The sequence below is a fragment of the Phoenix dactylifera genome, chromosome 2, assembly GCF_051530095.1.
Source record: "Phoenix dactylifera cultivar Ajwa chromosome 2, Ajwa_hap1_PhDact_Kaust_v1.1, whole genome shotgun sequence".
NCBI classification, from domain to species: domain Eukaryota; kingdom Viridiplantae; phylum Streptophyta; class Magnoliopsida; order Arecales; family Arecaceae; genus Phoenix; species Phoenix dactylifera.
This window is the reverse complement of record NC_143191.1, coordinates 2,274,413-2,528,849: the sequence shown is the minus strand read 5'-3', so window position 1 is coordinate 2,528,849 and position 254,437 is coordinate 2,274,413. Positions and strand designations below refer to the sequence as shown.

Genomic DNA, 254,437 nt, shown 5'->3' with positions numbered 1-254,437 from the left:
GAATCTACTGCACTCTAGACTTCTTACGCCAGTAGGTCTCCTGTTAGCATAGGAGAGAGTGATGCATAGACAGCTTTGATCTCAGCTTTGACATATCCTCCGCAGACAGACTCCCATCTCGCTCCTACTTAGATTGGAGAGAGGTAATCGAGTCTTTAGCCTCTTCCAATCTCTTGAAAATATCACCCACCTCCACTCTATTCCACCTCCGGAGCCGACGCCTAAGTAACTATAGCTTGCAGGTCATCCAATACATCACGTCGCCCTGCACCGCCATACTCCACACTTCCCTAACTATGTTCCAGGACCTCGGGGTACGAAAGCTAGATCTTCTCGAAGCGGAAGGGGCAATGATATTGAATGGAGAATTGCGTGCATAAGAGGATTGGGCAGTGGTCTGACCCAATACGAGGCAAGTGACACACATGGTAGTCTGAGAAGTCATGGATCCACCCTACTGTGGCAAAAGCCTGGTCGATCCTCTCTCAAACCGTCACTCAACTCTGACAATTGTTGTACCAAGTAAACCTCGGTCTGGTGCACTCAAGGTCCACCGGACAATTAGTAGCGATGAAGTATTGAAATTCCTTGACCTCAGCTTTGCCCGAGAATGCCCTCCCCCCCCTCCCCTCTTCTGTTTGTCCTGTGACCTGTCAATACAGTTGTAGTCACCTACTATCACGGTAGGGGTACCCAGCTACATCATACAAGCTACTCTTGGAGGACGGATACCCTGATATACCCCAAGCAGGGTGTATCGTATACCCTGATCATCCTTATCCTACTCCACTTCTTGGAGGACGGCTCGTCTGATTCACCACCTCTGTTGTCACCTTGTTCCCCATTACTCGTTGTCCTGCTGTCGCCCTCCTATTGAATTGTTGGATAACCGTTCTCCAGCCTTTAATAACATCTGCCTGGGTCGTAACCAGCTTAATGCTTGAGCGGGTCCCTTCCTTTTTCCTCCTTTCTGCTTGCCTGCCAATTATGTGATTGCATTCGTCTTCAAGATGCCCTATCCTTCCACAGATAATAAAGTAAGGAAATATTTTTATAGTGAAAGGCATGCTATATTTTTCTTCCCTTTGCCACTATGTTAATGTCATATCGAAGAGGATGACTTGGATCATTTTGAACGCACACCTTGGTGGAACCTCCTTTGACCACTTCATGGAGAACTAGCCGATGGTGCTATTCTGAGGGTTATCTTATGCTCCCATAACTTTGGCATATCCAGAATAATTCGAAACCCCAAGGAAATATCAAAAGCTTTTTCAGTTTATCGAGAAGGAAATCACAAGGCAAACCTTTGCTCGGAAACCTACTGACGTAGGAGTAGTTCACCGTTCGTCTACTAGCCCCATTAATTTCAGCATCAGTGAAGACAATGGAGCGAACTCCTGAAGTCTAGATTTCTTCCTTAGTAACCTTCTAGATTTGCCGGTGGTAACGTTGTCTCCCTTGGATAACTTGAGTCTACGACCTATCTGGGATACTTCCCTGGATCTCGTTCTTTTGTCTTGTTTATTATTTTTTAACATTGAATTTGAACTTATACTATACCGTTCATTTACATGCAAAACATGTTTTTGTCTTTTAACAGATTTAGAGAGGGAAAACTTTCTCAGAGTTTAATGACAATAAAATGCATTTATTGTTCTGTGATTGAAACTCCCAGGGCAAGCTTTGTACCTTTTCCCTGTCATATATATTTTATTTGTCAGAAACTCTTAAATATGCACCTATATTTCAACTTGTACGAATCTTTCGAGTATTTGATGTATGCAATTTTCATTGTCACAATTCTCGAAGATTTCGTATAATAGAGTGTAATTATGTAATTTATTTTCATTTTGTTGGATTCATTAGAAACCCTTTATTATCAAGAGGAAGTGATAATAAACTCTAATGCTGTTTTTTCATATCAAGTGCCTCTGGAATGAGCATAAAGGGCCTAAACATTGTAGAATTTTACAAATAAAGTAAGTTTTCCATGGTTGTGCGTGCGAATGCCACAGAATGTGTCCATGGCGGACACAATGTACTTTGATAAAGTAGATCATCTGAAGGAAAAATATTCCCTGTTGGATGAGGTTTCCGTTCTCACTCATTGTTTTTGAGTAATCATTAAAGAGAACTCTCTCCTAGAGCTGTTTCCAGCATTGTTGGCAACTTATGGACCTGAGTTCAAGATATATATTTTAATCTTCCTCAACAAAATGTAATGTCAGTGGCTTGCTTAAAATGTGATATTTCAATTCGATTCGGGCCGGAACTGCAATGAGACCAGCTGAAACCGGTTCTTTTCGAATCGAAAACGGCTGGAACCGGTCCGTTAGTACCAAGTCAATCCGATTTTTGACCAGATTGACTGTGGGCACTATGACATTATTGCCAGAGTGCCGCACGAGCCGTACTGATTTTGGTTCAGTACTGAATCGATATTGATCTGTACCGACTGCCGACCGATATGGATCTCGATATTAGTTCGGCAGTATTTAGAATACCACCTTTTCGACTCAACAATACGTCTTATCCATTCTATATGAAATCTAAATTTGATTCTGATTTCCCTTTTTTTTGTTGTTGTTGTTGATGCTGCTGTACATTGGGTTCTCAGGGATAAAGCGAGAGAGTATCTTCAAGTCTCCAGATGATCCCAGGGGCAAGGTCGGTGTCACTGACAGTGGAAAGGGATTGACCGAGTTCCAAAAGAGGGAGAAGAAGCACTTGCACCTCAAGAAGCTACTGTGGATGCATAGTAGAAGTAGATATTGTACTGATAAGAGTGTGCTATTAGTGTTCTCATCATCACCAGAAAGAGTGGTGACATAGGCTGAATGGGGCTTTATTTTTGTGACCCACTTGGTGCACTTCATGTTCTTATATGCAATTTACCATGCTTGATTTATGAAATTTTCTCTCTCTCGTTTTTTTTTTTTTTGTTGAAACGGATGATTCATCTCCAAAGTTAAAACGTTTCAGTTACCTTCGGGTTATAGGAACACAGGTTTCAGATTGATGTAACGTGTGGCTGCTCCAGGGTTCTCTGGGTTGATAAAAAAAAAAAAAACAGAAAAGGAGCTTGTAATTTCTAGTGCACAGCAGACAAAATTTCAACTCCAGTGTTCAACCCTGCACCTTACTCTATTGCAATAAATAGCTAGTTTCATGCCCATCTTGAATGGTGCACAGTGTCAGTATTCCACTTCCAGCATGTATTCCTCTGTTTTAAATATATGCTACCTTATAATCCGTGCCATGCATGAAATATATTTTTTTTCTTCTTTTTTAACTATTCTTTATATATAATATAAAATATATATAATAGAGATCTTGTTCGGTGATCAACAGATTCAGTGAAGGAACTCTGGGGACTGCACCAAAACCCGGTGATAAATGTTTCAAAACCATCCGTTGTGTGTTGGTAAATCATGGGTCATGGTTGTTTAGCTTTGAGTCTATAATCAGTCAACAGAAAGAAAAAAAACTAGATCCATTAGTAGTCATCTCTCGTTGGTCATCATTTCTATCCACTACCCTCTCGATGATCTATTTCAAATGTTCGACAACTCAAATTAATGTGTCCCCACTATAGGTATCTTGCTTCTAAGCTTTTAGTAGTTTAATTATTTTTTAAAATATTTTTTTATATTAATATTATAATATACTATTAATATACATATAATTATTGATATAGTAAGATAATATATCATTGTAAAATAATAAGAACATGATCATAAAAATATACTAAAAATTAATAAAATATTAGTGCAATATTACAAATTGTGCAGAATATGGACAAGGCATAGTACTAATGAAAAATATTTTTCACTAATATCAACATATATTAAGCAAATAGGTTTATTAATCATATCATTAATTTTTATATTAATTTAGAGATACTAATGAAAGGGTTTTTTTTAATATGATTTGATAATCTAATAAGTTTCTTACTAACAAACTAATAAACTTTTTATTTAGTATAATGCCAAATAACAATTTTATTAATATTATTATTAATATAGGTACCATATGGCATATAGAAAATTCTAGTATCTGTGCTTATTGGACGACGCTACTTATAAGTCTCTCTCTCTTTTTATATATATATATATATATATATATATATATATATATATATATATATATATATATATATATATATATATGATAATAGAATAGATAATGGTTTTTAATCCTAATTTTCAAGAAATTTTGGATATATATATATTAGATAATAGAATAGATAATGGTTTTTAATCCTAATTTCCAAGAAATTTTGGAGCTCCATCACCTATAGCTCTGGTTGCATGGTTATCTTTGGTTGCGTCTAATTATTACAGCTTTTGTATCATACTTGAGAACCATGGAAAATTACACGCAACAAATCCCAGCGTCTAGGGGATGTTGACTATTCCTACGTGTCCATATTTTTCAACGGCTGCGTATGACACTTTAATTACATTATTCAAGATCTGATCGTACGGCTTACATCATAAGTCGTTGCATTTAAATTGCCTTCGACCGTCCGATCGGGTCCACCGGAGCCTCCCCAAACATCCACCGAACCCGCGTACCAAAACCGTATTCGAGGGTCCACTAAATCCCCTGCTACTTTGTCGGCGCCCCCACAAATGTTCCTTCATGTGCGAGACTCACACGCAATTAAGCAAGAAAATAAGCAGTTAAGAAAAAAATCCGTCACTTGGAGTTACCATGAGCGCCCACGGGACGCTCCTCGCGGTCTCTCGCTCGTATATATTTTCACCGCCGGATAAAAGGGCGAAGGATGGCGATTTCGATCGCAGTCGATCCAAGAAGAATAGGTTTCTTGGATTCCCATGGATTCCGCCTCCGCTCTCCCAGCCCAGTTTCTCAATCGGATGCGCCACCTCGCCTCCGCCGCCGATCTCGTCCATGCCATCAAGAGGTCCTCCCTAGAGCCTTTGCTCAGATTTTTTATTCACCCATTTCTTGATTGTTTTTGGAGTTCGAATTGCGTAATTTAGTGCTAGATTGGTTCTCTCTTTCCTGAATTTTAGGGTTCTAATTGTATCTTTTGTGATAGACTTGCATTCCTTTGGATTGGAGCTTGGGCTATTGGTGTCGTTGTGGTTAGGGTTTTATCTCTGCTTTTGTTTGAATGGAGGGCTTGTTCGTTGCTCGTTTGGTGTATTTGTTTGGATGAGTTTGTTGCCTGTTTCTTGTAGGCGAATGGGGAACGGTAGCTAAGTTGTTTTTCTTCTTTTTTTTTTGTTTGTGTGATTGGCAGAGTAGTTGATGGATCGTGATATCTAGTTTCGATTTTGAAATTCTTTTTTTAGGTTTTGTTTGGATCTCATATTTTCCTTTGATGAGTTTCTTATGGGGACATTGATTTTGAAGATACTGTCTATTTCTTTCTCTCAACCTTGCTGTTGTTTCGGAAAACGGTGATCTTGCTTGGTTCTGTTCTGTATCATATAAAGAAACTAGAATTGCTCTAGTTTAGGCAATTGACTTTTAAATCTATGCCATTTTTTAAGTGCTTTGCTCGATTTTAGGGTTCTATTCTGCATCTTGAATGGCAGAGCTGTGCGAGGTTAGAGATTTGTTTGGAAACATCTATTACCTATTGCCTGTCATCAAATAAGGAGTGCTAGCCCTCGTGTTTGTCCTTTTCTTCTGTTTGCAGAGTAGAATGATATCTGGGTTTTGTTTTGCATCTTGTTATTTAGGTTTTATCTGATTTTCATGTGATCCATGATAATTTTCTGTTGTATATACTTGTTCTGGAACGGTGTCTATACATCTCTTTGAACCATTTCATTTTTGAAAAATACCATCCTCCTCGGTTCTGTTCTCTACTATAAGCAAGGGAAGTGCCGTACCTAAAATTAAGACATTTAGCTTATGATTGTTTTAATTTCTAGAATTTAATGTTAGTCTTTATTTAAATCAAAATTTGGATGTTTGTTCAGTTCATGATTTGTTTGGATTTATTTATGCTTACTGGTTTTTGCTAGAAATGCCAGATTTTGATTCTCTACGTCCCTTCCATTCTTTCTTTGTGGACAAGATGGGTTGGTGAATCATGATATTGAAGTTTGGATTTTTTTTCCTCCTTATAGTATTTTATTTATTTTAGTATGATTATGTATGGTATATAGTTTGCATCCTGTGTAGGTTTTTTTTGAATAAGTTTTATCTTTACCGTTTTGTATTTCACATCTTCTTTTAGAATTTTAAACCCAAAAGTTGTTATGTAGAAGTAGATGACGAATTTTAATGTAATTTCTAAATTCAATTTCAATAGCTTCATTAGTTGGGGTTTCACACAGCTTTCATGTATTAGTCACTTCCGTGGGCTTTGTGTGGTTGCTTTACAAATAAGAGAAAGGAGGCAAATTTAACGGCCGATCAACTTCCATTTTCTCATCTTGTCATCTACTTTGCAAACATCATTTTCTTTTAATGACAATTAAATGCATGGTGGTACTTTGTTCTTACTTCTCAATGGGTTATACATTTCCAAATAAAATAGAAATAGTGAAAATCGCTGGAATTATTAGAGAGTCATAATGGCCTGCAACTCCTTATAGTAAGAGTTTCACGTTATAGTTGGTAGCGCTTGCTCATTATTACTAGAGTTTAGTCTGCTTAAGGGGTCCCAGTGTAAGCATAATTTATCTTGAAACAGAACCCAAATATTAGTTAAGCTTCCCATATTTTCTCCTATTTGATCGCCTTTCTTTTCACATAATTCAGAAATCAAATTCTTAATAAATAGACATCAAAAAAGGGGCACGTAGTTTCAATCTTAAGTCTCAAATTGGTTGAAAAGAAGGGTTTGTCAGCTGACTTCTCTTCGTTATAAATTGGGCCAACGAATAATGATTGTTCCTAAGAAACCTCATTATCTGTATTTTCCACTAATATTATTTACTTGGATTTGTTTGAATGTGGTTAGGTTTTGTTTCTTTAGGGTTTTCATGTAATAGTTAGGTAGTAATAAGAGTTTGTTCAGGTTTTTCTTGTGTGAAAAGCTGGCAAGAGTAAGTGATTGAAGCACTTTGCATTTATGTAATATTCGGGTCTTTCCTTCCCTTCTAAACTTCCTATTTCTTGATTCTTGCCTCCTGTACCTTGGAGCCAATGATCTACCTGAACCACTGAATTTGTTTTCCTTACCAATCTTACTCTTGGAATGGCTCCTTTTTTACAAGGTCATACTTTATAATATGGTTTATTTTTTCCAAGAAAATCTTCATAATGAGTTCGGCATTCACTGTTTGTACTTGTGACTGATAGTTAGGATCAATACTGTTATTAAGAGGATGTGCAAGCATCATCAAGTAATGTTGAACATTCCCTTTTTTTCCATTGTGTTTATTTTAGGTTGTTTCCGTCCAAATCCAGGAATCTCACGGTTTAAGTGAACTATCTTATTTGTGCACCAGTATTGGTTGTTCTCCATGCATACATCAACATTAATATTCTTGTCTAACAATTGTATTTACCTGTATGTATGGCTGGTATTTGAAATTCTCTACCTGTTTTTGAATTATAAGTGCATGTAACAGATTATTAAGTGCATGTAACAGATTATTTTCTTTTTTTTCCCTGTTTTTTGGGAGAGTTGTTAATTTAATATTAACTTGCAAGAAATATCATTTATTTGCAGCTTCATTTTGTTGTTCTCGTTTCATACATCTGATGCTGAAAATGATAGTAGAAAGCTGTAAGATTTTCTTGTGACCATGGAGTCTACTATTAAAGAACATCATTATGGGCTCATGCTCCAGATGAAGAAATAGATAGTGCAATTAAGGTAGTATTTTTGCTAAAGAAACATCTATATATTTAGATGCTCCAATATCCTAGTTGTTGTTACAATGCCTTAATGTGCTTCTGACACGAATTGTTTGAATTTAATTATTTTTGTTTAATTTAAACTGATTGTTTTCACATTTATGCTTTGCTATGACAAGTTGGCTTGTGCATGAATTATGGAGCAACTGTAAGCTTCTAATCTTGTTAGCATATGTTAATGGATAGCACTTGACATTCTGATTATCTACAGCCAAATGTAAGCCATGTCAACTGATCCTGCAGTCAATCCCTTGACTTTATATGCAACAGAAGTTTGAAAAGTTTTCACTGCATTTTTCACACATATCATGTGCACATCTTTATTCCTTTTACATCTCCAACTTCAAGGCTTGTTGTTAATAAAAAATAAATAAATATTGTGATACCCCATTTGGTGGTTCTTGCAACTCTTACTCTATTAGCGTAGTTTTGTCATCATTCTTGATATCAAAGATGCCTTTTCTCAGCGGAGATGTGACTGATATATTTTGGATTCACTCTATGGTAGTGTTTTTAACAGTATTTTATTACGGTTGTACCATAAGCTATAGGAAAAGGATTGTCTAAATTTCAACCTTTTCTTGTCTTGAATCTAAATTTTATAAAGCTTTATTGGGGCATCATGCGCATCTCTGCTACACAATGATAAATCAGAACTTGTTATTCAATCTTGTGGTGCTTGTCTGGCACAGCTTGAAATTACACCATTTGCATGCATGTAACAAGTTGTTCTGTTCACATTCAATTCATGTTATTTGAAATGTAGTGTACGACAAAACTTGTCGGAACGATGTAGTAATGCAATGGATCCATTATGGGAAATAACTGCGTATGCATATGTATAGACACAATGCACAAATACATACGTTGACTTATGTAGTGTCCTTTTTTAAATGTCCAAAATGATCGGAAGCCTTACCATCGGCAGTTTTATTGTTGAGTATAGAGAACTTACATGCTTAATGTTCTGTCATTCTAGATGATATAGCTCTGAGTCAATGTTCTGTGTTCAAAATTTTGGCTAATTTGGTGATCCGACATCAAAACCTAATTAAGGAGAACCAGGTCGACTTGAACTGCTGGCTGGTGGACCCTTGAAGCAGGGTCTGAACTAGGGGAAATAGAGGAAGTCGGAAGAGAATCAGGAATAGGAGAACCCATTAATTGAAGGAGTCATTAGAGTAATTTTTGTCTCAGTCGGAGTCACGAACACAACCAAGGGGTCTATAGGGCTATCATTAGAACCAGGAGAATGATCAAAATTATTGAGCGAGCTCATCACATTGACATTTTGTTGGAGAAATTGGATACAGGAAGGGTCTACAAGAGGAAGAGGTTCGCCATTGTCATCCCAATTCCTCAATACTGGAGAGCCACCAAGGGTGGGGGTTCATTCTTGAAGTTCCTGACTGAAATGTAGACAATATATTTGAATTTCCTTACAAAGACATCCATCGACCGAGGAATAGCTTTAATGGACTTGCAGAAAATAGTGAGATCAAATTCAGAGAGATCAATAGTGTCCCTTGGTAACTCACTAGGTTGCGGATGGAATCCTCGTCCCAACATGCAAGAGTAACATGAGTTTTAGTATCCACTTTATAATACAAATCATGTTAATTGGCCAAGTATAGACAGTGAAAGAGGAAGAATGGGAATGAATGGTATCTCTTTGGCATAAATCAAAGATAGTTTATCTGTGAGGAGAAGTAACTAAGAACTTGTTGTGTCTGAAGTTCCTTGCTCTCCAAGCATGGCGAGGGTGATACGAGACAGGAGTGTACATCCACTTCCATCAAAGAATCCACTTCATCCCTACCTTGAAGAGGGTCAACCCTAGTGATGCCACCCCTTTTGTGCTTTCTATGTGCCTCCTTTACGGATCTGGTAATAGGCATGAAAAATAGAGGTTCTAGAAGGACGATTAGGTATTTCAGCATCCATCTTCTTTTAGACCAAGCTTTACAGATCCTTGAACTATGACCAACCCCCTTACAAATATTACATATTTAGCCATTCCTACAATCCTTCCTATAATACCCTGTTTCACCACAACAAAAACAAGATCCAACTTTAAGGTAGGCTCCTTGCGAGCCATGGAAGCCTGGCAACTTAGGCTATATGCTTTATCTTCCTGAAAAGCTGCTCCATCCCGTTCATCACCTTTCAAAAGCTCTTTGTTAGATCCAGTTGACTAGTCTCAAAAGGAGCAGACCTGGATGAGTAGTCATTCGAGGTCATGGAAGGGATACCTCTAGAGTTGTTCCATTCAGCTGTGCTGATTTGATTCTCACTTACATCCTCCAGTCGTGCCTTTCTCCACCACCAAGAAGGAAGGAGCATGAGGGAAGGAAGAGCGATGTTGCCAAAGAAGTGAGGTTTTGGTGGGGGGATGCTAACTAGGGCAATGTGGGTAGTGGGAAGGAGGAGGGGATACTCGAAAGCTTTCTTTAGACAAATCAAGCAATGCTATTTCACAACTTTAACTACTTGAGATAAGGATTGCGGGTTATGATTACTGGATTTCTTCCTCACCTGTAAGAACTTGATAGAGATTTTTTCTTTCATAAATGTCTTTACTAGACATTATAGCAGGGGTGGGAGGGGAGGAGAAGAAGGGAGCCATCCTCGAAAGCTTTCCTTAGACAAATCAAGCAGTGCTATTTCGCAACTTTAACTACTTGAGATAAGGATTGCAGGTTATGATTACTGAATTTCTTCCTCACCTGTAAGAACTTGATAGAGAATTTTTCTTCCATAAATGTCTTTACTTGACATTATAGTTTCAACTGTGACTTTGACTTTTCATGATATGGGGCATGAAGGGCAATGTCTTAATCAATAAAAGCTCTTTTGAACTGCTGCTATGAATTCCAGTCTATACCATACAACCTTTAAACCATGCTAGTTTCTATAACAACTCTTTATGTTTTATTTGTTTTTCTATTTGCTTTTTCATTCATAGGTCTAAAGCATTTTAATTCCCTTCTGAATTCAAGATGATGTAGGCCAATCCCGACCAGCTGTGTTCCAACCTAAAAAAATTATCCAGCTATTTATGAGGCAATTGAAGCTTGTGCCAGAAGTGGAATACTACCTTACAATCTTATCTCAGTGGAAACATTTGTAACAAATATCCATGCCATTCACTGTTTGGAAGAAAATGAGTTTCAAAAGAATATGCAATCAGCAAATTTAGCCATTGAAGAAACTGTCACTGTGCATAGCAGTATACTACAGTTATCTGAAATGATGCTCCCACCATGAGAAGGCATGCTAAGGAGATACATGTCAATCTTGAGGTAACTTTTACAGTAATGATAATTTTATTTACATATATCATACCTTACATTTTACTTAAAGAAATCTTATTATTAACAGTTGTTTACATACTGGTGCATTTGTGACCAAATTGACAGTTATTCTGCAAACTGAATGTACAATTAGTTGATGCTGCAGAACTGATTTTAACCAATCAAGCTATTTTCTGCTGCTTAGGTTATCCATGCTTATTTACCATCTGAAGTAGCTCGAGCTCGGCTTGGAAAAAGCTCGGTGCAGCCTCAGTTCGAAGCTAAATGAACGAAGCTTGGACCAGCGATCTTGGCTCAAAATTAATTTCAAACCAAGTCAAAAATAGATCCATTGGTCTACGAAATTAGGATCTTTTCAAGCTTGAATATTATTTAACTTTTGAATTCATTAAATGTTAATTCAGATTTGAACCAAACTTGAAATCAAACTAAGCCAAGCTTGAATCAAGCTCTAATTCAAGCTTGGACCAAGTTTAGTTCAAGTTCAAACTCGAATTGATATGTAGCTTGTTTTAGGATTTTCAAGCTGATTGATTAGGCTCATGTTCAGCTCAATTTGAAATTAAGCTGAAACTAAGCTCGACATGGTGTTAAACAAATCAAGCTTGATCTCAACTTTCAAGCGTGGGATTTCAAACCAAGCTTGATTAGACCCAAGCTCAATCAAGCTCGGCTCGGTACACCCTTAGACATGCTCCATTCTCTCTACATGTGATTTTTTCATAAATTTAATAATCATCTGTAACTGCTTCAGTAAAGCAATTGTTCATATAGGCCATTATCGATATAGTTTATTGCCAATCTTTTTTCGTAATCAGGCTGTAGTTTGAACTAATTTTCTCAAAATAGTCCATAAAGGCATCTTGGTACCTGGTATCTGGGCTGTATCAATTGCTTAGACTAGGACTATCTAGTCTGTTTAGTGTACTGATAATATTAATAAGTAGATACTAAAATTAGCTTGATATTTGCTTCTTAAGTTTATATGCTTGATTTTTACTTTATATTTTTTGCATCTTGGATATGTAATTCTGAATATGTATAGACATTTGTGTGTGCATTCTAGGATTCCCATCCCAAGAGTACCGATGCATCTCACTAGTGCTATACCATTCCGATCTGAGAATGATAGTTGGGATGGCCCCAGGACGTTGGTTTGCTCATGAACTGGATGCCCCCACATTCCTGGTTGGTACAGGTTGGGACTAGCCAGTTTGCTAACATGGTAGCCTGGTACTAGTTGGGATAGCCAGGTCTCTCTCACAAAAGGGTGCTTATAGGTACAATTTATTAAAAAAACAAAATTACACAAATTTAAAAACGAAAAAATAGAAACCATAAACCATGCGACAAGGGGCATCTTAGTACCATACCTATTTAAGAGGTTCAAAAGCCTATTTATGAAGCTAAAAACATCTTAAAATCATTAAATTCTAAACAACAAAATGAAACCAAAAAAATGAGTTCAGAGGTATCCCAGTAAAAGTATTGGGATGCCAACTTGTCTAGGCTGTCAAGGCGGGTTTGTCCCAGTACTATACTGATTCAGGATCATACGAGGACATGTGCTGGTATCGGGTCTTGAATCCCAATATAACTTATAAATTTTTATTTTTCTTGATTGCAACCAATAGGGAACATGTAGCCATCTTCCAAGTGATTGATTGATGAGACAATTCTAATATGTTTGGGTTGGAAATATGTTCTTTCTTTTCTGCTTTCTCTTATCCTCTCCTTTTTTATGTTTTTGCCACAGACACCATCTTGAGCCCACTTTGTTGCTTTGACAACATTGATTTGGATATAACAGCCTGTATGGTTTCCACAGTCCATAGCTACTTGCTAGTTTAGCTTTCCATCTTGCATTAAGAGAGCCCATCCTTTGAAATTTTATAAATATCCTCAGAAATCTTTAAAATATTTATGAATATCTTTGGGTTGACATTTACCTCACAGAAGATACCTCCAATTACCTTGTACAACACAAGAGACAGTTAACCATTAAACCGATTCTTATTCTCTCAAGCTATGCATTTTCCAAGGTATCCATCTGACTTCCTCAACAAGTTTTTCTATATCTAATTATCTGATCAGTTACATCAAACATTTTCATGACCTGTTGTGCGTACGGATCATTTCTCATTAAACTGATTCTTATTCTCCCAGGCTATACATTTTCCTAGGTATCCATGGACTTCCTCGACAAGTTTTTCTATATCTTATCTGATCAGTTACATCAAAGATTTTCATGACCTGCTGTGCATATGGATCATTTCTCATAAAACCGATTGTTATTCTCCCAGGCTATGGATCATTGTGTAAAGTTCTAAGTAATCAAGCAGTAGTTTGAATTAGTCTTGTCAAAGCTGTTAACCTACACATTTTGGTAGTCTGCCTAGGCAAGGACTGACCTGGCTAACTGAATCAGGTATATCAATATACTTAAAAGCATGGAAGAGAGAATATGTTCTCAAGTTGACTTGCGTGCCAACTGGTGCAGTTGGTAAATTCATGGGCCATGATACCCAATGACCTAGGTTTGAATCCTGCCTTTGCTATATTCTCAAGTTAACTGCAAATATGTTTAAGTTTACATAATCTATATTTATGTTCTCCTAAGATGCAAACTATGTTTGGATGTAGATACATGTAGTGTTTATTGTAGTTTTGATTGCAAGAAATGGTGAATGCTTATTCATATGCCAAACCACAAATAGACAATGCCTATTGACTTTGAAAATGAAGATATTGACGTTGATTATTTGACTTCTGTTACATGATTTTTGATGACATAGAGGTTATATTTTACATTTACTTGGAAGATAAATACAGATTTCCTTTGTTACTCGTCATTGCCCAACAGACTAAGAGGAAGTAGAAAGTTCTGTTTTCCATTACCATAATTTTTGTTACTGGCATTTTTTCCCCCTTGAAGCTCTTTATGCATGCTGATGAACACATTCAGATTCTGTTAATTTTTTTTTTCTGCTTCCTCACCTTCTCTTGGTATTTCCTTATGTGTTCATTCTCTTCTTTCATTCTTCTCTTTCTTGTTGTGAATTTTCCTTCTTTTGTTTCCTTTTTCTTGTGGTTTCAACAAACACAATATTGCAATTGAGTCCTCACAGGTTGTCGAGGGTTTTGTCACCTAGGTACCACGTGCCTGGACAAATTCATTTTTGATGCAATCACCCATCACGGAAGATACCAGGGTGTACAGCATTCTGTCGTGCGCCATAATCATTGATTGATGTCATCTCCATGTTATGCCATTCCTTCGGTGCCAGCATTGTCGATAAATTCAATATAATAATGTTCAACTATTTAAAAATCTTTCTTGATTGGGAAAGCTAGAACCTAGGTATATCTTGGTCAAGACGTAGCTCTGCCAGTGGCAATGCTGATTTTGGGTTTCCTTTTCCCATTCTTTTTTGATAGTGGTTCAAGATCCCTGATGTTTTGTATTGAATTGCAGTCATGGTAGCAGAGGCAAAAGACCTGACGGTAGAGAATAGATTGAGGAAAGGATTGGAAAGGGTTGGTGATTGAAACAATTGTACATTTAATAAGTAAATTAGCTATTCTTGAACACTGCATTTACCATACTAATTTAGTATGCCTGATTTATATGGGCCGTTCATGCTATGCAGGTGCAAAATAAAAATTTTACAGGAAAGATTAGCTTCTTCATTAAGGAGAAACAAAATGTTTCGACAATGGCCTTGAAACTTACTACAAGGCGGCCAAAGCAGAGACTTTAGTCATCAACTCTCATCCTAGGCTACTCTATGTACATACGCTAACATTTACAATGACAGACATATCTTCACCTCACAGTTGTCAGGCTACCAAATCTACCAGATTTAGAAGGATCTGTTTCATCCTTGCACATCCCACCAGAGGAGTTTCTTTTCATTGGCCCACCACTGCGGCCTTTGGACTTGCGGAAGCGAATGCACTTCCTACAAACATATTTTGCTGGTACTTCATCATGGTCCCTGATCCCAGCACACCTTGTATGCTGCCAGACCCCACAGGCATCACAGGCCATCATCCTCTCACCATCATCATCCTTCGCACCACAATCACAGTCCACAATCCAGTTCTCCAATCCCCTCTCCATTCGGAACTGCCCGAATCTTTGGTCAACTCCTGAACATGTTCCTCTAATCCTAGCAATCTCATTTAAGCCAAGTATATGCCTGACAAGAGCAAAGTCACTAACATCTCCACGGTCTAATATTAACTGTTCAGCCTGGAATCTTTGAAAGATGAGGTAAGTCTCCTGAAAAGCTCTTGTTGCTTGTTGCTTAAGATCAGCTATAGTGGCAGTCATTGGCAAAATCAGCAGCTCTGGCGGGGGAGTAGTGTAGCCCTTTGGGTGATCAATCAACTCAACATGACACCAGATCGGCAGCATAGATTGACCAGACGGTAACTGATTAGATGCAGGTTCATCATAATGCTTTATGAACTGCTTGCAGTCTAGGAGCTTTGACGCTGAGCTGGAGGCAGCCTCCTCTGTGGCTTGTGGCCTGTAGGATTGCATGGTCGCAGGATTAAGAAGAGCATCATACAGGAATTTGAGGTCCTGGAGAAGCTGATCAGCAGATGGCCTGGACAAGTATCTGGTGGTCATTGTCTGGTTTGAAGCTGCCTCAAGCCTGCATTTCCAGAAGAAAGACGTACACAAACAAATCAGATTTGATGAAAAAGATTTTATTTTGTTCTGTTCGCAAGAAGAAATAATATACTTATCATAAGCAATCTCCTAGTCGTTGTGCGGTAGTATTAGTTTCTATTGCTGAATAACGGATTTAAAACTACTAAATAGGCAAGATAAGAGATGTATGTTTCGACTGACCTGTACTCAATTGCACTTGTTTCAGCATTGCGTCGGGCTGCAACAACCATGCCATCGCCGATTGCCTTACCGCCCAGTTCCTTGAGGCAATGGTCAAGCAGCCCTGGGGATTTTATTGCCTGAAATGTGGCTCCTCTGAGGGCACGCCATGTCACCCACTTGGAACCCCCAACGGCACGTAGAACCTTGACCATAGCCTTCTCTGCTCGTTCAACATCTTCATTCGTCCATGTACCCGACACGCCTGAGGTGGCTTCAGCCCATTTCCTCAAAGGATTTTCAGGCTTTCCTTGTTCGCGAGATTCATGAAGCAGACGCGTCACATAGCAGAAGAGATTTCCTACTGTGACTAATTGATGGTCAGACATGGACCGATATAGTGCAATCACATTCTGCAATGGGGTGCGAGGAGATCGGGCATGACAGAAGAAGACGGACAGCGGGATATTAGAGAGGGTTTCCACAGCTTTCTGATAGGCCACTGCAGTGAGGGCAAAGCTACCAGCACCAAATCTGTATCCCCAATCCCCATACCAGGGACGGCCAGCGGTTACAGCATGGAGGAGCCGATACTCCATTCCATATTTTTTAGATATATCCAAAACGCTGACCTTTCTGTCATCACAAAACAAATGATCTTTTGGTCACAAACAGAAACAAAATGCTCGAAAATTTTTGTTGACCAGTCATATGCTCGTAACAATAAATGTTCCATCCATCTGCTAACCCGAAAAACAAAAGGCTTCATTCCTACGGTTGATACTTAAAGAAACGTTTCCAACTTTTAGCCTTTGATGCAAATTTAACTAAGAAATTAATGCCTGAACTCATAATAAATGTAAATAAAGAAACAAATCCATAATTCATAATAAAATGCGTTCCTAATTACAGCTATCACGGACAATTGTACAATGTTATACATTGTCGTTCAACTTATACTATATATAACCAAGGATGATGGTCGCATCACAGGCATGAAGCAGAGTCCAAGAAGAAAACTGCACAAACTGGGGGAATCCCAATAGCGCTGAAAACAGGTCGGCCTATCTATTTGCAGATTCAAACTAGCGACCGCTCGCTGGATGACAAACACTGAAATCACCATATTACAACATTCAATTTTATTTCATATAGGTAGTTATTCAAAATTTATTCATGCCAATAGTCACTTGATCTATATCAACTTCTCTGTATTTCTATTTCACATATAGCTACAAGCTCTCAAAAAAAAAAGAAGAAGAAATTTCATGATTAATTTTTATTTATTGTCCCCCTAAAGAGTAGTTAGGATATTTGATGCAAAAATAAATTATTAATTCTTACATTATATATATATATATATATTTAAATAATTTTAATTTTGAATATTTTTAATACAACTTGATCGGACTAGTGACCTCTAGATTGATCTCCATACGAGTTTAATAACTACACCTTGTACTCTCAATTACCAAGCTGTCGCATGCAATCTGACTAGTAGATTCTGTTTCTATGCTTTATGATTATATAATTATTATTATTTTTTATTATTAAATTTTGCAAATCCAATAATGTTCGACTTATATCCATATCTATATAGAAAAAATTAGGATATAACTATATTATTTGACTTGTATCCATATTCTTTTCAAAAAGAATATAGATATACCAATATTCAATCCATATCTGATTTACTTTTGGCGCTAAATCTTAGTAGCCACCATGTAATCAGAATTTGATCCTTTAGAACCTAGTGGGTGGAATTGAAAAAGGAAAATCTAATTTCACAAGGCCCAACAATAAATAGGTACTAGGTTGAAGCCGGAAAACTCCACAAGCCCCCACACAAAAACATCAGCTTCATACCTGACAATTTGAAAAATCTCGAGTTGGAAATTAAATCCATGATCTCCCCTTGATGAAAGGCTGTGGAGAACATGGGCTAAACCATGTAAGTAACATTAGGAGCACAGGCTATTTTGACTCATTGTCTTATGTTTTCAATACAGAGCTCTACACTTTGTTAGCAAGCAATATTCCAATACCTCTGAGCTCCTTGCTCAAAGTTCTCTTTTATTTTCAACTTCTAACCAACTATTTTGAGCTTCAAACACTCATTCACAACCTTACATCCACATTATCACAACTCAGCATTCATAATTTGCGGAGTCAATTAGTGACCATGTAGCAAATTTGTTATTTCCAATCCGATCAAACAATAAAATTGTCAATTTTGCATACAATAAAATTGTCAGTTTTGTGGCCTCGTTTTAAGAAGCTGGAGTTTAGCTTGCAATGTGTTAAAAATGGCCATCTAAGGTTTAACCTAAGGTGTACTGCCTACGCACTGCTTTAATATATTGCATCATGTTACAGTATGGGGAATAAAATGATTTATAGATGCTGTCTAGTAAAAACTTTCCCTTGATTTTGGGGGTGAAAGTGAATCAGATATCCGTCCGAATCTATTTTCGTATTCAAATTTATCCGAATATAAATAGAAATTTGAGTATCCGACTAATATCGTATTCATATCCATATCCGTCAAAGAAAAATGGATATGGATATGGATAGATGACTATCCAATCTGCATCCAGATATTTGATTCCATTTGTAATTCTATTTAATTTTATATAACACTCATAAACTTTACAAAAAATAAATGACTACATTAACATGCTATTAACTTGATTTATTATCTACTCGATAATATCTTTAATTCTGTTGTCATAAAGCTTAATTTTTTTATTTATATCCATATTTATATCAATATTTTTGGTATCCGATTTGTATCTGTATCCATTTAAAATAAATATAGATATGAATTTTTGCATCCAACTAACATCCGTATCCGTATCTATATTTGTCAAACAAAACAAATATGGATATGAATATGTTAGTATCAAATCCGATTTCAGCCCTATTTGATTCACTATATATCTCATTTAACATATGATATCTGTTGTATTCAAGGTTTCAAATAAAGTAGGTCTAGGCCATCTTAGTTTTTCCATGGAATAGAACAATGAACATCTTGTCCCATCCTAATATATTTCACAACTCATCTCATCCTTACATTGGACATTAGGACACTAAACATCTCTCCAGTATTTAGCACCTTGATTGCATTAAAATTTTGTTTTCTTCTTTTATTGTTTTTTTAGCTTATTACTCTTTTGGGTGATCTTGACCTTTGAAAGCTTGTAGGCATCTGACTATTGTCTTGGTATCGAGCAAGCTCCAAGTTGCTTTTAAAACACAGGTACAATAGGCTTTGATTCTATTTTGATGTCCCCATTATCTATTCAATTATTACATTTATAATTAATCCAACATTCCATCCATAGTCTACAGGATTTTACAAATCAATCATGATAATTAAATAAATAGAATACATTTTTTCATCATTATGCTCCTTCAATAAAACACCATATATTGATTTAAAGTTTACACAATCCTGTGTGGTCCCTGTGATTGCAAACCTCCCCTTAAAAACTACACTGCACACTATGCCATAAATTGATTTTTCCCAAGTAACAGAACAATAAAACAATTACAAATTAATATTTGACTGTTATTACCAAAAAAAAACCGACTGTAAAAAGCACAAAGATCTCTAGTATACAAATTTATAGTACAGTTTGAGCACTGAGCATTTTGATAACATATCAAGTAATTATCAAGTGTTAGAATATCACAGAAAAATGTTGCAATCAATAGGAAACCTCTACAATGATCCATAAAGATGACAAGTTCACAATGATCATATGATATCCCATACCTGACATGGAGCATTTTGCATATGCGATCCCAAAAACCCATTATATCACATCCAGTCAAATATTTTGAACCACCTTCTCGGCCATTAACTCTGAGAAGGTGGCCATAACCATTTGCATGCACTACACCATGCAGCAAATGAGTAGAATCTTCCAACCGTACATATGGCCAGTCTTCTAGATCTTCACCTCTCATCTCATATTTGCATTTAATACACCTGATAAAGGAGCATTTGTGTGAGATAAACAAAACATTGGATGATAAACAAATATCATATGATCACTAAACATGGTTCAGATCTACAGGCTTTGAAAAACCAACTCCAATACATAGCTAGCAGAATGCCCTGTTCAGATCTTCATGGTTTACATATATACTGCAGAATTCTAATGATTGTAGGAGACAAGCTGTTATTAGGAAGTAGGAACAAATTCCACTGAAGCATTTCAAAACAATAGTGAAAGTTTACTTCAAAAGATAAACACCAATATGATAATCACTCAAATATTGAATTGGTTATTACACATATGAACACCAAAACAAGACCAAGTTCCACAAAATACAATACTGAAACACTTGCCTACAGATATAAAAATTTATCACAGTTCTCAACCGATGGCTAACATGCCTAGCCACTAACATTGTACCTCAAGAGAATTTACTAGATTACTTTATATTCTAATAATAAAACCACTCCACAGCATCAAACAAACACCGCCTACATCAACATGCATGTAGATCACTGGCAATGATAAAGCTCCGAATAGCTAGTGGAAATAAAGTTAGGAAAGTGTCCCTGCTGTCCTCATACCAACTTTCATAGGCCAGAATGATAACAAATCACTTAATCAGAGGAAATTGCTAATTTGATCCATTAGAAATATGTAAATGCTGCAGTTGATCATCCAGATACAGTCTCTTATATAGCTTCATTTGCAACATGAAATACAATGGTACAAAACTGGCCCATGAAACTGCAAATCAGAACCAATGCAGCGAAGAGCAATCAAAATCTTCATTACATGACATATAGAATCAAATAAAATATAAACAAGACCTAAATGTTATAGATGACTAAGCCATCTGTTCATGGCATATGATCATAAGAAATTATAGTTACACACCTTTCTATCAAATGCAAATAATCCTTGCTCAAGAGGAAGTCTTCTAAAAGCTGTACAATCAAGGACTATCCATGGAAAAAGATCTTACAGAGCTCAAACATAGACCAAAATGAGAAGAACACTCTTCTGATGAAAGGATACAAGTTTTGAGCATACTAAAAATGCAACCTTGAAATAATGATCTGTCATAGAGGAGCGTTTTACAGAAGAAAAGCATATCACCATCAAGATAACAGAATCTTATATAGATACACGATGATAACAAGCTTCTATTATAGGGAACAAATGTGTATGCCCAATGAACCTTTTCAAGCCTGTCAGGCTAATCTAAGGAAAACCACCAACAGAAACATTGCATCAGAATACTTCATGGAAGATAAATAGACTTGACTATCGAGTCCATTAGTACTTGAAGAGGCTTCCATTTGGATTGCAGACCTACTGCTAGGCACATCCTTTTCCTTTAACCGAGATATTTCAATTCATACACACTGGCACAAGAATAATTTATGGTCTAGAGTATAAAACCTTCACTCACACCTCTGGAGAGTAAGAGAGAAAATCAACAAAATCAAGAACCTCAAGTAAGGAAAATGCAACAGATGAAGCAGTTTCTCGAGAAGCAATTGAAATGAAAAATTTCCCCGACCTATGATTTCTTCAAGTCTCCTGAAAGGTACTGAGAATATCCCATTTCTCAACAAACTTGACAAAGACTTCTATAAATCCATGAAAAGATTAAAAATGAAAAAAATATTAATATAAGTAACGAGATGATATCTAGCACCAACCACGGACACCAGATTTGCAGCTCAAGTTGCCTAATTAATATGGAGAACCTTCAATTCTGTTGTTTTTGATGAGAGTGTGCATCATACAACAATATTCTGCTAAGTTTCCTTCTTAACAAATTGCAGATCAGTCTGTTTGAACAAATTTTAGACATATCATGCATCAAAGTCAAAAGGGTACATAGCCTCCATTACAATCCTTGAAATATTCAAAAACTATTCTGCTTGCAGAAAGTCGGGAATGATTGAAGTTCCACTTCATAAGACCAACCTGACTCAGTACCAGGAATTTCGACTGGATCCAAACAGTTTGTTGGAAGCCCAAGCTGTCTCAATAGCCTAATTGGAATCCTAACTTCAGAAAAGGGGCACAACAAGAAGGAATTATATGTTATGATTCATTCAAGGCTACCACATTAAAGCATAATTTGGTCAATTATTGCTGGCCCCCAAGTTACATCACTTCATATCTATTCTCACCTAATCATCATTCGAGAGATCCCAAATCAAAATATCATATACAATAAACCAATTTTAATCACTCATAAGAACTATACTTAAGATACATGAATAATCAAAATCATGAACCCAACAGAAACAAAACTCTCTCAAGAAAAACTACTTCTCACCTTGTGTCGGGCAAGGGCAACAAGGTTTCGCAATGCATACAAGTCTGGCGACAACCACATGATGACTTGCTATCATTTCGGATTATAAAATGGTAACGCTTTCCACAGACGGGGTGGCCACTCCACCCTGTAGTGAGATCACATTAATAACTAATTGAGCATCAAAAACATAAAATAGCATTTTAATAAGTGCATAAATTAATGGGAAACGAAAGAACAACCACCACCCAACGTTTATTGAAACAGTAACGGCAAGAACAATTGCATCACTCAATTATGAAATTGCTTGTCTGGTTTAACTCTCTAGTAATCATGCAATAAGAATCAATTTAATGAATGCGAACTTAACCAATAAATTATAATTCGATGTAAAAATTAAGACAAAACATTTGAAATAAAAACCAATTTATGTTTAAAATAATATAATAAAACTAATATGATTATAGTAAAGATTTTAAAATCCACAATGCAAAATAAATTAACCGTAAAAAAAAATTAAAATGATGGTCACGTCGTGGATGACAGCTGTCAGATAAAACCGGTTTACCAAATTAGATCCGGTCCGGCCAACGACACATAAAAAAAGAAAAATAAAAAAGGAAAAATTATTGCAAACAAAAATGTGAAGTGTGGAACTGTTAAAAAAAAAAAAAAGTAAAATTATCTCACGATTCTCACCTACAATTCTACAGTGATCGCAGTAGATCGATTTTGATCGCAACACGTCCTCTTCTACAACGTTAAGCTCAACGACAGCGCCTTCTAAATCACCCACCCGCAACGTGATCCGCCAGGGTATCAGATGCGGCGAGGCGACCGCGGAGGGCAACAAGATCGACGATGGCGGCGGCAGCCGGGCGTGCCGCACTAGAAACTCCCGGACGCTCACGCGGAACGGCCCGTCGAGGCCATCGGAGATCCCGTCGCCGGGGGCCGGAAAATTCAGAAAATCGCACAGATCTGCCGTCACCCTTCTCTTCGCCCGCTTCACCGGCCGCCTGTTCACCACCATGGCGTCGGATCCCGTCGAGGCCACGGCCGGATCTCGCGATTCCAGCAAGAACGGCGCCGTTGATCGGCTCCAAATAGAACTAGGATTAGGTGAAGGAGATTGAAGTGGGAATAACAAAATAAATTAACAAAAGATAAGATCAAGCGTTAGGGTTATGGATATCGGCTCCGGCTAGGGTTAGGGTTTCAGAAACACGGGGGAAGAGACGGAGAGAGATCGGATGGGCCGCCTTGGAAATCGATAACCAGGGTTAGGGTCGGGTTAGGGTTTGGTTCGGTTAGGGTCAAGAAGAGAGCGGGAGAGGGGGAGAAAAATTTGGGATCGCGCCCTCGTTTTGGGCTATCTTGACTTGGATACGATATATTTTAAGGCGGTGCAAGACGGGAGGGGTCCGATGATTTATAGAACAAAACCAAAGGGGATCAGAGTCGGTGGACGAGTTCCCGGAATGGCCCTACACTAAGTCTCAAATTACCAAAATACACCGAAGAGGAGTATTCACGGAAGGAGGAACAGTAAGGGAAATTTGATGAAATTACAGAAGTGCCCTTGCTTTTTTTTTGGCGCGTGTGTGTGCGCGTGTGTGTTTGACTGGTGGTTTCCGAGGTGGGGTCCATTATTAGAAAATCGAAAATATTTTTGATTTAGAACGGGTTGGAGGGAGGCTTTCCCGGAATAGATCAGAATTTGAGGATCTGAATCGGATTAAGTCGCCTTATTTTTTACTGGTCAATACTCAAAAGAGATCCTATAGCCATGTTATATTACTGCTTCTCTACTTTTATAACTTTATTTAGATATTTTTAAGAAAATTAGACTGAAAATTATATAAAAATCAAATTTATTACCCTATCCAACTTGTATTTTCTAAAAATTTATTCAAATCTAATTTAGATTTTAATCTTAAGATTGTTTTTTTTCTTCTTATATAATTTGGATTAGGTATAATTTAGTTGGTAGATATTTATGTTTAAGTGGACAGTTTAGTCTATAAATGCTACAAAATTTTTAACTTAATTATGTAAAAATAATTAAATCAACTTTTGATGCATCTCAATACACCGAGCAGTACTCATAACTATTGCATGATTTCAATATTTGCAAGATTAAAACAGTCTTAAGAAAAGTTCTCTCAAACGGAGATTGAGATATATACTTGAGTCGTGATTGAATAATGTGTCAACGGCTATCTTCCGAAGTTAAGAGAATCCTGATCCCGGCAACTGAGCACCCAACCATCTCTCGTACGTGAGGGTTGCTACCTTTTTATGCCTCTCCCTTGGTTTAAATTTACTATGGGATGTTGCCTAATTGGAGGTTTTTTTTTTGGCCCTCCTGTTTGCTAATCTAATTGAACTTGTCACCTATGAGTGGAACAGGATCTAGTTAAATAAAATGGAATGAAATAAGAGTGAAACAACAATAAATTAATTAATCTCCAGCAAGTGGTGTCCTGGGTTATGGATGAGCACAAAATATAGCTTTTAGATGGAAGAGAGAAAAAACTCAATGCTTGTTTGCACTTCTAGCTGAAAATAAATAATGAAAAAAAAAGAACAATCTATCTAGACTTTGATATTGTCTTATAAAAGATCAATAACCTTTGTTTTTTATATTCTTTTATCTCTGAATATCAATATTTGTACAAATAAGTTGAAAAATTCAATCAAAAACAAAATTGGAAACTTATATAAAGATAAACATTGTTTATGAAATATTTGAGATATTGAAAAGATATGTTTCAATCCTTGAAATAATTCGCTAATACAATGACTCTTAGATACTTGTATAAATGAAATTAATCACCTCATTTTTTCATAGAGATGATACTATTATACCATTTTAGATAAGTATTAGTTCCTAAGATATAATAAAATGTCATTTCCAGCTTTCAGATAAGATATTGTTATATCTTCTCTTAATTGCTGATCAAAAAGTAAAAACCTTTTCAAGGTTAGCATACCTCGAGTTTAACTCAAAAAAAGGTGGCCTAGTACATGAGGCTCTCACTATTATGGGTTTAGAGAAGATTAGATGTACACAACTTTACCTCTACGTTTATAAAAGCTATTTTCATATTTTGGATCCATAACACTTACGCCAAAATGGAGCCATCACATTGTTGTGCTAAGGCTCGCCCTCTATCTTGAGCCTAGCTTACCTTTCACACAATCAGACTAATTTAAAGGTTAATAGATACAAATATAAAACATGATTAAAATTTTTTTAATAACATTACATTGGAAATTTCTAGAAGAAGTGTTTCATAAGTTAAGCTATTGTATTATCGATTGATAATTTTATGCATCGAATAGTCTAACTCAAGTTATTGATGCTAATTGGTGAGATTTGGCAAAATACTTTAAGCATATAGAGATCTCCAAAATAAGTGGCCCTCTTTCTTCTAATCTACTACTTACAATCCCTCTTATTAATCGACATCACGCATTATTTAAAAGCTAAGTGTTAAGTTTGACCCTCACACTCAAGCATGTCGTTGACATCATTCTTCTTCCAAGCAATGGTGTTTCTTTCTAACCATGCATATAAAAAAAGAGAAAATATTCATGTGTTGAGTCTATTTAAATTATTTTATTCAATAGATAGATGCATTAACTCAACTAAATAACAACATTCCAAATTGCTCTATCTCCTTCTCCGCATGTGTTGTGAACATCTTTCATCCTCGCCACTGACTTACACACCCCACTGCATGACCAATCAAATGATGCCACACAAACATTTCCAGTTTGCATTTTCCACTCGCAATCTGACATGTATAATATATGTCATACAAATTATGAGAATCAAATGATTGTCCAATGAAAGGAAATGTAATGAAATTTTAATGCATGTTTGTCAAACTAAATAAATATTTTTCAATAATAAAATTTGTTACTGGGGGAATTCAAATTTTTTGATGAGTAATTTGATGCCATATCTTTACATGGCCAGACTATATAGGCATATCATCATCTCAAATAAGCTACTTTTTTTTCTTATTTTTTGATAATAAAGTGACAGATTTATCTTTTCCTATCATGATGGAAAAAATAAAACCAATTAAAAATGAATTTGTCTATGTCGAATAAAAAAGATGAATAGAAGGTTAAAATAGAAATATAAATGTCTTAATAGCTCATAATTAACATGGTTAAGTTCGATAACTAATTAATATAATTATGTTATATAAAAATGGTGTTTAAATTATAAAGGGAAAATATTTTTTATGTGAGCTACTAATAAGGTTAATACATGTAATATAACCTTCCAAATTGTAGTACATTATTGTTGCCATATTTTCACAATTTTGTCATGATTACATTTCTTTTCATTTCTTTTAGTACTTAACACTTATATTTTGGAAAAAAAATCAAATCCAAACCCAAAACTCAAAAATACTTGTTTGATATACCTGGTGGTGTTCCACAACACATCATTCGATCATCAATATGCTCGACTTCTAACCCAATCAACCACGAGCCTAGAGAAACATCTTCATTGGCATATCTATGCAGTATTGGCCTATAAATTTAAAATAATTAGTAACACATGCTAAAAAACATAATCTTGTATATAAATCTAAGCTTTACATAACCGATCTAGTTGTTCTTTTCTACTATAAATTTTTACGGAAGTGCATGATCAATTATACCTTCCTTATGAATGATTAAAATATTTGATATATATTTTTTTTAAAAAAAACATGCTGCATTATTTCTCAATATGAAAAACATGAGCATCAAAAAATATGTAAGTACTTCAAATGCACAAGGTTAAGATGAATGTAGCTTTAAATTGATAAATATTAAAAGTTTTATGTATTGGATGAATGGGTGGATGGTAGTAGTTTCACACAAAGAGCTAGGGGGATAGACTTTGACCTCTGCTAGAATGACTCGAAGAATAGCTTTGCAGTCTCATAATAAAGAGTCGTTGTTAGGTTAGATTTTTGTAGTCTTGAGAGAAATAAGCTTTTCAAGCTTAGGCTTTAGCCCATCAGCTACATATAATGTGAAAGACTTCATGCAAGGTTGACAAGGTGGAGAAGGGGTTAAGGTTATTGAAATTTTCATGATGCTCTTTGTATTCACTACTATGTAATCCAAGTCTTTAGATGGTGGTCAATTTTATATCTCATCTTATATTTTCCTCATCTAATTATTCATTTTTGTCAAATGGATTATATTACTAGAAAAACAAGTCTACTCTTTGATAATAAGAGCACCAGTATATCAACCAATTAATTTGTTTATTCTTGCTTGCTTTTACAGTGTTTTAATAGTAACTTGGGGTTGAAATCCTTTCTGGGAGAAGCACTGATTTGATTTAATTAACCTTTATGCTTGAGAAAGTGCAATCTTGTTAGCACGCAGTAGCTCAAGGTTATAAATTTGACTGAATCTAATCAAAGCTGACAAAGAATTACTGGAAGTTATTGTCAACTCTGATACAGAAACTAGAAACTATATGAACCAATGAAGGAGTTCCCTGTTGTGGAGCTGTTAGTATGGACTTCAGAATAAAAGAGGGTGTTGACCGTCATTGCAAGTCCAACACCAATGGCAAGTTATTCTTTCTGCCATCGCCAGACTACTCAGATTATGATTGTTTTGAGTCCTTAATAGTACAGGATTTGTACATGTTACTCGAGTTAAAGTTTTGAGCCTTTGACCCTTCACTTTTCTCATGAAAAAAAGGGCTACAACAAGAACTTTAGGCATTGAGAAGGAGTCTATGTTGCCATATTTCCTATTCTAAATAGGATATAGTTATTCAAGTGGGATGGATTACTTAATATTTAGTCATGAAGTGACCCAGTGTCTTGGAGAGAAACTCCTGAGCTCAGTGCTGAAGCCTGAGTTGTGTTGTTCTTCAATTACATCCTGAACTATTTGAAGGAGTGGAATGCTCGTAGCACTTTAATTCAGTAAGAAGGATATTTGAGGTTTCCTGGATCCAAAACTCTAATTAAAGGATCAATTCTTCCACTGATATTTTGCTTTGCCCAATATGATAAATGAGACGATTATAGGAATTCTCTTATTTGAATCTAATATTTGAACCTAACAAGGGTATGTCGAGTTGCTTGTTTGATCTTACACATCTAATTAATGAAAACAGCAAAACTGAAAGGTAGAATCATTAATATCATTTTGTTAAAAGTACTAATGAAGTATGCGTGCTTACGCGTTTGTGGAGATATATGCAGCAAGATCTTTAGAGATGGCATAAATTTGCCCAGTGGCATGTCTAAAGTACTTATTTCTCTCTTCTCCAAATTTCCAGAATTCCGGTTCATGGTATTTCACTCCTCTGCAAATAAAAGATTAAGATAATCTGCCAAGAGAATATGATCACTTTTTATGTCTGTGTTGATGGATCCTATTTACTTACTTCTGCGAAAGAACTGGTCCAGACTTCATGCAGCCAATGTAAATTCTTGGTTTAGATCTATAACGAGTAAGCGTGGTCACCAGCATCCCTGCAATATTAGATGACAATTTATTGAGAGATATTGATACAAAGGAAGATGAGTCATAGTATCTCTTATATTGACAGGCCCAATGATAGATGGAGGCCATGGGTTTCAGACTGCAAAGGCAGAGTGCTGTTAAGGAGTTCTGCTTCAAATTTATTTTTTTCTCCTTTTGCAGATTAGTCTTAGTCTTAATTGCCACATTGCATTTATGGAAGCAGGATTATAATTCTTAGCTTGGAAACATTTCTTTCAAATGAATAAATAAATAAATTTCAATAGTGCAGCACATATTGGCTCCATAGTTTGTCCTTTATTTTCCCTGTGCCAAGCTAAGCTTGATCTGTTTCGGCCTTCTGATATCTTAGTAGGTTAGGATGGGCCCTAGACTTCAGGTCTAACTATGGCTGAAAATTCAGGGGTTTAGAGTAGAGCTGAGGAAGGATGGCCTGTATTCATCTAGTCAATATGAATACTTTGCCTTCTATACACTATCACTAGTAAAGTAGGAAAATTCAGGAGATTTGATCTATATCCTTACTAGGTTATTACATCTTTCTCTTGTATTACTTTTTTTACTACTGTATTCTTTCAGGTCTTTAATTCTTCCATGGAGAACTCAACTATCTTCCATGCTCGCAAATTTTACACCGAAATAGTGCATAAAAATAGCAAGAAGGATGATAGAAAAGGCTCACCAAGATTAACATGCACATCGTCATCAACCTTGACATAGAAATCAGCATCCCATTTGGATACCACTGTGGAAAAGTACACCCTGGTCTTGGATGAGAGCTCATGGTACCCTTCCACATGCTCAAGCCTAAGGAAGTCTTTTGTCTCAGCTTCTTCTGCATCAATTGCACGGTCGAGAACTCCACCTTGTGCCGCACTGCGACCGATCACAAATCGTATAACAATCCCCTTTTCTTCTAGTCTCTTAAGCTTAGACCCTATAAAAAGAGTTGCAGAGATGGCCTCATCATCTTTATATGCATGTTAGATGAAGGGATTGCACCATAACAACAAATCATGTTGGTGCAAGTTTAAAAAAAAGGATCACTTAATTTACTTTCCTTCTTAAAAAATTATAGGAGGTTAGGAGCAATGAGGACCTCTTGGCATCCAGGTTTCTCGAATCGAATCACGCCTCCTCTTGGAGCTGAATGCAGTGTTGATTCCTATCACAACAAATGCCTTCTGAAGTCCCTTGTTAGACCTCATGGTGACTCCTCCAGATGAAGCCTGGCCTCCATTTTGGTTCGTTCGAGCTACTGCTAGTTCCATCTCCAATGAAGAGATCGATTTGTCCAGGGACCTAAAAGAAGAAGAAAAAAAAAGAGAGGTGCATAAGCTTAGATGAACATGTAGCTAGCTATAAAGAAGAGCTTAAACTTACTGAATTGCTTGATGAGTCTTTGAGACTTCTCCTATGACATCCTTTGTACTGCCCTCACCAAGCCTCTATAAGTATATATATGTTGGAGTAATTTAATTATCATAACTCATGATTTTTTACAACAAAAACTATTGCTAACACTTTCAATACATTGGAATGCTAGAAAACATACATGCTTATGCTCGCAATCGTGTGCTATGAGAGAGATTTTTGACTCTCGAGTGGTGGAAGTTCTTTGCTCTGTAGTCTCCAATGGCATGACCCCTATTCGATTGCTGAAGAGCAAGCCCATGAAGAAGCTTGCCATGCAGAGCACAACTATTGCCTTTCCAGGCAATGGTCTTCTCCTTGGCTTCTTCTCAGACTGCGGCGACCTTTCGCTGGCTGCCTTCATGAATCCACTCATCAAAAACATTTAAATCCAAATGTTTTGATCAAGAAATGAAGGCAAGGTAGAAGAGCACGGTCTTGGTTGAGCCTTGGAGCAACAACATGGCTTTAAAAAGGGATTCATAGCATCATATCTAGGTCTGTGGCTATAATGTTGTGAGAAGCATGAAAGAGATTGTTGGAAGACTGCAGACTACAATAGAAAATGTGACAACATTAGAAATTACTGAAAATTCTGAAGATTTTGGAGGAGAAATATATGGAAAATGACAGTGTTAGGGTTGATCATCCATCCTCAGTGCAACATTGAGACAACAAGAGCCTAGCTCAACCATTCCAATGCTGCAATGATTCAGTTTGCAAGGCGCTTCATGTGAACTTGTCTCATGCTTTATGTGTGAGATGAGGCGAGGGAGAGTGTGAGTTGCAAGGGACTTGATGCCAGATATCAATCACCATGCATGAATAATAAGCTGCGTAAATTCGGCAGTTTTGCAGGAATGCTTATAAAAAAAAAAAAAAAAATCCCGAAATCATTTTCCTCGAAAGACAATTCTCCAATTCATGACTGCTTCGTTGGCAAAGTTCCATCGATGGTTCACAAACCATAAAATAATGTATTAATTTCAGTATTTATGAATTGTCAAGATTGATTTAATTCATATGAAATATTTATTTAATTGTTTCTCTTCTTCTCTCCATTTTTTTATATTTGTGGGCATTTATCTATATATACATATTATTTATTTTAATACTTTCCATACTTGGATCTTTTTATTTTCTAACATTCATTAATCCATATGGATGTTGGCTGAACCTTCAGCATACCTTATGAGCTTAAATGTTTGTTCTCCATGTCAAACCACCCTCAGATTCCAAGGGAAATGGGTTGCAGTCATGAAGTGCTAGCTTTCCTCAACAAAAAAGTTTGGTACATTAATTGGGTATTGCTAGTGTAGGAAAGTGAAGGCTAAGATGTCATTTTCTAGGGTTTTGAATGTAAATGGTTGCTGTTAAACATTACTATTTGTCTCATTCAGAGCTTAGACTTTATAGAAGCACAAGTTAAAGGATGTCTCCGAGTAGTAAATAGGAGATATGTATGGAAGCACAAGTTAAAGGATGTCTCCGAGTAGTAAATAGGAGATATGTCATTAAAGCCAAAGCTTGAAATTGATCCAGGCTAAAAAATTGCAGTAACTTGTCCTTCGTAATTAGAAATAGGAGGCTGAAGTATCAATGTGGGCTTTGATTTGAAATATGAAGGTTGGAGAGGAACTTAGTGATTTTATTTCTCTGTTTCATAATATTCGGTATATCTCAAGAGTTATATATACTCGTGTACAGACTTACTCCAAAAAAAAATAATATAGGCTGATCTAGAATCATGCTAACAAATGAAAATAATACTCGCTGATATAAGTGATCTCTAAAATTACTCTAATAAAATCATACTAACAAAGAAAAATAATACCGACCGATACAAGATCACGCTAATAAAGAAAAATAATACTGACGATACAGGATTATGCTAACAAAGAAAAATAATATGGGTTGATACAGGTTGCTACATGATCCTTAAAGTTATGCTAACATCTAACATGTATGAATATATCATCATCTCTATTTTTTGGACTCTTCTTGGTAACTGCACCTCATTATGCATTCTCTTTGATCATTAAATCGGGGTTTCACACCAAGAAGGTCGGAGGGGAACTTGAATCAAACAACGAATTGTTACCAAAGGTACCGTTAAGTTATAGATTGCTAAATTTTCTATGAAATGCTTTGAAATACTATGACAAGTGATCGGTTTTAGTTAATGCTCAAAAACTATCAAATATCATCTAAGAAACATTTCATGTGCTTGGACAACACTGCATCTTCCCTATAGGATGACTATACTTGCATAAAATTGGTGTATACTTGAATCCATGGATATCTAGGAGCTCAAGTGTTCAATAACGTCCAATCAAACACTGGGCTTTCTTAGCATTGCCTTAATGACTGAGATTGATAGGGCTAGAATCAGTTATCAGATATTGCACAAAAATCTCACCATTAAACTTACGGATGTGGAATTTATTGAGGGTGACAATGGGTTGTACGTCTAGAGGATTTTGTGGCCTTTCAGGCCTGCAGGGCTGGAATTAAGCTTCATTTCGAGGCCTTGGTTTTGGTCCAACAACGCTTGGTGCTAGGTCTATGCGGTTGTGCTTTATGAGCTCTTTCCTAGAGCTTATGCAATAGGTAATCACCTTTTGGAAAGATATTGGATTGAAGGTACGGGAATTTGTGCAGATGTATATTTAGTCCTATATTGATTATGCAGTGGGTAAATTTTGGATACTTATATAGGGCCAAGGAATCTAAAATAATATGTATGAACTAGCCTTTTTTGATGAGATCTTGAGTTGTGAGAAAACCGATCTGGCCCATAGCCTATATGGACTAGAGGACACAGGCCTATGGAGCTCATCGTGGGCCAGTCGTGGTGTTTATAATTAGATTTCAATGGATTTGAACCCTTAGCCTGCGAAGATGCCAAGACTTGAACAGAAAGACGGGACGAGTATATAAAGATTTGTCTAGTTCCACATCGGCTATGTATTGGAAAGATCTTGGATATTTATCTAGGATGACGGAGTCATGAATTGTGACAGAGGGATTGGTCTTGGGTCGCTCTGCTAAATTAAAAATAAATTTGAAGCAAACTAAAGAGAATTTCACGCGGTTTCACTTTGGATATAAGAAAAATCAGGATATTTCATATTTTAAACTACTATTTATGATTTTGTTTTTGCAATGTTGAATGTTCGATTGCCTGGTGAAATTTCAAAAAAATCCTAAGATTACGGAATTAAATTTTGTTTATCTTTATTGTTTTAAAAAATTTCAATTCTCTTGTTAGCAACCAAAGGTCTCTTAAAATTCAACTTTTAATTAAAGATCAAATTTATTAAAAATTATGATTTTAATTCTATAGTTTCTATATGCAACTTATTAACTATTTGTTGCGTGTACATGAGGAGAAATAGCACAAATTTGGACAAATAATTTTTCTGTTGTCTACCCATGTTGCAGAAAATTCTTGCAGCCTGGACCTTAAAGATAAAATAAGTTAGAGTTCGTGGCCCATGTAGACTAGAAGAGGCTGCAGCATGAAGCCCATTTAAACTAATTATGAGCTGATCATAGTATTTGTAATTGAATTTATAGTACTTGCAATTTAGATCCTAAGGCTGGCGAGGATGCCATAACTTAGATGCAGAAAATATATGAGGACTCATGCAGGCATATATTTAGCCTCACATCGGATATATATGCACCGGCCGGTAAGACTTTGATACTAATACAAGGTGAAGGAAGCTAAAGAAGCTTTTCTAGGCGAGGTGAGGTCTTTGGTTGCGACAACTCAAAAGTCAAACTTATTTCTTCATTTAGCAAGCGAATAAGCTGATATTCTTAGAATCCCAATGAAAGCAGGATTTGTGCTTCCCTCAAGCCCAGTATTAAATAATGACATGGAACTCCAACAAAAAATCTCTCATTATTATGAAGCTCCCTGGGCCTGATATTAGAAATATTAGCCATCAAACTTTAGTTTGGGCATTACGATCCTTGCCACTAAAGGCAAGGGGTGGGGGTTGCAAACGGAAAACACGCACTTTGGGTGCCAAATGAAACTTTCGTGAGCAAGTCCAGCCCTGCCAACGGTCATTACCATGCAAGTAGGTATCATGGTTGGCAAGTCCATATCAATGATGTTGCTGTAGGAGATACGAAGGGTCAAAAAATCTTGTGAGCACCAAAAAAAACTTTTGAAGCTAATAAATTCCCAATTATTTGCAGCACCGATGGAAAGAATAGAAATATCCCTGATATTACACACGCTATGGATAAGGGCTCTCCATGCCCAAGAAGTACCTTTAGGATTGCGACCATTCCAAGGTTGAATACCTCCCTATTATACCACTGGACTTTAGCCCGGATAGCACCAGGTCCACCTTCAAAGGGTGGTAATAGGATGGGGCGGGAATAAGGATAGAATGAAAGATTGGGATTGGGATTATTAACCCCTGAAAAAGTTTAAAAACAAAAAGTTTAAAAAGAGAGGCGAAAAGGATGACACTGGGCACTTTTGAGAATGTTCATCTGCACCGGATCCCATCAGAACTCTGCAGTTAAGCATGCTTGGGCGAGAGTAGTACTTCATCCAAAAAAAAAAAAATTGTCACAGCCTATTATAGCCACTTTGGCCCACCTGGGTACAATAGCAAGTTAGCCCAAGGCCTTAGGCCAATGATACAGTTTTAGTCCATTTAATGATAAAAAAATCATTATGACCGTCGCCTTTTTCCTAAATAAAATGCCTAATAGACTTGGAAAAATCATTTTAAATACGATTATGAATCCAACTAGCAGCCAGCCCAATCATTAGGAGTCGAATTCATGATGAAATTCACCAAGGTAATCTGATCAGGTTGAGATAAGAAATTACATTTCCTAGTAGCCTGATTTGTCCATAGTTCCAATTTTCCAAGAGAATTTATGGATATGGTAGCTTTTCTTTGAGATTAAGTTCATCAGAAATCAGTCTCTTAAGTCTAGAAAAAGATCGTTGTGTGCATGATTGAAACCAGGTTCATTGAGTTCTAGACTCTAATGAACTAGGCAACTTGACAAGTTGGCGAGATGAGCTTCATGTTCTTGTGCTTGGATTTATGATATTTTGGCGCTCGATCAATGACTGGAATTTACTAAAGTTCTTGTTACGGTTGCAAGAATGAACCAATAGTTGTTACTTGGATGGAGAGCATCCTCCATCTTATTATCATAAAAGATGATGTTTTAAGCAAAAGAAGATCTACAGAGGCCAAAGGGATCTCGAAATCCAAATATTATAACTACCTAGACAATCATTCTATAGATAGGAGTTTAGAGGAAAAGGACCTCCTAAATCTCTTTCTGTGTGTGTGTGTGTGTGAATGAGGATTTTATGGCCTGATATAAGTTGTCAACTCTTCTCATAATAATTTAAGTTTTTGGGCTTTAATGGTAACTGAAAATGCTATCAGGATGAGAGATAATGGGTTCAAAACTCAATTCAGGCCATTTTTATCTATTAATCTTTTTTCTCTCCTTTTTTTTTTTATAAAAAAAATGACTCGTTCTTGGTTGTAACATTCTTGACTTGTTTTTATCTCGGGTCATTCTTGACCCGTTCATGCTTTCACGTGCATGGTTAAGGCTGTATGTGAGAGAGGGGTATCGAGACCTGATTCGATATTGTTAACTCCTTTCCTAATAGCTTAAGCTTTTGCAGTCTAATGCTAAGTTAACAAGGAAAACCCTGGATCTCGTCTCACATTAAATCTCAAAATATGTGAGACTTAGAGAAGGTATCAATGTTTTCGTCCCTTGAAGTATTCCTGCAACTACTGCAATAAGAAATTCGTTCACTTACAACCATTGGATGAGCACCAGAACGGCCATAAGCATAATCCAGGAAGGCAAAGTCAACATGCAGTGAGAGTGTCACAGATGCTCAAGAGTAAAGGACATGGCTCTAGCTGCTTCAATTGGTGAGAGTAATCTAAGTATGGTTTGGTTGTCCTCTTGCTTTTATACGAATAAAAAAAAAAGGTGATAGATCTTTGATGACAGTAACAGTGAAAGAGAAAAGAGGGGGAAAAGTAGTGCACTGAATCTTGCTACGACAATTAGACCAAACCTCCTTTTCTACTTTTTACAATGCAGTATCAGTCCAGAGATCCTTGGAATCAAAACAAATCCAAGACCTTCAGGCCTTAAAAGGTCTTCTCCGTGACAGTCAATTATTAAAGAAACAAAAGAAAACAAGAGTCAGCAGTCCACCATCGCACTAATTAAGTTGGGTCCAAACCTAACAGAGGCACCTCCATGCCTACTACTACTTCTTCTTCTTCTTTTCCTATTCCTTTTTAACCCTCTTTGCTACATGGACGAGGTCAATAAATATTGGGTTATGCCATTTCACAAGAGTATATCTTTAGGTTCCACAAGCTTTGAGGAGCTGAAGCTGTGGAACTCTTCTTCACCATATGTCTCATTTTGAGGACCAGGGGCTAAAGATGGCTTATAAGAATACCATCTAGACCAGTAGAGATAGTTAAAAAAATTAAGGATGCTAAGCGCCGCGAGGAGCCAATAGAAAAGGTCCAGCCTATCCATGTTTAGGTTATTGTCACTGAGCCAGCCATTCCCATGAGGTCCTGAGGTGACCTTGTTCACCAGTGAGACTAGGAGAGAGCTCAAGAAGAACCCAAATGAGTAGGAGCAGTAAGTCATGGCTGTTAGAAAGGATTGCATCCCTGCCAAGGTCGACTGCTTGTAGAAAAACTCAATCAGGCCCACAGCTGTGAACATCTCTGAGAGACCAAATATGAGGAACTGTGGAGCAATCCAGAAGATGGAAAGCTGCTTGCTCGAACCGACAGCCAGCTCCCTCCTCTTGTTTTCCACCAATGCAGCTGACACCATCGAAAAGGTCACCGTGAAGAGGCCTATGCCGATGCGCTGGAGGGGAGAGATGCCGGAGTCCCTGGAGGTTATCTTGCGAGCGAGAGGGACGAAGACCATCTCATAGATCGGCACTAGGATGATGAGAATGAGGTATGGGATGGATTGGAGCGAAGCCGGGGGAATATGGAATGATTTGGTAAGCCGGGTATCCATTGAGCTTCCTTGCTGGACTGAGAAGGTCTGCAGTTGAGCAAGGACTGTGTTGAAGATAATGGTGCATGCAAATATAGGGATCACTGAGAGTATTATCTTCACTTGCTCTACTTGGGCCATGGTGCATAGCTTCCACGGGCTCTCCGTTCTATTAGAACCATCTTGGATTCGGATGCATGCCTTGTCCAAGAACCTGAAATTATGTTATGACATCCACAAAAAAAAAAGACTTCAGTCTTCGATCAGATGAAGTTTAGAACTCAAATGAGCTATGGAACCCTTACAACTATGTGATGAAGCTTTTACCTACATAGACTTTTAAAATTACTGCCCTTTTGTTTCGAAGGGGCAATAATTAGGGAAGTTCATGATTTCATGTAGCTGGAAACAAACTCGGAAATAAGAGCATGACCGCATGTATACTAACCTGAATTTCTCGGTGTGGATAAGGTTGGTGGCATTGGAGGAGATCTCGAGGCCTGGAATGAGTATGCGGTCCCTAGCATTGTTTATGCTTCGACGAGGCAATTCGGTATAATTAGATGGGCAAACTTGCTTTCTCTTGGTAATAGCAGCTACTAAAACCTGCCAAAGTGATAAGAATTTGAGCAAATCTGAATCTGCGACACCAACATAAGCTAGGAATACTAAGAACACCCGCAAGTCCATCTCCTGATCAGTTCCTAAGAACATAGCATAACGGTGTATACTAATGCATACTCATGAGAGCACATGAATGTAGCTCAAAGCTCAATTTAGTCAATGGATTTTGGTCTGTTTAGTGTCAGAGCACCAAGATGGCATGAAATAAGAAAGGCAGCTTTAACCATCAGAGAGGATGACCGCTAATCAAAAGTTACTCCTCCCCGATGTTCAAAAAAAAAACAGAGAAATCCAAGAAACCATTCATGAACTTTTAAAATTACAACAGGCCTGTGCCACTAGCAATAGCTTAAAAGATATCCACAACCAGTATGTCAACAATCATAAACAAAGATGCAAATGGGAAACTTCATTGAAGTACAAACTTCGAAACAATTTATCAACAGCACTAGATTTGCGCGAGATTACCTGAATAGACCATATCAATAAGTAGAAAGAGCATCAGAATAATATCATTGTAATCCTAGAACCAGAAGCAAAATGTTTCGGGTAAATTAATCCTAGTGATAACATAAATAACCACCGACTTAATCCCTCGATCGGTCCATCGTGTATGCCCTCATCAACATGGAACAAAAAATAATAAATAAACAAAATAAAACAACATTAAACAAAATAGAAAGTAGGCAGCACAACTTCGTAAAAAGGAAATATTCTGTGTGCTAATCTATTGAAGACTGAACATACGGTCTTCTCCATTACCTTCAAGGAATTAAACAAGGAAGAACTTCTTTCTATTAGGAAAATAGAATATGCTGAGAAAAAATAAATGCTTGAGAATCATGACAAACAAGGATGTAAGTGCCTGCAATTCATCCCATCTCAAATTTAACCACAAACATCTGCTGAATTTGGCAAACCGAAATAAGGGAGCAGAATGGAGTGTATGGGGTCTTACTCTTGCAATTGGGGTGAAGATGCTGCCCTTAGGGGGCTTGTTCCTATAGTAGAAAATACCACAAATCAAGCTAGTTAGCCCCATCACCATAGTAGCTGCTGATACACCAAAACCAACAGCCATCCCTGACTGTGTCTGGACCCAGATGATAACCGTGAGAGCGATGAGTTCACCGACGCAGAAGCTGAAGTAGGCAGCATTGAAGTATGTGGAAAGCTTCTTGGACTGATCAGGATCATCCTTCCTGAATTGGTCAGCACCATGGGAGATCATGTTGGGCTTGAGGCACCCACTCCCTAAGGCCACCAAGTAGAGAGCAATAAAGAATATAGTGGCCTTAAAACCTTTGGCTTCTGAGCAGCGTTCTCCTTCAGATGTCATGCTGCATGGTGGAGGCCTTAGCTGAGGAAGGTTTGCTTGGACTGACAATAGTATGAAACCCTGATATAAAGTAGCACAACGACCTACCATGTAAGAAGAACAATCTCATCCTTTATTATTACCATTCTTCTTTTTTTCTTCTTTTTTTCATTCACAATCATTCGTATCGACAAATCCTTTATCTTTTGCAGTCATTTTAATGGATGGGTGGGAGGATTTCACTATCCCTGAACAATTATGAACATATACAATTCCAAACAAGAGAAAGTGGTCGAGCCTACTTTGTTCAACTCTCTAGGTGAAGATATCGTTGTTAATTGTTGTACTAACTTACGCTCTATGAAAAGTAGACATAACCTTTCTAGATTAAATTCCATAACGGTATTCTTGTTTTTTCTTTGATTTATCTAAATAATTACTGAATAGTTCCTCTTGAGCAATACATGACTAGCTGAATATATAATTTTATAGTTGAAATCTGAGGGATAAGCACTGTAGGAGTAGGAGAACACTTAACTGAGAGCTCCACAAACCCAAATATCAAGATAGTCCAGAAGCTCCCAAGGTAAGAATCCGAGAGGAATCCACCAAGCAGAGACAGGAGGAAAACAGTCCCAATGAAGTTGGTCACTATATTTGCTGATTTCGAGAGAGGAAAGTGCATCTCATTGAAGACATATGTTATGAGGTTGTTCCCAACTGCAGCAATTGCCATGATTTCAAGTGCTTGAAGGCCTAAACAAGAAAGATAGAAGGACCACTTTCACCATCAATCACTCGATATGCTTAGGAGAACCCAAAATAAACTTCATACACAAACGCAACAACTGAACCTTTTAAACCCCTTTGGGTCAGAGAGACATCCAGTCAGCTCGACTTATGATTTGTTTAAGAAAAAAAATAGCAGGATATATAAAAAGAAAATAAGCAACAGCAAGGGAGGTCTAAAGCATTCACTATGGTTAGATAAAAGATGTAGTATAGAAGCCAAAATCAAAGCATGATATCAAGGAAGCTTCACTTTCTCGGCATCATTTTCACCATGAAACACATGAACAAAACAAAGATCAAAAGAAATCCAAGTACCCAATTACAGGCTGGGGTCATCACAAAATTTCATCCTCCAGCTAGAAGGACATCCTGTAGAGGCATCTTTGTCTAAAATTTAACTATTGTACCACCAATCGTTACAAAAAAAAAAAAAAATCAGAAATCAAGAAGAAGAGAAGGTAAGAAAAACATGAACAAGTAATAGGGTCATTTGGTAATCTCTTATATCAACCATAACAATATGTGAAACTATCTGATCCTACTACAAACTAAACCAGCTCAATTGCAAAACCACTAGGCACTAGCTACTAGACTAGGAGCTAGATCGAAACCATTTCTCATAAGGTAAAGGAAATATTCATCAGTGGGTCTTTCAGGAGTTCAATTATGAAGCAATCATAGTTCTCAAAAAAAAAAAAAAAGAAGCTACCATGGGTGATATTATTAAATTTAAACCGCAGACAGGAAAGCATGAAGATAGAGAGACCTAAAACAAATGCAGCAGCTTTCATGCCCCCATGCTTGTCGGGCTTGCAGGTTCTGCCCCTCCAATCGAGGGATACCTCCGCAAGCAGGAATTCCCCTTTCATATTCTGCCTTGCCTGGACATCCATAAAGCTACTCTAAAACAGTATCTCCTACCACTCTCTCAATATTCCTATTTAGGTGAGTATCTCCTGGGGAGCTAAATTCACTGCACAATGGTAGCTCGCACCCCAATACTTATAATGGCAGAGAGAGAGAGAATGGTGGTCCGGAGTCACTTTTTGGCCAGAAGAATGATGCGCTTGAAGGAGATCACAGGATAGTGCAGGTCACTAGAGCTCCGTTCAGGGTGGAGACGGAGAGCAACAGAAAGCTACCATAGAAATTCTTGGAAGTGGACAGCTTATTAAAATCTTTTGTTATTTCACATTGAGATGAGCATTCATGAATAAGTAATCATACTAAATGGTGTAAGTGGCATCGGAAACAGAAAGTTGGCATTCCACACAAAGCCAGTATACATCTTCTCATACATGCAGTCAACCCAAAGTCATGTAAACGACACCGTACGTATTTATGCATAAATCTACAACATGACAAACGACTACAGGGTGAACGTCTCCGTCTCTTATGCTGACCTTTGTGGTTTATATATTGTTGTGTACTTGCATGTACGTTAGTGCGTACGTTGACATGCACATCGTCCAATAAATTTTCAAAGAAAAATTTAAGGTACTTAATGTATTGTTATACTGGGAATGCCTTTCGCAACTGGATTCTCTCTCCCTTCCCTTCTCTTCCCTCCCTCTACTGTTTTGTTTATTTATACATTAAAATTTTTGGCGATGATCACGGTATATTGTGAGCTGGTGGGTGAATCAAGTGGCTGTCCATCTCCTCAAGAAACTGCATCACCATAAGAGTAACAAGTGGAAGATGATGTCGAGAAGCTATGCACATAGACCTGCCTGTATTAGAAAGCAAGTTGTTAGGCCTAACTTGAAAATTTCAAACGTACACCCTTTTTTTTTTTTTGATGATAAAGGAAGCCGGTAAAGCAGCCGCCTAACTTTTATAATAAAGAGTTACAGAAAAAAAAAGAAGCTACAGTAGCTAACGAAGATTTAGATTAGGGCAAGACAATGTAATAGAAACGAAACAGTTGTAAAGCAAAAAAAAAAATTCTAAAAAAATAAATAATGCAACTTCAGTTCGACAAAAAACTAGCTTGCTGTCCTACATTAAGTTATCTTTTTGCTCAAGTACCAGCAATGTCCAGCTTTATTTATCAAGATAGATAATTTCTTTATTTTGTGTCAGATTGTTGCGTACTCGTTAAGCAACTTTGTGTTCTAGAAGTTGGACCAAAAAGAGAATAGCTGTAAATTTTTTGCAGCAATGAACCTTATAGAAGATTGTTTATTCATAATAATTCTGATATTTCTTCCTTTCCAACACGACCATAAAATAGCACCAATGAGCATTATAACTACTGACTGTGCAACTTTGGAAAAATTCTTCTTTCCTCAATCCAAACATAGCCTTTCAAAAGTTCCGTAGCACACCAACTAAAAAACAAAACCCTCTCCAAAAAATTGCACTCCAAGAATAAATGGTCCACAAATTGCACTTTATTTAAAACGTACACCTATTTTAAATTAAGAATAATCATCTTTTGTGGTCTCCTTCTTTTTGAGACCTGAAGCAGTGAACCAGTTAGAAGGGACTTCACGCTTCCCCTTGCATGCGACACTACTCAAAACTATTACATGTATAACGTTAGAAATATCATCCTGTGCACCCTCGCCAATCAAGTAGCTTCACAAATCCTAGACTTCTTGCTCTGAGTAGGCTCGGTCCAATTTCCAACATGCTGCGCATGCTTTAAAGGATGGGAACGGCATTACTTGCTTGTGAACAACTACAGCTTGAGGTAGTTTATGTTGAACTTTGTCATCCGAACAAAAAATAAATTCGAACATATTGTGCAGTAGTGTCAAGGAAAAGGAGACTGTGTATTAACTAGCATGTTTTTCCGTTGGTTTCTTTGGGGTCACAAACTCAGATGACTTCTTTTGATTTGATTACACATATCTGACAAGTACAAACAGACATTGAGACAAATGATGGCATTCATTTCACTTCTTTCCATCACACTGCCTTGGGTTTGAAGTAGGTGCCATGTTCTTTGCCATTTGTTCACCCTCGCCTATGTCTGCTACCCCTGTTTATTTATATGATCCATGGACGAAGCCTGTGCATTGCCTGATAGATACAGCATGGAATTGCAGCTCGTGTTCTCTGTACGTGCCCCTCCAGACTTGTATCAACGTTGATCTCTCATCAGTGTTTTAACTTTTTTTTGAGAAAAGCTATCTGTATTGCTTGGTCCCATCTTAAATCCTTTCTTGATGTGGCTGGCCTTCAAGCCCTTAACTATTTGGATGGAAAGGAGATAAGAGTAGAAACAAGAACTAATTTATGGAGGAGTGGGACAAATTGGCCATTGTCATTTTCGGGATGATCTGTAAAGTGAGAAACCGGATAATCTTAGAGCTTCTCAGATATCCTTTATGATCAAGGAAACGAAGTTCTTCTCCATATATATCTTCAGACATTCGCCTGGATTTCTTTTGGCCTATCAACTTTTTTCCTTGTAACCATGCATGGAATTTTGGTTGAACAGGATGTGCTCCCTTGTTGCTTTATTGCAACAACCATCCTTTAATTAGACGAATGCCTTTGGAGCTGGCTACCTTTTAACATACAGACATGTTCCATATGACTTCAGCCCATCTCGTAGGAAATATTTAGGCATTGGAAGTCTGGATGCCACTAAGTATTGACCAAAATCAAAACACATGGTACTCCTTTACCGACGTGCATGATGGCCCCTCTATGACTAATTCTATGGTTTAGAAGGCCTTTTCCATGCGACCACTTTCACTGTATTTCAAGTTCCAACCATGTAGCCTATTCCACAGTCGTTTTATGACCACATTTTCTGCCAACTACCTCATTCACAGGCTGCTATCTTTGCAACTCTGAACTTGCTATGAAATACACCGAAATGCCTATGCACTGGGGTGCTAACATTTGCACACAAGATGACTTGGATTCACAGTTCGGCTACTCAGTGCACCAAATGGTTGGCACTCCTGCGCCCTCTAGACTTTGTCCAGGTTGCATCCAATTGAAGCTGCATCTGATATAAGACTACTAGCTAGGTCGAACCTAATTTATGCATATGATCAGTGTGTGGGTGTGCACGCTTGGCTGCATCTTTTCGCATTTTTCTGAATTGTTGGTGCTAATGCTATGTGTATTTGAATGAACTTGAAGACATTCCATCCTCTTAAGCCATTTTTCACGACTCTCGATCCTAAGAGAAGTTTTGTCGACATTCTCCAATCCTAAGGGCAGATCTCCTTTAGGGTTGGAAAGTCTAAGGAGACACCGATCATCCCTCCTCCACTCGCAATGGAAAGCAATCTTGGAAGAACAATAACAAACAACCGACCAACAGCACTTTACAAAACCCCTCTTGCCTTTCCATCGTCACCCAAGGGTTAAAAACCAATAAAAGTCATTCAGTCATCGGGCACCTCAAAATGGTTGCAGCACAGACTCGTGCTAATTTATTCCTTCTCCCACAGCCACTGGGTACTAATGGCTTTTGTGCTATAAAATAACTCCCCCCTTGGAGAGCCTGCCCTCAGGAAGATTTAATTCTTGTCAGTGATGCTTCACAAAGCAAGCTTGGTGACCAGATATACTTCCACTTTGAGTAGGCATAGGCATGCAATAAGCAATTGCCATGGTTGTAAGAAGACAATTCTAGTCAATAAGTTTGTATATATGCTTTGATTCGCCTTTTCTGAGTACTTAGCTCGCACGCTTTGGTCAATGATCTTAATCAATTTGGATGCTCGGCTCCACAACCAGTACTAAGACCCCATCGAAGTCATTAGATTTCTTTCTTAATTCGACATTTGAAAATTTTGTACTGGTTACATCTAAGAATGAAAAGAAAACCGGTGTGATTGTAAATCCTCTAGCTCCAAAGCCCAAAACACTTGCAGGCACCATTAATCGTCAAAGAGCTGATGATTCGACATGATTCTATATGTCTCGTTTTCTCTGTCAACTTTTGTTGGTTTCATATGGCATTCCATAAAGGAGGGGGATCATGTGTCGTTTGCGAATGTTTAGGAGTGTACTGAGGAAGAGAGGGCCAATAGAGGGAAGAGTGCAGCCATACCACACCTTTTGGTGGTCCTGAGATCATGTGTCGTTCCTTGGAAGCGAACGCATGGCCAGTGTCTCCACATAAATGGTGGCAGACAGCAAGGTAAGAAACTAATGTGTCGACTGATTCATGTGGATTTTGGCCCCTACTTCTTTTCCTGCCAATGTGGTGCAACTAGGGATGTAAGACATCATAGGATATGAGAGAGAGAAAGAGAGGCTTCGCAGTTCTTGGGAAATTACTACACTAATTAATGTACCTATACTAGAATAGGAACACAAAACACATGGGGTATGTGTGAAGAAAAAAAATTCCAAAAATCAAATAAGAATAAAATTCTTGTTAATAGCTAAGTCAGTCGATCTCATAACTTTATAAGAAATAAATTCTAGATAATTAATTACTGGGTGTATATTATCTGGATATGTAGTGTGTACTAATAAAAAATATGTTCTAAAAACTGTATATCGATTTATTTGAAAATACGTATTAGATCAATGCCCGATGTGTATCAGGTAAGTTTGTAACATATATCAAAAAATCGACAAGTGTCTATCACCAGCCATGTAATGTGTATTCATGAATACGATATCATAGACACTATGTATTAATTTGCTTGAAAGTATGCATTGAGTTACTAGATGACTAATTTGTTAAGTGTGTATCATTTGACTTTGTACCGTATATTGGTGAATATCATTGTTCTAGAAATTATGTATCGATTTACCTAAATATATGTATTGACTTACTAAATAACTAATTTGCTTTTATGTATTACTTGATCATATAGTATGTACTGCAATTTTCTTTCTTTTTTCTTTTGTTAATCACGAAATTGGCGACTCCGTTAGTAAAAAGAATCTATGACTTTTGAGGGTTTTTTTTAAGATGTGCACTAAAAAAATTATTGCAAAATAGAAAGTCCACCTTATATTTTTTTTTCTTTGGTGTCTGTCCCATATAATTTTTATTCCTGGAATAGTAGATGGTGGGCGTTCCAACGTTGGAACGATAATTCACATAGCTCATCATAACTAGTACAGTTTTTCAAAATCCTAAAAACTAGAAGGCATACCTTTAAGGCAGGTGCTCCTGGAGTGAAACTTAGGACGGCATAGGAGAGAATCTCCTATGCAAGGTGGGTGCTCGAGACTAGGAGTATCATCCTAGAGGAAGACTCAATAGAGATTTGAGCGGATTCTATAGGAGGGGGTGTGGGAGACGACTCATTCGTTTCTAGTCAACATCTGGAGGCTATTGGAAGAGTGTGCTGCATTTCAAGTTGTACATGTCTACCAGAAGGCGAACAGAGTTGCAGATTAGGTCACCTCCTTTGCTGCTCACCATTCTGGTGAGATTCTTTGGACCCGCCATGTATCTGTTCTTCCACCACTAGGGTGTATCCTTTCTCTAGACTCTTATGGCAGTGCTCATGCGAAGCTAGCGTGAGCAACCAATGTACCGAAAAAAAAAAAAAAAAAAAACTAAAAGGATCATGATTTTGTGATTTTTCTGGATAAGGTTGGATAGCTCTTAATCCTTGGCCACACTAGATCATTTCGTGGAGTGATAATTTGGTCTCTATGTTTGGACCAAGATCTTTACCATATAACTTGGGTAAATTATATTATATAAAATGCTAACTCCTCTAAGAGACAACAATCATCTTTTTTCGGGCATACATTATCTCAAGTGGCATACTGTTTGGGGCAAGGGAAAAAAAAGTACACAAGAATCCTCACATACTGTTTGGGGCAAGGGAAAAAGGAATCTTCTGGAGATTGTTCTTTCTCTGAGACCGGGAGAGGCGCCAACCCTACTCCACTTGGGAAGTTTTAGGCTCCTAGGCAGGCGGACTTAAAAGCTCGCAAAACCGGAAGTTTGCTAATTGCGCGTTAACGCAAGGAGGACCGACACCACTGAGAATGGACTCAACTTCTCTATCCAGCGGTAATGGTAAATAGCACCCAAGCAAGTTCTCAGTATGCGTTTGCAATATTATGGGCAAGAGTGAGGACTCAATGAGTTATCCAGATTGTGCTTTACTGCAGGAATAATGCCCTTGGACACAGGTTAGATGTTTTGGACATTTAAAAATCATGAAAGAGAATGAGAAAGAAAAAAATAAGAAAGATGATCAGGACGCAACGCAAGTCAAGTGATGTACAATCTTTGTCCCGTATTTTTCAGGAGAAAGGATAAAGCGGCTAAGCATATGGATCAACACAGAGTCGTGGATGTTTTCTCCTCACAACTTGATATCGACGAGAGGCACAGAGAAAAGGACATTTTCTAAGCGACATAGTGTCAGCTCATGGTGGTGTTCAAGTATCTAAAATTGGTTGATGATATCCATCAGACCTTGTCAAATGCATACAGTATTAGCCGCCATCATCCCCTTCTACCATCAATGAGCCAACTCCAAACAATATTGCGTTATTTGGCTTCTTTATCTGTTACATCTTAAAGTAGCCGGCATGGATCATAGGATATCCATAGACATCGACAATTAGACACTAAAGATGTCAATGAAGCAATATCCACGTAGGACTACAACTACGGCACACAGATATGCATTGAATGAAGCCACAAAGAAGCACTCAAGCAACTTTATCTATAGCTTAAGAACACCTTTTTTATCCACCCTTCACTGTCTCAGTAAAGCCAGAGACTAGCAACGGCCACGGAGGCGACGAAAAAGTGGCCCTTTGTACGGCAAGCTCTTTCGGAGCAGGAATTAGAAGTGTCTCACTATTTCATCAGCAACAACAATAATTAGAGTACTGCAGTACTCATGCCCTTATGACCATCGCTATTACCTGCGCCACTAAACAACATACCAACAAGAAGAACAACAATTATTATTATTATTATTATTACTATAATGATTATTGCTAAAGAAGAACAACAACAATAACAACAACAACACGAGTAATAATAGTAATAAATTTCTGAAATAATCTGGTGGTAGTTTTAGATCTGGAGTCATCACTACTGTAATACAAAATCTTAGCTCCAGAAAAAGAAGAAAAATCTACCATTATACACTCCCAAGGATGGAGGTCGCAGTCTATCACCATGCACCTTTTTTTAGTCTCCACTCACCATGTACCTTTTTTGCGTGGAGTTTTGAACATGTTTCCTTCTCTTTATGCTCCTCCAAAACAACAAAGAGAATTATAGCTGACCAATGTGTGATAAGCATTCAATCTATTTCAACAACCATCCATCAAATACTTTTTTTCATAAAAACTCACAATGGGAGGACCCATAATCTGTTTCCACCCTTGTTTTCTTCAATCTTCATAGGTTTCTGTTTTGTAATCAGCTTCCTCTAGCAGACTCGGTTGACATATAAACACCTTCCTAATAAACACAATGAGTATGTTCAGTTTCAAATACTTAAGAGAGAGTACCTAAAAATACAATGACATTTATTGAATCAACTCCAACAATCTTGATTAAGTATAACCATCATCCACCAAATACTTCTCTTGAATAAACAGCATCATCGCACATAACAATAATCTCTACAAATTTTTCATTTAAAATCAGCTTTATGGCTCTTCAGCAATACCAGAAACTACTATGACAGCATATTCAGAGCTACAAAAAATATTTTAACATTGAGTTTTCCTCTCCTGTGGTTATAACAGCGAACTTAGTTACTTACTGATACCCTGTTAATTTTTTTCACTAATTCACTATACTATTTAATATCACGAAGGTCTATTGTTTCACCCATAATTCTTGTTTATTTTGAAAATTGTGCACCTAAATAAATTAGAAATTATCAAATTAAGCAAAAGATGCATCTTTTTTCTCCTGGTGTGGTTCATGCAATCTTAAACCATTTTTATGCACTGATACTGCCTTTCTCTCCCAGGAAAAGTGGCTTTCCTCAGAGCTGCAACATAAACATGCAGGAAAGTGAAGTTCACGGTCAGATAATACCATCAAGATCAAATTTTAGCTTTTAGTTCCATTCAAGATAAAAAAGGCTGGAATTACCTTTCCAAATCCAGAAAGTCAATTAGTATTTATGTTAGTGGTTCCTTTGTCCAATAATGGCAACTCAGTGAACATATTTAAGTATCTAATTCTTCGCCCAACTCACCAAACGTCAACCTACTCAACTCCAAGAATAGGAGTGTAATTATTTGTTCCCAGAATCAGGAATATGCACAAGTGTGGGGAAGTGGATATTTTAGAAACACTTTTAATATGGAAGAGTGTGGCTTTGAAGATATGGGATTATTGCAAAACAGGTGCCATAACTTACAAGCAAAGTCTGCCGTATCAAAAATCGGCACTCATGTCAGTGGGCCAGCAAGGTAGTACGATACAGTACTGTACCGTCTCATCCTGGCGCATACCAAAAAAAGGAAAACCAAAGAAGGAGAGGGATGGAGAGAGAGAAGGGGCTCTGATGACCCAAAGATCGATTTAAAGATTAATTTTGATGATCACAAAACCTTGAAGTATAATTACTAATGCTTGTGTTGCAAGAAAAAAGATAATTTGTTTTGCAAGGAACATAGCAAGTTGGAAAAATACAAGAAGGCCTCAAAAGCTCTCAAGAAAAGTTGGAAGAAAGCTACACTTCATTGGCCCAAGTTTCAAATTCAAAGGATTCAAGTTGGAGGAGCAAATTCAAAGAAAGATTCAAAAGAATAGTCCTCGAGTCGACTCCTGGAAGTTCAGAGTCGACTCTGGCACTCTGGAGTCTCAAGGAACAGTGCTCGAGTCGACTCTGAGACTCTGCGAGTCGACTCTGACTGAGAACAGACAAAAAGACAGAGAGTTGATTTTCAGCGTTACAGTGCTCGAGTCGACTCCAACTTCAGCGCTACAGTGCTCGAGTCGACTCCCAGCTACAGTACCGGCAGACTCCTGCTTCAGCCGAGTCGACTCCTGCTTCAGCCGAGTCGACTCGAGCACGCTGGGAGGCATAAGGGCTAGTTTTTTCTTGACTCCAACGACTCTATTTTTGTCTCTAACGGCTAGATTTTTATTCCCACGCCATCCAAAGCTATAAAATCAAAAGGAGAGCTAGGAAAGAAGTTAAGGAAGTGGGAGAGAACACATAGGGAAGAGTTTTCAAAGAGATTTCAAGAGAAACCTCCCAAAAGCACAAAAGGGTCATTCAAAGCAAAAGTGAGAGAAGAAGAGCATCCAAGTGAATCCCAAAGCTTCCTCTCCAACTGTGTGCTGCCTCAGTGATCCTCTACCTCGTGCGAAATCAGAAGAGGGTCAAGTAAAGAAGAAGCCGAGTTTCCTCATCTACAAAACTTGTTTGAGGGCTTCTCTTTACTCTATTTGTTTATATTGTTATATTTGCTTGTTTAAGAAGCTTTGATTTGTTTTAAACTCTTGTTCTAATATCTTGTAACTTGATTCAATCAGGAAATTGAATCAAGGGGTTAAGGTTTGTTGGTGAGCCAAGTATAAAACCAACATTGTAAGGTTGTGGTTGGTGAGCCTTTGGGAAAACCAACTGGGTTGATTGTGAACCCGGAAAACAATCGTTGTAAGGTTGTGGTTGGTGAGCCTTTGGGAAAACCAACTGGGTTGGATTGTAAGCCCATGAAAACAATCGGATTGGTTCTAGTCGGTGAGCCTGTGAAAACCGATCGAGTTCGTTGTGATCTCGTGAAAACAACAAGTTAGGTTGTGAGCTTGTAAAACAACCGGCTGTAATCTGAGGGATTATAGTGAAATTCCCAAGAGGTCTTGGGGAGTGGATGTAGGTGCTGGGGTGCACCGAACTACTATACATCTTTATGTTTGTGATGCCTTATCTCTTGTGTTTCATGCCTTACATTCATACTTGATTGTGTAATATCTCTAGCTTTGTTTTCTATTGATTTATAAGTGATTGTTTAGAACTTGCTTAGCTTCCACTCCATCCTTACCATTCTCATAGATTATAATTGCTCTAGCTTAATCTTCCACTACTTTACGTGTAATTGCCTAGAACTTAAGTAAATAACATCTTATTATTCCGCTGCATTCAATTCAAAGTAAAAATTAGGGAACATAATTTTTAGAAAACCCAATTCACCCCCCCTCTTGGGTTGTCACCTTGGGGAACAAGTGGTATCAGAGCTGGTGCTCAAGATTAATTGTTGATCTCACGATCAAGAGCCAAAGATCATGACAACTCAAATAGATAGTTTTCTAGGAGAGGAACAATTAATTGATAGACCTCCACTATTTAATGGCATAAACTATACACATTGGAAAGCACGCATGCGCATTTTCATACAATCACTTGATTATAATTTATGGAGCATTATAGTCAATGGAACACACACAAACACTAATCATAATGAGAAAATGGCTCAACAAAATTCAAAAGCCATGAACCTATTATATTGTGCATTAGATAGGAATGAGTTTAATTGCATATCTTCTTGCATAACTGCTAAAGACATATGGAATATGCTTGAAGTCAAATATGAATGCACTAACAAATCTGAAACATCATGTGTAGAAGAAGAGCAGTATCATATTGCAAATCCATGCTTCATGGCACATGAGGTACATGCTGAAACTGAAAGCAATTTTACATTTGATGAACTTCACGATGCCTTTTCTGTTTTGTATTTAGAATATAAGAAACTTATTTGTAAGAACAAGAACTTGAAGAATGAAAATCAAATCCTAATAGATGAGCAACTGAAACTAACTAATAAAACTGAAATCTTAATTAAAGAAAATAAAGAACTAAATCAAAGAAATCAACTTCTCACCGAAAGCCATGATAAACTTAAGAAAAACAATAAATTACTTTCAGAAGATAACAGAAGATTAACTAAAGAAGTTGACAAATTAAAACCTGTTGTTGAAAGATTTACCTTCAGCTCTAAAAAATTGAACCTAATGATAAATAATCAAAGAGCTGAATTTGACAAAGTTGGATTGGGATATCAACCATGGTACATCCAAAAATCTTTCAAGAATATAGTTGTTAAATCCTCCGTTGCCTATCCTAAAATAGATTCTTATAAATATGATGAGCAAAAGTTAATTAAAATCCCTTTTGTTCATCCTAAAATAGTTTTTCATAAATTCGATGAACCTAATGAACAAAATCAGAAAATTAAAAATTCATCATCTACTTATGTTAAATCTATGACTGTTAAATTTAACAAGAATATGCAAAAATACACATCTTGTAATCCTAAAATCTACAAGCCTATGGACAAAATAGCTATTAAGAAAATATGGGTTCCAAAAGGAACAATAATAGCTAACCTGCAAGGACCCAAAAGAGTTTGGGTTCCTAAGTTGAAAATCTGATTATTTTTCAGCAGGTGTGTCTAGCTCTCCAAGGTTCTAATAAAAGATATTATCTGAACAATGGATGCTCTAGACACATGTTAAAGAATTTAAAATATACTTAAGAAAAGTAATTGAAATGAAAAGAATAATGAAATTAGTAACCCTTGCATTCTCTTTGCCTTACTATCTGATTAAAACATGAATTGCAGGTATTAATCAATTTTGTGATATAGGTAATACTTTTAAAAATATATATATAATGAAATCACTTCATTTTATTGTATGCTTTACTTACTGTTGGATAAGTTGCTAAATGATTAATCAACTTATTAAGAATAACGATATGAATTCTCTATATGCTTGATGGAGAGTTTTATCCATGGCATTATCTTCTATTGATCATAGACATAAGAATATGTACTTATTATGCTCTTAGAAAAAATATGCAGTATAAATACTAATATCAAAGAATTTTTTTTGGGCATGTAAAATTAACTTATGCTAGTATGGACCTAATTTCAAAAGACCTTGTCATTGGTTTACTTAGATTATCTTTTGCAAGGTCAAAGTTTGCTATGCATGTTAACTAAGGAAACAAACCAAAAATCAATTTCTAAATCTAAAGATGTTTCCGTCACTAAGTTTTCAAAAACTTACATTGGGTTTGTTCTTGGTACTTAAACTGAAATATTTTCTGCATTGGAACAAACTCACAAAAAGGGATGAAAAAGGTTTGAAAACTGTGAAAATAAAGAAGTATCATGGCATAGTTTAGAAAACCAATTTTCTGTTAAGTTGTGCACAGAAAATAATATTGAATACAATTGTTTCTGCACCAAGAACACCATAAGTACAATAGGGTTAGTAGAATCCTCGAAGAAATGAAAAAGACAATTTTGTATGATAGTCATCTACTTAAATGATTATTGTTAAAAGCTAGCATCACTGCTTGTCATACATATGGTCTCTATTAGATCTATTTTTGATGAAAACTCTTTTTGATCTTCTGAAAAATAGAAAATGAGCTATTGCATATCTTTCATATTTTTCAATTATACATGATATGCTTGATATGTTCTTATGAAAATAATGCCAAATCTGATGAGGATATTCCTATCCTTGGATATCATTCATCAAGCAATGCATATAGAATATTCAATGAAAAGATTCTAGTTGTAGAAATATCAATTCATTTTATTCTTTATGAGACTAATGATCTTTCATCAAGATACTAAAATCAGATTATTTAATATGTATATGATTAATCTTTTTGCTTACATATAACAATCTGAAACTAAAACACCTTAAGAATGAACAAGATTATAATTGGTCGAGTTAAACTAAATTATTTTTTTTGAAAGAGATAGAATTTGAAATCCTGTTGATAAAATCTGAAAACTTGTTAATAATTAGAACCAAATTGAGTTTTTCAGAAATGCACTTAATGAAGAAAAATTGGTGACTACTAAGGCCCTGTTTGGGGGAGCTGTTGGCAGTAGAGCTGTTAGAAGTAGAGCTGTTGGAAGTAGAGCTGTCTGAAGTAGAGCTGTTATAAAAAGCTGTTTGCTGTTTGATAACTACATTCGTAAAGTACTGTGGTAGTTTGTTTTGTGTTTGGTAAACAAACTAAAAAAGTACTTTTGTATGACAAAATTACCATAAAGGACATTGCATAGTATTATACAACAGAACATAATAAAATATAACATAAATTAATACATAAATATACGATATAGTATAATATTATTGTAATATAAAATAATATTATGTTAATATAGCATAATAGTAATATAATTATTAGAGTAAATTAATATTTGGTAATATAACATAATATTAAATTATTTAACATAACATATTAATGTATTATGATATAATGTAATATATATTATATTTATAGTATAATACAATAATAAAAGTATAAAATATTATAATTATTAGTATAAATTAATTTCTCATAATATAACATAATATTAAATTATTTAAAATAACATATTAATGTATTATAATGTAATGTAATATAATATAATATTTATAGTATAATGCAATAATAAAGGTACAAAATATTATAATTATTATTATAAATTAAGTTTTCATAATATAACATAATATTAAATTATTTAAAATAACATATTAATGTATTATAATGTAATGTAATATAATATAATATTTATAGTATAATACAATAATAAAGATATAAAATATTATAATTATTAGTATAAATTAATTTTTCATAATATAACATAATATTAAATTATTTAACATAACATATTAATGTATTATGATATAATATAATATGATATTATATTTATAGTATAATACAAAAATAAAGGTACAAAATATTATAATTATTAGTATAATAGATTGATGATAAAGGACCTCAGCGTGGGTCGCGAGGTTGATGATAAAAAAAAAATAATAGATTGATTTTAGAAGGTATGGAAAAGGATTAAAAATTTTTTCTTCTAAAATGTGGTTCAAGAGATGCATACAAATAATGAAAAGAAAAATACCTTTTCTTACGGAAGGGAGTCTGACGGCTAGGGTTCTTGGCTCCAGCAGATTTTTAGGTTTATAAAGGGACAAACTATGTAATTATGTTATTTTAATATGGGCATTTTTGTCAAAAATACAGCTTTCCGAAAAAGTTGAAACAGCTTTCTCCCAAAGCTCCAAATTGGAGCTTCCTCTCAAAAGCTGTTTTCAGCTTCCCGCAAAAGCTGAAACAGCTTTTTAAAAAATTTACCAAACACAGTTTTTCATCTAAAAGTACTTTTGGAGGGCCAGAAAGTGCTTTCTGGCCCTCCAAAAGCTCCCCCAAACAGGGCCTAAAAGATTCAATCAAGAAAAGATAGATCTTGATGAAATTCTTGCATGATTAGTTGTAAAGATCACCAAAGATTGATTTAAAGATTAATTTTGATGATCACAAAACCTTGAAGTATAATTACTAATGCTTGTGTTGCAAGAAGAAAGATAATTTGTTTTGCAAGGAACATAGCAAGTTGGAAAAAATACAAGAAGGCCTCAAAAGCTCTCAAGAAAAGTTGGAAGAAAGCTACACTTCATTGGCCCAAGTTTCAAGTTCAAAGGATTCAAGTTGGAGGAGCAAATTCAAAGAAAGATTCAAAAGAATAGTCCTCGAGTCGATTCCTGGAAGTTCAGAGTCGACTCTGGCACTCTGGAGTCTCAAGGAACAGTGCTCGAGTCGACTCCGAGACTCTGCGAGTCGACTCCGACTGAGAACAGACAAAAAGACAGAGAGTTGATTTTCAGCGTTACAGTGCTCGAGTCGACTCCAACTTCAGCGCTACAGTGCTCGAGTCGACTCCCAGCTACAGTACCGGCAGACTCCTATTCACGAGTCGACTCCTGCTTCAGCCGAGTCGACTCCTGCTTCAGCCGAGTCGACTCCTGCTTCAGCCGAGTCGACTCGAGCACGCTGGGAGGCATAACGGCTAGTTTTTTCTTGACTCCAACGACTCTATTTTTGTCTCTAACGGCTAGATTTTTATTCCCACGCCATCCAAAGCTATAAAATCAAGGGGAAAGCTAGGAAAGAAGTTAAGGAAGTGGAGGGAAGAGTTTTCAAAGAGATTTCAAGAGAAACCTCCCAAAAGCACAAAAGGGTCATTCAAAGCAAAAGTGAGAGAAGAAGAGCATCCGAGTGAATCCCAAAGCTTTCTCTCCAACTGTGTGCTGCCTCAGTGATCCTCTACCTCGTGCGAAATCAGAAGAGGGTCAAGTAAAGAAGAAGCCGAGTTTCCTCATCTACAAAACTTGTTTGAGGGCTTCTCTTTACTCTATTTGTTTATATTGTTATATTTGCTTGTTTAAGAAGCTTTGATTTCTTTTAAACTCTTGTTCTAATATCTTGTAACTTGATTCAATCAGGAAATTGAATCAAGGGGTTAAAGTTTGTTGGTGAGCCAAGTATAAAACCAACATTGTAAGGTTGTGGTTGGTGAGCCTTTGGAAAAATCAACTGGGTTGATTGTGAACCCGGAAAACAATCGTTGTAAGGTTGTGGTTGGAGAGCCTTTGGGAAAACCAACTGGGTTGGATTGTAAGCCCATGAAAACAATCGGATTGGTTCTAGTCGGTGAGCCTGTGAAAACCGACCGAGTTCGTTGTGATCTCGTGAAAACAAGTTAGGTTGTGAGCTTGTAAAACAACCGGCTGTAATCTGAGGAATTATAGTGAAATTCCCAAAAGGACTTGGGGAGTGGATGTAGGTGCTGGGGTACACCGAACCACTATACATCTTTGTGTTTGCAATGCCTTATCTCTTGTGTTTCATGTTTTACATTCATACTTGATTGTGTAATATCTCTAGCTTTGTTTTCTATTGATTTATAAGTGATTGTTTAGAACTTGCTTAGCTTCCACTCCATCCTTACCATTCTCATAGATTATAATTGCTCTAGCTTAATCTTCCACTACTTTACATGTAATTGCCTAGAACTTAAGTAAATAACATCTTATTATTCCGCTGCATTCAATTCAAAGTAAAAATTAGGGAACATAATTTTTAGAAAACCCAATTCACCCCCCCTCTTGGGTTGTCACCTTGGGCAACAGGCTCGAAAGCACTCCTCTCCTCCGGTCGTCTGAAGCCCCAAGCCATGTTTTGAATGAAACAGAGGCTTGGAGGGGGGAGAGAGAGGGAGAGAGTGGTGGAGAGAGAGAGATGCCAGGGGAGGGATAGAGGAGGCTCAGAAGTCCTCATCTTCTCCTCCGATCATTCGCCTTGTGCCGACTTCACTTAAAGAAACAAAAAAATATATAAAAAGAACGGGATCGAGCCCCTGTTTGTTTGAAATAGAGGCTCCACCCAAGGGCCCCTGCGGACGACCAGAGGAGAGGAGGGATTCTGAGCCCCCTTTCTCTCCCTCTCTCGGCATCTCTTTCCCCCTCCCTCTCTCTCTTCCTCTCTTTTCTTCTCCCTCTTTCCCTCCATCGTCGATTTCTTATTTTGCTTGCTTGAACCGTCCCAGTCCGCTACCAGTACGACTTGGTATGACCCGAACCGGACGGTTCCGGATGGTTCCGTCGTCCTTGCTTACAAGTCTTCTAGCCTTAAACATCAAAAATCACAACAACACGACATTGAGGGAAGAGAAATTGACTACATTGAAGCTTGCTGATCATAGCATGCCAAAATTCAACTCACAAACTACATTCTAAGAAAGCTCTGCTTGATTTCCATTTGTCAGATTCTTCCTTTACATATGAATGTTTTTGTGACTGAAGTTGGCTGTTTACTCATCCCTAGAATTGCGACACATGCAATTTGCCTGATGAGTCATTCCAAAGAGAACATTCCCCTGTTGAGAAATTGAACTCATAAGGTCAAGAAAACAAAAAAAAAAAAAGAGATATGCCACAAAGAGAATGTCACCCTGAATTATCACTTTAATGAAATGTGTAATGGCCATTATTACAGATACATCCCTTTTTTAACTCCCTAAACAGGGATGTTTGTTTAGAAATATAATAGGGACACTATTATGTGTCACCCAACCTTCTGCATTGATTTCCAAACATGCTTCCTATACTGATAACTAGGGAAAAAAGGAAAAATAGTCAGAATTACAAAATAATACAACACTAGTGATTATGTATCTTAGGACAAACAGAACTAAAATTATTGTCCATAAAAGCTATTCAACTGAATTATTACCAATTGAAAACAAAAGGTGAATATTCAAGCAAAAATCTAATAACCCTAAAAGAACTGGGGATAATGGGAAATATTCAATAATACTTAGTCCATCAATCTAGAGATGCCTAAAAAGAGTGCCATATGATTCTGATATTCTTTTTTCAACTGTCTATTTTTTCATATTAACAAACACAACAACCCAAAGTAACAAGATGATATGAAATGTAAGAATATCTAAGATGAACAGGTGGAACAAGTAGAGGATGGTCTAAAAACTACACTAAATACTCAAAATACTATTGTAGATATGAATGAGAGCACTTGTGATAGAAAAGGCTCATAGCTCAGCAGAAAATATATGAGAGAGAGAGGAGAAACTTTCGTTTCACTCTATTCTTCCTTGTTCTAAGATATCAAGAATTCAGGCTCACATTCATTAATTTTGAACAAGTGTCTAAAAAAGAAAGATTAATTTTGAAACAATACTAACATTAGAAAATGAACCGATTACTTTATCCTCAGTCTGTGGAAATAAATGACATACAATTTGCCATCATAAAAATTTACATCTCTCACCGAGCAACTTGCCTGAGCCTGGAAATCATATATTAATGAAACGTCATATTCAGATGACAACATCAATGCAGAAGACCATAAAATGCATCACCAAAATGTTTATCCTTTTCTACATGAAACATAATGAAAAGCAGAATAGTAAACTTTGCATACCATTGCTTTCTGGTGAATGGGTCTTTAACTTAAGGTGCGCTTGTTGAACGACTCCATAGTTAAATTAGCAGTAAAGGCAGGTATGGAATTCATCTTCTTTATAAATATCTCAATCTGTAACAGTAACACTTAAGCTTAGTAGGTAGACTTACATTTCAGCATTATGACTCCATGCTCAAATGCATCTTAAATCACAGTATATCACTTGTGACCATTTTCAAGGCAGAATATTGCCACAAACAAAAAGCCTTAGTAAACCATAAACATAACCAACAACCTTAAGAACTTGCATGAGTTTAGTATATCATTTGTCACCACACATCAATTCCAGAGCATATACTCTGACAAATGGATTCACATTGCACAAAGATTCAGGTTAAGGGCATATCCCTTCATATACGAGAACTTTTGACTAAGTTATGGGCACCAGTGGAGGCTATGTCAAGTCCAGTGTAACTTGTATGCCATATTTGATCCAAATATGTTTCTTTATTAGCTACTCATTCAACAATTAGGCCCAATTTTCAGTCAACATCTGGTTAAATCAGAATTTCACAACCAAACTTGATGCTCTGAACTATGTCTGGTAATTAAACTATTTATGTTTGTTGCAGTCGCGAGTTTATGAGAACAATACAGAGTGTAGGTGAAGTTATTTGGCATAGGTTTGGACAGACACAATGAATAAGTACAAGTTCAGTTCAAGTGAAAAATTAGTTCTGGCATGATCCAAATTACTTGACCTACTTGAACCCGTAACAATAGGATACAATTCATATTCCTTATCGAGATTTTAGCCCTTGTTAACCAAGATCAAACTGAAATTGCAAAAGCAACAAATAGGTGATAACTTAAAAATGGCCTAGCATGAGTATATAGTACATCTTAAAGAGTTTGGTGATAATTTGTGATCTTTTGGAAGAGAACTGCAACATGAATGCAATACACGGCAAAATCAAAGCAACATCAGATCAGATCTCATATTTCAGTCTAAGAACAATTCGTTTGCTTGGAAAATAGGTGTTTTAGGTGTTTTCATCTTAGTAATGTAGGCTCACAAACTTTGATACCTTAAAATTTCTTATTATTTTGAACTGATCAGTACAATGCTTCCATCATCCATCAATATTCCAAGACCTGTTCCAAGTACACTTTAGGAAAACTTCATTATTATGTTCCAACATATTTAGACATCTAAAATGACATGATCCAGCAGTATATATAGGCTGAATGCACAACCTTCTAGAAGCATCCCACAATTGTTATAGACTGAGAATGAAAGAGGTCAGGTTGCTTGATGTACAAAGTAATATATGCTGGTTTGGGCAGTGTTCTAGTGGCGGCAACGATCATCAGGGCAGCTCTTAGTGTTGTGAAAATGGTGCTAATGGTACATGAAGAAAATACCAGGAATTGCTTGTGATTGGCCAGGATTAGACCAAGAAGATCAACATATGATTAGACCAAACAGGTTCAGAACAGGGAAAAAAGGTAAAACTGCATGGATTTTCGAGTTTCTTCTTAGATTACATTCATTATTGATATAGACCTTTAGAGTTAGGGCAGCAAATAAAACAGACATATGCTCAAACAATTCCAAATCTGGACAAATCAAAACATTCTAATTTTACAGTGATCAACATAGCCTGAAAGAAGGTAAAGGAAGGCAAAGAAAGAGAAGACAAAGAAGAAGTGTTAAAATGGAAAAGCATGGAGACAAAAGAAATTGTAACTTATAAATAATATAAAATTCATCACTGCCCATAGACCCATACTGGAGACACTCAAACATCATAAAATAAAATTTCTAATAAGAAAAATAATTCCAATTTGCTTAAAATGACCCTAGGACTCTAATTTACACAAGATCACTCAGAATAGGACTTTTAATCAACATATAACTCAACAACCTTAAGATAATTTACTTTACTAAAACAACCAAAGATTTTCCAATAGTATTGGAATTTCTATTTGTATAAAATCCAACATCATATAAAGCCATCAAAGCTAATTCAAATCATGATACCAGAAAATAGAAACAATCCCAACCCAACCTAGGTTTAAAATAGGACTTGTAAGGATTAATCCTACTCAAAATAAATTAAAAACCCACTACAAAATTAGCCCTAATGATTAGTACAAGTATTGAAAGAGAATATTATTTGCACCCAACAACCAGAAGACTTAGTATGAACAGACATAGCATATTAGTTAAAAAACTCAAAAATAAAAAATAACTAATCTTAACCTAGTTTAGACTAACTTATATCAATAGGTGGCCCAAAATTTGAAAAGTCAGGTATCATTTTCATAAATGTCAGAGACCGGACAGATTATTAGAAGGTTGTAGGTTAGCAGACGGCCTTTTCTTTGTAATGAAAATTATGAAATAGATCCCACTAAAAGGCAGAGATGAGGTAACCAAAGTTCTATTGTTCGATTGTTCTCAAAGGTGATAATGCACAAAAACGAACACTGTGAGGTTTAGAGTTAGAGGTGGGTGCACATTAAATTATAATGAAAGAAATAAGTACAAATCAATGACAGGAAGAATTTGTGAAGGATTGTTATTGTAGTAAAGAAACCAAGAGAATAATCAACTCATACGAAGGATTCACAAAGCTAGCTCCCAGTAAATGGGACAAATCATGATTTCCGGGATCAATGATTGGACATGCAAAATAGAAATACTTTTTCTTGGGTAAAGGAACAGATGACTCAATCGATTTCTATATCGATCATGATATATGTAATAACTCGGGCATTTTTGTGGCATAAAAATAAATAATATTATTTTTATAAGCAGACAAAACATGTATTGCATGCATATGCACAGGTACAAGTTTGTCAAACTATAATGAACAAGAGTTTTACTTTATACAAGAATTGGGTAATAATGATAATAATAAGCATCCATCAAACTGACTCCAGACGTACTACTTGACAGGAATGGTAGGTTATACCACATAAAAAAAACAACAAGTTCATTACTTCATTTCCTTCATTGGAATTTATACAAAATAAGAAAAGTGGCAATAGTCTTCAAGAATTAATTTGGTTTTCTCCCAAAATCATCAAGCATGAAGAACTTATTCTGACTCATATAGATGGGAGAGGTTTAGAATAAAGATAAAGAAGACATGTACTGCTGTTGTCATAGAGAAAATACATCAAAATTTGGCATATACAAACAGCGTTAAGCAGCAACGATTAATTAAGAGAGTATACCAGACCAGATAACGAGGAACAACTATGTCTTAGGAGCAGCTATGATGAAACAGGTAAATTAATAACCGCAGTAGGCCAGCACCAAGAGTTGTCCTCAAACCATATTCACACCTTCATATATGTATGAAGTACTAAAACCAGATTTTCAGTTACATGCGTTCTGAAAAAAGATAACTTGCAAGACACATATGGAATACATTTTTCATGAGAAAGGACGCAAGTGGCCAAACTGACGCCAAGAAAAGTTAGCTCATGAAGAATGAGTCAACACTTGAGGTGGTGTGGGATTATTCAATGAATTTAAATGATATAAGAAAATTTATTAAAAGATAGCATATAATCCACAATTTTGTATGTATCAGTCAGCAATATAAAGAGTCTAGGTACAAAAATTAAAATGTTGAGGTGGATTTGTAGAAAAACCAAGGATGCAAGATACAAAATCAGTAGATTGGCAGAGCATAGGAGTTGCACTGATACAACTGAAGAGACAGTTCAGCTGCTAATGGCAGGTGCAACTGATCTCAAGCCTTGGTAAGGAAAGAGGGTGGACGATCTAGGGTAACATGAGTCAAAATTGTGAGAGGAGATTTAAGGGTCGCTTTTACTAAAAAGTAGCCCTTAATAGGAAAGAAGGCAAAGAAATAGCACATAAGCACAATGGATACAAAAAGGCTTTTATGTTATCTATGTCAAAACATTTAAAGTTTTAAACAGCTTCGCAAATGATTTTCTGCCAATTCTTTATGAGCATTGGAAAATTGTCCTTGCAAAGATGAATAAAGGTAAATATCACCTACTGCTTGATAATCTTTCAGAGGCATATTGCATAACCATAACTATCGAATCTATACTATATTACGACTTAACAAAAAAAAGAGCACCTGATGGGATATTTCTGACTGGGAAGAGTACTCGTTAACCTATAGCAAGAGAAGACAATGTTAAGATCAAAAAGGAGATATGCAACATAATTGCAACAAGAATGATCACTCAAACGAGAGGAAATCCTACCAAAATGTTTGTATTTCCTGATTCATACTCAAATTCAAGCTTTTCATCGTCACTTTGTGCATATATAGATTGCAGTGTAAATCGTGTCACCGGAATTCCATTAGGTCGCTGCTGATCATCCATTACAATCTAGCAGGAGCAAAGATCAACAATAGAATTAGAAAAACTAAGTGTTTCAGCAAAGATAAACAATAGAATTAGAAAAACTAAGTGTTTTATATGTTATATATGGCATACATGCATGTGTATGAACTTTATTCCATACTCATGAATGTATACAGTAGGTAAGGACTTTACCTACTGTGTATGGAAAATTTGATTGATTAAAGCTGAAAAATAAAATAATCAAAATCTTCAAGTGATTCCAACCAACTGAACTGAACTGCCCGGTTTGGGGTATACTGACCCGAATTGGCACGGTATCATGTCAGTTCAGCTATTTGCATTGCCAAAGGAACCGAGCAGAACCACCTGGTTCTGCACAGATTGAAGCAGTTCGAGGCGGTTCAGGCCTTTACCACCCCAATAATAGAAGGGAGAGGGAGAAGACCATCCCGTGGCCTTCTCCTCTCTATTCTTCATTCTTTTCAGTGGTTTCAGGGTGAAAATTCAAGGAAGAGGGATTCTTTTGCTGATTTTGAGGCTAAATTCATGAAAAATCAGGATGGCCTTCTCTCTTTTCTTCATTCTTTTCAATGGTTTTAGGGTGGAAAATTCAGGGAAGAGGGATTTTTTTTTGCCGATTTTCAGGCTAAATCCAAGAAAAAATCAAGTATACTCCCCACCCTTTTCTTCATTCTTCTCTTTTTTTTTCTTCATTTTGAAGCCCAATATAGATTGAAAATTGGTAAAATCAGGGAAAATCATGCCAAAGTTCTATATTTTGGCATGATTTCAAAAATATGCTAGAGATGTAACGATAATCTACATATTAAAGAAGAAATCATGATTTTTTGTTGATTGTATAATTTTTCCTGCTTGCTGTCTTACTTTGACAACAATTTATTTAAATTTGGGCATGTTATGGCTATCGAACCTAACAAATTCGAAAAAAATTCAAAAACAAGTGGTGATTAAGACATACTCATGATATTGACCATCCTAGACCTGAAAATATCGTTTCGAGCAGCTACTACCCTCCACAGTCTCAACTGAATTATGAGTCATATTTTGCCGCCACTTTGTTCGGAAAGGAGTAGGAAAGCCAACTATCAGACAGAATCATTATTAGGCTCGCTATCTAGGAGGCTCAAATAATTGGATGCAAGGTGGGCACAATATCTTGGTTAGAGTCATATCCAACACCCTGACTATGAACAAGATCCTGAAGCCTACGAGCGACAATAGACACTCCACAAAGAACCAAACATCGATATGTATTTCGTAATTCAAATCAATTTGATATATGTACTTTCAAGATCAAAAGTATGCATTATCTATGTTTAATTATCCCAATTGCAACCATTAAGCAATCATACAGTCTCTGACCAATATGACAATAAATAACAATGAAATACCTTTAAAATCATAATTTAAACATCCATAAACCTTAATCTTCTTAAAAAAAGAAAAAAGACAAGACAAGCAAACAAATGCTGTATTGGTATAGAACTGGTATACATCTGCATATTGAGTGTTAGTATGGTACTGTTCGGTACTATACCCGTACATAACTGATACGACACTGGTATCAAAACTGCAAACTTTGATACCAACTATGCTATTTTACTGTTACGTTGGACATCATCTCTCCTCAAAAATAATTGGAGGTTGTTGTAGACATAAATGTGGAATTGATAGTAGATGCACTTTAAAATGAGAAAATGTTGATGGTGTTGGAGATGCTGCCCCATGGAAAGACATGTTGAGCAAATCATTCTCAATGACTAGAAGGAATTAGGTGCAAATGACAGATTCTGGATTTGACACATTTAGAACTATGATGAAACTGAGATGGACTAGAGAAGCAAAAACAAGAAGTTTTGCAATCCTCTGATATAGTTTAAACAGCATAAGCATTACCTTGTAACCAAAAAGTGAGCAGCAAGCCCTTCTGAAGACTGAAATCCTTTCTGCAAAAACTGCCTTGTATCTGTTTCATGCATACAAGCACAAGCATAACAGAAATAATGGCAACATTTAAGCAGTTATGCAGATTCAAAGATATGTATCTGCAGCTCACCTTTCTTCACGCTTCTCAAGTATTGCAATTTGACCTTTAAGCTGTCCTAGCTTTTCAGAAATATCCACATTTATTACATTTCCAGCATCTGGTAGGGAATTGAAGGGGCATATCTATTAGACAAATATTTGTGCATACAATGCCTGCATCAGAACTGTATGAAAATCTACAAAACTCACAATTAAATGAGAACAATAAATTCGAAACAGAAAAGAATTCATTGTCCAGAAAAGAGTAGGATCAAAATCATTACTGAACATTTTATCGAATCCAATTTAATTAACAGCTCGGAGGGATGTATTCTAGCAAGTCATCAGTGGTTCAGTACATAAGCATGCAATCTCCCATTCAAGAATTGAATTGCCAGGAAAAAAATTTATCCCTCCAGATGATCAAAACTTCTAACTCACAAACACTGGTGATGCTATGGATAGTTTCAGTCCTATTGACCAGGTGAAAATTTTAACAATCCACCAGGCAGTCTGCCATCATTTCTTTCTAAGCATCACTTCCCAAAGATGCTTCCAAAACATCAACTTGGCATCAAGCTTGTCCTGACAATGTAACAATATCAGCATTACACACTGAAAGTTCATACATGGATTTGTCAACTTGAGGCAAATGAGACAAATAGATGGATAATAACTACTCCAGCTGTCTCATGGTAAAGTCCAAGCTTCATGTTTAATACTTATGGAATGAACACTGGATATCTTGTATGTGAACTCATATACACACATGCAAGGATGTTAAATATATAACTTCAACATATAAATATACACACAGATTATGTCCCTCAGGTATTTCGATGTAGCGTAAAATACCAGCACCCAGCACTTAAACAGGGGAATTTGTATGACACCTGGACACAGCTGCGTAATAAATTTATAGATATTGAAAGGATCTAATGCTTGGAAATGCAATTGCACCCAACACACAAACCCAAGTCCATGTAACAAAGCACACATGTCTATAAATAACAATGTTGCTAGATTCCAACAAACCTAAAACTCATATTGCTTGATTACGTAGACCATCACATTTCTAGATATCTACCTCTGAAACCGCAAGGAGATAGTATGTGAGGTAGTTTGAAGAATTGGATTTAGATGTTCCCTTCTGACAAGAACAAGAAAGGAAGGGGGAGGGGTTAAGATGATTCTCCGGTGAAAATGAAAAAAAATAAAGACTTGCCAAATATGTCTGGGGCAGTATAGGCGATGGCTGCCTACATGGTAGCAAATAAGGCTAAGGCATGAGACCAGTGTCAAAAATGTGCCAAAAACCAGTGTCTTGATGGACATACAATATTCAATAATCATGTTCCCAACAAAAGTTATATTAGTGCATGCCTATTTTTGCTTTTAAGATGTTCCACGCAAACAATGCACTCCAATTTTACCCTGGTTCCGTGAGGAAAATTTCACAGGTCCACTCAGATGTGCAATATATCCAACTTGCCGCAATTTAGACTGATTCTGATGAAAATTAAGCAAAAGTTGTTTAGAGCTACCAAGAAATACCATGCAATAATGGCTCCCAGAAAGGAACAACTCCCACACCAACTAGAACAAGACAGGATAAAAAAGAAATCTAGATATTATACTGAAACAGAAAGAAATAGCAAAACCCAACCCCAAAGAAATGAGTTAAGACTTATGGGAATTTCAGTATTCCTAATCATACTTAACATGTAGCTTGGAATTTACAGTGATTTGATAAAAATAATTCAATTCTATGTTACAGCATGTCCAGTCATATATTAATTATCTATTAATAACTGATTGGTGCAAGACAAAAATATATTGCAGAAAACAGGGTGCAAAAGACTACGGAGTCCATAAAGCATTTTCGTGGATGAATGTGCAGATGCAAGATGCAACAGAAAACCCATTAGTCAATACTTAAAATATTACAAGGAGCAGTCCCAAAAACATCAACAGCAAAAAGGAGAAGCTCATATTAATCATCGCTACTCACTCCACTAAAGTTGATATACATACCAGACTGCCCCTTCAATTCTTCAACAGCTTGCAGCTTTGCCCGTGTTTTCTTTAGTTCAGCTTGTAATGCTTCTATAGTTTGTTTTGTTTCATTGTCAACTGCTAGAGTATTCACCATGCGCAATACCTTAGTGTTCGCCGCAGAGTAATCACCATGACCCAACTGTCAAAAAGAACAAGTTGCCAACCTACTGAATAATGTTTTATGGACAAGTATAGACCTAAATGTGTACAACTTCTAGATGCAGTTTCAACTTTCAAGATTGTTTACATATCATCAAGATTGTTTATATATCAACAAGATAGGCTAATATCAACCAGGCTAACAAAGATACAAAGAAAATATTAGTAGGCAGTATCTAAATTCTTATAATAATGTTGGAATAACTAAGTTGCTATAAGAATCTGGAAGGCCTTTGACAAGAAAATGGAACGTAATCCCATAAAACTGCTGGTTTTAACAGCATTACAAAGAAGAATGCAAACCTATCATAGTAATTAGAAGAAATTATGTGTTAAGAGAATCAGCATGTTTCATTGTATCTTCTTGCAGATAAACAAGCATAAAATTCCTTGAATTGCCCCCCAAAAAACCTCTTGACAAAGTTCCCTCCATGAATTGCATCATATTCTACGAGTAATTCATGCACGGTTCATCTTTCTTTTTTTTTTTGAAAATGGAAGGCACTACAAGTATAACACGTGAAGATGGGTGGACATGGGCAGTAGGCTAATTTTCAAAGCAATGCATTGTCGTTTCAAACAGCAACGAATTCTGTCAGGCTACCAGCTGATGAGATATAAACTAGTCAAAACTCTTTATTTGCTAAAAAAAACACACACACACACAATCGAAGAATGAATCAGAATGACCTTGAAGTACTTCTCTTATTGACTCCACTATAGAGTTAATTGAGTTTAATGTGCCACAATTACATGCCTGTCTGACTTGCTGAACACAAAAACCCAACCTAATCTTGAAATGCCCAACATAAGCATGTTCGTCTAATGGTTCAAGTGATCCACCTGGATCAGGACTTGTAATAGTAATAAAATTTGTGCTCAAATAAAATTTGAAAATGAGCAATTCATGTCTTTTCTTTTGTTGCTGTACCTTGCTACTGTACTTTCTTATGCCAATAACCCATTAACTTCTTCCCTACTATGCAACTCACCAATAAATATGAGGATATGTACTACTTGAGCATATTCAAGAGGTAGTTATGGATGCAAACAACAAAACCTCAAATGGCCTCTATCAGCTAAGAAGGATCAAGATTGTCATCACATATTAAATTCTATTGTCTAAGAAATTCTTTTCTACCATTATCCATCACAAAGATAGAATAAGCCTCCTTTCGTTTTTTCCAAATTAAAATTGTACTCGTTCCTTCAAATTATACTGCTAAAAGCATGTAGAAAAATGAGTGATTCATCTCACTTTTGGAAATGGCTGATATGCAGATTAATAATGTAGTATGTGGATGCACATTTTAAAGATAAGTCAACATATTACATATTAAGGAACAGATAAATATTGGGTGCCAAATGGCCTCCTGATATTTGCATCTTAGAGTTAAGTTATCCACTACCTTAAGCAGCAAATATTACAATTAAATCCTTTCTCAATTAAGCAGGACTTTTACATCTCTTAAGTTAGCTTTATTTGTATTTAAATAAAAGAAAAGTGTAACTTAAAACGGCAATCCCTTATAACATTCTATCCTGTAATAAATAGAGTCTATCTAAAAAGATCAGTAACATCCAGCACGAGTTAAATCTTCAAGAAAGCAATGTTCTTACTTTTGGAGTTCTTACTACATCGACACCTAGATTATAGCAAGTAACTTCTAACAGCAGCATCTGTCATTACGTAATACATTAAATGTATGAGAAAGGGTCAGCAAAACCTAAACCAGTGTGAAGGACTTCCATGGGGTCAGTTGGAAGCTTGGGCAGGAAAATAGAAAATACATGGCTGGTTATTCAACAGGGATTATTTATTGCAACATTTTTTTCTCTAAATGTAGACAAATTTCATCAGCTAAATTCGCTATGTTGTAATTTAACATGTAATGTTGAACACCCGAGTGGTGCAAGCAACATAGTACTACAGGAGTCCAATAAGCAATCTTTGGTTGCAATATAAGAAAACAATGCTTGGCAGACAGAGGAGATACAATAAATGATTAAAAAGGTAAAGGTTCAAGAAATCAATGAGGCTCAACAAAGCCATCTATCTACCTTTAATGACAGGGATATAAGCTTTCTGAGTATACCTTCGATTCTAATAAAGCAATTTCGGAACGTAAGCGGTCACCCTCCCGCTCCAAAGACTTTATTCTTCTTGCTTCAAAACTAAGCTTTTCATTCAGTAGCTTTATTTCATCATGTTGACGATTCATAACTTCTCTCTGCTTATGTAAGTTATTCTCCAGTTCTTTAATAGTCTGTTCCCTTAGAGCAAGAGTTGATTCCAGATCCTGTGCTCTCAAAAGAAGCAGAAAGATGAGTATGACAAGTTATGAAATGTGACAAATAAAAGGGCATGGTAGGAAAATTGTCTAACCTTAACTAAGGTTTCATTCATCATTCCACCGTCTGCATGCACAGTCTTCTGCTTATTCAATGTTGTAGCATCCTTATTTAGCCTATCTCTTTCTTCAGTAACTGAAGAAAGCTATATACCACAAGGAAAGATAATTATATTCATTGACATTTAGACCAAATTAAGAAAAATTTTTCATAGTTTCAGCGTATTAAAAGCCCAATAGAAATAATAACAATAGAGTAATGCAATAAATCTATCCAAAAAACAGTCTTGGAAAAATATTAAACATCAAGATCCAAACTTAAAAATTTCCATGAATTTATCTCCAAATAAGATACACACAAGAAAATATAACATATAACAATAAGAGTTGTAGAAATCAGAGGAACATGTGACGCACATATGAGCAACTCCAAAATCACTCAAGCAATTTAAGGAATTGAACTCAGGTGCAAGCTTACACGACACAACAAAGATGCAGTTAAAGATCTATATATATATAGTTGAAAGACTGGAACAAAGAATACTATGCTCTTCACACAATGTTGCCAGGACATGTGACAATGTTGTCCACTATCAAAGTGCCCATGAGAACATTGACACCAGTGCATGGACCTAGGAATAAAATAAAAAATATTCTTAGAAAGCTGCCATCTGAATAACAGAAGCTCAGATATCCTGTAATTACACATTATTTAATATTTTTATGAAAACTGCAAAAATGCTTTCAACTCAGAAACCAATTTATAATATATCAAAAAAAGGTGAGGTTTGAATTTTGGAATATTCATCAAGATTCCATTAATCACTTCATCCCCAAAATAACCTTGATCTACCTGTTACTCTCCTCATTACAACATCCAAATTAGGAGAGTGGATATATGGTGCCTAAATGTAGATGGCTAGCACTATATCTCATGTTACAGTAAAAATATGCATGCCGCTAATCTATTTTGCTAAAACCAAGATCTCAGCTACCTATTATAACCACAGCATGTAGGTTCTTTTTTGTTTAATAATGTTCTCCTTCTTAACTTTTTTTCATAAAGAAAGAATTAAAAAAATGTAGATCAATAGAAAAACTGGAGTATTATTAACAACTTGCAAACAAAAATAAGTAAATGAATAAATGAATAATTTCAAAATATCAATGCTTGATGGGTTAATACCCATCCATCAAATATTTTCTCATTTCTAATTAATTTTTACTTAATTTTCTACATATTTCATTTTTCCAATTTTTTAATCATTTCCTCCAACACGTATTCAAACATGCCAGTTTGCCAGTATACAGAAACTAGCAAGTTTCATTAGATACCAATTCTAACAGCAATACAGCGACATCACTGTATGTAATTTGTCACTATGTCAAGATGAGCAAGTCCATGAGACTACATGAGACACTAGAATTATGTCGGGAGTTTTGACTTTTGAGTATCATGATATGATACTCACCATCCGTTCAAGCCGCTTGACTTCTACAGCAGAATTTTCAGCTTCCTCTTTGGCCAATGCAGACTCTTTTTCAGCATGTTGTTTGCTAAGTTCAGCCAATTCCAGGGAAACCTCCAACTCTTTCAAATGCGCACTTATTTCACCGACTTTAATCATGCTTTCAATTGCTTCTCTATAATATAAGATGATTAAAAAAAGAAGCATCAGCTCCAGTTCACCTACTAGATTAACCATTCTATAAAATAGCGATAAACAGGAAAATGGCATTACAACTGTCTCAAACAATAAGCACATACTTTTGCAGTCCTGCAATTTTTTTGGGTATATCATCATAAGATGTCACATCAGGAATCTCTTTAAGCAATGATTTCCAAGACATTAATTCAAGTTCCAAATTCTGCGCATTTAGTTGGGCCTGCTGGAATTTTGATAGTTCCATTTCTGCCTTCTCTCTGCGCCCCTTCTCCTCCAGTAACTTTTCCTTCAATAACTCATTATTCACATGGCAAGATTTCAATCTTCTGGCTTCTTGTACTTCAGCCTCCTATGATCGAGTAATAACAGTTTAGCTAACAAACAGGCTTTGGACAAACATAAATAATACAAAAACGGCTTTGGAAAAACATAAATAATACAAAAAAAAGGCCTTGGATCAAATCTAAGACAGATAGAATAGATGTTCATGGAATGCTCGATACAAATTGAAGAAATATTAAATTGCATATATTCACTTGAATCTGTTGCATTCAAGATGTTTGGAATGCTCAATTCCAATCCATGGCATCAATGATAATCCCACTACTCATTTTGGTCTGTCTTTACTTAGTAATGGCAGATGGATGGATGATGGTCTAAGACAGATAGGACGGATGTTCATGGAATGCCTGATACAATTGAAGAAATATTAAACTGCATATTCGGTTGAATTTGTTGCGTTCAAGATATTTGGAATGCTCAATCCCCACTCAGGGCATCAAAGATACTCCCACTGCTCATTTTGGTCCGTCTTAGTAATCATCAGGCAGATGGATGGATGGACAGATTGATGGTCTAAGACAGGGAGAATAGATGTTCATGGAATGCTCGATACAAATTGAAGAAATATTAAACTGCATATATTCAGTTGAATTTGTTGTATTTAAGATGTTTGGAATGCTAAATTCCAACTCATGACATCACGAAAACTCCCACTACTCACTTTGGTATGCCTTTACGGATGGATGGATGGATGCACATGCACCCCCCCCTGCGCGCGCGCGCGCGCGCCCACACACACACACACACACACATATATATATGTGATTTACGTAACTATAAAGCGCCAGCATAAATAGCAACTACATGACTAACAATAGCAAAGTTGAAAGAACAACTCTAATAATGCCATATAGACCGAGACATTTGAATAGCTGAATAGATCATTAGTAGCTATCTTGGCCAAGAATTCAAGTCCTGGTGGGACATCCCATAGGATTTTGGACACAAACGCATATATATGATTTAGCGTAACTATGCAAATGATGGTCTACGGAGCATCTTGGCACCAGCATAAATAGCAGCTACAAGATTAACAATAGCAAAGTTGAAAGAACAACTCTAACACCAAATAGACCAAGACATATGAATAGCTGAATAGAGATCATGAGTAGCTATCCTGGCCGAGAATTCAAATCCCGGTAGAACATCCCATTGGATGTTTGGATAGAGCACTATCCCACGTGTCAAAATAGGATTGTCCCACCATTGTATCAGAATCCCATTCACTACAACTAAGGACATCCCCTATCCCAAGTGTCGGGATGGATGGGACGGCGGCATGACCTATTCAGCAAAAAACCAAGACAGCCCCATCTCAAGAGATTTGAATCATAAATCCTAGAAAGGTCCGCCGAATTGGTATTGGAATCCATGCCGGTCGGCTACCGATTTGGTACGAGGTGAACTGGGCAATTCGCCCCAGTTCAATAGACCATGATTCAAGAATTTTTAAAAGATGGGGGTGCCACCCAAACCAGTTCAAACAGGTGCGAACCAAGCAGTTCCGGGCGGTTTGGGGGGATTTCAAAATTTAGGGCCTAACCGACCCAATTCTCCACCGTTCAATTCAGTACGGGGTGAATCGGGCGGTTTGGCCCAATTCAGCATAGTTTAAATCCCAGCCTACTAAAGTTGTAAAGAATTATAAAAAAGATAACAATTTGCTTAGACATGATCAACAAAATTGAGACTCAAATATTATAAGCAACTCACATAGTTCTGAAGCTCGTCTCTTAGATGCTTCACCAAATTCTGGTCCTCTGAGGGAGTACTTTCCTGTGATGGAGTAGGGATCGTTGATAGCTCGTGTTCTAATGCACTCTTCTGATGAAGACACTGGATAAAACGATAAAGATGGGTATAAATAGTGTTTGTTCATAAAATTTCAAAATGGCCCATACACACGAATGTAAGAGTTTTGCTTATCCAACCCATGTTTCCCATAGACAGGCATAATATCTAAATACAGCTTGCAAATAAATATACTTTGAATTGACTTTTGTCAGGCCAACATTGTCTATTTTTCTTTCAAACTCAATCAAGGAACAGCCAGATAACAACAAGAATGAGAAGCCATTGAAAGAAATGATGTTACTTCATTGACATGTGTACTATCAGGCAATGACATGAACAAAGAACATCTAGACCCTAGCTACCTCATCCAGCTGTTCTCTTATGTCCTTGAACTGCTTCCTCAGTAACTCTGACTCTTCCTCTAAATTTTCTGCTTTGAGCCTCATTTTCTCAAGCTGATTCAAATTAAAAAAATCAATAAATGCAAAGAAAAAAAGGCAAATATGGTAAGCACTATGCATTACTCACATCAGCAGTCTTTCTAGAGACAGACAGCTGTGACTCATCTTGCAAATGTGAGAGTTCCCTTTGAAGACGGTTTTTCTCCCTTTCTGAGCTTTCAGAAAGCCGCTGAAGTTTCTCTTCCAGATCTGTTACTCTCTCTTTAGCTGATGCTGCTGATGATTCAAAATTTTTACGAGAATCAACTTCTTTCTTGAGTTGCACCTGCAGTCAAAAAAATTGTGCCATTCATTTGTCATAACTAACAAGATTAATGCATAAGACCACATAATGAAAATAAGAGGTTTCAGTAATCTGTTTTCACAAGCCAATAGAACTATTCTAGTCAACATAAGCTTGCATCCCTGAAAAAGTATATGTATTATGTATAATGTCCAATATCCCAAAGGAGTATGCAATTCACTATTACTATGACTATAAGAACCAAAAGCAAATCAAGATGGTTACCAAAGATCAGTGATCATTCCTGAATTTATACTTGTAAATGATAATACATTTTAAGTACAACATAGGACAAAAAATGATATTACCACTGTCATGACCCCAACCCGAGATGGCAAGCAAGGGTCGCGGCAACTACCGCATACTCATAGGGAACCCTCCCCACAAGCATGCAAGACATCTCAACACGATATCATAAAGCAAGCAACGGAATAAATAATCAATTAGCTAAGTATAATATTTAAATAACTAAAATCCAAAATTAAAGTATCACAAAATTCTAATAATATCCAAAGTCTTACATCAGACTTTAAGAAAGTCACTTTTTAGAAAGTGATGATTTTCCACTTTAGCTGCTTTCTTGCAACCAAACAATCCTTAAGCAAGCATCTTGTTATCTATGCACCCGTCTTTTGAAGTCTCTTCTCTCTATCCTTTTCCCACTTCTAAAACATCATGAGTTCCCTTTTTTTGTTTTTTTTTTTGTTTTTTTTTTTTTTTTGGGGGGGGGGGGGGGGGGGGGGTTGGAGGAGTGTTCTTTCTATGCAAACGAAGCTAAGGTATACATCTAGAGGTGTACATGCTGATGCAAACTCTGTGAATATCATCAATGTACAATTTCATACAAGAAATCTAAAATACTAAAAAGAAGCAGCTAAACATGCACATGCTATATATAACACATAAAATAAAACAGGCTGCCATATTCTCTCTAGTGCCATCTCTCAAATTGAACCATATACCAAGAATTTGCAATAAAATAAATTTGACAATTATGCAGTTCACTATGGATAAGTCAATAAGGAGATAAAAGGGGATAGCATCTTAGCCAAGTTAGAAGTGACTAAATAGTAAGTGTTCAAGGTTGTGTCCAGAAGATCAAAGAAGATGATGCTTGAGGATGCATGACTAAAGACAAGGTTAACAAGCACAAGACAGAATGTATGTAACAAAAAAGCAAAATATATTAAGGTAAAGTTTTGTGGCTAAGGCAAGTCCAAGTGCGAGTTAGAATGAGAAGCTATCAGGAAGTGATCCAATAATCACTGGAGAATGACATATGATTGAAGGTTATTGATGTTACAACAAGGTGCCTGATGCACTAAAGCCAAACCACCAACCATGGAAGTTATACACATCAACAAAAGCATTAGATAGATTTCATAGCACGTGTGGTTCCTACAACTACATCAAGCCTCCAGCCACAAAACTGATCTTCTAAAAAGATGATATCAGCAAAGCAAAACTTAACCAGTGCAAAAATTTCACCACTCTCATTAGGAATAAACTTGCAACAAAGGAGAAAGGCATTAGAGTATGTGAGTATACTTTATAAACATCCAGTCCACATAGAAATCATACAAAGAATAAAGAGTATACATAAAAGGACAACATACTAAACATGTACTTCTAATGAATAAAAAATAGAAAAGAATACTAGACTGAATGTCTCTAAAACATATTACCAGAGTTTAGGACCACAAGAAAACATAAACAGTAAAAACAAACCTAATCTCACCTTTTCTACTTTGTTTGAAATTGCCACAATATCAAATGCCATTGTATTCTCACACCAAAAAGACACAAGTAACAGAACTGATGAAGTAATTGTTTCATAAAACGAAGGTTTTCGATAGAATGAAGAATCGAATTAGACCTCAAGCTCATGGCACCGCTTTATTTGAAACTGATATCGCTCCTGAGAATCATTGACCTCCTTTAACAATCTTTCTTGCAATGCATGTTCACGCCCTTTGGATGCCTCAAGTTCTTGTTCCAAATAACTAAGACGATCTTGACACTTTTTTCTCTCATCTTCTGCAGCAGCAAATATAAGTTGTAACCTTGTTAATATTCACTGTGAATGTAGTATAGATGAAAAAAGGCAAGACACACATCGCCTCATAGAAAGGAGATAATAGGAAGGATTAGCATGTATCTAAGTAGAAATATTCAACACTGGAACTTATTCATCTCTGTACGTAGTGATGCCTTAATACTACACTTAATTCAATGATGTGCATACCTCCACAACTAGTCAAAACATACCATGAAGAATAATATATAGATAAATACACATATAAAGCTAGGTTTCAAATATTGACAGCACCATAACATATCAATTGCATATCGACCATGTATATTGATCCATATTAACCTGTACAGACATAGGATATCGTCTAGTTTGGCATCCCATGGTTACATACAAGGGGTGTACCACATATCCAACCATATCAAAAGATGAAGGTTATGAAACCATGCTACACAATTTCAAAGTTCGTTATTGTATAGCAAGCAAAACTTTGCTAATTATATTCAATGATGGTTTTAATAAAATTTAAAAAAAAAAATCATGTATGAAGTTTTTAAGTTAGTTCAAGAGAACTTCTTCATACTACATATATAAAAGGGACGCTAGTGTCCTATATCTGACCTAGCATTCCGACCACCCTTTATAATACATAGAGGAAAGTCATATATTTCATATTGCATACCATATATAAATCATTGAGTCTAGGTTAGCTTGGATGCATTTGTACCAGTCCGAGACATCAATCAAATTTTTTCATGGTTTTATCTTTGGACCTATACCTAACCCAATCCACAAGTCCAAATTGGGTCACATTAGATAGTCTACGTGGCAGCCCTATTTGGATCCTTAGCCTTTCTTTCTTTTGAAATGTTATCTACTTTATAAGTAGAATCAAGATGACTCATCTTTTTCTCTATTACCTATTTTTCTTGATCACAACTTGAGGAGAATCACACCAAACATGTCCAATGAATCATCATGAAAACTCACTAATTGTTGTATCAAAACTTGCCACTCACCCAGACTTTAAAAGTATCATATGCATTCATATAACAACATCACACATCAACTGATGGAGTAAATATGTAATGCACAGTTCACAGACACAAAAGATGATGGCAAATCATGTGATCACAACCATGTACAAAATACTCCTTTCAACTAGATACCTCAAATGTGATAGAATCATGGTCATCCATAAATTAGTCAGATCATCAAACTTGCAAGAAACTTGTATATCATATCAAAAAAGAAAAAGAAAAAGAGGCACACCGCTCTCATGCAGCTCCGTCTTCCATCTCTCCAATTGGGATTGATATTCACGTACTTGCTTCTCCGCCGTATCAAAAGCTACTAGAAACTCTGATTTAACCTATTAATTGCAAGAAAATACTCATATTAACAAAAACAAACATCTGGAGTGGGGAACATAGTTTTTCTGTTGATCAAAAATCTAAGCAAAATTTGGCACTTCAAATTTTGAACAAAAGCATTCATGATCTATTAAAAGTGTATGATTGGAACTTCAAACTTTGAAAGGAAGCATTTACAATCTATTAGAAAGTGTGTGACAAGAATCCAATGTAAGATTTGAAATGAGGTTAAGAAAAAAGGGGTTGTCTTCTATCTTCCAAGCATGATGAAGAAAATTTTCATCTGTAAAATACACGATGCGTAAGATTTGTTGACAACTGATTGTCAGAAAAAAAATGAATAGAAGATACTATGCATATTGTCCTAATGCCATAATAATGTTTAACAAGAAAGAAGTAATATCATCTAAGAATTGTTTGACTATATGATAGAAAATACAAATATACATCATCAAGTTACATCTTTATAGAGACTCATCATGACAACATGTTCAAGTAATGAGGTTGCTAATAAAGAAGATGAATATTATTCAACTTAGAAGACAATATAAGAGATGCAGAAACTTGCTCTTACTACTATACCAATCAATGAGCAAAAATTCTTGGAAGTAAAAGATAAAATTGTGTAATAGGAAAATCAACATTACAAGTAGTTTTCACCATTCTCATTCTAATAAAATGTCCTATTTGTAATTACAAAAAAAAGATTTGGTATGATTTTTATTTGTGCATGCAAATAACTATTTGGGAAATAGTAGCATTTCAAACACAGGGCTTGCACAACCGTTCTAGCAGACACCTCGTGCAAAAGACTTCCACAGCTCTTGAGGGATTTGACTTGAACAAGACATAACTGATAGATAGCTGATATATATATATATATATATATATATATATATATATATATATATATATATATATATATATATATATATATATATATATATATATAGTGCCTGACAGTATGAACATTGGAAATCTGAATTGTACCTTTTTAGTGACTATTTCTAGAAGTCCATTAAATGTTGAATGTGCATAGTTGGAAGAACCATCATTTGGGTCTAAGGGAATAATTAATGCATCAATGAATTAGAGACAATCATCAGCATGATCTAACACATGCATGGAGATCAGACATCTTTTCATGGCAAGCAGGCACACAAGCAAGAAATTCAGGGACATGAGGATATCCCATTATTGCTTACAAGTTCTGCCACCATGTAAACAGTTTGCATGTTGAAAATATATATTTTCTTCATTGCAACAGATTTTATTTACTGGTAAAAGACATTTACGAACTAAAAATTACAGTTATCTTCAACCAAGAAAGCAAGTGAAGAGCACGACCATTAAGAGCATAAAAACGATAATCCGCAAAGGCAACCAAATGGTTTCAAACAAAATGCCTTGCATTATTACTTGACCTAAATACATGTGCTTGCGAATCATACATCAATATAGTTTTCAAACCAATCATTCCTATCCATGCCTTATTGTAAATTTATAACTAGAATCAAGATGACTCGTCCATCTACAAATGCCCTTGTGGGAGTTTCAAAGAGAACCAAAAGAAATTCTACTACTATATTCCAATTCTACTTTTTTTTCTTGCCTACTCTCTTTCTTTCTCAAGTCACTTCTTCTTTCTCGTGTAATTTATGTCTTCAGCCCTATTCCCATCAAAAATTTGCACAAGACCAGATTTCAAGGTTCTTTAACTTCCAAATGTGAAGTTCAATATGACACCGTGCAAGAAAGGAGAGGAATAACTTAGAGAGGAAGAGGAAACCTCAAAAGCACTTGGCCCTACATCCAGTCCCTTCTCCTCCTTGAACAATATTAGCATGGACTTCATCCTTGGTCTCACTAGTGCTGCAAAGGGATCTAGCCACAGCATTTACATTCTAGGATTGCACAAGGATAGGACCCATCCCTGTGGCGGCCAACAGATTATCTAAAATTTCCCACCTTATTTCTTGCTGGCGTTACCATATAGATATCGTAAATGTATGAAGTATGAACAAGTTGAGCGAATAAAGATCTGTAGCAAAATTATGAACAATTTGAGCGAAAAAAGATCTGTAGAATAACAGGAGACAGTTTGAGCGAATAAATAACTAAATTAAAGGTAAGGAAAGAAGTGGCCGCAATTAATCAATATTGAATGGACATACGCAACGGAATAACCATTCAATTTCAAAGTGCCAGCCCTAAAATAGTTGGAACAAATATTGATAGCTATTATGGATTATTATAATGGTTTATATCAACAGGACAAGCCAAGAAAAAGAAAAAACAGAATTTCTTTTTTTGGCAAAATAATCTTAAGAATTCAAGATCTGCAGCTTTTTTTAAAGTTTACGATCAATAGAGACGATGAACCAAACCAAATCTTGGTACATAAGTCACGATTGGTGATCGAAAAAATTCTAAATCAATAGACAAGATGAACCAGAACGAAATCTTGACATGGCAAGTAATTGACGATGATCAAGAAAATATAATTTACGAATCGAAAAGGATCAGGAAAGGGAGATACCATCTGACGGCAGTGGTAGGTGCAGACCATCTGATCGGGCGGCGGGTCGACGGAGGAGACGGGGACTGCGTCATCGTAGAGCACGAGACGACGGTCGGAGACGGGGCTCTCGTGGTCGGCGACGGAATCCGCCCTCCTCTTCCTCGGCGGCGGAGTTCGTAATATCATCTCCTTCAGAATCGAAAACAAGAACCCTCGATTGCTGGAAGAAAAGCGCTAGGGTTCTCCACCTCGCTCGCTCTCGAAGAGCGCGGTGTCTGATTTGGAGGCCAAGAAGAGGGACGAAAGCTTCCGCCCTTTTTATAGGTGGGAAAGGGCTTCTTTGTGCCGCGTTTCGAATACACTCCAGAGAAAATTTTACGCTTGATATAATTCGCCTCGGAAACGCTGTTCCACACGATCTAACGGTACACCAGATCCTTCTTGATCATGACCGCCCGTGTATCACATGACGGCCGTGATTACGTGGAGCTCAGCTTTACTCAACTTAGTGAAGCTCGGACTCAGAGTGCCCAGGATTCATTTAGATCCTTTTGCGGGTTTGGTTTCTGCTTTTGGACCAATTTTGATTTGATCGGGTTGGGTTTGATTTCATGAGATGTGTATGGAATCTGATTGAAGGTTGGGGCGGCGCAATTTACGAATCATGTCGCTCCTCGTATGGATCGGATTGGGCCTCGCCTGCTTGCACCTTTCTTGATTAAGTTTATTCACCCTAATCTTGCTTTAGTAAGTAGGTTATTTTCATATGAATGCATGGAATTTTCTGTGAATGTATCATCCACCTCTAATCTTCTTATGGCTCATGTTATGGTGTTGGTCGTGAACCAATTGGATGCCTTGTGTATAATGCACCTGAATTTACATGTCAAAAAAAAAAAAAACCTTTTTGTTCTTTGAATTTAGGAAAATAGTTAAGAGAACATGATTGGATTGTTGGTTGTTTTGATTTAGTTTTATTATCTTGAATGTAGGCCATGCTGCGTCTTAAAATTTAGTTATGCATTTTTATTATCCATGAGAAGAATGTTGTAAACATCCCTTAATGATTGAATTAGTCTTTAATAGATGATTTCTATGATAATGGTTGTCTTGGAACTTTCTATCCGAAGCAAGGCAAAAAAAAAATAGCCTTTTGGTTCTTTGAATTTAGAAAAATAGTCCGGAGAATATGACTAAGTTGCGTTCCTTGGTGATTCAACTAGCCTTTAATAGATGATTTTTATTATATTTTAGAATATCGACCGTCTTCGACATTCCAACCTTAAGCATGGCTTTGTGTATATATTATTGAGGTTCACTTGTGTTGGTGTGTGTGCAAGGCAAGTGACTATGAACATGAAAATTTGAAAATAATTTGACTAGCTGGGAAGGTTAAGAGCTAAAAAATAGTTGCATGACTTTTTTTCTAAAATTTTAAAAACAATCCTCCTTTTACTTGTTTAAATTATTTTCTGCATCAAAAAAGTTTGTTTGTGAATTCAAACTCAAATAAATGGATTTTGTTTTACATTTATTTAATATTGCTCGCTAACTTAAAAGATTTAAAATAAAAAAATTAAAAATATTATTTTGGTCGGACGCCATACTACTTTTAAAATAAATTTCTCTCGCTATATGGTTTAAATCATGTATCCTATGAAACTTCCTGAGGTGCTAATAAAATTTCAATTCCAAAAGATTAAATGCATCTTATGAGCTATATAATTTTAGGTTTTTTTTCATTTTTTTTTTCATATGATCCCTCCTTTATGAGTATATATTTTTACTTTTTGATCTTTTTTAATTCTAAAAATCTCTAATAAAAAATTTATTAACTATTTGTTAATTATAATATCATATTTATTTTATTTTTTTTATTTTTGTCTTAATCTTCTGAGCTTCTAATCAACAAGCCACTCATTCGTGTTGTCAAGACCATCATCATAGTCTTTAAGTTCCATGCCACCATCATTGTTAGAATGAGAATAATATTATTTTTTTTTGAATTCAAAGATGATAGTGTTGTGTACTAATATTGTTTCTAACATAAAAATTCAAAAAAAAATGATAAAATTTCATTAGATAAAAATAATATAAATTTTGGAATAAGTGGTTTAGATTTTTTTTTTGTGAAAACGACAATTTATATAGCTCTAACATGAGTACAGCCTGCCAGATCATCAAAAAGTAAAGAGTACAGGAAATAGGGAATATCGCCTATGGAAGTCCAGAGAACCTCCCTAAAATGTCGGGCGACGAAGGAAGCAACCTAGTCTGCTGCTCGGTTTGCCTTTTGAAAGATATGTGCTACCTGAAGATCATCCATCTTCCGAACCAATCTGCGAGACGCTCTGATGAGAGCGTGACCATCTCCATATCTATCTAGCCCACGTATCCAGTCAATCACCATAGAATCTTCCTCGAGGTGCACCTGAAATCTTGAGTTGCAAAAATATAAAACAAAAATGTTTATATATAAAAACATGGTAAAAAAAGATTATATATTACAAAATTAAGAATCTTACATAAAAAATTGTATATTAATTATTTTCCAAGAAAAGATAGGAAATTCATATTTAGGAGTCCTTGAATAATTTACCTCTAGGTCTAAGTATAAGATGGTCATTAATCTATCTATATATGTGTGTGTGTGTGTGTGTGTGACATATTCAAAATATATGAAATCAAAATAAATTTAGGAGTCCATCATGTAAGTATGTAGCCTGACCCTTTTTTGTGCATCATTTTGCTAAAATGAAATTAAACTAATTTTTTACAAAATTAATAATTAAGAAGACATTTTAAGTATAAAACTTACTTTATTTTATTTTTATTAAAATTCGTCAAAGTTAATGGCGTCGCTTACTCTCGCCAGGTGACGCGACTCGCAACCCCATTAGCCCAAAACTTCTTCGCCTTCGTTCCCAAACATCCGCCGCTAAAACCTTTCTCCCGACAAGCCCCGATTCAACCTCGGCTTCGATGGCGAGCTCTGTCCAAAGCCACCTACTCTCCAGGCTATCCGTCTACGCTCCTTCACGGCCAAGTTTTCTTTCAATCTCCCGCTCCTTCGCGGCCAAGGCATCCGCGCCCAAGCCACGGGAGAGCCCTCTCCTCGAGCCGGCGCCGGCGGACGACGAGGAGGTCCCCACCTCGGGGATCAGCCGGCCCCTCTCGGAGATCCTTAAAGAAGTCGGCAAGAGAGTCCCCGACTCCCTTGTCAAGACCCGCGTCGAAGACGATTTCTCCATCAAATACGTCCCCTGGTTCGCCTCCTTCCCCCTTCTACCCTAACCTGCAAATTTATAAAGCTTCCCATGTTTTTAGCAGCTCCAAGCTTGTGAACCATAGCAATCACCTCTTGCTCTAGTTCGAGTTCTTTGGCTTTTGTTATTCTCACAAGAATTCACCCTGCTGTAAACTATTTTTGACTAAAAAAATATGATTTTATGCAATAATATATTAGACTTGAAATTTTTGTCACTGAAAGCGATTTTCAGTTACTTCTATTTCATGCTTGTTATGTTGAAGGTCATGTGTGAAGTTTACTCCAATATCGAGTCAATGGTGCGAAGAGGGAGGGTTGATACACATGTTTGGTCTGAAAAGTGGCAATCTTTTGGCTCAAGTTGGGTTTTTACATGCATATCAAGAAACCAACATGTTCCACTTATGTTTCGTAAATTTTCAGACGCTAGCTAGAATTATTTCCGACGGTCATAGATTATCTTGTAGCTTGCCATTTGGGTTCCAAAGTCAGTTATATGTCGAGGTTTATTTAATCTAAATATTAGTTCCATTGCAAGCATAAACTAAGTAGGATGTTTCTGTGCAGCCATATTGTTTAGCATTGACAGTCAAATCTTCTTATTGGATGTGAATGAACTCTAGTGAGCACATATAAACTGATAGCTCGTTCAATATTTCTGTCATTTCTTGCTTGCAGGCACATCCTCAATCGAATTCTAAATTTACATGCTCCAGGTATGTCTGTCTAACTACCTTTTTCCCATCATATTAGCTTATAAACTTCGTTGTATTTTTAAATGCTCTGATTTCCTTGGATCTTGTTGTAGAATGGTCTGGTGAGGTCCGAAGTATTGTTTACTCAGCTGATGGCAAGTCTGTGACTGTAGTTTATCGTGTAACTCTCTATGGAACTGATGCTGAGGTACTGTTTAATAGTTTCGTTGTCAACTTTTGTGATGGTGAATGGACAAATCATTATGAAGATTAAATAGCACGCTGAAGAACATAGTCTCACTGGTTAATATGCACATTTACTTGCATGGGTGGATGGATGGGTATTGAATAACCTGTTTATATCAAGGTGTAGAATCCATCAAGCTTACATGGGATCGCATCTTTATGCAGACATATGGTGCAAACAAATTAAACTCTAGCTATCCATTTAAAAATGACACAAGTGTTCCGTACTTCCTTCTGATTGAAGATCATAAGCATTTTATTGATCAATTGGCTTTGTTGTTAGCATGTCTATCTCTGCTAACTGATGCTATAATACATTTGAATCCAAGTGCTTTATTTATTTGAATGTTCATTCCACAGCCCTTTTGAATCATCCTACTCTGTGTACAGGAATAATCTGGATTTTTTTCTTAATTTTTTTTCTCTTCCTAGGTAGTTTCTTATGTTTCATACATAGGGTTTAGATTTCAAATTAACTTGTGCTTTGAGCGATGACCTAAATTTTCCTTTTATACCATTATTGATTCAATAAACAGCTTAAAAATATTATTTAAATACTGAACATGTATAACTAAGACCTTATGCCAATGAAATTCCTACTTAAGCTTTAATCCTCCACACCCCTCAATTTTATTCTTCTTGAATGCATCTCCAGATTTACAGAGAAGCAAGTGGAACTGCTTCTGTTGAAGATACGAATTATGGAGACCCTGTACAGAAGGCAGAAGCAATGGCTTTCCGACGAGCTTGCGCACGTCTTGGGCTTGGCCTTCATCTCTATCATGAAGATGCGTCTTAGCAAAAGGTCATCCCCTTCTGTGGTATGAAATTTTGTTCCTTAGCTTCTAATTGGGAAGCATTCCATGGAATGAAGGTGATTCATGACTTTTGCTTGTTAGTTTTGTGGAAAGTGGAAGTGAACGCATATCTACTCCTTAGGAGAGCATGCCACTTTATGATGGATATCCATTGATGTAAGAAATGATCTATAATTATGATAGAACAGATGTTTGTTGGTTGGACCAAAGAGTGGTGATGGGTGGGACTGAAGGCTGGCCTATTCTCCACTCAACCTGGCCTGCCTTGGTTGGCTTGCTTTCAGGAGATTCAAGTTTCTTCTTCCACTTTCTGAAACTCTGAAAGTTTTGAATCCTTCCTCTCTATCAAGAATTCTCCTATTTCTCTTTGTTTTACATGGATTTTTGACTTTACAAGTAAAACCTCAAAACCTAGACCATATGAAAATTAGCTGTCACATTCTGAAGCTATATGAAAATTCCTTGCATGCTCAAATAACAAACTGGGAGCAGGTACTGATGATACAAAGTTTAAGCATATAGCGAAAAAATAACTTGGTTAACATTTTGGGAAACTAAATGGCAATATATAGCTACATTTTGTGAATCTCACACCTTATGTAGGATATAGATCTTCCAAAACTGTTGTGGGTGTTAGAAAACGATTTCATAATTCAATTTTCTATGTCAAGAATTTTTGTTGGGACAACAGTAAGATACTGAAAATCCAATGTTGTGGCGTGGAATCCAGTTGCTCACATGGAGAGCCAGTTTTCAAAATTAGAGCAGCAGCATCATACTACCAAATTCCAACAGTTTCTACAATACAAAGTGCAACTCCAAGCGCAGTCAGCCCAGTTAGTCTGGATCTCAGGTCAAAACAGTAATGCAACTGATGGAGTGGATGACAGTCTGCTGATTGATGGTCGTCAAACTTAATTTTGAAAGAAAGATGACCATTCTGTCAAGGAGGGAGGGAGGGACATGGGCATAAATTTGAGTTTTAAGTTCAATTGGAGCGGCAAAGTTCATTTAAAGACTTCTGTGGTGTGTTTCCTCTGCTTGCAGGGGTTCGGGTGTTGGAGTGTTGATCTTTTGAGTCCGTTCTCTCTCTCATTTAAGCTAACTAGGATCATATTATGGTGTTGATCCTTGCTTCTTTTCTCTCTTTTTTGGCGGCTGTCTAATTCTTTTCTTTTTTCTTTTTATTTGTTTTTTCCAGGACAAGTGTAGAGAACTTCTATAGATTTGATTTCTGTTTTTGATTGCCATTGTTAACTCAAATAATCATTTGTTATTTAGGTGCTTTTGAGCTTTGATCCACTTGGTACACTTGCTGCTCATGTTTAAAGTTGAACCATTTAGAACTAGAGGAAGGATGGGTAGAGAAATAAGGATAGCTAGTAAGATTAATTGGCAGGCATGGTATAAGGTTTGGTCTTTTGTTTTTATTTTTGTTTTTAATGATCTATACTCCTGTGCATAAAGTATTGTTATCTTTATCCCATCGTTGTTTTGCTTTACCTCACCTGCTGAATCACCTGCTGTATGGAAGAAAAAACCCTTTATAATATGAAACATTTAATTAAATAAGTATAACTTAATTAGAGGCATCACACTGTCCCCCATGCTCAAATCAATTTGTCTCACTGCCTTGATGAGAGTAGTTTTCAGCTATAATATTGGGGCAGCTTATAAAAAATTTCCTCTGGTGCTATGAGCAGCATCCATACCTTTTGCCCATTGACCACCACTGTTGTTGGTAGTTGGTACTACTAGACCCATTGGTGCTGCTTGCACTTAAAGCTTACGAGCAAATCTTTCTTCAAAATTAGAATGAACATTGCTTGCATGGGAATAAAAAGTGACATATTCTTTTCTAAAATAAAAGGACCAGTTAAGATATCATATCAAGAGCAGGACATCCATGTGATATGGGGGAAAAGTTAACTTTGATGTACAAGCACAGCAAAAAGGAGCTTTAAACTACAGCAACATCAGCTAAGTCCATCATCATGTGGCTTAGAATATAGATAACATCAGTTGGTCCTAGAGTAGCATGCTTGCTTATTACAATCCATGTCTTATAAAAGTACACATAAAAGCATCAAAGTCTGTAAATGTAAAACAAGAGCGAGTGGGAGATAGATAGATAGACAGACAGATAGATAGACAAATAAAGATAGAGAGACAGACAGATGGAGAGAGACAGATAGAGAGCGAGAGATGACTCTTGGATCTAACCATGGTAGTGTTGGAGGTGCTAGAGGAGGTGGGACCCAAGAGACCAAAAATATCTCCCTGGGGTCTTGTTAATGAGGAACAGTTAGGGGTGGTTGGAACTTCAAAGCCATCAATGAAGTTCATCTGAAGTTGGTGGCAGGAGGTAGCGCTAAATGCCAAAAACAAACATTAGCACTCCTCTGATCCAGTCTTGGATTAAGGCTAAAACTCCCCTTGGAGCCTAGCCGCTTCAATGTACAGAATTGGTAACAAAGAGGGTTAGTGAAGGCATCTTACCTTTGCCTAGGTAAGTGAGTGGCTGGTTGCACTAAATTTTTATAAGTGAAGATTAGAAAAGTTGGTAGGTTGAGTGAGGAAGGAGGTTCTGAAGGTTGGAGAAGGGTCATAATTCACTAGGTTAAGAATTACTTCAGCCTGTCCAAGGCTAAGATTAGAGCTAGCATGGACTAGGGCTTGCCTTTGCCCTAGGGTTTGGCCAAATGCATCTTTCCTTCTTGAGGGATTTGACCCATTGGATGATGATGCCACACTTGCTTATTAGGTTATTTTTTTTTCACAATGCTGAGTCCCAGTTGGGTTGGTGTTACCTAAGCCCTCCTTGGGCTAGGCTTCACTGTCCAAGTCTTCTTTATCCCAGAGCCTCCTTGGCCTTGGGTTGAGTCCAAGTTGGGTTTTGTTTTAACTCAAAATCCTCCTTGGGCTAGGGTTAGAAGGTTTCCTGCGCATGGAGTGCCATAGCTGGTGAATGGTGTCATTTCAACACAACCCCACCCTGGGTTGTAGGTGCTTTGAGCCCATCCCTAGGGCTACAGCAAGATGGGAATTCTTCGGCCACCATTTAAACAAGTGGGACTTGGGACACTTCTCCAAACTTGGAAGTGGTTCTTTTTAGTCCCCCTGGGGACTAAATTTGAAGGGATGACCCTGAGGTCTAAAGTTTGTGTTAGAGATGGAAACAAGGGCAGACAAGCACAGGGAAGGAGCACGAAGAAAAGAGAAGGATGACGGAGATGGGATAATAAAACCATGGTTAAGCCAAGGATTGCTCAGGTGCTGTTGATGCGGTGAAGTGAGCAGGGATGAGTCTGTAAGGATGGGCAGCTGGAGTTGGCAGAGTTGGAGCTGAGAGAGCCATAGTCATGCCTGTTTTAAGGGAAAACACACTGTTAAAGATATTAGTACCACAAATATCAGATAGTTTGAGCCGCAATAGGCATCAAATTAAAAGGCATGCATGCATGCAAAGCATGATCGTATCTGTATGCAGTGCAATGCTTCAATAATTTTGTGCCTTAGAACTATAGGAAACCTTAGAGCCTATTTCTTTAAATTTCCCATCGAACAAGTTCTACGAGAATGCATGATAATGTGATTACTTGAACAAATAACGTACTTTCAGTAGAATAACATAGTTCTGTTTGCTTCGAAAAGAAAGATTAAAAAAAAGTTAATGCTATATCCAATATCATCACTGCAATAATACTAACATATTCCGAGCAAACGATCGAGAAAAGGAAAACAGAAACTGTAAATGTTTGCTTCCAAATTTCAAGCATTTTAATAGACTGAAAATCTGAAATCCGAAACAAAAATCTTTTTTTTTTTTAACAAAAGGAAAGAAAGCTGAAAAGATATTTATTCAGTCTTGTGAAGAATGTTTTACAGGCCTATTCATGAATGCGCAATCTAAAACTAACGATCTTTCAACAAAACAATCAACATGAAAAAGCATGACATCGAAAAAAAAAAATGAAAACTTCTTCATAAGATGATAACATAGGAATTTGTTCAAGATCGCAAATCATCTCTAACAATATGAAGTTGGAATTCTACCTGCTTGTGCCGAGGGGGTCGGTGCAATGGATAGCGGGCCTCCATAATGTTGTGTTAGCCCAGTCAACCCTGCAGTTGAGGCCACTCCAGAGTAGTGGAACATCTGAGGATACTGCATGCCATAGCCATGTCCACTGCCGTATGTGGCTGGAGACCCACCTCCCTGACCAAACTGGAAGTAAGGGTAGAAGCCAGCAGTTCCAGTCACCATCCCAGACCCCCCTCCATAAATTGGATACTGGGCAGCTGCCCCTCCATACAAATTGTAATAATTCTGTCCATGCGAGGGACCAGACAAAAGTTCAGAAACAATTCCACCTATGTTCTATAATTAACGAACGATTCGACGCTGTTAATGAGCAATAGAAACAAACATTAGATGACGAATAATTCGAACGCAACGATCGATCATAAATAACTTGTGAGTAATCATAGAATTAGTAAACCATTTTTTTGCTCATTAGATTTACTGTACTATTAGAAAGTCTGCCCATCATTTAAGAACTTTCAAAATGATTAGGTAATGTTATGACCAAAGAACTCATCTTTTAACCACAATCACTATTATGAAAACAAGAAACACTTAACTGATGAAGCTCATCTCATACACAGGTCAAGTGTAGCTTAGCCAAAGTGTCCTTGCGATCGATTCGGTGCATTACAGTGCATCATGACCTACATTTGGGTCCACATTTTCTGAACCTATGTTGGTGTGGCTCTTTTTCTTTTGTGTCAAGGGACCATGCATGCATGTCTGGTAGTTGGATTTGGATAGAACGGGGCGAAACCATGTGCACCCTCACCTTTAATGGGCAACATATATAGACCCGGGAGAACAAGTTTGGACAGACCCGGGCCCAGATCATGTGCACCCGTACAAGGTAGCCTAACCATTGGATGATGCTTGTGGATAAATGGTACGCATATCCTTTTGGGAGTGACAATTCTCCAGTGCATGTAATAAATTTAGCTGTAAACATGGCAGTGTAGAAGCTGGACCCTAGTTTCTTCCAATGGTTGGTTGGTGGTTCTGAAGAGCCCCTCCATCAACTCTCAGATTCATATTCCAATGGTAGGATGCTGTATATATATATATATATATATATATGTGCCTGTATAGCTGTAGTTTTAAAGCTACATCAAAGTTATCTTGATAAAATTTAATTTGGAATATACTATTATTATTCTTTAATACATTAAACAGGTAAGGATGTTGTCAGAAATGAATTATGATCCAGTAGTTGTATGATCAACAAGTTCCAATATCATCGCTCGTAATTGTCTGGTGATCGCTATCTTTTTCTGTTAGAAATTCATGTCTTCACCAGTCTGATATGACAATCAACATGTACATTTAAAATAACATCCATCATATGTTTAGTTTGCAGTCCTTTTCATATGTTTTGGTTGAAATGAGGGTAGTGATCCCTGTCGTTGGAATTATTGGATGGTTGCTTGGAATGTAAGTCGCAAGCATGTCTAATTAATTTTTCTGAAAAGTTTAGTTTCTCTTCTTGTTTTATGAGAATAATGCATTAAAAAAATTTCTTAAGACAATGTCCGAAGTTTTTGTAATTCCATACTCATGCTTCTCTATTTTAGTTATATTATAGCTCTTCAAAAGAAAGGTTTAATTTTGCAGGAGGAGAGGTTTGTTTCCTTAGAAAAAGCGAGTTACTAGAAATTATATTAAGTCAGACGAAGAGAAACCATTAACTTAAATAATCTTCAAATAATTTTTTTCCAAATCCAAGTTCTATTTGTTTTAGCTAACAAAATACATCAAATTTCAAACACCTTGCCGCATTGCTGCTTAAACTTTTCTGCTATCTATGCTGGTATTGGAATTCTCAAGGCCATGGAACAGCTAGTCGGCACTTCTACTTTAGCCTAGAATTAGGTATTACTTAACCAGAAAATAATCAAAATTTTGATAAATATTTGCATATATTTTTTATTTTTTTAAAATTATATGATTAGCTCATACTATAAATGCCTTTATCACATGTGATATATTAATATAATAGATATGTGCACTAAATACGCATAGCTAATCTTAGATACATACACTTATTTTGTGCCCACGTATTAAAAAGAAAAAGTTGTTTGAAGAGAAAAGGTTAAAAATTAAAAGATCAGAAGGGAAAAGATATATAGTATATTATCATTTTGAACACGCAGAGAAGGGGAGAGAGAGAGAGAGATAGTATTATCAATATGCTTGATTTTTCTAATATATATATGTATATATATATATAAGGAAAACAAACAACAGAACTAGAGAGGATAGCAGACCTGTAGATTCTTCATATTCATTCAGTTAACAATTAATGCATTAAGAAGGGCAAATGGGAGGAAAGAAATAGAACAAACCATGGGGTAAGCGTATTCTGCGGAGTATGGAGAGTACCTGAAATTTGTATGGTAAGAAAACTGAAGGTTAGAAGTTTGCGTAGGTGCATGCCATCATATGCATGAAGATAGATGAGTGTGCATGATCCATGAAGGTTAAGGAAGGTAGTGCATCAAATTAAGATGCTCATGCACATGTATCGGGCTTCGTTGATGTTGTTGTTGCTTGTTGTGTGCGTGCGAGAGAGAGAGAGAGAGAGAGAGCACCAATGCTAGCTCATACATTCTTGACTGCTTCGTGAGATTACGGCATAGATAAAATGAGATTACGGTATGTGTTATGTGTGTGTGAATGAGTGAGAGAGAGAGAGAGAGAAGGAAAGCATTCAAAGTCGTCTATGATGGATATAACTGTGCCCAAACTTATGGCAGCTTTAGAGAGAGAGAGAGAGAGTCACTGTGGTCATGTGTCATGGCTACAATTGGACCATCACCATGATGATGATGTACCATATGCAGTGTGGCATCCAAAGGCATGTGTATGTGCACGTGCAATGCATGTGCCTCTTTCTCTATACTTGTTCAGTTCCTTGAATCCGGAGAGCTTACCCATAGACATTATACGGGATTCCTTGCTGTATGGCATAATGAGGGAAGGTGGCAGGAGAAGGAAAGACAGTTCCCATCCCACCTTGAAGCCCAGTATGAAAAGATTTCGTCGCCCTAAACCTCCTGCTTCCCCCTGGAAGTTTGATTAATTTTAATACATTACAAACTAACCAAAACATGGCATTAACATATATAATCATGATAACAGCTTTTTTCTTGTGGCTAAAAAGCCGACTGCAGCAACAAGTTTGAATACTTAAAACCAGTCATGAAGGAGAGTACACTTTTGTTCAGAAAGAAATACTTCTATACTACTACTTGCAGTACGAGTATATCCTATTGCCCCAAATGAATTATGAATTCCTAGGATAACTAACATCTTGTACCATGCTCACCTCATCCACTTTTCTTAAAAGAAGATTAATTCTTTTGAGACAACTGTTTCTTATTACTGTAACCCCAGGCTTGTGGTTGGGTTTCACTTAGGAATTTATATACAACATTTTTCTAAAAAAAAATAAAATAACTCGATCACCTTAAAGAACAATGCACATCTCCCACACCATGGATCCATACAATAATTTATGTCTGATTGGAGAAAAAAAGCTCAATTTTGCTAACGTTAGATCGACCGCAAGTGAATCCACAAGTCATACTCATATGCTGTGCAAAGTTCTTTAGTTAGGATCAAAGATAACATCTAATGATCGAAGAAGCGAAAGAAGTCTATACACATGGCTTAATTTGGTAATAGTGTGCAATTAAACTCCTCCTAAGATGATGGATATCACCTGCCCCTAACATCGTGAAACCATGATTATGCTACTAGAATTATGAATAATTTAGATCTTTACTTGTTTCCGCCATTAGAGTCAGAAAAGAAGCTAATTAAAGAGAGCGATGGAATTACATTAGATGAAAAACATAGGCTAAGCTTAAAGAATATATATTAGCAAAAGATGATAGCGGTCCTCATACCATGTTGGGGCGTTGTAGGCCTAGATCTCTGAACACCTAGAGAAGCAAGGTTGCAATTAGCCCTCCTCCCATCGATCACCGGCGAGGGATCAACACAAGCTCTCATTGCAGCCTCAGGCTCACGGAATGTTACCTGCAATATAAATTGCAAAGAAATATATGAAAACTAAGAAAGGATTAAGCCATTAATTGATGTAAACAAAGAATATTGGAACAGACAACAATGGAAAAAGAAGAAGGTTTTTCTATTTTTTTTAAAATATCAATATCTAGTATTAGATCTTGATTCCATGATGAACAAATTTTCCTCGAGTTATTGAATAAAGTCTTGGATCTTCTGAAAACGGGGGTGGACAAATTAGATCAAAATAATGGAACAACAAGCCAAAATATATAAAAGCAACATAAAAGCAGAAGAATAATAGCACATGGATACAATAAAAGGAGATAACATCGATCATATGCGGCCGGAAAAAAGGTAAATAATAGTTCAGGGAAAGGGGAGCGAGCACTCACAAATCCATATCCTTTGGATCTCCCGGTGTTCTTGTCCGTGATCACCACAGCCTCCAAGATCTCTCCAAACTGCTCAAAATACTTCCTCATGGTCTCTCTTTGGGTCTCCCAAGCTAACCCCCCAACAAAGACTTTGGTGTAAGTGGTGTCTCCAAACTGCCCTGCTAAGTTTGGTGGAGTCATCCTCAAATCCAGAGAAGCCTTATCTCCTCTCAATCTCTCCCACCTCTCTCCCCTACCCTCCCTCCTATCTTTCCTCCAAAGCTGGCAATCTCTTCAAGGCCTAGACAACAGGTGCAGCAAGCGATCCGGATGGAGAAAGATGACGAGAGAGACCGATTAGAAGAGGAGTTTCTCCAAGTTTTGAGGTGAATTTGGCCGAGGATAGGGACTAAGGAGGGAGAGAGAAGAGAGGAAGGGAGGGAAGAAAAGCTAAAGGCAAGGAAAGGGAGAGACCATAGGGCATAGCTCATATGACATTATATATACTCCCTTGGTGCTGCAGCTATCACTCATCATCCTTGTCCTATTGTCCAACCTTGTTGATATAATATTGTGGTCCAAACAATAAATATCGAGTGGGAAAACAACCATGTTGACTAACTTGCCCTTCAGTCTTCCCGACGATTTACGATATTACCAGAGCATGACGGCAACATGTCCTCGTCCATGGAGTGGCAAAAACGGAACGGGGAGATACGAACGGGGGCGTTAGGAGGCCACGGGAGAGTTCGACTGGAGAAAAGTGCCGATCCGAATCTTTTATGCATAAACTATGGATTTGGAGCAGCCCAATCTAGGTGCTTTGCAAAAGCTACATGGTTGTTATTAGTGTTAGGCTATGATCACCATCAGGTGAAGTTACATAACTTCAAATAGTGCAACAAGTGGGCCGGGTCGAGTTCGGTTTGCATCTGGCTTAACCGAAAATGAGTTCGATCCAAAATAGCTTGGGGTCTAATTCATGCACGAGCTAGATTTATCCATCACTAATTGAATGCATCGGTTCTAGGTCAGGCTGGAGTCGAGTCCGAGATTTATACTTAAATTCTTTTTTGGTCCTCGATCGGAAAAGATCTAAGCAAGATCCATTTAGCTCTATTGCGAGATCCATACCTACATTGTTTGGACGTTAAGTAGATGTTAATTCGAGATCCATGCGTCAAACTATGGATTTAATCAAGCAATCAGGTTGGAACTAAGTTGGATTGGATATGGGTGAGATCCAGGGTTTTTTTTTGACCCACCTGCATTCTTCCTCTTTAGCATGTGGGGACTGCTAGGTGAGTATGATGAGCATAGAGGCTAGGCTGGCAGCAGGTACATGATGTCCTGTCATGATAGAATGGATGTTCATGTTAGCCCTCTCAAGTCTGACAGCTGTTCCACTGATCACTCACAAATCTTGAGCTACATGAACTTGGATTCACCCACACCTCATTACTTTGGCTGCAATAATGGAAATAGATAGATTGTTTTGTTGGTATCTGACCAAATTTGGCCATCAAATTTATCAGTAACTACAGCAAGAATAAAACAAGCAAGTTACTTCCTTTGGGATCTCATATATATAGAGTTATCTTCACCAAAAATTGAATAGAAAAAAAAAAAGGAAGACTGGCAAAAGCTCTACTAGTGTAACAGAAGAATCTCAGGTAAAAGGACCCTGCTAATGATGATGTAGAGCCTTCCCATAGGCTACCACCATATCTACTGCCAGAGTGAAGCATAACAAGTAATATCTCTCATTAACTATATGAGATTCCTTTTTTTTTTTTTAAGGTGAAACATATGTGCTACTAATTATATAGTATCATATCGGCTATGCTTAAGTGAGTATTAAATGTTTGATAGTTGAGTATTAATTATCTTACTATATGGATTTTTTTAAAAAAAATTAAGATAATCCTATAACTTTGCTTTTTGGCAAAGTTCAATTAATGCTATCAAGATCTTCCTTGCATGTTGAAAAAAAAATAGAAAATATCTTACAAATGGTGACAATCGGCTACATTGATTTTATTTTATAAGAACTCAAACCCATATATTTGCTAAATAAAAGAACTTAGGGTCTTTAATTAACTGCTGTAAGATTCAGATTTAAGTTTGAAAGACAAGTTGGAGTTCGAGGCAATAGGGTTTGACTAGTAGGAGGGTGGAAAGTGGAGACAAGATGAGTGTGACTGAGTGGTTGAATTATGAGCGTACAAGCAGTTGGTGACTGTGTGAAAATGGTGCTGAATGTTGAATACAGGGTGACTACACAATTTGTCATTGTAGGAGGAAGAGTGAGCCCTTCTCATTCTAGAGAGAGGTTTCTTGCCTCACTAATTGCCACTATTTTCTCTCTCTCTCTCTCTCTCTCCAACCACCACCCATCTGGCCAACCTTCCTTGACCGAAAGAAGAGAACCAATGGTTTACATATTCATATATATCTCTCAATTCATATAGCTTAGCAAGCTTTTGTCTACTTCTTCATCTCGTAATTTTTTTTGATACTTTTTTAGAGTAAGCATTCAATTTTAAAACTTATTAGATGTCATTTGTATGATTTAGCTCCAAATATTCACATCAAATTAATACAAATATTCAATTCATCAGCCTCTGTATTATCATCTCCTTTTCTCCTAAAATTTTCAATAATATAAACTTTAGCTATCATCTTTACAGAAGCTTTTTCTCATATTTTTCCTTACATCCCTATACCATCATGAAGTAAAATGCCGATATCGCAATGAAATTACTGTTTTGTGCAGCATCGTGCTGCATTTTACTTGAAAGCTATGCTAAGAAATTAGTAAGATCTATGTAAAACTCAAGAAATTTCTCTTGGCTTGCAACTAATCTAAATCAAACTTGCACATCTTAAAAACTAATAGTTATATAATGTTCTGTCACACTACCACCAGATAACAAGATCATATGTTCTCTCTCTCTCTCTTTTTTATATTTTAATTAATATCTTTAATAGCCTAGGAAATTAAAAAAAATATCTTTTTAGCCACCTAGAGTGAAAGCCACCATTCGTTCTCCATGTGTTCGGTTGCTCATTAAATAGATTTAATTTTAATGTCAGGCGTAAAGAATGTGAAATGGTGGTGGGAATCAATTGAGGTCAAATATTCCTTCTTTGGTTTTTTTTTTTCTTGAATGATTTGGATTTTTATTACTTAATTAATCTCGTCAGAAGTCCGCTGTCGACGACGACCAGTTTGGCGGCGGGTGTAGTAGTTTATTAATTTAGTTGTGGGCAAAATAGTCATTTGGTCAAAGTTAGGCAGTTTCTTAAGCCCGGGACTCATTTTTTTCTGACCAAAAGGCGGGAAGCTGTTCCCGTAGGCTAAGGTCTTGACGTGTTTATCCAATCACAGTAGATGATTTTTTTTTTCTTTTTGGAAGATAAAGAAGACCAGCTTGCACTATTTAAAGATGCATCACAGGATTTTTAATTTCTACTAAGTTGAGAAGTGGAAGTGTAAAACTATTAGAGTATGAGCTGTTGGTAATATTTTACAAACCAAAATGCTATATCTTTTCAGTAAATAAATAAACAATCATATTATAATTTAGATGAGCACATATTCTACTATTTTATGAATTGTATAGTTTGTTGCATGTCAAAGCAATTGAATAGTTTATATACCAAAAAGAAAAAAAAAGTGCAATTGGATAAATCAGGATTTAAGGAGTCATAAAATATTTTTTTTCATGTATATGCTCCAAAATATATAAAATTATATGAATACTCTCATAAAATTGCTAGTTGCATATCTACCCTCATATATAAAATACTTATTTTGCACGTATAGTCTTTTTTTTCTTTTTTTTTATATATACCCATAACATCTAATATCGTTAAAAATAATGATTTAAATTCGAGGAAAAAAAGAGCAACTTTATAAGAATACACATGCAAATAGCAACTTTGTAAGAATATTCATGCAATTACGCATATTTAGGAGGGCATACATTTAAAAAAATCTAATAAAAATAATCAAAATTTAGTAACAATAATTCAGTTATTCTTAATAAAATAAGGTGGCAAAAAATATGAATATTATCATGTCACATGATCTCATGTTAATATCAACTCTTACAGAATGACTTATGCTATTTTTACAAAATTCTCACCTAAAAAACAAACTACTCAATATTTACAAATTACTAAAAAATATATAACCAATCTAAGCATTTATAATTAATTTAAATTTGATATGCTTTAATATTTTAAAAATAATGAAGAATATATAGATGCCATGTAATAAATAATAATAATTATATCGAAATCAAATAGAAAATAGCATTACCAAAATGATCACCTAATATTTCTATTTGACTGAGACATAATCTTAAAATAGAAAATCGACAATGTGACTCAATCCTTTTTTGACTTGTCGATCCAACTGAATTATAAAAGACTAAACAAGTTTCAGACGAGTTTTGATTTTTTTAATAAATTTTTTAAATGCATACTCTTCTAAATGTGAGAAATTATATGAATATTCTTGCAAAGTTGCTATTTGTGTGTATACCCTTATAACTTTTTTTTTGCAAATCTACCCATAAGGATATTTCATTTATTTTAGTTTTAAATTATTTATTTTTTAATGACGTTAGATGGTATGGATATATATGTAAAAAAAAAGAAGGATAAACATGCAAATAAAAATTTTATGAGGGTATTAATGCATTTTTATATATTTAGGAGGGTATACATATAAAAAAAACTTAATTATTATAAAATTATCCCATCAGCAACCACATATTATAACCTTCATATAAAATACTCTATGTTAGTCCTCTAAAAATTGGACTTTTGCATTTTTTTTTAAAATAAACAATGATATTACAACCATCCAAGATTAAATTTGGAATCTTTCTACTAAATAAGAAGGCACCAACCTAACCCTAATTTTTTTTTTTTTTTTGTACAAAAGGAGGCAAAACCTGAAAATTAATATCTTACAAACTGATACTTCAAGTTTAAGGTAGCAAAATATACCAGATTGCCCAAGGAAGACGGTCCCCATCCTGCAGCACAATATCAAAGTCCTATGCATGCTTGGCCATCCAGTCTACCGTCTAGTTAGCTTCCCGGTAAATATGAGTGAAGATAAAAACTGGGCAACTCCTTTTCCATTGCCAAATATCCTTAAGAAGTAACAGCTCTGCACATTTGTAAGATGAAGAGTTATTAATTCATCCTATAACTGTAGTTGAATCTTTCTCAAACCAGATCTGATCTACATGAAACTGAAGTACTGCTTGTCGAAGTTCAGCCTATTCTTCCGCACGCTCTATCATTGGCACTATGCATGGATTTAGCGTGAATCTCACTGCCTTTAACAGAGTATACCCTGTGCAGCAACTGCTGAATGATTATTAGATAAAGAGACATCAAGATTCATCTTTATAAAGAGGGATCCAACAGGGGGAAAAAAAAAAAAAAAGGCTGAAGAGGAAGTCCCTAAATGTTGTTCCCCAACAATACAAACTTGAGATGGCACAGACCAAACAATTTCCACTGATTGGCCAACAGTAGCAGAACTCAGAAATAGCAAAGCTGCTCTGCTTTGGTACTGCCAGCCCCTAAATAGTCGGATCCAGTTTTTTTAGAACAGCCCTGTATATATAGTTCTTTTACTTGATGAAGAAGAATGGAGAATCTGGGATTGTCCGGCCATGACGTGACCCTGAATAGTTCCAATCATCCGTCGTAATGGAAGTGAGAAAGGTTGACGTTTAGACAGGGAATCTAAAGGACTGAAAGCAGAAGCCAAGCGCATGGGCGAGGGGTATGAGGCCCAAGAGTGGCAGCGTCGGGGAGCGACGTGAGGTGATCGCTGATCCACGACAGCGTCCTTGTCCTTAATAGTGAGAGAATAGGGGAGACATACATGAACAGCCGTACCGTCCAAATTAAGTGTCATATGATATTATTATATCACTGCTGTCAAGAACGGCTGTTTGCACAATTATGAGTTGATAAATTATTCCAAACAAAGAACTCAGGATTGTGCGAATGTTGGGCCAGTGGGTTCAAGTCTCATATATTATAACAAAATCTTGTGAAAAACAGATAGAGAAACATATGCAAAGGTCTATATTTGGTTGGGGGAGTTAAAGATTTGAATCTTAAATTTCGTATCTTTGTAATCTTTGCATTTTTATCATCTCAACTTAGTAATATTTTAGTGGTATTAGGTAATTACTAATTAAAAAAGCAGTAAATATCGCATACATAATAGCCTCTAGCTACTAGGTTACATAATTGTGCACTAGGAATTTGCACTGTATTTTTTTGTTTGTGTGCGCGTACGTGCATGAAAGAAAGATAATTAACTTCACTTAATTTTTACTTTAATGTAAAAAAAAAAACACAAAAGGGTCTACCAGAATAGGGAGGAGAAGAAAACTATAAAAATTTAGAGGTGGCAATCAGATCGGCTCAAACAAGAAACAGAACGGGTCAGAAATATGATAGATCAAAAATTTGTCTATCCAAGCTCAACTTATTTGCTGTACAGATCAAAAATTTAAATCAAATATGACCATTTTATTAAATATATAATCTAGCTTAATTTACAATAAGTTGAAATAAATTAAACGGATATGCATTGCCATCCCATAATTTATTCTCCTACTAACCTTACAGTTTAAAATTTTATAGGAAAAATCATCTTTTGACCTCTTAGCTTTTTATCATGCCCTTTAAGATAGTTAAATAATCCAATATATCCAATATCATCAACATGTGATATATCTGCTATAGAATTTTTTTTTTTTTGGATCTTTTCTAATTTCTAGCAAATTAATTACTTACCTCACATTCCAATAATCAATGTATTTTAAGCCAATTATGGCACAATGAAATACCAATTTAGTCAAATTTAAAATATGTTTCGGTTGGTTTCATAATTTAGAGATAATACTTATACAATCAATTGTGCTTGTATTTTCCCATCAAAAAAATTTACTTGCATGCTACCAAAATTATTTCCATCACTAACAAATTCTGCAAGCAAATTTTTTTTGATGGAAATAGATGACCGGTCGACGTTGATGCAAGCCATCATCATACTCAGAACAATGCTGGTGAGTGCCTGACTTGCAGGTTTGCACGTAGCCGGCAATCATACTGGTTCATGATACGATATTTCTTTTGGGCATTGCTCAAAGAGCGAATAATGCCAAGGAAACGTTGGTTGCTCTCAGGGCTCGTTTGGTTTGCGGAAAGCATTTTTCCTCCTAGGAATTATATTTCTAGAAAACAAATTCATAGGAAGAGGATGCTTATAAAAGTACTTTTGGCATATTTGGTTGACCATGGAAAAGTGACAAATTTATAAAGTGCTTATGTTTGGTTGGCCATCTATTTTCATGGGAAAGTTATGTATAATTTCTATTATGCCCTTAATAAAAATTAGGTCTTTAATGCTTCTTTAATACTTCTTTAATGCTGAATGGACTTTTTAAAAAAATAATAAAAATAAAGTGATTCGCGCCTCATGGGAAAGTAACTTTTCCATGTTTCTCATGGAAAAGACTTTTCCATGAAATGTGGAAATCATATTCCCATGAGAATACAATTTTTCCGTCTCTCTCCTTTGAAAACTCCAACCAAATAAAAGGCATCTCATTACTTTTCCGTTGACCACATTTTTTCCCTTTTTTTTTTCCGCGAACCAAACGAGCCCTTAGTGGGCATGCTGTCAAGGATCTTTTAAGCCTTCCCTACGATGAAGCCGGAATCAGCTTCGATAGTGTGCTTGATCAAAGCGGTCTTGCGTAGATGTCAAATTAATCTAAATCTGACTGCCATAACTCATGCATTCGCCTGCTCTCCTTGCTTTTAAAGCGATGGCTTTGACGTAACACAAGCATTGAGAAGGCAGGCAAAGGTGAAGCTGTAGGGATATGCACCACTCTCATGTGCTTCGTAAGCTAGAACAAGATGGCGGAGCCAGCGTCCATGGGGAGGGGCATGAGGGGAAGACGCTTCTGCAACCAGCATTGCATTGGAAAAAGCTCAATGGCAGCGGAAAATCCGAGGAAGGAGAGGAGTTGGTTGTTGAGAGTGGAGTCCTTGGAGCCCTTGACATGATCGAGAGCAGGGAGAAGTCGAAGTCAGCTCAGCCATCGAAATGAGCACGAAACGAGATGGTGGAGCTGGCGTACTCCTCTCTCCAGGAAGAATAGGAACAAGAGGGGAGCGAGGAAGACGAATAAAATATGAAAGTGATGATCGAGACATTTTGGTCGTTTATGGATTGGCTGTACGCCAACCACGTCTCAGAGGAAATGCAATGCCACTCGAAGATGCATTAAAATTCTTTAGAAAAATGCAGGGGTTTTCGTGCATGCAACGTAGCCAAAGTTGACGTAAATTTTCTCAATTTTACGTAGCAGCTGGAATAGAAAGCAAGTTAACTAATTAACGCAAACCAAAAAGTTCGTCGGTTGTACCGACTACTATGAACTAAAAAAACAGCATGTACAACCACTGATGTGGACCTCAAAATATTATCTCCGATAGAATTACAAGAAGGAAATAGTAGCTCCAATTCTCTATCCTTAACAGATAAAAAAAGCAATTTAAAAAACTTTACCTAGGGAAAATGGAATACTAGGAGTTTGCATGACAGTATTTTTATCACAAATATAAGATCTAGCCAAGCAGATGATGCTATTAGTAATTAACAGTATAAGGCCAACATGTCTTTTGCCATGGCTATCATGGCATCATCAGCCTTCAGAGGTGTTTCTTTGGCAGGGTACGATCATGTGGGCACCAAAGAAGGATTAATTCTAGCACGGTGCTGCCTTGGACCATGGTTGGTCCTAATGTAGAGGTGGTATATCAGGCTCGAGGACCATGCATGGCTGCCCGCAATAAAGAGTTTCGGTGTGGTCCATTTATATACACTGTCCACATCACTACGTACGCACGATGACTTCTTTTAGGCATTACTTGGGCGTGGTGTTACGTGTAAGTGGATGATTGCTTGGGCTCCTTGTTTTAATTCTTTTAAGCGAGATGCAAATGGGCAGTGGGAGGTTTAGGAATATATTACGAAGATATAGATATAATAGGATGGCTTCGTAAATAAACAGGAACTTTTACCTTTTTCTAAGATCTCATATCGATATATATATATATATATATATATATATATATATATATATATATATATATATATATACCTACGTGTTGCCACCTGCTCATGCTTCTCAATCATGCAATTAATAAACATTCAGCAGTTGCTTCCCTCAAGTGTTCATCTTGCGTATACGTACGTGGCGACGTCTAGGTTTTCTTTAGTGCCCTGATGACCATCATCAAGAAAATAAAGGGATGAAAGAATAATTCTTGTATGTCCTAAATATATATCATCTAGTAGTCTGCAGTGCTGTAGTTTTGCAGCACCGCAGACTACTAGATGATATATTCTCTTATTATAATTCTTGAAAGAAAATATTCTCTTATTATAATGAACTAGATTTTAAGTTGCCTAATAGAGAAAAAGGGTCCAATATGTCTATTGAAATTCAGAGTTTTTGCTCGTTAAGCTCGGAAGCTTGTTAATTAAAATGACGATATAAAATTATCCAGCTAACCAGCTAAACACTATTCAAAAAGTGATGAATAAACTTATTCGATTAATGGATAAAAAGGGAACTTAATCAGGTTAAACTTATTTCTGGAGAGGTGAAATTAATAATGTTAACCATCCAAGACCTTTTCTCCCTGTATACTTTTTTCTTTTACCACAACTTTATCCCAATGACCATGGGAGCTAGTAGGAACTAAACAGTAAATAAATTTTTTCACTGGTTAGGTTATTTATACGGTTCGCAAGCCATTCAGCTTGAGTCCCCGACCACCAAGAAATAGTCCGTTTAAACTGTTAACGGTTGAGATCTGCTGGCCCACGGGAATCCAAGCACAGTGCTTGTACATGGGAACGATGGTGTAGCAGAACATGGGTGCACAGGGCCAAACTGGGGACCCCAGGGAGGGTGAGGGTGACGATACTGCATGCGCATGGGGTCTACACGCAACTCAACCTTTTGCACCCCCGCAGCCATGCATTCCCATGATATCCGGCCGGCCATGTCCTCCTTTCCCGGCGCAAAAGCCACCGCCCAACTGCCGTCCACCGGGCCGCCACCACGTGCGGCGTACCATCCACCGCATGCGGCGACGACGACGGTGGTCCTAAATTCATCTTCGCCCGTTTGCATGCGCGCATCTCGGGGCGTCAAAGATTCTTGGGGGCTGGTTTCTATATATATATATATATAATATCATGCGGCAGGGTAGCTGAGCTAGTTGATGGGAATTTCTAGGCACAAGAGAGGGTTGCAGAGAGGCGTTCCTAAAGCTAGAAAACATTTATGTGGAGGAAAGCTGCTACTATGGTACTGTTGTTTAGAGAATTAGAGGCAGCAGCTGTGACAAAGAGCTTCACGGTGTGCAGGCTGCTGAAACTGTAACACGCCAGAACACTGTGCTTGCTGGAGAGATTTAGAAGAAGAAGAAGAATGACAGTTATCTGCTTGAGTGCACAAGAATATAGGTCAGAAATGCAGTTGAAGATCGAGAGTTAAGGTCCTAAAGTGAGAGAAAATCTAATAAAATAAACATTTTATCTTTACTAAAATCCCAAAACGAGAAGGTCAAAAGAATTAAGACGAAATTAGTGCTGCAGAGGAGTCGGCGAGCTACATTTTGTTCGCCTATATGTATTCCTTTCAATCTATATAAAGTTGTTCAACCGGAGTAGTTGAACAATTTCACTCTAGTTTGTCCTTTCATATTTGCCCCAGTATTATGTTGCTTATTCCATTAAGTTTAATCTTGAAATAAAACATGGTGTTAAAATGAGGCATGCTTGAGTTTTTTTTTTTTTTTTTTGTAGGCATCCTATTGTTGTACATAATTCAGGCACTAATCGTTAACATGATTGGAGAATTCTCTTGAAAACGAACTCCTTGTTAGTTGCGTATTAGAGCAAAATTGTGTGTTCTCATGTGCTTGTAATATTAAAGAATCTTTGTCACTTCTAGTTAATTTTAAAATATTTCCAAGAACGATTCGCTTTATTTCCGTATTCACAAAAAGGAAAGTGTTCTTTTTTTCCCTAGTACTTGTTCTTTATAAATTTGCTACAATATCTTTTTTTTTTTTTTTGGGGGGGGGGGGGGGGGGGAATTAATTAGATGGCAGAAAGTTTAAATTAACAAAAATCAAGGAGCGAGCGAGACTGAATCTATTCCACTAGCATCTAATATCTAATGATTTCACCGACTAAATTAGCCCCTTCCTCGTGTTTTCTTATAATTAATTAAGAACATTGTTTATATGTTCAATGACTTCTATATTACGTGCATCCATTACTAATATGTTGCATCAACTAAGATAAATGTGTGCGCCCTTTTGAGATCAAGGTTGGTGTAGTGAAGTCCAAAATAGACCATTTATTATTAAAAAAAATATCAATATGACAATAAAGGTATTTTTTTTTATTTGCAAAGTCTCTTTAATCTAAGACTACAATTACAATAGATACTTGACTCTCAATATTTGTTGGTGACTAACTCTTGCATTTTGGATCTGAAGTGCCAAACATGTACATAACCTGCTAAAAAATCGTATGATCGTTCGCGCCCATTTCTTCATGTATTTGCTCTGCATCATACATGTAGCATAGGGGTACTCAAAAAACTCCACAAGGGTGCTTCTTCAAGCAGCTCTCTCCTTGGGATTTTTCAATTATTAATTTTGCTAGATGTTACTAATGAAATAACCTAATCCAAATAGCATAATACCCAACATTAGCCTTGCCAGTATTTGAAACTGTGGCCTCAAACATTGAATAGCTTATCATGGACAGTAGAATGTGCTGAAGTTCCACTAGCACATGTGGTCCATGCTAAAGTTCTAACTGTACGATGGATGCTTATAGCTATAGACTTGGTTGGCATTTTTTCCCTTTGAGATGCTTAAACTAATTAGCATTGCATATGATAATTAGAAATAACTAATAATTAAAAAGCTAAGCCTAACTCTCCTCATAAAAGGTGCATGCTTGGATAGATGCCACGTTCCTTATCATCATGAAAATGAAAGACTTTTGCTCATCTTCCTATCGCGCATGTTTGGTACCCCAATGTGACGCTCTCCATTTCGGAGATGAGCGAGAGCTTCCTATTTCCAAGTTGAGCGATGTGGTCAGGTATGCACTACTCTTTGTAATGCAAAATGTTTGATAATTTATGTCAAGATAGGAGTGAACACATGTGGTACCACTTAATTTACATCGGGTATCGGTGTATCTATAAATTGCAGTATAATGCAACAACTTGCAAAATCATAACCTTAGGAGAGCATGACATTCACTTATTTCTATAGCATATCAATTGTGATTGTTATTGGTCTAGTTGAAGTTTGACTACTAGGTTGCTAGTTTAACGATGGCTGTAATTTATTTTCATCCTATGCTAAAATTTTTGGAAGTTCAATGCTTTACTTTTTTTCAAGAATAAAATGTTTTCCAGCATTTAATGTAATTACCTTTGGACTCCATCAAGCTAATGCACTTGCGGTGTCCACTAGTACAATTTCACAAAACAGTTTATGTGAATTACAAAAATCAATCATACAGATTTGTAAGAAATTAACCCCATTATTAGACTAGGCGTTCTTATAAAACTGATGTGAGTTTTGAACACTATTTGCTTGGTTTTGAACATAAATTGTAGAAGACCTTCAACTATTAGTCTTTCCGCATGGTGGCTACGAGGACTATTTTCAAATATCATGGCATTAAATGCCATCAATTAAACATAGCATGGTCGTCATCGTCTTTATTTTCGTACCTTTCCAATATTATCCCTATGCCTTTGCAATATTAGTAGAAGTTGTATTATATAGAAAAATAATCCTAACAGGGGACTCGATTACGGTGACTAAGTAAATTTGCATCGCCGAACGACAGAGCCATGATCACTCCCTACTCAGGGATATCCAGAGCTTGGTGGCCGGTTACAGATTGTTCCAAGTGGCCAATGTGCATCGAGAGGCGAATTAGGCAGTAGACTGGGCTCCAATCGAAAGAAGTTTTATGGACAGAGACTGACTCCGCTCCCCCATACTTATATACTCTTATTTTCTTTGACTCTGATAGTAGAATTCATGCCAGGTTGGCGTGAGTTACCGGGATACCCAATTTTTTTTTTTTTTTTGAAAGAGTAAATTTGTAAAAACAGTTCATCGAATAAGATTAACAAAACTCAGAATACTGGAGAATATATATATATATATTTTTTAAGAGAAGAGGAGGCTGGGCCACCCAATTTATTGAATATGCGAGAGTCCTGGAGAATAACTTAAACAGTAAATCTTGAAGACCAGAAATACTGTCATGACATGCTAAACTTTAATTCCTTATAGTCTCATTGCACACGCTGTCTTGGCCTCTCGAGTCCATTTGGCATCCACCTTCAGGGCCACGGTAGGCTCAACAAGCAGAACAGAAGGGCATTCCTGTTATTCCCTCAAAAGCTGGGGTTAATAGAGCTATTAAGTTTTTTTTTTGTTTACGTACAATTTCTGAGGAGTCGAGGAAGCAGGAAACCTTTTTCTCTTTTCTGTCGTCGTAATTTTTTTTAATATTTTTTAAATGTGTAAAATATCGGTGGCAGCTGTCTCCAACTTGCGTGCTTTTTGACCCGAAAGCGACAGCGGAGCCTCTGATGAACGCAACGTGGGTTCTGAGCCTCCCTCCGCACGCTCGACCCCACCCCGCAACCCACTAACCCTGGCTCGGCTCGGCTCGGCTTAAGAGCCGGACCGTCTCGCCGGCCCTAAAGGGATCGGGACCGTTGCAGCGTTGCACCTTCTCGTGATCGTCAAGTTTTACATCGGACGGTTGTGATGATGGAACAAAAAATTTATGAAGGCCCTTGGATTACATGTCTAAAGCACTATGTGATGTATTATTTTTTTATTTTTTTTAAACGTATCCATATTAGAAATGTCTGCGCCATCTATTATATTTTGTTTAAAAAATTTAGGATTGTTAATAGACACGATGAATCCGAACGGTACTAAAATTGAGAAGGGTCATGATTAGAAATCAGTGTGACATACAAGTTTAGGTTGTAATGTTGGTGGATTTATAAGCAATTATTTTCTTGTTCCATGACATTGAATCCAGAACACTTCCTCCACTTCCTCTCTTTCATGTGAGGTAATTGATATTGACTATCATTTCATATTTAGTCCCTATTGACTACAAATTTAATCCCTACCTCTTGATTTTAATGATCATATAATCTTTATTCCCCAATCTCATACACATTTAAATGTAATCATATGTAGAACAGAAATAACTATGTTCCAGAATAGGGATAAGCATGTGAAAAAAATGTCAATATATGCAAAACAATGGACTAATTTTATTGAAAACTAAACATAAAATGTTGTGTATAATGTAGGGAAAAAAATAAAAAGATCAAGGGTAGGATAATGGCTTAATCATCGTAGGACAGTGAGTCGAAGGTTAATCTGTCTTTCAAACAAATATTGCTTTCTATTAATTGCAGTTGGAAAATCCAGCAATTTTGTTTTCAGGATAAAACACTGTCTGAGTTCTTGAAAAACAGATTGCAAAACTGGTCTTCGAACCATTAACCCAAGATTTATGATGTAACAGCCTATTTAAAAAGATGAAAGGGCACATTGAAAGGTTGTATCAGTTCGATTAATACGATCATGGAAGTTATATTCGAACAGATATCAGAGAAGCTAGATGACTGTTCATTTTTTTAACCGTTAGATGAAGCGATTTTACTCACTTCCCAAACACTAGACAAGCTAGACCTGCATGTCAAGCACTTAAAGTTGGAAGTGTATCAGACCTGCATGTCATTGGGCTTAAAGTTGGGCTTGTGGGAGTGGATTTGTCTAGTGCTTGAAGTGCATGTCATTGGCATCCCAAAAGTTCATGGTTGGGCTGTCAAGCAGTGCAGCCAGACCTGCAACTGTATCAGACTGCAACAAGCTACACCGAACCATATCGAGATCACATCAAACTGCAGTAATTAAACTTTTTGTGAGGAAAGCCATGCTAGCCCATGTATTTACTACGAGATCATGTCACTCCACAGCAACAGCCACATGGCAATCACCATGGAAAAGGGTTTAAATCATCATGCAGGCAATAAAAACAGATGAGTCCTCTTGACCCCAGATCCAGAAGCGACAGTTTCTGGAGTTTCATGTTCTTCTAAAGTTCATCCAAATGAGATCCTAAAACTCTTCAATACGAGAATCGAGTTAAATATGCCAATAGATAGAGAAATAATCAATCAAGAGCTAATATAAACTGCAGTATAATATAAGGTCCATAGCAAAACCATGAACCAATTAAATTAAGTGCTACTTATCTAGTTGAAACTTGAAATGACAAATTGAAGAATATAATGACTCAGGATTATTTTTGGAAGCACCTTACTAAATTTAAGAAGACATCTCTCAAACAGGTCATCAACAGATTAATTTGACTCAGCCAAAAGGCATCTAAGCAGCACAACATACTTGAGAACATAAAAAAAACTTAAAGTAATAAATTAAGCTATTGCAAACAGAAAACAGTCTTCAAACACCTAATCATTAAAGAGAACAAACCTTTAGGTGATTGACATATTATAATTTAGTAATTCTGTAATTGCTGAATGATATTTAAGCCAAAGTCGTCATCAAATACTGCATGAAAGATCACTGAAAAATGTTCAGAAACACAACCCTTAACAGCCGTATCATGCCACACATCTAAGATGGCCAATCCAGGATGGAGGGCTAATTTGTCCCCGGGGAGGAATCCATACCAGAGGAATTTTTATATCAACTTTACCTGTAATCAGTACAAGCAATATTATTTTGAGAATACCAAATTAACTGATTTTCTTGCTATTTCTTATTTTCACATCTTGAACATATAATTATCAGTGAAATCTATGGTGGTCCTCATATTCACCTCAAAGACCAAAGATCCACCTCTGCTACAAATGCATTAAGAAAAATCTGCGCACCCCCAAGATAAAAATAGGCAAGGTTAAGTCTAAGCATTCAGCATAGAAGAATATTCCTTGAGTTTGATGATTTTTATAGACAACAACAACTATTTTTATCTTGACTAGATCCAAGCAACCTTGACCAGTAACTAGCATGTTATGGATAGAGCACTCCACCACATCTAGATCAGAAGGAAGATATTTTCATATTCATAGTTATGGTGTGACAGCAGCTAGCACTGAGGTCACTTGTATTGGAAAAAAGAACACTATCCAGATATCACATAAAAATGGAAGTGCAACAGAAAAAAAAAACAAAAAAATCTATGCAATTCTATTATGAATCACCACCTTAAATGTAGATAGTAAATGTAACATCAGCAACTTTCTGAAAAATATGAAGAGGCTATCAACAATAGTGTCGAGAAAATTGTACTTCATTTGTCTCCAAAGCATATAACTGACTTTCAGCTTGTAGGTTATGAGCAGCTGCCAACTACATCATGTAAAGCTTCCAGATCATAAAGGAAAGAAATTTCAGTTATGGTATATATGAAAAAAGATAAAATTTTACCCAAGGAAAAGGTAAACTAAACTAAATGAAGGCCGATTTAGGATGCTGGATATACGACAAACTCATATCTCTCTTTAATTTTGTATGTTTTCTGAAATCACAGGTTATGATGTTGATGTTTGGTTATGCACTGAAAATTCATACAATAATTTACATCTTATAATCGACTCTTTAATCCAATACATGATTTTCTTCTTCTCTGTCATCTTGCATTCTCCCATTTTGAACTCTCTTTTCTAACAATCAAACCCTTCTTAACAATCTCAGCTACTAGAATTTCAAAATTTTTGAAACATTGAGCACAATTGATTCAAGATCATGAAATGAGAAAGATCTCAAATCATAACGAGAGCACATGAGATTGCACGTATACCTTTGGATCATATTCTAGCAAACTAGGATAATGTGAATTGAAAAAGTCCTTCCACTCGTAACACTACATTAATTTAAGCAAATGAATTTGAATCAATTAGTAAATCTAAATAAAATTAAAAAGCAAACAGTTAGTATTACTTTGTATTGTGCTTATCTGTTTACGACAAGAACTTTTCATATAGTGCACAAAACGAGAGCATGAAAAAAATATGTATAAACATTCATTACCGCAGATGTAACACCTCCCATAAAAGAGAGGAAAAAGATACAACATATAAAACTACACTATAAAAATCCCAATAATTTTGACACTGCTAAGTAAATCTCTTCATCCATTCTTTCTAAAATTTGCAACAAGAAATACCAGCTGTTTCTTTTCCTTCTAATTTTGTTGTGTCCATCTCTTTTTAAGTAAATAAACGTTTCAGAATTACATCTGATGAAGTGTTTCATGCTTTCAATTCTAGCATCATCTTTGCTCTCGAAATCCAACCAATTTAAACTATCTACTCGAAATACACTGGAAACCCTTGCAGACAGCCAACCAAACACCAAACAAAACCAGGCAAACGATAATGTCGGCAGCAACAACTACTTTCACATGTCGCCACCACAACCTCTGTCCAATTTGCTGTGCCGGAGACCTCATCAAACTCGAGCTCTTCTGCAACGACATATTGCCTGCTGGTTCTGGTGGCATATGGATCTTTACCCCTTCATCTCTATGGTCTTCACAAACTTCATCATTCTCGACTACTTTATCCTTCATCTTCCTCCTATCACGCTTGCTATTTCCAAGTAAAGGGGTCTTTCCAGACATGGAGGTACCATCAACCGACTCGCCCCCCTCTAAACTTGCATCAATGGAATTTGTTGGTCGAGGCATTCTTTCCAATGAGGTGATCAACTGCCGGATGATGGGCACCAACTCATCATGGAAACCATTCCTTGAGACTCTCTTGAACCCGTCCCGAATGTGCCTTAGGAATCGAAGGATCTCCAAATTCCCCAAGCTAGGATCGACGATGGCGAAATAGGTGCATCCACCTTCCATCAAGTAACCAAAAGTTCTTGACCCGACACTGTGGAAGTACCATCTGTGGAAGGGCGGGGCATTCTCAAGGCAAAGGGCGGCCAGGGCTTCGAGCTCACGGTCTTTGCTGTTGTAAGAGTAGAGAATTCTGCTCCCTTTGGCGACGCAGCAGTATACCGTGTTGTCAATAGAAGAATCTCTTGCTGTTGATGACTTCTCTACTATCTCTACTTCCATGGATTTGCAATGAGATGCAGCAGGCCCCACGGACCTCGGCCGCCGTGAATTCATCAAAGTTCTCAGCTGCACAAAGGATTTGGATGACCACCAGAAGCTCAAAAAACTTGAGCTTTCGGGTCATGAATCACCCCTTAGATTCGATCTTATACAAGATTTGGTTTGGGGTGTCGGAAATTACATGATACAAAAGAAAACCAGATTCAGAATCCAATATAAACCCAAACTGCCACTTTTTAAAAGCATAAAAACCCTAATTGCAGTAATTCGGAGGGAAGAGGCAATAATCAAACTGAAGTCAGCGTTTTTGAGAAAGATCAAAGATGGAGAGGAATCTAGAGAAAGAAGTACCGTAATTGCTTTGCTTGGAAGCTCGGACTTTCTCAAGATGCCCAAATCCAAAACCCTAGACCGGTTGTCTCTTTTCCCGGTCGCATCATCTTATTAATGAGCAGTCAGCGTCGTAGCAAGTACCTACCAACTTGGTTATGTGGACACGAGTACAAGACCGACTCATGCGTTGACACGGCTGAAGATCTAAATCTAGACGTCTAGATCTTATTGGAGAATTCATTTGATGATTAACAAGAAAAATGAATATAAAATTTATGTTACGGATTTGGATTGTATACCCACTAGCATAGATTTCAAAGCAATCCAACATGCAAAGAAAGGTTAATAAAGATGACCCACGAATCACACTCAAGAGAATAGCGAGTTACGAATTTTCCACCTACTGGAGTTATTTTTATATTTCAAAAGCCGTATCATTGCCACGTGGCCCTGGTGGTCATTGGCAAGTAATAAAGAGCAAATTCCTTTAACAGGCTGACTTTAGAATCTTTCTAGATATACTTTTTTAAGAAAGAATTATTGCAAGCAAATAATAATTGAGAATGGGTTCTTGTCAGGGAAGGTAGCATAGACATGGATGACACCCGGGACCATCAACTCGCTAAGAAATTATAGTGCTGGGTGCTTCTAAAGATGATTTTTTTTTTTGGTTGAAAAGAAAGGGGAGGAAACAAGAAGCTTCCTCCAATTTATTAATAGAAGAAGTTATATACAGAAATGGTTACATACAAAGAAAAGAAGCCAGCAGAGTATTAGATGATGCTATCAAACTTTAACATGCTGTTGGATTGTGCATTACAAGGTTGTTCTATAGCCTCTATTTTTTTCTTAGAACATAAGTGCTGCCAATTTTGGAATGCATGCATGCAATGCTTTTTGAAGAGTTGCGTAAATGAAGGAGGCCTTCTTAGTGAAGATTCTTGCTTCTTTTTTTTTTTCTTGTAGATTTTCTAACATGGAGCCGCACAAAGTTGGTCTCCCACTCTCCTCATAGAAGCTTGGAATTTTGTTCTCCTCCAACCAGTCCAAAGATCATGCGTGTTTGAAGGCCACCCTATCAGTCTTAATTGAATTTTGATGGCATTCCACAAACTACAAGCAAAGAGGCATTTGGTACATTAATGAGAAATAGATTCCTTCCTTAAGCCACATAGAGTACAATCTTGATTTACTTGCTAACCTTACTTAGCTAACACTTCACCAGTGTAGAGTCCTTGACCTTTTCTGGGATAGCAACCTTTTTTAGACTCCTCCCCAGTTGAACAAAAATACTCTACTGGCGTGTCATGGAGAGCATGCTTCATGCCCACGAACTTGTCAAACCAGCATTAGGTGGGGTAAAAGGATTTTTAATGTCTATTAGTCAGCACCTCAAACTACTTCCTTCAATCAAATTGCTCATCTATTGATTCAGCACTCTATGTTTTCAGCACACTTGACCATGTCACATGTTAGCAGCTGTCAAAATGGTAGTTAATATTATTGACTATATTTTAGGTCAAAATACCAACTTCTTTTAATTATCTCCTAGGGAATAGGACAACAAAATATTTTTCTAGATGCTTTATGTGAATTTTATTTCGTAAGTTTTGTCTACATCTAGACATTTTTTATGCTAATTGCCTTTTATTGTGGTTAAATTAAAAATTACAAAAAAAAGACTATAACATAAGAATAGTTGCTAACAGTGTATTGTCCAAAAAAGAGAGAGTTGCACAAAATATCTAGCCAAAATGGCAAATACATCGATTACTTAATTTCTTTTATGATAATCATATTCATTAATGATCTTTTGTATCTCCATTGTTTTCATCTTTCATAATGCATCGGTTAACCATATGTTTGTAAGATAAGCATGTATGGTTGAAAATGATATGACATTAGATGAGAAAATGAGAGGAATGAAAAAAGTCAATCTGTGCACCAATAAGTGATGGAGGTTTCATTTGTATTGGTGTCATGCTTAATTTTCCAGGGCAGCTCTAATGCTAGGTTCCCAATTTTATGCAAAAACGAAAGGTAGTTAGGATAGCTAACCTCTTTGCTTGAGAGTTGAGAAAGGATAAATAATGACTTTGAAGACTGTCCCCTCCAAGTTATGCAAGACAGACAGGTTAGATGTCAGCATATCATTAATTATTTTAAGGTTTATCAATATTAAGGATGCCACAAGATTTTCGTATCTTAAGCATCAATTTAAGCCCATTTTCTGGTGATGAACTTGTTTTTCTGAGTAGTGGGGTCTACCGTCTACGTAAGCAAATCCATCTTTTGAAGACTTTTTGTTGTAACTGTTTGTTTTTGTAAATTTATAGTTTTATTTTCCTCTTTATAAATAACAAACTAGCAAGGGTCGTGCCCATATCAGATCTTAGAAAGTGGACTTGGTGGATTTTGTTGAATCAAAAGTTAAAAGAAAACAAGTGTTATAGGGTTGCTAAGAAATTCTAAAGGATTATAGCAGCAGCCCGAGAGGTAGAGTTTGGCTGCTTTGGAGTCCCCATATTTAGAATATATCTAAAGTCCTAGAATCCAAAGAGATGTTAACTTGTTTTTTTTTGCCAACAATTAAGATAGATGTGAATCTTTTTGTAGTGTATGGATCTAATAGTGCAGCTATCAGGAAGAAATTGTGGTGGAAGCTCATGAGAATCAGTCAAGTTGTATAAGGCCCCCGATTAGTGGCAAGTGATTTCAACAATGTGAAAGAGGTACATAAAAAGATGGTGGGAGAGACCTCTATGTTCCTCAGCTTAAAATCATTCAATAATTGTTTACAATTCTGTCATCTATTTAACACGAGCGCTATAGGACCTGGTCTTAGAGTAAAAAAATATTAAAGTTTGGACACATTATGGTACGACCGAGACTAAGTTGGAAAGGAGCAAGTGGTTGGATTGGCCTCTGACCTAATAATACCATACAAATCTTTAAAAGATGTTCTGAGTGAGTTATTTCAGCTTTACGATTTTCCTTAAATCAAAATTCAAAAAATTAATAAAGTATAGCACTACCTCTACCATCTAAACAGTTTCTTCTCTCTTTCTTAAATAACATGCCCTGCTTGTGTTGGATAATAGTCCTACATGATATAAATAACCGTTTCTATTGCTTAATCCTGTATGTATCTAGAATGAACATAGTTTATACCCCAAACTCATGATTACATCTCAAATTTACATATGCTTTGCAGTATAGGAATCAAAAATTGTAGGCACAGATACCATTTCTATCCTAATCATGCAGTCACAGTTTCAGGTAGTCATCTTAACTATTTACCTAATCTCCACTCTAAAAATCAGAGGGACCAATGCCTTCTATCAGAAGTTGATGGCTCTTCCGATTATTATAACACAAACATGCAAGGATAAGTATGAAATACATCTTAATTAAATTGATGATTACAACATCAGCTATTCCTTGGAAGAAACTACAGACATCACTGGAATAAAACTATAGCTCAGGTCAATGCTTTCCCAATTTCCTTCTCCCATCACTCTCATCCGAAACAAGCCATTTGAAATTTGACTTTATCAAAGAACCTTAGATACCTTGATGAGGTTTAAGGATTGTATTAACCTTAATATCCTTCACATACCTTCCCCTATGTTTAAATTAAGCTCGAGAGGATAATCATGTGATATCCATCCATCACACACACAACATCCTTTAACTTGCACGTTCCACTATCTTTAAATTAAGCTTGAGGGCACATCAAGTGAACCCCATCCACCGAGACCAAAACACAAACACACATAAAAAAAACGTGAATAGATCAAGGTGTTTTTGTCCACAAGGGCATTTGCATGATAAGACTGTTTGCCAGAGCTTAATGAGACACCAGCAAATAAATAAAGTCGGTCTGAAGTCGTGATGTTAATGCTGCAATGAGACCAAGAAACAAAGAATTAAATTGGTTACAGGAAATAGTCAGGTCCTAAGTAAGCAAAACAGCTAGCGTCCAACATACAAGGCTAGAAGAAACAAGTCATTGGGCAAATTAACTAGAATCAACATTCTTCATTGCTCATCTGTTAAACTTGAAACATTGGACTGTTCTCTGCAATACCCTAACTATATTACAAACCGAAGTCCTGAATGGGCGCTGGTCATCCACTTTCACTGGAATTTCCACCATGTCCATTTATCAAGACTATTTTCCTAAGTTTGTTCTATTTTCCTAAATTCTGAATTAGTTGAAATCCAGTTCTTAAGCACCAAATACAGGGGTTGGGGTGTTAATATGGAGCTGACATAGTAATTTACAGGAGATGCTTAGCAAAAAAAAGTGAGAGTAGATTTATATCTGATTATATAAATATAATATAATAACTCCTGTAGGATGTAACTATCATATGTAAACTACTTCTGTTACATATAGGTGATAAATTAAAAACAGAATACATTATAGTATCAGGAATTACAAACTTTCATACTTTCCCTTGCATGCATTGGACATTATAGGCAATGATGTTATGAGGCAAACTCAAAACTTGATGATCATCAGACTAGCCACCAAACTATCACCATTAAATACCACGTAGCTGACGCAGAAAAGTGAGATATTTCTGTATGACTTTTGCATGCTACTGTAGCATTACTCATCGAATTTGTCCTAAAGAACTACTCTCCTATTGCATGTTGGGGCTCTTTTACCATATCACTTCTTTCATGTATGATCTGCGTCTTTTGCAGAAAGTCACAACAGTTTGCTAGGCTTCACAAACTCTTGTATTATCACAAAGTATCACTCAGGCAAAACAAATGTAATCTAAAGCTTGCACCATGCCCCCAAACCCAAGGTGCGAAACAAATGTAATCTGAAGCTTGCAACATGTCTCCAGCCCTAAGATGCGTAACCTGTCTTATTGCTTGAATTCCCAGCAGGCGGGCAAAAGAAAAGGGAATAATGAGCGTTCGGACCTCCTCCTACTCCATTAGATCACAAATATCATTATAACTATAATCTGACATCCAAACAATAAAAAGTCCCCTATACATATGTATATCATATATTTCTAAATAACATCTATTATATTGTATAGCACAGATAATGTCCTTAAGTGGACACATATGATGTTTCTTTGTTTTTAAGAATTCAAATCAACATGTCAGTGTATAAAGTATCACCTAACATTATATACAGGACATTGTTATTTCACCGTTCTTGCCCATTATTTTCTGTTATAACATTATATAAGTATAACAGCTGTTATAAAAACCGAGCCCAGGGCTGAACTAGGCATCTAACTCACCTTATAACAGGAAGTCATGGCCGAGTACCATGCAGAGCGATCTATGTTATGGTGACATCAATGTCACTAAAAAACTTGTACCCATTCAAAACATGAGAACAACTGTTCCATATTTTTCTCAAAGAAAGAGAACAGCTGTTCCGTAGCACGTGTAAACCAGCTTAAAGGGTTTCAAATGAATCAGACTACCAAATCAATGAAACTGCTGTGCATGGTCTACATTTCGAAGTACAGATTAGTGCAGGTCAGTGTTTATCTTCTCAAAAAAATGGCCAATGTTATAGTCAACAAAGAAGTCTCGTTCATCAAAGCATATCCAAGTCAGAACAAGCTCCAGACAGCCAACAGTTTAGATCAAGATTCAGAAAAAATACATGCATCATCAATCAGTGGCTATCAACTCAGGTTACAAATTATCCAACAAGGAGCAGATTCTGATCTTTACCTCTTTCCCACATATGTTAGAGAGAATCAGATCATGACAGGTTGCTAAAGAGTAATCGGTCAGGGAGCTGGCATACCTACTGATTTGGTTTGATCAGGCTTGGACTTTGATGAGTCCCAATGGGGCAATTTCAGGTCTTTTCCAGAACTCTGGCTGGAATCACCAACTGGCAAGTATGGACCAATATAGGCTCACCTCCATACCTTCTCAACCCCACTCCAGCACTAGTCCAGAAAACTTTCATGGTTCTAGAATTAGAATCTAGACAGTCTTTTGATCCAGCCAGCTTAAAAGAGCAGTTATAATACCCAAAGCTTCACATCTAAATCCAATCCGCCTCGTCATCATTTATGGAAGATTTCAAGTTGGAGCACTCAAGAATACAAGAACCACTTTCTTGTTGGAATGTCAAGAAGCATGTCTAGGTGTCCTCTTAAAGGGTGAATATACAGAGGGAGTCACTCCATGATGAAGAAACTAGACATCCCTTACCTTGATCTTGACCTCAGAAAGGGAATGGAGCAGAGTTGTTGGACTTGATGGTACAGGACTGAACCTTCGGACCAAATAACTGAAACATGGTATGAAGATCACATAAAGGGCACCAAGGATGAAAGGAGCCGCAACAATCCAGCCTAACAACTGCAAGAAAAAGTTTGACATGATCTACTTAGATCAGCATCACAGAACAAAAGCAATGACAAATGGACTAAAGATGAGGAGGAAAAAGAGAAAAAAAGTCAAAGAAACAAGATTATAATGTCTAATACTTGCTGTTGATGATAATGATCCATAATGTCATATACTTGCTCATAATAATAAACTATCTTTCAGCAACCTGCCTTGTGGGGTTCTTGCAAAAATTTTAGCAAAAAAATCCTCAATGTTGTATGCATTAGTTGTTGGCAAATAAAGAAGATAGTTTAAGATACTAGTGGTATTTTCGTGGTAAAACAAGGATAGGAAATGCATATTTGCTAATGAGGTGGTGTAGGAACAAATTAGACAATAAGAGCATGTGCATGAAGGTTTTGAGGAGTCTGATGAAAGGGGCTCTAATTTCTTCGAAGGATAGTGGAATTCCTATTCAGAAAGGCTAGTGTGGATAGACAGCGTAGTCCTCAATTAAGACAAATAGCAAGGGAAGAATCTTAAAGCTGAGCAACAGTATTGGCATGAGGCACATTTATTACATAAATATCCAATTAACTTGCCATGTAATGCATGAAATTAATTTGTTGATGCAGGGTAAATGCATGAAGCTGATGGTGACGACTCTTATACAAATTCTACTACATAGCTAGCAAAGTAAAACTGTAAAAATCTAGTTGGCTACTTTTTACATTTGATATATTGGCAACCTACAGAAAATCTGTAGACCCTGTGATTTAATGTTCATTCATGCAACAAACTCCTTGACATCTTTGGCATGCAAACCATGTAATTTTTTTTTAACAACCATGTGGAGGAGAATCAAGAACATAATGTTTTTTTTTATCAGGTGATGACATTGTGCATATGACTATATAAATTTATGGATGTAACTAAAGCATACTGCTAGGTGGCATTGATATAGAGATTTCCTTGGGATGAAACATATTTTTATTAGTTCTTTAAATTTATATCTCAATGTGCACAAAATTTGTTAATTTTCAGAAGCAAGGAACTTGCAGGTTTTTTTCAGCCCAAAGCAAGCCAACCGACCCATTAGATGACAGTCTCACTTTTTTAAGGTGCCATACAAGGTTTTCTATCTGTTGCATCTTGATATTTATCTCATATTATCATTGATGCTGTCGGTTATATCACAACTAGCATTTGCAGTATTCAGATTTTTCAATATCAATGCTACCTCTAGCAGGCACTATGAAGGATCATCTGAACTACACGTGCAGAACATGGACTGCATTTTATGTGAGGTTTATTAAGCACAAGCCCATTATGTGAAATGCAATATAGTGGCCATGCAACAGTATGTACAAGTTGCTGACCCTTTGCAGGTGTTTCTATCAACATGACCATGCAGAGAAAGCATTACCAAGGATCATCAAATATTCAATCTATCCTATTTCCAGTTTACTATTTTTCTCATGCATGCGGAATTTACAGATTTTTCCATATTTAGTAGTTTCAATTCATTTTATCAGTTTCCCTCACTTGTGAAAAAACCCAAGACTGTGATAAAATATGCTATAGAACAGGGATGGTAGAATAAGCCCACGCTAGAAGTCAGATGAAACTACATATATAGAAACATATTTTAACTGCGGAATTATCCTGACAAGTATTGCAGTGAACCTTTTGTTAAAAGAAGGTTTCATGAAGTTATCTAACAAGTACAGGTACCAACCGCATGATATACAGAAACTAGTACTTCTCTTGAGGCTTGCCCAGTCAACACCTTTTTCAATGCATCAGATGTTAAAGGAAAGTGAGGGCCACCAGAAATAACTTCCCCCAAGCGCAAAAACGGTATTATCAGACTGAAAACAATGTGAATGTTACTCCGAATATGATAATAAACATGAAATAGTAGATCACATCTAGAGTGAATAGTAAATAAAACCAATTCATGAATTGACAATATCCAGATATCAGCCTTGTTTTTGGGAAAAAAATAATTCTCATGTACTGCAGGCAGTTATTTATGAAATATTAAGCATGCACGAAGCAATTAGTTAAGTTACATCCACACACCATGATAATTGGGTATGCACCGATTACATTGTAACATGATTTATTTCAGATATGGCTATGTTCCAATTTAAGTTGATTTTTTTTGGAAAAATATGGAAAGGTTTCAAAGATCAGGAAAAGATTCAAGATATGGTGTGCTTACAAATTTTGTGAGTCATGAAAAGCCTTTCGTGAATCTGGCATGCAGTGGGGTTCCTGCATGAGTAGTTTTTGCTAAAAGAAAGAGAGAGAGAGAGAGGATGAGCAGTTTACCTGCATTAAGAGCATGGTTATAACGATTTCTCCTTGTATTTAAATTGTTTCTACTAGGTCTCTCACAGAATGACCATCTTTTGTTGCCAAAAAAATGACCATCTTTAAGCCATCATACACTGCTGTTATGTGTGTTGTTCCTTGGTAAAATAAATCTTCAATCTAACAGACCAAATAAAATCATTTTAGGTATTTTTTTTTTGAAGACAACATGAGTCATTCTTAACAAGAATATCCTTTATTTTACCCAAGAATAGAAATAGAAATATTAATGAAGGAATGAATTTTAGTGAGAAGAAATTTGGTGGAATTGACATTTCCCAGTTATCTTCCTCCAATCCCTGTAAATTGATGTACTGATAGTTAATCACTACTTCAAAACAAGATTTTAAATTCTGTGCGATGAAGGTATCCCGATTTCTCTATGGAATGTGATGCCTCGCTGTCCTGCTGCATCCCGGCAGCCCATCCTGTTAAACATCTCGGAAGATACCCTTCCTATCTCTCTCCCCTTTGTCTCTCCTTTCTTTCTTCTGTTTCTTTTTCTTCTTTCTTTCCATTCTTCCTTATTTCCTTTCTTTCTTTCTTTTTTCTTCTTCTTTCTTCCTTTCCTTCCTTTTCCTTCTTCTTTCCTTCCCGTTTTCCTTCTTTCCTTTCTTCCTTTCTTCTTATTCCTTCATTCCTTTCTTTCTTTCCATTTTCCTCTTTTTTCTTTCTTTCTTTGTTTTCTTCTCCCTTCCTTTCTTTCTTTCCTTTTTCTTCTTCTTTCCTTCCTACCTTTCTTTCATTTTCTTCTTTTTTCCTTCTTTTCTTTCCATTTCCTCTTCTTTCATTTATTCCTTCTCTTTCTTCTTCTTTCCTCGCATGGATGGGTTTTAAAGTTCCACCCCCATCTAGTCCATTTTCTCAGGGAACTGAACAGGATAGCTGGGACGCCCCCCATCCCACCGGGATTCAAAACATTGCTTAAAACTAATGAATTAAAAACAACCTCTATATATTTGATTATGATGCAAACCTTTCCTTGGTGGTGTAATATCTTTGAGAAAAGAGAAGAAATCCACCCAAAATTATTAAACATCATCATGGAATTAAATAGAAAATATGAGATCTTGATGTGTAGTCCAAGGAATGAAGCGACATGCGTATAACTATATTTTTTTCAAAATATGATATTATTTTATCTGCATCATAATTAGCTAATATTCAACTTTTTCATGTTGTACTTCTTAAAGCTGAGGGATGCACTAGCATGAAGGAGCAATTTGATACATATAGAATGAATGGAGAACGATAGAGAGAGATTGAAAATCACATGGGATGAAGTATCTCCACTCTTTCCAAAAAGTGTGGCCCTAAACCAAGTAGAATGGAGGAAAAGTATTCATGTAGCCAACCCCACCTAGTTTGAGATTGAGGCTTAGTTGAGTTGGGTTGCTGATTTATATATCTAAAAGCATCAATTGTATGGATAGCGATTCCCACCCTAAGACCATGGATGTACTAGATAATTATCAAACATCATATATCGGTATCAATCAAAACTTAATAATCGAACTCGAGCGTAGCTAGAAGCTGATTGATCATTAGTTATTCCTTATCGAACATATAACAAGGTAATGACCATTCTTGCCATTTCAATAGCTACACCTTCCACCACCTCAGTAACCGAGGCACCAACGATCTCATAAAATTTGATATGGAAAGCATATAAATTTCCTAAAAGGACAAGACGAACATCATCTATGAGTTATTTGTGTGTCAAACGATAATAAGTGTACTTGTAGAACTATGGTTATGTGGTAATGATGTTCAATGTTAAGAAACATGGGAGAAACAATACAAAAGAAATCTATGTAAGAAAGCCTACAACTTGTATCAAGTAGGTCATGGAGCGAAAAAGGCATTCAAATGCACTAGGCTCCCGCCATTACGAAATTTGGCGAGAATCCGATGCAGCCTTATTCTCACGTATGGAGAGGCTGTTTCCGTGTTTCAAATCCATGATACCTAAGTCCAATGAAGCAACCTCACTATTGTGCCAAGGCCCTCCCTCTATGATAAGGTAATGGAGGACTGATATAATTTGTTGGTCATATCCATAATTTTTTCTTTGTCAGAATGACGACATAAATTTTCACAAACTTTCTTGAACAACACCTCCATGTGAATTGAAAGGCTTGAACAGCTTGTAACATCTTTGTTTTCCTCGTAGGGGGAAGACAAATGAAGAATATTTCTTTTCTTTTTTGACTTGATGGCCGAGGATATAGCCTTCGTATGTAGAAACGATGATATGAAATGTATAAAGTTAGACAAGACTTATGTTTTTGCAATCACAAAATATTCCTATTTTATTGCAAACCTGTTGAATCATTCAACAGAACAATGAAGATTTACCAACATTCACATTCATGTGCAATAATATAACTTACTGCTTAAACAATGGATATATCAACATAATGCAAAGCCATGCTCTATATGGCTAAAAAAATTTATCTAAAGCTCAATAGTATAACTGTCAATGGATATATAGAAGACATTGAACAATCAATATGATTTTAACTTGAGAACATTGCTAGTTCTTTGTCAGCAAGTACATGAACAAAATATAATTTAGTGAATGATAACTTGTCAAAAATAATTATGAATTACCTCAACTCAATCGGAGTAGCAATAAAGTTAGCAAGCATTACTGTTGGAGCATGACAACAACTTCTAAGTACTGCAATTGCCAATCCACAAAGAAACACAGTGACCCCTGTTATTGACAAAAACCCATGTCAAACTTAAACAAATTTACTTAAATCAGACTTACAGGCAAAAATGTGTACAGTTTGCACATATGTGTGCACACGTACATGTTTGATGAAGATCAAATTGCATGATGTTCTTACTTCTTCACATAGTTCGTAACATGAAAAGAGGACCGACAGCTTTCTCAAAAAAATAAATTTTTTATAAAACGTTGCAACAAACTGAAGCATGGTAACAAAATCCATAGAGTCAAGCTGCAGTCCACTGTAATTCAGTGGTTATGGTAAAAATAAATAAATAAATAAATAAATAAATAGCTGTTTTGTGTTGAGAGGACCTAAATGTTGGTCATATAAAACATAATGTAAGTCTTATTTAAGTAAATTGGAGAGCAATTTAACTCTATGGATACCACGATAGGTTCCGCCATGTTGTCATTTTCAAAATTCCAGTTCAATCATTTAATGCTTAATATGCTATTGTCAAGGTATGCCATCAATTCTATGTTACATGGAATTGGGTAAGAGAATTAATGCGAGTACGTATGTTAAGTACTCGATCCTTCTCATCTTTAAGAATTTTTATTTAGTGTCCATATGAAAAGTCGTATGAACACCAATTTCCAGATATTGGGTGCAATTACTTTAGGATAAACACCCAGGTAATGTAGGTTCAACCTAATCCTATCATTTTCCTGATTATTTGCAAATCTAGTTGTACTCAAGAATTTTCACCAAATGAGCAATATTTCCCATCCTTCCTAAATTTTCTTATGGTGTTTTATTTCATTCTCTCAATGAAAACAAGGAGGGCATGTCCCCCTCCTGCTCGCTCAATATTTCAGCTTCAGATTGCTGGTAGACATTATTAATCTGATTCAGATAAACAGAACCATAACAAAACTACTGATCAACAGATCAAAGCTGATCAGTATTTTTTAATTTTTATGTAATCTGTTCTTAGATGTAGATAAATTGACTGTTATATTTCACAAAAATTTTTTGCAAACTTCTAGGTCATCCAATGTTCTAATTTGAAGGTACTAATAAATGGAGTGCCACCTTATTTACACCTCTTCAACATGATGAAACAAGGAGGTTCATACATAATATTGTATCAACAACTAGGCTTCATACTGATGAAACTCATCCAAAATCACCCATTTACAGGAATGTCTGTTAGATTAGATTAATCCAGAGAAAAAATGGGTTAAAGAGAATGTGGAAGCAGTTAAATCCATTATATGAAGATTGGCCAAATGTGACTAAGCGGAATATCTATTCTCCTACAAACAAGCCATACAGATTATAACGTACATATCAATGGACTCTAGAACTACACCCCTCACACAATGGATCAGCCAAAATAATGAAGAAACTTACATCATGATCATAGCAAATTTCAGGTTTTTATATAGCTATGCATCTAGACTGCCAAAAGCAACCAACAGAAGGCTCCACCTTCACCCAGATAAACATCAATGATCACATAAATGCAAAAAGAGACAGAATTACAGATGGGTATGATTTTAAGCAACATCCATACCACATATTGGGAACAATCCCAATGTCGTTCCAAGAGCAGCGGAAAATGCCAATTGCTTTGGTTCAGCACCCCTACAGGAAAAACATCATCCATAATTTCTCAGTGAAATTTAGGTGGAATATCATCTATTTAGTGAAATAACTGAAATAAAACATAGAAATAAACAATGATTTCCCATGCTTAAAAAAGAGAAACGAAATCAAAGCCGAAAAACAATGGGGAAAAGAGTTTCCGTTTCTGATCCAATCTCCAAACATAGAAGGAAAATAAGCAGTATATGAGGGAAAGATTACTTTCTGACAATTTGCAAGAGAGGATCGACCACTCTCCTATAGATCCATGAAATCAGCCCAAGCCGCATATTGCAAACAAATCCGCAAGACCACAAATATCTTTCTTTCCTTCTCCTTGGTGTTCAATTGATCAGAAGATCCCAAACCCTTCGTGGTTCAGAAAAAGGGCAAAAGACGCTTCTTGATCCTTTCTCGAGCCCCCTCAGCAAGAAGAATCGACGCCATAGACAATGATTCCCTTCTTGGTAAATGGAAGCTTCGACGAGGATTTCTAGAGGTGGATCTTCGAGAAATTTGGGTTGGAATTAGGGTTAAGGGGGAAGAAGGCCCATTTCGAAGACCGAGTGCCCTCCTTCTCGGCGTCGTCCCTGTTCCTTTTGTCGCGACTCATAACCGCTTTAATTTTTTCCCCCAGAAAGTATTACAATTTTAGCAAAAACAAAGAAAGTATTGCAACAGCCGGAAAAAAACAGAAAAATCAGGTGGGATTTTGATTTTGATGGGATCGATAGGTGATATGCAGAGTAAGGTGACAATGCTTGACGTTTAATCCATCTAACTTGGTTCAAGTTATTACAAATTAATTTAAATTATCTATTAATAAAATAATAATAATTAAATCTGAATTTTTAATTTATTTAATAAATATTTTTATTAATATATATATATATTTTTCTATTTTGTATCTAATTTAACCTTAATTTGATTTGACCGCAAAAAAATATTGCCAGTTTAGGACATAGTAGTCACAATATTATCAGTTTAAAGTATAGTAGTAATAATAGTTTTACATTTTTAACATTCTTTAATATTTTTATCATGTCCTCCGTAAAGTGGCTGACAAAGAATTACTCAATTATCCGTTCCATCTTATGTTATATAGATAAATTATTCATGAGTAAACTCCAACAATCTTCACTAATTTTTGAAGAAACAATCCTATCCACTATTGTTGGTTGTACAAAATTTTATCTTTCTCAGGCTTTATATCTCATATATAATTGCAAGTACAAAATTTTTCTAGAATTTTTTTCTTATTTTTTTATGATTTTTTACCTATTCAAGCTCTTCCCAAACTTTTGATGAATTTTTATATTTTGTTTTGAATTTTGATCAAATTATTGTCAAATGCAAATAGACGCGTGATGAAACTTTTATAGTTAAAGGCCTGGAGCCACCTGCAAGCATAAAGCACCTGACATATGAAGTAGTCATGAATAATTTATGTATACATTGGAAATCTACATACAGTGAAGGAATAGGTCATGTATACATCAGGTGCTCTATATTCATGTATGTCTTAGCTATGAATAAATAATTCTATGTATTGTTGTGGTTAATGTTGTTTTTCTATCTTTCACCATTTTTGCCTCTCTCATGCATGTAAGTATATAAGTTTTAATCTTTTAATTTTTAATTTTTAAAATTCAGCTATTTGAGCTCCTTTCAAACAATTGATGAATTCTTTAGGTTTTGTTTTGAATTTAAAAATTTTACCTTGGTTAAATTGTTGCCGAATCCATCATTTGTGGGTTTACTTTCAATAATGTTATATCATGGAGCACATGCATGGATGGGATTACCTCCTGCTGCCTGAATAAGAGATTAAAGGGTTCAATTTCTCTTATAATCAAGGGTGGATATAGAATAGAAAAGGTGGAATTAGACTCTTTTAAGGCTAGTTTGGATAATCCTACCGGCTTGTTAGGATTAGAAACATAATTTCTAGCATCATTCAATATGAGGCTTAACCCAGCCGATATTAACTAAGCCTTTCTCTGCCCATTCATGCAGGAGGAAAAGAAAACATGCTGAGACCTTTGTTTTTCTTCATATAAGATTCGAACTGATCCACTCTGAAACATTTCTTAGGAATTCTATGAATATAGGCTTAGCCTGACCTATGATTCTATTAGATTGTACAGGATTATCCAGCCCCTTAGGACTTGTTTTGGTTCGTGAGAAAAGAAAAAAAAATATGGTAAACGAAAAAATAAAAAAAATGCTTTTTATTTGGTTGGAGTTTTCAAAAGAGAAATTGAAAAGTAATATTCCTATGAGAATAAAATTTTCATATTTCATGAAAAAAAATCTACGACTTTCCCACCAGGTAGAAATTGCAGTCTTTTTTTAAAAAAAAAATACCCTTAAGCCATCAAAATTCATAGATAAAATCTTTTTTTTTATTAAAGGTATCATAGGTATTTCAAATAATTTTTTTAGGAAAGTATGATCAACTAAACATTAGTCACTATAAAATGCCAAACCTATTTTTTTGGGCATCATATCTTAAAAATCATCTTTTTAGAAAAAGTATTCTAGTAAGAAAAAAATCTTCTCGCGTACCAAAATTAGTCTTAAAAAAAATTTGATATATTATTTGCATAGGATGAATCTTGTATAGCTGAGAGTTTGAAGAGGAAGTACGAGACTATCCATGGGAGGGATGGAGGTGGTGCCAAGGAATCCCCATTTAGACCGTTAAATAGCGGTTTTAGAAGGAAGATGATATGATCACTGATGAGAGAACTGGGAAGAAGATAGGCCGTAATGTGGAAGGAGGCTGCTTGAGCTATCATTTCAAGAGAAAATTGTGACAATTACCAACTGGCAGTCGTGATTCCCCTTTTACATATGTTTAGCGAGGTGTAGTAAAATGAAACTGTGCATTATTACCAAAAAAACCAAACATGTAACTGTTCCATTTAAGAAAGCATAGAGTTTGGAAAAAGCAATCTGAATGACTTTTTTGACTGATTTTTCTGACTTAAATGCTTTAGTAATTCAAAATATAACTAAAAAAAATCACTCAGCGATGGAAGACAGTGAGGGACTTTTTTTTCGATCTGAATCACTATAGCATTGCTCTTGCTTGATTTAATTTTCTTTTAAATGAAAAATAATCTTTAATTAGTATAGTCAATTATTTTCAAAAATATCATCATAAAAATAGTGGTGGAGCAGGTTGTATTGGTGCTGTGGTGGTTCTGGCAGCAAGGTAGCGGCAACGTGGTAAAAGTGGTAGTAGTGGTAAACATACGCTGATGACATGAATTATTTCTTGCTTTTGAAATAATAAAATAAAATAATAAAAGTAAAAATTTCTTATTGAAGTAATGAAAATAATTTATAAAAATAATATCTTATTTTTTAAAATAAAAAATTTAAAATTAAATTGATGCCAAGTGGGTCTTTATTTTTAATTTTCTTCTTCTATGGAACCTTAAGTATTTCATACAATATGGGTAACAACACACCCAATAAAATAAGAAAACAAAATGCCACGGAGTGTTTGCAGTAGCTTCCCCTCCCTGGTCCGCATGGCACCACCAAAATAGCTTGCCATGTAAGTAACCACCCAATATACAGCCTCGTTTGCCTTTCTAAATACATACTTGGCCTAGAAAGCCTTTCTAAATACATACTTAGCCTAGAAAGCCACCCCATCGCTATCCATCGCCCAGATGTCTCACATCATGAGGTGATCCAACCCTAAACCACTCAGACCTCTTGGATCCAACTGATTACCATGATCGAGTCGCCCTCCAATATGATAGAGCTGCCTTGCACAACATGCCGCACATAGCAAAGGCCTACCCAAGTGGCTCGCAGCTCTGCAACACCACCAGCTGCTACTACTTTGGAACTCAGATCTCTAATGACAAAACCTGCACCTCTCCTCCCTCCATCCAAATTTAATCCATCAAAATTGACCTTAAGAAAACTCGAAAATGGAGGCTCCTAAATAAAGAACACCATACGAGATGTTGCCTGAGTAGAATAGAAGTCTCAAATGTCCCGAACTGTCAAAGGCCCCTATAAGGAGGTAGTATGACTGAACTCCGCTGCCTATGCTCGAACACGCTCCACAACAAATCTCGGAAGACAAGTTGCGCTCAACAAAAATTCCAGTGTTCCTAGTCAACCAGATCTAGTAAACAGTGCAAGTAGCTCCAGTAGTCACCTAATGTTGCTGAGTGCTGCCTCTGACCATCACCGAATAGCCTGCATGAACTAGTTCCTCTGACTCCATGCATCCAATGGTAAGCCGCTATGTCCTCCTTGCCCTCTTCTCTCGCCTGGTAGATCGCCTTGGTGTCTACTTTGTAAGCTCTAGAACCTGGTACGCACTCCTCTCCCTTCATCGCGCCCCTTAGGTCCCGCTTGGTCAGGCTCAGACAAGGTACCCCGGTCTTGCTTGCATGTTGGCTTGGCCAAAAGTCATTCAACAAATGCTCCAGTAGAGTTCATAATAACATGCCGCGCCTACAATAAATCATCAGATATTATTGCATTACTCTAGAGTCGCAAAGTTTGTCTGGCCATGCTTTTTAATTGCAACACATTTATGGCTTAGAATAGATCAAATACCATATCCACATTTATTTCGCGATGCTCAATAGATATTAATCAAGTACAAAAGTCAACATCAGTATTTATTTTAAACAAATAAAAATATAGACAGACATCAGATATTTAAAGTACAACTATAAATATGAATATAAATTAGTTAAATTATGTGAATATAAATCAAAAATATTACTGAATAGAAGATAAATTAAGCAAGTAAGATTGCTTAATTCCTTTAAAAGCTCAACAATACTATACATAATTAAATAGAAATACAAATAAACCGAATATAGATTACCAGCAAACACGTACTAAATTAAATATACATAATGGCCATATTCTCTAATAAGTATAGATTGTAAACTTTATTAAGGGACTTTCCCATGCGCTATTAAACATTTTTATCAAAATAGTCAAAACAAACCAAGTTCTCCAATACAATCACAAATTTTAATAAGTATAAGATACCTAAAATCTAAAATTAAATTTTAAAACAAATAAATAATTTTTTAAAAAAAATAATTAATATATTCCTCAACAAAAACAAACTGATCTTTTATCTATATAATGTTAGATTTCTTTTTCTTTTTTTAAAAAACAAACATAACACCTAACAACGTCACCAACATTATACCTTATTGCAAGTTGCATAGGAATACAACCATGAATCTCTGTTTCGATCTTGTGAATAATTGTCACTAAAATTCTAAACTATAATCCATGTAACACTAGATCTACATTAATAACAAATACTTAATAAATTATTTTGTTGACTTGCTTTGAATCAACGTTTTAAAATGTCGACATATCCAATACTGAGCAACCAAGGCCTAAAAAATAGGAAACTTAAATGTAACCAAAATCAGCCAATATTTCCAATATCGAAATCTTGACCAATTTGATATCGAAGCTTAAAAAATATATTTTCAGCATTCATTTTAAGATTTATTAGTAAAAAATATTTAAAGAAAAAATGATTAAAAATTATATTGATAGTGATATCTCATATTTTATTAATTTATACAGGCCAAACCTACATCAAGATCTTAAAAACCAAGATCTCAACCGCAATAAAAACCTCATTCTGAACTTATTGCCAACCTTGCAAGTTGTCTCAAATAAATAAAATCCATAATTTTTTTTTTCTTAAGAAAAGAGGAAGGGGGCAGAAAGGGACAAGCCCACCCCACGTAGCAGCTTCCACTAGGACCCACCCCACCAGAAGAATGTGCGATGCAGGCAAAACTGACCGTGTGTTGGGCACGCATGCCGTTTTTACTCATACCCTCCCCACCCGTGGACTCGACTCGATTATCCTTCTAGGCTCTGGCACGACCCCTTCGTGTGAGTACGTCACACTCGGCACCACCAAAGCTAACAGCGGACTAATAAGCCCCCCACCCCACATGTCCGAGCGGAGAGCATACGACCCACGCGTTTCGAACTCAGACTGCACGGGTGAAAGTAAAGACTCAGTTCCACTAAGCTACCACCTCAGTGGCATTGTTATTTTTTTTGCTTGTTGCAACAAGTCATCGAATAGATTTATACCTTGAGCATAGGGGTGGCAATCGGGTCGGGTCGGACATAAACGGGTCGGGTCAGATGTTAAACGGGTCAGAAAAGTATAAATCTGAACCCGACCTGTTTATTAAACAGGTCTGAAAGTACAAACCCGAACCCGACCTGTTTATTAAACAGGTAACCCGGCCCGACCCGTTTAACCTGTTTAATAAACAGATCGATTAAACATTTAAACAGGTCGGGTTTCCTTCTCTGACCCGTTTAACCAAATAGAGAGAGAGAGAGAGAGAGATGGGAGGCCATGAGGGTGGGTTGGTCATCCTGTCGTCGATCTCGGCCGCCGGTGGGGTTGCTTCTGGCGAGAGAGAGAGAGAGAGAGAGAGAGGTGGGGGGTTCGACGGAGAGAGATAGAGAGAGGTGGGGGTTCGACGGAGAGGTGGGACTGTGGTCTGTGGGAGGGTTCGACGGAGAGAGAGAGAGAGAGAGGTGGTACTGTGGTCTGTGCCTCTGTGGGAGGGTTCTACGGAGAGACTGTGGTCTGTGCCTCTGTGGAGGGTTCGACGAGAGAGAGAGAGGTGGGACTGTGGGAGGGTTCGACGAGAGAGAGAAAGGTGGGACTGTGGGAGGGTTCGACGGAGAGAGAGAGAGAGAGGTGCCTGCTTCGATCGATAGGCCACCCCTACTCAGGGCTTGAGGTTGAGGGGGATGGAGTGATAGACTGGTGGTGGTGGCGCCGGAGGAGGGTTTGGTGGTAGGGTTTATGGGGTGGGGGGAGGATAGAGCGAGTGAGGCATACCGATTGAGAGGGCGCCTCTGAAATCAGCGGCGACGAGGTCGGGTACGGCGATCCTTGGATCTTAGCGGAGAGGGTGAGTCCGACCGAGATCGACGACAGCGGAGATGGAAAGATCGAGTTCGGCAAAGCAGTGATTCGAGAGCAAGGTCCGCCGCCGCCGCCACCGCCGCTGGAGCCATGGCCTTCTTTCCCATCTCTTCCTCTCTCCACTCCCTTGACGACGTTGACGTGCGGTCCCTGATCTTCCGAGGATCTGAGCGAGGCGGCGACTCTGTGAGGGTCTTGAGGGAAAACGGGAGGGAAGACGGCAGACGAGAGAGGAAGAGGGAAGCCTGAATTGGTGAATCCCTGTTCCCTGAATCTCTGATCGAGTGATCAATTCGTGCCCTCGCGAGCTCGCGGTGAAATCGAGCCGAGGGCCATGCGGGCGTGCGGCAGAAAATTGGGCCACCCTGAGCCTTTGTCTCCTGGCCCTTATCTACCAGCCCAACAGGTTATACGGGTTATACGGGTTAAACGGGTCGGACGTCTAAAACCCATATCCGACCCAATTAATAAATAGGTTAAACGGGTCAACCTGTTTATGACCCGAACCTGTTTAGACCAAACCCAAACCTGTTTATGGCGGGTCGAACACGGGTCGGATTGGCGGGTCGGATTATATTTTGCCACCCCTACTTGAGCAACAAAAAAGAAGAAGAAGAAGATCACAACCGTGCATTCTTCATATTGTCATGGCCTCCTTCTGTCAAGGACTTACAAAAAAAAAATTGTAAAATTTTTATCTTTAACGATTCAACAATTTTAGTTAATTTAATATATTACCATAATATTCCCTTCTCTCCTCGATCTACCTCTGGATTGTCTAGAACCCTGTCACAATCCATGATAGATAAGCTTAGAGTGCTGGATTATAGCCATATTCTCATCAATCTAGATGTAGATCAAGCAAAAAAGATAATACTATAGTACTTATTAAATTAATTAAGATCATAAAATCATTAAAATATAAAAATTATAACAACTTTTGAAAAATTCTAGAACATATAAGAAAGATAAAATCTTAATTAAAAAAAACATGTAGACGGACCTATCCCACAACTTGTTGCAACGAGCAGAGTAATAAATATGGATTTAGCTTCTTCATAACAACTTGCACCATCAATAGTTTGATAAAATAACTCAAAATAACTTATCAATTATTTTCCATTAATATTTACCTATATTTACAAAGATTGCACTAAAAATATTTAGTCATTGTAATTTATATAAATCTAATGACAACTTTATGGTACAACTTTACATAACTTGCAAATGTCTATACCATTGATGTTAGTATCATTTTTTGCAGAAGAACAATCCCACATCATCATTAAGACAAAAAAAAAATGAGTTCAGACTTTTTTTAAAAAAAAACAAATTACTTTATTCTTGAATTGTAGATATCTTACGTATTAAAGTTCGTAATCATACTTCTGCTGGTTCCAAGAAAAATGCTGATAAAAACATCCACTAAAAACCACACGTTCTATAACCATGACAACTATTAAATTTCATACATGGCTGTCATCCGTATGATTAGAGAATAGAACAACAAAGCTGGAAAAATTTGCTAAAAAGATTATACAAATATCTGATCCTCATTTTGAAAGTTCTCACCGAATAATATCTCAACTAGGAAAAATCATTCCTCCCTTCAACTGGTTACTTAGTCCGATCAACCTAAGAAATGATTATTAACTAAACAATCTCTCTATTTACTATTTAACTATGTAAACATTACTAATAATTTTTCTTTTTCTTTTTTTTTTGACAGGCTGAATGAAATCACATAATTCAACTACTTCAACATCCAACATCTAACCAAAATGACTTCGATTGCTCAAATTTAAAAGAGAAAGAATTAGCAGCATCAGAAACAAATCAATATGAATCGAACAAGTCAAATAAATATTTATTTCACTTAATATGAACATTTAATTGTCATGACAGAGCTTCTAAAATCTAATTTTCCCCTAAAAACACATGTTAAAAACTAAATTTACTTCGCTGTTTGCTAAATCATTCTATTCAGAATTTCCATGCCATTCTTTATCACAGCTTACTTATTTTTCACTACATAAATTATTGTCCTTGAGCATCAAGCTTGTATCATGCTTGTATCAAACTATGCTTTCTAACGTTCTAAAATGAAGAAAGGAAAGAAATAGAACTTGCCACCATACCCCATAAGAACCATCCTACATTTTATACAAGTTACACTTTTCAGAAAAAAATAAAGCTACACAGCCTAGACGTAACATCTAAAATAACCACACGAATTTCATTGCAATCTGCTTTATTTTGAGTTTGTTGTATCATATACCATATGCTCAAAGGTAGCATATAGCCTGATATTACATTCCTTGCACAAACTTATATTACCTCTTCCAATTGTGTTCAAACTCATAAGAAGAAAGCTGACAACATACGTTATTGTAGACAATAAAACTGGATTCAAAAATAACATATGGGATCGTTCGCTGGAGTACCGAATTAGATCCCAGTACCCATAGTTTAATGCGAACACAATCCACATAACAAAAATAGTTCCATCTAAGTGCGACCAAACAGAGGAAAGGACCCCACAATAATCTCCCCCGAACTTCGCCCCCAAGGAAAGGTTAGAATAAAAGGTTCGGGGATCCTGGTAAAACCTACCATACATTACACTTCAAAAAGGCTTCATATCTAATTTCAACAGTCAGCCATAATAATTTGGAAAAGGTATCGTATGCTTGAGACAGTTAAGAACAAAATTACAACGTAATAACCATTAAAACAGTTTAGAGTTTAGACTTAGCAGGCACCCCAATCATATCATATTCTAACAAAATCATCACCACCATTACAACACATGATTTCAGCAACAGGCTTGTAAAGCAAATGTGCAATGAAGAAAAATTGGTTACAACCCAAATAAATTCAAATTCAGTCTCCTTCATTCACTCATATTAAATGACGAGACCCTCTGGCCGGTGTTATACGTCCAGGAGGTCATTTTCAATGAAGTTGACTGACATATGTAAGAGAGAGAGAGAGAGAGAGAGAGAAAACCCATTTAACCAGTATCCAATTACAACTAAACAAGAATAACAGCCATTTTCCGAAATTCACATAGTTAGTTCAATTAAATACTGTATTACAAACCTTGTGGCACGAAAAATTATATTCTATGAACAATGAAAGAAGCAAATACACCAACCAATCATATTAAATTATTAAGACATCAAAAGTTAAAACATCAGATTTTGCATGCTATAATTTACATACAAATCCCCAAACCACAAAACCTGAAAACACCAAACACCACCAACATATTAACAATGCAAGAATAACTTTCAAAGCTGGACGTTCCTTTAACCAGCATATAGAAGTGCAAACATCGCATTCAATTAAATGTTAAAAAGGAAAACTGTCAGCTTCAGTTTGGTTAAACCAAATATAGTTGAAATTATTGCACTTGAAGGCCTGACCAAAAGATCTTCTTCCATGTCATTCTACACATTACCGGGAAGAGGATTTGGTATAATGGGCAACACTTCACATTATAGTGAAAGAAATTATTGGCCTTGGCCAATGGACTAGGGAAACAGATGGAATTTTCTAAACAATTTGACATACATTTTATTAGCTTAATTTGACATTATAGAAATTGCAAATATATTAAAAAAAAAAATCATCAGTCTTGACCAACAAATATAAAGATGGGTGTAGGTGATCCAAACTATTTGATGCATTTTATTAGCTTATATTAACATCAAGATAGCCTAAAACCAAAAATGCTTGACAAATGTAGTTCTCTAAACCTAACCAAAACAGGTGGGGCAAAACTTGGGAAGTTTGATGCTGCTACAGGGACGGCTCCAAATGCATGATTGAGACCTCAGCGCATGAAGACTTCCCAGACATAAATTTAAAAATGCAGCCAACTAAGCAGTACAACGTAGCAAATTAACAATCAAGTCTGCTATATCATAATACGCAACTGCAACCTCTGGTTGCCATTGTATACCAAATACAGCTTTACCTCCTTTAATTCTTGTAAAATCCACAGTGGCACTTCGTACTGTCACGTTGGATGCAGGTGGAGGCAATTAAATAGTAACGTCGCTAACAGTGAAGACTGAAGTGGGTAAAGAACAAGCTAGACCTCCCTACATCAAGACCAACTCATTTCTTCAAGTTATAATTTAATTAAAATGGGAAAAAAGGATATCATATAATCTGCTTGCAATTTCTTCTATTGGAATTAGCACAGCAACCAATGGACCAAGCCCACAAAGCAATGGAGCCCAACTGCAACCTCTGAATATCATTCCATGTCACAATACTTTACATTACAGGAAGGAGATTTGGTACAACGGGAAACATGAGATCAGGAATAACCCAAGAAACTAAGAAATTACCCTACATACAATTATCACACAGACCAATTAAGCAAAGGAGTCCAGCTGCAGATCAGGATACTCCGTCCTACATCTGACCGGTAATTAGCAACTTACAAACATAAAGCATAGAAACTGATATTTAAGGAACGATCAGGCCTGCATGTAAGGGTGCTGAATATGAGAAAACAGGCTGCAATTCTGCTGGATCTGCCCTACACAGGCTTAATCTGCTAAGAAGATAGAAGGAAGAAAAGCCTGAAGGGCTCTACAACTAGAACTTCTTTTTGCAGCACCAAGTTAATGATGATACATACCCCACGCTCCAGAGTTGAGCTCTATGCTAATAAGATGGGTAGGTGACCGGATGTCTGGCACCAGGGTGACTAACATTGTTCAACATAGCCCCCAAAACACGCCTACTATACTCATAATTGCCATTGCAGAGCCCCCTACTTATTAACCCTTCAGCAGATGCTGTGACATCAAAAAGTTGCTAATGTATGAGATCAATAAGAAGTAAGAAAATTAGTTTGGCAGATGCAGGATAAATCTAAGGAAATCAGTCACACCTTGGGGATAAGCAGGAGAAATAGAATGGGTGCCACCAGAGACCCTGTAGTTAATTAATTCCTGTGCTGTTGTTACTGGATTTGCTCGAGACGCATCTGTGTCTGGAGCATGCACAGAATGCATTGGCAATGGTTTTGGTAGAGGAGAAAATGGTTTAGGTGTTATTGGAGAGATGGTGTTTTGAGAGGGCTTGTCTTGGCCAGAAATCTGTTCAAATTGAAAAAGTTAGGTCAAACTAGCATAACACAGGTGATGTAATAATACAATGCCTAGAGGCAATTGGCCATCCAAATTAAATCATAAAAAATTGCATCTTCAGACCATATTCAATAAGTTATCAACATTGTTATTTTGTTTCTATGTGAGTACTAATTTTAAAATTATTAAAAGAATGAAAAGCAAATAACTTTTCTAATGATCTAATAATTTCTGATTATGTAAAGATACACAAAATTACTAGGTACCTACAGATACTGTGTAATGCAAATAAAGCCATCAATAAGACTACATTGTAGAAAAAAATTGCAAACCATTTTTATCATTAGTTCATAAAAATCATTTTTTATCTCTAATAATTTCTGAATTATGCTACGATCTTTTTAATAAATGGTAATGAATGTCTGCATACAGCTAATCTGGAACACTAGTCCCTAGATTTCTACCATGATTAGAATCTCCTAGTCAAACCTAAAAACTGTGACAGATTGTTAAGTCACTAAGGATGACGAAAGAAGAAGGGGAGAAGGATTGGAAGGGAGAAGGAAATCAAACACGCACCGCAAATTTAAGAGTTTTATTATTTAGACGAACAAGCCCTGAAAAAAGCTTAACAGCATACTCAGCAATCTCCTCCGTTTCATATTCCGCGAAAGCATAGCCCTTGTGACGGTTAGTTTCCTTATCCCGAGGTATATATAGGTCTATTACACGACCTACCTGAATAAGAATATCATACAATACTCTCTCGCTGATCTTTTCATCCAAATTACCTATTAAAAAAACAGATAATTAATACAACAACAACGTCCTTCCAGGAGTTGATAAAATTGTTTAACCACACTAGTTTCCTACAAAAGAAACTTTATAGAACAAAATAATAAACTTAATAACATCAAATGAGAGAGACGGCAACAATTTGCAAAATAAAAACCAACTCATAAATAGAATGGAATTCCAAAGTATATTTTCAGCTGATTGATAACATAAAGAAACAAAGAAAGCACGGAAATTGGATAAGCAATTCCAAAACAAGCACACTATCATATAATAAAAATGAAAACGTATAAAAAGGGTAATGCAAATCATTGTGGACATACTTGCCACAATGTGAACATACATGCCATCTTAGCTCGAGAGCCAGTTTATTTGTTCATAAAAGCACTGGGTACCAAAGTAGCACCAAATTGCTCACAAAACAAGCTCAAAGTAGAATTGAAAAAGTTGATGAAAAAAAGGGAACGAAAAGCATAAAACCAAAAGTCATTATTGAACAGCTACTACACGATGAAGAAGCAGGACTAAGTCCAGACATGAGAAACAGTTGTTGCCAAACCTCCCAATGAACCCGAAATAGGCCATGAGCGTAGATCTACCAAATGATAAAAATGCCTCAGATTTAATCATAAACCACTTTGCCCCCGTTGTATGCTTATACCTTTACATTTTTAAAGGTATAAGCATTAAAAACCTTGCAAGAATTCAACTACTTGAAAGAATGCAGTTGTCATGCCCAAGGCAAAAAATTCCTATAGCTACACAAAAAACAAAGAATTACATCTGCAGCAACAGCAATACACTGTTAACCAAAGAAACAACAAAACATTCTACTAAAAGAAAGCAAACTCACTATCAATGTGACAATTGTAAAGGCCTAAAGCTCCCTTCAAATTACAGTATAGCAAGCATTATTCCCTAAAATTACCAGAAGCCTCCACCCACAAAAGTCTGACAACAAGAAATGGGCTTTGATCCAACCACTACCAAATATGCATTTCATATTAATCTAGACATATAGGCAAATGCAATTAGAAAGCAGTTATAATATCTTCAGAGGATAAGAATATCAGATAAAAACCCACTTCATATCTTTTTTTTTTTTTTGAGAGATGACAGAACCCCAAAAAACCCAGAAGAATATTAAACAAGGACATGCAATCTATCTTTGTTGAATAATTTCAACTAGTAATATTTGTTACCTGGACCCTTCCATTTTGCCATAACTACCACCAACATTTCCATGATACTCAGAAACGGCTTCATGAGACATATCAAAGTCCAAGGCCATAGCACATATAGTCAAAAGAGCAAAACAAAATGTTTCAAATAGTTAAAAACCGGGCACTTTGTGCCATAAATTTTTAACAAATCAGTTAGATAATGATCTGATGGCAACTAAATAACAAATAACGGTGCATCTGCTCAGACTCAAGAGGTTTCGAGCTGATTTGTAAAAATATGGAGCACTTCAATACCCCAGGTCAGAAGAATACAATGTTTCCTCCAAAATATTCGCAGAAGATGCAAGTCCAACAAAGCCATAGGACGATCAAGACATGAGAAGATCGACAATGAATCTTGCTAAGACTTCCGTCAGGACCAGCTCACAGGATGCACCCTAACCCAAGCAATTTCAAATAAACCCTCACTAAGGACTCAAGAAATCAACAAAATTTAACCTTTCGGAGATAATTCGGAATTTCCATATCCAAGAAAACAACAAATCTCTGCCCTAAAGCCAATCTAGGCATCAAAATTTTAAGGCATCATAACCAGATCTAGCAACAATTTCATGCCAGAAATTAGTAAAACCCCAAAAATATCATCCAAATCCTCTAACTACTCCACTTCCAAGCGAAATCATACGTGATAACTAAGCGTTAGCAAAGAACAGCACCAATTGCTTATCTACATCTAACCGGATATAAAGGTTAAAGAAAACAAACAAGAAACGAAAACGATCTTCCGATCTATCAAACAAAACACAACAAGAGAACAGATTATAAAAGATTGTTGAGGAAATTATTCGGCAGCGTACCAATATAAACCGTGCAAGATGGATTCCGAGCCATTAGCCTCGAATCGAAGAAATCCCTCCAAGGATTCAAGCCTCCGCCGCAATCACCACCCTGTGGATCGATAGATCAAATCGAAATCCAAGTCCAATTCGATAAAAACCCTAAACGGGGTAGAAAGACGCCAGCCAAGAAAACCTAAACGAGGTTTTTCGAAGGAGAAGAAGTTGCCTTTTTGGGCGAAGGGATCCTTCACAAATAGAAACGCCGCCGACATAAGCGGTATGTTATCCCACTCCGTCGCCGCTTCGGATACTTGGAAAGAATCTATACCGTTCATACTTGGAATCACCCGGCATGGTGTCTCTCTCACCCTCTTGATTTGCGTGCTCCGCGGGAACTTTCTAATTGAGGAGCGTAGAAACAGTCGCTGGATAAGCATAAGATTTTCTATGCGGGGATCGGTCGGCCATGAATTTTTTGTTAAGAATATCGAGCGGATAGCTTCGCTTACGTCTTATAGTTTTTTGCGTTAATTATAGTTTTAATAGTGCGATATCGTCATTTTCCGTTTGTTTTCTCCGTTAGTCAAAATGGGGGAGAGCGGTCAAAATCGCTGAAATATGGCCTTATGGTAGTTTTTTTATTTAGGTTTTTTTTCATAAATATCCTTCTAAAAATTCAGATTTACAGAAATATCCTCTTAAAATTTATATTTATCTTTGTACCTTCATAAAATACTATTTTTACATAAATACCCTTAATATAACGGTTCTTCTAACACCGTTAATAAAAATTATATTTGTTTTGATTAAAAATAAAATAAAATTTTAAAATTACTTTTTTGTTTCCATCCCAATCGTCTTATAATTTTTTTTTTGCACATCTACCTATTAAGGATATTTTAATCATCTTAATTTAAAACTGTTAATTTTTTAACGGTGTTAGATGGTGTGGGTATGTATGTAAATAGGATAAAAAAGGGTAGAATAGCAAAACAAATGTTTTACGTGGACATACATGCAAATATCAATTTTGGGAAGGTATTCATACAAAAATCGATATTGAGGAGGAGAATCGTGCAAAAAAACTTTTTTCTTCTTCTTCTTCTTCTTTTTTAACCGGCGCCTCACACTAGATGAGCCTAATTGGAGTTTTTCATTAGGTGCAAAAGAAGTCCAGATGGTTCAAAATTGGAAAGAGATAGAAAATTGTTTATTTTATTTTTTTATCTAAAAAAATAGCAGACATAGAATACCAATTGCAAAGCATTTTTAACTGTAAACTCATACATCCATTGTGCCTAATTCTTTTTCTTAAAAAAATTAATAAATATAGTTTCTTGCATATTTATTCTCCAAAATTCATCATTTATTAAATTATTCTGTTTTTACATGGATAACCTTCTTATTAGATTTTTGGCTAATGATGTTAATAAATAACAATTTTAGGTATAAACTTCTTAGATATAAATATACAATAAACCATATTTTCATTTTTCAAAGATATAATGCAAATACCCTCTTAGAAAAATTGAACTCTTTATCGAAATCTTTCTCACATTCTAAGTACTACTTCTTATTACCCACAAATGATCGGCATTAGTAATATTATTCCTCATTTTCTCAATAGAAAGGGCGATGCTCTTACCATTGTTTGCTTAAAAAGCAAGTATATGGAATACCATGTGAAGAGAAGCTACTATCATTTCTCAAAAGTATAATCAAACTTTGTTCCTTCAAAATATTGCGTGTTGAATCATCCAATTGACATATTGAAGACATGAAACAGATCGAAGATGAGAACTTCCAACTTCCATCACCGACCCACAACCCATTGGTTGAGTGGGCTGTAGGTAAGCTCGATCTAAAGTAAGTTTACACATCACCACCAGTAACACCAAATTTGATGATCTCTTTTTTAGCTTGCAAGAGTAGATCATTCTTTTTCTATGTACCCATTGTAATATCCAGTCCAAAATTGGATTTTGGGCCGATTGGGCCAAAGCCGGCGGGTCAAACCGGCTTCAGCCCATGAAGAAAAGACTGAGACAGAGGATCGTAATAGTCTTCTTCCTCAGAGTAACGGAGGCGAGATAGGAGCGGGGACATCGTGGCCTCTTGAATGGCCTCCGATTCTGCCCGACCACCGCGAGCATCACGGAGGTGAACGAGCCACAACCATTTTCTTTCTTCCCCGGAGAGGGCTATAAAAGCCCCCGATAGCTCACCCGATCCGAGACCCCCCTCCTCCCTATTTTCTCCTTGCTCTTGGACCAGGATGTTGCCAGATCTGGGCACTCCGGTGGCCTGATGTTCGCCACCGTCCTCGCTCATGTTGGGTTCTACCTCCGGTATCCTCCACCGGCGCCTCTCCTCGTCGGACTTCACCACCCGCGCCCCTGCTCTCATTAGTGAGGTAAGATCCATCCATTCCTCCTTTTCTTTACTGCCTTTCCTCCTCTCGATCCACTCGGGAGGATAGATCAAATAGAAGAAGAAAGAAAGAAAGAAAGAAAGAAAGAAAGAAAGAAGAAAGGGAAGGGGGAGACTCACCGTGGGCGCCGGCCGCAGGCACGACCATGCTTCTGCAGGCGCCGGCCGCCGGCCGCACGCCATGGCCACGGGCTGCGAGCGCGGCCCCAGAAGCGGCTGTGGCCACGGGCGCCGCAGGCACTGCGGGTGCCGCCGGCCGCTGCCCGTTCCTCCCGAGCATTCCGACGAGCTCGCCCTCCTCCCTTCACGAGCGAAGAAAGAACAAGAAAGGGAGGAGGAGAAGAAGTCGGGAGAAGAGAAGAGGAGAAGAAAAAAAAAAGAAGAAAGAAGGAGAAGAAGTTTCGGGAAGGAAAAAAAAAAGGAGAAAAGAAAAAAAAAAAAAGAAGAAGAGAAGGAAAAGGAAAAGAAAAAGAGAAGAAGGAAAAAGAAAAGAAGGAAAAGAAAAGAAAAGAAAAAGAAAAGAAAAAAAAGAAAATACGTAAATAAATAGTGAATAAGTAGGATTTTAGTCCAAATTATCCGGTTGGGACTTGAGATTTATTCAGGTCCATGTTAGAGTTTTAATTTAATAATGCATCTGGAACTGTTTGATAGGTACAGAGAATTTGACGGACGAGATTAGGATTGTGTGGGCGAATTGAGGTAAGTAACCCCGGCACTGATCTTATTAATTTAAAAATTACTGTTTAATTGTAAGAATAAAATAATAAAAAAATATATTTGTTATGATGTATTTTCTTAAAAGTAGGATCAAGCATATGATTGCATGTGATTCATAAGTTTGATTAAATTGCATCCTTCATAAATATTTCAGTATAAATTATGGTTATGATAAATTGCATGAAAATGAGATTTGTGGCATGATTATGAATTTTATACATTACGATGAATTATGGTTATGATAAATCGTATGAAAATGAGATTTGTGGCATGATCATGAATTTTATACATTACGATGCCATTTGTCATTTTCCAACCTATGTATGAAAGTATGACTAATGAAAAAGAATAATGATTTATGAACTCTCAGATAGCTATGCCCACCTCTAGAAATAGAGGTCAGTCGACCCCCTGGAGCTAGCATCCAACGAATATGGCCCTCTGCCAACGGGTTAAAGTTGGTAACGAATATGAACAAGTTATAAAACTCGTCGACTACGAATACGAGCCCTGTCACGGGATTATAGTGACCATAGCAGCACATCCGTCTGAGAGTAAGATTTATAAAGTATGGATGAATGGCAACATTTTTATATGACTTGCATTATCATGTTTATGAACTTGCATGGTTGGAGCATACATTGGTTTATGACCCGATTTGAATATATCATCTCTGAAATGCTTTATTTTGCTATAACTGTTATATTCTTCAAATGATGCATTGGCATGAGAAAGATTATGCTTGATCTAATAAGATAGTACATGGTTACTTACTGAGCCGCAAGCTCATACCCCTCCTGTTGTTTTTTTTATTTCAGATAATTAAGGCGATTAAGAGCGGGAAAGAGTAAATGAAAATTGGAGTTGAAGCATAGTTACAGGGATTCTTAAAAGTATCTATGTTAATAAGTTTGGGTTGTAATATTGCAAACTCAAGTATTTGATTTAGATGCTCTGTACTTGCTTCTTTATGATTAGTAAATAAATTTGATCAGATTTGGTCTTATTTCATGAAATAAAATTGTTATCATGGGCTTCGTGCTATTATGGGCAGCAACCTACAATAGCACGGCCGTGTCATAAACCGGATTTGGGGCGCATAATATAAATTTTTTTAAAAAAAAAATCATGTCCGGATCCGGGGCGTGACATTTAGTGGTATCAGAGCTTAGGTTTAAGATCATTGGGAATTATGGCAATTAAACTATCAGAAGCTAGATTTAAGATCACTTAGGATTTGTGATATGAATGATACAAGAGCTTAAGATTTAAAACTACTAAAGACTGTGGCACAAGTGGCTTCAAAGTTGGAGGTTTAAGATCATTGAGGATTGTAACCAAATTGGAATCAGAATAAAGGTTTAAGAACAATAGGGAATGTGACAGGAATGTCTGAGAGCTTAAAGTTTAAGATCACTAGTGATTGTGATAGAAATGTAGAAAATTTTCAAGTTATAATTAAATTAGATTTTGACTAATATTAAGTGGAGTACTAGCCATGGAATATTAAAGTATATTGTGATTGTTTGTGTGTTAGTATATAAGTGATTTTGAAAGATCAACTTGATATCGGGTACTGTGGATAATACTTCTAGTTTGAAGTTAATTATTTTGATGACAAGATAGGGTTCATTCATAAGTTGTTTAAGACTTGGACAAGAAAAAAAAAAATTATATTCTTCGAGGATGAAATATGTATAACAATTATGCATGAAACTGTTATACAGAAAGAAAATATATTTGAGGATGAGACTTAAGAGTTTTTCCTTTGTTTACTTGGAATATGAAATATTAGATCTTTTCAAATTATAATGCAAAATTGGTATTTTGATTGAAAGTCATTTAGTAAATTTTGAGAATAATTATCAATCTTGAAAAATATTTGAGGCTCAAATGTTCTACTATGGATAAAGTGCAATAGTTTATGATCCTACAATAAATCAATTAAATGAACATTAGTTGATGTTTTGATTAAAAAAAAAAATCATGTTGTAGATTTTGGGATGCGATTCAGGATTGGGGAAATTGGAACAATTTAGTTGTTTGGCGGAAAAAAAAAGAGAGTTAAAAAAAAAAATTCTTATTAGTGGATTTGATCTCAATGTAAAATCATAGAGCTAAATTCTTGAACCATATTATTAGATTTTGGTGAGTCGAATATATATTTATATCAAATATATATATATATATATATATAATATATATATATATATATTATAAGTCGAGGCTATGAGTTAATTTTGGATTTTGTATCACCATTGGTGAAAAACTAAGGTGATGTCATGAGAGGCCTAAATGAGTTTAACCAAAAAAAAAAAAGAAAAGATTCGGGATGGTTGAATATGCTAATGAGTAAGTCAATCTAGAATTTTTCAACAGAGCATACAAATAATATTCTTAAAAGAAAAGTCAATATCAAATTGTAGAATGGAATTTTCAAGGGAATCTAGAGTTGGCTTAGCTCGAATTGGATTTAGAATGTGATTACCTGATCATAAAATGGTACAAATATGGCAATTATCTCGAGGGTTAATCATGATCTAGTGTACTTGGAAAGTAAGGATAAAAATTCTGATTGAATATTATATATATATAAATATAAAGAATGATGATGATCTAGGATTCTTAAGAAATTTTGGAGAATATTGATCAGAGTTGCGCAGTGAAAGTGTGGTGGACTGAGTCATTTTAAACTGATAAAAAAAAAAGAAGAAGAAATATTGACTGTATTTGGTAACATGTTATGATAAAGATTAGATTTTTTTTAATAAAGAAAACTTTTGTTAATAAGAGAAGGCGAATACTGTTGATTCTCAGGATAATCATGATATGGCTACGTTATCACTTTGATAGATTTTCTAATGTTGGTATGCTAAGGAAAATCTTGAACATTTCATGACTAGGGTGAGTTAATCATTGATTGCATATGATCTAAATTTCAAGTATCCAAATAAACCATGTGTTATTTGTTCCATCGTTATGAGTTATAAATTAAGCTTCGTGACATATTAAATTATGGTATCAATATCTTGTCTTCTTGGACTTGCTCTTAAGATTTGATGCCAATCAATTTCGAGATAGACCGTTGCTATCTAATGACCATCATTACCTGTTCAATTGGTGAATCACATACCTAGCCATATAAAGACTTGATTCTAAGGTTGGTCATTATCTTTTGAGGGAACATCACCCTACCATAATAAGTGTATCGAATCCATTTTATTTCAGGTTCTTCCTGAAATACAATTAATCGATCTTGTTGTGAATCGATCCCAATCCGATCGGGAGTGAACCTACATCAAACATAGATTTTAAGTTAGTCACTTATCTAGTGCTAATCTTGCTAGTTTTTGACAGTTGATCCAAAGTTATCTACCACACTGATTTTGATCGAGAAGAACGAGATCTTAAACTATGTTACATAATGAGCCGAGCACCCCTCAATTTGGAAGATCAAGATTTCTTAAATTTCGAGGACGAAATTTTTATTAAGGAGGGGAGAATGTAATATCCAGTCCAAAATTGGATTTTGGGCCGATTGGGCCAAAGCCGGCGGGTCAAACCGGCTTCAGCCCATGAAGAAAAGACTGAGACAGAGGATCGTAATAGTCTTCTTCCTCAGAGTAACGGAGGCGAGATAGGAGCGGGGACATCGTGGCCTCTTGAATGGCCTCCGATTCTGCCCGACCACCGCGAGCATCACGGAGGTGAACGAGCCACAACCATTTTCTTTCTTCCCCGGAGAGGGCTATAAAAGCCCCCGATAGCTCACCCGATCCGAGACCCCCCTCCTCCCTATTTTCTCCTTGCTCTTGGACCAGGATGTTGCCAGATCTGGGCACTCCGGTGGCCTGATGTTCGCCACCGTCCTCGCTCATGTTGGGTTCTACCTCCGGTATCCTCCACCGGCGCCTCTCCTCGTCGGACTTCACCACCCGCGCCCCTGCTCTCATTAGTGAGGTAAGATCCATCCATTCCTCCTTTTCTTTACTGCCTTTCCTCCTCTCGATCCACTCGGGAGGATAGATCAAATAGAAGAAGAAAGAAAGAAAGAAAGAAAGAAAGAAAGAAAGAAGAAAGGGAAGGGGGAGACTCACCGTGGGCGCCGGCCGCAGGCACGACCATGCTTCTGCAGGCGCCGGCCGCCGGCCGCACGCCATGGCCACGGGCTGCGAGCGCGGCCCCAGAAGCGGCTGTGGCCACGGGCGCCGCAGGCACTACGGGTGCCGTTGGCCCGCCGGGGGTGCCGCCGGCCGCTGCCCGTTCCTCCCGAGCATTCCGACGAGCTCGCCCTCCTCCCTTCACGAGCGAAGAAAGAACAAGAAAGGGAGGAGGAGAAGAAGTCGGGAGAAGAGAAGAGGAGAAGAAAAAAAAAAGAAGAAAGAAGGAGAAGAAGTTTCGGGAAGGAAAAAAAAAAGGAGAAAAGAAAAAAAAAAAAAGAAGAAGAGAAGGAAAAGGAAAAGAAAAAGAGAAGAAGGAAAAAGAAAAGAAGGAAAAGAAAAGAAAAGAAAAAGAAAAGAAAAAAAAGAAAATACGTAAATAAATAGTGAATAAGTAGGATTTTAGTCCAAATTATCCGGTTGGGACTTGAGATTTATTCAGGTCCATGTTAGAGTTTTAATTTAATAATGCATCTGGAACTGTTTGATAGGTACAGAGAATTTGACGGACGAGATTAGGATTGTGTGGGCGAATTGAGGTAAGTAACCCCGGCACTGATCTTATTAATTTAAAAATTACTGTTTAATTGTAAGAATAAAATAATAAAAAAATATATTTGTTATGATGTATTTTCTTAAAAGTAGGATCAAGCATATGATTGCATGTGATTCATAAGTTTGATTAAATTGCATCCTTCATAAATATTTCAGTATAAATTATGGTTATGATAAATTGCATGAAAATGAGATTTGTGGCATGATTATGAATTTTATACATTACGATGAATTATGGTTATGATAAATCGTATGAAAATGAGATTTGTGGCATGATCATGAATTTTATACATTACGATGCCATTTGTCATTTTCCAACCTATGTATGAAAGTATGACTAATGAAAAAGAATAATGATTTATGAACTCTCAGATAGCTATGCCCACCTCTAGAAATAGAGGTCAGTCGACCCCCTGGAGCTAGCATCCAACGAATATGGCCCTCTGCCAACGGGTTAAAGTTGGTAACGAATATGAACAAGTTATAAAACTCGTCGACTACGAATACGAGCCCTGTCACGGGATTATAGTGACCATAGCAGCACATCCGTCTGAGAGTAAGATTTATAAAGTATGGATGAATGGCAACATTTTTATATGACTTGCATTATCATGTTTATGAACTTGCATGGTTGGAGCATACATTGGTTTATGACCCGATTTGAATATATCATCTCTGAAATGTTTTATTTTGCTATAACTGTTATATTCTTCAAATGATGCATTGGCATGAGAAAGATTATGCTTGATCTAATAAGATAGTACATGGTTACTTACTGAGCCGCAAGCTCATACCCCTCCTGTTGTTTTTTTTATTTCAGATAATTAAGGCGATTAAGAGCGGGAAAGAGTAAATGAAAATTGGAGTTGAAGCATAGTTACAGGGATTCTTAAAAGTATCTATGTTAATAAGTTTGGGTTGTAATATTGCAAACTCAAGTATTTGATTTAGATGCTCTGTACTTGCTTCTTTATGATTAGTAAATAAATTTGATCAGATTTGGTCTTATTTCATGAAATAAAATTGTTATCATGGGCTTCGTGCTATTATGGGCAGCAACCTACAATAGCACGGCCGTGTCATAAACCGGATTTGGGGCGCATAATATAAATTTTTTTAAAAAAAAATCATGTCCGGATCCGGGGCGTGACACCCATACAATCAAAATATATATAAGAAGAAGAAACATGAGGACATAAATGCATTCAGACACAACAATCAACCTCATACTTCACCAGAATTCCTTTGATCTAAATCTTCAACATAACAATCAACCATCTCCAAACTTCCTCCACAAAGAGAGCAACCTGAGCTCATCGACCATCCTTTTTTGGCCAATACTTCTTCCGTGTGAAGCCTATTCTTTAGAGCTGGTCGGTTTATTTGGTGCTTCCAAATAATAGAACTGTGGTTCCAAACAAACTGACCTGCAAACTATTAGGAGAGTAGAACTGTGAATGGTAGCTTCATGGTTGCCACTGCCAAATATCGCAAGTCAGCTTTATGACTTTTTGGAAAGATGAGGACTTTTTTTTTAAAGCATGGGAGGCTAAAGACCCTCCTTCCAGAGAAAATTTATTAAAAGGTTAAGGAATTTACATGAAATTTTTGGGGAATAAAACTAAAAGAAAGAAGAGCAAAGAAAAAGCAAAGAAGAATAGAAGAATAAATGGAAGTAATAGAAAACAAAACACCGAAAACAAGAATAAAGAGCAAAAGAGAACTAGAAGATTGAGAGCAGAGAGACAATAATATGACTCAGCTCTTTCTTCTAATAGCTGTAGAGCACTTCCCAGAACAAGAAGTCATGTAGAGTCATCCTTAAAATTGCCACTACCGAGTTAGAGTTGTGTAGAAAAATTCTTGCACTCCTTTTGCAGCCAAATCATCCAGGAAATTGCTAATACCAACGGATCCCAACCTTGCTTAGATATGTTCTTAACCCTACTTGATCACTTAGTAGGGTAGAGAAGAAAATTTAAATCACTGAGTTGTGGTAAAGAATAAAATATCTCAAGCAATTAAGCAAAATATCATCCTATTTTAGTTTTAGTGATATTCCTACTTATCACAACAATAGCAAATTATATGCACAAATATTTCTCTGATGACCAAGTTTATTGTTTAACTTCCATTGGATTTACTGTCTTCCATGTTAAAGATAATCTCTCTTTTTTTTTTTGATGTGAATTGGAGGAAGTAAGACACTTTTTCTGAATTTTATTCAGAAAAGAGCACTATGTACAAGAAAGTAGAAGGGTCCATGTTAAAGGTAATCAAAAATGGAAATATTATGGATGTGCAAGTTGGAACAAACTATAGTTGTCTGAGGTTGAACCTTCATTGCTTGGCACATTGCCCAGATTCAATCTATCCCATGCTTGGCCACCATGCTTGACCCTAACCGACCACAATTAATGGGTCTCAAGCGAGCTCAAGTTGAAACCACACTAATCCAATTAGTTTCGCATTGTAATCTGCTGTTATGGGGGAATACCTATGACTTGATGAAATTCCTTAAATATCATTCCCTTTCTATTGCTCTTTGGTTAATGGTAAAATGCAAACTATGTAATTTGTCTAGATGGTGCAAGAAGAGTCATTTGAGTGAAACAATTAGGTTGTTACCAATAATGAGCCCTACCATCCAAATGGATGGCGATTGATGGTGCCCTTTGTGAGATCTAAGCACTCTGCCTCATGTGGTGCTAATTAGCATGGTGCATCCAACAGTGTTGGGGGTTCGGTTGGTATAGATCTCAAATATGGTGTCTTGAATCATCTTGGGCAGACATGGTTCTCATGTGTGGCGTCTTAAATCGCTGCCCTTCTAGGGTAGCATTTACCATCATTGGCGACTTAATTTAATTTTGTTTTTGACAATATGCAAACATGAGCTAGTCTTAACTTTAGTATAAATTTACATAATTAGTTTTAGATGGGAAGAGAATTTTTCTGACAACACAAGGATGACAGCTTTATATTTATGATAAAGTTACAAAATTAGTTTCAAATGGCAAGAGAATTTTTTTGACAGATGAGAATGGCATTTCTATCTTTATTGTACAACACAGATTTAATTTGAAATGGCAATAAGTTTTTGGCAATGCGAGAATGGAACCTCTATCTTTAATTTACATTACAAAATTAGTTTCAAAGGGCAAAGAAATCATTTTGACAACACAGAAATCACACCTCTATTGTTATTGTATATTACATCATTAGTTTAGATGATAATTGATAGGCCAATCTTTTTGATATCATAATAGTGATTTGCTTATCTTTATTGTACCATTTCAAATGACAATAAATTCTTTCAGATAGCACAAGAATGACATCTTTATGTTGGTTGTGCATTACCTAATTAATTTCAAGAGGGCAGAAGAATCTCTTTAAGAGCCCGAAAATGACACATCTCTATCTTTATTGTGCCTGCCTAAAGCACGGAGCTTTACAGTTGGCACCAATCTTTGTTCTACCCACACCAAGAACTCTCTCTCTTCTAATATAAATCCTACTTTGTGTTCAGTTATAGCTCATTTCTCCCCAATTCTACAGCCGAACATCTTTAGTTGAGTTATAGTGTTTAGTCGTCGAGTTTATTCCACCTCTCTTGAGGAAGATTTAGTTGTGAATTTGCTGACTCATGGTCTTTGGGCTTCATAGTCTAAAGAATGGTTTGATGTCCAAAGATCATGATCATTTTGCTTTTGAAGAATTGAGATAGTGTTATTAAGGTAACCTTGCTATTATAGATATTTCTCTAACTAAAAATTTTATTCCATTCTTATCTAGAAAATTTCTCCATTTACGATCAGATGAAGCCAAAATATACTTGGAGCATATTGGTTTATACCCTTGCAAACTCGACCCAAAAACCCTAGCCGCCACCCTTGTAAACTAGACTCAAAAACCTTAGCCGCCACCCTTGCAAGTTATGCCATTTCCAGTGGTCGGCTAGTTTCAACATGCCGACCGCTAGCCCCTCTTTCATTTCTCATTTATCTCCCTTTCTCTCATTCTCTCTCTCCATCTTTTCCGATCACTCTGTCTCTTTTTCTCTTTGGCTTCTAGCATAGTTGCTAGTCAAATTAGGTAGTCACTAGCTAGATCGGGCCATTGCTAGGGCCATCCAATCTTCAACATCTTTCTTTTCTCTTTATTTATCCTTCTCTCTTGATGTATCACCTTCTTTTCTATCTAGATTTTGGTCTAGTTGCTGATTAGATCAGACCATCATCGTTCAGATTTAGCTATTGCCGATCGCTAGCTGACCACCTCTCCCCTCTTTCCTCTCTCTTCTTTTATTGTTTTCTCCTTCTCTGTCTCTATTCCCCTATCTCCCTCGTTCATTCTCCTTTCTTTGGCTTCTGGTGTGGTAGCTGCTCAGATCTGGACATCACTGGCTAGATCTGGTGGCTGTTGGTGATGGCTATATCTAGTGGCTGCTGTTGTGGTTTGGCCCTCTAACTTTGCCCCTTCTTCCTCTCTTTTCCTCTCCTTTTTTCTTCTCGCTCCACCTTTCTACTCTCTTCCATCTTGCCTGTGAAGGGTTAGCAACGACAATGGGGTAGCAGTTGTGACGACTAAAGGCAATAACCGTGATATTGTGCAACATCGAGAATAATAATTGTTGTGGATGGCTACGTTAAGAGTTGTGGAGGTGATGTTTGGGCACCAAGTTGAGGATGTTGGCGAGGGCAGAAAGCTTTGGACATCAAGATAAGGTGGTCGAGGTCAATTTTCTTCGAAGAATATCTGAAACTGACACGAAAGATAAGAAGCCCGAGAAGCTAGAGTTGATTTATGGGGCTCTGGAGAGGGCTCATATTTGGCAGATGGTGCATCATCGGAGTGAATTACTAATATTGAACTCGTTTGTTAGAAGGTAAACTATTGGAATTAAAGATTTTGCTGCATTAGTATTTTGTTTATCAAATGGTCTACCGTTGTTTTGGGTTGCGGATGGTAAGGGAGCTGGCTTTTTCCTCTCTCTCATTCATTTTGCTATTAAATTTTTTATTTTTTTGGTTTATGCTCTTTTCTTTCATGTCTTACATCCTTATTTAATTTCAATAATGAAATATGGAATGGATGTTTTTGACCATTTTGCCTAGAAAGAAAATATAGTTGGAGCACAAAATTCGGCAAAGATAATACCTAATGGTCCACAATTTTATTGTTAATTGCTATATAAATGGCAGATAGGATTCTTGATGTACCTTTACAAGTCATCTAACTTTATGTATTTGATTTGATACATATGATAATATTTTATATTTAAAAGTTTTGCTCTAAACCTTTGAATTGATGGGACGTATAATGGGTCATGGAGGCTGATTGAGAGAGAGGGTAAAGTTTAAAACTTGGCTACTTATCTCAATTATTGTCATGAAAACTCTTATAGATAGAACTCCATCCCCTTTGGACTTTACTTTAGATATCTATAAAATATTTCCTTATGGAAGGAACTATATATATTAAACCTCCTTCTTTTCCCCCTTTTCCAGATCCGTTGGTTTTCCTCATTCCCCGAAGCTACCTTGGCCAAGTTTTTTCTCCTACTTTGCATTTTATTCCTTTTTCAGAATTTGGTAGGATGAAAACCGGCCAAAATAAGGTAAGTTTAAGGCTTAGACATAGGAGAAGGGCAATGAGGCTGATCTTTTTCCTCCTAATCACAATGAATGTCAAGAAAATCTTAAACAAGCAATTATCTAGTTCCTTTCTTTTTTCATTCTTTCATTTTTCTTGGAAGGAAGACTGTCTCTAATTCTTTCCCACTTTTATGCTTTGTTTATGCAAGATTCAGTATCCTGGAAGCTAGAGCATATGGAAAAGCATTTGGCCTAAACCATGTAGAGGCTTGGATACTTGTCAATAATTGCTTTTTTTTTTTCGTATTAACGTGAATTGATCATGTTACACCTTTTCTTCTCAGTATAGTATTTAGTATTTGAAGTAATTTGAGTTGAGTGAGTGGATGGAAATTAAGGCAATAATGCAAAGCGTGGGGATGTTGATGACTGCATCTCAACTCTCCGAGATAGAAAAATTTGTAATCCTGGTTAGAACCTACTCCTCTGTATCGACGTAGAGAGAAGAAACCAGGGAGTCGCTGATTGCCCACTGTATGACACCAACGGATCGATCACGGATTAGGAGGTCATCAGCCTTCAAATCGAGGACTGCTTCTTATCGACTGCTTCCTTGAGTTTCCTCCCTAGAGCGTATGCCAGGGGAGGCGGCACGGCATTTCCAATCTGCTTGTGCTTGTCCTGGATGTTACCTGAAAACTTGTAGCTATCCGGAAAACCCTGCATTCAGTGATCAGAGAAAGCATCCTTCAGCAAAATTCAGAATAACGTCCACAGAACCATCCCGAACCGCCCAGTTTGAGATGTTCCGATTCGTACCAATGGCAAACCAGAACGGTTCTAGCAAAAAAACTAAGACGCGTCACTTGAGGGGGATAAGAAGAAGGAAATAGAAGAAAAGAGAGAGTGAGCGGGGGAGGAAGAGGGAGAAGAAAGGAGGTCGGCAGAGGGTGGCGGAGGCCGGCAAATGGGGAAGGAGGCAGAGGCCGTGGCCGGACCCTATTTCAAACGAAATAAGGATCTGGTCACGGCCTCCGCCTCCTTCTCTATTTGTCGGCCTCCGTCTCTCTCTTTTTCTCTCTTCTATTTTCCTCTTCTCCGCCTTCTCTGCTGTGTCAGTACAGGCCCGGTCCGGTATGGCGCGGGCCTACACCGACTCGTATTGTCGGACAACTGGTACGGTGCTCGGTACTGACACAGACGATGATTCAGATTGTTTAAGCACATCAATGCAGAGGTTATAGCATCGGCTCTAGCCTTCCCAGTCTTGTTTAAATTATAAAAGCGTGCTTCGAGTGAAAAAAGTTGAAACTTACTTGAGACCGAGCGCACTCGCGGACTGTAAGAATTCGGTCTTGTTCAGGATGGAACCATGTGCCCACCTTCCCCAGGGGTTGGGGATCAGTGATAACAGTTGGGAAGTTCCCTTGCCAATCCAGCCTTCCAAGCAGTCCCTTCCACTGATTGTTCCTCTTGGCGGTGTTTATCATCCACCGGGGAATCAGGTCCTCTGTTTGTCCATTGGACAATTTCACCTGCAATGTTTTCAAAAACCATGGTCACTTTTCCTTTGTGAGAAGCAACAGTCAGTTATCTTCTTCATATGATATTTCATCATCAAAAAAAAAAAAAAATCCATGTACTGGCCATATTGGACCATTTAGTTCAATCTAAACCTTTTCTCAGAAATACATTTGATGCAGAGCACTAGAACAAGGAAAAAGTCTAACTGAAAACATATCCCACTATGGCCATGGCTTCAACTAAAGGCTTGCAAATAAGAATTCTGTCCTCTGGTTGGCACCTCTATCATCAGCATATGCATTGGAAAGAGGTCCAATATACATATATGGGAAGATGTGTTCCAACCACTATATGGATCATTGAAAGCAAACTCTAGAGCGTGCGTAAGGTGAGTTTGAATCCTTTATGTTGTGTTATGCACTGCAGAGTGCTGATAGGCTTGGATAGCCACCACATCATCCATCTCAAAGATTAACGATAGTGGGCTCTAAATACAATATAGTTGTGAGAATTAGTCATACATGTGGCAGCTATCCAAGCTTGTACAATATTCTGCGGTGCAAAACATGGATCGTCCACCAATTCCACATTATATTATTCCAAATTGCTTTCTATCAGCCCTCTAGATTCAAATTCTCTTTTGCTGGTAGTGAATTTTTACAAGGTGGGATCCTTGTAGGAATTCACATGCATTGCACGTGCCAAAATTCAGTTCTCAAAGCCGAGAATTCATCTATAAACTTGAATGATTAAAGTTTTTTCTTTGGAAAAAAAAATGAAACTCATATTTTCAAAGTTATAAGAGCTAGCAATTCAAATTTTAGAGCACTTTCATCCTCCTTTTAAAGGACAGCAACTTCATTCAGGTGAACCCTCAAAAGGTTTTATAAATATGCACTTGCTTCAGGTGGATAGAAACCCATGGCCTTCCTACTGTCTTCAAATTTTCTACAAAGACAAGAATAAGACTTCTACTAAAATTGTAGAGATGATCTATAAAGTAATATATTCTAATATATATATATATATATATATATATATATATATATATATATATATATATATATATATATATATATATATATATATATATATATAATGCAATGTGATCGACCTGAGTAAACCTAAATAGGTAACAAATGAACCAAAGTAAATAAGAAAATTAAGTTGTTGGGATCTATCATCACACCATTCTATATATTTGCATATCTGCACAACCACACTTTCTTGCAAGGCTTCATCATTCATTCAGTAAAGGAGCAGGTAGTTATCTTGTTCTTATGATAAATATTGAACCTTTATGCAAGGTCAGATTTATTTAGCTTTAAAACTATGCACAGGAAACAGTCTTAAATAACCATTTGAATCAATCTGAATCAGCAAAGAACAGCAGCAAAAATACCCACAGAATTGTAATTGGCTGCAACAAAAGATAAAGCTTTACCCTCTTCTTTGGGAGGCAACGCCAATCGGCACCAGGGCGCTTTGGGACACGTTTGCACCGAATGAGATTCAACTCATTCATTTCTTTTGATATGTGATCCTTTAGCGTTGTCATGGTTCCTCGTACTTTTGTCTGGAAGCATGACACTGGATCACTTCTATACTGGCGAAGAAAAAAAAATAACAGTAAGAAGAGGAGAAAATAGATATGTTTCTCAACTAGTTCTGCACTCAAAAGATATGGAGACAGCGAAGGCCAAGAAGTTTACATCCATACTAAGAAGAGATGCTCCATTGCCCACAGGTGGCAAATCTCCAATTGTATCCTTTACCGTCAAAGATCGTAAGGGCGCTCCTCTAATGGTGCTTTTCATAGCAACATAAAAGGAATCGGCTGTCAACGATATTTTCAGACCTCGACAAGCAAAGGCATGCATAGGTTCTGGCCATTCTGGTAGTGTTTCTTCAGGTGAAGCTGCCCAAACAAATGCCCTCTTCCTTGATTGGGACACTCCATATGCTCCAGCTTCCAAGATACCAAATCTCACCTAAACAAGGAACAAAGTAATAAAAAAGTTATCCTTCAGAAAAGAAAAATGGAATTAGAGACAGTCACTATTTGCAGGCTTTGTTGACATTCAGAAAGAACAAGGTCAAAACCTGGTAACCCATCTCTAGGAGTGAAGCAATTGTTAGACGGAAGGTACTCCCTTTGTTGAAAGATACGAAGTTTTTAACATTCTCCAATAAGAAGAACCTCGGTCTGAAGTACTCGGCAAAAGAAAGAAATGTTAATAGCATCTCACGTTGGCCTTTGCTCCATGGGCTTTGATTAAATCTATTCATGCTAGTAAACCCCTGCAATGGAAACAAGACTTGAGCATGGGATACACTTTGTGGTAGATCTAAAGACATGGAACAAAATTATCTAGCTGAAAAGCACTTAGAGTTGGACAGAATTATCTATACCTGACATGGAGGACCCCCATAAATAAAATCTACTTGGCCTGGCAAAGGAAGATTGCTAAGCTTTTCCTTGTCGAGGTTTGCTGCGAATCTTTTACCCTCAGAAGTTGAGATGCAGTCATCAGCATCTCCGCACTTTTGCATTATTGCGCTGCATTGGTATCCATTCACTCAGCTCAAAGTGCTGCAATTACTAAAAATTATACCAAAAAGAAGGTTTAACACGATAACTTCACCTTAGTATGATGTTGCAGTCATCAACAAACATCTGTGTCTCTGGATGGTTTAATCTAAATGCTTCCCCAGCTTGCATGTCATTTTCAATTGCCCACTTCGTAAACGAAACACCTATGAAGTAGGAGTAAGAGAGGGTCAGAAATTATGAATGCCTACTGAACTTCAGAGGGGAACTTAACACCAAGTCCTTTGGTTGACTACCATTTACACCCAATCCTTACACACTTAGCATTTAGTATTTAGTCTAGCACACACTTAAACCAGTATTTTGCATTCACTTATCTAGTGTTGCATACAGTTACACTTATATGTCTGTCCTGCACATGCTTATGCTAGTATTGCACATACTTATATCAGTAGTTAGCAGTGAGAGGGACTAAACATTAAATGACCATTTAAATCATGAGGCAGGAATTAAACTTTCAGCCAACAAGGACTAGACATCAAATGCTGTCAATCCAGCTGAACAATAGAGCTTACCAGATTGCTGTAGTCCCTCTGATAAGCCCCCACAGCCAGCAAAAATATCTAAGGAAGCCAACCGAGCTTTTCGACCAATGCCTCCACATTTAGCCTTCCGTTTATTATTTCTCAATTTATTTTTGTCCGCTGCCTTTCGGGTTTGGAATGTAAGCTTGACATGGGCTGGCAACTGCATGTAGAATAATATAATGCATCTATTGTTAAGGAACGAAGGCCCCACAAATAATGTGACTGAGAAGAAAATACCTGATTTAGAGCTCCTTTGACTGGATCATAAGAATATTGACAGAAGAAAACATGGTCTACAATAACTGGAAATTCCAATTCTGGAAGGTCACTCTTCTTCCTGACTTCACATTTTCCTTCAATTACCCCCACAGGAATACTCAGTAGATCTTCACTGTAATAGACCTGGGGATCATTAACAGAATCATGTGTTAAGATGAAAACTTGCAGGAATGCACATAATTGTGTCTGCATGCATGTGCACATCTATGTGTCTGAGTTCTTGCACTGTAGTATTAACACTGCACTATATCCAGGTAGAAAGATGAGTGTGTCTGTGAGAGAGAGAGAAAAAATTTTGAAAACAGCTCTTACCTCTCTTATATCAGAACTGTATGATTTTGATTTTGATACATCATCTGGTCTGTAGAATCTCCTGACTCTAAGCTTTGCTGATTCTTGTGCGATCTTTGTACACTTTGCAGGGACTTCAATGCCGAGCAACTGGCAAACTACATAGGCTTTCAAACCCACATTTCTCCCATATTTGCAGGTCTTATGGTTCTTCTTATCCTCATTAAAGTGCTGAGGCCTCGCATACACAAAATCATTTACTTTATATCTTGTTTTCCTATAAATAAAACTGGTCTTAGAAGAACTGATTTGAAAATTTTCCCTTTGGGTTTCTCTTATTTTGCAAGCACTGCAGGCCCCGGTTCCGAGGCCTAAACTTTCAACAGGAAGAGCAACAAAGGCCCCTTTTTCAGGGCAATAAAAGCTTTTACAGTAAAACTCCAAAGGCAATCCTTTCTTCTTCCTCTCTTCTGCCTTTGCCCTGTCAATTTTTTCAGCATGAGCTTGCTTCTTCCTATGCTCATATCCCCAAGGCATTGATCGAACATTCACCACAACAGATTCTCTGACATCCCTTAATTCAAACTCCATGCAGTCATTGGTCAGAAACACCTCCCTCTCATTTGCAGCATTCTCAAGAACCGTTTGAGACCCTTTTAACAGTATCCTTCCATGACCCATTTTTAGACCATCTCTCTTCTCAAACATATACTCCACCAGAACCATAGTTGGCACCCTTTCTGAATCATCAGCAGTGACTATTACTGCCCCACCAATGGTTATCAAAACCCCACGGACCAGTGCACATTTATATAGAGCCTTATGGGAACTTTTTTGCTTGATTGCCTTCCCTTCCCATTTGATTTCGCTCCTACTGGAGTTGGAAGCAGAAGCAGTCAATGAGCAACGCCTTGAAGCTTTATCTTCTACAGCTAAAATGTCCTTTTCCTCATCTTCTTCCTCAAGCTCTTCTTCGATCAATCCATGGTCATCGCCCTCCCTTGTCTCCTCTGGAAAATTTCTACTATAGTAATCCTTCCATATCCTGTTGATCATTCTAGTTGTCGTTGCCTGCATCAACTTTTCTCTTTTGGACAACATGGGCACCATCCCTGCATTTTGTTTCAGGCTTGCTTCTTTATGAACTTTGACCTTGTTTCTCATGGTCTGTTTAGTCTGGAGCTTCTCCTCCATCTTGTGTCTGAGACCTGAGACAAAAGGACACTGGCGGATCATCCTCTCTGGATACTCAGCAAATAGTTTAAGTATCATTTGTCCATGAACCACCATATATTGCTCCACTGCTTTGACACTTGAGGAGATGTATGCAGGGTTATCCTTTTCTAATTCTGCAACTTCCTTGGTGGCATCTGAGAATGTGAGCCTCGAAGCTCTACTCTGTTTCTTAATTAGTTTGATTACATGTTCAACTAACCTTGCGACTCTCAATACAGGTTCATACCAGGGCGCATATTGCCTTGCAGGCTTCCCAAGCTTATACCTGTAATCAAGACCACCAGCTAAAATTTTAATAATTAATAGATATTTTCTTTCAAATGCATAGAAAAATTTCTGAAGTTTGATTACAACCCACCTAAAGCAAGTCACAACGAACCTTCTAGAGTTGTATGATTACTTTAAAAGAGCTTAATGTTTGTGATGACATTAGCAACATATGATAAGACTAATTTCATGATTGTCCATGTTTAAATGAATGAAAATGCGCGAGGCTTAATCAGAGATGATCCTAATAAGGAAGAGTAATGCTATGGGGCTCCCGCGATCGTCTTGCCAAATGGCATGAGGGGATTGGAGAAACTACTAGATTTGTTGCCAAGAACAGTAGGTTGGTTGATTACGGAGTTGCCAAATAAGTAGTTGGCAATGTGATTAAATTTTTGCATACGCATAAAGGGCACCTCGAAATGTTTCCCGAATAAGAACGCTTTGTGAATGAGGGTCTATAAAACCAACACCAAATAGTTGGGATAAGGCTGGATGGTTGTGGTCATGGTGACATGAGATAACTTGCATACTAATTGGCATTCAGAGGCATTCAAATTCTTGTACCTAACCCAAAAAATTCTAATTTACTGGCTTTGCTGTAGGGATTGCTTGCTTAATATGTCTGAATTAAGAAAACAATTATTGTAAATATTATGCAGGGATATTTTTGGAACAGGGACACTTTTTAATACAGTATGCTTATTAAAACCTAATGAGAGGCATATTCTCTCTCTCTCTCTCTCTCTCTCTCTCTCTCTCTTCCAATAGAACTCTAATTTAATTCTCTCTCCCAGAAACAACCCTTTTCCATCCTCTTTCTCTTCTTCATTTCACTAGTATTTTGCAGAAATATCAATATTTAACAAAAAAAGAATGAACTAGAGAACAGCTTAAGGTTCAAACAATATTTCACAAAAATAATAATGAACTAGAAAACAGCTTAAAGTTCAAAAGAGATTGACGCATACCAGGATGCATCTGTTCGGATTGATATCGAGATTGTCATGGAGCTGAACTCGACCGCCCACTCCTTCACAGCACTCAAGAAGACTGGAAATACATTATCTTGAGCTGGATCAACATTAGTGCAGCAGCAACTCCCATCATCCTTCGTCATGCACCCGGATCCAAATACTGGCACATCACTGTCCATCCATGTTTTCATGGGAAGTTTCTCTATTGAAACAAACCTCGAGTTGGAATCATAGAGGGCCCAACTTTGCAGAATCCTTCTTGGGAGCTCATCAGCCTCATCAGTCTCACTGTTATAGAACTCCTCGTCCATCTCATTGTCTCTTGCTTTGTAGTAACCTGGTGAGGGATACTCTGCGGTAATCTCAGGCAAATCGGTCTCGAAGCAAAATTTGTTTCTGATCATTGCTGGCTGTCGAGTTCCCTGCCGCCTCATGTTTCTCCTATCTTCCTCATCTTGCAGTAATCTTGCCAACTTCTCATTGCTGTCTTGTGCTAATTTAATATCCTTTCCTTCTTCAGTCTGTGGAGAGCCAGGCTTCATGCATTCCATTTGGCTTTTACATTCCTCTTGTAGAGAAATTAAGCCTGGCACCGTCTCTAATTTTACTCTTCCATTTCCTGATGCCTTGTCTAGTTTGATGAGTTGTTCATAGATAAATTCACCAAGAGATATAACAAAATCTCTCCCAGCAGGTCTTTTCGCAAAGCATTCATTTCCCCTTAATGAACGGATCACCTTAGCTATCAACTCATTGAGAGGCATATCAAGAATATCATCTTTAGACCCCCTCAATGTCTTCTGCACCTTGAGGCAGACCCATGCCTTCTCTAACAGGTGGTCGAAGAACTTCCTGTAGGTGCGGTTAGGCCTCATACATCTGTATTCTGCAGCCATGGTTGAAATCCAGATCACTGGGCTGTCCTCATCATAGAGTGAGATAGCCCAAGACTGGATTTTAGCAAACTTTTTGCATCGAACTCCTCTCTCTGTTTCATTCTCCAGCCCATCAGATGGAATGATAATAGAAGAAATGAAGACTTCAGTTACCTCAGATGCCTCGATCGGTAGTGGATTGCCATCAGCGCCATGGAACATGAAGTCCAAAAGCTTCCTTGATGGTGGAACATCATCTGCACTAACTCTTGTAACAGCAATAGCAGCCAACTCTCTTATTTTAGGTTTCTCTTCCTTGGGTGCAACGGTGGAGGCTTTACTTGCCTCCTTGATTGAAGGCCATGCAGCAACTCTCTTTGGCTGCTTTCCTGAACGACATTGCTCTTCGTGCCTCTCCTCATTTCTCTCTTTCTTTTTCTTGGCATCTGAATTTTCTTCCATCTGGAAGCCCATGCTTTTCTTTGCAGGAGGTCTGCCTCTCTTCATTTCTTTGATGGCTGAGGAATACTTTAACTAGGCACAGAAACTGATGAAATCTACCTTGGGTTGAGAGAACAAATAAAGCACAAGAGATTGGAGAGACTGAAAAAATATAGAATGAAGAGCTATTGGAGAAATAGGAAGAATTGGTTATAGTATGAAGATGGAAATCTCAGAGCAGAAGGAATTGGCTGAGGATGGGTTGTCAATGAGGAGAAGCTTGATGGCATGGTATATATCATGACAAATACAACTGAAGAAAAGAAAGGTGGTGGTTTTGGTGGTAATAATAAAGAGCATTGCTGGCAAGTGAGGCAAATACAATACATGAAGATCCTGAGAAAAGCCACACATATTTGATAATCCAAATGGATGGCTTGAAGACCTGCCAAACATGGAGAGGGGCTAATTCATGGCATAACAATAATAATAATAATAATAATAATAAATGCTTGCCAGGAGCTGAAAATCAAATCAAATCAAGAATATTTCATGTAAAAATATGAACCATTTATGACGATTACTACGTAAAAGATGATGAAGACTAGTCATTTAGAAAATTTTATTGTTTCGATCAAGTGATTTCTTCAATATTTCACTTGATCCACTCATAAATAACTCTGTTCATACAAATATTCAAACATATATTCATAGCATAAATGTAGGTAACCTCTATTACCTCCGACATGCTCGAACCAAAAAGGCACGTCTTGTCATGTTAAAACTTATTAACTTGCGACGCAGTTATTATTGATAATTCAGCTGACTGATTATTCACTAACAAGCTATTGACTATATGGGTTTCAGTTTTTTTTTTTATATTATTTCTTGGGAACAAGGATGGGGAAAAGAAAAACAAAAATAACGGAGTGAGGGCAAGATTGAATCTAGTCGCCACCCTCATTTACGTAGATTTTAGTTGTAAGTCGAGGTTTAGGTGTGCCTATTGTAATAACTTCATAATGCTGCACATTTGTGCCCTTATATTTCATGGAAAAGATTAACAACTATCGATGCATGATTTAGTAGACTCGTCGGCAATTAGCTATGAAGCTGCTATTTTAATCATTAATAACTTGCTCTCTCAATTATATAATTGAATTTTGTGGCTCACGATATGCATGCCCAACAAATTCTACTACATACATTTGTTGATTATGTTATTCTAGATATGAACCTTAATCTAAATTAGATTTATTAAAAAACTCAATTAGTAACTGCAATAAACTAAGAACGAATTATTGTTTATAGTTATTTTTAGTAAATATCATAGGTTAATATCAGAAATTCATGAAATGGCTTTAGTTTTTCTTTTCACTTGTTTAGCATTATGGGATCAAAAGGAAAGAAATAAGCAGAAGGTTATTTCTTGGATACATGTGATACCATTTTCTATGGGCTAAGCAAGCTCACAATATTTAGGAAAGATCTCTTAAGAGCTCTATCTGGATATTAGGTATACAAAATTAATAATCACATTCCTTTTTTCTTTTAAGAAAAAACTAATGCTCATAAATTGTAATTATGTGGGGAATATACCTAGAAAACTTTAAAAATCTTGCTGTTATATGGGCAGATATTCAATGACCCCAAGACCAAAGATACACCTTGAATGGATCAACAATGTATATCATGTGTAGCCTAGACCAAACTCGAGGAGGGATAAACAGACTGAGACGCGATATAAGATGACAGTTACATTAATTAAATAGATAATTTACATGGAGGATGTTTGAACTTATGATTTCCAGTAGCCATAGTTCCTATACTAATATTACTAAATCACTTGATTTGAAAAGCTTAAGCTCTTAGAGAATATGTCTACAATGTAAATTAGGCTTGATGCTTTTAACAACTTGCATTACAGATGCTCAATTAACTTTTTTTGGTTCTTTTTTTCATTTCTCTAGCATATGGGATTAAAAAGGAGAGAATAGCTAGGTACAGGGTTGTTGCTGAGATACTTGCGAAAATGAATTCTAATGGATCATGCATGCACATAGAATCAACCATAATATTTTTTTGTTCGGCTATATATGGTTCATACTTCATAGATTATAAAGAGGGCATCTTCAGAAGCATATCATGAACAATACAAAATAATGTTCCCATTCTTTTTTCTAGAAAGTAAATTAATGCTCTCTTAAATTGCAATATGCACTAGGACTCTGGAAAAATCTTACTCCTGTGTCGATAGATGTTATGATGTGTTTGCCCGATGTAAGCTCTTATGCTTTGTTTGGCTGCGGAGTAAATGAAAGAAAGAAAGAAAAATTAAGGAATAAAACAAAAGAGAACAAACATGAAAGGAATTAGAGAAATAAATTTGATAAAAAAGTTACTCAGATATGATTAAGTTAGTTTGAGACATCCTTAATTTGGAGCAGAAAAATTTTAGACTTGTTGCAAAAAAAAATGGTATCGTATTTTCCTATTGATTTTCTCTCTTTATAATTTTTCCAGACCATGTACAGATTAAAGATAATCAGGTTAAGATGAGATAGATCAAGATAACAATCCAATTAGCCAAATAATTAATTGAATAGAAGAGATATGAACCCACAACCTCTTGAACCCATAGTTTTGGTACTATATTACTTAACCACTTGACCTATAACTTAAAAAAATGGTCAACAATTAGTTTATTTCAGGCTTAACATTTCTATCACCTTGCTTCACACATGCTCCATCTATACATTTTTTCCCTTTTTATTTCTCACATTATAGCATTGGAAAGAACAGAATAAAGTTGTTTCACATATACATGTGAAAACAATTTTTGTGGGTTATGCAGGCAAATCAACCATTATATTTTGTATTCTCTACACAAGTCCTTAAGAAAGACCACTAAAGAAAATTCTTTTTCTTTCAGAGAAAACTAGTGCTCATATAAATTGCAACTATGTAGTTGATATGCACTAGGAATCCATAAAAGTCCTACTCCTCCTAGGGTAGATTTAATGAAGTGCATGTGCATGACTAAAACATGCATTTGATGTGGCCCAAGTGCAAAATATAGCTGTTAGACCCCTAAAGCTTAAGCTTTTAGGGACCTGGGTAAAATGATATATACCATGTGTGGCTTCGACAAGGCGAATGGAGAGATAATGGAATTGTAAAAACAAGTCAAGATGACAACCAGATTAATTCAGTTTATAATCGACAAGAAGGGAACAGAAGCCATGATCAGGAATGCTTTGCTGCCTCCATTGACATATGCATTGGGAAGGAAACTAAAGGAGGTAGTCAAAATGAGACAATCCTTGATTTAAAAGGGTTGACTTCTTGAAATCTTGTTGTCATAGGAACTCCATGCAAACTAATTTGGAAACATTTGTCAAAATAGCAGTTTTTAGACTAGCAAATGAGGGAATATCATGCTGAACACAACATCTCTAATATTGCACTTGTATGGTGTACTTTTTCGATATTTTATATTTTTAATGAGTAAAGCTGCAATGCTTCCTAATGTGTGCATGAGGAATAATTTTGCCATATGGCAAGAAGGGATTTTGTGTAACTTTTGGGATTCGTTGTGAAGCACTTGGGTTTGGTCGATTGTAGCGTTGCCTAATCAGCACCTTTGGGCTTGATGAACTTTACACATGCATGTGTGGGTGCCCAAATGCATGTATCCTTTTTTTATATTTGGAAAGGCAATAAAAAATTTTATAGTCTTAGGAGTGTGATATATTTTCTCATTATGGAATAATGTGGTCATTTATATTTTCCCACAAAGAAGAAAAACATTATCATTTATATATAATGGTTACAAAGAATTTACTTTGTTGACACTCGAGCCAATTCGAAAGAAGAAAGATTTTTCTTAATTCGCTCAACTCGAAAGAGAAAAGAAAAAAAAATTGCAAAAGTAAGATTTTTACATCCCATTTCTTTTTCCTCCATTAATGATTGTAAAAATGAGATATATAGCTTTTATTTATAAGAGTGAGAACCACCCTTACACAGTTCGAGTCAAATTCTCCTCCTAGTGCTAATAGGACTTACTTTTTTAAAATAAATTGACTCGAAAGTACTAAACTTCTATAATAAGTAGATCTCGACTTCAGTATTAACTTTGCCTTCTATCGTTTCGATGAATTTTTTTCGAATTGGAAGATATACCCAGTCAAAATAAAAAATTTTCAGTTTAACTGACTCATTTCAACCCAAACGATGTAATTTGGGTTTGATTACCTAGGAGCGTTGTCATCATTGGGAGGGTAGGCAGGAGACGAGGTTGCATACGGTCTTAAAGAGCAAGAGCTTCCCACGTCCGAAAAAGTGGAGAAATATTGTCACTTTATGTGGTTGTTACTTGTTTAAAGTTCAGAGTTTGATGTCTCCAATGTTACTACTCATCGAATCAGCATTCAGTTTAAAGGTGACTATCGGGCTCCTCCCACTTTCTCGAGACACCCTGTTGAAATCAAGCAACTCTTCCGTGGAAACCATCGTCCTTCCGCTACTTCCCACGGATTTTCGTTTGCCGAAACCCTAACCCTAGCACGGAGGAGCCGCGATGCCGCCCAAGATTCATCTCTCCCAGGTCGTCGACGTTTACGTCCGCGTGATCGGCGGCAAGGTCGGGGCGGCGAGCTCCCTGGCCCCCAGGATAAGTCCCTTGGGACTCTCCCCCAAGAAGATCGGAGAGGACATTGCCAAGGAGACGGCCAAGGAGTGGAAGGGCCTACGCGTCCCGCCCAGGCCAAGGTGACAATGGTGCCCTCGGCCACCGCCCTTGTGATCCAAGAAGGTCCTCAAGGAGCCGGAGCGCGACCGCAAGAAGACCAAGAACATCAAGCACTCCCTCGATCACGTCATCAAGATCGCCCGTGTGATACGCCGGAGATCCATGGCCAAGGACCTCGCCGGCACAGTCAAGGAGATCCTCGACACCTGCGTCTCCGTTGGATGCACCGTCGACGGAAAGGACCTCAAGGACATCTACAAGGGTTCACCGACGGCGACGTCGGCATCCCCTCTGAGTGAAACGCTAGGCCTATCATCACTTGGGTTTTGTCTCTTTCTCTCTCCCGTTATGCTTTGAGTGTTGGATCTTTTGGAGGGATTTGGTATCTATTTTAGGCAATCTGAAGTAGATGCTATCAGTATAGTCGTTTGAATTATTGATCGAAAAATTTATGGATTCTTCGTTCAAAAAAATAAAAAAAATCAAAAAGAAAGAAAAGAAACCACCGTCCTTCCTATTGGAGTCGGGAGTCCACGGCGCAGCGGTCATCCACCCAAGGGGGATCTCGTCGTTGGACATCAACTTTTTGATCACGCGCCCCTCTTTTCTGGCGGATTCCATGCCCGCAGAAGGATATTGCAAGAGAACTGGGGTCCAATCGGATGAAAGTGAGTCTTTTTGATGGCAAAGTTTTAGGTTTTTGTGCTAAAATTATTATTATTATTTTTTTATGAAGTTGTAATATCTTCATATTAACGCTCTAGTAATGCAATTTAGGGCATACATTTCGATAGCAAATAAAGTATGTATGATGTTTCTGTACCAAAATAAGAAGTATGTATCATTCTAAGTTAATTCTTTTCAGTTATTGAGATTCCTTTCCTTTTCCTTCTTTTTCTACGGGGTAAATCCATTTTGGTGTGAGTCACTCTTGGTATACAGATGCACAGGCGTTTACAAGAGGTTAGTTTTAACTTCCTTCCATTTTCACTATGCCCATTTTGGCAGCTGTTGCATGATTACTTGCTCATTTTCATTGTTTTTTCCAGCAAACAATTAGATTCTCACATTTATCCAGCAGAATTTTTCTGAAATAAATTATAATCTTCTTAGAAGTTAGTGCCTGTATGTGCAAGTGTGTGTGGATATTAGAGATTTCATTTTGATGTCTAATATTACGAAGAATATCAAAGACCGTTACAAAAGTCACATCATGAAATGAGTACAAAGGCTTTTTTTTTGTATTTAACAAATGGAGCCAGACTTGTATAGAAGGCTTCAGTTTATTAGGACTCAACCAATAGTCGTTTATAGAAACCTTTATAGTCAACTATAGATGAGAATAGCACCAGAATATACATCTCCAACACCCTGGCCCCCCAGCATCAAACTCAGTGGGTCAACCACAGAGAGTTTGCATGGGAGATATCAGAAACGAGCAGTAGTATGTCTTAGTGATGAGGTCTACAATCTACTCAACAAACAGAAGATAGGGAAGTGAAAGAGTATGGGAATAAAACTGGCAGACGAAGTGACTCAATCTCAATATGCTTCATCTATTCATGAAAAACCAGATGTTTAGGAACACGAAATGCGTTTAGGTTGTCATAATATAACGGAGTAAAAGAAGATATGCTGACAGCCATATCAAAGAAAAGCCGATGTACCAAACAACATTCACTCCCATAGCATAATATCCGATGAAACAAGATACAATATCTTGCTTCTTACTCTTCCAAATGATGTGAGAATCTTTGGGAAGAAGAGTGAGCTAGCAGTAAAGCATCAATCATTAAGGTCACCTTCCCAATTAGCATTTGTATAAACGCAAACTTGTAGAGACGAACTAAGGAGAAGAAGAGTGAGCGAGATGAGGTTCCCACAAAGGTAGAAAGGAATGGGAACACCAAGGGGCACTCACAAACTGACTGACAACATGAACAGCATGCGTAACGTCAGTTTGAGAGATGGTCAAATATACAACGGCAAAAAGAGTTGACAATAGCAAGTGGGATTAGAAAGTGGCTCACTATCAGTAGGACGGAGCTTTTGATGAAGCTTCATTGGTGTGTTGGCCTTTAAGAGAGTTGATCATGCAAGCACGCCTAACCAAGTTAATGTGTGCTTCTCTTGGGACAATGAGTACTCCTCATGAGAGGAAGCAACCTCAAGACCAAAAACTAGCGAAGACGGTTCGAGATTTTTATCCCAAACTGGTGTTGAATTTGTTGCTTCAAATGCAAGATAGTGGAAATATCATCACCAGTAACAATAATATCATTAACATAAAGGAGGATACAGTGCCAAATGACAATCGCTATGTGAAAAGAGCGTAATCACGGTCACTCTTAATAAATCGTGCATAAAGAATAGTATGATGGAAACAGTCATTAGTCCGATAGTCTTATAGCAAGACTCTAAATTGTATGTTAAACTAATGATGCCAGACTTTTGGTTATGTACCCTAGAACGTAAATCATGTACTTTGATAACATCTTAAAAGGTTTGATATTTCCTTATCTATTGTTGAAGTGGTAACATTTTTCCATAATGCAATAGGTCCAACTTGTATCCATTATTAGCTTTCCAAATTGGGGCTTCTTTACTTGAATTCTATGTGGTTTAGATCTAATCCTTCTGCTTCTATTGAAGATTATAACATGTCATGTGACTATATTATTATGAATAATGAGGACATGCGTACCAAAGCATTACTGAAGGACATTGGGTCAATAATTACTAAAACCATGAGTTTCTGAAATACTGCACAATTAATTCTTATAGTGACATTCTATATTCTTAAGATGCCAATCGTTATTGTATTTTGTTATTTATAGCAAAACAAGTTGGGAAGAAGTTGTCAATAATAGATTAAACTTGCAGTTGAAGCCCACGAAACACCTATTGCATCTCCAGTATTACCTCATACATCCTCATACATCTTTTGTATTAATGAACTGCCTCTTCAATTGTCTTCATTGTTATCTTATTGATAACTATACTGGTCATTTGGGTTCACAAACTTCTCTTTCCAACATGGAGCTCAAGAACAAGGGGAAGAAATCAATAACTACGACTGATGTGATTCCCATCAGTACAATCAAGCAAGCTTGTGTGTAAACATAGCCATCTCCTGCTGTCTATGTTTTTAAAGGTTGCGTTGTTTGATACTTCAAGACACTTGGACCCTTGACATCAATCCAGTTAACACTGATGGTTGGCCTAGCCAAATGTGCATGCCTATTATGGAGAAGACTGCACTATATATTTTCTAGCTCAAATTCTAATATTACAGTTATCTTGAATGTAAAATTTATAAGATCAAGTAATTAGGTGACATATCTAGTTTGAAATGAAGTCTAGAAGGTAATTTAGTAGTTCATTTTTTTCATCTATAATTTGATGAAAAACCCACAATTTAATTAGATTCTATTTCATTTGTGGATAAATAATAAATGCATGTAAATATACAACTTCTTGCTAAATTTAGATTTAGGTCTATCCTTTGTCCTCTTTGTTCCGCGTCTGTAAATCAAGTTCTGTTTATAGCTTTAGATGGTTGAATTGAATATTTTGATCCAAGAATTTTATGGAACATCAAACATTCTGTGAGTACAGATGACTGCATCCTTTATAATGGTACAAGTTTAATTGTCATATGGACAGTTGATGGACTTGATACCTGGTGCCGACCAAGCACAGCTAAGAGGCACAATCAGGGAAATGAACAATTCAAATGCATGCTTGGGTCCATTGATGATCCTCAAGCCATGGGCAAGGTGGGCATCTGATTTTATCTTGAGCAAGACCAGACTCTTCCAATCTGTGAGCATGCTCAATTTCAGGTAGGTTTTCCATTATTTTAACAGCGTCATTCCATATAATTTATATAGCCTAGAAGTATAGAAAGTTCTATTTGATTTACCTATATCAAAGTCTAAATCGAAAAAGCCTCATACTTCAAACTATTTTTCTTTCATGCTAATTTCCAATCTTTAGTTAAGGCAACTCTAGCTTCTGAAGTAAAATGTCACTCACTCAAAACACTTTTGAAAGAATTCAGAAGGTAGGCTTTAAAAACGCAAGACTGTAAGGCTGCAGCTGATGCTATAATCTCCCCGTTCATATGGTTAAATTACTAATGTGTTTTTTGCATAGATACTTTATGCTTTCACCACCTCATGCAGGGTTTCTTGGAAGCATAGACAAATCAGGAATGCTCCGCTACCTACACTAGCTTATGCACTGGGGAGGAAACAAATTGATGCTGTGAAGCAGTCATTGATTTAAAGGCTTTGCTTCTAATGATTTGCCCACTGCTGTCACAACTCTGTGTTAGTTATATGCAACCATCTGTGCTTTTCTTTTTTGAAAGGTAAGGATAGTTCAAAAACCACCACTATCACCACCACCATTTAGTATGAATAAAAGAAGGGAAATGCAAATACAAAACAGGGAAGTACAACAGTAAGGTAAGAGGATTATCTCAATAGACTGTAGTTGTTTAGAGGCAACCATCTATCAATATCAGCATTCTGAATATTTAAGGAATTTGTATATCGAGCACAGCATCTTAAATCTGGCACCCTATGGTATGTACTATGTAGTTTTCCTGAAATTACTTTTTTTTCTTTTTTGTTTATGGAAGGTAATGAAAATGTCTTTGTACATAGAGGAATGTGAAATATTTCTTATTGTGCAATGAATACTGCCATTCTTATGTAAATTATACCGATGTTGATTGTTTTAGAATGGTTTTATAGGTTGCATGAGTACTAATGTGCCCAAAAAAATTGAAATATTTAAATTCAAGAATCAAACTGATAATAAGTAGGCTTACTAAGAAGGCAATGTGATACTAAAGATCATGGTGAAATAGGAAAAGAATGTTCTTGTTAAGGTATATTTATTAAATTTGGGAGGCCTATGTAAGAATCTCTTGAGCATTTTTTGTCTTTTCTCTTGTAGGAGGGACAAGAAAGATGCCTATATAGTAAGAAATCATAAAAAGAACGGAATAAGCCTCATGAAGTTTCCCCAGCTTTCCTCACTTCTCTCGATGGTTCTTGCCTGAAGGTTTGAGAACAGCAGTCTCTTTTCTACTAGGAGTTTTTATAGATTGTTTCCTCTGGCTCTGAATTCACAATATGCTCCTCACTGTTGACAGCCTTCAGTATGATGCAGGGGAAATGGACAGGGATATCTTCTTTACTGGACAACTGATGCGTCGGCAGAACTAGAAGAGGAAAACGACTTCTGCAGCTGGAATAGGATTCTCTGACTGCGGATGTGTCATCGGCTGCTTGGCATGAGCAGAATGCTTGGATCTTTTTAGGCAACAAATCTTCCTTGCTGACTGTTCTTCACAGCACTCCTTTGCAGCCTCTTGAGCAGGGGCACCACGGAGAAAAAGAGACCAATCTGAGGATCTCATCTTCCATGTTCCAACCACCAGATTCTGCCAGATCAGAGGGGAAATTTGGCTGCTGAGGAGTCTCCAAACCAAGCCTTTCCTGTTTACTGCTTCCCTACCTTGATGCTACTTTTTCTTTTCCCTGCTTTGTTTTTCATTCTCTGTTATAGGTCCATTGTGCATAGAGCTGGAGGTCGATGGGCTGGGATGCGGAGTGACTTGTGGATTTTGCCTCATTTTGAACTGTTAGGTAAGGTCTCTTCACATTCTTTCTTGCATCATTTATATCTTCATAAAATAGTAGAGACTGTGTCAACTTTTTTTGCCCTCTCTTTTAGCTTGAGATGATTTTAATGCATAAATATGAGCTTCAGAAGTACAGAGATTCATAGAAAAAAATTGAAAAGTGGCTTGCCTAATGCACATTACTTTCTGTACAATCATACCTGCTTACACTTCCGTAACTGATTTTCTCTGCATATGGTTTAAGTATTGTAAGTGAACCTAAATATAAATACACCAAAGTTACTATGCATTTGGTAGTTTAAGTTTTACCATTGTATCATTTAACATTACTCTCATAATTGATACTTTTAACAGCATTACGATCCTTGGTTATTTTCTGAAGTACGTGAATTATTTAGTAAGGCAGAAACCAACCAACATAAAAAAGAAAATTAAGGGGAAGCCTGGTAGTGAAGCGACATTTTTGTTTTTAACATCTAGAAGGCTGTGCAAACCGACATCAGGCACTTTGGAGTATGTTGAGATGAAATGAAATTCAATTCATTTGTTTCTTTTGGTATGTGATTATTCAAGGCCAACTCGAAACAATGACAAAGGATCGCTGTATAGAATATGCATGGTTTTGTAGTAGCCATTTTACTCAAAATGGAAACAGAAAATTTAAGAAATTAATTTTCATCAGTGATGAGATTGAATGCTTTTCTATTATATCCCTTGGTCTGGACTGAGCTCCTCTTGCGATGCTCTTGATTGCAGTATGATAGGAACATCTTGATATTGCGATCTTTAGTTCTAGGCCTGTAGATACATTGGCTCAAATTCACATTACTAGAGTGCAGACCAAGGTTTGCTGGACGAGTATTGGGGGTTGTACCGGCCGGCGGCTGATTTGGTATGGTACCAGTTTGTACCATACCAATCTAATGCATATTTAAGCAGTGAGAGGGAGAAGAGAGAGAAGGAGAGGGAGGAAGAGAGAGAGAGGGAGAGGGAGAGAAAATCCTTACCCCAACACTAGGAGAACTGGGGATGGGGAGAGAAGATGAAGGGAAGAAAGAGGGATGGGGAGAGGGGGGGGGGGGGGGGGGGGGGGGGGGGGAGGGAGAGGGAGAAAGAGAGGTGTAACGAGCAACAACGTCGATTGAGGGCATCGGCATTAGCATTAGTGTCGATCGAGGGCATCAACATCGATCGTGGTGGCATCAGCATACCGGTGGAGTCCTCAACGTCAAGCACTGGTGGGGTTTCGAAGCACTAATCATGGTGATCATCACAGGAGGGAAAACTTGAGAAATGGGGAGAGAGTTGGGGGGGGGGGGAGAGAACGAAGGGGTCGAGTTAGGGGGTTTTAAAGACTGAAATGTCCAGATTGATCTCGGTTCTTGGCTGGTTCAGTTTCGTATGGTCCGAACTGCCAAGTTTCGAATGGTGGTGTAGACCTAGTACCATGTATCAGCCTTATGGAAATCTAGGATCAACTGGGATTTTGAATGTACTTGAGCTGCAATATGTACTAGAATCTGACTGTTATAATGGAAACACTGGTGGATCCACCCTCAAGTTCCATTCCATGGGATTGCTTTATCTTCAACTTCCGCTACTTTTTTTCCCTTCATTTATTTGTTTTCTTTTTCATGTCTCTCTCTCTCTATACACACACACACATGTATATATTATATATGTATGTATGCATGCATGCATGCTTGCTAGCAAATGATTTAGAATTCCTAGTTCAGCAACATGCACCTTGGACCATTGAGAGCAGTTGTTACTTGGGATTTGAATTTTGATCTAGCTTCACTGCTGCCCTCTTGGCCAGGCTTCCTCCCATCCTAGACCTCAAAAGAAGAATTAATATAGTTATGCTTATGTATATATACGTTCATTATCTTTTATCTGACTGTTATTTTATCAATGTTTGCTTTAGCTACTAGGTACTTTTATACTGTTTTACTTATATTGCGTTGTGAACTTTATGTCAAAGCTTGTTTAAATATAGAATATTTATAAATAGGGATGCATATCTGGTGATTTGGATATTCATATGGAGGCATAGGTTAATTGAGTAGACTGGACAATGGAAGTGGGATAGTTGATAAGTGGAAAGGAAATCATCAACTATCTTGAACGTGAAAACTGAATCTATGTAACATCTGTTTGATTAATAATTAGTTGGTAATGGAAAGAGAACTATTATTCCCTTTCTGTTATCAGCTAATTAATAATCAGACATTACATGTGTTTAGTAAAGACATCCTAGACATTGAAATCAGTACCTACCCTCAATATTTGTTTGATTATTAATTAATTGGTTATGGTCCAGTATGTTGCTAATTAGTAATCAAACCACAACACTTAATTTCTGATTCATATGGCAAGGAAGTTTTTGAATGACACCTCTATCTTTCTTGTACAAAGCCACATGGATGAGTGAAGACTTCCTAGGCTCTGGAAGGGCATCTAACCTGAATGGTTTTTTTTTAATTATTAATTAGTCAATAGCAATTTTTTTTGCTAAAGCATTATGTACTTTAGTTTCATATAGCAGGGATTTTTTTTTTGCAGGATGTGGACACCTCTATCTTTCCTGTACAAAGCCACATGAAGAAGTAAACGCATCCTAGATTTGAAATTAACCTTGAATTCTTTTTGGATTTTTAATTAATTAGTAATGGTCTGTTTCCAACTAATTAATAATTAAACCAACATTACATAATTTTAGTTTCGAATGACAAGTGAAGCTTTTTGACAACATGAAAGTGACACCTCTATCTTTCTTTTACAATACCACATGGAGGAGTTGAAATCTTCCTATGCTTTGAAAATTAGTACCCTACACTCAACTTCTGCAGCTCTGCTTGATTATTAATTAGTTAATAACAGTCAGTTACAAACTAGTTAATAATCAAATTAATATTTTGCGCTTTCAGTTGCAAAGGATTTTTTAAGGCACGAGAATGACACCTCTTTCTTGTACAAAACCACATGGAGTAAAGACAGTGGAGACTCTGAAATTAGCACTGCAGATATTTGTTTGGTTATTAATTAATTGGTAACAATCCGTTACTAACTAATTAATATCAAACCAACATTACGCAATTTTAGTTTCAAATGGCAGGAGAATTTTTCTGACAACATGAGAATGACACCTCTGTTTTTCTTTTATGGAGTCAGGTAAGGAGTGAAGACTTCGTAGGCTTTGGAATTAGTGCCTACCCTTAATGTTTGCTTGATTATTAATTAGTTTGTAACGGTCTGTTACTAACTAATTAATAATCAAACAAACAATAGTAGCTTTAGCTTTAAATAGTGGGGCTTCTTTTTCTTTGGCAGCACGAGAACGAACCCTTAATCTTTATTGTACAAAGCCATGTGGAAGAGTGAAAACTTCCAGGTTCTGAAAATTAACACCTACCCTTATCCTTTACGCACCAGTACCTTCCTCTCTTTTCTTCTATAAATCCCACCTTGCGTCAAACTATTTCCATTCCCTCACCATTCCCAGTATGATAGATTTTAGTCACTTGGATTGGCCTTCCTCTCTGAGGGGAAATTCAACAATGAGGGGAGAAACCCATAGTGTCTCAGCTTTGTGGTGCAGAGAATTGCCTTGTACAAGATCACCACCATCTTGGGTCGGACTGTCTAGTACCCTTGAGGTAATAAGAATTAATAAATTTCTCATGTTTTATATGCTATGTTATGTATAATACAAGAGCAAATGAGTAGGTACTTCGTACTTATACTAAAGTCGCTCTTATTTTTTCCATTATTTCATAATATTATTAGTATGGTCTATCGCATGGGCTTTTAGCAAATAGAATATTAGGTTGCATTTTTCTTTAGTGCTTACACAATGAAAACCCTCTGAGTTAGAGCTAACGCTTTTCCTTCTGATGTGGATAGTGGTGTCAATGAAAAGATAACAATGAAAAGATCATCAAATACAATTCCCTTAAAAAATGATCATCAAATACAAATGTTATTCAACGCTTTCCTGTTTTTCAGTGCCGATGAAATTTATGGACACATGCTTTAAATGGTTATAGTGATATATAGGCTAGATAGAAGCTGCGATTTCGTCCTTTTCTTTGTTATTAACTTCAGATTTTAATTTAGTTATATGTACAAAAATTAGCATATACTTCGTGTGATTACAGTATATCAGCTATGATGAAGATATGTAGCAATGGGTAATTAAGGACATAAGGTAAATAGGTACTAAGACTAAAACCTGTGTGTATACTTACACCACTAATTTTTACAGATGATACTTCCTATTTTTCTGTTGCCAAAATACTCGGTTCTTTTTTGTTTATATGTAACCAAAACTTTCAACTTGAAGCACACAATTGACCCATCCCATCTCTTTTTCCTTCGTACCTCCTTATCTTGTTGGTAGCTATACCATTCTTACAGAAAATCATCTTATCATATGCTGCAGGTAGGATGGAGTTTGGTCATGTGGGTTCATGCATTTCTTCCCCCAAGTTGAACTCCAAGGGCAACGGGAAGAATTTACGGACCACACAAAAATTGACCCTCATCAGTAGGGTCAAACAATCTCATGTCATGGAGTTTGGTCCGTCTACTCCTGCCAAAGAATCATGAGGCACAACCTAAAGAAAAGAAAGAAACCCAGCATGCAATGATCCAACTTTGTATCAACGAGTGATCGTAATAAAACTCAAAAGAGTATTTAGGCCATATTAACATTGAGACGGTAGCATCCGCTGCAACCTTGTATTCTTCTTCGAGTTGGAAGGCAATCTTTCAAGAGATTTGGTAATAAGTACACAGCTCATTCAGAAATATTTGGTATTGCAAAACACTGCTTCCTTGATCTCCTCTAGCGTGGAAATTTCACAAGCCTACTTAAGTGAGGTTCATTAACTAAAGGTTCAAGTTTTAGAGTCGATAAAAGTCGACGGAAGTGTAAAGGTGGATTGTTATGCTTGATGCATATAAGCCGACCTGTTTCATTTTCTCTCTGCACTTCGATATTGACATGTAAATCATAATAACTTACTTTCCTTTTGAAAATAAAAAAAGGAACGACTACTAGCCCAAGAGGTAACTGAATTAATGATATGAGATGAGTTTGAAGGTGGTGGTGGTGATGGAAAACTTACATAAAGATCAAGTGTGCGGGTAGATTGATTCGTTCTTGCTCAAGGGGGAAGCAATGCCCATCTTCCTGCGGGCTCAAAGGCTTGGAGATGATTTCTGGCCTTCCTCTTCTTTGCATATTGTCTTTAGATGTAGGAGACAGCTACACTATAAGAGTTGTTGGTGCTTTTGTTGAAGGCATCGCCAATTGAGATTTGATCTCAATGAGTTTGGCATTATGTGAGATATTCCTTCATCTCATTATCCATCAAAATAGAACTAACATCATACTCATTTTTGTCCTTTGATGTACTACAAATACAAATAGCCCTTTTCCCATTTGCTTGTATTGCTCGCATATTTGGACTCCAAACTAAGGATCCTATGGATGTAGAGGACCAAAGCTTTGATGTTAACTTGATCTAAGCAGAGAAAAGGAAGAATTTTCTCAATCTACCTAACTTGATCTCTTGAAAGAAATTTAGAAAAAGCTAAAAAAAATTGCAAAAGTAAGGTTTACATCTCCTTTTCTTTCATTAATGATCAACACATCATAAACCGAGGTATATAGCTCTTTTTTATAATAGAAGTAAGCTCCTCCTTTTCATAATTGGAGTTAGATTCTCTCCTAGTTCGAATAGAACTAAGTTTCTAGAAATAAATACGATTAGTAGAAATAATCATAAAAAAGCTAAAATTCAATAGATATCGACTTCTACATCAACTTCGTCTGCTACTACTCTGCCTAATTTTTCTCAAGTTGAGAAATATGCTTGGTTAAAATTTATTCAAAAAAAAAACTTTCAGTTTGACTAGTTTGTTTCGATGTCAAACAATAGAATTTTGCCTCGTTTTAACCCTTAGGTGGTTGCCTCTTGCCAAATAAAAACTGAAAATAGGGAAATGCTTGCTTCTTTACCTTACGACTGAGGCCCTGTTTGGGGGAGCTTTTGGAGGGCCAAAAAGCACTTTCTGGCCCTCCAAAAGTACTTTTAGGTTAAAAAGTGTATTTGGTAAAATTTCCAAGAAGCTGTTTCAGCTTTTGCGGGAAGCTGAAAACAGCTTTTTGGCAGAAGCTCAATTTTGGAGCTTTCCGAAAACGCTGTTTTCAGCTTTGTCGGGAAGCTGTATTTTTGACCAAAATACCCCCATTCTTTTTCCTCCCAAAAATCTCAATCGCACCGCCTCTTTCTCTCTCACCATCTCCCCCCTCTCTCTCTCCCTCTCTATCTCCTTCTCCTCAATGCCGCCGAAAAAGAAAAAAAAAATAAATAAATAAATAAATATGTATATAAATGAACGAATAAATAAATAAATAAAATAATAAATAAATATATTTCAATGAAATAAAATAATAAATAAATAAATAAATAAAAAATATTAGTAATTATTTAACCAATTTTTTCACCTAGTTAGAAAATTTGTTAGAGAAATAAATGGTCATCAAAAGAGTAAAAAATTAATTTATACTAATAATTATAATATTTTATACATTTATTATTGTATTATACTATAAATATAATATAATATAATATTATGTTATGTTAAATAATTTAATATTATATTAAATTATTATTCTATAGTATACAATGTTATAGTACTATATTATAATAATATTATGTTACATTACATTAATATTATACTATATCATATATTTATGTATTAATATATATTATATTTTATTATGCACTATTGTATAATACTAGTAATGTCCTTTATGGTCATTTTATCATACAAAAGTACTTTCTCAGTTGTTTACCAAACAAATGTTAAAGTGCCACAGCACTTTAGAAATGTAGTTACCAAACAGCAAACAGCTTTTTATAACAGCTCTACTTCCAACAGCTCTACTTCTAACAGCTCTACTTCCAACAGCTCTACTGCCAACAGCTCCCCCAAACAGGGCCTGAATCGTTTGGCTTACTTGGAGATGAATTTTAGTCTTATTCTTCTTTGCTAGATGGTGGATCCTCATCTCTAGATGTGGAAAACAGATTTGCTACAAGAGTTGTTAGGGCTTGTGTTGAAGGCATTGTGAATTAGGACACGATTTTAGTATGTTGGACAATCTTCTCCTCTAATTATATGGTACATCTTTTCATCTCATTATCTACTAAAGTAGAATTGGCAGCCATTTTTGCCTTTGTCCTTTCAGGTACTACAAGCACGGATAATCCTTCTCTCGTCTGCTTATATTGCTTATATACCTCGACAACAGATTAAGGCTCCCATGGATGTAGAGGACTGATGCTCTAATATCAACTTGATCCAATCGGAAAGAAGGAAGAATTCCCTCAACCTACCCAATTCAAATTTTTCAAAAAAAAAGAGAAGAAAAACATAGAAAATTTAGGTAAGTAGGGTTTTCATCCTCTTTTCTTTCATTTATGATCCACACATTATCAACTGAGGTACATAGCCCTTATTTACAATAGTAGTGAGGTCCTTCTTTGCATAATTCGGATCGGATTCTACTTTTAGTTTGAATAGAACCAAGTTCCTAAAAATAAATATGATTAGAAGAAATAATTATAAAAAAAAACTAAAATTCTATAAAAGGTATATCTCGATTCCTATATCAACTTTGTCTTATGTTGCTCTGTCCATTTCTTTCGGATTGAAAAATACGTTGTCAAAGCCTTTTCTGAAAAGAAACTTTTTGATGTGACTAGATTGTTTCAAGGCCCAAATGAATAAAAATCTCAAAAAGGTTATCCAATTTGAATAAAAATGATCATCTCAATTAGGTGTTGTATGATCATGTTATGACTTCTAGAAGTTTGACCCGCAATTTAGCTTCCTAATGTTCGGATCTTGCAGCTGAACTCTATCCAACCTTACTCGTAATGACCAAAGTAGTCCATATCAAGTTCAGTGATTTTTTTGAATCAAAAAGGTGTGTAAAAGGGCCGGGATCAAGTTACACCTAGAGTTACATTTTTTTTTAAGTTGAATCATTTGATTGATCTACTATTTTTAAATTGTTGTAAACTAAAAGTCATGCAATTTGGATATCTCTGGCCTATGCATCACATAGTTAAAAAATTAGATAGTTTAAATAATATAAAATAATATATGTTTTTTTTGACCTAATGTAGGGGTATCCAAAAATCATGTGATTTTTAGGTATATAAACAGTTTAGAGGCAGGAGAACATATCCAATTGTTCGGATCATTGATGTAGGATCTCCATTGTCTAATTTAATAAAAGGTGTAACTCTATTAGAGTTGCACTAGATTTAACTTGAACTTGTTCATGGGCCAAGCTAGGCTTTGCCCAAAAATCAATGTAATTTACTTTAGAGTCGGGTCATGCTTTTCCCAAAAGTCAAAATAATTCACTTGGGCCCAAGCCCAACTGGCTTGACCTATAGGCCTACCTCACAGGCTCAAGCCTGACCCTTACTCGAGCTTGAGGTAGGGCCTTGGACTTCATGACATAGTTCCTAGCCTCTGTATCTAGGTAGCCTTTTCGCATCTCGGTGTACCTTACACTTTAGAAATGATAAGAGGTCATGATAACAATTTATGAGCCAAGAGGGCCCGACGATTGGTATAAATTATTTTAAAAATATTAAAAAATAAAAAAATAAAAAAATATAAAAATACAAATAATTAAATGTTGCAAACAAACCTACAATATGTTTATTATCCCATTAATTTCGCATACCGATAATCATTGTTAATTAAATCTGCAAATATATTAAATATAAACAAAAATACAAGAAAAATAGGAAAAAATTCTGGCAGAACCAAATCGGTTACAGCTTTAACATGCAGGCGTGAGCCTAGTATTTGAACAGGCCCAGTCCTTCAGGGCCATATATGTGTATCGGGAGGCCAACTCAACTGCCAACTGGATGGCATTATTTGCGGCACAACATTCTGGAGATTTTGTATGGAGGAATCATGCGGATGTTCCCCAACTACTGGGTCAGATTTCTTTTTCCTTGATATTCTTGGCCGTACTCAGTTGCGTTCTGTGTGAGGTGCCGCTTAACAAAAAAAACAAAAAACAGGCCCAGCCCGGCCCAACCCGCCGGGCCACCATGAACAGTTAACACATCATCATCGATATATCGGCTGGAAATAATTAATCTCAATGACGAACAAAGAGTGAGTTATAATAATCTCTACACACCGAGACGAAGATGGGAGAGTGTACGCCGCTTCGTAGCCTTTATTTATTCTTCTCCTTAATGGAAATTGATGACTTCCCTCTTTCCAATTTCGGTTTCCAATTCAATTGGACAAGAAGCTGGATGGATCGATTCAGGTCAGTCGGCGATCTTTCTTTTTTTTTTTCCCTTGATGCCATCGCCTCTTTCTTTCTTTCTCTCTTTCTTTCTTTTTTTGGATTATTTTTCTTTGGTTTTTTCGCATCGGGTTCAATTTAGATCTTAGATAGCTATCTTGACATGCGAATTTTCTAGTCTCTCTTTTTTTTTCAACTTCATATGCCAATTAGGTGAACTATCGCGTCGTTTTCTTGGATATAATTTGAACTTTTGCAGTTCGGATTGATTTGATTATCTATATATATATATTCTTGAGATCGGCAATCTTATTTATAAATTTGGTTTTTTTTTAGTGAAAAACTGTATGTCTTATTCCCCTGTTTCGCGTTTTGAATTCGATATGATTGTTGTTTGGTGGACATTTTGAATAGTTTTCTGGTGGAATAACGGGATACTATAGTGAATAGTTGTATTCACAAATAGGATTTTAGATCGCTACAGGAAAAGGGGGGATAAAGGAAAAGAAAAGAGTGGAGGAGGTTAAGAAAAAGATATTCTTTCCCTTTCCCTTTGCCTTGAATCAACCCCCAAAGAGAAATCTCTACGAGTCTACTATTAAGATATATTTTTTTTGATACTGTTTTGCTGGAAAAAGCATTCCTTTACTCAGCAGCAATGGTGAAATCTCTCCATCTACATTGAATTTTAGTTATCTTATATTCATTGCATGTGCTGTTTAACATGTAAATTTGGTTTGAAGCATCAGTTGCCGAAACAAAGTTCACCATTTTTTTTTCTTTCTCTCTTTTGTCTACTGATCTCCTCTATCTGTTGTGAATTCTGAAAAATGAGATACAATTCTTCTTCTTTTTCATATTTTAATTGATTCCGTGGTTCCTCATCTACAGCTGCGAATTTGATTCATGAGCAATGCAGAGATCTCGTAGAGCTCTTCTGCAAAGAAGAGCTGCATTGGAAAAGAATGTCATTGCGGGGAGAAAATGCCTATACAAGGTGTCTTTGTCTGTGGTTTTCCTTTCATGGGTTCTCCTTTTCCTCCTGAGTTCCTTGTTCAGCAATGGCAATGGATATATAGGTATGCTTTCTCTCTATATATAACTCTCCCTCATTCTCTCTCATTTGTTACAATGACTTCCTGTGGAGAGATTGCTACATCTTTTAAAACGTAAGAAAGAAAGAAGGGGAAGAATAAAGGAGAGTTCTATTTCGTGTCATTCACATGTTTGTTTGTTTCACTAATAGATCTTCCTTCTCTTTTCCTTATTTTGCTGTTTTGTCAATATGCTTTTCATGGCTCATCGGTAAGTATCAGATCCTTGGGAGATCTTTTTTTTCCGTGATTGAATCAATGCTTTTATTTATGCTTGCTTCTTTTTTGGAGTTCCTATTTATGATTTTGCTCGATTCTGATTTTATACTGTTGTTGTGCATGTATTCTTATTGTGGGAAGCATTAGAAGAAGACTATCACATTATGGATCTCATAAATTCAATAAACACACGTAAGATTTATATTTAAATCTTGCATGAATTTGCACTTTCTTAGCTGCTTCTTCCATTTGTTGTATTTAAAAATTAGTATTAGAAAAGCCATTGAGAGTAAAAGAGGCCATATTCCTAGGAATCATGCTCTTTGCATGGAGAAAATTTATCTATTACATCTCTTATTTTTTTTCTGTTGATATGTCTTGTTTAATCCTTGAGTTTCTCAGTGGATACTGATGTAGATTTACATTCTTTTGATCTGATTTTGCCATCTTTAACAATTGTATTCTGGCATTGGTTTGTTCTTTTTTCCCCTGGAGGGCTTCCTGTTACTTTTAGAGCGATATTCAGATGAGTCAAGTGCATTTGATATTTGCATGTTGTCCATTGAAATTAAATTTACGGGTAATGCATAATCATTTCATTATCATGGTTGCCACGGACAATCTTATTCACCCACATCCTGTATTTGTTCACTAATGCTTGAGAGAATAGCTATTATTTGCTGAAAATAATTCCTGAGAAGAGTGGATGGCTAGCAAAGGAAATAAGGAATTTGGATGATGATATTAGAAATCCATTTTTTTTCCGTCTCAGTTATGTCTATATTTATTATTCTAGCAATGAAATGCAGATGGATTTGGTTCTTTGGTTGGTGCATCTGTCTGGCATGAAGCTCCATCAGATCCAGATGATGGTTCAAATTCTTCAGATTCTGAGGATACATTGGCACCGTCAGATGCCAATTCCCATAACAATGTTCAGAACAGCCCTATTTTGGAGAGTGAGGCTGTTGGGAGTAGCATAGAAGTTTCTGTTAGCGAAGAGGATAGAGTAAATCTATCAACTATTGGAAAAGAGCATGTAGCCGAGGCAGTCTCTGAATCAGACATAAAGGTGAACAAGGAAGCTCTACTTAAAAGTGACAGATTATCCCGTATTGCTCCTCCTGGTCTTGATGAGTTTAAAAGTAAAGCAGTCACTGCAAAGGAGAAGCCCATTTCCGCACAAGCAGGCAGTGTCATTCACAAAGTGGAACCTGGTGGGAAGGAGTATAATTATGCTTCTGCTACTAAGGGTGCCAAGGTCTTAGCTTTTAATAAGGAAGCTAAAGGTGCTTCCAGCATCTTAGACAAAGATAAGGACAGGTACCTCCGAAATCCCTGCTCTGCTGAGGAGAAATATGTTGTTATAGAGCTTTCAGAAGAAACTTTAGTAGATACTATTGAGATGGCAAATTTTGAACACTACTCTTCTAATTTAAAAGATTTTGAATTGCTGAGTAGTTTAGTTTATCCAACAGACAACTGGGTCAAACTTGGTAATTTTTCTGCTGCAAACGTGAAACATGCCCAGAGGTTTACTCTTCCAGAGCCGAAGTGGGTGAGGTATCTAAAACTCAATTTGCTCAGTCATTATGGTTCAGAATTCTACTGTACACTAAGTGTAGTGGAGGTGTATGGAGTGGATGCTGTTGAGAGGATGCTGGAGGATTTGATCGCTGTTGAGAATAAACGATCGGAACCTGAAGAACATAAGGTTGAACAAAAACCACTGCAAGAACCAACTGATACAGATGACACCTACCAGAGGCTTGTTACAGAAACTGATGATGAAACAAAACCTGAAAACCCAAAGACAAAACATGAGTCATCAAAACATAGTGTGCCTGATCCAGTTGCAGAGACAAGGCCAACACAAGTTGGAAGGATACCTGGAGATGTTGTTCTCAAGGTACTAATGCAGAAAGTCCAGTCTCTTGATGTGAATTTTTCTGTTTTGGAGCGGTATCTGGAGGAGTTGAACAGCAGATATGGGCACATATTTAAAGACTTTGATGATGATATTACTGCAAAAGATCTGCTTCTGAAGAAAATCAAATTAGAGATAAAGAATCTTCAAAATACCAACAATGTTTTTGTATGTTGAATTTTCAATCTCCTAGTTTCTTAGGTAATTTGTTTAATTTTTAGCTATTCTTTTTAACTCACGTTGCATTCCTTGATTTCAGGTTAGTGATATTGGAGAGCTGCTCTCATGGAAAATCCTTGTTTCCTTGCAGTTGGACCAGTTGGTCAAAGATAATACAATACTCAGGTTTGAATAATTCTTTGTTTTGTTTTGTGTTTTGAGTGTGTCAACATTCATGAAGGGGGTCCGAAGCATGATAGATGCAAAGTGTTAAAAGGAACACTCTAGACTTGGATAATCATACTACATATTTTAGAGTTTGTAGAAACACTGACAGCAAGGTCTCAATTTTTTACACTATAGAAGAAATTCAATTTCTTGACTTGCTCTCAAGCTCAGGGGCATTTGTTTTGCAATGTGGGTGTCATCTGTTTTAGTTGGTGAAGCTGCTAAGAGTTGTTACCAATGACTTGGTTTTGAGTCCCACGAGCATCATTATAAATTATTATCTCAATAAATTGCATGGGGGCCTAAAACCCCCTCTTGTTCTCTCAAAAAAGTGAAAAAAGAACATTTATTTTGCAAGATATACAATTCTTGCTCGTCTAGCAATAGTACCTCAGCCTGTGTGCTTCTTAATTGGCTATTAACCTCTACTGGTACATATGTAGGACTTGTTGCTTTGAACAGTAATCTGTCCCCATGATGACACCCTTTGGAACAAAGAGACACTAAGAAAATTTCATAATTAGTGTTAATATATATTGTATTGATAGTATAGTTCAGCAATGCTCACATGGTGCTGACAATATGCAGATCGGAGGTTAAAAGGGTTCAAGACCATCAGTTTGACATGGAGAACAGGGGTCTTGCGGTGATATTTATAAGTTTAGTCTTCGGGTGTTTAGCAGCTGCAAGGCTGGTTATCAGTATTCTCTTGAGCTTCTGTAAATTACAAAATTCTGAAAAGTTTTGTAGCACAAACTCTGCTTGGCTCACGTTGCTGCTGAGCAGTAGCATTGTAGCTTCCATCCTGGTGTTATGACACTTGTATGCACTAAATTTTCCTATTTTTGCGGCAAAGATTTTACTGCATTATGAGGTTTCCACATGGAGCTAACTTTGGTGGATTTTGCTTCAATTTAGGTTTCAAATACCAGTATCACCAACATTTCTGACCTAATTATTCACTGCAAATAAAGAACTAAGAAGCATGGTCTGCATCTTGGCACATGAGCCTTCAAATAATAAAGGGTGGTTGGAAATATGATAAAGATTTGAAATGAGCAACAGTTATTAATTTTTTGGCAGGCGCCTGCTAAATGTGATGAGACTCAATGAAAAGATTATAGTAAAAAAATGGTAGAATGTGTTTGTGGTGCAAATTTGCAAAATTCTGTTAAAAAATCAAATGTGCCTGATCCACGTAATATTATCATAATTTTGCTATCCTACATTGTTCTATACTTCAAGCATCATGGCAACCTTAAAGTATGTTATTCTTCAAGCATGCAAACAAAATTAAAGTATGGCAACCTTAAAGTTTTTATCCATAACTTTAATTTTGACCTAAGCAGCAACTCTGCAATGACTTAAAAATAATTATTCTAAAAAATATAAAGATTCTTGGGAGACATGTGAAGCTGAACTTCTAACTTTTTCCATGAGTAACATAACTGAACTCTGTTAGGGCTTTGCAAAGCTCTTCATCTATAATATATAAACTTATTGTATAGATTTTCATCTATGTACACTAAACAGGCTATCCTTGAAATTTATCTCAATTATATTGTATAGATTACTGCACTGGTGGTGCAAAAGGAGCAAGAGATCATTTGTTTCCTTCCCTCTCCAAGGAGAAAAGTTCAAAATAATCCCCCTTCCCAGCTCTGAATTGTACAAGGGCATATGGGACTGCTTGGTTAGAGAGTTGGAAGGGAATGTCAGCTTTTACAGGCAATGAGAGCCCTCTATGGATAAAAGGCAGGCAACAAGATGGACAGGAAACATGGCTATTCAAAATGACAGATGAGCAATGTTGCAAACACTCAGGCGTTGAGTCGGTTCAGCTCTTTGCCTTGAAAAAGATCTAGAGTTGGCCCTCAAATTTTAATCAGAGTGAATTTAATGAAATCAAGCAAGAGATCCTCGGGCTGTTTCACTCCACAGACAGCTTTCAAGAAATAAGATGCTTAAATCGTCACAAATTCTCATCCGACAGATCGAAGATCATGCCCTCGATACTTTACCGAATCACTTTCAAAACATTTGCTTATAAAGCATCAAGGCCAGCCTTTATAAACCATGTCGACGGTTCCATGTTAGTTTGGTGCCACAATCTAATATTCTCAAGGTTGATGCTAAGGCCCAAGCACATCCCTATACAAGAAGTTGGAGCAACTTAGAGAAGCTGAGAAGAAAGCATTGGAGCAGCTCCAGAACATAACAGCAACATATGCAATGAATACCAACTAACATCGACTAAATAAATTCATTTAAAATCCTTGGTAACATGGTTTTGCCCTATGTGCTGTATTGCAGTCCAACAGACCCAATCTTCGGCTTTTTCATGGTCCTGTACACTTAATTACATTGTGACCCAACAGAACCTATAAAGCCTTCCACATCTTGCTTAAACATGAATTCTCTGGCAGCTTTTCAAAATATCCAAACTCAGCCCCTCCAAAATAAACAATATGCTTCAGATTCAGCCTAACAGACTACAGCAGCTAAACCAATGCTAATGCGGTAGGGGCTAAATCTGAACCACAACCTACTGCAAGAAATAAATCCAAACGATTTTGATGCTCCAAATTACACTTGAATCCTTTACTCGCAACAAAAGCTTTTGTTGACAGGGCAATTGCGCAGCAAAGTAGCTCTGTTTCTTGTGCCTACTCCGCATTACCACTTTGCTTCATTTCAGGGACTGCATTATCAGGTCATCCTCCGTCGCTGAGAAATGCAAGATCAAATCAAGCTTCTTAACGATCTCGCCTCCCAATCCTGCTCGCGTAGAGCAGGGCTTCGGACTGACCCCTGACACCATAGTTCTTGGACTTGACTTTGTCCAGGCGTGCTCTGCGGACTGCCTGTTGGATTTGCCGCTCATGTTCTTTAAGCATCTCCTCTATGTTTCCTCCTGGAGGCATCAATGGTCCAGAGTAGTGGATTCTGTTCTTCTTAGTGCCATAACCCTGAAAAGTCCATTTCAAATACAAGTCCATTAGAAACAGAACTTCACCTTACAGAACAAAGACAAGTCCAGTGACAAGAATCCCATAGTAGATTGGAGTAAAATGGAGACAAGGATTCGTTTGCCTGATGAATGAAAGAACAAATGGTCAACCAGCATTAACTCAGCCGGTTGGCATCCCTCTACATATAAAAAGGTCCTAGGCTGGATGCCTCACCTATTGTCCACACCACAAATCTTAAAATAAAATAAAATAACAATTGGTTTTAACAAATGCCTGAACAATAAAGTTACTCTGGTCAGGCTTCATGCTCTGCCTCTCAGGATGCAGATTCTACTTTTTTAGATTTGCACTACCGGCCAGCAGGATGCTGGTCATGTGGTTGATATCCTCAATGCATACATCAGAGAGAACTCAAATCTGGATGCTAGCATTCCCACAACATTTCTCAAAAAAAGAAAAACAATGATTTGCATTTTCTAAATAGAGCACTAGCAAAAGTTTGAAAGGCAGGTTTAAACATAACTCACGACACATTAATGGCTTTGCATGTTTCTACAAAAAGTAATTGCAATTCTCAACATTCAACAATGTAATATAGTATTAGTATATTTTTGTCAACCAAATGTATCTCATCATGCATTCTCTTTACTGTCTTTAGCATCAAACACTGCTTAAATTACCTCAACTTCAAAATTTCAATATGTTTCTGTGAAAGGGAAAAAAAAAAAAAGAATCATGAATTGGAACTAAAATGTAACGTTAAAACTATTGAGTTACAGCACTATATTTGCTGTAGGCCTAACAGAACCTATGTACTTTTTTGTCTATAATTCCAGTAAATCTCAGAGAACCTGTCATTCAATTGGAACTTATCATGATATTAGAACTTACTGCTGTAGATTCCTTGCTTACTGCGCTGCCATCCTTATGAGAGGAGGAAGGCCTATCCAGCAAGTGCTTCATCCATTCCTGCTTCTCAGAGGCATCAGCAACATCCAACTGATTATATTTCAAGCTTGGTCGATGCTCAGGCCAGTTTGCATCCTTGGCCCATTCCCTATGATTGTCCAATTTTGTGGTACTGCTTCTTGCTGCCACTAGACCTGAGAAGCTGGACAAATCAGCAGCCCCACCATGAGGCATGTAAGATCTCTGCATTGGTGCATCTGGACCATTAGATTGCCCCAAATTAGTGAGCGAATGGCCAGAAAATGTTTGGGCGTTGTCCCCGTATCCCTTGTTATTCCATGTGGATCTGGATACACCAGAGTGACTGAGATGAAGAAAACCATTCTCTACTGTCCCTCTGGAAGGATGGATTGGAAAACCTGATCCTCCATCCTCTTGTGGGTTGTATTTATTGCTGCCGCTTTCGGGGTTTGCCCGTATCCGACGCTTCTGCACCAGCCATAAGACACAGAAATTGAGAAAAGTTTTTAAGCTGTTATTTATGAAACAGCTAAACCAGCAATTGGTTAACCAACTTTGTATTTTCAAATTTATTGCTTACAAATTATTATCTTCATTACAAAATGTTATTTGTTCAGCATGAAACACAAACATGCATGAAAGTGTAAACTGTCACTGATATTTTTCCAGTTGTGCTATTATGTTCCATGCACGTGTACTTAGGGTTCCCTACAAGAGATTACATATGTTAATGAAGCAATGCTTTTTATAATTGTGTTAAAAAAAAATCTGGTTTTACATGACACTTGGCACCAAAATATCTGTTTCTAAAAGTGACAAGAGTAAAAATATAGAAGCATGTCACGTTATACTGGTGACTAGAGTAAGTTGATTTGAAAATTGAACCTTTCATTTATGTTGCTTACTTGACATGCATAATAATTTTTTTTAAAAAAAGGAAATAGACCCAATGATTCTTTAGAAGATTCTGGACGGTACAGATCAAAGTTCACAATATTGGTACTAGATCCCGTACTAGTACCATCTTGGTATGGCGTTGGTACACCCGGTATGGGATCGATTTGGCATTACTGATACTCGGTACGCTCCTATACCATATAACATTTCGGTACCGGTATGGCATGGTATGCCTTATATGCACTAGTACAAATCGGTACAGCTACCATGCTTAAGACCAATATTGTTTATCAATGAAATAGTTAAGTGAGGACTTTTTAAGTGCGAGGAATTGCAATAAGCTGTTTCCCATCAAGGAGGGGGCGGCGGGGAGCAGTTAGTGTCAATCATGTGTTGACATGAGCAATTCACTCCATTTCTGGGCAGCATATCCAAGAGAGCAGGACTGAAGCATTCCGAAGACACTGTATGGTGCAAGAAATACTAATTTAATGAACTGAATTGTGCAGGAAACACTACTATAATTCAACATAACTCCACAGCATACCTAGAAAAGTCAAATGCATGAAGCATTACAAGCACATGTTTTGTGCACTTCAGATGACCAAAACATCACTTTGTTTTTTAGGCAACTATGAGGAAGGTAGTCTTCTCATCTTCCCATTTCTATGCATCAGCTTTCTCATTTGTATAAATATAATATAACAGTCTATGCATGATGCTATAAATAAATCAGAAGAATGACTGTTTAGTTAAGACCATGCTGTTCCTTTATCTTTAGCCTCAAACACCAATAATTTTGCGAGCCATGACTTACACAATTTCATGGTGTAAACCAACATATTTTTACAAAGGTTTAATTCAAACAGATGTTCTGAAGTTTTCTCATTCATTATTAGGAATAAGTGTAAGCTAGCATGGAATTAGTAAATGTCATGGTCTGTGGTGTTTAGATTTATATGTTTCAGTTTAAAAAAACAAAAACTAGTCAAGGGAAGCTGCAACTATCCAGAAGCATTTGATCACCCCCAGATAACAAGTGCTCCTACAAGGGTTTGTGAATCATTTTTTTTCTTTTATTTGACATGAAAAAACCGAAACTACTAGTAATGATACCTGCAATTCTGTATTGACATCTGGCATGGGCATTGTTTTTCTCCTTCCAGATTCCAATTCATGACCTTTTATAGCAGCTGCTTTTTGTCTGTTAATAATGGTATTATATATTGCAGAGGCAAAAAGTCAGCTTCTTTGTGATGACAGTTGCAGAAAAATAACATCTTAGACATTTTTATTATCTTCATAGAATGAATGTCATTATTAACTCCTAAAGGGTAATAAGACAATTCTGTAAAGCATGCTCTAGATCTGTAAAAAGACATACCTCCTAGCTTCTTCGTTACGGAGCTTAGCATCATATTCTTTGCATGGCGGATATTTGGGCAAGCTTGACGGGTCACAAGCAAGAGGCTTTGTAGTGAAGAACTGAAAGGATAAGAAGATTCTAATGCTTTTAAAATTATCAAAATCGAGATAGACATGAAATAGCAAATAGGAGAAATGGCTAAATATATTCAAAACAGAAACTTGATTTTGATGGATAAGCCTATGAAATATGTTGTCAAACAAACTCCAACATGTCACTTAAGGCCATGGTAACCAAAAATTAGCATCAACTACTGAACTGCAGATGTCAACAGGTATTAGTAATACGGTAATTTCATCATAGCAAGTTACATAATTAGTCCCAGTTTGGGGGCTACCTTGATGCTCTAAAAGGCATTCCTGCAGCACAGTGTTCATACACTAAAAAAGTTACTGGCTAGAAACAGAATACCTTGAGAATTGAGAAAAAATGTGGGGTCTGAAACCCATGCAGCAAATAATTAAGACAATGTAACCTTGCTTGTAAATTGAAAGTCATATCATGCCTGTGGATAATATTTGAGATTGCATATCTAAATTAAATAACTACCACAACAACCAGTTTGCAAGTTTCCAGAGTATGACAGGATATTCCAGGCATCATATTGCAAAGATCAAGTGGCGTGTCATGCCCCCTAAATGAAAATGCTGTGCAACCATCCTGACCCTCCAATGGAAAGGAAGAAAGGTAACCCCACAACAGGGAGAGAAACAGTAGATACCAGATAAAACACAAAAGTACTACTAGAATTCAGGATTATAGGTATGGAAAGTGGAGGAAACTTAAGAGTTAGGAATGCGCAAACTAGGTTAACATGCAATCAACCAATAACTAGAAGTTTAAACTAAGTGCAAGAAAGGCTTAGAAGATGTGGATTGTCAAAGCAAAAATATCAACTTACCTCACTTTTAAGGGCAGAAGCAGCAGATCCCCGATCTGCTGGTTCTACAGCAAGGAGACGATCCAAAAGAACTACAGCCGAAGGAGGGAAGTTCCTAAATGCCTCACCAACACAGCGTCGGTAAGGTTGCGTGAGTTTGAAACTGGTTGCATGTGGCAACTTTAATTTCCTCCAGAACTCCTCAGATGGTGACCCACAAAGCTTAAATATCTTATGTAATTGTTCCACCTACAAAGATTTGATCAGCAGAGATCAGGTACTTACTGAAAACCCTAAGCATTCACCAGAATGAAACACCAAATAAAATAAAGCTAAATTGACCATATGGAATGGAAACATCCAGTCCTAGGAGAAAACAAATGAATAAAAACACCTGCAAAATCTCAGCAAAAAATACAAAGAATAGCACATCCCTAATAATAACTAATGTTATTGCGTTCCAATTTGGTTTCTGACATAAGAATATATGCCTACAAAATGCACTAAAGAAATGATCTCTTGCAATCTAATATGGCCTGCCACATAAAGAAATGCCATAAGAATATATGCCTACAAATCTAGGTTTAGCTTCTAAACTTGGACCTGCCTTAGGTTGTAAGTATCGAATCCTAATAAATAGCCAAGTCTGCAATATCAAAAATTGGTAAACTCTAGGTCAATTTTCATCACTAATGAATAAATAGGTACAGAAATGATCTCTTGCAATCTAATATGGCCTGTCTCAGACATGACTAAGTAGCAAAGTAACTAAAATAATATCATTACAGATATGAATCCCCAGATTTCAGTTGCATAATGAAATTACAGAATTTTAAGTGTGAAAGCATGTCCTTTTGTAGCAATTTTTTTCCATTCACCTGCAAGGGCATCCATAAATAAGAGCAAATTAAAAAGATGGAGGATACCTCGGTTCTTCCTGGCATAATAGGCTTCCCAGCAAACAGCTCTGCAAGGATGCAACCAGTGCTCCATAGATCAACAGAAACACCATAATCTGTAGCACCAAGCAAAAGCTCAGGAGGCCGATACCAAAGTGTTACCACACGACTTGTCAGCGGCTGCCTCTGATCAGGATTGAAAAAGGTAGCTAGGCCAAAATCTGTTATTTTAAGGATGCCATTGTTGCTGATCAGAAGATTTGAACCCTTGATATCTCGATGTAAAACCCCATGACTATGACAATGATCGAGCCCAGAAAGTAGTTGTTGCATGTAACACTTGACCTGAAATGGAATTCGTCCATAATAAGAATATACAAATTGAAGAATTATCACATGGAAAGAATTTTGTAAGAGAAGGAGATTCAGATATTATATATTACAGCAAACACCTGAGATTCTGAGAACTTGATACTGGGTGTTGCCGCAAGTCCAGCAAGATCATGCTCCATATATTCCAATACTAGAGACAAGCTACATGACATCCGCGATGAAACTAACCCTTCCAGCTTCACAATATTTGGGTGGTCAAGCCTACGTAGGACATAAATTTCCCTTGCCATAAAGCGGACGCTTTCAGGATCAACATTAACAAATCGCACTTTCTTGAGCGCAACAATCTTGCCGGTTTCAAGATCACGGGCCCTATATACAGTACTATAAGTTCCTTGTCCAATCTGCAAACATGGAAGGGGTACCAAAAAATAGAAAAATGAGAGCATGGAAAACATTATAAAGGACCAAAACTGATCCTTGTATGCAACTACTTTCAACAATTACACAGTTAACATTAAAAGAAGAAATCAGCTGGTTCCCACTTAAATATCATGTAACCTAGTATCACACAGAATCTATTACAGGGATGGCATATATTAAAGATTTACATTACAGAGACATCTGGAGCAATATCAAGTTAGATCTGCAACCAAAAAAAGAACTCTTTTTAATGATATCATGATCAGAAAACTTTTTTAAGCTTGCGGTCAGAAAGTCCTCCTGAGGATCACCCTCAGGTCAATCGAACTACAACATGGGAATCAAAAAGTCACAAAAATTTAATTCTCTGTATATAAAGTTCAGGTGTTAGTTGCATGAAGGAGGTAGGAAAATGGGAGCTGGAGAAGGAACAGCAATGGGGGCACCGGTTTACAACATGTCAAGTACAGATCTACAAACTCTAGTTTATGAAGCATGGATACTTCAAAATGATTATTGTGTCCTCTGAGAAGTATGATTTAGAACCCAATACTTGCTGGATGCTTTTGGGATGTATGTAGAATACATAAATAGATATTTTATCTTAATCTTTAGGATTCAAAAAAGGCTTCAGATACCAGATATGCCTGAGATACTTCCTGATGCCTCTAGGGATGGGGAGAGGCCTTTACTTCCATTTAGATTAATGATAGAATTTTCCAGATGAATGACTAATTTTGGAGTTTAGCATGTTGACATTATTGTGTAGAGAGCGGATTGTCGTCTATTTATTTAAATGCTGACTGAATGATAGAGTTTGTGGACCATGTTGTCACTAGCTTTATAGATGTTTTCTTCATTCTCATATCTTAGCTGTATTATATTCTACTTTTCAGGATTTGTTATATTGGCATATCTGCATCATCATCCGTATCTGGTATCCACATTCACACTACAGACTTTAAGATGTAAGTAAATTTTGATGTTCATTCATAATAACAGTTATAATTAGACCAAACATGATGGTCTAGAGAGAAATAATATAATGATACAAGTATTGCAGTTGTAGTATGGACTCAGCATTTGACTTACTAATTGTTATGCCACTGTTCAGCACTGAAGTCAATGTACAAATCCTTCTAAAGGCACAAAATGGAAAAATACCAAGGAACATTTTCTAATTTAATTTCATATTCATCTAAAGTGTTCTCAAGCAAGAAATGATACTCCATAACTGCATGTAAGATACATTATTCATGTCCTGCAGTACATGGACAAATGCATTTTATAGCACTGATAGAAAGAAAAGCAAAGGATACAAATCTATTTGTTCACAAGTACAAAAGATCATGGACCCATGAAAAGCAAAGTAAAATCTTTTTTTTTTCAGGTCACCGCTCTATTTTTTCAACCACCATTCTATAGTAACTGCATATCCACAAATAGGCCATGTGGTGTGCACAAGGGACTGCAATAGTAACTGCATATCCACAAATAAGCCATGTGGCGTGCTCAAGGGACTGCATCCAACTTTTGTTTTGCATATGTGGATGCAGTCCCTTCCTTACACAGTTCTCCAGGAATTGTAGTTCCACAATCAACAAGACCACAACACCTCTATCTTAGTTCCTGGATGAAATGCCATCCTCCCTACAGCTGTAATTGGAGCTTTACATAGTGATATCTGGAAATGACCTGAAGATGGGCTAGTCAGTTTTAACAGGTAAATCAAAGTGATGTTGGTAAATCAAGAAATAAATAATGTTGTAACTAAAATTTGAGCATTTCCAGTGCTGGTGGCAAAAGCTGAGGCAAGACATTATGTTGTGGTAATGGGGTACTAATGACAAAAATGCCACTCATGCTTTCAAATGCACGCATAAAAAGAATCATCAGTTATAGACATAATCTATTTTGACTGTTGCAATTTCTGATAGACATAATGCTCTGTTGATACTATTAAAAAAATTCATGTATGAGAAAATTTTGGCTATACTATTAAGTCAGTGTTGATTGGTGTTTGTACATTGTGACAACAATTAACCCAATGGGAGTCACAGGTGGCAGTGTTGTTCATGGAAATAATTGTGAAGACACACAAAGCACTCATGGTTGTGACACTGCTCGTGCCAAAATAAACGAATCTGATGATCATAGAAAAGACACAACAGCAAGTGGTAGAGATTTATTCCACCACCAATTATACTATTGGCCATTCAAGTAGTTTCTCAAGACTATGGTGCATTTCTCAACAATCATTAAGGCAAAAGAATTTTTTACAAGGAATATAAAAGCAGCTTTAATGCTTGGTATACAATGTGACTAATGGGATCATAAACTTTAAAAGGACATAAGGATCGTAGGACAAGTGAAGCATACCTAGGAGCTACATAGCAAGAACAAGTACATTGCATGCAGGATTAGAAGTAACACAATATAGAAAATAAAGTGACAAAAATATACTTGGAGGGGTTTGAACATATCCAGCATAGATCAAACACATCTATAGTAAGAAGAAGAGTGACTACAATGCAGGTTGAGTGGTTGACATACAGAAACCAACAATGGTGAATAGGAACAGCTAGATAAGAATTCTAAACACCTTCTAGGAACTGGCTCTATATTAGAATTTAGCAGGAGTACAATCTATATAGCCAAAAAGCCAAATCTCGTGTCCATGTTTACGTGCTTCACTTATTGCAGTTGCAGTCATAATGGCAATGAACCTTACAATTTGGCTCAACTCAACGAAACAAGTTAAAACCATAAGATTTCTGGGGAGTGGTGGGGTGCACAGAACCTATCAATACATCTATAATAACATCCAGGGCACCATTACAGGTAGACTGTACAATGAGACATAATCATGGCTGAAAAAGTATATAAAGGTAGCTAGAAATTATTAAGTAGTAGATTCGTCAGTTTTGAAATATATAACATTTATTAATGCAATATCTTAAATCTGGTACATGTGATTTCCAGTCAAGGCAGGTGGCCTGATCTGCATCTAGAGAGATGCAAAAACTTGAACTGGTGGGCGGGTATGGACCTAAAATGTTAAACCTGGTTCTAAGATTGAGTCAAGTATGGTCTTGCAAAACTATAATTGATCCTCCATGAATGCTTGACCATGCACATATTCATGATGCCAAATATATCATATAAATTAGAATCAGCCCAAAGCCAACAAACAATCACTCAACGAATGGGCCAGGGCTGGGAAAAAAACACAAATCTGAAGATAATATATTCACCATCAGATATATCGTACCCAGACTGAATTTGATCCTTTATCCTCATGTTCTGCCACTAAGAAATGGGTGACTGTGATGAAAGGAAATGGCATTTCATGTACTTTACATCTTTTGGGTGTAAGATTTTACTTGGACAAAAAAGAGATTTCCTAGAAGCAACCTAAGGTTGGTATTCTGGATCTGATATTAACCGTAGTGGCATCCAAGCCACTATTAAGCCTGAACCTAAATAAATATGGTGTGCCTATAATTTTGCACCAAAAGAGGATGTTAGAGCAGGAACCACTGCTACCTTTTGTTACTAGCATCAAAGAGTAGAAGCGAGGGCGAGAGATCATTATATTAGAATCAGTTCCCTCAGTTGGTGTATCGTGAAGCTTTTTTCTTTTCTTTACTTCTTCATAAATAGGAAAAGAAAATTCCAAACCCATATGTATAACTGGATCAAGACCGTGTTTAAAGCTTATGCAGTATACTTCAAAAAGAATAAAATAAAATAGAATAAATGCACTTGTACTTACAGAACGATGAATTGATGCACATTATGAGCATGCATGAAGACAGATAACATTCTATTAATTAAAGATATTAATTCTAGATAATTTTAACGGTTCAAGAGAGTTTCAAGCCTATTATATAGGAAACTTACAAAGCCCATATTAGAGGCCTAAGTTGTAGGCATACAAAAAATAACAAACAAGAGTCCTATACTTATGCAAGAATGAATTAATCTATAGTACAGGAATGAATAGTGTATGAACATGTAAAGATAGTTTATCTTTTGCTCATCGATGCTAAAATTAATGCATACAAGAAAAGTTATCAGTTAATCCTAGAAATTGTCTGTTGTCAAGCATGGGACTTCATAGCAATAATGATTAGTTGAAGAGTATTACTTAGCAGAGGATATGCTGTTGATAAAATTGATGGCAAATTCACCCATCTAACGGCGGTAGTAAGGTCATTACAGCATGAAGAAGAAACCGAACAATGAAATGCTAGACAATCTAAACATATAACATGCAAAGCATAAATCAAGGAAAAAGAAAGCAGGATAGTACAAAGAAAAAAAAACCAACTTTGTCCAGTTTCTCAAAAGAATCTTTTCTCCGAGGCAGCCAACCTCTCACTGCCTCCCTTGCCACATTTGTTAGCCAGGAAGGCCACCCTGCCGCCACATGCTCCCCTTCAAACCCATTCGGCACGGTGGAGATTGCCAAATTGGAATATTTGTCAATTCCAGTACCCACAGTTTTCAAATCGGGCTTCACTCTATCTGCCTTAACATCCAAAGAAGCTTGTCGCCGATACCGGCCGCCCTTACAAGTCCAATCAACAGCCACTGCTGCCTTCTCCCGATCATCCGGCAAGAGTGGTGGCGCACTGACTGCATTCTCCTGAGACTTAGGTATGAGCCTTGTCGTGCCGCCGTCGATTCCGACCCTCGGATCAGCATCTGCACCTGCTACTGAGACTTCCTCTCTCTTTGACGAAGAAACCAATCGCTTCAAGGAATTCTTTGAGTCTTTGCGCCGCCGGGCCTCACCCTGCTCGTCATGGCTGATTCCTTTGGAGGAGACGCAGCCCATAAGCTCCAACAACTATCTCCCCTTCCCCACCGTATCACTTCGAGCGTTAAAATTGGAGTTGCGATGCATTAATTGAAGTACAGGAGCCTCAATTCTCACTACGGAGCTGGGAATCCTAAATCCAACCGAAAGAAGCCCTAAAAGACTCCTTCAGTTGGGAAACCCGAGAGAACTCCCTCAACAAAAATTCGTTCTTTACACCCTTCTCCTAAATTTGAAAAACATTAATTCCAAATCCAAAATCCTTGAAAAGATGAACCACAACCAACAAGAATTCTACAGATAGGGAAATCGGGCGAGGATCACCGGAATTCGATCAAAATCTAATCTTACCGCGCGAGTTCTCCGTATTGAGCCTCAATGCACCATTTTTTGGCTTTTTTTTCCTCAATTTTTCAGATCAAAATTTCTCAATTCCTCACACTCTCTCTCCCCTTTCTCTCTCACCCCCACTCTCCCTTTCTATTCTTCGAAAATCAAAAAAAAAAAAAATCAAAGATTAGACCAATGAAAGAGATAGAAAGCGACCAAAAAAATCAAAAAACTTCACAAAAAAAAAGAAAAATACAGAAAAGAAGATATATATATATATATATATATATATATATATATATATATATATATATATATATATATATATGTAAAGGGGGAAAAAAGAGAGAAAAATAAGATTGGGAAAAAATGGACAGGATTTTACGGAACCCGGGAAGCCTAAAAACGCGCGGAGCCGAGAAATATTAGTTGGGATACGGCCCGAGAGTAGACGGGATTTGCTTCTGGTTTTTCGGGATTTTTTTGGTTTCGCCAAGCGGGGAGGAGGTAACGCGAGAACGACGTTCCCGTGCGAGCGGCGTAACGAACACCGCCACGTCTCTTGAGTGAAGGAAGCGGCGGAATTCAGCGTACCACCGCAATATCTTATTGGAAACCACGAGCGAAACCCCCTACGCAATTGCTTGTGTTGATGAAAACCTCGTCAATTATATAAAAGAAAGCTCCCCCGCATTAGAATTCTTAGTGATTCAATGACCCTGAGATATATATTTGTAAACGCCCTAACTTCAACAATAATAATTAGTATAATATAGTCAGTGAATCTATCCAAATCTTACAAAAAAAATCATTATTCTGGACCTGTGATCCAATCAAGATTACTAATGAATAACAAATCAAGATTAATAATTTTTATTTATACTAGTGAGGTTCGCCGTTGCACGAATTCCTTTTTTAACTAAAAGAGCACACGCCTTTTCTAAAATAGATATAGCTAATAAAAATTATCATTAAAAAGCTAAATCCTATATGAGGTAGGTCTCGAATCTTACATCAATTTTTTTTTCAAATACTCTATCTAATTCTTTTTGGATTGAGAGATGCGCTTGATCAAAGCCTTTCTATTTAGAGACCCAAATGATAGAATTTTGTCCTTATTTTTCGATATACTTTATCTTTTATAAGGCAGCTTATGTTTTCGAATTACTCAATTTTAAAATAAAATATTACTTCATTACCGCAAAGAAAAAAAGAAAAAGATGACCTCAATCTAGCATCGTACGACAAAATTATGCCTCTAAATGTTTAATACATGATTCGGCTTTTCAATTTTGTGGATCTCACTTCTAGATCTTGTCCAATCCTCTTCGTAGTTGCCGAGGTGGTACATATCAAATTTAGAAATCCTGCCGAATCAATCTAGGATTGAAAATTTATTGGCTAGTGCTTCACTCTTATTTTCATTTCTAAGAGCAGGAATTGACCTAACTAATGATGTAGAATGGTATATTATAGAATAAAGCACATGTAAAGTAGTGGAGTAAGAATGTTTTCTTTTGTTTTAAAGAACCTCCATTTATAAGATTTATAAGTTGATGTATTGTGCAGTGCAATTTGCATGTAATTTATTTCCAGTGGAGAATCCAAGTCATGTTAGCTGTGGTCATGATAACCCACATAAAGCCGCCACTACTAGATACGACATATGTACAAAACTAATTGTCTTTATATGTAGGCTCTTTGTAACCCAACAATTAGCTTTTGAATGAATTATTTAGAAACTATCATTATTTTTTTATACCAAAATCTTGTAGAAAATCCACACACTTTGTGATTGGCCAGTCCAAGATCACCAAGAATAGGCATCAATAGTAATATAGAAAATGATTGTGAGAAGAGTAAAATTGAGGAGAATAAATTTGGAGAGAGAAAATGAATTAGTTTTTATTAGTAAATAAACTTGCAAAAACAGGATCAAAATTCTTGGCTTCTGCTCTAGGAATCTCTCATGAAATCTCTCTCCAATAGTGCACAATCCAAAAACCAGAGTACCCAGCCTCCCTTTACATGAAAATAAAGACTACTCTTCTTCAAACTTGAATGAGGAGAGTATCGATTGCTTATCTAAAATAAGACCTCTCAAAGCCTATCAAAACTAAGACTTCAACTTTATTTCAACTATCCTACTAAAAGATAAAATACCTGTCATAGATTGCATACATTGGAATAACTACCTAGAATAATAGTGGAATAAATAACAACTAGGAATATAACCCTAGCTAAACTAAGACTCACAATAAAATACCAACCCTCCACCTCATTGCGAAGTTCATGCTGACAACTCTATACAAGCAACTTCTTATGGAGTAGTTTCTCATTGCTCCCTTCCCTCTGGTGTGCGCCGAAGTCGATGATGACTCCGATACTTCCTCTTAGCATTGACAACATTGCACCTAGACTAGTTCACATCTCTTGTACATTTACAACCTCGAACTTATATAATCTAGACACACCTATGCAATCTCATCAGCATAAGTTGCATGTGTCACCTTGTCATACTTGTGCTTTGATATGCATTCATTTTTACTCGAATGCATGCCCATCTCTAGCATATCTACACCCATATGGCTTAGTCTATCATATTCTATAGCTCCATGCACTTGCACGTAACAAGCTCCCTCTAAACATGGATGAGTCTTCAAATTTAGCAAACTTTTCCATCTCATGAATAATTAGATCACTATAAATTACCTCCACATCCTACACAATTTCTATATAAGCCTTATCCATAAGCTTTGGCTTATCATCCTCAAGGATGACTAAATCATAACAAGAAATATTTATATCTAGGATAGCTTCTGCATCGTTTTGCATGAATAGTCTTGCAAACTATACTCCTAACGAACCGTAGAATCTATACTCTATAGCTACCTCAAAATCTAACTATGATTCCTAACCAACTAACTCTTCAAGTTTGGAGAAAACTCTAAAAACAACTAGTTCACCTTTTTTGCACTTCAAAAACTAAAATTGTGACCCCAAGCTTTCCTGAACTCCTTAATATGCATAATTTTTTTCTCATCTACTACAATTAAAAGACAAAACATTACTCTAGCAAATTTGATTCTTCACTTTCTTCTTGCATTTGTATAATTGGATGGCATCACCATTTCTAAGCTCTTAACAATCTCCCACAAATCTTGCTCGATCAAATACGCTAGAACTCTAATTTAATTTCACATCAGTATGCAGTCTCGTACCGTACCAACACTCGGTACATCTCGCCATCTCGTAGCGCATATCGACACTGTAATAGAATGGTACCAGTACAGAATCCAGTACCGAGATGGTGAATTTGATTCTCACCAAACTAAAACATACAATGAACTAGCAGCACATTTTAATATAGTCTAGCAACTAAATAATGGTCAGCTTGAAATTGAAAATGCATATTTATATGTATGGCAATAGCTAATGCAATTGGGTTGTTGTTTAGATTTACTATAAGATAGAAACTATGTTTCCACTTTAAACCCATCTAACATAGGCAACAGATTTCGCGATTAGCATACTCCTCATACCATGTTAAATGATAGAACAAAAGTTTGGTGAGACAACCACATTCTAATCTCAAAATCTATGGTGTATGGCATGCGAGTTTGAAGTGGATATAATCCCAATCTCGGATCAATTTTTTTTACTTGGCAGCAAATCTATGCAGCATAACTCACATTACACCTCAAAATTCAAGGAGGCCAACACGATTGCAACACCAGCCAAGTAATTTTTTACTGAGAGCTCTGGTCTGCAAACCATTTATCATGATGGCAGTATTGACATTGGTAGGGACGAGATAAACCATTACGATGGTCGTTAAAAGTTTGTAGTAAGCAGTAACCATACGATAAATTGTCATGGAGAATAATATTTAATTAAGGAAATGCTGTTTATTTTTTAACAAATGAATAGTATAATAATGATCATAATCATCCATTTTTTTTATAAAAAAATATTTAGAGATAAAAGCATATTGATATCCTCAATGATAATGCTTCGATGCTTTAGGGTAAAAAAAATAAGCAGCACTCGAAAAAAAATTGTGGACAATATATTTACTCATGGCCAATGACTTATGCCACAACCCATGACCTCACCAAAAAAAGATTAGTCGAAAAGTATTTTTTGAATTTATTTATTCCATATAAATACTCAAGATCTATTCAGCGAAAAATCCACGTGGGACTAAACACATGCAGCTCTCACAACTTTATTCCATGGTTTGATTTTTTCCCCTCTATACCTATTTGACTTGTGAGGAGGACTCATGGTGGAGTAGGTTTTAGGTTCACATTTAATTAAACATCAAGCTTTAGGGAAAGGACCACCGGAAGACAAGGCAATGATATAGTACTTTTTGGAAGTGCAAGGCAATTATGTGGTAACTTCCAAGATAAAGTTGCTTTTGATGTATCTGAAAAATAAAATAAAGTGCTGTTAACTCCTGAAGTGGGCTCCTTCATTGTTCCCTTCACATATAGCTGGTCATCAATTGCTAGCTAAGGGCCATAGGCAAGGCTTGAAAAACCAAAAGAAGTTTCCCCCTCTCTCTCTCAGTCTCTCTTATGGGTCGATTCAGAATTTTCCAGCCCAAATTGGGAACTAATCACAAGTCCAGTTCAGTGAGATCGAAAACCAAAAGAATTCGAGTTCAAGATTTGATAAATATGAAAAGCTCAAATGAACAATATGTACCCGCGGTATCCAACTAATTGCTTTCAATGTAATTCCCACTTTTATTTTTATTTTTTGAAAAATATCTCTAAAAATTGTGAGAACTAAAAAAAATCTAATTTTTATAATTTTGGAAAATCAAAACTAACCATGGTAACTATGGTAGCTTCACCACCATCACAGGCCACTACAACTCAAATGACTGCAAAATAAATTTTGATATCTGATTTTTTTTTTAAATAGACAGCAATTTTAGTTCTTGAAAAACTAAAGTATCCAAATCAGATGTGATGACAAATTTTACTTAATATTTAAAAAGTTGGTGGTGGTTGCTCTCTTGGCATCAACATGAATTGCAATGACCCAAAAATAAAAGGATAATTAGATGTTTGTGGTGTTACTATCTCCAAGGTCATAGATGCAAAGAAAGCAGATCTGAAACTTTCTTACTGTTAGTAGACACTGCCCTTTCTGGACAAAAATAGATGTCCATTATTTATGTGCAACATTATTGAAAATATTAAAGGTACCTGAGTCATCCTGTTATATTATCCTTCTATTGAATAATTTATTCAAAGGTATTTGGCAGAAACACCCCAATCAAGAGCGCCAAAATAGATGATATTCCATCAGAGGCAGCAAATTGGAAGAGAAGTTTGCTCATGATGGAGCTCATTTTCACTCGTTATTCTACTCAATCCACGACATCATGCAAAGACCATGTCCACCGAGTCGGAATCCTCTAGGGCGCATGTTTTGCACCACATAATATTATGCAGTTCTAGATAGCTGCTACATCATTCATATCGGAGATGGATGCATGTAGCTTATGTTCATGGCTTGTCATGTTTGGCACTCACTGTGACCATATCTATTCTCGAGATAAATCACAATCATCTGTCTCCGAGATGGATGATGTGGCAACTATCCTATATTGTCCTACATTTTGTGATACAAAACTAAATTGTAGAGGATCCTACCTCTATATCTACTAGTCACAAGCTGCAATTCTATCATGTTACATGCATCAGAAAAACTACGTAGAATTAAAACTTTAGTGTGAACAAGTTTTTCTTGAAGGTTAGAAAATAGTCCTTACATTGGCCTTCGATAATATTGATTATGGGGGAAGAAAGGCATCGGAGACATTTTGTAGCTAGATGAAAATCAATTAACATTATTCCAAGGAGGATTGGCTGGATTGTTTATTAGGTAATTAGGTGTGACTTTTTATTTTTTTTGGATAAAGGGGATGTAAGGATCATTCTTTTTCTATCTTCAAAAATAAAAATAAAAAATTTTCATGGCGATGAGCACGATTGTTACTGAAGATAGCAGTGGTGGCAATAATAGCGGAGGCAGTGACGATTTTATTAAAGGTAATGGAGTTGGTAATGATAGAAACGGAGGAGTAGTAGAGAAAATAGATGGTAGCAAAAGGTGATGGAAGTGATAGAGGGCGCACCAATATTAGTGGTGGTATCGAAAGGGATGGCAGTTGTAGTGTAGGAAGATGGAGGTGGCTATGGAGGTGACAACGTCAGTGATAATGACAGCATCGATGATGATATTAAAAATCATAAATATCTTAGTTTTTAAAATATTGAAAGTTATTATTTATATTTTTAAAATGATAAAATATTTTTTTAAAAAAATAAAAATAATAGCATATAACATGCTTTTTCTTAACGCCCTTTTTATATTTTAATTTTAGAAATAGAAAATATAACGTTTTCGACCGAGACAACTACGTAATGGCTTGGTCCATTCAACGACACCTCAACATCTGGGAACTGTCACAAAATAGTGGGTGATAGCATCCACTAATGACTACGCTGTTCAACACGGCTGTCCATTTGCCGAGTCATTGAAGGGCAGCTTGTGCTTGGCTGGATCACATTTTGCTTAGAACCTGATGTCTATGAAGCTCAAACTACCTACATATAAAAACATCATATATATCATAACTTTTTTAGTTGTTAATATAAAACAAATAATTATTGTTATATTAATTTGTCAAATTAATACTAATACATATTCTACATCAAGCTTGCATATTAGTCATTCCCAAAATGAGGTATCTGCAAGAAAGTCAGATTTTGCTTGAAACTAGCTAATTTTGGTTAAGAAGCTCATCACGAAGTTAACTCATTCGAGTCAGCTGTATCCGACCACAACATGAATAGAGATTGAAGGACTGTTCCTAACCACAAGAAAATATATTGGCCTAGTGAGAGAAATTTCCATGAGGCTCCTATTGAAAATATATATTTTGCCTAAAAATATTATATCTTTATTTTATAAAAATATTATAAAAGAAGTATTCGCTTGAATCAAGCCGTGTGATTCGCCCTAAGAACGTAATTTACCTCCTATGTGTAAATTTGAGACGATCTCGTCCCTAAGGTACAATAACCAGGCTCAGTCCGATTCTCTTATAACAAGCACGATCACTAGGAAGTAAGGTTGCAAATGGGTCGGGTCGACCCGTGACCCGATCCGTGTAAATCCGATCCGAATTTTAAAACCTGCGGGCCCGATTTGGGTTCTAAATTGAATCCGAATCATTTTCTGGGTCGGATCCGAGTTTATCGAACGGATCTGATCTGACCTGAATGGATCCAAAGAGAGAGAGAGAGAGAGAGAGAGAGAGAGAGAGAAGTGAGGGAACACTCGGCTTACACCGTTGATACCTCTGGTGTCTCGGTAGCTGGCCTTTTTTTTTCATTCTGTTTTTAGGCTTTTGTTTCTTTTAACTTTTGAAGGGCGAAAGTGAGGGAACACTGAACTGAATATGGGTCATGTGCCGGTTTTCTGCAATGGAATTGGATTTTGGAAGAAGGTCTGGGATTTTTTTTTGTCCTCGTGAGAGGGGAGCTGGGAGACACCAAGTTCCGTCCAATCAGTCATATAAATACAAAGTAGCGTGGTATGACATTTGGCTTGTAGACTGACTTAGTTAGTCATGGGTCACCTGTTCTGACTCAAGGTAACCCATGACTTAGCGAGTCTTTTCGAGTCATGGGTCGCCCAGCACCTCATAATTATGATATGACCAAATTAGATTTGCCCAAATCCATTTTCCAAAGCATAAAAAATTGGATCCGATTCGGATCCGAATCCGATCCGACCCGATCTTCAACCAGATCGGATCTGGATCCAAAATTAGGATCCAAACAAAAAATTGGATCAGATTGGAATCACTCAGAACCCGACCCGATCCGATCTATTTGCACCCTTACTAGAAAAGTTTGACCAAACCAATTTCTTCATATTCCAAATGAAAATAAAACGTTAAAAGAAGCTTGGAAAAAAAGAAGAAAAAAAAAAGAGTAGAATTCTTTGTCTCTCCTCAAAAAACAGAAAAATAATAATGTGAATTAAGTAATCCAATATTGGTCCCAGAGCCTATTAAATATTTATAGACTCTGTCTGGTGATCGATGTATGGTGCAATATTTATGAGATATACGGTGTTTCGAAAACATCGCATTCTTATGGAAGCTAAAACCAACATTCTTTTTCGAAGAGTCGCAGTTTTTCTGAAAAAAACATCCCAAAAAAATAAATATTTTAAAATATTTAAACTATCTAAATTTTAATCGGTAAGGATTATTTATTTATTTTTTGAAATTTATTTTTTTTAAGTTAAAACTCCAACAGCTCCTAGGATTGCACTTGAAGTACATTCGTTGAAGGAATTTTCTATGGCCTTATTCCCTTCTTCAATGAAAAAAAAAAAGAAAAAGCAAAGCAAAGACAATGAAGTCATGCCATGTCATGCCAACATCAGCTTGATAAGCACAAGGACCCTTTAGTTTGTCATGAGATTGATATGACCATGTACATCCATCCGAAGTCCCAGTCGTTTCCAAGCAATCAAAGATTCAACGAACAAGCCCAAGCCTAAAAAGCTTACAAAAATGGGGTCCATTCCTACACATGAATACTTCAAGCTGGGTTTTTTTTTCATGTGGCTCACAAGATGGCCCAGGCCATGGCAACTTTTATCATGCATGGCTGAGTCCAGCATGAGTTCAGAAAGAGTGGCAACAAGACGAAACGGCTTTCAGAACCGATCCGGAAGGCTAATAGCGCAACCCGGAACCGAATTCAGAAGCTCCAAAATAACTCTTCCACCTGTCGACACACTGCCACCTTTTCAAGCACAACGTGTTCTTCCATTCGCATGCACCTCTACTTTATTCTCTCTCTCTCTCTCTGTATGCGTGTGTTCTCGTGCTTATCGCCTCCTGGAAGCACTCCTCCCATCCCCACTCTCTTCTCTTTTCTGTGTTATTTGGGGTGATGGATCTTTTGAACTCTATCCTAAATTTTGTGGTGCCACCAACGAGCATGGTCATGATGGCCCTTGCATGGCCGACCCTGTCCTTCCTGCACTCAGTGGAGTGGATATTTCGCAGCTTGTACAAAGAAAACATGGAGAACAAAGTTGTTGTCATCACCGGGGCTTCTTCGGCCATCGGAGAGGTAATTCGCATAGAACAGTTAATTTGCATGAATTCTTGGTGTTCTAATTATAAGTAAATGCGTGGAATAGAAATGAATTCCCCCCCCCCCCAAAAAAAAGGATGATGATTTTATTACTTTCTACTCTTTTGTTCAAATTTTCTGAATTGGTCCTTGTTGTGTTCAATAGCAATTATATCTTATTATTTTATAATTTTACTTTTAGAGCCACTTTTCTCATGGTCAATGTTTAGAATATAGCTACTCTTGAGATAATGAACCTAATTAAGTTAATCATTTGATGTTAATAGCCACTGCTTTAAAAGATTGCCTGTGGTATTTTTTTTTTTTTAAATTATTTGGTTCCATGAAATGTACCACTATTTTGCTTGGAATCATCAAATGCATCTTGATCAACCTATGCTCAAGATCTTAGAGGCTAATTAATTTACCTAGAATTACCTACCCTGTGCTAAATTGCTAAGGTTCAATATCCTATTTTCAATCATGATTTATTTTGAATGGTATCAGTACTCTTTTCAGAAGATGAAAAGAAAATGTTGGTCACTGTCCTGACTCCTGTCCCACATAAAACTGGACAAACAGATGTGTGCATATTTGCTTGTTCCCCTGTGTCCTGATCCTCTATTAGGCTTTGGGTCCTTCATCTTATTGTATAGACACAGTAATAGTGCAGGTCTAGAGCATAGTAGCAAATCTTGTTCTCAGACTAATAATAGCAAATAATTGCCTAGAGAAGTTTTTACTTTCCTTCTGTTCTTGAGGAGAAGTTATCAAAATGAAATCATTAGGACTTCATGCAAACGAAGTAAAGAAAGTGAATAAGTACTCTAAGGATTATAGATCCTCATAGTTTTCACCATAATGTATGTCCAAATGCCAATGTTGATTATATTCAGTAATATATATATAAAAAAAAAGAAGAGAACTCTTTTTTCTTTGGTCTTACTCATTTATGCAAAATCTATCACTCTAAATAATAAAAACATAGATATTATTATAGTTTATCACGAGCCATCATCATGATAAATGGTGGCTTGAGTCAGTTTGCATTCTCTTTAAGCTAATCTTTAAGTCCCTTGGCTATCCTATTAGTTAGAACCTAATTATATAAATATGTTTACTAGTCTTAAATTGAATACAGCTAATGGAAGTCAAAGTAAAAACTAGATGATAAAATGATCTAGCAAATACTCTAAAGGGCACCTCCAAGAAAGGGAGCAGTACTTGCATGGACCAATTTATCCTTGCTAACAAAGGACGCGGTATGCATAAAGGGTTATTATGAAGTTGTTAAGGTAGCTCCATTTTTACTCCTCTGTCCAACAAAATCTTCAGTCGCCAAGGATATCTTGTTAGGAAATGACTATTATTATTTGGATCAACATCTGTGGACACCTTTTCAGTGTTATCTTTGTAATTTATAAACAGAAAGCTATCTTAATGTAGGAAAATCATCAAAGTTATTAATATTTCTCATGGTTCATATTTTACATAGATGCATGCATATGTAAATTATCAGCGTCTGATCATATTTTATTAATCGTTTTCCCCCGTAAGGATCAAAATGATTGAGTAACTGCAATTGCAGCAATTAGCTTATGAATATGCAAGGAAGAAGGCAAATCTGGTGCTGGTGGCAAAGAGGGAGCAGAGACTGAGAGGGATAAGGGAGAATGCTAGGCTCTTGGGTGCAAAGCAAGTCATTGTGATAGCTGCTGATGTTGTCAAGGAGGAGGACTGCAGAAGATTCATCAATGAAACTATCAGTTACTTTGGCCAATGTGAGTACCTCTCATCCATCTCATCATGCATTATGCAGGCAAAAATCACATAGGTGAAGGTCTGGGAGAAAAAGAAAAGCCTCCGAATTACTTTGGTTCGCCATTGCAATCCATACACGTGTTTTCAATTCACTCCACATTATAACTATCGCATGCATTTGATTTACTATGGAAGGTCCTTATGAATTATTCATAAATCCTCCCAAGTACTTATGAAATTTGCATTCGTTGATCAGTTGCTTGAATTCATGTCAAAATGATCTTTAAGTTGTATGATATTTCCCATATTTATAAGGTATTTGAGACTTTATCAAAGATCCAAGCATGTCATTGATCTCATTTTTGTCTTTCCAATGTCATGCTTTTTCTTTCAGCTGGCACTAGTATAAGATTTCTTGATTTGTTTCTTATGTGTTTTCTTTGTAATTTGCTTTCTCGAAATTATTTCTGAAAATTCCATGAATCCTTCACATTTTTTGGAATTTCAGATTTTTCCTCCTATACGGTTAAGTTTTTAAATTGTTAACTGTTACAGAAAACATAATAGCCAAGAAATTGTCATGATGGGTGATTTGCAGCTCTTTGTTCTGATTCCTCAATGAAGCATGTACCAAAGAGATGACCAAACTATATTAGCAGTACAAAGCAACTTTCAATTTAATGGAATAAAGTGAAGAATCTGAGCAATTTGACAACTCTAGCAAATTCAATCAAGGAGTTATATTTTTATATTTTAGATTCAATAAAAATTTAGCAATCTCAAGCTTGTGACTATTAAAGTAGGAGAACTGTAAATACTAAGGTTACACAAAAAAAAAAAGTCCAAGAGTTTAGTTTTTTCCTTTTTTTTTACTTTGCATATCATTACTTTATTTTTATTTTTTGACATGCAGTGAACCATCTTGTGAACTCTGCAAGCTTGGGCCATACCTTCTTTTTCGAAGAGGCAACAGACACTTCAGTGTTTCCACATATGATGGTACAATGACCGTTTAACTAATTTTCCTCTTAACTCATTAATTATAATTTCAGTAGATTCAGAGATGCAGAGAGTAACTACATTGGTTGAGAGTCATGGTTTTACTTTAGAAGGTTTGAGTGTCTTAATGTTTATGAAGCCTGAGTATGAAGGTAGGTCACTAGCTTAATCTTACTGAGCTACAGTTATATGTGTCTGGAAAATTGCAGAACACATGAAGATTTAAAATTTATTAAGATCCTCTATATTGCTTTTCTTCCTTTGTTGATTGAAGGGTTTTGTTATCTAGAAGAAAGGCATTAATCTTCTACTTGTAAATAACAAACATGCTCAATTATATTCTGCCACACCAACCTACATCAGCAAGTTGGCATCCTTCTCCCCAGCAGTTAATTCTTTGGTTCAAGCACTTTCACTACATATTTGCTTTCTCGAAAAAGGAGGAAATTGTCACATTGTTTTCTTCCTCCACTAGTCAATGTAGAGGCCTGGATATTCACAAAAGACCATTTTTTTAACAGTTTAAGTAAGTATTTATGGAGTGTCATGATATAGAAGTATGAAATGTTTATTTGCTGTTGCAATGCTAAAAAGGTCTACTTGATCTTGAAATGCGACCAATCTCTCAAAGTATAGAGCATGAGCCTTATGAATCCATCATCACCAGAGATAATTTTAAGGGCTAGCTAAAGTATTACTGCAAGCTTTTCCAACTCTTTTCCTGCAAATTCCATTTTGAGTGGGTTTGTATCAGGATATCAATTTCTGGGGAAATGTGTATCCCACGTATGTTGCCCTTCCATACTTGAGGCAAAGCCGTGGTCAGATCCTTGTGAATGCTTCTGTGGAGAGCTGGTTACCTATGCCAAGGATGAGCCTGTATGCAGTGAGTACTGAAAGAACACTTTCTAAGTCTATTACTTCAGGAAGAAAAGAACAGAATCTAAGCATAATCAATTAATAGATGAGCTTAATAATGAACGCGAATTGTGTAAAGCCATCTCTTCTTTGTTTATTTATTAGGCAGCCAAGGCAGCTCTGATAAATTTTTACGAGACACTTAGATTCGAAATGAAGGATGCTGTCGGGATCACGATTGCAACCCATGGCTGGATCGGTGGCGAGACAAGCCGGGGAAAATTTATGATTGAGGAGGGCGCAGAGATGCAATGGAAGGAAGAAAGAGAGGTAACCACTGTTTTTAATAGACTATAAGCAGACCCAGACACATCAAAACACACATGTTGAAAACATGCAATTCTGTAAGCAAATTTATAGAGCCAACATGCATGCTTTTGTTGCCTCATCTGTATATATGTTTGATGAGGCAACCCCTTTCTAGTTGAAGATACACTATTGGTCCATAAGAATGTTTTTGTCTTACATTTAAGTGCTTGATATTTATGCACAAACTTGATCTTTGTAAAGGTATATTTTTGGGTTTTCTTCTTATTGCATCTTCAAAGTGTTAAAATTTTTAATTAGGCCATCAAACTTTTCGCCATTTATCCATCTTTTGGCAGTGTTGCGTTAGTAGATATATGGTAGAAATACATCTATGCCTTCATACACATCGAAGTGGAATGAGAGAACTACATTATTCCTCTTCCTTTATTGACAATTTAAGGTTCTTTTTTCTAAATGACTGTCAATATATTATCCACCTTCACCATTTTCAGCTAGTCTAAGGGCTAGCATTCTGGGATAAAATTTTAGAGCATGTATAATGAACTAACAATATCTTGTACTTCTTTGTGTGCAGGAGCCCCTTACAGGAGGACAAGTCGAGGAGTTTGCGAGGAAGATGGTCTCTGGGGCTTGTAGGGGTGAAGCATTTGTCAAGCATCCCAGCTGGTATGACATATTTCTACTCTACCGGGTGCTCATTCCTGATGTTCTAGGTTGGACTTTTCGCTTGATATTCTCGAACACGGGAACTGGAATGCCGCCGCCACCTCTTGATGCCTCGCCTTCTCGAAAGCTCCTCCCAGGGCCTCAACCAATGGCTGAATAAAGCTTTGTAAGCAATTCAGAATGCAAGGTTTTGTTAGTTTTTTTGGATGAATTTGTTCTTGATCAGGAGGAAGGAAACTGAATTCTGTGATAGCTAGTGCTTGAATAAAACATGAACTAGTCTTCTTTCAGAGAGTTGGTAGTATTGTCCTATCAGAATTCTATTAAGTACTTAATTAACCATTGCATCCTTGATGACTTGTAGGACTGGTTGCGGCTCCATAAGCTATTAGAATTATACTCTTGAGAACTACCAGGTTGAGTTTATCAATAATTAAGACAGTAATGGTAGCTAGTGCTTTTCTTCTTCTTTGGTGAAAGAAGACCTTTGCAGAACTTTTGCCACATTTGTGTTGTAACAAAAAAAAATCTCTCCCTGTTGAAGGGAAGCTGCTCAAAACATTTGCTGGTTAGCTCCAATTTTACCGAGGACAATGAAGCAGAGTTATAGTAGGATCATGATTTATGGTATAGTTTTCCATGAGCCCATCATGGGATATTGGGTTTGTGTGTTGAATGTTAAGAATCTTAAAAAATTAAATTTATTTTTGTCGGTGTAAAATGATTTTTTTTTCTTTTAGCGCAAAAGCGGCCTCTTCTGATTTTTTTTTTTTTTTTTTTTGAGAGTAGACCAATTCTAAACTTTACCAAACCATTATAGACCCATCCTCAAATAAATGGTATAATAATTCAAAACAATTTCAACATACATAATTCATTTATTTAAAAATAATAGGAAAATATGTTTTTCTTAAAAAATTATCAGTAGAAATAGACCTATTCTCAATGAAGAGAATTGTTTTAGGGTTGTCTTTTCGTCTATCTGGACAATTTTTTTAAAAATTTATTAGTTATTTATGACCTGCATCTAGCACATGCTATGCTTGTCTTCTTATTTATGAAACATATGAGAAATCAAGAATTATTCTGCCCCCAATCTCCTGCATGGGGTTTTCTTTCCTATGATATCATTGTTACTCGAGATGAAGTCAAAACAATTTAGGTTGGTCTGATTTCAGCCTGCAGGAGCTGAATGCACACAAGGTTTTGCTCCAAGATCGACCTGGTTACAGTAATTTCATGGATCAAAAATTAGAGATTTAATAATGCTGAATATCCTCATTCGCCATTACTTAGATATTTGGTATTTAATTGCCATCTTTTATTGTAGAGACTTGTTGCAATTAGTATGTACGAGGAGGGAAATCAAACTCATAGATTTGGTTTTGCCAACTAGTTGTTGCTAATCCAGCAGTTTGGACTTCCTCACAGCCTATAGAGCTTAGGTCTAGTGGTGTGATTATATATTGCTTATGTCCACTTTTTTAAAGATTATTTTGACAATTATAAGGTGTATTTGAAACTTTATTCACGGTTTATTCCCTAATCAAATCCTGCCTTTATCCAAGGAATTGATCCTTAAAAGCTTGACCTCTTATGCATGCAAGTCTTTGGATTTCTACCTGTACAAAAAGCTAAGCCACTAGTAGTCAAAAATTTTCATTAAATAGATCCTCTCCCACTTCTCCGTACTTGAAATAATAGCTAGTGATGTACACCACAAGTTCCCGAAAGCCACGTTTTTCTCTTCTTTTTTTTTTTTATGTCACCAGAAGCTGAGTTTGAAACGGAAGCAGGAAACAGTCAAAAAGTCTTCAAGCGATCAAAGTTCTGAACCATCCAGATATTAAGAAACAGCAAGAGCAGTATCTCAGGATTCTTTTTCTAGGAAAAAAAATTTCTAACCATTTTTTTCAAATAACAAAAGTCATAGCATATTTCCCCCCACTTGAAGTGGATCAAATAAGACCTTTCAGTATAGGCTTCTTCCCTCCTTAAAAACCAGGAATCGAACTTGTCAAATGGTGTCAAGTGTAGCTCTTCATCTCCAAGTTTAACTTCTGATAGCGATTCTACATATAGATGATATCCATGTCTTCATTGCATATATCTCCTCCAAGTTCACTCCCCTCATACAAATAACCATGCTCTCCACCCTCTCTCCCATTGACATCCTCCATTGCACCATCCTCAGCCCTCTGTGCCGGCGGCTGCATTTGGGCTTGGGGCACTCGGACCGCCAACTGCGCGTCGACCGCCATCCCGGAGTCCGACGCCACCCTCTGTATCGACGTCGGCGACAAGCCAGTCCATGGATACGTTGCGACGCGGTCGGGGAAATTGAGACCTTGCGACCAGTCAGGCCCTCTGAGGAAGAACACGGCGGTGTCATGGGCCACCGCTGCAGCCTCCGGGGTAGCGTAGGAGCCGAGCCACAGGCGTTCGTGGCTTCCCGGGACCCGGATCTCCGACACCCATTTCCCCCATTTCCGACGACGCACCCCTTTGTACTTCCTCTCACCGGCGGTGGCGGCGCCTTCTTGCGTTCGGCTCATGTTCACCGGAATCCGGCAGGTGGTTGGCGTTTATGCTTGGTCGAGCGTTCTTCTGTATCTCGAGCTAGGGATGTTTGAATTGGAGCTCATGTGTCTGTAGTTATATGAAGAGAGAGGGTGGTCAACCCCGGGGTGGACTTCTTGGATTTTTGTACAGGGGTTGACCAAGAATACTATTACCTATTGGGATGGGCATTTGGGTTCTTGGTCAATATTTTCGAAGTCAAAAATCGGTGAGGGAGGAGGAGGGTGGAATAGGTGGCTAGTATTTGCCATGCAATCTGAATCATATGGATTGGATTGGGATAAGGAGAGCACTTTGGTTTTGAGAATGGAGTCAACGTGGAAGAATGATATAAATATATAATATTACTTTGTGGCCTTCGGAGTCTACCTACAATTGGATTCAGCTTTGGGGGCTCATGTGTGACGTGGATGCTCACGCATGAATGTATGTAGCATATATCATCGATATAAGATGTCATGTTTACATTTACAACAAAAATTTTATTATTTGAGTTCGAAAATAAAAGCCGACAACATTGAATAATATTTATAAGGTGTAAATTATCTGCATACAAATAATTATGTACTTTAGAAATTGTTTACCTGTACATCAAGCTTTCTCTAATATATAGTGTTTTTTTTTTTTTGGAAAAAAAAAGGAGGAAGTGAACTACTTCCCCCAACGTTTATTAATATATAGTTTTTTTTCTGAGAAAAAAATATAGTTCTAATATCAGAATGTATCTGTTGATATTAGTTAGGAAAAAAAAAAAGCTTTACCATCAAAAAGAAAAACCACTTGATGGTAGAATCTATTCCAATACCAAAGTCTATTTAGTACAAAGGGTTTGTCTTGTACGTGCCCCTCGCCTGAGGACGATGCCACAGCTTTGCCACGTGGCTTATTCTAAGCGTTTCACGTCACAAAGTTGCAAAATATAATAATTTCCAAAAGTCATGGTTTCTTCTCGAAGGTGTCCACCGTCCACGAGACCAAGGCCATGCACTCTGGATCACGTGTTAAATTGACCACCCTTTTTCTTTTGAACTTTTTCTTTTGATGATTTCTAAATTTGGTATCACCATGTCGGCAGTTTGGCTTCCACATCAAGATTCTCAAGTCAAAATTTACTAAGATTAGGATGGTTCATAACCTATTCTAGACATATTTGGTTGGAAGGAGTTGAATTCTAAAATGAAAACAGAAATGAGTGGCTTTAATTTCCACCTTTGGTTGGAAGTAGGCCCATAGAAATAGATATATCCCAACCATCAAAATCAAGTTCCTACTTTTCTCTAGTATTCAAATTTTATTCAAATTCTAATCCTGATGCCAAACTAACGTATCGGAAAATATGGTCATTTCGATTTTTATTCTAATTTCAATTCTGAGTTCTGCATCACCATGTCGGCAATTTCACTTTCACATCAAGATTTTCAAATTAAAATCCACTGAGATTAGGACTGTCCATAATTCATTCACGATATATTTGGTTGCAAGAAGTTGAATTCTAGAATGGAAATAGGAATGAGTGACTTTTATTCCTACCATTTGGTTATAAGGAGGCCCATAGAAATGAAAATATTCCAACCATCAAAATCAAGTCCCTACTTTTCTCTAGTATTCAAATTATATTCCAATTCTAATTCTGATGCCGAATCAACATATCGGAGGATACGGTCATTTTGATTTATATTCAAATTTCAATTCTGAGTTCCGCATCACTTTGTCAGCAATCTCACTTCTGCATCAAGATTCTCAAGTCAAAATCCACTGAGATTACGATAGTTTATAATCTATTCAAGACATGTTTGGTTGGAAGGAGTTGAATTTTAAAATGAAAATAAAAATAAGTGACTTTCATTTCCATCATTTGGTTGGAAGAATGCCCATAGGAATGGAAATATCCCAACCATCAAAATCAAGTCCTTATTTTTCTCTAGTATTTAAATTCTATTCCAATTCTAATTCTGATACCGAATCAACATATTGGAGGACATGGTCATTTTGATTTCTTTTTTAATTTTAATTCTGAGTTCTGCATCACCATGTTGGCAGTTTCACTTCCGCATCAAGATTCTCAAGTCAAAATCTACTGAGATTAGGATGGTCCATAATTCATTCAAGATATATTTGGTTGAAAGGAGTTGAATTCCAAAATGAAAATAGAAATGAGTGACTTTCATTTCCATCGTTTGGTTGGAAGGACGCCCATAGGAATGGAAATAATCCACCCATCAAAATTAAGTCCCTACTTTTCTCTAATATTCAAATTCTATCTCAATTCTAATTTTGATGCTGAATCAGCGTATCGGAAGATATAGTCATTTTGATTTCTATTTTAATTTCAATTCTGATTCTAGTGATGAACCAAATGCAGCCTCAATAGATTTAAACTTCTTCCTATTGACGAACCAACCAACTCATGGAATCATTTGTTAACAATTCTTCAATATTTTTTCATTTAGTTGTGAATAATTGATTACCAAAATATAAAATTCATGAATAATCAAAAGTTTCTTGATTAAACTTGTCAGTGGCTTGCAACCATCTACGCTACCAAACACCATACAACTTCTAATGAGTTTGCGCTGGCTTCCCCAAGCCATTTCCAGTAGAACTCGACGCGTGGGAGTGGAAGTAATAAGAAATTAAATAATAAAAGATTTTTTTTTGCATGAATACCTTATTAAATATCGAATTTTATATGAATATCCTTCCAAAAGTGATAATTACATATATATCCTCATAAAACATATGTTTTGCTATTTTGGCCATTTTTTTATCTTTGTTTTTGCATATGTACCCACGTCATATAACGTCGTTAAAAAATTAACAGTTTCAAATTAAGATGACCAACATATCCTTAATAGATAGATGTAAAAAAAATATTTATAAAACGATCACGATGAAGAATAAAAAAGTAATTTCAAAATTTTATTCTATTTTTAATTTAAATAAATATTGTTTTTATTAACAGTGTTGAAACAACCGTAATAGCATTCATGCAAAAACAGTATTTTATGAAGGTATGAAAATAAATATAAGTTTTAAGAGGGTATTTACACAAATTTAAATTTTTAGAAGGGTATTGATGTAAAAAAAACACTCAAAAATAAAATAAAACGAAACTTATTGGGGCGGTTGCCAACAGTTAAAGAGGAGGTTAACGACCGTTGCCATAGGAAAGCTCCTAGCCATCCTTGCCACCCATTTCCCACACAAATCCTTCATGCTTTCGCATCTCCTAAGACTTACGTGTTTCCTTTGTTGTCCTTGCTGTCGGCCTAGTTTCTGTCTCTTTTATGAATTATGATGCGTTGAAGACTTTGCAAGTATGATGCACATGTTTTCATAGCGTAAATTATGATGAAAATAGTTTACAATTAGATGGCATCTTTATATCTAACCTAATGGTTTGGCAGTCTTTTATGAAAACAAAAATTTGATTAGAAGAGAGAGGAATTGGTTGAGATGCATCGATCATGGTTCGGGCTTATAAGATACTGCTCAGGTACAAATACAGAAACTTCTTGTATGAGAAAATGAGAACTTTTTATTATTTATATCTCATCCGTATTTTTAGCCTTCATGGTTGATATTCTTATACATTAAATTAATATCTTCGGTCACATATCTACAGTTTTAAACATATTATTTTAATGGCGTAGAGGTCGACAGTCTTTTTTGAAAATTAAAAAAAAAAAAATTTGGATGGTTACCTGAACTTTCTTTTCATCATGTTGGTAATGCAAGCTATGGAATGCCCATAGATCTTGCAATCAAGAAAACAATGGAGATTGGTGCCAAAAGCTGATTAGTCTTGCAATGATAGAGAATGAAAATTCAAGAAGATCATTAGAAGAACATATCATTAGAAGAGAGATGCCTTCATATAATTGAATAGAATTATAAATCTGCAGAAAATAGGGTCGAAAGTCGATCATACATAATTAAATGGATCAATGAATAAACTTGTGTTTACAGGAAAAAACTTTGCAGTATACTTCCTCTTCTATTTTTGTGTCCGGTGGCATGGCCTCCATATCGGAGTTCGTGTATCTGAGCCTAAATAGCACAGACATCACATACTGGGTCTCAGTAGCTGGAAAGAGGAAGAAAGAATCCTAAAGAGCCCATCCGGGTTGTCTGCATGCACCTGAAAGGCAAAACTAGAGAGTGAGACGCATTGTTGGAGCTACCTCACGATTGCCATGCCTAGGAAAAGATAATAACATGAAGCCGAGTTCCAAGCCATTCTTAGAAGAAGAAGAAGAATAGTTTCCTATATTTTATCGGAGATAAAACAACATAGACTAGAAGATTGTGGCAGATCAGCCCATAAGATCATGGAATGTAGAAGAGCAACAGGCATATCTCAGTTTTTCAGAGAGGGAAAAAAAAAAAAAACTCAGTTTGCCAAAAGAGATGCCCAAAGCTGAAATCAAGAATGTTTTTTTCGGCTGATTTAGCTACAGGCAAATATCAGCTTTTCACAGAGTAAAAAGGGTTTACCAAAACGAGCTGCCCAAAGCTGAAATGAGTATGGTTTTCAGGCTAATTTGCAACCCCAATGTTCTTCATTGCATGGCCACCCACCCCAGGAGGATGACGAGAGGGTTGGAACAATGGACATTATAACCACAAAGCCTATTTGTATCAGAAGCAAAATGCCATAAAGTAAGCTAGGTAGCATACCCAGTGTCCCGCATCTTCAAGTACATGCATCTCAACTCCAGCTCCCTCGTCTGCAGCCAACTCCTCTGCAGCATGAATCCTTTGAAGATCTTCAAGAGCCCATCTGTGCAAACTTCTTTCAGCTTTCAAGAAATTCACATGAACCCCCCGGGGCACATTCTCCACAGTTTCCCTGCGCATGTTAAAATAATGGTCAGTAGTAGAAATTTAAATTAAGATAACTTCCAATAATCTTAATTCAAACATCATATCGCTCAAGGGGTATCACCAGAGAATTGTTTCTTCATATGACTTGTACATCTCAGCAATGCCCTTGAGGTCAAAAATCCATGAGAAGCCTGGTGGCAATGATGAACCAGTCTGACTAACTGGCCGGAGATTTGTCACCACCCACTGAGACAAGTAAAAAAGGAGCAACCTAATTAGCCTGCCAAGCAAGCAGCTGGACCTATTTTTCCTCCTTTTTCTTTTAGTCTTTTCCCAAAATCCAACTAAGCCAAACTGCTATAACTGGTAGTCTTACTATGCACAATATCATGTCTGATTATGAGAATTGCTACAAATGGTCAATATTCATATTGAAAGTATACCCTTGCCACATCTGTAGAAAATCCTTCTCGAACTAGAGCATCCACCACTTCATGCTTTGATGAAACCTGCAATGAACTCAAGGTTTCAATCCAAGAGCAGCCATGAAATCAAAGCTTCAATTCAAGACCAGTAATATAATGTTAGTGAATTTTGAACCAACTTGGTAAAGCAATGAATGGTGGGATGGAGAAAGGGAAAGAGAAGAGGAAGTTAGGGAGACCATAGTAATGGTTTCAAGTTTCAACATTACTGAATCCTTTATATAGTGGGCATTTCTACAGTTAAGGAAGAAGTTTGAGGGATTATACAAAGCTCATAGATCCCATAAGATTTTTAGGATATTACAACTCTACTCCAGATGGGATCCAGTAACACCCCCCCCCCCCCCACCCCCCGGGCACCCGCCCGGGCAAAATAAAAAAATAAAAAAATAAAAAACAAAACTCCACAAAAAAGAAGAAGAAAAAGAGAAAAGCCTTCCACCTGCAAGGGAGATTCTCATCAAACAGGTCCTACATCTTAAGACATGATCCAGTATACTGTATAATTGAATGGATCAAAAATGTTTTTCTACTAAATATCATATGATACATTAAACGCCACCAACCACTGAGTGTAGGTTTATAATGAAGAAACATTTTCTCAATAAATAAAAGCACTCAAAGATCATGATTTGACAGGAAACTCCACCATATGGTGACTGGTAATCAAAGTATAAGTTCAACCCGCCAGTATGTGGTTGCCAAGCAGTATATTTTTTTATTTTAATTCAAGTAAGAATATCTTGATGTCCTACGTAGCAAATCTGACACTTTATGTTTGCCTTGTCAAGTAAAAACTCAATATATTTGTGAACAAGAAATGATAAATCTGTGTCACTTAACATTTTTGCATTATGGATAATAAATAGAACCAATTTACTGGGAAAAATCTTACCTGTTGTGGCATGCTACTTAGAAAAGAAATCAGTTCACCAGGATGATCTTCACCATCTCCACCAGGGCGAACTTTCCCAGGAGTAGCATCAAGAACCCAGACCTTCAAAGAAGAAAGCATTATTAAATAAAAATGTTTTTAAAACATTGAATCAAGTAACAAAGATATAGGACAGAACATATAGGGTCATGAACTATCAAATTTTAATCTTACCCTGACAGGTCGAGCAAGAGGTTTTGCAGCTTGTTCTACCATGCTTAAGGCAACTGAGCAGCATATGTTACAAATGCACAACAGAATGATTTAGTGCAAAATAATCTTATTTTCCATAGAACTTGCAAATGAAAGTACCTTTGCCACCAAAACTGTGACCAACTAAGACTCGAGGGGTTACTCTGAGTTGTGCCACCTGTTTCAGGCAAAACATGTCAGTTAAATCCATTGTAATAACAAAGAAAGAATGAGATAACAACCTGCAATAACTCTTAAAATCATAAAATAATAAGAAATAATGGTGATTAAACTAAGGTCGATGCACAGAAACAATAATATGCATAGAAAATTAACAACCTCCAATAACTCTTAAAATAATTTTCTATATCCATGTCATTCTTAGGATGATTCTTTATCCTCGTACATAACCCAAACATCGATTTTAAGTCAGACAAATAGACTAAGGTCTAAAGCCAAATAGATAAAAGTATATGCTCGCAACTTGAACTAGCTAAATAATTCATTCAATATTAATATCTCTGCATAGGGTTGCAAGTATGTGCCTTCATTAGATATGCAAAAGATTTCCTAGGTGGGTTCTCATAAAGTTTGTCATTTCAAAATTGAGTACTAAATATGTTATTCTGAAGAAAGATAACAGGAGTGTAGAGTGCATGCAAAACCTTTACAAGTAAAGATCAAGAGGGTTCTCATAAATTTTGCGACTTCAAATATGAGTATTAAATATGTTATTGTGAAGCATTAGATAAGAGGAGAGTAAACTACACGTGAAACATTTACAAGATCAAGAAATACGCACGAGCTTTAGAACATCAAGAGCAGCTGAAGCAACAGTATGCGGTCCATGCTTCTTAATTGATGCTGAATCACCATGACAACGCAAATCAACCAAAAGAAACTGCACTAGCCATAGTGGACAACAAAATTGGTGAACAAGTATAACAATAATCATTATAAGGATGCACAGTAATATCCAAATTTTAAATGTGGGACCATTTGCTAAGCAAAAATATATGTATGCTGCTCAAGTAAAAGCATGACCAAACATGAAAAGTGAACTAAGCATTAGGTGGTAGAGAAGAACAAAACTTGCTTTGTCCATGCTTCGCTACCACGAAATGCAAGTCTGTGATTGGTGATCACACAAGGTTCTCCCATAATTCAAGAACTGGAAGGAGCAGTTATAGGACTGGAAAGGAACATAGAAATGCATAGATAGGAGAAATAACAACTAGCCAAAGCAGTGTTCAGGGCAAGTGGAGACAAAGATGTGCAGAAATGGAAAGAAAGAGGTGTGACGAAGTGATAAGTGACAAAGAGGTCTCCTTAGGTAGTAGGTAAAATACCTGCCACGTGGGAAATTCTTGAGCCAATCTCCTTGCAAAAGATCCTGAGAAAATTTGAGCCATCACTGACATGCATCTAGAAGAAAATTCAAAAATATACTGAACATACATAAATTAGAACCACAACTACATTTGTGTTTATGTAAGTACTTGAAGATATTCAATAATGATGTTTCACATATGTATAACTTTTCAATAACCAGATCAGAACATTCCCAATTGAGAAAATTGAGAAAATGTATTAGTTCTCCAAGCAGATGGTCTATACCCAAAATTTGGAGACTCTTCACGCATAACAGTTTGTAAATCAATGAAATGGAAATGACTTCTCATAAACAAGGGGACTAGATATATTAATAAGCAATAACATTGCAAGGGTGGATTAAATTTTAAAGAACCAGCATTTTTGCATTAACCATAGCCAACCCACTGTGTGGTGGAAGTGTTTGATGCATCAAAAACATGTAGCCTGCTAATGGTAGAAAGATATGTAAAGATAATGAGGAGCATCCTACGGATCCTTTAAAATTGAAAATAAGGAAAAAAAAGTCTGCAAATAATTTCTTAAAATTTGGTAACAAGAGGCATTGGCATTTTTCTTTTCCATTAAGAGTGCAAAAAAGTAAGAATTGAGGAAATACATACATAAGTTGCCAGACCAAAGATTTTTTAAATAGGGAAATGTTATCCCCATTAAAAGGGCCAATCACCTGGTGCAAAAGACTAATGCCAACATTGCACAAAATACAAATCAGTAACATGACAGCCAATATTTACAAATATACAAACTGACTAAGGCTAAGTAACTCAGAATAGTTGAGTTGGAGACTTGAACCAAATATTAGTATCAAAAGTAATCAGCATTTCTTCAATGAATAGTGAGATCTGTTCTGTTAAGCAGGGCCATTTTCACATGTTAGGTTCTGGAATCCACTCATTGTAATGAAATCTTGCATGAAATACATTAAAACATGCAGCAGAAGCTTTCAGTACTAACAATATGAATAGGAAAAGACCTCGACCACAAAACAGTACCAATCTTTGGTGAGCAGCCATATTTGTTCATTGCTTTAAACTATAAAATTCAGTCAAAGATTAATCTTCTTAATTCAAATGTGCAAATTTATCCAAGAATATCTGACAAGTAAAATTGAATGAGGGTGATAAATTTATGCAAGCATGATAGAATTATAATCTTGGGAGGAACCACAGCATTAAGGAAACATCAGGACATTAAAAGTACAAGTAGTTTACTAACCCCAATTCTTCCTGCCACCAAGAATTCCATGCAGGAGAACAGCAGTAGGCGGATCAGGCACTGACTTGTCCATAAAAGAATTCCACTCAACCTGTTCCAAAAAAAATAAGAAAAGATTAGTATATGAAATTTATACAGGCCCCACAGATTATGCTTGACCAGAAGTTTAATACATAAGAGACCCATTAAGCTTTAATCAAAAAACAACTGGAAGACGGTGGTGATTATTTGGCGATCATCCTTGCTGCATGCTATGGCATATGCGAGTAATTACTCACTAGTTATTTGGTAATCCATCTAGTATGGAATTCCCACAAGGCACACTCTACTCTTAGGTGTAACTTGAACTGTAAGTGACATGTAAATTCATCAACTGAATCGACATAATAAACATGATAAGAATTTTAGAATCTGAGATAAACATCATTTTATCAAATTTATAAGCCATGATGCATCCTCTGACCATTTGAATAATGAGGTTTCTACTGTGTTAAGGAAACATGATATAAACGCAGTTTTTCCCCCCCCAAAACATCCACAAATCAGTCTACTTATACTGTCTTCTAGCACGTACCTCTTTGCAAGAGAAAAATTTATTATGGATGATGGAATAGCATGAGTATATCCTTTTTCCAATAAATGTCAAGAAAACATTACGCATTGCTTCTACAGAAATCGCTATTCTGGTGAAAAATGGTCTAATAATCCACAAGAAAAGGCTAAAAGATAAATATTAAAAATCGTTGGCATTAAATTACCCTGCTTATGTAATATGTTCTGAATTTGCAGAAAATTTGACCGGTCATAAATGTCACATTACTCTAATTTCAATCTCCACTGATTATGACTACAAGTGAAAAGTGTCAATTACCGATCGAATAGAAACAGCTGAATTATTATATCTAAACAGTATGACAAACAAATAACATTTACAAGAAAATTCAAATACTCATGAAGTCAACAAGCAACCAAAAAGGTGAAGGGAGGTGGATTTGACATTGAACTTACAAGGCTTCCTTGAACCAGATCATAAGCCTGCAAAAGATAAAGAGCTAAATTTAATTTAGTAAGAACTAAGACATCAAAACTCTAAATTTTTGAAAAGACATCATTGTATATAATCCTTCAATCAACTCTTCTAAAAGTCAAATTAATCTTTGCATATTTTAACATTTTAGTAGTTATTATCCAAGTTATTTCATCCTTGGTATGTCCAACAATAAAGTTACAAATTACCAGCACTCCGCTAGATTTGGCGACATCTGGATGCTGAACAATTTTCTGGCCTAGTAAAGCCATACGAGTGCTAAATCTTTGATGGGATTCCAAAGGTTTCATCCTGGAACTGTTTGCAAATAACCGGCCAACATGGTATGCCTCATCCTAAAACCAACCACAGAAATGAATGTAAACAGAACAGAATTTCCTCATAACAGGTTTCTATAATAAATGGAGAAGAGAGAGGCAACTGCCATATAATCACCTCTGTTTTCAGAAAGAAGACAGTGCCTAACATCAAAAAAAAATCGACACAATCAACGGCAGCCAGATTATTATTTGCAAGGATATTAGGCTCATTCCACTGAAAGGACCACTCAGATCACTGACCGAGCATTTACTTGCAGGTATAATTGAACTGTCAAAGTTGCAACAGCATGATAGGTTTTACCTTTCTGAGACAGAAATATCATAATTTACCCATTCTTTCAAAAGGCCCAAAGACAAAATCTGAAAGGGTGGATGCTGCACCTTCAACACAGGTGTAAACAGGCAAATTATCACGGCACAGAGTTGCTATTCTTCATTATTTAAAATTAAACTAATACTTTTTTCTATTTTAAAAAAGAAACACTTAACCATTGAGTTGTCATGGTCACTGACAATCTAACTCATTTCCACCAGTAATCCGATCCATTTGCATCCCTAAACAAGTTTAGTAATTTTCTTTAAGGAAGTTATCATATAAGTGGATTTCAGGTGTACCCTAAACATGCACCTATGAAACAAGACTACAACCTTAGCCACATCTCAGTTGTAGTTACTAGTAGAAGAATGATTTGTTTACATTCTTTTATACTAATCGTAAACTTCAATCTTATAAAGTTTCAGGCAAACCCAGTCAGTGGGGCATATCCAAAATTTCCCCCCAAAATCCTCCAGCTCAAAAACCGCAGAGTTCCACTTGGAAACAAGTCAGAACACCAAGATACCAACATAGTCCAATTATGTAGCAAGGCATGTTCAATTCAGAGTAATGGATGCAAGAATGATTGAAGTGCACAAACATGTAAATCCTCCATGATGAGTTTTCAGAATGTGTTGCAAAAGCCTTATTAAGGGAAATCAAGCTAGGGATGAGCAAGCCTCAAGTATTAATAGCACTATAGTACTGCACCAAAAACCTTTTTTAAAAAAGAAAACTATCACTGTAAAGTATACCTTGCTCCGTTATGTTATTATAATGTGAGTAATGGGCTGAACTTTTACTTGAAACTGAAACTGAAATGCTTCATTTTCACTCAACCAATCCAAAACTAGGGTCAGTTTTGGACTTTAGACTGAAACAAACTAATTAGGCCAACTGCATCATATAACAGAGCAAGTTTATCAATAATTCCAATTCCATCTCTCATGATACAAACTAGATAGAGCCAGTGTCTCTCGCTTTTTCAAGCCATGTGTGCTGTCCATAGAAGATACTGAATGAGAATTAATAGCTTACTGTTACTGGTTACGGAGCCAAATGACCAAATAAGCTACATCCCACTTGACACATGGATCTTGGGTAGACTCAACCTGATCCACCTTGTGTGAACATAAAATTGTAAGTTCATATTAGAACGACTGGCTAACTGATTGTAGTTTAAAGTTCTGTATGCATTTAAGTCTCATAGTAATCCTCCTAAAGGCCCCTCACTTCACCTGCTTTCTATATGGGCTTTGCAATTTAGCACAAGTCCTTCCAAGCAGACCTAGCCATGAGTATTGCAGAACCAGAAAAGATCAGCAGTTGTCCATAGAGTGCATGCTGACTGTAGATAAATGCGCGCAAGCATGTTTATACCATATCAAAGCCTAAGTTGTTGAAGTTCAGCAACATGCAAACTTGCGATAGTCAAAGAAAACAGTAGTTTTGGTAAATAACCTCGGCATTATGTGCTGCTTACAGCTATCACTAATTAAGATAGACTAAAGCTTGTTTCAACCCAACTACCACCTAAGTTTTAGGTTAAGATAATATGTTCCTCCCATGAACTTTAGCTCATATTATTGATTATTGGAGCAGTAGTTGAGCTACAAAGCTCTATAAGCACACATGACTGAATTGGCTTCTACCAAAACAGAGGACTAAACTGTGAAATAACCAAAATCCCCCTCTCATCAAGAGCTATTATTCACAAACTTGTAAGAAAATTTTTGCTATTTCACCAACATCAAGCTTCCAGATTCCTTTTCTATAAATTCAAACTTATTAATTAATCAAATTCACAACAACTGCTAAATTATAAGCACGCTCATTATTATGATCTTAACTGCAGTTATTGCATTTAAATTTAGGATCATCCACGCTAATAACCAGCAGATTTTTGCAAAGCATTCGTCAATGTAAATTAAGAGGAAAAAGGGAAAAGGCACCAATTTTGTAACTAAAATTCGAATCCGATTCCGAGATAAAAGTTTACCACACCTGCAATCCGATTTCCTCTCGCCAAAAAACAAAGCAAAATTGTTTTTTTCTCTTCGTAAATGAGCAAAGAACATAGGATTGTATTTAAAAAAGAAAGCAACTTCAAGATCCGATCGAACCTTTGAAGACCTCAAAATCCGAAGCGTCACCCTTCGATCGATAGAGGCAGCAGCGAAGATCCCCATCCCCTTTCCTCCACCACCAGCCACCCACCTCGGCTCGCATCCGCACATCACCCCAAGATTCGAAACCCCCGCCATTTCGATCGAAGGACTAATGCTGCGCTCCCGTAGAGGAAATCAGGTTTCGAAATTGTAGAAATTAGGGTTTCTCCGCCTCTCCGATCGTTTTCGTGGAGGAGGGCGGAGAAGCCGAAGTCGGCGACGCGAGCGTCCCCGACCACGTGGCGCGGCGGCGTTACAGGCAGACCGCGTGCGCCGTTAAGACAGTGGGCCGGGTTGACCCATGATCCGGACCGATCCCTTTCCGGATTTGATCCTAAAATTAGATCTGTCCTATTTTTCATGTTAAATCTAAATTTTCTAAATTCCGACCTAATCCAATCCGAACCTAATAAACTATCAAAGTGCTGGCCCAGCCGCCCAGCTTAGTGCTTAAGGCTCCGGCCCAGAGTGCTTAAGAAGTTTGTTTTTTTTTAAAGATGTAAAGGAAGACAAAAAGAAGTCATCCGATTTTTATTGAAGATTAGAGTACTTAAGAAGTTGAGAATCTCTCGTCTATATGACTCTAACTCCCTTCTATTCCATCGGTTTCATATTTTGATTTTCTGCTGAACTTCATCTCTTGCTGTCTTCCATCCAGCTAATCATATTTTCAGTACCATTATTATGTTTTCTACGTATTGCTACTTCTTCTTATTACATATTTTGTGCATATTTAGTAGATTTTTTATTTTTAATTATCAAAAGTAGAGTATAAATCTTCAAAGAAAACAAAAAAGAAAAAAAAATCCCTTTCACCTTCCTTTTCAAAATAAATTTCTCAAATCTCACATCCCTTTCTAGTCCTCCCAGCTCCATCTACATATAAGATGCTTGCTTGGGTGTGGGAAGGAGAAACCTTGAAGAACTTAAGGATTTTGGCTGCAATATAAGCAAGTCTAATATGAAAGTTGGGAGCACCAAGCACCCAAACTTTGATGTCCACTCCATCCCTTCTCTCCAAAACCCAAGCCCATATCCAAAAACCATGGAAGAACCCCCTTCCACTCCCCCACCCCAACATTCCAACTCCACAAGCATCAAAATCCCAAGTAAATCAAGAAGAAGAACAATCCCCCAGCGTTCCTCCTCTCTCCAACCATCCTCTTCACTCCCTCATAGACTCCATCAAATCCTTCTCCTCCCATGGCCACCTTTCCAAGGCCTTCACCACCTTCTCCTTTCTCCGCCTCCACCCCTTCTCCTGCGCCCTCCTCCCCCGCCCCCTCTCATACCTGCTCTCCTGCTCCACCTCCCAGAGAGCCCTCCCCGAGGGCCACCAGCTCCATGCCCTTATCCTCTCTCTTGGCCTCCAAGACCACCCTTCTCTTCTCCCCAGGCTCACCACCTTCTATGCCACCTTTGACCTCCTCTCCGACGCCCGTGCTGTAGTCTTTTCGTCGAACACCTTCCATGTCCTTCCATGGAATCTGCTCATCTCCGTTTGGGTTCGAGATGGCTTCCCTGCGGACGCCCTCCTCGCCTACAAAGAGATGGTTCGGAGGGGCGTCGAGCCCGATCACTTCACTTTTCCATCCGTTCTCAGGGCTTGCAGCGAGGTTCTTGACCTGGATTTGGGAAGGGAAGTGCATCAGTGCATCGAGAACAGTAGCATGGGGTGGAATTTGTTTGCTTACAATGCTTTGGTCGGAATGTACTCCAAGTGCGGGGAGCTGGTCGTTGCCCGCAAGCTGTTTGATGAGATGCCTGAGAGAGATGTGGTGACTTGGAATTCAATGATCTCGGGCTATGCTTCAAAGGGGATGTGGGAGAAAGCTTTTGAATTGTTCGAAATGATGCGGGCGGAGGGCTTGGAGGTGAACTCCGTGACTTGGAATACAATCGTTGGAGGCAGCTTGCAGATGAGTAATTATGGAGAAGCACTGAGACTGATCTCGCAAATGAGAGCGAGTGGATCTGATATGGACTTTGTGACATTGATTGTTGGCTTGAGTGCATGTTCTAGGATTGGGTCTCTGAGATTGGGGAAGGAGATTCATGGGTTCGCAATTCGTACCTTTTGTGACGGTCTTGAGACTGTGAGGAATGCATTGATCACAATGTACTCGAGATGTAAGGTTATGGACTCTGCTGATGTTTTGTTTCGGATGGCTGAAGTCCGGAGCTTGGTGACATGGAATGCTATGATTGCGGGCTTCGCCCTCTCAGAGAAAGCAGAGGAGGCTTCCCAGGTTTTCCGAGACATGATCTACTCAGGAGTTGAGCCAAATTATGTGACAGTTGTGACCTACCTTGCTCTCTGCGCTCGTGTTGCAAACCTCCAGCACGGGCGAGAGCTCCATTGCTTCATAACCAAGCATGGATTTAAGGGCTACCGGTTGTTGTGGAACTCTCTCATTGACATGTACTCAAAGTCAGGCAGGATCTTGGTAGCTCGAAAAGTCTTTAACGTGATGAGTGACCGTGACGAGGTCTCCTACACTTCGATGATTGCAGGGTATGGAATGCAAGGTGAAGGGATCACTGCATTGAAGCTTTTTGATGAGATGATTGATAGTGGGATCAAACCAGACCATATAGCCATGGTGGCTGTCCTCTCAGCTTGCAGCCACTCAGGACTTGTATCCCAAGGCCAGACACTCTTTGAAAAGATGCTCCATTCTTACAACATTGTGCCGCGAATGGAGCACTACTCTTGCATGGTAGATTTATTCAGTCGAGCAGGTTTATTGAGGAAGGCAGAGGAGATTCTTGATAGAACACCATTCCCACCGACGTCTGCAATGTGGGCAGCTCTTGTTGGGGCATGTCAGGTCTATGGGAACACAGAGATTGGGGAGAGGGCAGCGAGGAAGCTGATGGAGATGAGGACCGACAACGCCGGGCACTATGTTTTGATTGCTAACATGTATGCAGCTGCCGGGTGTTGGGAAGAACTAGCGAAAGTGAGGACAGTGATGAGAGACCTGGGGGTTAGGAAAGCACCAGGTCTGGCATGGGCTGATCTGGGGAACGGATTCCATCCATTTGTGGTGGGTGATAGATCAAATCCGCTTGCTCCTGAGATCTACGAGATGTTGGAGGGGTTGACTGACCAAATGAGGGATGCTGGATATTTTGGCAATCTGGATTTGTGGTTAGAGGAGGAAACTAAGGGTTAAAGTTGGGGAGAAAGTCCAAGTTGTAAGTAGAACTCTGAGATGAAATTCTCAAAGACGAGGATTGAGGAGGAAGTCTTCTTTTATATTTTTTGTACATAAATTTATAACATCCTCCATTCAGATGATTGGTTTGACTAATATTGATGGTCATGGATACCAGAGGAGAAATTTAAGGTCCTCTTCTCTGCCTACTGACTCTTATGGGATGTCTTCTGCAACTTATTGTGTTCTGATTTTCTTCAGGAATCATTTTATGACAAGAACTGCAGCAAAAGCTGGTGATTTGGCACATTTGGATTGACCTCTTCAATTATGTTGTTACCAATGATGTTCGACAGAATCCACACCTGTTTATCTGCCGGCGATGCTCATCCTAAATGACTGGCTTTAGAGTGGATGTGGGTGAAAAAAGACTAGAATGCAAAAACAGGAATTCCATGATCAGAATCTGGTTATACAAGGACACTTTAAACATGAAGCCCGCATCCCAAGCTCAAGCTACTAACACCAGAAAGCTCCCGGAACTGATGAAGCAGTTGGGCACCTACAGATAATTTAAATTGAGGAAGCAGGAAAGAGAAGAAAATTCATTTTTCTTAAAGTTCTTTGGAGCATATTTTCAGTGATTTGTTTGGAGATTAAAAAAGAATACGGGGGTCGATGTTTCTTGGATTTTTTTTTTCCTTTTTGTTATGAAATTACTATATTATGACTTCTTTGCCTTGAGAGCTTTTCAGTAAGATTTCGTCAAGGGGCTAAAAAATGGTTCACCAAGTTCTAGGGAAGTACTAATTCTAGACCACAGAGTTAACTAGTTTTATCCACATCTTGCATGGATTTTTTTGTGTGTGTGAAATTAGGAGGGGCTAATCTCACATGGAATAAGCTCTTGCCTATGATTTGTACCAGGATAACATAATCAAGCTTCAAAAGGGTCCTATTCGCTGTTTATGTGGAATTGCTGATGGGAGACAAATATGAAGCTAGAGAATTAGTATAGTTTACAATGTAATTATTTATTGTATGATTCTAGTGTTGTCATTTATTTTTTAAAAATTTCGAATGAAACTTTCATGAACCACAAGCACAAGCAGATCCAAGAATATCAGTGAGAATAATGATGAGAAAAATTTGAAAGATGAGAGTTGCCACCGGCATTGAGAGACTAGAGATCATTCTAGTACGCTTAGCCAGAATGTGGAGATGGATGGACTTAATTTTGTGGTTGTGTCCCTCAATCTCGGGTCCATCTTTTATAGAAGTGCTCCTGACATTCAGATTCCATAATAAGAGAAAAGTTGCAACAACTCCATTTCATCCCTTCTCCAACGGATAGATTAGTTCTGGATAAATTAATTTTCAACTCAATCACAAGGGCCAACAAATAAAAATTCTAGCCCTTAAAAAGATTATAATCCTGATTCCTAGGCACATACAATGCATCCGAGGTAAATCATGGATGGCTCTAATCGTAATCATGTGACAGATGTCTATGATTGTAGTCTGACCTTAAAATTCTAGATGTGTATTTTTATTAAATTTCTCTCCAGTAAAAGCTTGAGGTGTGTTTTTGAGAACCCGACAAGCAGGAATATTAGACTTTGTACGGAGGCTCAAGACCACAGATGAAGCCTCCGAAGTTCGCTGTTTTAACAGCAAAGCACCAGTGAGAGCCAAGCTGCTTGGGGAAAGAAAACAAAAGAAGTAACATGCCTAGCCACCCCACGGCCTCTATTTAATTGTCTCAACACCTTTGTCCTCATTTGTATTAATTAAATAAACGTAACCAGAAAAAGTCAAATAAAGGAAACCAAGATTACTATATGAATCTTGTGGGGAAAGATTAAATATAACGAATGAACGACCCTCAGCAAACAACTCAAAGAAGCAGGTCAATGCCTTTGTAATATATGTCAATTATGAGAAAATTCATTGGCTTGAGGACTCATTTAGTTCGTAGAAAGAAAAAAAAAATCTTTTTTTACAGTATTTAAATAATTGAAATAAAAAAGTAGCTTTTTTTTATAAACATAAGATTTTTATATTTTATGTAAAAAAATTCATATGGAACATAGAAAAATCTAATTCTCATCCTACTGAGAATTGGATAATTTTTTTTTCAAAAATCCTCTTAAACTTTTAGATAAAATAAGTTAAAATCATTTTCTTTATTAAGAGCATAATAAATATTTTATATAAATTTTTTAAAAAAATAGATACTCAATCAAACATAAATCATTCTATAATATGCTGATCTTTCATGGTCAACTAAACATACAAAAACTATTTTATCAGATATCATCAAGATCCATCTATCTAAATATCATCATATACATCTAGAAAATCGTATACTTTGGCAGAAGCTTGTACAATTAGAAAAAAAAATTTTATTAATAAAAAAAATCTACTTCAACCGATATAGGCACGGCCATATATAACATAAAATTACACTTAGAAAAGATGGATAATTAGCTAGAGCAGCAGATGCTATAGCGAAACTGGTTGTAAAAAAGGATAAACTGGGCCTGAGCGATGCTGAGGCAATCTTTCTTCGTCTGTCTTATTTGCTCATGGCAGCTAACTTTTACACCTTTTTAGGGTGGGAATGACTCAGAAATTTCAACCCAAGTCCAAAGACATCCGGTCAAAGTAATACAGTGGTGGTCCCCAATGCCCTCCCCCAGCCAACTAGACGCTTGGAGATCCACCAAATCAACGGCTCTCAGTGAATCACGGCACGTGAAGTTTCTGTCTCTTCCTCACGTGAAACCATGTGCCCGCGACCTTCGGCTCTATGTCTACCATAATGGTTTTATCTCCTTGATATCCAAGAGAGAAGAAATTTCTTCCATCTGCTTCCTCCTGTCTTCCAAGAAGGCTCGAAAGCTCTTCCTCCCTTGTCACTCAGACCCAAAGATCTATCTTTCTCCTCAGATCTCATCAAATGGTACGCACTTTTATCTTCCTTAATTCCTCTCAATCGTAGCATCGAACGATTTTTTTTTCCTTGATATAGCATCAAGACTCTCCATTGATTTATTTAGTCCATACCTATGTTCTAACTTATCGTTAGCTCACAATGAATTACACCACCATTTTTTTCATAGAATTTTTTATGAATAGCCATGTGTATCAAATTGGACATCGAAAAGACATAAACTGAAATTGAAGTGGGTGTTGATGTTATTTAGGATAATCAGTGGAACAACGACCATAGTTCTTATTGAAGTAGTTCTTAACAGGTTTTTAAGTGTGTTGGATTTCGGTTTATGAGCTGTTTCTGAGGAAATGCTCGGATCTGCATGAAGTTCCAGGAGCATCAAAGTAGTGGAAAACGTCGATGGAAGTATCGCAAAAGCGTTTCGTACTTTTTATTTTTTTGGGTATATCGGTCGCTCATATTAATCTGGCATGAAAACTGCAATCAACTAAGTCAATATACAATATATGGAATAAAAATGGGATACAATATCAGCCTATGTCCATAAGATCTCTCTGGAGTGATGAGCAGCAAAGAAGGCAACTCAATCAGCCGTCATGTTCACCTTTCGGTATACATGACCAGCTTGAAAGGAGTCAGGATCTCTCACCATCCGCTGTATATCGCTCGGGAGAGTATGACCGTCGATCTGTTTCGCGCTTTACACAAAGGCTCTTTCTTCATTTAGCGGAATTCCCGGAGAAACACACTCTATGGGAAACGTCTTATTGCCCTCCAGCTGCTGCCTCTCGTAAATTCTTCAACCCTCTTGACTTGACGAGGTGATGGCCAAAGCCCAACGACTAATTAAACGATTGGTTAAATCCAGCCGTTCGATGCAAGTTGATGGATGAACAGCATTGATTCAAGCATGGGCCCTTACGGTATACAAAACTCGGCTATTCTGCCTTTTGGATCGAGAAGGGAATCCCCTGCTCCTTTTTGTCTTGGTCCTTTTCAGTTGAGTTCCTTTTTGCGCTTATTTTATCTTTTCACCTGATTCTTTGGGACATCATGACCCATTGTTAAACCTAAAAGATAGGCAATGAAACCCCAATCATGGCTTTAGTGTACTTCCTTGTGGGGGATCCTGCCAAGCCAACGCAATTATCTTATCCAACTGCATAGCTTATCCTCAATTATAATATTTGTGAGATATCTTGTACATGGATCGAAGAAGGGAGGTATTTCAGAATGGTACTATGAGGATCCATGCAGGCGTGTATTTAGTCCTATATCAGTTATTCGCTAGAGAGTTTTTGGATATAGAACTAAAGAATTCAGAAAATATTTTCTGCCTAATGAAGTATTTTAAAGCTAAAAAAAAATATACAAAAAGTATGTCACACATCAACTTTCCTGCTAGGAGTGTATGTTTAACCATGACTAACCTTACATCTATTCTCACCATACCAATCTTATTCAAGATAGCCTCATGAATACTCAAGAATTAAATAATTGGTCACATCCAAAGTTGCTGTTCCTGTGGGGAATGGGGTGCGTGTGCATGCATGTGAGCTGTCTTTGGCCCATCTCTCCACCCCAAGACAATGACAAAACCTATGATCAAGTGAGTCCCAAAGACGTAGGAAAATGAGCACAGAAAGGCAAAAGAAAGCCCGCTTTATTCCTCTCCCACTTCAATAATTAAGAGTCCTTTTCATGCCAGTAGAAAATCTTGCATCGTTTAAATCAATAGCTTAATCAAGAAACCATAACTCTAAAAGCATGATATTCGTACCCACCAGTATCCTTACATCCACCCCTTTTCTTCTATTTTTAATTAAAGTTTTATGTTTGGTACAAATGGAAGCATTTCGTTTTTATTTCTTTTTTTTTCTTTTTTCCGGAGTCGCTTTTGGCGCAATATGAAAGGATGAGGAGATTTGGGGTGACAGATTGCCGGTTTCCTTTCCTGCTTTGTTAGGGTGCGAACTGCCGCTAAAAAAAAAGAAAAAAAAAAAAACAAAGAAAGAAAGAAAGAAAGAGAGGGAGATTTGGGGTGGAGAATGAAAAATTGGAGTGGGAATATCGGTGCCCTAAGAAAATGGTAATATTTAACGCTACTGGTTGGAACGGTCCGTGCACAGCTCTGCTCGCTCGGGGCTGCGGTTTTGGCGGTTGAGGTATAAAGGATTGAAATCGAAGGGCTCGGTGAGGTTTTCGCCGTCGTTTAATTTCACTCGCTTTTGATCTCGCCGTCTGCGAAGGGGAAATTTTTTCCTGAATCTTTTTTGGATCACAAAATGGATGATTTGACGCCTAGTACCAAGGTTCTCGAGCTAGATTTTCTGGGTTTTCTTTCTTTCTTTCTTTCTTTCTTTCTTTTGGATTTGATTTTATGGCAAAGATTTGATTTGGATTCTTTGTCTTGATATCTTTAAATTTTTCATCGTCTTCTCTCTTTTTTTCGTTTGGGCGAATTCTTTATTTCTCATTTGCGCTGTTATTTTAGATCTTTCTTCCTTTTTTTTCCCCCGATGATGCTAGGGATTTAGAGTGAATTATCGAGTGCCGGAGTTTGGATTTTATAGGATCATTGAAGAGCTGCATTGATGATTTTTCCTGATTTTAGTTCCTTTTTATTGGAAATAGGAATTCGCTGCTGCTATTTCCACGAATCAAATTTCTGCTTGAGTTGTGAAAACAAAAGGTTACTGTTCAAGAATGGGAGATTGAAGAATAGGTAGCAAGATTCGAAGCCATGATTTTCTTCTTCTTTTTTTACCGATTGTTTAGCATGTTCAAGAATGTGTTGAACTCGTGAAAGTAGATTATTATGATATGTTTTCAGATCTTGTTTGACTCTGACAGTAGTGAGTGTTGGGGTAACTTTGGTTTACTGTCTTAGCTTATTTACAGAACTTTGTTTATTTTGGATTGTTTAATGATCAGAGGAGCCTCTTGTTGACATGATAGAGTTTTTGACCCAATGCTATTACAATGGTCTTTACAAACATTACTTAAAACTTTATCGATGATTTAGAGTATTGTGAAAAATCATCTCAATTTATTAAATTTCCTTTACCAAAGTTGTATTCTGTCTTTGTTATTGTCACAATCTTAAAAAGTTCATTATTCTCAGTATTTTGACTTTTGCATTATTGAGTTTAAGGACTAAAATTATTCTTATTCTTTTTCCCTTTAATGCAGGGATTTGCCCTTACTTATCTTTTTGTAGAATGGAAGGCAATCTCAGGTGATTGATCTTGCCTCCACAATTGTTGTGCAAGTGTGCAACAATTCTGAAATAACTGGTTGATACGAAATGGCGACTGATGTTGATCAGACTTTTTATGGATGGTCTCAGGATGAGTCATCTGATCAAGATGGTTCTCAAGTAATTTTTTTTCCTAATCTCTCTGGATTGTTCACCATCATAATTATCTGTCTTAAATTTTCTTCCATGACTTTAGAGTGCTAAATTTTAACAGCAATTCATTCTTTTGTATATCAAACCATCTATTCTTTGCTCTTTAACCTTATTATGATGACATTGTCCAACTTGTATAAATGCTAAGTACAATGTTAAGATTTTTATGTATTACTTGTTTCAATTTGCAGTTCATATTTTATAATGTGTGTTCTTATATGTAATATACTGTATCAAATTCTACATCATATTTACAACAGAAATGGTGTGGGTTCCTTTTATTCTCTGTTTTGCTCTTATTGGTTCTATATTGTCTGTTTTCCTCCCCTTGCAGTCTCATTGCCATGTTTCTGAAGTATACACAATTGGAGCGATCTAAACTTAACACATCTGCTTATCAAGTTAGACTGCAACACAAAAAGTCTATGATGGATATAATTTTCCTAGTCTGTTGTTATTGGGGAGTTAAATGGGTGTTTGGGGCATTGTTAAGTACCTGAATATCATAGCTCTGTATTTCCTGATCTACTTCATCATTCTTCTCGCCTATAGAAATCTGAACATGTGATACATTAGCTTTCAGCTGTGGTAGGATTTCTTTTTCTCCTTTTGTGCCTTAGTTTTCTGTTGATTGATGTGGATATTATATAAATTTTAATATAAAAGGTTGGGTCAGCAGAGAATGCAGCATATGGTACAAAGGGGCCTAAGAAAGATTATTGGGATGTTATAATTGTTTAAATACATTATTTTCTTTCATTCGTGCAGAGTATTGATGCTATGAATCTGATTGCAGGAAGCTTCGGTCTCCCAAATGCTTGATCACGGGTCTATATCCTTTGGAAGATTTGCAAGTGAGCCATTGTCATGGGAGAGAAGGTCAGTCTTCGCTCATGACAGACGTCAGGAGGAACTGGAGAAAGTTAATGGCTTAGTTGCCAAAAAGAAAGCATTCTTTGAAGAATATTACAAAAGGCTTCGAGCTTTGAAGGCCTTGCAACAGAATCAGCCAACTGAGCTCACATTGGATTATGGTGGTGATGGTAGTAATTCTAGCCAGACTGGAGAAGATGATGAAACAGCTTTGCAGGTTGGAACTCTTCGAGATGAGGCAGCAGAAACTATTGATGCCTCTTCAGGGGAACCTGCAAATGAACTTACCTTCACGCAAGATATGAATTGCAGCGAAGATCTTCAAACTAGACAGTTGTATCCAGCATCCACAACATCAGATATTGACTCATTGAGAAAAAATATAGAAAAAATCGAGCTGGAGAAAAACTCTAACCATGCTGTGCGGACGCAGGACTTGGAGACAGAATCCTTATTGCCAGTAACTAGGAGCACAGAAGAAATTGAACAGAACTATATCAGTAGTGTTGATGACAAAGAGATTCTGAGGGAACAAGAGAGTTCAGTGTCTAATGTTGAACCTGGACCTGCTCCCGATGGGTCTGTCTCAAACCTGACAAATTCAAGAGCCAGTGAATCTCAGCTTGCACCAGATCACAACTTAATACCAAACAAAACCAAACTGGCTGTTGAGAAATCTCCAGACTGTAAATCAGATCCTGAAGTGAAGAAGGTTTGTCAAACTTGGATTGTCTTCTTGCATTTGTATAAAACCTTCTTGTTGCTTTGAATAGGCTGGTCAGTTTTTCTTTACTAACCAAATAAAATTAAGACTGCTAAGGACCTGAAATGTTTCTTTCAGTATGCTGCGGCCACTCCAACTCCCCAAGTAGATTCCGATGTCCAAGTTTATTTAACAATAAAGACATGCTTGGGGCATGCTCAGGCAACATCTTATTTAGGAGGATTATCTTGACAACCATGGATCATCTGGTCCAGAAATTGACCGATATAGGATTTTGGGTGCAGTGGTTTGTACACATTTTCCAACTATAATAGCTCCTCTTCCGTAATCCGGCTCAGGGCTAAACCAGGGCCTTATTCTTACTGATCATCTCCACAGAGTCCCAGCATGATTTCTTGATTAGAAAATGTTTCTCCATTTCATCCCTTTAACCATCCAGTTAGATAAAACTCATTTGTATATTACTTATGTGACCAGGGAATATATCATGGCCAGCACCCGTAGTTTGAAGAAGCATAAAAAAGAGAAATTGGCATAACCCATACTGTGGAATTTTGAAAATGTGAAATATTGCCTATCATACAGTTTTTTTTTTATAGATGTATACTCAATGTATATGCTAAGTATTGTTTTGTTCCTACTGGTCTAACATATATATTCAGTCAGGATGGTAGTTTAAGCCTCATACCATATACTGTAAGAGTGATTCTCAAGATTCTAGTCAGATCACGAGTAAACATCACACCGCATATATCCTAGAGAGCTTGTTTTATGATATTATTCTCCTTTTAAGGGCCTACAGACATCTGCATTTTATTCAAGTGATCAATGTAGATATTCAATGCGGACAGGAGGAATTGATTGTTCCCCTCTCTAGCAAATCATATTAATAAATACGTGGTTATGAATATGATTTGATGTCATGAAAATAAAGCTTCATGATGAACCGAGGAGTCTGCAACTTAAGGATTCTTTCATGCGATCGCACAATTTAGCAATTTGCTTGTCATGTTTGCTATGTTTATTTCCACATGCAAGATGGTTATCTTGATTGTTTAGAGTCATTTAAGATGCTGAAGTTACAGACCACAAGATAAGTAGACCTTTACCATCACCTATGGGGCACCGAAAGTAACAGTTGATTTTTCACACTATTTGTAATGCCCCCTCTGCTTCTGTCATTGCTTTTAATGCATATGCTTTTGTAAGATTAAATGCAGTGTTTCTTGTAGAAAACATTAGAATGTTGGAACAAAAAATCCACTTTGTTAAAGTCCAGATCAATGACATCCCAGCTGCTTTTTTCTTTTCTTTTTCCTTTTTAATACTGGATGACAAGGTTTATTTTTCATTTGATTCTATTTTCAGGAGCGTGCTGCTTCTGTTAGGACTGGCCTGGAGCTAACACATGGAACAAGGAGAGAAGTGGTTAAGTCATCGAGGGGAGCCGAACATCCAGGACAGAAGCTTATTGGCAAGGCAGATAGCAATCCCCATTCAGGCAAAGCAATTGCCAGTAAAGGCACAGGCAACAATACATCTGCCTCAGTTGCTTCGCGTAGGTCAGTTACAGAAGTACGTTCCAGTATTACTAGCGCACCACCATTTTCTCTTTCCCTGGAAAGAAGATCAGGCATTAGGGAAAGTGCGGTGAGATCGGAATCCAAAACCTCCAACAGATTAGCATCATTGCAAAATCGGGAAAATGGCGGGTCAAGTGTGCAGGTGAGTTCAGTTGGTATTTAGTGTTTGCGAGCATTTGGCTTGGTGCATTTCCTATCTGCTTTTGATGTTCTTTTTCTTCCAAGTAATCTGTGTATTTTCTTGCTCCACTTGATGTTTTCTGTCAAAGTCATCTCAAGCCATGTAATTCAAGAATCCATGAAATGTAGAGAGCACAAAATTTTAACATTTATAGAGCCAGTTCAAATTTCTTTTTCCTATGTCATGTTCTAGGGGCCACATGATGTAATTACTAGCATTTCCTGTAGTTACTCACGGATGGTGCTGTGGCTACAGTGTCTTTACTGATTTGCTCAATATTGTAATCTTTGCACCTTCAAACTCACTTTTTCCTTTTTTTCTTATTCTGAAGAACACTGGTACGTCTTCTGATTTCAATTATCGTGATAATCTTGCTGTGATCGCTGATTCGCTATCCCAATTGCCATTTTTATAGGGTGGTACAAAGAAGACAATTGCAACCTGTTGCGTGAAGTGCCGAGGACTACAAAATAAAAGGTCAATCTTGTTACAAGATCATGGCATCATTTTGAGAAGACATATGTTGCACTTTAGATACTCATATTGTTGCACTGCAATATCTGCATTTAATTTTCAGGGACTGCAAAGAAGTGATAAAAAAATCTTTGCCATCGGAGAGCCAGGTGACCAGCCTGAAGGGCAGAGATGCGCATGTTCTCAGACAATCCAAGTCAAGGTTAAAAGCTCAACTGCATACGAGATTATTATTTTCTAATGTTTTTCACTTGTTTTCCAATCGTGCATTAGAAGACTAAAATCCAAAAACATTTTTTTTTACATTTCCAGATCAAATAACCTTCCTGTGAGGAACAAGTCTAACTCTGATGGTGGATCTGAAGTACAGTTCATGAATACCATCCAAAGGAACAAACCAAAGGAGGTAAAATGGCATACATTAGATGCTTCTCTTGTTCAGCAAATTTTATGTTTAGGTGCCATGCCTAGTTGGGACAAGCAAAAGTTGTTTTACCTAGTAATCATATATTGATTCCATTTTACTATTTTCTCCTGAAATTTGATAATGCAAAGAGGTAAATGGTCTACTTTAACAACTTTTTGTGCTGATTGTTTGTTTTATGTTTCATGCATAATTTGGCAATCTAAAGAAAAAATTTTGACTTCATGTGATCAAACATATATTATTCCTCCAAACAGTTAAAGTATCATAATAATTTCCTAGCAAGGGAAAGTGTCATATTGACATGATCAGATGTGGTTAAAATATGGAGATAAATTTAACCATCCCAGTAATATGGGGTTGCCTTCACAAAATCTGCTTCACTAGTGGTTTTCATTCGACATCCAGTCTTTCATAATGGAATACCTTAAGCAAACATTTGTCACTTATTTCTCTTCTCTGTATAATTTATTAGGATTTCGCCAACAATCTCTTGTAATGAGCTGTATCAATTTACACATATCTGGACCATGAAGTTTTTCCTCAGTTTATCCTCTTGGTGTTATTCCTATTACTGTTTCAAAGTTATCATTGAACTTTATCCTTAGTTTTGCAATTCATTCAATTCAACTTCCTCATGTGTGTTAGGTTTACCATATGCTCAAGGGCCTGTTCCACCACCTAACATACTAATTATATAAAATAAAGCCATCTTTGTGGTCATCTAATATTTTATGTTTGCTCCTGATCCTTTGAGGAAATATGGTCTTTGTAATCTGGCCAGTCGGATAGAAGAATAGATTCGGTTGCAATTTATTCAATAATACATTCATCAATCAGTAGACTCTAGTAATGTCAAAACTGTCAGTATGATTTTGTCATATTAATGTTCAACAGTACAGCCAGTTTAATGCTAATTTAGATTTATGATATCTGAGCAAATCAGACTGATGATTTGGCACCATAGTACTCATCTCGTGGATGTGAATTATCCATTGTTTTGAATCTATACAATTTTACCCTAAGATTTAGATGTTTCTTTTCTGTTTTTAATTGTTGTGCTGGTTGTCCCATTTAATAATGTTTTTGGAACTCTTATATGTTGTAATTGCAATTAGAAAGTTGAGGCTTTAATGTGTGATGCATTTTCTGCAAGTAGGAAGACATCGTTTGAGTTCCTGAAGTATTAAAGCATGTAATCTCATGTAAACGAGAGGGTTTTAGTTTTTGATTCATAGTCGAGGGGACTCTCTTGTGATGTGTGGAACATAGTGGCTATACATTACACTCAGCACAACTGATCGACATGCGGCATTGCAACTCAAATAGTTCTTGGTGGTTGAGTCTCGTGGATGAGGAGGGGGTTTCCTGTGACATAGAGGAGGCCATCTCTAAAGTTTCTGCAGTAACTCTTCCACTGGCAACAGACCTTGCTTTATCTTACTAGCAGAGCTGGAAACGTAGCACTTTTCTAGATTGTCGTAAATTCTCTCTTAGATGTTTTGTGATTCTCATGGAGTTGATTGTGCAGGAAAAAGGGGACATAAGGTTGAAGGAGCCTCGAGGACCTACTAAGAAGATCGTTACTCCTGTCACTGGAAATCCTGGGACACGGTATAAAAATGTGAGATTCATTCCCATGTATCCAATAATCATTATTATTGAAGAACAGTAGTTCATCGTGAAACCGTCTGTTGTTGCTACTGAGCAGTAGTGCCTGGCAAACATCAGATGACTGATAACTGTGGGTCTGACACATTCCTGCGAGGGTAACACCTTCTTTTGACACTTGCACAACGGGCAGTGTTATCTTGTGGAAAATAGGAGTCATGCATCTTTTTCTACTCACTGTTATTCTGAAAACTACAGGCATTTCAATCCTGGACTGGTGTGCAATCAAATGGTGGGAGGAAATCCCAAGCCAATAGTATGTCACTGGATGGGAGGAAGCCAAAGTACGCCACTCTTTTGCACCCATTGAAGCTTCTAGTATTGAGGCCTTACTGCTTACTTTTTTTTTCATGTTGTCTATACAGGCGTGGAACACCACCGTGGCGATGACTTATCTGAAGATGCAAAGCCTCGGGCTTTCTGATTAGTAGGAACATTGCATCTGATAGCTGCATTCATGCATGCGAAGTAGTATCAGTACCTGTCTACTGAGTATTGTTGTAATATCTCCGCTGAGTGTTGTTATAATGCCTTATTTCTCTCGTAGTTACCATGGCTGCTGCTGCTGAACGGTGTCAATCTGTAGTTAGTTCTTGAGTTGCTTTAGAGAGGTGGTCCTGTTGCTAGAAGTGCCATCAGATATTCTAAAGATAGTGTATAGCTAAAAGGGAAATGGATGGACTTAGAGAAATAGAGGTCGAACATACTAGATTGTGAAACTTCTAGTTTTGATTGATGTGCTCTGCTTTATGGTGGTCATTCAAATGGATTTCCCGACCTGCAGCCCAAGCAAACAAAATAAGCTGGCTAAAAGTGTACTCTATTTCAGGAATAAAGTCTCTTGATGCTTGGGAGAAAGGGTTCTCATTGGTGCAATTCTTTTAAAATGAAGCTCCACAAAGAACAACTTTCATCGATAAGGTTGGTAAATCAGTTTGTTCCAAAATGTGCTTCACATGTTCTTCGTGCAATCGATGAAAATTTTATTGATTGTTAATATAATCAGTACAACATTCTAAGATATACTTTTCGACTTCTATCTTCTTCAATAATGCAAATGTTATCCTTGGAAAGAATGGATAATGCTAGTGCCGCAGAATATGAATTACATTTAGGTGTCACTGTTGGATTCTGCACCTCTGGGTTTTTATCTTCCTAATGCTGTCTTATCAGAGATTTGTTTCCACTGCATAAAACCCTTTTCAACAAGCCTTGAACGTGTGAAGAAAATGAGATGAAGAGTTGCGCTAGGAACAGAAGTAGTCATATGTGGCCGTGTGGGCACCGTAGAGTATCGCCTAGGAATTTCTTCTTTTCTAAAAGGTAGGACAGTAGGGAAAGACAGGAGGGGACTCTAGTAGTAGAAGTCCCCTGCCATCTTGCCTCGTTTCTTACCGTTTCAAGATTTGTATCAGGGGTACATGATATTAAAAAAATAGTTCCCAATAGGATTTCTGTTCCTTTCTATCTGGCAATATAGAAAGAGGTTTGTAGTTGCTGACATGGCATTCCAGAACATCATGTTATATTAGCAAGTAAATTGGTGAGGCACTATGTATGTATAATGTATTATTAAAGTATTTTGTTTTTTTTTTTCACAAGACAAGTAGCCATCTTTCTTCAATACGGATTACGGTTCACAGTATCTTAGATGATTTTTTTTTTTGTTTTTTTACCTCGAGAGGTGCTTCACAGGACACGAGTACGGACACACCCAATAAAATTTGAAAACAAAATATCGCGGAGAGCTGTAGGTAGCTCTCCCTCCTGCATCCATAGAGTACTGCTTGAGTGACTAGCCATATAAGAAGCCACCCAATCTGTGACTCTGTTGGCCTCTCTATAAACATGCTATATCTTAGAAACATGCTATATCTTAGAAGATCTTATCCTACTTATTTGGTATCATAACAGGTCATCTATTTTTTTTTCAACCAAGACAATAACCAAAGATGTCAAAGAAGTATAGTTCTATATCCTACTTTACCATCATGTTATTAACATCGGATCCCGACATGATGCATGCACCATCATCCCCATTTTGAAAACTAGAAATCACCTAACCATGTTGATGTTGGGCTGTAGAAACCTTCTACTACTAGATATCCATATCTAATGAGGGTTTTAGTATGAAGCGGTTGATACAAAATGTTAAGCATATGACCTATATGTGACCAAAGTGATTGGGAGACTTGCCTTCTAAAAGTCTTTCTACTCATCCATATTTTCCTTGACTAAAGTTTGGGAAATACAGTACACATGGTGTGAAGACAGATGACAACCTAACCAAATCCTCACCATATGCATGGAAGTTTAAGTTTTACATAAGCTTGCAATTTTTATTTTATTATAATAAAATTTACTAAATATTTTTTAATAGTATTATATCAAAATTTTGACCTGTGTAAGGCCATAGGTGCAAATATATCTATTTGGTCATTTGTAAGCCTTAGTAAGAAAAGATAATAACTAAATTTGAATTAATAGAAGTGGCTTTTCAGGTCATGCTTGTCTATAGAGAGGCTAACAGGACTGCAGACTGGATGGCCTCGTACGTGACGAAGCACTATGGAGACACTTTTTGGATTGGAGAGAATGAGCTGCCCAGTGCGTTCTATGATATATTGTATCTTAATTTTTTTAAATATATCCGTATTAGAAGTGTATGAATCATCTGTGTCAAAATTTTTTTTTTTTTATGTAAAACGGATTCTATAAGGATCAAGAGACACTTATTTGCCATAAATTTATTTTTCAGATTTTTGATCATGATTTTTTCACACAAATTATTTCATAAAAAGCAGCCAATCTCAAATAAGTGGTCCAGATTGTTGCTCATAAAACCATCGAACAAGTCCATGAATTTTGTGGTCCAGATTGTTGATCAAGCAAATTACATTAGCCTACATTAGCCCACATGTTTCTTTTTGCACAAGGATTGAATAATAATTCTGAATAATAATTTTAATCAAACTTGCCTACTTCCACGTCGTTCGAACAAGAACCGGGAACCTTCGCCAGCCACGCTTCCAGACACGTGGCACCTTTTCCTACCGTCCAACCCACCAAACACGAATCCAAGCTTCCAGAACCATCGTTTATTCCTAAATTACCCCTAACATTTTCAAATCTTCTATTACAATAAAGGTGGATAACAATGCCATTTCAAGAGTTGGGGAGGGTATTGTAATAATTTCAGCGAACACCTATATATATATAAGGGGGAGCGGCACGCGACCCCTGGGAAATCATAGTTGCTGGTTGGAGGCGGCGCCGAGAGGGTAGTCGGTCTTTGCCGCGTGAAAGGAGCAAACCCTAACCCTAGATCTCAAATGGCGTCGTTCGCGGAGGCTCCTCCCGGCGATCCGAAGGCCGGGGAGAAGATCTTCAAGACCAAGTGCGCCCAGTGCCACACCGTCGAGAAGGGGGCCGGCCACAAGCAAGGTGAACCTCTCCCCCTTCCACGATCTCCGTGTATTTCTCTTGATCTTTTTATGTGCGATTGATTTAGATCTAATGTGTTGTTTTCCACTGATTTTTGTGAGAGTCCTTTGTTCGAATTTGTTTGATTTGAACCTTCTCTGATCGGTGTTCTGTGGTTCCGAAGCTCGATCTGTAGGTTCTAGGCCTATGAAATTTTGCTTCCTTGTTGTTTTCTTTCTTTTTTTTTCCCAGGTGATTGTTGTTTCTTAATTTATTTTTATGTGACCGATGATTTTCTTTCCGGCGTTATTTTATGCTGAATATTCTGTAGTTGAAGTCTTCGAGGGTTTCTGTTGGATTTGCAAACTCCAATATATTCCCCTTCTGTTTGTGGGGGTTATCTTTAATCTATATGTTTGCTGATCTCATGGCATTCTTTTTTATATACAGCAAAAGTTTTGATGTGGCTTCTACCCCCAATAAAAAGTTTTAATGTGGCTGGTACTAGGGCCCCAGAATTCATTGCTTGAGATTTGCTGAATCCAGTGAACACCTGATACGTCTCTATTGTCTTTCATAATTAGACACTGCTAATTTTGGAAATAAGGATTGTTGCCCGATTTCATAGTTGGCTTGTTTCTTTTCTTTCCTTTTGTGCTTTGAGGTTAATTAGCATCAAAATAAACCATGTATGCTGGTGTAAGAAATTATCTTGAATGAGAATTCTGCCATTGAGGCTTTGGGAGATAAAAAGAGGATCGACTTTTATTATTGGTTACGTATCAAAACCAGTGAGTTTCATAGTGCTCATAATTCATAGCATTTGTTGATGATCTGTGGACTGGTAAAAAATTATTTCCTGTTTTCATTCACAAACTCATGTTTACATTTGCTATTTCCAATGTTTTGGCCGTCTTTATGTGCATTTAATGCAACAACTTCATCCGTCCTTCTTTGGCTAGTAATAGTTTAGTGTTAATTGTGCATAAATTTTTGTGACAATTTTTTCGTTTTGCTCTGTATGCAGGACCTAATTTGAATGGACTTTTTGGGAGGCAATCTGGTACTACACCTGGCTATTCATACTCTTCTGCAAACAAGAACATGGCTGTGACGTGGGAGGAGTCAACTTTGTATGATTACTTGCTTAATCCTAAAAAGGTGTGGAATCCAAACTCAATATCATTGATTACATATCGAACTCAGTTATTTGTTTATTGTGTTATTATTTATAAGATATGCAACATGATAGCTAACACAAGCATTCAATTTTTTTAATCAACCAGTTCAGATTTTTTTTTTCATATACATGTTAGGAAGGGTTGTGTAATCTAGATTTTCCACCTGAACTAAGACAGTAATATCAGAGACGAATTGGCACTAATTTTAGTAGGATCTTCTTGGTTGCTAGAATCATTATTTTATTGGAAAGATCTGTGGATTCTACATATTGGATATTAAGGAGTCAATTATGTATTAATATATTTCTTTGCTGTCAAAAAATCCACTGGAATAGTGAAATATATACAAGGCATGAAGTATGTGAGGGACATATTGTATTCCTAAGAGGCATAGATAACCTTTATTCAGTATTCTGATTGATTTATAATTTAGTAAATCAATTGATTTTAGGACATACTACTTTTTGAGGTACTTTTTCCCCTCTTCTTCTTTTGAAAGAAATCAGTTGAATCAGTGAAATGATAGCTTCTGTTGAATTCTGCATAAAGTTGGATTCAGCAGTGGGTGGGGAATGGCTTGTGTTTTAGTGATTGTTCACAGCTTTAGGTGCTTAAATGGTTAAATATTCTGGTGGATATCTTTGTCTCTTTAAATTTGTCGTGACTGCTGGGTTGGATTAATCAACTTATCATGCTTGATATACAGAATCAGGCTGATCATTAGGAAATGGTGGAAAACTTGGCTGATATGGGGTTTCCAATGAGCTTCTAAAATGACTAGGTACATGATCTTTTAGTTTTTCTTTTCTCTCTCATAAATGGAGTGTGGACCATGCTTAGGGTTGTCATCATGCTAGCTGGGCTTACGCCAAACCTTAACCTGATCTGGAACCATAGGCTTCATGAATTGGGCATGGTACCAACTGTATATGTCACTCCTCTTCGTTCTTGTCAAGTGGCTATATTGTTAGCTTTGTTTTTAAAGTTTTTTTTTACATCTATTGGTTTTCTTTTTTTTTTTTCTTTTCCATGTCGTGCAATTTTAAGTTAGAAAATTAAAATAGTTTAGAACCTGAAGAAGGCTTGTTGGAGTTTCATCATTGGAGATGAAACAGGAATGGCTTAGTAATCTTGTTAACTAGGATGTGTTTTACATGATTGATAGTGAATTGTGGTGGTATATGGCGAGGCAGAATGTCTACCATGATCCACCATTGTAAGCTAGATAAAATTTGATTTGATTTTGTTGTATAGCTAGACTAGTAGGTAACCAGCTTGTTCTTGCTACTGGATCTAGTGCCAAGGCAGCTAAAGTTTGCAAGAATCATTTTTATTGGTCGCAACACTTTTCATGTAACTAAGGAGTTTATAGCTTAGTGAACTTGTGAGCTAGGTTATATTTTATAGTTAATGGTGTATGCTGGAAAGTGGAATGTCCACCAAGATTCACCATGATAAGTTGGATATGTCTTGATTTGATATAGTTGTGCTGTAAACTAGTGGCTCACTAGCTTGTTCTACCTACTTGACCTAGTACCTTGGCAGCTAAGGTCAGCATGTATAAGTTTTAATGATGTGAACACTTTTTTGTTTGGGGAAAAGAAAACATGGCTAGCAGCATCCACATTGACAAACAATGTTGACACTTTCATGGAACGAAGAAGCTAACAACAAAGTAGTTGATACCAACGCCGGCGGAACCAATTCGAACCGGCCAGTTCCGTCCGTTTCGAATTGTACCGGTGGCTTAGAAAACGAGACGCATTCCCGGAGACGGAGAAGGAGAAGGAAAGAGAGAGCGAGCGGGGAAGGGAGGGAGGGAGAGGATGCTGGCGGAGCCCGGTGTAGGCCGTGAGGGGGCTAGCGCCGGCGAAGAAGGCCTCTTAAGCGAAACAAACGGTCGGTCACTTAAAAAAATTCATGATTCGTAAGTAAAGTTAGCAAATCGATTGTCGACTTCACTTACGAATTCACAAATTTTTTAAGCAGCCTTTTTCTCTAGCACCGGCCCCCTTGCAGCCTCCGTCGAGCTCCGCCGACTCTCCTTCGGCGTTCTCTCCCTCCCTGCCTCTCTCTCTCTCTTTTCCTCTCTCGTTTTGCCACTCCCTTGTCTGTTCACTGTGTTGGTACGGGCTTGGCACGATGCGGGCCCATACCAAACTGTCCTGTCGAAGAACCGGTACAGAGTCCGGTACCGATTTCTCCGATCTTGGTTGATACATTAGTTGGTGGGAAATGCACATGGGACCTTGAGAGCGTGGCAATGGGTGTCTATAACCTGTTTCCTGAATGTAGCCAAAATTCTTTACTTGAGATCCAAGGAAATGAACTTGAGTAGCTTCTAGGTTGTTTGGGTCCTAGAAGCACATGCTAGAAGCTTTCAGCCGGGTCCGGTACCTATAAGAGGGAATTGATTTGCGAGAGCGAGAGGGCAGAGGGTCATAGGGCACAATCCATACCGGATTAAAGAATGGCCTCTTGTAGTCTTTTTTTTTCTTTTTCAAAAAAAAAAATCCCACCAGATCGGACCTGCAACTCTTGTACTCCCTCTCCCTTTTGCTTGCTCCCTCCCTTCTCCTATGATGTCTTCTGAACCGATGTTGCCAGATTTAGCTAGAAATTCCCAAACATGCCTAATTGGTTATATATATCCACAACCCAAGATGCTTTGGAAGTGTTTGAAAATATATTTTGGCACAGGCCTGTTGCTTCCCATGATTGAGGGTGCTCTTGACCTCACAGATTCTAGATGATGATGACGTAATTTTGTTTACTTGCTGGGACGAATTTTTTGGGGGGTTGGTTTTGAAAAGCTCACGAGTAGATGATATCTATTTAGATTTGCATTATGGTGGCAATTTAATGTTGCAATGTTATATACTCTGCCAAGTTATGGCTGTGTTGAGATCAAAGCTTTTCTTCTTCACGGGAGTCTTTTACTGAAGCCTTGTTCATCGTGGTTCATGGAGATGGATGGAAGGATTGTCTCTGGATAGAAATGTGACGGTGGGCTGGGGATGAGGTGGGGCCATGGAGTCTAATTAGGTGAGGCAAACTGTTTTTTCCCCAAAATTATAAATTGTTTTGTTACCTGTTCATGGGTACACAAATGCCTTACCTGTAAGGAGCCTATGGATGAAGCATTAATTTTATGCGCGGGTCTGCCTAGGCTGTTATGCCACATATATCATGCTCGATGATTGCTTGTATCTAATGAGAAAAAAAGGTAAACTTATAATGTTAAGTATTGCACGTCTCATGCTATGCTATGTCACAATCATCTCTCCGTTTCTACCCAATGAGTGAGAGAGAGACTTATGATCCTAAGATTTGCATGCCTCATGCTATTATCACAGTCATCTCTCCATTCCGCCCATAACTAAATCATATCTCGTCCAAGATTCTTCGTACTGGTTACATTCAATTTTATCTCTGCAATTTTTTCGCATTCTCATTGTTCTTTAGGGGTGTAGGGAACTGGAACTGGAGAAGTGTTAAATTATTTTGTGTGCATTCGTGGTTCTCTTTCCATAATCATTATTTGTAGTTTTCCGCATGTAACGACAATGAACACACATTTGGAAACTATGTGGAAATCTTGTATGATGTCTCATGGGCGTTTTCTGGTTGTGCAGTACATTCCGGGTACCAAGATGGTTTTCCCTGGACTGAAGAAGCCGAAAGAGCGTGCGGACCTTATTGCTTATCTCAAAGAGTCCACAGCACCTTAAATCCGTTGCATCCTATTATGCTGCGGACAAATTTTTTGGGCTAATAAGACCTATAGGGTCACCTTGCTTTTTTCAAAGCAGTGGAGCCATGATAACATTTATTCTTTAACGAGTTCCTCTTGAATTGTTTCCCTCCATCATGGGATTGTTTCCCTGAGATAAATTTATTTTGACTGTAAAATTTAGCCTTGCATCATTTTCAGGAATACACACTTGTGGTGAGATTATTTGTGACATCCAGCAAATGCCCCAAAATAAACAAATAACAATTATTCAGGACAATCGTTTCCTGCTTCGGATGTTGTACGCAGGAACTTGTTTGTGGTCGGTTTGCTTGTTATGATTTTTGAGGATTGGAGATGGGGATGGGGATTGGGCTGGACTTTGGGAAAACGTGGTTGGGTGTTTGGAGCTTGTTCTGCTGGCAATTTATGTTTTGTGTGGCTCTCGCCTATGTGGGTATTGGCAAAAGTTTAGTTTCCTTGGGGAAACAGAGCTTTTTAACCCAGTTTTGGGACTTTATAGATGTTTTAAAAAAAAAGCTCCCTATTAGCACATACCATCATTATATATCATTATATTATTTTGTTAGCATAATTTTTGGAGATCATATAACAATCTATATCATTTATAATATTTTTTTATTAACATAATTGTATATTAATTTATATTATTTTTTAATGATTTTGTTAGAGTAATTTTGTAGATCATGTGATTTGTATTAGTCTATATTAGTTTTTTATATAAAGTCTATCTATGTGTATAGTATTTGAGATATACAGAGATGGCAGAATAGAGAAATAAAATTATATATTTTTTAAATATTTTAATATGGTATTAGAGCTATCGATTATCTAATTTGCTGTTGCCATTTCTTTCGTTTTTGTAATGGTTGTCGTTGCCATGTCTAAAAGTTTGGAAGATTTTTATTTTTGATTTATTATTTTTTTTTTGGATGAATCTACATTCGAAGATTTTCTATTTTTTGGTGTATTTGTAGATCCTCTATTTTCTAGTGAGTCAGATTTCATATTTTTTAGTAGATCTATGTCCTCTATTTTTGAGAGTTTAATTTTTGAACTTTTTTTTCCAACAGATTTACAGCTTTTTCACATCGTTTTTCTTCTCAATTTCAAAACTTCAGTTGTTTATTCTCACAGTTGTTGGACCTCTTTCATTTCCAATTTTATTTACTGTCTCCAGCTTCTTTACCATCCATTTCGAGATATTTTGTATGGTACTTCCATCTATGAGAATTGTCG

The 254,437-nt window shown here is 36.8% G+C and overlaps 18 protein-coding genes, 3 long non-coding RNA genes and 2 pseudogenes across 73 annotated transcripts; 11 read left to right on the top strand and 12 right to left on the bottom strand.

Moving 5' to 3' along the window:
* The first annotated feature begins 4,703 nt into the window (after positions 1-4,703).
* On the top strand, positions 4,704-16,721 carry LOC103716628 (uncharacterized). Of its 3 annotated transcripts, none has more exons than XR_015974926.2 (6): positions 4,704-4,933; positions 10,854-11,156; positions 11,353-13,705; positions 14,644-14,737; positions 14,819-15,853; positions 16,058-16,721. It is a non-coding gene; the product is annotated as an uncharacterized LOC103716628 (long non-coding RNA). The 3 variants fall into 3 exon arrangements; XR_605563.6 differs by lacking the exon at positions 16,058-16,721 and adding an exon at positions 7,667-7,813 and having other exon boundaries at positions 4,784-4,933; positions 13,597-13,705; positions 14,819-15,956; XR_015974927.2 differs by lacking the exon at positions 16,058-16,721 and having other exon boundaries at positions 13,597-13,705; positions 14,819-15,956.
* Positions 14,833-23,724, bottom strand: LOC103716627 (PHD finger protein At1g33420-like). Its single transcript, XM_008804706.5, has 5 exons — positions 23,014-23,724; positions 22,336-22,462; positions 19,793-20,008; positions 16,033-16,647; positions 14,833-15,832 (listed from the first exon to the last, which is right to left on the bottom strand). The coding sequence occupies exons 1-5, from the start codon at positions 23,345-23,347 to the stop codon at positions 14,995-14,997; spliced, it is 2,130 nt and encodes a 709-aa protein (XP_008802928.4). The 5' UTR covers positions 23,348-23,724; the 3' UTR covers positions 14,833-14,994.
* Positions 23,725-25,690: 1,966 nt separating this feature from the next.
* Positions 25,691-30,763, bottom strand: LOC103716629 (putative beta-1,3-galactosyltransferase 8). Its single transcript, XM_026808286.4, has 8 exons — positions 30,398-30,763; positions 30,226-30,290; positions 29,942-30,144; positions 29,525-29,779; positions 28,745-28,832; positions 28,538-28,663; positions 26,763-26,872; positions 25,691-26,117 (listed from the first exon to the last, which is right to left on the bottom strand). Exons 1-8 carry the CDS (start codon positions 30,638-30,640, stop codon positions 25,969-25,971), a joined length of 1,239 nt encoding a protein of 412 aa, XP_026664087.2. The 5' UTR covers positions 30,641-30,763; the 3' UTR covers positions 25,691-25,968.
* Positions 30,764-36,303: 5,540 nt separating this feature from the next.
* On the bottom strand, positions 36,304-41,126 carry LOC103716637 (protein NRT1/ PTR FAMILY 4.3). Its single transcript, XM_026808280.4, has 5 exons — positions 40,812-41,126; positions 39,792-40,009; positions 38,894-39,334; positions 37,760-37,917; positions 36,304-37,525 (listed from the first exon to the last, which is right to left on the bottom strand). Exons 1-5 carry the CDS (start codon positions 40,936-40,938, stop codon positions 36,631-36,633), a joined length of 1,839 nt encoding a protein of 612 aa, XP_026664081.4. The 5' UTR covers positions 40,939-41,126; the 3' UTR covers positions 36,304-36,630.
* A 6,344-nt stretch (positions 41,127-47,470) lies between these two features.
* MAD1 (mitotic checkpoint family protein) lies at positions 47,471-80,531 on the bottom strand. 14 transcript variants are annotated; one of them, XR_016399080.1, is made up of 19 exons: positions 80,190-80,529; positions 77,550-77,649; positions 76,122-76,282; positions 74,030-74,227; positions 73,864-73,956; positions 73,421-73,543; positions 71,467-71,714; positions 71,171-71,342; positions 69,734-69,844; positions 69,444-69,647; positions 67,165-67,327; positions 65,162-65,249; positions 65,002-65,071; positions 62,980-63,108; positions 62,850-62,888; positions 58,738-58,851; positions 58,499-58,602; positions 48,098-48,425; positions 47,471-47,886 (listed from the first exon to the last, which is right to left on the bottom strand). XR_016399080.1 is itself a non-coding variant. In XM_089928644.1 (17 exons), exons 1-16 carry the CDS (start codon positions 80,355-80,357, stop codon positions 58,762-58,764), a joined length of 2,157 nt encoding a protein of 718 aa, XP_089784770.1. In that variant the 5' UTR covers positions 80,358-80,529; the 3' UTR covers positions 47,471-47,886; positions 58,738-58,761. The 14 variants fall into 14 exon arrangements, 6 of the variants coding, with proteins under 6 accessions (XP_089784770.1, XP_008802931.4, XP_088571078.2 ...); XR_016399081.1 differs by lacking the exons at positions 47,471-47,886; positions 48,098-48,425 and adding exons at positions 57,725-57,907; positions 59,808-59,874; XR_016399079.1 differs by lacking the exon at positions 58,499-58,602 and having other exon boundaries at positions 80,190-80,531.
* A 2,503-nt stretch (positions 80,532-83,034) lies between these two features.
* Positions 83,035-86,500, top strand: RAD52-1 (cobalt ion binding protein). 3 transcript variants are annotated; one of them, XM_026808282.4, is made up of 5 exons: positions 83,038-83,437; positions 84,118-84,155; positions 84,248-84,342; positions 85,036-85,185; positions 85,929-86,500. In XM_026808282.4, exons 1-4 carry the CDS (start codon positions 83,154-83,156, stop codon positions 85,177-85,179), a joined length of 561 nt encoding a protein of 186 aa, XP_026664083.1. In that variant the 5' UTR covers positions 83,038-83,153; the 3' UTR covers positions 85,180-85,185; positions 85,929-86,500. The 3 variants fall into 3 exon arrangements, with proteins under 3 accessions (XP_088571076.1, XP_026664083.1, XP_026664084.1); XM_026808283.4 differs by having other exon boundaries at positions 85,890-86,010; XM_088714950.2 differs by lacking the exon at positions 85,929-86,500 and having other exon boundaries at positions 83,035-83,437; positions 85,036-85,573.
* Positions 86,501-87,112: 612 nt separating this feature from the next.
* LOC103716638 (uncharacterized) lies at positions 87,113-94,232 on the bottom strand. 2 transcript variants are annotated; one of them, XM_039134025.3, is made up of 6 exons: positions 93,710-94,232; positions 93,194-93,326; positions 92,216-92,348; positions 91,628-91,664; positions 89,255-89,528; positions 87,113-88,584 (listed from the first exon to the last, which is right to left on the bottom strand). In XM_039134025.3, the coding sequence occupies exons 1-6, from the start codon at positions 93,890-93,892 to the stop codon at positions 88,559-88,561; spliced, it is 786 nt and encodes a 261-aa protein (XP_038989953.1). In that variant the 5' UTR covers positions 93,893-94,232; the 3' UTR covers positions 87,113-88,558. The 2 variants fall into 2 exon arrangements, with proteins under 2 accessions (XP_038989953.1, XP_038989947.1); XM_039134019.3 differs by having other exon boundaries at positions 87,113-88,564.
* Positions 94,233-110,939: 16,707 nt separating this feature from the next.
* LOC148714499 (SNARE-like superfamily protein) lies at positions 110,940-112,064 on the bottom strand. Its single transcript, XM_088714945.2, has one exon. The coding sequence runs from the start codon at positions 112,062-112,064 to the stop codon at positions 111,243-111,245; it is 822 nt and encodes a 273-aa protein (XP_088571071.1). The 3' UTR covers positions 110,940-111,242.
* Positions 112,025-126,095, bottom strand: LOC103719503 (uncharacterized). 3 transcript variants are annotated; one of them, XM_088714949.2, is made up of 6 exons: positions 125,609-126,095; positions 125,316-125,386; positions 123,669-123,774; positions 120,415-120,547; positions 118,557-118,706; positions 112,025-112,155 (listed from the first exon to the last, which is right to left on the bottom strand). In XM_088714949.2, exons 1-6 carry the CDS (start codon positions 125,674-125,676, stop codon positions 112,138-112,140), a joined length of 546 nt encoding a protein of 181 aa, XP_088571075.2. In that variant the 5' UTR covers positions 125,677-126,095; the 3' UTR covers positions 112,025-112,137. The 3 variants fall into 3 exon arrangements, with proteins under 3 accessions (XP_088571075.2, XP_038989976.3, XP_008807004.4); XM_039134048.3 differs by lacking the exon at positions 112,025-112,155 and adding an exon at positions 114,913-116,246 and having other exon boundaries at positions 125,609-126,094; XM_008808782.5 differs by lacking the exon at positions 112,025-112,155 and having other exon boundaries at positions 117,841-118,706; positions 125,609-126,089.
* A 2,705-nt stretch (positions 126,096-128,800) lies between these two features.
* Positions 128,801-140,533, bottom strand: LOC103719502 (RNA-binding (RRM/RBD/RNP motifs) family protein). 4 transcript variants are annotated; one of them, XM_088714947.2, is made up of 6 exons: positions 140,313-140,533; positions 139,474-139,531; positions 138,056-138,267; positions 137,278-137,485; positions 137,023-137,182; positions 128,801-129,874 (listed from the first exon to the last, which is right to left on the bottom strand). In XM_088714947.2, the coding sequence occupies exons 2-5, from the start codon at positions 139,514-139,516 to the stop codon at positions 137,049-137,051; spliced, it is 597 nt and encodes a 198-aa protein (XP_088571073.1). In that variant the 5' UTR covers positions 139,517-139,531; positions 140,313-140,533; the 3' UTR covers positions 128,801-129,874; positions 137,023-137,048. The 4 variants fall into 4 exon arrangements, with proteins under 4 accessions (XP_088571073.1, XP_088571074.1, XP_088571072.1 ...); XM_088714948.2 differs by lacking the exon at positions 139,474-139,531 and having other exon boundaries at positions 140,313-140,532; XM_088714946.2 differs by lacking the exon at positions 128,801-129,874 and having other exon boundaries at positions 136,607-137,182; positions 140,313-140,532.
* Positions 140,534-142,565: 2,032 nt separating this feature from the next.
* Positions 142,566-144,438, top strand: LOC120110839 (uncharacterized). Its single transcript, XR_016399078.1, has 3 exons — positions 142,566-142,707; positions 143,379-143,426; positions 144,263-144,438. It is a non-coding gene; the product is annotated as an uncharacterized LOC120110839 (long non-coding RNA).
* A 2,824-nt stretch (positions 144,439-147,262) lies between these two features.
* Positions 147,263-149,155, top strand: LOC149768172 (uncharacterized). Its single transcript, XR_016399077.1, has 3 exons — positions 147,263-147,404; positions 148,096-148,143; positions 148,980-149,155. It is a non-coding gene; the product is annotated as an uncharacterized LOC149768172 (long non-coding RNA).
* A 5,684-nt stretch (positions 149,156-154,839) lies between these two features.
* On the bottom strand, positions 154,840-162,857 carry LOC103719507 (DNA (cytosine-5)-methyltransferase 1B-like). Its single transcript, XM_088717227.2, has 11 exons — positions 161,463-162,857; positions 158,938-160,489; positions 158,656-158,820; positions 158,407-158,578; positions 157,926-158,037; positions 157,693-157,840; positions 157,384-157,581; positions 156,993-157,271; positions 156,725-156,886; positions 155,073-155,291; positions 154,840-154,947 (listed from the first exon to the last, which is right to left on the bottom strand). The coding sequence occupies exons 1-11, from the start codon at positions 162,848-162,850 to the stop codon at positions 154,840-154,842; spliced, it is 4,503 nt and encodes a 1,500-aa protein (XP_088573353.2). The 5' UTR covers positions 162,851-162,857.
* A 4,508-nt stretch (positions 162,858-167,365) lies between these two features.
* On the top strand, positions 167,366-178,008 carry LOC103719501 (uncharacterized). Of its 18 annotated transcripts, XR_015974911.2 has the most exons (7): positions 167,366-168,205; positions 168,480-168,500; positions 171,204-171,382; positions 171,725-171,912; positions 172,506-173,200; positions 175,762-175,805; positions 177,641-178,008. XR_015974911.2 is itself a non-coding variant. In XM_088714943.2 (5 exons), the coding sequence occupies exons 1-4, from the start codon at positions 168,200-168,202 to the stop codon at positions 171,825-171,827; spliced, it is 309 nt and encodes a 102-aa protein (XP_088571069.2). In that variant the 5' UTR covers positions 168,064-168,199; the 3' UTR covers positions 171,828-171,871; positions 172,722-172,862. The 18 variants fall into 18 exon arrangements, 5 of the variants coding, with proteins under 5 accessions (XP_088571069.2, XP_089784767.1, XP_089784768.1 ...); XR_015974909.2 differs by lacking the exon at positions 175,762-175,805; XR_016399076.1 differs by lacking the exon at positions 175,762-175,805 and having other exon boundaries at positions 167,366-168,500; positions 172,506-172,613; positions 172,722-173,200.
* LOC148714498 (large ribosomal subunit protein uL11 pseudogene) lies at positions 167,367-167,836 on the top strand (annotated as a pseudogene).
* A 4,382-nt stretch (positions 178,009-182,390) lies between the features above and the next one.
* LOC103719499 (Galactose-binding protein) lies at positions 182,391-187,057 on the top strand. The gene is made up of 5 exons (XM_008808776.5): positions 182,391-182,581; positions 183,452-183,639; positions 184,683-185,968; positions 186,060-186,145; positions 186,776-187,057. Exons 2-5 carry the CDS (start codon positions 183,474-183,476, stop codon positions 187,002-187,004), a joined length of 1,767 nt encoding a protein of 588 aa, XP_008806998.2. The 5' UTR covers positions 182,391-182,581; positions 183,452-183,473; the 3' UTR covers positions 187,005-187,057.
* Positions 187,058-188,420: 1,363 nt separating this feature from the next.
* On the bottom strand, positions 188,421-200,797 carry LOC103719498 (putative serine/threonine-protein kinase At1g54610). Of its 3 annotated transcripts, none has more exons than XM_088714939.2 (9): positions 200,488-200,797; positions 199,281-200,257; positions 194,644-194,928; positions 194,219-194,536; positions 193,314-193,541; positions 192,371-192,471; positions 192,103-192,190; positions 190,051-190,557; positions 188,421-189,156 (listed from the first exon to the last, which is right to left on the bottom strand). In XM_088714939.2, the coding sequence occupies exons 2-9, from the start codon at positions 199,788-199,790 to the stop codon at positions 188,944-188,946; spliced, it is 2,250 nt and encodes a 749-aa protein (XP_088571065.2). In that variant the 5' UTR covers positions 199,791-200,257; positions 200,488-200,797; the 3' UTR covers positions 188,421-188,943. The 3 variants fall into 3 exon arrangements, with proteins under 3 accessions (XP_088571065.2, XP_088571066.2, XP_038989997.3); XM_088714940.2 differs by having other exon boundaries at positions 199,281-200,252; positions 200,488-200,679; XM_039134069.3 differs by lacking the exon at positions 200,488-200,797 and having other exon boundaries at positions 199,281-199,998; positions 200,124-200,253.
* An 8,157-nt stretch (positions 200,798-208,954) lies between these two features.
* HSD5 (hydroxysteroid dehydrogenase 5) lies at positions 208,955-214,193 on the top strand. 2 transcript variants are annotated; one of them, XM_039134085.3, is made up of 6 exons: positions 208,964-209,284; positions 210,876-211,068; positions 211,962-212,047; positions 212,802-212,933; positions 213,071-213,235; positions 213,810-214,193. In XM_039134085.3, exons 1-6 carry the CDS (start codon positions 209,102-209,104, stop codon positions 214,059-214,061), a joined length of 1,011 nt encoding a protein of 336 aa, XP_038990013.3. In that variant the 5' UTR covers positions 208,964-209,101; the 3' UTR covers positions 214,062-214,193. The 2 variants fall into 2 exon arrangements, with proteins under 2 accessions (XP_088571063.2, XP_038990013.3); XM_088714937.2 differs by lacking the exon at positions 212,802-212,933 and having other exon boundaries at positions 208,955-209,284.
* Positions 214,194-215,503: 1,310 nt separating this feature from the next.
* Positions 215,504-216,518, bottom strand: LOC103719506 (ethylene-responsive transcription factor ERF020 pseudogene; annotated as a pseudogene).
* Positions 216,519-220,334: 3,816 nt separating this feature from the next.
* LOC103719496 (alpha/beta-Hydrolases superfamily protein) lies at positions 220,335-229,709 on the bottom strand. Its single transcript, XM_008808772.6, has 13 exons — positions 229,334-229,709; positions 226,763-226,909; positions 226,535-226,561; positions 225,527-225,617; positions 224,269-224,312; positions 223,722-223,820; positions 223,040-223,097; positions 222,902-222,954; positions 222,689-222,790; positions 221,752-221,817; positions 221,430-221,554; positions 221,162-221,333; positions 220,335-220,622 (listed from the first exon to the last, which is right to left on the bottom strand). The coding sequence occupies exons 1-13, from the start codon at positions 229,472-229,474 to the stop codon at positions 220,548-220,550; spliced, it is 1,200 nt and encodes a 399-aa protein (XP_008806994.4). The 5' UTR covers positions 229,475-229,709; the 3' UTR covers positions 220,335-220,547.
* Positions 229,710-229,884: 175 nt separating this feature from the next.
* Positions 229,885-233,379, top strand: LOC103719495 (Tetratricopeptide repeat (TPR)-like superfamily protein). Its single transcript, XM_026809401.4, has 2 exons — positions 229,885-232,731; positions 232,801-233,379. Exon 1 carries the CDS (start codon positions 230,374-230,376, stop codon positions 232,555-232,557), a length of 2,184 nt encoding a protein of 727 aa, XP_026665202.4. The 5' UTR covers positions 229,885-230,373; the 3' UTR covers positions 232,558-232,731; positions 232,801-233,379.
* A 1,959-nt stretch (positions 233,380-235,338) lies between these two features.
* On the top strand, positions 235,339-245,861 carry LOC103719493 (uncharacterized). Of its 9 annotated transcripts, none has more exons than XM_088714934.2 (11): positions 235,383-235,504; positions 238,133-238,223; positions 238,691-238,877; positions 239,707-240,495; positions 241,876-242,232; positions 242,687-242,748; positions 242,849-242,947; positions 243,058-243,151; positions 244,701-244,793; positions 245,039-245,124; positions 245,206-245,861. In XM_088714934.2, the coding sequence occupies exons 3-11, from the start codon at positions 238,806-238,808 to the stop codon at positions 245,228-245,230; spliced, it is 1,677 nt and encodes a 558-aa protein (XP_088571060.2). In that variant the 5' UTR covers positions 235,383-235,504; positions 238,133-238,223; positions 238,691-238,805; the 3' UTR covers positions 245,231-245,861. The 9 variants fall into 9 exon arrangements, with proteins under 9 accessions (XP_088571055.2, XP_088571060.2, XP_088571058.2 ...); XM_088714932.2 differs by lacking the exon at positions 235,383-235,504 and adding an exon at positions 237,596-237,663; XM_088714931.2 differs by lacking the exon at positions 235,383-235,504 and adding an exon at positions 237,606-237,691.
* A 2,126-nt stretch (positions 245,862-247,987) lies between these two features.
* On the top strand, positions 247,988-253,481 carry CYTC-2 (cytochrome c-2). Of its 2 annotated transcripts, XR_015974906.2 has the most exons (4): positions 248,074-248,284; positions 249,291-249,424; positions 250,151-250,225; positions 253,080-253,481. XR_015974906.2 is itself a non-coding variant. In XM_008808763.5 (3 exons), exons 1-3 carry the CDS (start codon positions 248,173-248,175, stop codon positions 253,173-253,175), a joined length of 342 nt encoding a protein of 113 aa, XP_008806985.1. In that variant the 5' UTR covers positions 247,988-248,172; the 3' UTR covers positions 253,176-253,481. The 2 variants fall into 2 exon arrangements, 1 of the variants encoding a protein (XP_008806985.1); XM_008808763.5 differs by lacking the exon at positions 250,151-250,225 and having other exon boundaries at positions 247,988-248,284.
* The last annotated feature ends 956 nt before the right edge of the window (positions 253,482-254,437 follow it).

Bases quoted from the DNA above. Each gene is read 5' to 3' on its own strand.
- RAD52-1 (XM_026808282.4), top strand. From the start codon at position 83,154: ATGGCGAGCTCTGTCCAAAGCCACCTACTCTCCAGGCTATCCGTCTAC. The intron at 83,438-84,117 runs GTTCGCCTCCTT...TCTTGCTTGCAG, and splicing joins TCCATCAAATACGTCCCCTG to GCACATCCTCAATCGAATTC. The intron at 84,156-84,247 runs GTATGTCTGTCT...ATCTTGTTGTAG, and splicing joins TCTAAATTTACATGCTCCAG to AATGGTCTGGTGAGGTCCGA.
- LOC148714499 (XM_088714945.2), bottom strand. From the start codon at position 112,064: ATGAATTCACGGCGGCCGAGGTCCGTGGGGCCTGCTGCATCTCATTGC.
- LOC103716627 (XM_008804706.5), bottom strand. From the start codon at position 23,347: ATGGTGGTGAACAGGCGGCCGGTGAAGCGGGCGAAGAGAAGGGTGACG. The intron at 20,009-22,335 runs GTGAGAAGTAGT...CTCCTTTATCAG, and splicing joins TTGCCCTTGCCCGACACAAG to GTGTATTAAATGCAAATATG. The intron at 16,648-19,792 runs GTATGGGATATC...TTGTGATGACAG, and splicing joins TGCAAAATGCTCCATGTCAG to AAAGGTCAGCGTTTTGGATA.
- LOC103719499 (XM_008808776.5), top strand. From the start codon at position 183,474: ATGCAGAGATCTCGTAGAGCTCTTCTGCAAAGAAGAGCTGCATTGGAA. The intron at 185,969-186,059 runs GTATGTTGAATT...CCTTGATTTCAG, and splicing joins AAAATACCAACAATGTTTTT to GTTAGTGATATTGGAGAGCT. The intron at 186,146-186,775 runs GTTTGAATAATT...GACAATATGCAG, and splicing joins AAAGATAATACAATACTCAG to ATCGGAGGTTAAAAGGGTTC.
- LOC103719493 (XM_088714929.2), top strand. From the start codon at position 238,806: ATGGCGACTGATGTTGATCAGACTTTTTATGGATGGTCTCAGGATGAG. The intron at 240,496-241,875 runs GTTTGTCAAACT...TTCTATTTTCAG, and splicing joins CAGATCCTGAAGTGAAGAAG to GAGCGTGCTGCTTCTGTTAG. The intron at 242,749-242,848 runs GTCAATCTTGTT...TTTAATTTTCAG, and splicing joins CGAGGACTACAAAATAAAAG to GGACTGCAAAGAAGTGATAA.
- LOC103716629 (XM_026808286.4), bottom strand. From the start codon at position 30,640: ATGTTTTTGATGAGTGGATTCATGAAGGCAGCCAGCGAAAGGTCGCCG. The intron at 30,291-30,397 runs GTATGTTTTCTA...ATATACTTATAG, and splicing joins ACGATTGCGAGCATAAGCAT to AGGCTTGGTGAGGGCAGTAC. The intron at 28,833-29,524 runs GTGAGCCTTTTC...CTAATATTGCAG, and splicing joins CGATGTGCATGTTAATCTTG to GGATGCTGGTGACCACGCTT.
- LOC103719498 (XM_088714939.2), bottom strand. From the start codon at position 199,790: ATGGGCTGCGTCTCCTCCAAAGGAATCAGCCATGACGAGCAGGGTGAG. The intron at 194,929-199,280 runs GTTGGTTTTTTT...CCATGTTTGCAG, and splicing joins CTTTTGAGAAACTGGACAAA to ATTGGACAAGGAACTTATAG. The intron at 189,157-190,050 runs GTAAGTTCTAAT...TGGACTTTTCAG, and splicing joins TAAGCAAGGAATCTACAGCA to GGTTATGGCACTAAGAAGAA.
- LOC103719502 (XM_088714947.2), bottom strand. From the start codon at position 139,516: ATGGAAATGTTGGTGGTAGTTATGGCAAAATGGAAGGGTCCAG. The intron at 138,268-139,473 runs GTAACAAATATT...TTTTTTTAATAG, and splicing joins GGCAAAATGGAAGGGTCCAG to GTAATTTGGATGAAAAGATC. The intron at 137,486-138,055 runs GTGCGTGTTTGA...CAATTTGAACAG, and splicing joins ATAAAACTCTTAAATTTGCG to ATTTCTGGCCAAGACAAGCC.
- LOC103719501 (XM_089928641.1), top strand. The intron at 168,501-171,203 runs GTTAGTTTTAAC...TCATATGGACAG, and splicing joins TGCACAGGCGTTTACAAGAG to TTGATGGACTTGATACCTGG. The intron at 171,383-172,505 runs GTAGGTTTTCCA...TTTCTCTTGTAG, and splicing joins GTGAGCATGCTCAATTTCAG to GAGGGACAAGAAAGATGCCT.
- MAD1 (XM_008804709.6), bottom strand. From the start codon at position 80,357: ATGATATTACGAACTCCGCCGCCGAGGAAGAGGAGGGCGGATTCCGTC. The intron at 77,650-80,189 runs GTATCTCCCTTT...TGCAATTAATAG, and splicing joins CCTACCACTGCCGTCAGATG to GTTAAATCAGAGTTTCTAGT. The intron at 76,283-77,549 runs GTGTGCCTCTTT...TTGCTGCTGCAG, and splicing joins GACGGAGCTGCATGAGAGCG to AAGATGAGAGAAAAAAGTGT.
- CYTC-2 (XM_008808763.5), top strand. From the start codon at position 248,173: ATGGCGTCGTTCGCGGAGGCTCCTCCCGGCGATCCGAAGGCCGGGGAG. The intron at 248,285-249,290 runs GTGAACCTCTCC...CTCTGTATGCAG, and splicing joins GGGGGCCGGCCACAAGCAAG to GACCTAATTTGAATGGACTT. The intron at 249,425-253,079 runs GTGTGGAATCCA...CTGGTTGTGCAG, and splicing joins ACTTGCTTAATCCTAAAAAG to TACATTCCGGGTACCAAGAT.
- LOC103716637 (XM_026808280.4), bottom strand. From the start codon at position 40,938: ATGGATGTCCAGGCAAGGCAGAATATGAAAGGGGAATTCCTGCTTGCG. The intron at 39,335-39,791 runs GTTAAGTGTTCT...ACTTTATATCAG, and splicing joins TTGGGTTTGTGGAGCTCTCA to GGTTTCATACTATTGTCAGT. The intron at 37,918-38,893 runs GTAAGACCCCAT...TCACTTTGGCAG, and splicing joins TCTTCACCCCAATTGCAAGA to GTTTTAGTAGCTGCTATTAC.
- LOC103716638 (XM_039134019.3), bottom strand. From the start codon at position 93,892: ATGACTCCACCAAACTTAGCAGGGCAGTTTGGAGACACCACTTACACC. The intron at 91,665-92,215 runs GTAAGCTCTCCG...TACAAATTTCAG, and splicing joins ATCCCGTATAATGTCTATGG to GTACTCTCCATACTCCGCAG. The intron at 89,529-91,627 runs GTTTGTTCTATT...TCGCATGGACAG, and splicing joins CAGAATACGCTTACCCCATG to AATTATTACAATTTGTATGG.
- HSD5 (XM_039134085.3), top strand. From the start codon at position 209,102: ATGGATCTTTTGAACTCTATCCTAAATTTTGTGGTGCCACCAACGAGC. The intron at 209,285-210,875 runs GTAATTCGCATA...CTGCAATTGCAG, and splicing joins CTTCTTCGGCCATCGGAGAG to CAATTAGCTTATGAATATGC. The intron at 213,236-213,809 runs GTAACCACTGTT...CTTTGTGTGCAG, and splicing joins AATGGAAGGAAGAAAGAGAG to GAGCCCCTTACAGGAGGACA.
- LOC103719503 (XM_088714949.2), bottom strand. From the start codon at position 125,676: ATGCGGCTTGGGCTGATTTCATGGATCTATAGGAGAGTGGTCGATCCT. The intron at 123,775-125,315 runs GTATGGATGTTG...TGTCAATAACAG, and splicing joins GGGATTGTTCCCAATATGTG to GGGTCACTGTGTTTCTTTGT. The intron at 120,548-123,668 runs GTAATTCATAAT...CATTGTTTTCAG, and splicing joins GCTACTCCGATTGAGTTGAG to TCTGATAATACCGTTTTTGC.
- LOC103719495 (XM_026809401.4), top strand. From the start codon at position 230,374: ATGTCCACTCCATCCCTTCTCTCCAAAACCCAAGCCCATATCCAAAAA.
- LOC103719507 (XM_088717227.2), bottom strand. From the start codon at position 162,850: ATGAAGAGAGGCAGACCTCCTGCAAAGAAAAGCATGGGCTTCCAGATG. The intron at 158,038-158,406 runs GTAAGCTCTATT...CCTACTTCATAG, and splicing joins AGAGGGACTACAGCAATCTG to GTGTTTCGTTTACGAAGTGG. The intron at 157,841-157,925 runs GTGAAGTTATCG...ATACCAATGCAG, and splicing joins GACTGCAACATCATACTAAG to CGCAATAATGCAAAAGTGCG.
- LOC103719496 (XM_008808772.6), bottom strand. From the start codon at position 229,474: ATGGCGGGGGTTTCGAATCTTGGGGTGATGTGCGGATGCGAGCCGAGG. The intron at 223,821-224,268 runs GTATTTTACCTA...TGGCTAGTGCAG, and splicing joins AAGAATTTCCCACGTGGCAG to TTTCTTTTGGTTGATTTGCG. The intron at 222,791-222,901 runs GTAAGATTAAAA...TCTTCTTTGAAG, and splicing joins CTCTTGCTCGACCTGTCAGG to GTCTGGGTTCTTGATGCTAC.